Source organism: Perognathus longimembris, chromosome 8, assembly GCF_023159225.1.
Source record: "Perognathus longimembris pacificus isolate PPM17 chromosome 8, ASM2315922v1, whole genome shotgun sequence".
Taxonomy (NCBI): domain Eukaryota; kingdom Metazoa; phylum Chordata; class Mammalia; order Rodentia; family Heteromyidae; genus Perognathus; species Perognathus longimembris.
In genome coordinates this window covers 609,561-887,872 of record NC_063168.1, presented here as the reverse complement: position 1 = coordinate 887,872, position 278,312 = coordinate 609,561, and the positions used below count along the sequence as shown (strand labels likewise).

At 47.1% G+C, this 278,312-nt stretch overlaps 2 protein-coding genes across 5 annotated transcripts; both read left to right on the top strand.

The window, feature by feature from the left end:
* The first annotated feature begins 57,662 nt into the window (after nucleotides 1–57,662).
* Vwa3b (von Willebrand factor A domain containing 3B) lies at nucleotides 57,663–183,550 on the top strand. Its single transcript, XM_048353494.1, has 26 exons — nucleotides 57,663–57,872; nucleotides 60,749–60,843; nucleotides 62,594–62,844; nucleotides 64,044–64,218; nucleotides 70,939–71,108; nucleotides 74,405–74,520; nucleotides 90,528–90,629; nucleotides 101,852–102,048; nucleotides 104,982–105,136; nucleotides 110,784–110,922; nucleotides 112,929–113,060; nucleotides 116,731–116,829; nucleotides 120,893–121,075; nucleotides 124,897–125,027; nucleotides 126,344–126,501; nucleotides 132,640–132,771; nucleotides 134,530–134,611; nucleotides 134,709–134,865; nucleotides 150,250–150,368; nucleotides 154,262–154,312; nucleotides 158,118–158,319; nucleotides 166,345–166,456; nucleotides 172,733–172,857; nucleotides 173,353–173,490; nucleotides 179,299–179,399; nucleotides 183,214–183,550. Exons 1-26 carry the CDS (start codon nucleotides 57,686–57,688, stop codon nucleotides 183,458–183,460), a joined length of 3,756 nt encoding a protein of 1,251 aa, XP_048209451.1. The 5' UTR covers nucleotides 57,663–57,685; the 3' UTR covers nucleotides 183,461–183,550.
* Nucleotides 183,551–216,822: 33,272 nt separating this feature from the next.
* On the top strand, nucleotides 216,823–239,891 carry Cnga3 (cyclic nucleotide gated channel subunit alpha 3). 4 transcript variants are annotated; one of them, XM_048353524.1, is made up of 10 exons: nucleotides 216,823–216,920; nucleotides 220,215–220,217; nucleotides 222,418–222,531; nucleotides 225,010–225,189; nucleotides 228,203–228,256; nucleotides 232,512–232,521; nucleotides 232,739–232,786; nucleotides 233,324–233,427; nucleotides 234,453–234,559; nucleotides 238,483–239,891. In XM_048353524.1, exons 1-10 carry the CDS (start codon nucleotides 216,823–216,825, stop codon nucleotides 239,889–239,891), a joined length of 2,127 nt encoding a protein of 708 aa, XP_048209481.1. The 4 variants fall into 4 exon arrangements, with proteins under 4 accessions (XP_048209481.1, XP_048209480.1, XP_048209482.1 ...); XM_048353523.1 differs by having other exon boundaries at nucleotides 232,727–232,786; XM_048353525.1 differs by lacking the exons at nucleotides 220,215–220,217; nucleotides 228,203–228,256; nucleotides 232,512–232,521; nucleotides 232,739–232,786 and having other exon boundaries at nucleotides 233,320–233,427.
* Nucleotides 239,892–278,312: the final 38,421 nt, after the last annotated feature.

The window sequence follows — 278,312 nt, the reverse complement described above, 5'->3', positions numbered from 1 at the left end:
TTTGGAAGGAACTTTGATAATTAGATATTGCCATCGCTTATTCTTTTGCGGAGTAACTTGATATATATTTACAGAGCTATTGTTTTCAACGAGAACTCATTTCTACTGCTCCCGGTTTCCGAGTCAGTGTGCCTTCTGCCTGCGATGGGTGTAACCTGGATGGAATTTACCTGCCTTTTACAGGTCATTTGATTTAGCCTTATACTGGGCATAAAGCATTGTTTATAAGTCCACAGAGCTCTCTGCACAGAACTCAACACAGAGGCTTCCCTGGCGGCCTACATCTAAAGTGCAGCTGCCTCTAACACCTGGCTCTTCATTCCATTACCTGACTATGCTTTTCATCAGAGCACTTGTTGGTTGTCACTTTACACATCATGTTTTTGTTTGCTTACAGTCCACCTCTTACCTTCAGAATGCAATCTTCTGTTTTTGTGAAGTAGGGTTTGAACAGAGCCATGCCCTTGGCCCCGTATTTCACTGGCTGTGTTCAGGGTTGGATCTTACTTCCCACTGCATGGACCTGGACTGCAATCCACCTACTTTCAGCCTTCTGTGACTGCTAGGATCAAAAGTACATACCACATCCAGTTTCCCTCTGTGGGCATCGGCTTCCCTCTGAGGAAATGGAGTCTCGTGAAGGTTTCTGCTTGTGCTGGCCCGGAACCAGGATCCTTCCAACTGTAGCCTCCTCTGTAACTTGGGATAACAGGTATGCTCCACTGCACCCAGTTATGGGTTGAGAAGGGACCTCGTGATCTTTTCTGGGTTGCCTTTGAACTGTCATTCTCCTCTCCCAAAATCAATTGTCCACACAAATAGCTAGAATGACAAGCGTGAGCCGTCAGCGCCTGCCTCAGAGTGCAGGGTTCAGGAGAAAAGGAACATGTCTGCTCCTTGCTGTGTTTCTGTCGCCTAAGGTGCTCTTTGACATGTACTGTTTGTATAACAAGTGAAAAAAAGGAGTGAAAGAAGTAGGATATGCCAAAGATCTCCATTCAAGCCATAGAATGGAGGTAAAATGCCTTCCATTAGAAAAGCAGCAATGATAATAATAATAATAATAATAATAATAATAATAATAATAATAATGGCAACAATAATAACAATTCCAGTCAAGATTTGCAAGAAAACAATAATATATATATTTTCTATGTCAGCTCAATTTGTACTTGAGGCTTGAGTTGGAACAGGATAGAAACACTTAGTGGCAGGAATTTGAGTGTGTATTCCTTGTGATAGATACAGTTTTTTGTCCCCAGATGATTGAGCCAATGCTTCTGGCTGTCTGCACAGACTGAAGGCAGAGACTCATCAGTCTTCTGAGCTACCTCACACTTTGTCGGCTCTTCCTTGCTTGCCCTTTGGGATGTACTACAAGGTGATTCCCTTACAGCCATGTTCTGCTTTTTAGCACTGACTGTAATTTCTGTTCTCAACTCCATGGTATGTTTCAGTTCTTTATTCTTGTGGCTGATGTAAGAGTCTTTCTCTAGATCTCAGGTTTCAAGATTTGGTAATGGAATGAGGTGGTTTTACATGAAGACACCTACACTGTACTGATGAATGCACACAAACAGTACGCGTCCTAAGGAAGGCAGCTCAATATGTGCGGTAACTCTTCCTAATCTCAACACTTAGTTTCACCTAAATAAGGAGTGTGTGCTAGAGCCACATAGATTAATACAACATTGGTACTTGGATTTGCCATAAACACATTATTCATCTAAAGTTTCTTTTGAAAAGTCTCAGTTTAAATGCAATCACAATACCAAAATTTTGTAAGAGAAAATTTTACACTCCTATTACACAAAGTTTTATATTAGACAAACTGGAAATATTAATATAAAAACATTAGAAACTAACGGGAATCTAGAGCAGTAACCAGCAGTATAAGTAAGCACTCTCTATAGAACTTTCTTAGAATTCATAAGCTTGTGTGGCACTCACAAAGACTAAATGAAGAGCGTCCTCTTGGAGATCTGAGCATGGGTATACCTTTGATTGCAACCAAAAGTCCAATTCAGTCCGCTCATTTCTTTCATTGATGAAGAAACTGAAGCTCAGAAAAGCAAGATAATTTGTTTAACCTTACACATAGGAAGGAGGTGGTTTCTTTAAGTACATTCTAAAAGATGGTGACACCAAAGACAAAGGTTTTCTGGATGAAGATGGCTAAGACTCATTAAAGAAATCAACTTTTGTCATTTCTTTGTAATTCTACAAATAACAATGGGGAAGAAAAATCTTAGTTCCCAGTGAAATCAACCATTGAGTATTCAGGCAAGCAGTTCTCAAAGGCCATATTAGCATTTTACCAGAATATGTTGTTTGCTTAAGAAAGAAAATGTCTTTCCACCCTGCCCACAGTGAGGCTCGTGTTTACAGCAAGTGGATGGAGCTAGCAGTGAACCAGCTACCCCATCACAGACGACTCAGCCTAATGGGACTTGATCCTCAGAAATGCTTGATACGCACAGAATATCCTGCCTCAGTTCCTTCAGGACATGGGTAAAGAAGGACACTCGTGACACAGGGCACATGTACATCAATTATGTCACTTGAGATTGTTTGAATAGGAAAACTTCCTTTAGTGGGCGTGCATGATATATACCTCTAGTCCTAGCTACTCATAGGCAGACACAGGAAAATCCCTTGAGTCCAGGAATGTGTGACCAGCATGATAAACATAGTCAGATCCTGTTTTGAAAAACAGACAATTCCTTTCATATGAGTTATCTTCTCCTATCTCCACAGCTATCACATTTCTCAAACAACCAGTGGAAATTTGTCATCTTAACTTCAGCATCTGTTTGTTGGGTCCAGTTGGGACCATGGGCCCAGTTGGTTCTTTCTGTAAAACAGATGCTGCTTATTCATTCACATAATTAATTTTTCTAAAATGCTGAAGTTATACCAGCCACTGACCCTAGATACAGAGTGAATAGAGAAGACAGCCCTTGTCTCACAGGGCTTCCTGGTAATAACACAGCTAGCTATACAGGCTACAAACTTGAATGATTTCTAGCCAAAAAGGAGATGGCCCTAGGAAAGAGTCTGATGAAAGCCGAATTGAGATTGGGGTTGGAGGTGGTGTTCCATCAAGGCCTGGTGGGGCGAGTGGGAGGTAATCTGACATTTCAAGCTGTGGTAGGAATTGGCCTATGAAAAGGTGAGGAACGCGTGTTCCAGGCAGGAAGGACTATCAAGAGTAAGGATTCAAGGCAGGGAAGAGGGCAGGCAGGCAATTCATAGACTCAAGAGTCGGAAGATTCCTGTGGCTGGAGTTATGGAGCTCACGGGTAGGCGGTGTGGAGAGGACCTCAGGAGACAGGAAGGGACGAGGTCTCGGGGAGCCTTGTAGGCCTGACGGAGGTCTTTGACCTTGATCTCAAATGCAGAGGGAAGGGACCCAGGGAACTGAAGCAGGAATGAGACACAGTCAAATTTCTTTTTCGGATCAGATAGGCAAGCAACTTGTTGCTTCCTAGGTAAGGGTCAGCCCCCACTTTCAGCTGAGAAACAGGTTCTGAAGACAGATTTTCAACACTCTTTAAGATTAAAAGAGACCAAAATTATTTTGAAGGGATGAGGAATTAGGCAACATATATAGATAAAGAGACAAGGAAATTATGTTATTTTTTAACAAGCATTAAAAGCCCCAGACTTAGAAATTAGGACTAGAAAATGAACTGAATAAAGCAGTTAGCTCCCTACCACTAATTCCTTTAGGTGTTAAATGACAAGATAGGAGGACATAAAGGGATGATTCTCTACCCTCCCCTTTAGAATGGTTTAAAAAAATGAAAAAAGAAGCTACCAGACTCCATAAAGGAATAAAAATCAAAGAATAAATCTATATCTGGCAAAAAGAAGTCCTGAAGGTTACATGTGTTTGGTGTAGGCCAAATCAATCTTACCCACCCAGACCGTTGTCTAAGGGTTAGACACAATCTTGACATGACACAATCTAGACATGACACAATCATGTCTATTCTTCCAGCTCAGAGAGTGCAAAGGCTACAGGGAGGAGCTATCATTCTGAGTCTTTAACTCCCATTTCCTATATGAGGAACAGGAAAAATCTCTTTTCCCCCCATTTCTTTCTATTTGATCCTATTATACTAAAATAAATCCTTGCTAAAGCTAAAAAAAAAAAAAAGACTTGATGTCTGTTGGCTGGAGCCTGGATTGGAATGGACAGGAAGTTCATTCAGGGATCATTGTAGTGAAAGACAACAGGGATTTGGGGTCAGATTTTGCAAATGTTGAGTAGGATCTCTCCGTTTCTGGCTTAAAATAATTGCGTGATTTGATGGTGTAATTCATGGACGTGTGAAATAGTGGAAGAATGAAAGGTTGAGGGGAAAGGTGCGGATTTGTGAAGCATCAAAGGGAAGGTTAGGGCAGCAAGCTGGACCGGTGGTGTCAGCTCAGAAGAGAGGTCTGAGGTGAGCACAAAGTTGGAAGCTGTTCCTATGATCAGGGTTGAGATGTGGAAGGTCACGGAGGTTGGGAGAGAAAGTAAGATAAGCAAAGAAGATCCAGAAATGAGGCTGAACGGACCAAAGAAGGCAGAAGAAAACATCGAGTTTCACATTGAGCTCCCATGAGTTTAAAAGGGAATGCTAGCCAGCTCATTCCTATAACCCTGGCCACTGGGGAGGCTGAGACCTGAGAAGAGAGGTTTGAAGCCTGCGTGGGCAGGAAAGTGTGAGGTCTCTAACCACTAAAAGGCTGGGAGTGGGGCTGTGGCTCAAGTGGTAGCATGATAATCTTGAGCAAAAAAGCTCAGTGAAAGCACCTGGGCCCTGAGTTCAAGCCCCAGGATCAGTGCAAAGAGAAAGGAAAAGAAGAGAAGAGAAAATAATAGGGGGGAGGAGGGAGGAAAGAAGTGAGGGAAGGAGGGAAGGAGGGAGAGAGAGAGAGAAAGAAGAAAAGGAAGAGAAAGGAAGGCAGGAAGAAAAGAGAAAGAAAGGAAAGGGAATGCTGGGTAAGGGAGTCATTGTTGATCTTCACCAAAAACCATATTGATGAAGTTATGAGGCAGACGTCATAGGTGGGGTGGCTTGCCCACTGATGGGAGGTTTAGTATGCCCCAATGAGCACTGGAGAGAGGAAAAGAAAAGAAAGACTTGGGAAGACTAGAAAACCAGAGCACATTACTGCGCTCTAGGTTGGCAAATGCGTCCTGGACGTTTGCTTTGGGTATAGGAGTGGGGCACAGTCGCGTAATCTGAGAAATATTGGGCAGGTGGCTTTTGGACATAGTTTACTGTCCTACCTGTGGGTAGGTGGGGTCCTACTGAACCCTGTGTAGATGCTCCTGAACATCTCACAATTCAGGGTGGACTCCACACCAAAGAACTATCTGTCCCCAAAATGTGTACGGTGCCAAAATTAAGGAACCTATTTGAAGACGATGGATTTCAACGATACTGAGCTCGTTTGTGGATCATCTGAGGAGCTGTTAACGCACGTGTGTTCCGAGGTCACCTGGAAACGGATGTATGCAACGCTCCCCAAGTCTGATGTGCACCCAGGATGAAGCAGCTCACCCCTAGGAGAATATCTGCACTATCCTTTTATGCACAACTACTAAAAAAGAGATGAGTTGCATATCGATGATGCCTGAAACCACTGCTTACACACATGTGCGCACACACACACATGCACACACACTCACACATTAATGAGAAAAAGCCAAGTCCATATTAATAGCAAATAGTAATGATGAATTCTTACAAAGTGGTTTGGAGGAAACCGTCACTTTTTTTGGCCTAAATGTTTCAAATATCCTACTTTCACTTGAATGATGACCACTTCTCAGTTCTCCTTTCTCTGGCTAGAAGTCGAAGACCACCACACCACCAGGCCACCAGACAAGACAGGATGTAGCTTCTTGGAGACCAGCTGTAGTTCTCTTTTTTCAGAGGACCTTAATACTTTGTCTTCATATTTGACACACCTCAGTTTCACTGTGATGCGGCTCTAGGCTAATTTTTTTTCTTTTTAAAAAAATTATTTATTTAGGGCTGGGAATATGGCCTAGTGGCAAGAGTGCTTGCCTTGTATACATGAAGCCCTGGGTTCGATTCCCTAGCACCACATATACAGGAAACGGCCAGAAGTGGCGCTGTGGCTCAGGTGGCAGAGTGCTAGTCTTGAGCAAAAAGAAGCCAGGGACGGTGCTCGGGCCCTGAGTCCAAGCCCAGGACTGGCCAAAAAAAAAAAAAATTATTTATTGTCAAAGTGATGTACAGAGGGCTTACAGTTTCATACGTAAAGCAGTGCATACATTTCTTGTATTACTTGTTACCTCCTCCCTCATTTCCCCCCTCCCCACTCCTTCTTTAGGTTAAATTTTTTTTTAAACTTATTCTGCTCATTATTCAGTGAGCTCTTTCAATTCTGGCAAATTTTCCACTGTTTTCTGTTTGGTGTGTTGTGTCTTCCTTCTTCTACTTCCTCCTTCAAATTGCTTTTTGATTTATATGAGATTTTGTCATTGGTTTCATTTTCTTTCTTTCTTTTTTTGAGTGACACTACTAGATCTTGAATTCGGGAACTTGTGTTTCATCAGCACTCTACCACTTGAACCATGCCTCTAGCCCTTGTGTGTGTGCACGTGTCTGTATGTGTGTGTATACACACGTGGGCACACACTAGTCCTATAGCTTGAACTCAGGGCCTAGTGCTGTCTTTGGGCTTTTTTGCTCAAGTCTGGCAGTCTACAGCTTGAGCCACAGCTTCTGGCCTTTTTGGTGGCTAATTGGAAATAGGAGTTTCATGGGTTTTCCTGCCCCGACTAGCTTCAAACTGCAATCCTCAGATCGCTTAGCCCGAATAGCTAGGATTACAGGCCTGAGCCACCAGTGCCTGGCCTTCAGCCTGCTTTTTTTCTGGTTAGTTGGAGATAATCTTTCAAACTTGCCTGCCCAGGCTGGCTTTGAATCACAATCCTCCAGGTCTCAGCTACCAGCACCTTGCTGGGCTCAGTATTTTTTATTTTAATGACTATTAATATTTAATGACAAATTTCTACTTCTTTATTTTTCCCAATGTTCTCTTCCTGTCTGAAGTCTATTCATTCTTTCATTTTTCTAGGAATGTATAGTCTGCCATTTCTCTTGTCTTTTTCTGTCTTCCTTCCAATCTCTTCTGGACATACATAGTCATCTTACCTTCCTGCAGCAACATAACCCAATTATTACATGACTACATTTGCTGTATCCACTGTACACACAGTTTTGAGGGCATTGTTCTTGCAACATCCAGGCTTCCTACTTTGTTTTTTCCTGGTATAAATTAATTGTACACCCCTACTGTACTGTTGGTGGGAATGTAAACTAGTACAAAATCTTAGTAAATTAGTACATAAATAAACTAGTACATAATATATAAATAAACTAGTACATAAATGTAAACCAGTACATAAATCTTCCCTACAATCCAGTCATTCTACTCCTGGGCATCTACCCAGAAAATCACAAGCCAGGATACCGTAAAGACACCTGCACATCCGTGTTCACTGCTGCACTGTTCATAAGAGCCAAGTTGTGCAAACTTGGAACTTACACAGGTTTCTGGGCATTCACACACAGTAGGACCAAAGGAGGACATGACACTCTTAGGAGAGGAAAAAAGTGGGAAAGAGAGGGAAGAGGGGACATTGCCCAAAAGGAAATGCACTCTTTATCCAACTTACATAACTGTAACCCCTCTGTATGTACATTATCTTTATAATAACACTTTTTAAAAAATTAAAAAGATAAAAGCCCTTTCATATAAAAACTAATCACAGAACTTTCATTGTGTATTTGCATGCGTGTATATAATGTACTCTGATTAAATTTACTCCCGCCATTGCATTTTCTTAACCTTCCTCTCATCTCATCTTTCAAGTCTTTAGTGGATTCACCGTGTTAGCCTCACCAGACCTCATATTTTGGATGAGCCACAGATACCCAGCTCTATCAAGTACTTTGTCAGTAATAGGGTTTGAACTCAGAGCCTTGTACTTGCTAAGCAAATGCTCTACCATTTGGAGTACATTTCTATCCTTCTCCAAGTTCTTTGTGTGTATGACTAGGCTGTGTAGCCATGTTACATTAGCGGTCAAATAGAATCGCTCACATTCTATGAGGTAGAGAAGTACTCTAATTTCTCAGCGAGAAGTCTGATATTAAGATGATTGAATAAGTTGACCTAGGTTATAAAGATGTTAAATGACAAAATATTGATGGGAACCCTGGCATGTCTAGTTACAGTTTCTATGTTCTTTTTTTTTTTTTTTTGCCAGTCCTGGGCCTTGGACTCAGGGCCTGAGCACTGTCCCTGGCTTCTTTTTGCTCAGGGCTAGCACTCTGCCACTTGAGTCACAGCGCCACTTCTGGCCATTTTCTGTATATGTGGTGCTGGGGAATCAAACCCAGGGCTTCAAGTATACGAGGCAAGTGCTCTTGCCACTAGGCCATATCCCCAGCCCAGTTTCTATGTTCTTAACCACCTAAATTCCCATGCCTTGGAGGGCTCTCGTGGCTCTCGTGGCTGGCCTTTGTGCTACTGGCAGTGGGGGGTGTGTCACCTTGGTCCCGGCTCTCCGCTGGTTGTTTCTGAAGACATTGTTCACCCTACAAATGCCTAAGGTGCTGCTGATCCCCGCCTTGTATTGTGTACTAAAGATTCCTTGATGAATCAGACAGCCTATTGCCCTCAGGAGGTGACACTCCTGTAAGGAGGTCACAGAGTGGGAGCCCTGTAAACATATCATTATCATGCAGCAAGGGTGATGCAAAGGGTGAACTACTTGCTTAGACTAACTAATCCCAGGATGCAAGCGATTTCAGAAGATGGAGTGGCTCATTCTAACAGTGCTGGTTGTGGGAAGCCTTTAGAAAGAAGGAAATATTAAGATAAATTCTGATAGACGCACAATTAACCAGATAGATGTGAAGGAATAAAGCAAGTAGTGTCCAAGAGCACGGAATTAAGGCATATGGGGCAGGTCAGGGAAGAACACAGCTAGAAGAGAAAGAAGTTATAAAGTCCTACAGCAATCCTCAAAAGCATTCTGCAGATTACTGATTGTGACTGGGTTGAATTCAATAGCCAAATATGTGTGAACATCATCGTATTTTACAGTCTTTTTTGGAGATACATTATGTGTGTAAGTGTATCAGAGTCTCTAAGAAATAATGCAGTACATCAACCTGAATAAATCTTTTTTTTTTTTTTTTTTTTGCCAGTCCTGGGCCTTGGACTCAGGGCCTGAGCACTGTCCCTGGCTTCTTTTTGCTCAAGGCTAGCTAGCACTCTGCCACCTGAGCCACAGCGCCCCCTCTGGCTGTTTTCCATATATGTGGTGCTGGGGAATCGAACTGAGAGCTTCATGTGTAGGAGGCAAGCACTCTTGCCACTAGGCCATACTCCCACCCCTGAATAAATCTTTTTAAACACTAGCATCACATTTTAATTGTTCATAGAATCTTTTTTTTATTTTACTCTGAAATACCACTTTTTTTTTGTTTGTTTCAAGAATTCACGTGTTTAACTGAGCATGGGTGGCTCCTACCTGTAGGTACTTGGGATCATGAGATTGTGGTTCAAGGCTACCCTGGGCCTACATGGGAGACACCCTTTCTAACCAATAGCTGGGCATGGTGTTGCATTCCTGTCATCCTAGCCATATAAGAAGCTGAGATTGGGGGGGTCATGGTTCTAGGCTCATCTGAGCAGAAACATCTACGAGATTCCACCTTAGAAAAGAATCGTGGCCTGGTGGTGTGTGCATGTCATCCAAGCTCCAATGGGAAGTACAAGACAGGTGGGTCATAGCTGAGTGCTGGTGCCTCACGTCTGCAGTCCTAGCTACTCAGGAGCCTGAGATCTGAGGATCGTGGTTCAAAGCCTCCCCAGCAGGAAAGCTTGTGAGACTCTTATCTTCAATTAACCACCAAAAAGCCAGAGAGGGATCTGTGGCTCCAGTGGTAGAGTACTAACTTTGAGCACAAAAGTTCAGGGACAGTGCCCAGCCCTGACTGGTGCGTGCAACACACACACAGGTGGATCACAACCCAGGCACATACACAGGCAAAAAGCAGGACCTGATCTCAAAAACTAGCTAAATTAGAGACCATACCATGTCCATCTGTTGTCTATTTTTTTTTGCTTTGATATTGTCAGTGGGTCTCAGAGGTTCTCTGAGCACACACCTCTGCCTGCTATCAAGGAGACAGTTTGACAGTTCGCAGTAGAACTGCTCGGCTGTCCATGTCCCCTTGATCCTATGTCTGCTAGGCTTAGCAGGGAGCCGAGTCTGTACCCATTTGTAGACAGTGAGACAGTGTGAGTTGGTACTACTAGAGATGTTGACCTTCCACCGCACTCATGAACCCATGGGCAGGGTGGGGCATTGCTGAACCTCTGTCAGGATGTTCTCAGCTGGGCAGGAGAAAGCTAGCTAGCCAACTGCACCTTGACCTGGATGCTAGGTCTATAATGATTGACTATTTGCTTTAAAAAAAAAAAGTGGCTTAGGAAGTGGTGCTGTGGCTCAAGTGGTAGAGCGCTAGCCTTGAGCTGAAGAGCTCAGGGACAGTGCTCAGGTCCAGAGTTCAAGCCCCACGACTGACTCCCCACCCCCCAAAAAAGAGCAGCTTAAATAGGACTCAGAGGATCACAATGTAATATCCAAAATTGTTTAGGTTACTACTGAAAATAATTCATCATGCCAACAGTCAAGAAAATCAGAACGTTGTTTCGTGCCAGTGGCTCAAACCTAAGTCCTAGCTACTCAGGAATCTGGGATCTGAGGCTCACAGTTTGAAGCTTTCCTGAGGAGGAAAGTCCATGAGAATCTTATCTCTAATCACCAAAAAAGCCAGAAGTGGAGCTGTGGCTCAAATGGTAGAGTATCTGGCTTGAGCAAAAATGTTCAGGGACAGCACTCAATCCCTGAGTTCAATTCCCAGGTTCGCCGCCCCCCTCAAAAAAAAGAAAGGAAAAGAAAGACAGAAAAAAACAAAGAGAGTGAGAGAGACAAAAAAGGAAGAAAGGAAGGAGGGAAGGAAGGAAGGAAGAAGGAAGGGAGGGAAGGAGGAAGGGAGGGAGAGAAGGAGGAAGGGAGGGAGGGAAGGAGGGAGGGAGGAAGGAAGAAAGGAAGGAAGAAAGGAAGGAAGGAAGCAAGCAAGGAAGGAAATCAGAATGTAAGCAAAAGGGACAATGAATAGATGCCAATAGTGGGGTGACTCCAATGTTGAAATGATCTGACAAGGACTTCAAAGCAGCCATCATAAAAATATAACATTCCTGCTCTGAATTTAGAAAGAGAAAAAAACAGAGGTAGAAAAATACTAAAATCACTAATAACAGAAATTTGCCTAATTCTCACACAAACATAAAAAAACATATTCACTAAACTTAGAGGATCCCAACCAGGTTGAATCTGAGGAAATCCACATCAACGTATTGTAGTCAAACCTCTGAAAACTAAAGATAAATGAAAAACTTGGAATCATCCAAAGAGAAATGACTTTTTACTTATGTGACAGAAGCCATTTGAATAGAGACAGTTTTTCATGGAAACCAAGGAGGCTGAAAGAAAATGGTGCAATGTTTTATAAGCCCTGGAAAGGAAACTGCCATCCATGAATTCTACATCTGGAAAAACCATCCTTTAAGAATTAAAGGTATGTTAAAGAATTGAAGGTGTTAGTAGCTCATGTTTGTAAGCCTAGTCACAGAAGAGGCTGAGCTCTAAGGATCATGGTTTAAGTCAGTCCAGACAGGGAAGTTGTGAGACTCTTATCCCCAATTAACCAGCAAAAAGCTGGAAGTGGAGGTGTGGTTCAAGTAGCATATTGTCAGCCTTGATTGGAGAAAGCCAAGGGGGTGGGCTAGGCCCTGTGCTTCAGCCCCAGTTTAAGTGTCTCTCTCTCTCTCTCTCTCTCTCTCTCTCTCACACACACACACACACACACACAAACACACACATATACCTCACAATGAAAGTATAATAAAGATGTCTTATTTTCCAAGAAAAACTTCAGAGAACTTACCACTAGAACATCTAACCTTAAAGAATGGCTGGAAGAGGCTGGAGGTGTTGCTTACGTGGTAGAGCACCTACCTGTCTAGCAAGCATAAAACCCTGAGTTTGAACCCCAGGACTATCATACCAAGACTAAAACAGAAAAGAAGGACGTTTTTAAAAATTGTGCCAAGTTGGGATTTATTTTTTATATAATTTTATTGTCATTATTATGGTATTGTCCACAAGGTTTAGGATTTCATAAGCCAGGTAACGAGTACATTTCTTTCTGGACAATGTCACCCTTCCTTCGCTTTACCCTGCCCCTTTTATCCCTTCCTCCAAGTTACACGGTTCATTTGCCACATCGTGAGAAGGAAATTTTTCAAAGAAAAGGTAACTGAGGTCTTGGAACTCCAGAAAAGAAAGACTAATAGTGGAGCTGGTTTAAAAAAATAAAAGCCTAGGGCTGGGGATATGGCCTAGTGGCAAGAGTGCCTGCCTCGGATACACGAGGCCCTAGGTTCGATTCCCCAGCACCACATATACAGAAAACGGCCAGAAGCGGCGCTGTGGCTCAAGTGGCAGAGTGCTAGCCTTGAGCGGGAAGAAGCCAGGGACAGTGCTCAGGCCCTGAGTCCAAGGCCCAGGACTGGCCAAAAATAAAAAAATAAAAATAAAAAAAAAGCCTAAAGTATGATGAGGAAAAGTGTAAGAGACCATGTCAAGAATTTCTTAAATGTGGGGGCTGGGGATATGGTCTAGTGGCAAGAGAGCTTGCCTCATATACATGAGGCCCTGGGTTCAATTCCCCAGCACCACATATGCAGAAAATGGCCAGAAGTGGCGCTGTGGCTCAAGTGGCAGAGTGCCAGCCTTGAGCAAAAAGAAGCCAGGGACAGTGCTCAGGCCCTGAGTCTAAGCCCCAGGACTGGCCAAAAAAAAAAAAAAAAAAAAGAATTTCTTACATGCTATTGAGTGATTGGAGCAAGTAAGAATCCCACTGCCATCTGATGTAGTACTCAGTGTATGTATGAGAAATATCTCTGAAAGAAGGGTGTCCACATTCCCCTCTCAGCAACTGCTAGAACTATTTGACAGAATATCTGCAAAGATAAAGAACATACAAACAGCACCAAACAACTCATTTGGGTGAGAGGTCATTGGCTTGGACTGGGCTCATGCACTGGCCCCAACAGACCAAATCCATAGAGTTTAATCATTATAGCTGAAGCCAATAAACCAATTAAACTGTAACTGATTTAAGTCTTTTCAATGCCTCACTTCTATTTTCTATAAATGCAGTCAGACCACAATGTTAGGGGAAGGTCTAGGAACCTTTCCCAGTTCTTCATTTAGTTGAGTTATCTGGCGGGGGAAGAGGTGATTAATTGGAGATAAGAGTCTCACAGACGTTTCTGCCCAGTCTGGATTTGAACCATGATCCTCAGATCTTGGCCTCCCAAGTAGCTAGGATTACAGGCGTGAGCCACCAGTGCCCAGCCTGCTTCTGGTTCTGATGGGGTTACTGATTTGTGAGTCTTTTTCATGCTTATTTTCCCTAATTTGTTTATAGTTGCTCAACTAGACTGCATTTTATTGTTCTAAGGAATTTTCTTTTCAACATTAGCTTATAATGGAGTACTACAAACTAGGTAGCTGAGGATCACTGACATTTGTCATGTTATAGTTCTTGAGGCTGCAAGTTCAAGATGAAGATGTGGGCAGGGCCATCTTTCCTCCTCAACCTTCCTCCCTTCTCCCTACCTGCTAGTAGTTTGGTGGGGGCAGGTGGTGCTCCTCGAGTTCTAGTTACACCACTCTAGCCCTGTACCTGCACATGGCCCGTGCCAAACATTCCCCAGTCACAGGCGCTAGTCAGGTTACGTACCTCAACGGCATTTTAACTTGATCACATCTTCACAGATTATTTCCTAAGAAGTTCATGCAGCGTGAGGTACTGCTTTTGCTGGAGGACCTATACCTGTCACCTCCAACGGGGAACTAGGACACAGGGGTTGTAAATAGGTTTTCCTGCACTTATACAATCGGGCTCTGTGGTCCTGCCTTTGTCCAATTGTTAAGTCTTTGGGTAATTGTTCAGTTGGGCGCTGCCCAGGACAATGCTCATGTCATTTCAGGGTCCTTAGGTCCCGGATATCATGGCTGGGCAGGGAGGGGGGGGGGTAGAGTTTATCCCATAGACCAACAAAAAAATGGAAACACACCAAAGGCCCTCTAGATTCATTGTACTATTTTTTTTACCCAGTTGTGCTGTGTGTTTTTGTTCCATTCCTCCTCAGTTCTTTCTGGGATGAAACAAGACATAAAAATAAATTAAATGAATTACTCTGCTGTGCTGTGGCAGCCCAACACAGGGGCCGACGGAGCTGTTGCCATAACAACCGCAGGGCACCTCCTCCTCCACTTGGCCCTTCCCCAGGCTCCAGGGCTGATACTAGCTCAGCCTGGTGCTTCTGCCTTCCCGAGAAGCCATCCCTCCCTGAGCAACAGACAGGCGGGCAGCTCTCTGAGGGGCGGTCACAGAGCCTGGGCCTCCTCAGTCACTGTACTCGTCTCATGGGATCCCAGGGGCCGGTTGATTCTGTCTCCCCAGCCTGTGAGCTCCCTGAAGGTAGAGACCATGCTTCCTTCATTATTTACTCCCAACGCAGCATCTGACCCAGATCATTGCCCATGGTCACTTTTCAGCAGATTAATGAACGATAGAAGGAAAGAACCTCTGGGGGCTCGCCACAGCAGGCTGGAAGACAGCAGTTACAATTTCCAAGAGCTATTTCAGAGCCGGTATCACAGCCATACATACCTATTGAAATTTGAATTAATAAAATTTGAAAACCAGTTCCTCACGCCCACCTACCGTATTTCAAGGGCTAAGTGTGGCCACAGATGACTAGCACCTACCATAGTAGACAGCCTAATACGGAGCCTTTCCATCATCACAAAAGTGATGTCGTCCACAGAAAGTGGAAGTGTCCAGCAGGACAGTCCTGCGGTTTGAGGATTCCTGATGCTTATGGAGTGATATTGGTAGTGTTGTGTGTGTGCGTGTGTGTGTGTGTGTGTGTGTGTGTGTGTGTGTGTGTGTGTGTGTGTACTGGGGCTTGAAGTCAAGGCCTGAAAGTCATCCCTCAGCTTTTTTCACTCCAGGCTAGCACTCTGGTTTTTGCTGGTTAGCTGGAGATAACAGCCTCATGGACTTTTTTTTTTTGGTCTAGGCTAGCTTCAAATCCCACTGCTCAGATTTCGGCCTTCCAACTAGTGAGGATTATAGGCATGAGACGCTAGTGTCCAGCTTCTCAGTGTTTCTGATTTGCCCTCCTTGCCCATCAGAACTATGCTAACTAGATTTAACTTAGGGAACATAGAGTGAGCCATACATCCCTCTGTCAGGATCACGTGTTAATGCTCCCTAACCAGAGAGAGGGATGTGTATAGCATGACAACGTTTGCTGGACAAGCCCAGACTCTTCTGCACCTGTGCACATTTGCACATGTAGTTCCTCTGCTAGAATATCCGTGCCAGGAGAACTCCCGATGTCCTGTCCACTCTGCAGGTATGAATACATCTACGGTCACGTGCAGAAATCCTTTCTCCTCACTACGTCCCTCAGGTATACAGCTGTTTATGGATATGTAGAATCAACTTCTTATACTATAACCTATTATTCTGCAGAGGCATCAGAATTGATAAGTGGAACACGTTTTGAAATTAACACAGAAGGCAAAAATCAAGTCGACAAAACTTCCCTTGAAAAATCTCTTAAATCTTGCATGAATTTTTGGTTTCTGTTATGTAGGGCCATGTAGAAATTCTTGGAGGCCCCTAGGTATAAATACTAGTGAACTACACTAACTAGGATCTGGAGCAAGGACCTGGGCATCTAAACCACTGGCTTGTGAGACCGCCATAGTCTTGGGAGGGAATGCTGGATTGTACTTGACAAGTGGTGTCATTTCTCCATTCTCAAAGTGAATGTCTCCGGGGCCAGCAGTGTCAGCATTGCCAGTTAAAAATTGCTTGTTAAAAATGCAATTTTTTGTAGCCAAAATAGCTGAGTCGAGAGGGTACTGGCTGAAGAAATGCAACGCATTAGGCCCCACTTGGGTCCCGTTTAATTAGCAACTCTAACCCACAATCTGTTTCCACTCCAGGTGGCTAGGACACATACTAGAGCTGAGTTCCTTTATCCTTTGTTTCTGTCCAGATAGAGGTTCGAAGCTTGTCCGCACAGCTGGCCGCTACCCTGACTGATACCACACCACACGCATGGTTGGTCTGTGTCCTTTCTGCCTCAGTCTTATCTTCCCTTCATCAAGACGTTGGGCCACTGCAGTCCATGAGTTCCTTAGGGTCAGTACTTGGCAGCTCCGCCTCACTGGGGAAAGGCGGCCGAAGGTGGGCAAGGGAAATCCCAGAAAGCGAAGGGCCACGGCGGCTCTGTGTGTTCTTCCTGGGAACTTGCTGGGAGGAGCTCAGGGAAGCACCCGGCTACTGGTGTCAGCTTCCTAGAGTTTTCGAAGGGACTCAGAGAGGTGGAAGAGAAAGGGGAATTGAAGGTATGCGAGGCTCCTTAGGAAGGAGCAGTGGACACCTCCCTCTTAAAGGGGAGACCAAGAAGTTCAAGGAACCTAGTGTCCCCCAGAGGGCCCGCTCAGCTCTCCTCCTGTCCTGATCTGAGAATTGTCCAGGAATCAAAGGAGGCCAAGCCCCACCCTCTGGGGACACCGGAAGGAGATGTGGGGGGATCCCATGGCAGGTGGTCAGCAGCCTCGTGAGCAGAAGGCTGCTGGGCTGAAGGAGGAGCAGGAAAAGGACGTGGTTGCCACCCAGGCCTACAGAACCCGAGGCAGTGCAGAAGGAGGCTGAGATTTGAGGATTGTGGTTTGATGCCAGCCCAGGCAGGACAGTCTGTGAGACTCTTATCACCGATTAACTACACACACACACACACACACACACACACACATACACACACACACGAAATGGAGGTGTGGCTGAAGTGGTAGTATAGCAGCCTTGAGATAAAAAGATAAAGGACGGTGTCCAGGCCCTGAGTTCAAACCCCACTATTGGCACAAAAAAGAGGAGGTGAGGGAAATGGTCAGAGATGAACAGAGCAAGACAAAGAAGAGGAGGGGGATAAAGAACTGGGGGCAGATGAGGAAGCTGATGAATAAGTTGGTTGAATCTTGTCTATAAAGCCTTTCGCATACCCCCAACTCACATCTTTTAAAGTAAATTGAAATGTAAACTTGTGTAAGATTCTTTGGTTGCAGTTAACACACTACTCAATGTGTCTCTCTGTGCCCCTTGTCCTGCTGTTATTTTTTTGTGCTGGTTCTGGGGCTTGGACCCATAGCTTCATGCTCTCTTTTAGCTTTTTCACTCAAGGATGGCACTCTACTACATGAGCCATGCCTTCACTTCCATTTTTCTCCCTGTCTAAGTGGCGATAAAAGTCTTTCAGATTGGTTTTCCCAAGCCAGCTTTGAACTATGAGTGATCTCAGCCTCCTGAGTAGCTAGATGAGCCACTGGAGCTAAGCTTCATCATGCTATTTTTCAATAACCACTAACCTCAGGTGGCGCAGTTTGGAGCATTGTAAACGGGCATGGAAGTTCAAAGCAGGTTGTGTTGGTCCACAGCACAAGTTAGTTATATAGAAGAGATGTTTTTTTCTTAAGTTGCCTCTGATGCAGCTTATGTGAAGTAATTTTTCTGCTAAAGGAATATCACTCTGTAACTGCAAAAAGTGTAGAAGCTGTTTTGGCTTGTTGATTTGCTGTGTAGGTATACACATATACCTATTATTATATATATATGCAGGGATAGAGACTCACGCAGAGAGAATCAGAGAGACTTTGGGTTTGGATCTCACCTGTTTAGGGAATCTCCACTCACGAAGCTGTACACGGTGCCATTGTTGGGCTGTTCCTCGGGGTATGTCATTTGCTCTAGGGACTAGGCTTTCCTGGCTGTGACTGATATTTCCAGCTGTGGACATTCTCTCATTATATCCCCACAGGCTTACTTGACCTTTTGCTTGCCTCATCTATGTTGGGTCAGGGTTACAGATAACTCTTAATTTCTTTGAAGATAGAATTTGGTTCCTGTTTCTTCTTCTCCTTCTTACTTTTGGGTAATTTCTCAAAAAAAAAAGAGAAATTGCTTCCTTTTTTCCATATTTTAAAACCAGAAGTCTCACCCTCAGACAGTCTTTTGCATACTATATTATTTTTAGTTTCAGTTCTGTATCACAGATGATCTTTTTAGAGTCACGTTAAGTCATAAATAGGGAACTGAATTCAAGTTAAAATTCAGCCTCTTCTGGTGCCATCAACGCAAATAACTCAAATGAAGTAAAAATCAGGTCATCAGATACCGGTGCACATGGCTGAACTTACAGATGCACACGCGATGACAGTGCTGATAAGCGCCACTTGACCTCATTTTAATATGTTTCACCAAAGTACAAGTGTGTAAAAATGCAGGGAAGTGGTACATGGCGTCTTGGCTTGGCTTGAGGAGCTAGGTTACAGCAGGCTGGTGAGACTCTTCTGTGGAAGAGCATCGGCTGTCGCCAAGGCTTTAGAAACTTTAGGATGGGTTTAGAAACTGTTTGCTTACTTATTTTGTGTTGCTAGAACGAAATACCTTCTGCCGAACAGCTTTATGAAATGAGGAGGTCGACTTACCCAAAGGCTGCGGAAGCTAACAGCTCAAGATGGGGCGGATCCACCGGCGTGGCCTCCAGCAAGGCCCTTCTGCGTATCTCACGGTGGCGGGACATACTGGGAGCACAGGCAAAAGAAGGGGAACTCGCGTGGGACATCGCCCCGCAAGTGGGGAAGTGCAAGAGCAGCAAAGGAAACCAAACTTGCTTGGGAAAGCTGGCTCTGGCCAGAACGGATCCAGTCCCAAGAGAGAATCAATGTCCCGGTGAGATCTGACACATGTAATGCTTTAGCAAGAAAGGCATTCCTCTTTTTCAAAAGGCACCTCCTCCCAACATCACCGTATTGGGGACTACGTCTCAACAGGAGTTTTGGTGGGGACAAAGCAGGTGCAAACCATAACAGAACCCAAACACCAGACAATCCGACCCAGGAGGAAAGTAGTATCTTATGGTATATGATTTTGTTTTTCTGTTGAATTTAGTGCCAATTTTTAACCTACCAACGAAATCTGTCTTCGACATCCTGACACTCCCAATTATCTTGTCATTGCCCACTGGGCAAAGTTTAAATGCTACAGCTTGGTGTTCAAAGCCAAAACGGAGCTGAAGGGGTTCGTTCAAACGATGAATCAAATCCCTTTCCTTCTCCTCTCTCGTCCCCGGCCCTGTGTGACCGGTGTGAACTATTCACCAGGTGTGCCTCGTGCTTCCCGTATCAGTGCCGGTCACTTCAGCTCCTCCAGGAGTCCTTCCCTTCCCGGAGGAGCCCCTGTGCTGATCAAAACTGAGCCCCACCGGGCTTCACCTTTAACAAATATGAACTTGCACTCCATCTCTGGAGTGTCCCGCTGGCGAGGGAGGCACTCTGACATCCACACCGAAACCGCGTCCCAAGCCGCCTTCAAACTCCTGCCCTCTGGGCCCCTCAGCCCATGCAAAGCCCCACACTCAGTTGGACCCACAACTTTCTATGCATTTCTTGCTTTGACTTGGAACTTGCAGGTTCTAGGCCCACGGCTGTCTCCAAATGTATCTTTGTGGTTCTAGTTTGTGGTTGAAATGTTCATCTATTCCTCTGATAACACTGTACAGACCAACGAGCCAGTTGGTGATCAGTTTCCAGAGCCCTTTAACCCAGCAGCTATCACTACCCCTCCCCGCAACCCCCTCCCCGGCAGGCCTGGGGTACACTCCCCCAGCTTCCCCCTGACCTCTCCCTGGCTGTAACCAATGGGTTATGTCACCAACCTCACAGGCACTGAGTATTGTCCCGGGATTTGCCCCACAGCCTCGGCTCCTTGGAGGTGGAAGCGTGGCACCTTACCCCGTCTTAACCCAGAGCCTCCCAGCAATGGCCCCATCTCTTGTCTTGCTCCCTTGCATCCGGGTTTGAGTCTCTGCTTCTCTTGAGATTCACAGTGTGACGCTTTTGGAATGAAAGGAACCTGCACCTGGACCTTGTTCCGAAAGCATGTCCCCTACTACCTACCCCCTTTGGGAGCCCCACTGGCCCCTCTCCTCTGGCGCTTTCTTCGGATGTAGGCTTGGAATACCAAGGAAACCGTCTCCTCGTAAAATGTGGGCTCCTCGGGGCCGGGCCTTTCTGTATCTCACCAGGACTGCGGCCAGGCCTGTCTCGTGGCTGACCCCAAGTGTGCACTCGTTCAAGATGTGGTGAAAGATGTGTTTGTGCATTAGCTGTGTCTTGATCGCACCCATCTTCCTCTTCTTTAAACTCTGCCAGAGCGTTTAATAACACTTGAACTTTTTATTGTGAATAAAATTTTATTGCTAATGCATTCTCCCTTTACTACTGATTAAACGAAGGGTGGAATTCAGAAGAGATTTAAAGAGATTGACCCAGGGATGGGCCAGGCTTGTGTCTGCCCCTGCTGTGCGAGTTATCTAGGCTACACAACCAATGACCCCCAGGTGACCGCTATTACTTATTGCACACTCGGTGGGCCAGGGATTCTGGTCATTTAGTAGTTTGCTTATGGTTCAGAGTTTTTCATGGGGTCCTCCAGGGCTGCCCTCGCTGGGAGGCGTGGCTGGAATGGAAGGACTTGTTGTTTTATCATGATGATTCACCACAGGGCTCATGACGGCTGGCAGAGGCGTTGCTTCCCTGCCCTGTGTGCCTCTTCATGGCTGGCTGAGAGTCCCCGTGACTTCCTCCTCATAAAGATACTGGTAATGTCTGACCAGAAAGAAGCCTACCCCGCTCGAGTATGACCTCCTCTTAAATAATCATATTTGCAACGACACCATTTCCAAATAAAGTCACATTCTGCAGTATTAGGGTCACAACCCCAACATCTCTCCTGGGGGTTACAATTGAGCCTGTACCCTGGGGGGCTTGGGGGGGCACGGAGCCTGGCTTGGGTTATGCCCCGTGAGCGGAAAGCGCACGCCTACCTCACGGGTGTAGCACAGGCCTCCGTGCTGCCGGTAAGGACCGAGCTGGTGGAGGGCGGCACCTCAGGCTGGAAGCCTTCAATGAAAGCTGCGGGCTGGAGGCTGGTCCACCCAGGGCTGGGCTCTGCAGGAGTTTTGTCTCCTAAGAGTTCACGTGTTGGAAGGTTCCCTTCCATGATGTGATTCCCCACCCCACCCCCTGCTCCGCTATTGTGATAACTGGCACCTCGAGATCTTCACTTAACGCAGTTGTTGTCCGGGAACCACGTGGAGAAACACAAAATGGTTCGGAAATGACCAACAGAGCAGTTTCGTTTCTCCGGTGAAAGCAAAGGCAGAGGCTATGACGTCAGTGTGGAGACCTCGTCTACTTCTTCCTCAGGTGGCGTCAGCCGTTCGAGGCTCACCGTTCCACGGCAACACGGCCCTCGAGCTTCAACTTCCCCTTGGCGGACGCCTCCTCTGTCAAGCAACGCTGACATTGTTCCAGTTGGTCCAGTTATTTTGAAACCTCACTCTGTCTCCATAGTGACTGCTTGGCTTGCTAGCATGAACAAAATCTGTCCATGTCTAGAGAAAAGCTGCTGTCCTGTAGTAATTCGAGTAGCTTTGGAGAAATGTTGTTGGTTCCCGTGAGGAGCGTGTGTGTGTGTGTGCGTGTGTGTTGTTGTTAATGCCAGGGCCTTGAACTCAGGGCCTTTGCACTGTCCTTGAGCTTTTGGGCTCAAGGCTAGTGTTATACTATGTTTGTGTGTCATCTTTAAATAAGTGGCATCTTTGGGTAGGTGTTAGAGTTGAAAACGCTTGTCTTAGTGTCTTATTGTATTTATTTTCCGCTAACCCAAGTCCTTTTTGTTTTCTTTAGTATTATTATTTATTTCATGGGGGAATAGTAAAAATTCATTTTAAATTAGAAGTAAAATTATTAATGTTATTAATATGAAAACTAGATCATTCTGAATGGTGAGTTTGGATCCTTTTCCCAACATTATTAGAAAAAATATTTTCAGTTAAGAGCCTTAGACTGATGAAGGAAAATCATTTCCTAATTTGGAAAATCTGTTCCTAGAATAGAGGTATCTTTCTTCAGAGAAAACACTAGCACACATTTGTTTCATTTTTAAAGCAGAGTATAAGATGAATCACAAAACCTTATGTATAGGACGAGTCCCAGAAACCTTCTGCGGAGCAAAAGAAGCTAGACACAAAAGAATATATTTATATGAAATTGTAGACGAGTCCAAATGAGTCTGCAGCGACACAAAGCAGATCAGCGCTGGCCCGGGGCCAGGTGTGGGGGAGACTACGGGGTGCTGAGGGAGTGGGGGAGGGGTGTGGGCAGGGGGGGGGGCTTGGATGTCCTGTGTGATTGTGATGGGGATTCCACAGCAGTCAAAACTGAGCAAACCGAACACTCAATGAGAGGCGAGCTACACCTCAGTGAAACGGACTCGCAATCAAGAACGGAAGAAGGCAGAGCTAGGATCTGAATTGACAGGAATTCTCAGAGAAGTACACTTACATATATACTTTCTATCTATAGAGAGAGACATGCGTGTATGTGGGTGCGTATGTATGCATATATATGTACATGTTCTATACTTTGTGTGTTCTGCTTTTTATTTATTAGGTGTATGTTAAGTACAATAACATTCAACTGTTTGGGGCTTAGGGTGTAGCTCATGGTTAGGGCATGTGCTATGACCCTTGTTTGTTTTCATGGGGTTTGGGGATTGTGTATGTGCCTGCCTCCCTCCCTCCCTCCCTCGCTCCCTCCCTCCCTCCCTCCCTCTCTCCCTCCCTCCCTCCCTCGCTCCCTCCCTTCCTTCCTCTCTGACATCAGTTACTTGCACAGAGGGGTCAGCCCCATCATTAAGCATTTTTTTCACCTGGTTTATACGTATATAATTCAGTATTGGTAAATGCACAGAGCTGTGTAATCACTGTCACACCTGATTTTGGAAGGTTTTCATCATCCCAATCACATCCCTTACACTATTGAGGAGCGCGTTAAGCAGGCTGAGCTCATGGGCCAGCCCTGGGGAAGCCTGGGCCACTGTCAGCTGGGCTTTCCTTGGCTCTAGTCCCCGGCACCGCCCTCCTCCCCTCTGCGCGCACAGGCTGGACTCTCACCTGCACCTCAGGCCACCAAATGCCACCATGGCCACGTCCCCTGACCCGTGCTCCGTGTGGACGTAGGAGAAGGAGGCCGGTGGCAGGCCTTCGGGGGCCCCTGCCCTCTCTGCGCCCGGCTCTGCGGGTGACAGGGCCCCAGGAGCCCCATCCCAGGGGCGCTCGTGCCGGCTCGGCCCCACAGGGCTCGAGGGTGCAGCCCCGCGGCCCCGCCGGCGGCCCAGGGGCGGAGCGAGCCGGTCCTGCCGGGCGCCCCGGGGGGGCAGTGACAGAGCGGAGCGGCGTCCCCGGAGCATCACCAGCACGCGGAAGGGCAGAGAGGTGACAGGGCACACTCACACTCACACTCACAGAGGGGACGGGGCACGCTCACACTCACAGAGGGGACCGGGGCACACTCACACTCACACTCACAGAGGGGACCGGGGCACACTCACACTCACACTCACAGAGGGCACCGGGGCACGCTCACACTCACACTCACAGAGGGGACGGGGGCACACTCACACTCACACTCACAGAGGGGACGGGGCACGCTCACACTCACAGAGGGCACCGGGGCACACTCACACTCACACTCACAGAGGGGACGGGGCACGCTCACACTCACACTCACAGAGATGACCGGTGGCACACTCACACTCACACTCACAGAGGGGACCGGGGCACACTCACACTCACACTCACAGAGGGGACCGGGGCACACTCACACTCACACTCACAGAGGGGACCGGGGCACACTCACACTCACACAGAGGGGACCGGGGCACACTCACACTCACACTCACAGAGGGGACGGGGCACGCTCACACTCACAGAGGGCACTGGGGCACACTCACACTCACACTCACAGAGATGACCGGTGGCACACTCACACTCACACTCACAGAGGGGACGGGGCACACTCACACTCACAGAGATGACCGGGGCACACTCACACTCACACTCACAGAGATGACCGGTGGCACACTCACACTCACACTCACAGAGGGGACCGGGGCACACTCACACTCACACTCACAGAGGGGACTGGGACACATTCACACTCACACTCACAGAGGGGACCGGGGCACACTCACACTCACACTCACAGAGGGGACCGGGGCACACTCACACTCACAGAGATGACCGGGGCACACTCACACTCACACTCACAGAGATGACCGGTGGCACACTCACACTCACACTCACAGAGGGAACGGGGCACACTCACACTCACACTCACAGAGGGGACCGGGGCACACTCACACTCACACTCACAGAGATGACCGGGGCACGCTCACACTCACACTCACAGAGATGACCGGTGGCACACTCACACTCACACTCACAGAGGGGACGGGGCACACTCACACTCACACTCACAGAGGGGACCGGGGCACACTCACACTCACACTCACAGAGGGGACCGGGGCACACTCACACTCACACTCACAGAGGGGACCGGGGCACACTCACACTCACACTCACAGAGGGGACGGGGCACGCTCACACTCACACTCACAGAGGGGACGGGGGCACACTCACACTCACAGAGGGGACCGGGGCACACTCACACTCACACTCACAGAGGGCACCGGGGCACGCTCACACTCACACTCACAGAGGGGACGGGGGCACACTCACACTCACAGAGGGGACCGGGGAACACTCACACTCACACTCACAGAGGGGACGGGGCACGCTCACACTCACACTCACAGAGGGGACGGGGGCACACTCACACTCACAGAGGGGACCGGGGCACACTCACACTCACACACTCACAGAGGGGACCGGGGCACACTCACACTCACACTCACAGAGGGGACTGGGACACATTCACACTCACACTCACAGAGGGGACGGGGGCACACTCACACTCACACTCACAGAGGGGACCGGGGCACACTCACACTCACACTCACACTCACAGAGGGGACCGGGGCACACTCACACTCATACTCACAGAGGGGACGGGGCACGCTCACACTCACAGACGGCACCGGGGCACACTCACACTCACACTCACAGAGATGACCGGTGGCACACTCACACTCACACTCACAGAGGGGACGGGGCACACTCACACTCACAGAGATGACCGGGGCACACTCACACTCACAGAGGGGACGGGGCACACTCACACTCACACTCACAGAGGGGACGGGGCACACTCACACTCACAATCACAGAGGGGACGGGGCACACTCACACTCACACAGGGGACCGGGGCACACTCACACTCACACTCACAGAGGGGACCGGGGCACACTCACACTCACACTCACAGAGGGCACCGGGGCACGCTCACACTCACACTCACAGAGGGGACGGGGGCACACTCACACTCACACTCACAGAGGGGACGGGGCACGCTCACACTCACAGAGGGCACCGGGGCACACTCACACTCACACTCACAGAGGGGACGGGGCACGCTCACACTCACACTCACAGAGATGACCGGTGGCACACTCACACTCACACTCACAGAGGGGACCGGGGCACACTCACACTCACACTCATGGAGGGGACCGGGGCACACTCACACTCACAGAGGGGACCGGGGCACACGCACACTCACAGAGGTGACCGGGGCACACTCACACTCACAGAGGGGACGGGGGCACACTCACACTCATACTCACAGAGGGGACGGGGCACACTCACACTCACAATCACAGAGGGGACGGGGCACACGCACACTCACAGAGGTGACCGGGGCACACTCACACTCACACAGGGGACCGGGGCACACTCACACTCACACTCACACAGGGGACCGGGGCACACCGGGAGCAGACGCCAAGCCACGCTCACACTCACACACTCACAGAGGGGACCGGGGCACACTCACACTCACAGAGGGGACGGGGGCACACTCACACTCACAGAGGTGACCGGGGCACACTCACACTCACACTCACAGAGGTGACCGGGACACACTCACACTCACACTCACAGAGGGGACGGGGGCACACTCACACTCACAGAGGTGACCGGGACACACTCACACTCAGAGGTGACTGGGACACATTCACACACTCACAGAGGTGACCGGGGCACACTCACACTCACAGAGGGGACGGGGGCACACTCACACTCACAGAGGTGATGGGGCACACTGGAGCCGACGCCGAGCCACGCTCCGGGCAGGGGTTTTGTGTCATCTGACACGCTGACCCGTGTCCAGCAGTCTGGGGTGCACCTGGGTCACGGGTTCGAGGCCGGCGAGGGCGTGGGGGGCAGCCGCGTCCAGCCCGCCGCACTGTGCCCGCTCCGTGCACGGAAACCCGGGAGCGCACGCCTCGCTCTGAGGCCTCGCTGGAATAGTGGCGGCGTTTAGGAAGGAACACAATTGACACAACTGACCTGCCGTGGACGATCCGCACCTGAGCGCGTGTGTCAGGAGCTGTGCTCTCGCAGCGTGACCTCGGGGCGCGTGTGTCAGGAGCTGTGCAGCGTGACCTCGGAGCGCGTGTGTCAGGAGCTGTGCTCTCGCAGCGTGACCTCGGGGCGCGTGTGTCAGGAGCTGTGCTCCGCAGCGTGACCTCGGGGCGCGTGTGTCAGGAGCTGTGCTCTCGCAGCGCGACCTCGGGGTGCGTGTGTCAGGAGCTGTGCTCTCGCAGCGCGACCTCGGGGCGCGTGTGTCAGGAGCTGTGCTCCTCGCAGCGCGACCTCGGAGCGCGTGTGTCAGGAGCTGTGCAGCGTGACCTCGCAGCGCGTGTGTCAGGAGCTGTGCTCCTCTGCAGCGTGACCTCGGGGCGCGTGTGTCAGGAGCTGTGCTCCTCGCAGCGTGACCTTGGAGCGCGTGTGTCAGGAGCTGTGCTCCTCTGCAGCGTGACCTCGGGGCGCGTGTGTCAGGAGCCGTGCTCCTCGCGTGTGTCAGGAGCCGTGGTCCTCGCAGCGTGACCTCGGGGCGCGTGTGTCAGGAGCCGTGCTCCTCGCGTGTGTCAGGAGCCGTGCTCCTCGCGTGTGTCAGGAGCCGTGCTCTCGCAGCGTGACCTTGGGGCGCGTGTGTCAGGAGCTGTGCTCTTCGCAGCGCGACCTCGGGGCGCGTGTGCCAGGAGCCGTGCTCCTCGCGTGTGTCAGGAGCCGTGCTCTCGCAGCGTGACCCGGCTCGTCTAAGGCAGTCGGTAGCTGGTTTGCTGAGCCCCTGCCGGCCCTCGAGGGCTGAAGTGGGTTTCAGAGACGCCGCAGGCTGGGTGTCCTCTGGGTGTCACTTTTCACATTAGAGACGGGGACGTTAGCTGGGCACGGAGGCTCCCGCCTGTCCTCCCGGAGGTAATCTCAGTAATCTCAGGAGGCTGAGGTCTGAAGATCCCTGTGTGAAGCCAGCCTGGGAAGAAAAGTCCCCAGGAGACTCTTATCTCCGATAAATCACGCACGGATCAGACATGGAGTCGTGGCCCAAAGCGGTGGAGCACTAGCCTTGAACAAGAGTTCAGGGACGGCGCCCAGGCCCTGAGTTCAAGCCTTACGGCAGACAAAACAAATACGTAAATAAAATAAAAACAGAGACTTTAAAGTTTTACTATCTTGGGGTTGTGTTAAAGCAGCCAAGTTGTTCATGGGCTCCAAGGACTCTTAAGAATGCTATTTTTATGTGTGCTATATATGGGGCCTGAATACAACTGAAATGTGGCTTACTTTGTTTATTAAGGAAGTAAGGCAGGCTCCAGTAGGCGTGGAGGGAGTGCGGGAAGGGGAACGGGTGGGTTTTCCAGGGCGGTGGGGGGAGTAGAAGTAGGTGGGCCACGTAGGAACCGTGGCACAAAGCCGGTGGACCAAGCCCCATTGCTCCACTAGTCTCCACTCCTAGAGTACAAATTCAGAAATCAAAATATTTCCAGAAGACACGCGCAGAGCTTGGAATCTAAGCATCTCTGAGGCTCACTGGTCGCAGGCTTGTGCAGCTGGCTCCAGATGCCATTTATCTCTTATCATTTCTGTCCAGTTTCCTGCTGGCAGGATTTGCACCCAACTGTGCCAGAAGTTCCTGGGATGAACAGCAAGTCTAATACTCTGGAAGGAATCTGGCTTGATGCTAGCTCTCCTACAGCTTGCTTCATCTCTCTAGGTCTAATTCTCCTCGTTTATGAGCTGAACGTGCTTTTCAGAGATGCTGTGAAGGCCAAACGAAAAAGGAAGACATCTAAGTCCTTTGCAGCATTACTTAAAGATAATGATGAAGAGGAGGAGAAGGAGCAGGAAGAGGAGGAGGAAGAAGAAAATCACATGCATGCACACCTCAGTATCCACAGAGGGTTAGCTCCAGGATGCCATGGGCACCAAAATCTTCCCTTGCTCAAGTCTCTTATATAAAATGGTATCATGTCTGCAAATAATCTCCATACATCCTTTGTGTGCTTTAATTCACCTCTAGATTATTTAGAAGGCCTAATACAATGCAAATGCTGCACAGTTTCTTTTTTCTTTTCTGCATATTTGTATCCAAAGTTGGGGGGAAGCTGAGGATACGAAGTATGGCCTTTGTATGTACGTTCATGTTCTTTTATTTGTTTGTTTTTAATATTTGAGACTCTGGCATCAAGAAAAGTGTCTAATTTGAGAGGACACTCTTCACTTCCACTCCCTAAGCCGTTTCTGTTTTCAGTGCCTGCCTGACGCAGAACTTGCGCTGAGTGGCGCTTTTCTTCCAGCTCCTCTTCCCCCATTTCCCTTTTACGTCTCGGCTTTGCTTCTGGGCTGCACTCCCTAGGCAGGGGTCCTGGCCAGCTCAGGTTCTCCAGGTTCCCCTGCCTAAATAAAAACGACACCGTTCCTTCAGACTTCCTTTGACTTCATTATCTTCAGAGAGATGGGGTGATGGAGCAATTGGAACGTTCCAGATTGCACTTCCGCTGTTTGAGCAGATTGCATGCAGTCTGCGATGGCATTTGCATTTGAGCAAATAACTTTATAGTGTCTTGACTCAAGGAGTTAGTCAGCTAGGAATTCCAAAGTCCTTAGGGCCAGTGAGGGAGAGTTTTATGACTGTCTGAGGATAGACATAACATAGAAGTAAGTAAAATTCATCGGCCCTCGGGGTAAGGAAAACAGCTAGAACCCAATGGTCAGCACCAGTCAGCTGAGTTCCTAGACTGCTGTGGGGCCAGAAAAGGAATTTCCTGGCCTCAGAGCTAAATGTAATTCTCTGACTTGCCTTATTTGGTTAGCATCATTTGGTTTCTAAGAATTTTTTTTTTCTTTTTTGGGCATGGGGTTTGAACTCAGGGCTTGGGCACTGTCTATGGGCTTTTGTGCTCAAGGCTAGCACTCTACCACTTTGAATCATAGCTACCTTCCCATTTTGAGGTGGCTAAAGAGATAAGAATCTCGCGGACTTTTCTGCCTGGAGTTGTCTTCAAACTTCGATGTTCAGATCTCAGCCTCCTAAGTAGCTAGGATTACAGACATGAGCCACCAACACCTGGCTGATTTCTAAGAATTTTATTTATTTATTTATTTTTTGGCCAGTCCTGGGCCTTGGACTCAGGGCCTAAGCACTGTCCCTGGCTTCTTCCCGCTCAAGGCTAGCACTCTGCCACTTGAGCCACAGCGCCGCTTCTGGCCGTTTTCTGTATATGTGGTACTGGGGAATCGAACCTAGGGCCTCGTGTATCCGAGGCAGGCACTCTTGCCACTAGGCTATATCCCCAGCCCGATTTCTAAGAATTTTAATGTGAGATGTTGAATTGAAACCCCTTTGTACAACTTCTGAAAGATAATCTAAAAAATAAATTAAGGAAGAATTTAAATGTGAATGCTTTTTTTCTTTTTCTGTGTGCAGGTCCCAGGGCTTGAACTCAGGCCGGGGCACAGTCCCTGAACGTTTTTTGCTCAAGGCTAACACTCCACCAGATGAGCCATAACTCTACTTCCAGCTTTGGTGGTTGAGAGTCTCATGGGCTTTCCTGCTGGGGCTGGCTTTGAACTTCGATCCTCAGATCTCAACCTGCTGAGTAAGTGGGATTACAGGTGTGAGCCACAGGTGCCCGGTTGAGTGTGAATGCGTTCAAGTAGGACCAGGCAAGTCTGGTTCACTAGAGGTCCAACCCTCCCTGTTGTCTAACGCTTCCTTCCCGAGTGGGTGGTAAGTCCATATCCTTACCTTGCAGTGGGAATTTGGTCGGATAAATGAAAAGCAATAGGGTCAATCCTTAGTATTACCTGGCTTGTGTATGCTTCTTTCCAACCTATCTCTGTCTTTGCATGGTGTGTGTGTATGTGTGTGTGTGTGTACTTTCTCTTCTTAAAAGGTCACCAGTCATTGGAATAGGGTCAATGCTATTCCAGTCTGACCTCATGTTTAACTGTTACACAGGCAAAGACTTTATTTCAAACAGAGCCACCTTCTGAGGTAGTGGTGGACATGAATTTTTGGGACCACTATTTAAGCCGGCATACCTGAGCTCAGGAAGAACCCAGAATGCCTAGGAATATATTCACAACTCCTGTGTAGGAAAAGAGCTGTGGTATTCCACTTCCTTGCCTAGAATTGGCCACATGATTTACTAGGCTCAGTACACAATGAAAATGTGGGGCTCTTTGTTAAGTAAGTACTAAGAATGTCAAAGCCAAGTGCAGTGGTTCCTGCCTGAAACATCAGCTACTCAGAAGACTAAGGTGGAAGAATTACAAGAGTGAGGTCAGCTGAAAACAATGTGGCACTCATTTCAACAACAGAGAGCGAAACAAATGCACGTGAAAATGTCCGGAGAGGAAGAGCAGAAGGCTCAAGGATGCTCGCGCAGCCTCTTCGGAGTGTGGCTCCTGCTGACCTGCGCAGCTCTGCTCTGGCCCTCACCGCGGCCACGCCTGCCACAGCTTCACTGTGCTCTGTGTGTCCAGCCCCACGTGTCAGCGCCTAAAGAATGGCATAGCAAGTTGCCTGTGTTTTTTCCCCTCGTATATGCCAAGGTTAGAGCAAAAGAAATGGGAAATTTGAAAACCAAATTAAGCCCTCAGCAAAGCCAGATTCTTCCAACCAGAGACCTGGAAAGGTAACTGTTCTACTCCGACTGAATGCTATCTGGTCTCTGTTGCCCTACGCCTGTGCCGTGGAGCCTGCCTCCGCCCTCACCGGGCTGCGTGGAGTCTCACGTCCCCTCCACCGGGGATGGAGTGAGAAGATCGCAGGGAGGGCCAGGATGGTCACCAGCCCCTGGGACGACAAAGCTCCTTCTGACTGCCGCCGCTGTGGGCCACAGAGATGGCAAACTTCCCTCACCCGTTACAGAGGCACATACCACAGGGAGCCAGAACTTCTACTTGCACACATTTTTTGAGTGCCAACAAAAGGCCACGACATGGGAGACCTCGGATTCTGACTTCCCTGGTATTAATGAGATGGCAACCTGACGTCTTCTGTCAACGCAGTGTTAAAAGACAGCGACTAAAATAACGTTTAGATAGCATCAAAGCCTCATCTAGTCGTGCCTGAGATGTATGGGACTCAACCACAAATCATGCACACCGTATAAAACACCAGGAAGCACTCCAACTAAAGTTCTGGAAAATCAGTAAGTTTCAGCACTAAGATGACAGGCATTAGGGTTATCTGACAAATACTTCAAAACAGACTTAACAAACTGCTTCACAAATGTGTCTGAAATAAATGAAGGGGAAGAAAAGAACTCTGAAATTTCTCAGCAACAGAATAAAAGCTGTAAATAAATAAGTGGAAATCTTAGAGCCAAAAAGTATAAAACTGAAAATGTAATAGATCGGCTAAACAGCAAAATGGACAGAAAAGGAATGAAAAAACTTAGAGACAGAACAAAGAAATACCCAAACTGAATAATCAATAGATAATAGACTTAAAATCTGGTATTTATTAATTTTAATATATTATTCTATAATAAGAGATTTAATATTTATCTCATCTATATCTCAGAAGAGTGGAGAAGCTGGTATATAGATACATGTCTATAATCCTAGCACTTGGGAAGCTGAGGCAAGAAGATCACAAATTTTAGGCCAGCTAGAGCTAAATAACAAAGCCCTTCAGCCTTCCCCCCAAAAAGGAATGGTAAAGTGAAGGAATAAGTTAAAAAAAAAATCACTGGAAAGTACAATAGCTAAAGTACTCCCAAAATGTGGTGGGAAAACATAAACCTATACATTGATGATGTTGAGAAAGCTTGAAAATGTTGAGAAAACTCCAAATAGAATTAAGGTAAACAAATCCACACAGAGACATATTATAGTCAAATGTTTGAAAACTAAAAAGAAAAAAATTTGGAAAGCAGCCAGAGAAAATCAACACCCTGTATATGGGAGAAAATGATTGTAATTACAGCTGATTTCTCGTCAGAAACCATGGAAGCTAGAAAGAAATGGCTCACGATTTTTTAAGGGCTGAAAGAACCATTAACCAAGAATCCAGTATGGTATAAATAGCATTTAAAGATGAAGGGGCAAAGACTTCCTTTGAAGGAAGGAAACAGATGAATTGTTACCAGGAGACTTATCCTAAAATAATCACTAAAGGAAGTTCTCTAAGCATAAAGGAAACGAGAAAAGAAGGAATCTTAGAAAAGCAGGCAGAATTCGGTTAGTAAGAGCATAATAATACTTTCTTTAACCTCTTGATTTGCCTAAATTACATTTGACTATGAAATAAAATATTCTAACATGTTTTGATATGCTGCTAAATGTATGTAGAGTACATAATTAAGGCAACTATATTATCTTTAAATACTTTACATATTAATTTAAGACATTTACCAAGAAGTACACTAAAACGATGACATAGCTAGGTCAAAGAAAAATTACAAAATATGTTCGAATAACCCAGTAGATGCCAAGAAAAAAGAAAATAGACAATGAGCCAGGTATGATGGTACAAACTTGTAATCCCAGCGCTTGGGAAGATGAGGTAGGATTATGGTGACTCCAGACTTGCGGGCCACAGCTAAATAATGCTGAGGAGGGCAAGTTATCATACCACCCTGAATACAAGTAATAGAAAGGGGGGAAAAAAACCAGTGCTTCAAATCACTAATAATCTCTCATTTTAAGAATTTAGAAAAAAGCTAAAATAAACCAGAAGCAAGTAGAGAGAGTTAAAAATACAGATAGAGCAGAAATAAGTAAAATTGAAAACAGAAAGAGAAGATATCAATGGAACAAAAACTTTTGGTTTTTTTCAGACGAGATGGGGCGCGTTCAGGGTGGTATGGCCGTAGACCTTTTGGTTTTTTAATAAGCTCAAGAAACTGTGCGACCCTCTGTCTTGTGTAGCAAAGGGAAAAAGTTCAGATAAAAAAGTACCAATACCAGGAATGAATCCAAGTATATTAGTCTCCTGTATTAAAAAGACAACAAGGGAAGGTTGCAAACCACACTGCTCACATTAATTTGAAACTGACCAATGCCACAGAAAACATAGGCTAACACAATGTACCCCATTATGAAATAGGTAATTTAATAGTCTATAAATTTTATAAAATTATATGTCTAATTTTAGAGCCCCACAAAGTGGTCCCAGTCCCATAGATCCCGACAGTTCCATTCTGGATGCGTTCTATCTGCTGGGGCGACTCAGTGATCTGGGGGGAACTTCCTGTGCGGGTTGACTTCTGCGTCAGCAGGAGTTTCTACACCGAGTTGACCCTCTTGCGCGTCTTCTGACACGTTGCTCTGGTCATGAAGTACCACGTCGGTCTCACCTTATGGGTGCTGATGGATTTCTTGTATAAAGTAGGCTGCTATTTCACGTTTCTAGAAACAGTGGAACTTGAGCTCTGGTGTGAAATATGCTCTCTTGGGAGCATAAACACTACCATGAATTTGGCTTTATGAGTTTGAATCTCCATGAGCTTTATCTAGACAGTAATCGGCATAAAAGCAAATAGATAGCACACATGCAAGTCTGTAGCTGTTTTTCTTACTATACTTATGTGCCTTTTAAGCTCCTAGATTTTTTTTCCTTAGCAGATGTTAGCTGAATGGCTCCTAGATCTTTTTTTCTTAACAAATATTATCTGTACAAGGGGATTTTATTGTGCTATTTCCACATATGTATGCAATGTACTCTGTTCAAATTTACCCTATCATTTCCCTCATCCTCTCTTCCCCCTTCTTAAGATAACGTCAGCAGATTTTATTGTTCTAGTTTTCCTTCCTTCCTTCCTTCCTTCCTTCCTTCCTTCCTTCCTTCCTTCCTTCCTTCCTTCCTTCCTTCTTCTCTCTTTCTCTCTCTCTCTCTTTCTTTTTGTGCCAGTCCTGGGGTTTGAACACAGGGCTTAAGCACTGTTCCTAAGTTTCTTTTGCTAGAGACTAGCACTCTACCACTTGAGTCACAGCTCCATTGTTCTATTTTCATACATACTTATAAGGTACTTGAACCATATTTATCCCTCTCCACCCCCCACCCCCCCACCCCCCAAAATCTCCAATCACTGTCCCCAATTGCCTGGATCTTATCAAACTACTTCCTTACTTAAACACTTCTTAAGAAACAGGAAATGATAATTGGATTTCTTCTGTGAGAGTTTTCTGGGCAAGTCGCCCTGGGTCTGATGACATTTGGGAACATACTGGATGTTGAATTCTACATTCTGATCTCCAGAACACTTGGAGAGAACTGAGGCCTTACGTGTGTGTTATGTCCTTCTTTTAGGGATGGCATTCAGGAGCCAGAAGAACGTTCTGTCAGGCCCTCAGTCAAGTCACCAAAGAGCAGCCCTGAAACCAAGACCCAGACACACATCCCCAGTGAACTGGGAATACATGAGAAGTTTTATAACTCTTGGGATTTTATTTTAAAGATAACATGGCAAAATATTAACACAAACACTTTCTGAATCACCTGAATGACTCCTACATAGATATATATGGCCATCAAATGTCATGTCATTTGGTGCCAAAAGTGAATCATCACAGGAAACACAAGGTAGAGAGTTTTTGTAAAAATATATTACAATGTGAGTGGTAATTTAGGTCTGGCAAAGTGCTATTATCCATCACATTGAGTTAACAATGTCCATCATCAATTAATAAGTCATTAAAATTTAATAATACAGGTTAAAATGTTACTGTGTTTGTTTCTTTGCTTGGTTCAAACTCTAAAATATGTGCATAAGGAAATATTAAGTTTTAGGATTACATGTTTAAGCAGGATTTTGATTAAAATAATAAGCATGAGAATGCTTTTTCTTTAAGCATGAGCTGTCATAGAATAAATTTTAGACTAGAAAGTTCTTCAGAGATTTAGTAGAAAGATAATTGAAGTCTTAAGAGATGAAAGGATGTTTCCAAGGTCAGAAAACCGATCTGCAGCAGGGTTGCAACTGGAAGCAAGTCTCCTGAGACCCAGCTCGGGACCCCTTCCAAAGCGCAGCTGCTGGGAGCCGTGAGCCAGCAGAGCGGACTGCGTAGCCCTGCGGTGACCGGATGGCACAGCTGGCTCTAAGCGGAGGCCAAGGGCTGAGCTGTTCCCTTGGCCGGGCACGGACTTGTAGAACGCATCACTAGCAGGTCAATCGCGAGGGAAAAGGAAGGAGAGAGGCTTAGAGGCAAGACTTCACATCCGTTCCCGCTCCACCCCAGCCACCTCACCAAAGCTGGCAAGCCTCTCTCCATCGCATCCGAGTGCGTGCCCAAGGTGACATGGGTAAATGCCGGCCCTGGGCTGGCGCCCATCGGGGAACAAGCAACTCCGTGGCTCTCTGTGGGAAGTTTCTCTTTCTTTTCTGCCTTTTGAAGATCTGCCTCTCTCAGGGCGTCGTCACTGAAGGAGGTCTGCTAAATCCTAAAATTAAAATCCATGTATTTAACTCTGTACAGAACCGTAATGATTGGTTTCCAGGCTTTGGACTTGCCCTGTTTGTAGATCAAATCCACCTGAGACATTCTACCATAACTTAGGAATGTCCTCAGGTGATTTCTAGGGGTGCTCATGGGTACCTGCCAAATGCTTACGGACACACTGAACTAGCTACAAAAGGGGGTAAAGGCCGTTTTCCACAATTGATTTTCTTCTGTGCTGGCCCTGCCCACTGGTATGTACTAGCATCTCCACTTGCCAACTGTCTCTTAGACGCATTCCTACACTGCTTCCTGCAGGCCACGGGGCTGCTGATCTGAGGACCCCTCCACCCCCACTTCCCACCTTAGACCTCTGCATCATCCGCTCCTTCATGACCCTGCCTGGTCCCAGGGTCTCAGGAGAAGCTATTCTAGGGGAGAGAATGCCACAATGGACTACAAACCATGTTGAAATGAGACAGTATAGACAGTGTCACAGATTTAATGTTTTTTGTTTTTTTGTTTTTTACAGGGAAGAACTTCTTCATCTGGGGCTCTTGACCTTTCATAAATCTAAGGACAAAGTTCAGGGAAGTCTACCCAGAAGCCAGGGAGACGCAAGGAAGGATCCTATTCAATGTCTCAGAGGGAGCCCAGCCCTGCTGACATATTCATTTCAGACTTTAAGCCTCTAGGATTAAGAGAATACATTTCTATTGCTTTCAGCCTGAAAATGGCAGTGCTGGGCTGGGAAGGTAGCTCAGTCAGTGTCGAGCACTTGCCTGTCATGTACAAGGCCCTGGGTTTAATCCCAGCATCTAAAAAGACAAAAGGAAAAATACTGCAGTGTTTTGCTACTGTAGTCTAGGAAATAAACCCATGGGATCAGAATGCCAATAAAGGGAAAGAGGGTGGGACCTCACCAAGGTCACAAAACTGGTTGTGTGACTTTTGGAGCCTCGCTGAGAATAAGGCCTGTTGGACACGTGGCAGAATCTGGTCGGAGACAGATTATTACAAACCATCTGGTTGTCAAGTCGTGGCAAAGGGAATATATAGTTTCCACCCACATCCAACTGGCAAAGCCTCGAGACACCCAAAATAGCTGTACAATTGTTGGGCTTAGAGATCCACTTAGCTCAGTTGAAAACAAAATGCCTCTCTCCCATTTTATGTTAGGTTTGGTGAGGGCTGCTCCATCTCACGAATGTTTCAAGGAAAACAGTATTTTTGGTTTTTTTCACCTTAAACTTTTATCTATTCCTTCCTCTTTCCCTGGGCTGTAAATGCATGTTCAGGGAGGACGGAATGGGAAACAAACTTCTTAGCTAATCTGTGCTGACTCTAGTGAGTGGATGCTCCTTCCATCTTGCCTGCTTCCCAGAGGGGCACGACCTGAACTGGGGCTCCTTCCATCTTGCCTGCTTCCCAGAGGGGTATGACTCTTCTCTATGAACACTGCCTCCATCAGTACTACCGCCTCTTTTGCCTGAGGAGACAAAACATGTCATCAGATATTTTGGTATCAATTCAGATACTCTTTTCAAATACCCTTCGAGCTAGCAGGCAAAAGTATCCTAGGGCTCTGCTTTCTTACTTCCCTGGTTTGGATACCCAAAGAAGGGATGGAGGAGGCTCGGGGATCAGTGAGGGCGAGGGCCTTTGGTTGCTTGGGTGCTCCAGTTCACCGTAGTTCTATCACTTTCTCTCAGGACCCCATTTCCTTCATGCTGGATTCCATCTCTATGTATTCTTGGGGTTTTTTGCTGTGGGACCTGGGTGTTGTTCCTGAGCTTTTTGTGCTCAAGGTTAGTGCTCTGTCACTTGAGCCACAGCTCTACTTCTGCCTTTTTTGTACTTAATTGGAGATGAGTCTGATGGACTTTCCTGCCTAGGCTGGCTTTGAACCACCAATTTTAGGATTATAGGCATGAGCCAACAGCACCCAGCAATCTCTATATGTTCTAAGGACTCCTTCTACCACTGAGATCCCAGACCAGTCTCCTGCTCTTTCCTGGAGAGGTGTCTTGAGGTCTACCCTGCTCCCAATTGTCATGCCAAGTCGCGAAAAGACCACCAAGAAGGCCACCGAGACTCAGACATTCCGAAATGCAAAAGCAAGGCAAGACTTTATTCAAGCGGGCCGCAACTCAGGCCTTGTCCTAGCCACCGACACAGCGGAGGTTAGGAGGAAGCCCCGAGCTGCGATCACACAGGGCTTATAAAGGCAAAAGACAAAGTTACAGCAATCAGGTGTTTAAGTAAGCAAGATTACGGGTACAAAGCTGATTGGCTCAGGGTTCGAGGCATTCTAGGGGCAGTTAGAGTTAAGCATTCCCAGGCGGTTAGAGTTCTTGACCGGCTGGGCCCTAATAAGCTTGCCCTGGGTTTGCTCAGACAACAAAACGGGGGCTGCCTGAAAATGGGGTTTACTTCAACTTCTTCATTCCCCCTTCACAATAACCTCATACGTAGGGGTTTTAGATTGTGTATTGTATATAGTGTATCGTAATACTAGGGTCTTCTTAAGAACCACCCAACTTTTCAGTAGTTTCTCCTGGACTAGCAAAGTTAATCATGGACTCTGATAAGTTTATACTCAGGTAATCTAATATTTAAATGTCAGAAAACAGCTTCCTGTTTTTATCATCAGTGCCAGAACAGGAGATAGATACTCTGAAGCTACTTTGATCTAACATAAAATTAACATGTTTGATATCTAATCCTGCCCCTCAGACCAAGTTTCCTATTGAGGAAAATATCTACTAACCAGGAAAATCACATTGATTGGACGAATGTGGCATGCCTGGCCACCATAAGCCTCCTCTGGCTCCCAAGTGCTGCGATTTTAGGCCTGCAGCACCATTACCAGTTCTTCGTTTACTTTTTTTTTTTTTTTAATTTTTTGCAGTACTGGTGTTTGAACTCAGAGCCTTGAGTTCTTGCTTGGCTTTCTTGAACCATGCTTCCAGTTCAATTTTTGCTGGGTTAATTGGAGATGGAGTTTCACTGAATTTTCTTTCTAGGATGGCTGCATACTGCTACGCCCAGATCTCAGTCTCCTAAGTATATTAGAGGCAGGAGCCACTAGCACCTATATGATGATGATGATGATGATATTAGGAATGATAATGATGGCTGGGCACTGGTGGCTCAAGCCTGTCATCCTAGCTTCTCAGGAGGCTGAGACCTGAAGACTGAGGTTTGAAGCCAGCTGGACAGGATCATCTGTGAGATACTTATCTCCAATACACTACACAGAGAAGGCTGGAAGTGGTGCTGTGGCCCAAATGGTACAGCACTACTCATGAGCCAAAGCTCAGGGACAGTGCTCGTGCTTAGGTCCTGAGTTCACGACAACACTCATAAGGAGCCCCAAATCACGAGGTTAAAAAGAATGCCATTGTGATCACATCTACCTCGAGTAGCAAAGCATCTACAAGCCATACTCTGAACTATCGTGTGTAAGCCAATTCTAAATTCCTATACAAGAAGAAGAACATTCTTTCAATGTTATTTGAAGAACTGAAACTGGTAGTTGTGTTTGTTTCAGAGGTTTCTTAGGTTATTCTTCCACTGTCACTGAGCCGTATTTGACCGGTTCTTTGGCTTTGGTCTTTTGGGTCTGCCAGTCTTGTACCGTGTGCTGGCTGGCACCAGGCAGCGGGTGTGACGGATACCCCCGTGAGAGAGTGTGCACCGAGGCCAGGGACTGCGGGGCCAACCTGCTTAACCTGCCTGCTAGTAAAGTTCTTCTCAGAAAGTGTTTACGGGAATAATTATTACTAAAACCAAGACACTAGTTCACTCTTTTTCCAACCAATACCATGAATGCAAAGGGGAGGGTGGCTCTAAGATAGTCTCGAGGAGTTTGGACACGGCGCTGGAAGTTGGTTGCTGCTGGTCGCAGCGCTCCTGTCTGTAACCCTAGCTACTCGTGAGGCTGAGATCGGGAGGACTGCAATTTGCAAGGCCCTCCCCAGCGGAAAATTTTGCCAGACTCTGGCTCCAAAATAACCGGCAAAAAGCAGGGCTAGAAGTGTAGCTCAAGTAGTACAGTGCCAGCTTAACAAATGTGAGGACTTGAGTTCAAGTACTGACAACAGAAAGGAAGGAGGAAGAGAAGGAGGAGGAGAAAATTGCATTGGTCTGTTTTCTGTTACTATTTATAAAACACCGAGGATGGGTACTTTATAAAGGAAAGAAGCTTATTTACCTCATAGTTCTGTAGGTTCAAGAACATGATGTTGGGCTCAGCTAAGCTCTGGTGAGGGCTTAAATAGAGGTGCATCACACTGACGAGGGAGGAAGAGATCATAGAGCAAGACAGGGCAGCAGAATGATCTAAAAACCTTGTACTATGTTTGTTTCTTAGAGGTTCCACACCACCGCTCAACACCATCACACTCCGATCAAGCTTCTGATAAAGCGCTTAGGTCCCGAGTTCTGTGTCCTTGGCAGACACCCTCAAACCACATCTCAACTGCAGCACAGAGGCATTGGCACAAAGCAAGATGAGACTTGAAGCCTGGCCCCAAATGCAGAAATACTGCAACACTAACAGCACTTGACGTGTGTCATAATACTTACTACAAACACTGGTTAAGTAGATTAGTATGTTGTATAGAAAACAAGCCAGAGGGGCTGGAATATGGCTTGGTGGCAGAGTGCTTGCCTTGCATGCATGAAGCCCTGGGTTCCATTCCTCAGCACCACATAAACAGAAAAAGCTGGAAGTGGCGCTGTGGCTCAAGTGGCAGAGTGCTAGCCTTGAGCAAAAAGGAGGCCAGGGACAGTGTCCAGGCCCTGAGTCCAAGCCCCAGGACTGGCCAAAAACAAACATCAACAACAAAAAGAAAAAGAAAACAAGCCAGAGTTCTTGGCTTTTAATGCCTTAGACTTCATAGAAGATAAATCTGTTCTTAAAACACAGATTCTAAATGTTTCTAAGCTTGAGGACTATGTACACTGGAAGGCAAAGAGGATACCATTCTTCCCTTACTTTGTTACAACATTTCTTATAGGCACTGACATAACTTAGCAATGTGTTATTTTAAAACCAAAAGAGATAGATGCCGGTGGCTCATTACCTATAATCCCAGCTACTCAGGGTTGCTGAGATCTGAGAACTGTTGCTCCAAGTCAGCCTGGGCAAGAAAGTCCATGAGACTCTCATCTCTAATCACTGAAAAGCTGGGAATGAAGCTGTGGCTCAAGCAATGGTGGAGCACTAGTTCCCAGTGAAAGAGCCAGGCAAGAGCGGAAGGCCCTGAGTTAAAGCCCTAGCTAGTACTGTCACAAAGAGAAAGAAAGAAAAATAAATCCAAAAGAAATTCCGAAATTAAACATAAAAGACCACCCAATGGAGTAACATTGAAGCTGACATTTACCACGCTGTTCTGCGGAGGCCCGCCTGACGGGAGGGGAGGCTAGGCTCTGTCTCTCTGTCTTTCCTACCACAGGGGACATCGGGACCGTTTTCCTACAGGACCGCCACTGGACTGCTCGGAAGCCTTTGCTCGTGGAGGTGACCTTGACAGTCACCTGGCCTTGACTTTTCAGAATGCATCTTTTAAATGTATGGTATTCTCCTTGTTCTTTTCTTATTATTTTGGCATTTAATTTCTGGTACCAAAATACATGTAAATATGGTTAACCCGATGTTGGGAGCCAAGCCAGCAGCTAATCTCATTCTGACTTCTGGCTGTGTTGTTATCACAAGGATATGCTAAGTGCTAGGACATTTGCTTACTAGTAAGTCAGCACTAACCCGGAATTGCTTTACTATGTCCGCTGGAGTCCATTCCTATGTTAATCAACCTCATCCTGTCTTTACTGCCGTCAGACGTTGCGAACTTCAAAGCCTTTTTGTGTTCTTGAATTTTAGCAACCCTATGCTATTCCCTGGTTCCTAAACTGCATATAAGCTGGAAGTTAAGAATAAACGTTGGCTGCAGTCTTGAGCTACAATCTTGGCTGCAGACCTCCAGAACCCCATCTTTTGTCTCTTGTCTTTTTTCTCTTGTCTATCTTTCTTTTTCTTTAATCCTCGCCCCCTCAATCAGGATTTCCTTTCGCTGCTGGCTGGCTCAGGCAACCCAAAACCCACGGTTAGCAGGGTAGCATTCATCTCTTCCTGTATTATAGAACATGACTAGCTGGGCATGGTGGCTCACCAACTGAGCACTCACATGGAGGCGGAAGATTTCAAGTGTGAGGCTGGGCAAGGGCTGCATACTAAGTCCTTCTCCCAAAAGAAGAGAATACGACTAAATACCTTTAGAGAAGATTAACACTGGAAATGGAAACAGAATTAACATGTTTCTATAGCACATCACAGAATGTCTAAAAATAAATGTAAAGACTGTGGGGCTGGGAGTCCACTTTGAGAACGTTATTGCTGTGAGCTATATTGGACGCATGCAAAGTCATGAGACCTTTTCTGTTTAGACTGGGTAAGCACTGGGCATTCAAAGGAGAAGTCCAGGTGGCAGGCGGGAAAGGCCATAGCAGTCGTTACCGTGTGAGCCTGGCGTGCTGGAGGCGTGCACACAGAAGACGAGAGGGGAACTTCACTGGGTACGTGACGCCAGCACGGTCCTGAGCAACGAGGAGGAATTCCCCAGGTGGAGAAAAGGGGAACTGGAGGCAGAGGGAGTAATGCCCCTGGGAAACGTGTCTATGTGCACCATTTTGCATGGCTACTAGGTGAATTACGATGAATACCTATTTTGTGATAAGCCTAGGAGGAGGCCCAGTGAAGTCAGGAAGTTCATTCAGGAAGGTAAGGACTCCACGAAACTACAACTGAATACATAGGGCACTGCGTGCTTTAAAAACATTTAAGCTACAGGGCAGTACAGTATTCCCAGAGTTTAGGTTACTAAGTGTCCCCAGTAACCCACAAATGCAGGGGAGACGAGCTCCGTGGGAAGGCAGCCGACGGAGCATCAAGGGGCAGAATGAAGCAGAAGCAGTCTGCGGTCATGTCCCTTCCAAAAGGGGATCATGAAGCTGGGTGCTAGTGGCTTACACAGTGGCTAGTGGCTTACACAGACGGAGACCTGGAGGATCAAGATTGAAGCCAGCTGGCAGGAAAGTCTTTGAGGTTCCCTTCCTAATTAGTCAGCAAAATGCCACACCGGAGGCGTGGTGCAGGTAGTAAGAGGGGCTGTCATGAGCAAGAAAGCTGAGTGAGAGAACAAGGCCCTGAGCTTCAAGCTCCAGTACCGGTGTGTGTGTGTGCGCACATACATACATGTGGGCAGGAAAGGCATCTCGAGACTTATACGATAACTCATGGATGGGAAGAATGGGTAGGGTCACAGCGTGGTGCCGGGGCTATGTTCCGTTTTCATCACTGAGGTTGATGCACTTAACCTTGTCAGTGAAGGCAACGACTTCCTCACCGGCTCTCCCCCTGGTCCAGAGCCGGTAGCCAGCAGGCCGCTCGTCTAGCAAGCAGAATTGATTAGCTGGCAGGTGATCTTGTCAATTATAGCCCCACCCACCAACTACGTTAGATTCAATGTTCTACCCACAACTACCTTGTTCCTAGAGAAAGACGCTGTGATCAGGCGCTGGGGACGTGCAGTCCCCTACGTGCCTCTTATAGGAGAGATCCCGTAGTGACATCGAGGCAAGAACTAGTGTAAGGCTGGATTGTCAGGTGGGGTGCGGTGGCTCACGCCTATAATCCCGGCTACTTGGGAGGTGAAGATGGGATATTACGGTTGCAGGCCAGCCTAGGCAAAAAGTGTGAGAGCTATCCGAATAATAAATAAAATCAAAAGAGAGCTAGAGCATTTCTCAAATGGCAGAGCACTTGCTTAGCAATCATGACGCCAGTTCAAATGCCCAGATTGACAAAAAAATGAAAGATAACTTGTAGTTAATGGTGGTGAAGGTTGTAATCGTTGAGCTTCAGTTAAATTGGTTTTGAATAGGCCACACATTTGGAGGATACAAAACAATGTCTAGTGACAAGTCTTCCCGTCTGTGTCCTTAAGCACTTCCTTCCTTTACTGTAGTCAAGCAAGGCTGCAGTTTGTCAAGTCTTCTTCCAGAAATAGCTTACACACAGACACACAATCACATTTATGTTCTTAAATTGCTTAGTGTCAGACTTTTTATGGTAGATATATTAGGAGAATGAGGAAATGAGTACTAGTTTTTTTTAATTGCAAATAAAGTGTACTTATTATAAAACACTTGCAAGTACCAAAAAGAAAATGAAAACAAAAAAGAAGAAATGCCTATGACCTCAGTATTTGGAGATAACCTCTCATGATCTATGGTACTTTGGACTTCCTTCTAGAATTTCATACCATTCACATACGTGAGGCTATTTTTGAGAGAACAAAGCGTTTGGGCTCATGGTTCCAGAGGTGTCAGTCATCACGGAGGGCAGGGCAGGGCGCATGGGGTAACGGGGCAGAGAGGGGGAGACGGAGAGAGAGAAGAGGGGAAGACGGAGGAGACAGAGACGGAGGAGAGAGGACGGGGCCGGAGGAAAGACACGCCTCAAGGCCTTGTCCCCGGTGGTCCCACCTTCTGAAGTTTCCAGAACCTCCCCAAATAACTTCACCAGTGGAAGAGTAAGAGCTCAGCACATGAGCCCACGGGGGCCTTCCAAATTCATCCTAACAGCACGGTGTACGTTTAATGTTCTCCTGCTCTTAACGTAAGAGTCATTAATTGTCTTATAGGTGCTACCCCATCTCAACAAAGTGATTTTCAGGGTGCGAGGGGGTGTGCCTGTGCTCCAGACGATGCAACAGGCACAGGTGGAAGGACTGCAGCGTGAGCCTGGAAAAAAGCACGAGACTCCATCTGAAAAAGGGCGAAAGGAGCTGGGGATGTGGCTCAAGGGCTAGAGGGGTTGCCTAGCAAGTAGAAGGCCCGGAGTTCAAACTCCACTACCACTGAAAGGAAGACATATATATATATACATATATATATGTTATGTATATTTATAATATGTATTTGTAATATATATGTACTATATGTATAGTACATACAATAAAAGTATAAGTTTAAGTGAAATTAACCTTAGAAACATTTCGGTTTCTGATATAAGTTGCTCTCTAGAAGATAGGACAAACTCTTTCAACTGTAGCTTTAAGCCCTGTTGAAGCTACCACAAAAATTGTTCTATCTTTCTTATAGAGAAAAATTGTGACTTTAGTGTGGCTTGTTTGTGTTCTACTGGATCAATGCTCAGAGGAATAGCTAGGTCATAGGGGAGCCCTATGTTTAGTCTTTTATAAGTTTACATTTCCATCGGCAGTGTAGTAGAGTTGCTTTTTAACCACATTCCCGCCAGCATCTGTTATTATTTGTTTTCTTGATAATTGCCATTCTAACTGGGGTGAGGTAGAATCTTAGTGTTATTTTCATTCGCACTTCTTTTTGTTTTGTTTCCTTTGTTGTTGTTGTTGTTTTGCCAGTCCCAGGGCTTGGACTCAGGGCCTGAGCACTGTCTGTGGCTTCTTTTTGCTGAAGGCTAGCACTCTGCCACTTGAGCCACAGCGCCACTTCCAGCTTTCTCTGTGTATGTGGTGCTGAGGAATCGAACTCAAGGCTTCATGCATGCTAGGCAAGCACTCTACCTCTAAGCCACGTTCCCAGTCCTCACTTGCATTTCTTTTATGACCAGAGATGTTGAACATTTCTTTGCGTGTCAGCTGGCCATTCTTACTTATTCATCTGAGAAGTCTAGTAATTGGATTGTTGTTTCTTTAGGAGTTTATTTATTTATTTTTTTTAGCTCTAAGTATATATCTGACCTTGTCTGATACATAGCATTGCTTACCAGAGTCAAGATATGAAAATCAGCCCAGATGCCTCTCAGTGGATGAATGAATCATGAAAATGTGATCTATATACACAATGGAATTCTACTCATCCATCAGAAAGAATGATATTGTACCATTTGTAAGGAAATAGAAAGACTTGGAAAAAAATTCTACTAAGCAAAGTAAGCCAGACCCAAAGAAACTCTTTGGGGTCAAGGGGAGGCACAGAAATGGTGGGATAAAGGGTGGACAAATGCAGCAGTGATACTCACTAGACACTGTGTTGAAAATGAACTACACCACCTGTGGATGGGATGGAAGGGAAAAACTGGGAGAGAGCAAGGGAGGGGGTGACATTGTGCAAAAAAAAAAAAAAGTACTCTATCCGACGTACGAAATTGTAACCCCTCTGTACATTACCTTTACAGTAACAGATAATAAATGGAAAAAAAAGAATTGTGACTTCGTGTCCTAAATTTAAGAACAAAGCCACACAAAAGAAACCTCTGTTGTTAGTAAGCCCATACCTTCTATAATTCTCAATGTATTGGGACAAAAGAGTACATTTTACACCACTGGGATAAACTAGTTGTAGGGTACTCGCACCAGCTGACAAACATCAGGTAAAATATTCTCTTCCCTAGCAAACGTGAGATCTCTTCTGCCTGGCGTGGTTTGAATTTTGGTCCTCCAGATCTCAGCCTCCTGAATAGTTGGGACTAACAGTGTGGGACGCTGGTGCCTGCCTGACTGATTCTGTTTGTGAATCGGCTGAAAGTTACGCTTTAAGTTCGAAAGGGTGTCTAGAGGAGCCAGTTGTGTTGACAAAGCCCCAGTCCTAGGTATGGAAATGTGCACAGGAAACAGGAACACAGCGAACCCTGCTTGTTGTAGCAACAGTGTCGGTCTCTGAATGCTTGGACACTTTCTGACATTATTCTCTTCAAAGGAAACTTGCACACCCAAGTTCAGCTAGGTGGGTTTAGACTTCTTATGAAAAGAATTCTTCAATATTTGAATGTATTCACACAGAGAGAAGAGAACTAATCTCAGGTACTTTTTTTTTTTTTACTGGAAAATAGACATACTACAAATAAGTTGATGTTTTCTAGTTTAAGCAATATCAAAGAAGGAAGATCTTTCTTGGGTGTTGCCCTTCTCTGAAGGCATAAGAACTTGTTCCCTTGTTAATTTTTAAAACAATCACTCTAAGATGTTGATGGAGGGAGTTCCAATACCCTTAGAATGATAGTTTCCTTCAAGTAGCTCCTATTTGCTCCACTATGCAACTGACCATACCCAACATCCAAGAGAAGCTAGTTCTACCCTCTCACAGGAGCAAGGTACGATCAGCAGAAGTTCATCACATCAACTACGTAAGCCTTGGCACAGAGGCCACTGTTCTTTTAACTTTTGCTTTCAAACACACGTAGATGCACAAGAGTTTGCAAAAACAGTCCAGCAGGTCCCCTGTACTTTGCCCCTCAGCTTCCAAGATGAACCTTCTGGAACTTCAGTGCACCTGCAAACCCAGAAATCTAGCATTGACATTGATATCATGGACATGATTTTACTTTATTTTATTGACATCTGGAAGTACAGGCACTGAAAGTCCTAAAACCTAAGAGAAGGAAGCTCGGCTACTGCTAGCTTGGACTCAGGGCTTGAGCACTGTCTCTGGCTTCTTTTTGCTCAAGGCTAGCACTCTTACCTCTTGCCTGCTCTGGTCTTGAATCTTTCTTTCTTTAGGCAGAAAAACAATGTTATTTCCTGTAAACCATGCTCATTCTCATCTTGAATATTCAGAACTTCATGCTGGGCTGCTGCAAAGGGAAGAGGACGGCCATGAAGGCCTCTCTTGATTCTGTACTTTAATATATATATATATTTTTTGCCAGTCCCAGGGCTTGAACTCAGGGCCTGAGCGCTGTCCCTGGCTTCCTTTTTGCTCAAGGCTAGCACTCTGCCACTTGAGCCACAGCGCCACTTCTGGCTTTTTCTGTTATGTGATGCTGGGGAATTGAACCCAGGGCTTCATGCATGCTAGGCAAGCACTCTACCACTAAGCCACATTCCTAGCCCCTAGTTGGTTTTTATTTTATTTTTTGATGTCTTATTTAAATGATTATGGATTCACAGAATGTTCAGAAAATTCAAGAGAATTTCTGGGTACCGTTCACCCAGTGTTTCACAGTGAATACCTATCTAATGCTTTTTCATGTTGGAAAAGATAATTCTTGTTTTACTTTTATTTTTTATTTAGGGTCTATTATGTAGTCCAGAATGTCCTTAAACTCCCAATCCTCCCCCTCCTGAGTGCTGGGATTACAGACGCATATCACCTTGTTCAACGTGTGTGTGTGTGTGTGTGTGTGCGCGCGCGCGTGCACATATGTGCTGGTCTTGGGGCTTGACCTCAACATCTGGGCACTGTCCCTCAGCCTTTTTTTTTTTTTTTTTTTTGCTCAAGGTTAGCACTCTAGCACTTGAACCACAGCTCTACTTCCAGTTTTTTTGGTGGTTAATTGGAGATAAGAATCCCAAGGAATTTCCTGTCCCAGATGGCTCCAAACTGCAATCTTCCTATCTCAGTTTCTGAATAGCTGGGATTATAGGCATGAACCATCGAGGTCCAGACCCAACTTGTTTTTTCCTTTCCTTCCTTTCTTTCCTTCCTTCCTTCCTTCTTTCCTTCCTTCCTTCCTTCCTTTCTTCCTTCCTTCCTTCCTTCCTTCCTTCCTTCCTTCCTTCCTTCCTCTTTCTCCTCCTCCTCCCAGGGCCTCATTCTTCCCAGGCAAGTGATCTACCACTTAAGCCATGCAAAGGATTCACCAGTTAACTGAAAATATAGGATCCATTAAAATGATCTGCATATCTTATGTACTTCATCTAACTTGGCTTTTACAAATTGTTCAGTCAAAAACTAGATATCATCAGTAGTCACCCTTCTGCCTTAACAGATTGGTTCTATGGGAGGTTTTTATTCTGTCTGCTAGAGATTGATTTTCTTTCCCCTGTAGAAAATCCAGAATGTGACTATTTGCACATTTCATTTACATTACTCCTTACAAATTGTGTCTTGTATAATTTTCCTTTTGAAGGGTTATAATGTTTGCCAAGTTTCTTGATTTGAGGCTTCCTTTACATGTGTTCAGTTTGATATCTGAATTCTCATTTAGATATTTTTCTTTTTTCTCCTGTCTTATCTTTTGACCAGTATTAGTATTTTTTTCCTTGAATAATTCTGGCCAGAATTTCTTCTCATTCAAAAAATACTCTATGACAACAAATATGTCCAGTTTCACTCTCTATAAAGTGGAAGTAGAGTTTTTAAGATGTATATAAGAAATTGGGTGCAGGTGGCTCACACCTGTAATCACAGCTACTCAGGAGGCTAAGATCTGAGGATTGACGTTTGAAGCCAGTCTGGGCAGGAAAGTCTGTGAGACTCTTATGTCCAATTAATCACCAAAAAAGCAAAACAAAACAAAACAAAAACCCACCCAAAACAATACAACAATAACAAAGAAAAAATAAAAGTGGAGCTGTGACTCGAGTGATAGACTGCTAGCAAAAAAGCTCAGGAATAGTGTCCCGGCCTTGAGTTCAATCTCCAGGACAGGCAGGTGCACGTGCACACACACAGGTGTGTGCAGGAAATTTGGGATGGGAACACTTCTAGATTAGTGTGATTGCTATCTACTGGCTCCATCTTTTAGTGGAGTCTTACCAACTTCTTAGTTCTTGGTCTCTTGAGCCTGGAGTACTTAGCATGAGAGAAAGTCATTATAAAGTGAGTCCAATAGAGCCTTGGTATCTCTGGGTCCATGGTTCTTCGGAGACTGTCGCTGAGGAAAATCAGGAACGCTCTGGATACAGAGACCCCAGTATGCTACTGTAGATGCTTGATCCACTTTTCCCATTCTACCACCCAAATTCCACTTAGTGCCTTTCAATGAATCTGAAATGTTCACTTTATCCCTTAAGTTAATTAAGCATGTGAACTTTAGGCTTTGGGGGGCACAATCCACTTCTGGGGAGGTAAGTCTTTACAAAATTAAGAAATTACTCAAAGTTAAGAAAGTACTCAGCAGAATACACATCAGTCTCAGCACGGCTGGTGGTGGGGCAGGACCCACCGTGAGCCACGCCTCCTGGCCTTGGCTGCCGCACAGCGTCTTTGTCAGATGCCTGGGTGGTCACCTGATGCTGAACGAACATCTCTGGAACCCTGAGCCACCTAAGCTTCTCTTCTTTACTAAATTCTTAAGTCTCCACTATTCTGTGATAGCAAGAGAAAATGTGCTGAGACAAGCACTTGCCTCCCTCAGGTTTCCAACTCATCCATCCTGCATTTCAGACAAGAGTTTTTTCTCCTATCAGGCATCTCACTGGAACATTTACACACACTGCATGATAAAAGCCTAACCGGCTTCCACAGATGTGAAAACGGCTCCGTCTGACAGGACACTCAGCTCCATCGGCCGGAGCACGGCTGTGCAGGGCTGGCTTGCTAGGCCTGGGAGCCGTGGGTGGTGTGGTCACACACACTGCAGAACCAGGTTACTCCTGGGAGGAAGGCCAGGCCGGGAGTGGGTGGCAGAGACCGGCTGCCTGTTTGCACATCTCTGTCCTCTTCCCATGGCTTGCAGCCCAGCCTCCCTTGTCAGTGCGGCCACAGGACTGAACCTGGCTGAGTAGATACCACGGCGGTGTCCCCTAAGCTTCTCCCGTCCATGCCTCTTCTCAAAGTTGCTAGATTGAGAGCCCGGGGCCCAGGTTCTCTCCCCAGCAAGAAACCCTAAACTCCAGAGCACCACCCAGCAGGGGTGGCCCCGGACTCGCCATCATTCAGCCTTCAGACTCAATTTTAGGGTGATGTGGAAGTTATAAATATGTCCTGTACATTCAGGTGGAACTTTTCTCTGAAGTTTAAATTTGACACGTTTCCCTAGCTAGTGTATTCTAGTAGAGTCACGTTCCTGTACCAGACTCTTGAAATACTAAACAACTGCCAAAGCCTTCTGTGAGCCTCACCACCTCGGGGCTGCCGACACTGCACAGTGCGTGACGCTACCTATGATGTCTGCTAAGTTAGAGAGATTAAATGCATTTTCTTTTGCAGTCCTGGGGCTTGAACTCAGGGTCTGGGCACTGTCCCTGGCTTCTTTTTGCTCAAGGCTAGCACTCTGCCACTTGAGCCACAGTGCCACTTCTATATGTATGTGGTGCTGAGGAATCAAGCCAGGGCTTCATGTATATGAAATGAGCACTCTACCACTAGGCCATATTCCCAGTCCTTAAATTAATTTCTGATGAATAATATTTTGAGTTTATGGCAATGGGTTTACTTGTATAAAATTCCCTGAGTTGGCATTCTCCTTTTCCTGGGCTCCAGTGGTTTTTTTTTTTTTTTTTAATACTGAGTTTAGGAAAATTGTTTCTCCTCTTCATTTCATTTATCATTCCTCCTCCCCAGCCAAAAAGATTTTAATCACAGTCAAAAGCCCAAGCAGTGTCAGGGAGAGACTTGTATAGAGAAAAAAAAAAAAATTCAACCTGAAAAGTAAGTAGCACAAAGGTCAAATGACAACGAAAGAGCTGTCACAGGGTAGTAGGTGGTTACTAAGAGTGTGGCACGAAGCGGTCATACTCTGAGGCTGACAGGTGGAGACCAATCACCGGGGAGAGGATGCCCATGGGAACACTCACCCTGGGAGTCTGCAACCATCCAGACCGGGGACGGAGGGCGGCCTGAGCCAAGAGCCCTCTACATTCAGGCTCACAGATTACACTAGTTCCTCGGGGGGGGGGGGGGGGGGGGTTAGATGCGAGGCAGTGGGCAAAAGGGCTGGTAAACTTGGCACTTTCGACATTGCACTATTTAGAGATGGCAATATTGAGAAAGGTCCATGGCGGAGGCTGGCGGCAGGCTGCTGATTCGTCTGCGAAAATTGGAGTCCATAACAAGTTTATGAAGCGTTCAGTACAATGACGGCACTGTGCTAAAGGTATGACAGATTCCGGGTCACTCACCAAATAAATGGCGCGATCCACCCCTGGGCTGGCTGGATGGCCGTGTGCAAACCATACTTCAAAATGACCTTGGACTTGTCCTTGTGTGCTCGTCTCGGTATAGGGTAAGCGGTATGTGACATTCCCACAAGCGTGTGTGTGCAGTCCAGGCACCTAAGCAGGACGAGCAGCGACACCTCAAGTGTCTGCGGGGCGTCCCGGGAGGGCGGGCCGGTGCCCGGGGGGGGGGGGCCCGCGGGCGGGGGCGAGCTTCCCGGCGTGACGCCACCGGGTCCGCGTCCCCCTGGTGACCCGGGCGGGGGTGCACGGCGGGAGGCGGGGGCGTTGGCCCACGTGGGTTTGGCGGGCACATTCGGAGCGCGCTTTCCGCCGAGCAGAGCCTGGGGTCTTCGGTTGGTCGTTCGTGGCTGCGGTGGTGCGGAGGTCAGGCCCGAAGCACGGAACGACGTGCGACTTGGACCCCACCTTCCAATCCCGTCAACTACCCGGACGGCTGGGAGAAGGCCGGAGGGGGAGGGGAAACAGACCTGCGAGCGCGAGGCACCCACTGCGAAGCCTCCTCGCGCGGTGCCGGGCCTCTGCTTCCCGGCTCCTTCCTCCCTCGCGGCCCGGGCGGCGGCGCGCGGCTCCCGCGTGGGTCCGCGTGTCGGCCTGGCGCGCGGTGCCCGCCACGCCGCTCCGTCCCCGGGCGGGGCCCCGGCTGGGGGGTGCGCGTCCACCGCGGGCCGCCCCTGTAGCTGCCGCGCCTCGCGACCCCCCTCCGCGGACCCCCCGAGGCTCCGGGGAGGCGGGGCCCTGCCAGCGAGCCGCGCTCTGATTGGCCGGGTCCTAGCAACGGCGGCGACGCGCTGTCCGCCCCGAAGGCCGCGCCGGAACCCCCCGTCGGGAGCGCTGCCGCCACGGCCCCGCGTCCGCGCCGGACGGTGGGTGGTGCTGGGGGGCCCGGGGGAGGGGGGACGGAGCCTCGCCCCTCCACGGGCGGAGGGGCCTGGGCGGGCCGAGGAGAGTGGGCGGAGGCTGCGGGCTGGGACCCGCCTGCCGGCTTCACACCGGTCCGCTGGCGTGGACCGCAGCTCCCGCGGGACGGGGCTGGGCGGGGCTGGGTGGGGGTCGTGAGGGCGCCGGCGCGGGCCTGGAGACCGGTGCCCGCCCCTCCTCCCCGGAGCCCCGCCCCGCAGCCCCGGAGCCCCGCCCTTCCCCCAGGAGCCCCGCCCTTTCTTCCAGGAGCCCCGCCCACCCACCCCGGAGCCCCGCCCCTCATCCCCGGAATCCCGCCCACCCTTCCTGGGAGCACTGTCCTTCCTCCCCAGAGCAACCTACCCTACCTCCCCCCCCCCCAGCACCTACCCCTCCTCCCGGAGCACCTACTCCTCCTCCCCGGGAGCATTGCCCTTCCTCCCCGGGAGCACTGTCCTTCCTCCCTGGAAGCATCTGCCCTTCCTCCCCAGGAGCACTGGTCCTTCCTCCCCGGGAGCACTGCCCTTCCTCCCCGGGAGCACTGCCCTTCCTCCCTGTAAGCATCTGCCCTTCCTCCCCGGGAGCACTGGTCCTTCCCTCCCCCGGGAGCACTGCCCTTCCTCCCCGGGAGCACTGGTCCTTCCCTCCCCCGGGAGCACTGCCCTTCCTCCCCGGGAGCACTGTCCTTCCTCCCTGGAAGCACCTGCCCTTCCTCCCAGGGAGCACTGGTCCTTCCCTCCCCCGGGAGCACCTGCCCTTCCTTCCCGGGAGCACTGTCCTTCCTCCCCGGGAGCACCTACCCTTCCTCCCCGGGAGCACTGTCCTTCCTCCCCGGGAGCACCTACCCTTCCTCCCCGGGAGCACTGCCCTTCCTCCCTGGAAGCATCTGCCCTTCCTCCCCAGGAGCACTGGTCCTTCCTCCCCGGGAGCACTGCCCTTCCTCCCCGGGAGCACTGCCCTTCCTCCCTGTAAGCATCTGCCCTTCCTCCCCGGGAGCACTGCCCTTCCTCCCCGGGAGCACTGCCCTTCCTCCCCGGGAGCACTGCCCTTCCTCCCTGTAAGCATCTGCCCTTCCTCCCCGGGAGCACTGGTCCTTCCCTCCCCCGGGAGCACTGCCCTTCCTCCCCGGGAGCACTGGTCCTTCCCTCCCCCGGGAGCACTGCCCTTCCTCCCCGGGAGCACTGTCCTTCCTCCCTGGAAGCACCTGCCCTTCCTCCCAGGGAGCACTGGTCCTTCCCTCCCCCGGGAGCACCTGCCCTTCCTTCCCGGGAGCACTGTCCTTCCTCCCCGGGAGCACCTACCCTTCCTCCCCGGGAGCACTGTCCTTCCTCCCCGGGAGCACTGCCCTTCCTCCCCGGGAGCACCTACCCTTCCTCCCCGGGAGCACTGCCCTTCCTCCCTGGAAGCATCTGCCCTTCCTCCCCAGGAGCACCGGTCCTTCCTCCCCGGGAACACAGCCCTGCCTCTCCAGCCTGCACAGCCCCTGGCCCCGGGCAGCTCCTCCCACAGAGGTAGTAAGTGTGAGCTGGGTGCTCACCCCACTCGGGAGGTTTCACAAGCACCTGCACTCTGTTCTCCTTCTCTTCCTTTCCTTTTCTTCTCTTCCTCCCGTGCTTCCTTTCCTTTCCTTTTTCTCCCTCCTCCTCCTCCTCCTCCTCCTCCTCCTCCTCCTCCTCCTCCTCCTCTTCCTCCCCTTTCCTCTCCTCCCCCTCCTCCTCCTCCTCCCCCCCCTCCTTTCTTTCTCCCTCCCCCTCGAGCAGCAGCTCCACTTCTGGCTTTTTGCTGGCCTTTTTTAAAGATAAAAGTGTCATGGATTCGTCTGTTCAGACTGGCTGTGAGGCTGGGTTCTCCTAGCTCAGCCGCTGAGTACTTAGCATTACAGGCCCTGAGCCACCAGCACTTGACTTGCTCTTTCTCACAATGGTCATAAAACTACATCTCTGGGTAGAGATGTTCCTTTCATCTTCTTGGGATCTGCCCATTTCTTTTTTTTCTCAGCAATGATCTATCCCCTAGAGCACTTCAATTATTGCTAGGTTTTCTTTTCTTGGCCCTATTTTCTGAGCAGTGGGGCGGTCCATGTAAAGCTCTTTAGCCCTGCCAGCATTCTTGGAGCTGATGGTCATAGCCTAGCATTGCCTTTTAAGAACAGAACAAGGGAATAATGGGTGGTCCTTACTAATTGTAATAGGATACAACAGAGGGCACCATCTCAGCTTCCTTTCTTCCTGGAGCAATCATAGTTCAAAACTCACATACATCACAAGACTTCTTTTTCAGAAACTAGCAAGCGTACAGGAAGTTTGGGATGTTGAACATAAAGCTTACCACATACTGTAGCAGAATTAATGGACTCAGACCACGTAGGACTTTCTCTCCTAGGGTATGGGGACTTCCACATGACTCCAACCCAGAGAGGCCATGGGGCGTCTCTTGGCTGCCGGTGCAGGCAGGAAACCGTTAGCACAGGGCTGGACCTGCCTGGGAACTCCTACTTCTTTGGTCCGGGCCTTTGGGCTTGTGCCAGCTTATTTTCCTTTCTATTTTTCTCAAAACCCTTGCCCATGGCTTCCCCCCGCCCTTTCCCCTCCTTTCCATTCCTCCCCCTTTCATTTCCTCATCTACTAAGGAAATCTGTTCCTTTTTCTCCAAACTCTAGATACCTTGGAATAGCTTCTTTAACTCAGATCATTGTGTGTTGTTTCTGACTTCTGGGTTCTCCTGTCCTCTAATTTATAAAAACCTCAAATGAAGGAAACCTTTAATAAGTAGCATAGTTAAATCTAGAAAATAGTGTCTGTGTTTTGGAAAGATAGCTTTTTCCTGATCTTAGCTCTCTTAGAACTGAGAATGTTTGTCTTATATGGAAAAGAAATTAGGATTCTCTCCGTAGCTCTGAGGGATTTAATTTAATTGCCTCAGCCTGAGTGCAGTGTGGGGAATGTCACGGAGTCTCCTTGTAGTCTAGCGAGAGCAGACCTGAAGTGTCCCAAGGCCACCGTGAGGAAACCTCAGAGCAAGTGGGCTTTCCTGGGAGAGGCTGTGGGGGGTGGCTGAGGCCTGCTCTAGGAGCTCAGCGGAGGCAGCTACCATTCCGTGTGACAGTGGCCTGGGGTGGCCTTGGAGGTGGGAAAGCAAGCAAGCTGTGTGTGGTGTGTGCGTGTGCATGCTTGCACACGTGTGCGCTAACTTCCTTTCTCTGGCAAAGAGCTCTTTATCCCATTTCAGTAAGAGATCCTTTCTGTTGGAAGGTGTTCTCTCTCTCTCTCTCTCTCTCTCTCTCTCTCTCTCTCTCTCTCTGTCTCTGGCCAAGTTCCATTTTTTAGTCCTTTCATTTCTGACATATTTATTACATGTATTCTCAGGCTATAAAGCCCTAGCTTTAAGATCTGACTCAATATGAATCATAAAGGCTGTCAGATTCAGTAGAGGCAACCATTCTAAACAATTTTTAAAAAGGTCATGTGAGCCTCTGGCTTATCCTGGCTTCTCAGGAGGCTGAGATCTGAGGATTGTAGTATGAAGCTGCCCTGGGCAGGAAAGTTTGTGAGACTTTCATCTCCAAATAAGCACCAAACGAGCTGGAAGTGGAGATATGGCTCAAATTGTAGAGTGCTAACCTTGAGCAAAAAAGCTCAAGGACAGCACCCATGCCTCATTTCAAGCCCTAGGAACAGCACACACACACACACACACACATACTCATACACACAGACACACACACAGACACACACACACGAGCACAAAAGAGACTAAGACATGTAACTTAGTTAAACTAGGGAATTTGGTTGCTTTGTGTGGGGCTCAAGAATGTGTCCTTTTACATTGAATTAAAATTGAAAATTAAAAAATGGTTTTAAAGAACATGTCCCTTTGATTTAAGAACAAAACATGTCTGACTCTGACCTCCTCTTTAAGGCTGCACACTCTGCCTCATTAGGGCGTTTTTATAGATGCGTTCCTAAATCTAACAAGTGGCGCTCTCCAGCAAGAACAGTATATGAGATGGGTGTGTTTCAGGGAAGAGAAAGATTAACTGGAAATGATGAAATAGTCAGATGTCTCTTCCGAGCTTCCCTGACTGTTTCTATAGGAACAGCTGACCTAATTTTGAAAGAATTTTAGCTGCTGTCTTTGTGGCCAGGCCCCAGAGAGAAAGCTGAGGCCTTGGTTTGCCTTTGCTTTCATGTCCTGTGAGTTCATCTAAACTTCACAGATCCATATGGCTGCGTTTTTGGGGATAAGAGAGGTCTTGAACTACCAAATGAGAATGAGCATGTCGCTTTCCTCCATGCAGTGGGTGTCCATGCGCAGTTCATGCACCCTCACGTTCGTCCCTGTGCTGGTCGCAGGGTGTGCAAGAGTGTTATCCAGGAGCGGTGCGGTCCCTCCCCCGAGGAGGAGATGGGGCGCGGTCCCTGTCATTCTCTGCTCCAGGGAGGTCGGTCGGGTCTCTGGTCCCCTTGTGCATTGGTTCTGTGCAGGTCGGGTCACGTTTGATGTCCAGGCTTGTGCCCCCCTGTGTCACTGGGGGTGATAGTCAGCGTTGCGCTCCCGCAGCTGGGAGGACAGGTGTGTGCCACTGTGCACAGACACTCTGTCATTGGAGTCTCAAGAACTTCACTCTGCCCACCTCTGTTTTGCTCACCTTGAACCACATCTTCAATCTCCGTCTCCTGCGCAGCTAGGATTGCAGGCCTGAGCCAGTGTGTCTAGCTTGTAATTTTAACTGTAAGTAGAATTCCCCTTCACGGATCTACTGTGATTTATGGTAAACAGATCTTGATGTTGATGTCAGATCCCAAATTTGAAGAAGTTCAAGTCTCATTATTGTTGCTACAGGAGGTGTCTGTGACTCAGCTCCCGATTTGGAGATGGAGGACTCGGGCTCCCCCTCCGAGCAGCCCCTGCAGAGGCAGGAGAAACCGAGAAACTCCGAGACGGACCTGGCCACGCAGAGCCTCGTGTCATCTGAGCAGTGGCTTCAGCGTCACGGGCTTAAGAGCAACAAGTTGACCTTGAAGCAGATTCTGTCACAGATTGGATTCCCCCAGTGCGAAGGTAGGGAAGTGCAAGCAGCCGTGTGCACGCGTGGCTACCGAAGGGCGCGCTCGGCCCCCCACTACCGAGGCGCGCTCGGCCCCCGCGGCTCCTTGGAGCCGGAGGTCTCTGTCAGTTCTCACAGTCAGTGTTAGCCAGGCTTCATCTCATTCTTTTCAGTGACTAAATGGACGTTGGTCACAAACAGCCTTTATTATGTTGAGAAATGTTCCTTTTATTCTTAACGTCTCCAGAGCTTTTATCATAAAAGGATGTTGTGTTATGTCAAAGGCTTTTTTCTGCATTTTTGAAATAATCATGCGATTCTTGTCCATGGTTCTGATAATGTGATGTATCACGTTTACTGATTTACGTATGTTAAACCAGCCTTTCATCCCTAGGATAAAGCTAACGATGATAGTGTGTGATTTTTTTCATTAGTTGTTGTAAACCATGGGCAAGTATTTTAAGGAATTTTGCATCTGTGTTCATCAAAGACATTGGTCTAAGTTCTCTTTCGCTGCTTGCTCACTTGCTGGCCCTCTCTTTCTCTCTTCCCCTCTCCCTCTTCCCTGCCCCCCTTTCTTCCCCTCTTCCCCTCTCCCCCTCTCCCTCTTCCCTGCCCCCCTCTCTTTCCCTCTTCCCTCTCCCTCTTCCCTGCCCCCCTCTCTTTCCCTCTTCCCCTCTCCCTCTTCCCTGCCCCCCCTCTTTCCCTCTTCCCCTCTCCCTCTTCCGTGTCCCTCTTCCCCTCTCCCTCTTCCCTGCCCCCCCTTTCCCTCTTCCCCTCTCCCTCTTCCCTGCCCCCCTCTCTCTTTCCCTCTTCCCCTCTCCCTCTTCCCTGCCGCCCCCCCCTCCCAGCTGCCAGTCCTGGGGCTTGAACTCAGTGCTGTCCCAGAGCTCTTTGCTCAAGGCTTTACCACTTTTGCTTTTGCTCTACCATTTGAGCCACAGATCTGCTTCTTGCTTTTTTGGTGGTGAATTGGAGAGGAGAGCCTCAGATTTTCCTGTCTGGGCTGGCTTTGGACTATAATCCTCAGGCCTTATCCTCCTGCGTAATTAAGGTTATAGGTGTGAGCCACTGGTGCCAAGCTTTATAGTTTTTGTTGGTGTTGTTTCTTTGAGTCCCTGTCTGTTTTGGGGATGAATATGATGCTTCATTTTTATGAAGCCCTCCTCCTCCCCCCTTCTCTTGTTAAAAAGTTTTTAAATTTTATTTTTCATCTGTGGGACCAAGGAATCAAACTCAGGGCCTCATGAAGGCCAGGCAAGCATTCTACCACTAAGCGATGCAGTCAGCCCCTTCCTTCCTTTGCTGACTCAGGATCTCACTGTAGCCCAGGCACGCCTAAAACTCGTGATTTTCCCTTTCTCAGCCTCCTGAATGTTGGGGTTACAGGCCTTCCCAGCCCAGTCCAGGTGGAGGGTTGGCTCTTTGCTTTGTGTAGTACCACTCATTCCGGGAAGCATGAAATGCTCGAGGGTTTAGGATTTTTAAATCTGTATTTATGACGATTGACTTGGAATGCTGTTGAAGCACAGAGCCTCGGAGTCAGGCTGCTGAGTGTTTCACAATGAGAGATAGCCCACTCTTCAGGAGCTGGCCCGTTCCGTGTGTTGGTAATGTCCCCTCGATGAGCACCCTGGCACTTCCACTACTATGATTTCACTCGGTAATTCTGAATTAGTCATCTATTTAACAGTCAGAAATAGTATTCAAAAAATCAGATTCTCAGCCAGGCACCAGTGGCTCACACCTATAATCCTAGCAACTCAGGAGGCTGAGATCTGAGGACTGTGGTTTGAAGCCAGTGTGGACAGCAAAACCTGTGAGACTCTGATCTCCCATAAACTACTGAGGAAAAGCTGGAAGTGGCGCTGTGGCTCAAGTGGTAGAGTGCTAGCCTTGAGCAAAAGAAGCTCAGAGACAGCGCCCAGGCCCACAGTTCAAGACCCAGGGTCAGCAACAAACAAACAAAAAATCCCCCAATTCTCCATCATTTCTGTTGGCAGCTTTATTCCATGTTGGTGGTAACTGTAACTGTTCTAGACCGGTCTAGAGGGAGCTGAACATCAGAACTTGGAAGTCTTCTTAGCCCTTGTGATTTGGGACCAAGCCTGCCAGGGAGACCATAGAATGCCAGCTTTTCGCTTCTGCTCTTCTAAAGTGGGCTGTTGCCCTGCCTCCCTAGAAAGGCAGAGGAAGGCAGGTATTGGGACCCACAGCACTGCTTTTGTAACTCAATGATTGCAGTAACCACAACCACCATAATTATCATTATACGCTCATCCGTCTCTGAGGAGCCTTACATCATCTGCCCGGCCAGGTCATAGTTCACCCCGCTAGCCTCGGGACCAGCCTCGGGAAGTCCCGCGAGGGAGGAGTGGTAATGTGCAACACCGCGTTTCCTTGCTGCGAGCACTGTATTTCGTACGTAGTGCATGCAATGCACGCTTACACAGCTGCACGTATACTCTCATGAGCACAAACTCTTGTGCTGACATTGTGTTTGGCTATTTCAAATGTATGGTTTGCTCCATTTCACTTATTTCATTCTTCTCCTCCACCTGAAAGAACAACAAATAGTATCCAAGTGGTAGTTTTTAAATTCTGAAACTAAGACCAAATCTTTAATAAAAGTTTTCAGGAATTAAATGCAATGTCTGTTTTCCCTTTTTCTTAATTGTTCTGGACAGAGAACCAGTAAGCCAGGAACCACGCTCTTCTCCTGCCCTGTCCACCCATGTTATAAGCAGCTCCATTTATCACAGCGTTCAGAAATACTTCATTGTAAATTGTTGGTATAAAGGATATACGTTGAATGATGCCAGAGGAGAACAACAAGAAATAAAAAGAAGTTTGATAACACATTCTTCTGATTGTCTTTATACAAATGCAGATTATGTGACTTCTCTGGGGAGACTTGTGACCTCTCGGTATGCAGAGGGCCTGTTTCCACGATTCTGCACAACCGAAGATGGCAAGATATACAACGTAAGCCAGAGTTGGTTTGGTGGGCAGGTCCTGTGGGAAGGGGCCGGGGTCACCTCAGGTCACAGCAGAGGCAGCCGTGTGCAGGTTCAAGTTGAAGGTTTTCCTTGGCCAGGGGAAGAGCAAGAGAAGTCATGAGCTGGCAGCTAGGGGAGGGAAACCTTAGTTAGCCAGCAAGGGTTCCGTGTAGGGAGCTCTTGACCAGAGATGAAAACGCTGTATAACAGCACTTTGTTCTGCTTTGAAAATAAGGGAGTAAAACAATATGACATCAGTCTCTGAAGGAAACACAGGCCGTATCATGTCCACACGGAGACATTCGTTCACATCAAGGTGCCTCCGTGGGCAGCCAGGACGGTTGCTTTGTGATTCAGGGCTCCGCTGGCATCCGTGCGAGACTGGCTCCCAGCTCCCTGGAAGAGCCCCGCGTCCAGGAACGCTCCAGCCCCTGGCATGAGAAGACCCTGTTCATATTTGCAGGCTTGAAATCAGCGTACCCCGTACAGTGTAGGTGGAACTAGTATTTATGGAAATAGTATTTACATACTCTATTGTTTAGATAATAAAGTAGAGAAAGACATCTATATATTCAGTACATATACAATTTGTTTTTTGCATGTTCTCCATCCCTGGTTGGTGTATCCCAGATTGGTTTATCCACGCTAAACCTGTGGATGTAGAGGAATGACTATGTTACAAAATCACTTTCTAAAATAAACCTGGCTCGAAGCGAGAACCATTGTAGAATCCTGAGTTTGTTGTCCCAAGTCTTTAAAAACGGAACCACATTAGACTCGCTGCAGAAGTATTAGACACCTCTGCCTCTCTACTGCCTCCCTCCACACCTGCTCCCCTGTCCCCCGCCACCCACTGGACTGGGTGGGAAGAGGTGAGGGAGGTTGGAATCCTGTCTGAGGGGCCAGGAGGAGCAGCGAGCAGGGAAGTGAGCTTGGCAGACACGGGGAGGGCAGGAGGGGCGTGGACATGAGACCCGGACAGGTCCAGAAAGCACATATTCATTACCAGGGCAGGTATTGGGGTACGCTCTGGGAGCTGCTAAAAGTTTAAAACTTGGTTTGTCACAGAATAGGGTGCAACTTTTTCTTACTCTTTTTCTGTCTTGTACCTTCCTATGCTTTAAAAAGCCTTACAAATTGTGCCTGTTTTTTTTTTTAAGATTATTTATGCATACAAGCAATTGCTTTTAAGTCTCTCACCTTCGGGGGGGGGGGCAGCAGTAGACATGTTAGTGGCCACATGAGTGATTAGGTGATTCAGGATTAGGGGAGCTTGGCCTAGGAAGGAGGCAGAGGACATGGATAATGAGCAGGAAGATGAACAACTGGGCTGGTGTCTCATAAAAGAAGACAGACAGACTGCTTAGAAGCATTTTCAGAAATAGTTTTTGGCATGTTGTATGTAAAAGTTTTAGCAGGACTTGTTTTTCTCCTATCTGCCTTTGATGTCTTCCCTTCTACTTGATTTCTTAAAAGTGTCCATAAGCATTTTTCTAACAATCTATAACTATAAAAATAAGAGGCAATCTGGAAGCATCTCTTTGTTTGAGTGCTGTATTTTGAACAATGTCGTCTTTTCTTCTGTGGGGAATCATCCCATGGGTTTTCTGTTGAACGACTAGCCTCTTCCTCCTGGACCCTGCCGGGTTTGGAAGGCCATTTGCCCAGTTCTTGATGGCATGACTGGGTTTCAGGTGACTTATTTGCGGCTATCTTCCTGTCTTGTTTTTATTAAGCTGACAGCTAAATCAGAACTGATCTCTCCGTTCGTGGAATATCTGACACAAGCAGTGGAGAGCTACAAGCAGCGGATGGATTGGCTCACCAGCAATAGCCGGCAGATTTTTGGTGTCATCTTGGAACAGTACATCACCATGGTGCTGGATTTCAGTGACGTGCTGGAGGGGGAGCTTCATTTGTGCCGGGACGCTTTGACAATGGTCTTCCAAGAGCAAGTGGCTCAAGTGACCAAGTTCAATATCATTTGGTAAGTTCCCAGAGAAAACATTGATTTCAGTGAAGCATTATGCCAACTAGCACCTACTTGGAGTTAAGTAGCATAGCTAATACAGCTAGCTTCATGGCAAGGAAGGTCTCCTAGAATGTACAGTTTCTCAGAGATCCCTCCGTGAATAATAAATCTTAGGAAACTTTCTTGCTTTGCTTGGAGCATTTTAGTTTTTATATTAAAAGAAATTTAGAAACAAGACTTTTCTCGAATGCATGGGAAGGTCAAAATAAGAGAATATGAAAGATATATTGATATTCAGTACAAATTTAAAGCCAAGTATCTTCCCTCATTTTAGACTTTAGCATGAGGAATAAATATGCCACACATTTTGCTGTTTTTCCAGACTGAATTTCCAGCTGCAGTTGACCTCTCCTGTGAGTTCACTATTTTCAGCAGGACAACAGGTGGCTGCCTTTATAGAATTTCTCACATTTCACTATTTTCATGATCAATTATTTATGGATTCTTGAATTCATGAGAGTTTAACATCGGCGTTAGCTTCTCCTCTGGAATAGTGGGGTTGTAGTTCCCTGACATGAAACAGCTGAGGAGATGGGGGTGGAATCTAGTAATGGACTTTTTCTTCTTCCAAGTAAAAGCCTTTCGGCAAAATAGAGGACAGCTTTGAGGATGGTGTGGTGGTGTTCTATCCCAGATCCTTTTCAGATTTAATTTAATTGGAGGAATTAGTACTGAAACATGTAGCACTTTGGCCTTCTTGGAATGTCTCCTCTCGTGTTAGCCACTCAGACCGGAGCCACACAGAGGGGCGCCGGTGTGAGCCAGTTCTGGCTGTGGTGGACAAAACGGCCAATTATATTTGCAGTCATAAGCACAGGTAAGTTCAAATGGCCCCTCTTTTTGAGGTGTGGGGGTATCCATCCATCATTCCCAAGCTTTCGACTAAATGGTTGACCACATTTTCTCAGGATTTCACAACTAATGCTCTGCTAAAGCAAAAAAAAATTCCTTTCCTTTCCTTTTTTTTTCTTCCAAAAACGTAACTAATGAGAAAGAAGCAAGCATATTTTCCTGAACAAGACGGATTTATCTTAACCAGCTCGCACATTTGTTGGTATCTTTAGGAGGACTGAAGCTGTGTCTTCTTTATCATCGAGGTGAAACCGGGAAACTACCACTGCCTGCCTGTGACTGTTCCATGTGGTTCCTTTCAGGGTTTCTCAAGAGCCCATGAAGTGGCAGGAAGACGCCTCTCCTGTGACTGAAGGAGCCATAGCTGCTGCCGTCGGTTGGGTTGAAGAAAAGCTTTTTGAGCCAAAGATTTTTGAAGAAAAGATTTTTGAGGACAGCAGCTTGAAGGCCCTGCTGGAAGCTGCCAGTGACAAAACTGTGAGTGTCCCCAAGGTGATTCCAAGCTGAGCTCTGTGTGCTCACTGTCTTCACCTATCAGCTGGCCTGCCCCCCGCTCCCCCAGCTCATAATTTTATTCACCCCTCAATTTGCTACCTGTTGAGAAATAAGTTCTATGCTTCAGAGAGAGATCACAATGGCAGCCCTGATGTGGCAAAACGGGGCCCATCAAATGGGACTCCTGGTATCTGTCCCGTGAGCCTAACAAGGCCCTTCTGTAGGGTGACTGGGGTCGCCTGTGAGAGGAGGCAGGTGCTACTCACACCTAGTGAGCATCCAGGAGGGACAGGGACGAGGCCGTCATGCTCATCCCTAACTCATTGATTCCACTCTTGCCCTTTTCTCTCTTCTTGGAAGACTCCTCCAAGAATGATGGCACGGGGCGGAAGAAAGGATGGGGAGATGGCGCGTCTCCAGCCCCTATGTTCTGCATCATTCCTAGTTCCTCTCACAAGATGGGTCTGTCCTGTGATTTCCGGGACAAAGTGGATCTGAGTCGCTGAGTCCACTCATTTTTTTAGTGCTACTGTACTGATAAAGGTATTCTAAGACCTTTGGGGAATAAAGTTTTACCATGAAGGAGTGATTAAGTGGTGGTGTTCTATGTCTCAGCCACAAGGCAAGTGTTTGCGTGGGGCAGTCTGATGATGGAAGTATTCAGGACAACGCTGAGCTGATGGGGAAGTACTCTAGGCAGAAGAGGTTCCTGGGCCAACATGGCTCCCTGGGCAGCTGAGGTCCCACCGGCCTGGACTTATCAATCCTGAGCCTGATGGTTTGAAATTGGAAACACATTTTCCTCACAAAGGCAAATGAACAAATGTTTTCTGTTAAGGGAGAACCAAACATAAGCCACTTTGTTCTTTGGCCTTCATACTTGTTTCCACATCTGTAAAATTCCAAGTGTCTGGATACCTTAATAAGTATTCAAGAAACGGAGCATATGCACATATACGAGTATGCTCTTTCTTTGTGAACCTAACTGTATTGCTTCAGCTAACTCGGGTCACCGGTCTCCCAGGACCTTGCTTTCTTCTTTGATTTCCTTTATTTATTCCTCTTCTCTCTCTGTGGTCTATCCCTACCCTAGAAAGCCTGGAATAATTTCAGTGAGTTCCAGGGAGTCCTACAGAAGAGGAAGAAAGAAAGCTCATAGGCACCAATCATCCAGAGCAACCTGAGAACTCCATAGAGGAGAAAAAGCACATACAAACCAGTAGTGTTCTGTCACCTATAGCCCCCATCTGTGGGTGGTCCCAAGAAAATTCTAGTAAACGCAATAGCCTCATGTATAAAACCACCATGACCTGTGGTTTGTGGGGAGTAAAGAAGAGGGTGGTCTAGATTCCCCTGAAGCTAGTTCCTCTGCCCCACGTGTGTCATGTCCACCTAGTGAGCTCCAAGTTCACCCTCCTAGGCATAGAAGAGACTTAAAGCATAAGGAAGCTTTGAGCAGTATATATAAAATCCAGACTGCTTTGAGTTAGCATCTCTCTCCATGAGTGGGCCTTTAGAAGACCCAAGAAACTAGGCATTATCTTGTGTCAGAGTATTAACCCTGAAGTCTGTTTTTTTGTGTCAAGCCCACCCCCAGAGTCGGCTTCTTTAGAGTGGGCTTCTTTAGAGCTAGGCTTTGTCACCACAATGGGCCTGGAAGCCTGAACAAGGAGAGTCAGTTAACAGTGAGCCTTGTGGTCTAACAGGAGCCCAGGAGGTTTCTTTAAACTGTGCCTCTGATAAGAACACTGAAGAGCACTGTGGATGGATGGGTTGTTGTTGTTTCTGTGGGGAAGGAGGTGGTTCACGCGAAGGGCAGTTTGGTGGCTGTTGAGGCAATACCTGACAGGTGAGGGGTTGGCAGCCCCAGAGCCCAGCTGTGCTGGCCAGTACGGAGTTCCTGTGCTCCAGCCTCCTTTGGTCTTAAGATATAGGTCTTACGGAAGTTGGCCTCTTCCTTGGCCTTCATGAGGAGAGGCAATGTGCCAGGCAGCCCTGGAAAGCTTGCTGACACGGGGCGCGAGGGCTCATGGGAAGGAGAAGGCTGTTTACCCAGAACCTGGATTCCAGGCTGCCTACGTGACACCTGCCTTTCCAGGTTTGTTCCCTCACCCTCTCTTGCAGCTACCTGATAGAATATATCTGGTTTTTTGGTTTGTAAAGTCATATTTGCTGCAGGATTAAATGGGCGACCCTGTGGCCCCCTGGGAGCCCCTCGTGGGCTGCGAGATGATGCCCTGGCCCCGTCAGCCCACGGGCCTCGTTTGTTTCCAGTAACGGTTGGCACAGGCATCAACTATTTTTATTTTTATGCCCCTAATGCCTAATAAGGGCTCTATAAGTTTTTGTTGGACACTGAAGGAATGGAAAGGAAATTACACGGATATTCTCGAGTTTAGGAGCTAAATGTGGGCCTGCATTGTTGGTTCCCATCCTCAAGGTGTGGCGTAGATTGGAGGTGTTTCTTGGAGTCTCTGCAGGACCAAGGAAGTGACTGTGTAGGCCTTGTGGGGCTCTGGTGGACGCTGTGTTGGGACCAGGACCCTGAAGCCTGGAGGACAGAAAGTCCATGGCGGGCAGAAGGTTTAGGAGGGGCTGGAGGAACACTTAGAATTGATTTCGTATTGACCACTACCATGGAAGGAATCAGAAAATCAAAGTGGGCCGAGCCCAGAGAGGGCGGCCACAGGCTCAGGGGGGCGTCTGGAAGTCTGGTAGAGTCCAGGATCTGGAGCTGGCCCCTGGTGTTGCGGTTCTGAAGGCTGTGTGATGGAGACAGGTTCGTGCTAGCCCTCTTGCCGTGCGTGGCTTGGCCTTGGGTGTTTGCTCCTGTGGAGATTGGAGCTTCCTGCAGCAGGAGGCCCTGGTGGTGAGCAGGTTTCAGCAGGTTTCAGCAGGCTGGCACAGGACTGTCAGCGTGGAGGCAGCCCCTCCCTGTTCCTTCCTTCTGTCCACACTGCCGAGGGAAGCTGTCCAGGGTTCCAGGATTGGGCAGCGTGCATGGTTTTCCCAGGAGAAGGGGCGGAACGAATGGCCCACACAGAACGGGGCATTGCAAGGAAAAACAAAAAGGTGCCACCCTGTTGATGGTATGTAAAGCGGTGACCGCCCTTGACTCACTCTAAAGCGGCTGAGCAGAGTCCATGGGTCACTGGTGTCCAGTTCAGTGTGCGTTCTCCGTAGGGAAGTGCTGGCCAGCGAGGAAGCAGCTCTGGCCTGCCTGCTGCAGTGGGGTCTTAGAAGTGGTCTCCCCCCTCCAGGATCTTGAAGGTGCTAGTTAGGGGACAGGGATTCCCATGAAGACCCTTCCTGAAGCCCCGCAACCTCGTGGGCCCAAAGTTTGGTCAGCAGGGTTGATGTCAGATGTGGGAATCGGAACTCTTGGATGACAGGGAATCCCAGAGAGTAAGGAGTGACTTTCTTGGCTGCCTTCCCTGCCCCATGACTTTGCTTTTCTTGTTCTGGGATTTATCTTCATCTCTAATAGGTGCCCGGTCTCGCCAAGAGCCAACACAACTTGGTGGCTGCGAGCCAGGGCTGAAGCTCCCGGGGTCAGGCAGCGTGGGCTCACAAAGCTCCTAGGCCACGTCAGTTAATGTTTCCCAAGCCTCAGTGTCTTCATCTATAAGTTGGGCATAATAGCAATGATTCATACCGCGTGACTCTGCTGTATTGAACTGAATAGTTCATTTTCCTCCTCACCCCAAATCACAACCTGAAAGCCCTTTTTCTTCGAGGAGGATTTTACCCATTCAGGGGGATGCGTAGGGTCTTCCTTTCTGTTTTTCCTCATGTCATTATGTGAGACGGGAAGGCTGTGTGCAGGAGACTGACCTCTGTACAAGGCACCTCCCAGGGCCTTTACAGGATGGATTAACAGAGTCGGCTGAAAATACAACACGTGTAAGGTATATAACAAGCTGAGCGGTGACGATAATGCATAGGAGGGAACTCCACAGTTAAAGGGAAGGAACTCCTGACTCATGGGGGCTATGGCAGTTTTCAGTTTATCTAAATCTCAAGAGAAAAGCATTTCTGCTGGAGAATTTCAGACCCTGAGGTCTCTGCGAGAGCAGGGAAGCATAGCGCCCTGTGGAGAGGGGGCCGTCGCGCCACCCAGTCGGCCTCACCTCCCTGCCGACGTCACAAGCCCTTCTGTCAGTCGCCTGCCCTGGGCCACCTGCCATTGTCAGGTGCTTAAGACCGATGACCCAGTCCTCACGGCCGCTCTAGCTGCAAAGTTCTTGTGGAGGAGTGCCGCTAGTCCGTTCCGCGTGAGGTGGTGTGGCCACCAGGAGCCTTGACACAGAGAGCACTTGCTGGAGGAGCAATACAGTCACCTGGTCATTAATGTGGCGAGTGCTGCTTCCTTTCGGTGTGTCGTTCTGCCTCCTAGGTGGCTGGCTGAGATCCACAACTTCCCGTCTTCACTTTCCTTCTCCTCCTTTATTAGCATATGTTAGTTTTGCAAAGGGGCTTGGTTGTATTATTTCCATTCATGCACATAATTTACCCCAGTCAAATTCAACTCTCACTCCCCCTAATCCTCCATACTCCACTTCCTCAAACAAGCTCTAGTTTTTATAATTGTTTTTGTGTATGTGTGTATAAAGTACTTCAATCATATTTATTTTATCCTCACTCTCTCTTTTCACCTTCCTCCTCCCTCTGGTTCCCTCTGCCGCACCGAGCCTGTTTTATATTCCCATGACTCATTGTAAAGGACTAGATTAGACATATGAGAGAAAATGTGCAGTCTTTGTCTTTCTCAGTCCAGCTTATTTCGCTTGACATGATTTTAGTTCCATTCATTTTTCTGCAAACAACATAGTTTTGTACCTTTTATGGCCAAGTAAGTTGTGCATATGTACCCCATTTTCTCTGTTCATTCATCAGTTTAAGGACACAGTTAATCCCAAATCTTGGCTACTGTGTTCAGTGCATTTACAAACATGGGGGTACAGGTTTCTTGAGCATACGTGGGCTTACATTATTCCTTCGGACATGTGCTCATGGGTGGTATAACTCTTTTCATAACTGGTTGTATGTGGAACCGCCTTACTGATTTCCATTGTGGCTACACTAATTTACACTCTCTTCCAGCATTGTGTAAGGGTCTCACCACATCCTTGCCAGTGTTACTGTTTTCTTGGTTGTGGCCCTCTGACTGGGGTGAGGTAGAATCTCAGTGATGTCTCGATTTTCATTTCCTTTATGAGTAAGGATGCTGGACATTTCTTCAATTTATTAGCCACCTTTATTACTCCTTTTGGAAACTATTCATTTGCCCATTATTAATTAGGTTAGTCCTTCTTTTGGTGTACTTTTTAAAGTCAGAGAGCTGAGAAGAAGCGACAGCATTCTGTGCGTGTTGGAGGAGGGCTGCTGGTCTCAGCTGCCGCTCTTGCCTCCTCCTCAGCCCTGGCCTGGGCTCGCGCCCCCACTTCTGCGCCTTTGAGCACACAGGCGGCATTGCCTGTCAGCTGCAGACGGGGCCCCGCACCCCCTGGGAAGCCAGGCATGGGCCAGCCCTTCTCTGCCAATGAGTTTGGGCTCCAGACCTGAAGATGGGAAGATCATTTGCAATCCTCTGCTCAGGAGGGGTTGAAATTAAATCAAGAAGAGGGCCTTGAATCTGAAAGAGGCAGTAAAATCTGTTTATTCCTAGGACTGAATCCGTTTGCCAGGGCTTCTTCCTCAGCTGGGTGTGCAGCTCATGAGGGTGTTTGGAGGGCAGGTGGGGATGAGGTCTCTTCCTGGCACTCCTCCAGTTCACTCAGATTTGTATACATAAGCGTGGACCATTTTCTTAAGCTTCAGTCATGAAGAATCAACCACATGCCCTCCTTTTTTCCACAAGTAAAGAAGCTGAAGCCAGCTCACTTGTCTGAAGTAGCAGAACTCCTAAGTTGCAGGAGAGAGAAACACAGGGGAGGCAGAATCGTGGGGAGGAACAGGAGTGGTACGGTTGACATTGTGGGGAGACAGCGATCACAGGGTCCTAGTTTCATGGCCTTTACATTTCTCTAAAAGGCAGGCAGAACTTTTAGAATTGTTCTTTACCTAGGTTAGGTAAACCTTTCTCAAAACCCCTCTTTTAAGCTATGCGTGTCTGTGTGTACCCTTACACAAGCTGCGCCTTCTCTGGTCTGCGCGTGGCTTGGCCTGGCAGTGTAGGGCAAGACCTGGTGGGCAGTCCTGGCTCCTGATCAGTTGCACAAAGCCATGACCATCCTCCCTCCCCAGGCATGTCTGTGGCTCGTGAGACGGGTCAGGGGGTGAGCGAGCTGGGAACACGTCCTCCTTTCTACCTTATGCCTCAGGCGGAAGCTACACGAGGAACCTGGCACCACCTTGGGAAATGTCTAATAAGCTTTCTGCTCTAGGGGCTAGTCCAAAATTTGGTTTATTCACTCTACAATGAATGTACCTAACCTGTGGAATGTACTTATGGCCCCAGAGGCGTCTGTGCTCCAGATCTGCTAAGCGTACCCCGGTCCTGCACTGCCATGCGACCGTTCTTGATCTCTCACTTGCTACCTGCACCGCCCAGTGCCCTCGCAGAACTCAGCAGGGTCACTGTGCCTTCCTCCCACTCAAGCCCCAAACAGACATGAGCTTACAGAAAATGTATTGCCGCTGTGCTCAGTGCAAGGCTGGGGTGTGTCAGGGAAATAAACCATTGGTGCCACTGTCTTGCAGATTGAATCCATTTACTATTTTGTGGTGGGGGATGTTCCTGAAGAAAGCAAGGCGCTTCTCTCCCAAAGGGCTTCTGAGATCCCGTGTCCCGTCTGCATAGTGTCCTTCAACACCAGAGGAGCAGACACTGTAGCTTTCCTGAAGAGTCTGAGCGCCAACACTCATGGCAGGTAAGCATAAGAATGTTGACATGGGGAAGGGACACGATTCAATCCCTGACAGAAACTGTGACAAACTGCCCTTTCCATGAGAATAGATAGTCTCCTGATCGTCTCGCCCTTTCTACTTTAAAACAGATATTCCTCCTTTGGTCTCTGTAAGCACGTGTTCAGGTCCCAGCTGCTTCTGTGGCAATAGGAATTACTGAGTCCTTTCCTAAGTTAGCCTATCAGAAATGGAACCCTTGTTTTGTTTTGTTTTTTGGAAGTTCTGGGGTTTGGGACTCTACCGCTTGAGCCATATCCCCAATCCTTTCTTCTCCTTGTTTCTTGAATAGAGTCCTGTTTTTCAGCTAATCAGCCTGAACCATGATCCTCCTATTTGTACTGGAGTGACAGGGACGTGCCTCTGTGCCCCGCTCTTTCCTGGTTCCGGTGGGGTCTTGGGAACGTCCTTGTCTAGGCTGGCCTCATACCACAACCCTCCCTGACCTTAGCCTCCAGGGTTCCTGGGACACGAGAGTCATAGGTGTGAGCCGTGTTACCCAGCTCCCTCTTCTTAAGTGTAGGTGCTCACAGTCACCTGGGGAGCTGTTAGCCATACAGAAGCCAGGCTTAGCCTTGCTAATTCCACACAACAGAGGGGAATTGGGATAACAGGGAGCTTGAGGGAAATTCTAGACCCCAGAGCCCAGGGATTCTCATTTTCAAGTCTGAAGAGGGGAAAGAATCTTCATTTGTAATTAGTCTTCTTGGAGGCCCACCTGTTGGGGGCTCGGGACCCCTTCCCCCATCTCCCAGGGGGATGCTTGAATCCCAAACTATGAAAGAACACTCGGCTCTATCCCTCCCGCCCGTGGAAGGAACAAAGCGTGTTCTCATGGCCTGCGCTGAGCTGAGAAGGTTGCCGAGACCCCCCCCCCCCGTCCCCTCACGCGTCAGGAACGGCGGTGGAGAGAGACATGGGGAGACGATGTGATGGCCCATGAGTCTCACCCGTTCAGAAGGAGGGCAGAAGAATTTATTACGGTGACACAGGCGGAAGGAGAGGGACTTGGGGTGACTAGCTGATTGGCTGAGCTGGGCTGCCCATCAGGTGATGTCATGAAACGCCCTCTGTGGGTGGAGATCGCAATCCCCCCAGGGCCGGGCCTCCGCCATTAGACGTGCGTGGCCGAGCCGAGAGGCGGGACCCACTGGCTTCTCTTCCGGTTGAGGCCGGAAGGCAGGCGGGAGGGGCTCCCTCCCCCACTGCCCCAGGGCTGGGGGAAGGGCAGCGAGAATCCCCAACACCCACCAGGCGGGAAAATCCTCAAGCACTTTTAAATAATTCAACATCAGCTACTTTACCTTCGTTTCTGGGTTTCTGAGCCCTCCGAATATAGAAGGGGGGGCTTCCTGAGCCGTCTTCATACAGGAGAGCGCAGAAGGACACTGGCGCGCCCCCCTCTTGTCCTCTGCTCTGATCACGCTGGGCATCTTCTCTGGGCATTCTGGAGCCCCAGGAGTAGTTTACACGTGAGGAGCTGTGATTGAGGCTACTGGTTTTTTTGTGTTGCACACTGAAGGAGGATAGATTTTGCAGAAAAGGGCCAGGATGTAGCTATACCCTCCTGTGTGTGCTCTGGGCCAGCCTCACCCACAACCAGTGCTGCTGTCTGCAGGTTCTGCTTCCTGCTGCTGCACACTCCGATTTCCGCCTCCTCACCCTGAAGTTCTTGGCTGTTCTCCTGGGGCCCTTGGGGCTTTTGCCCCAGTAACAGGGAAGTTACATATAGGAAACCATAGGTTCTTAGCATCTTCGTTTATACGAGGCTGTCTCTGTGTTGTGGTCCTCCAGTTAGACTCTGCTCCCCCGGACATAAGGGTGGTTTTGGGTGGAATCACCCATGCAGGCTCAGTGCTGTATTCTAAGGACTCTCCAAAGAGCCTGCTCTAATGGTGATTCACTTCTGCACAAGTGAGCAGCATTAGCAAGAGGAAACTTCCACCTGTTCTCTTTTTTAATCTGAAGAACAACGGATCAGGGAGTGGAAAATTCTAGGCACAAAGCCCTTGGAACTCAGGGTGTGGGGCCTGCCAGGAGAGATCTTACGGATCACCTGTCCTTGCCCTGTCAGGAGGTCCAGGAGGAAGGCAGCCGGATGAAGCTCCTATAGGAAATGAACACAGCTAGGCTAAGAATCAACTCAAGAGGAGCTGCTAGAGCAAGGCTGACTTGTTCATGGTCATCAAGCCATTGTCTGCTCTTGCCGGAAACCCTTAAAGAATAGAACTGAGGCTCTCCATGGTCCAAGAGCTCCCTAGACGTCCTGTGCTGTTTTTCTGCCCATCTGTCCACCGCAGGCTGTACTGAAGGACTATTTACAAATTGAATGAGTGGCAGCCAGCAGAGGTAGAGCTCTTAGCGTTACCTCAGACCTCCTCTGCACACTGGAAACTAACGTCTTGCTACTGACCTTCAGATGACAGTTCAGGGTGACTTGGCCCTCACCCTGGCCACCAGTCCAGTGCTCGGCAAGCTATGATTACATTGGACTCCCTGGGGGGTGGGGAGCTCCCACCCAGTTCCCAGGCAAAGCTGCCACTGCTATTCCTTGAACCACACTTGGACCAGGCAGCGCCTAAACACTTGCCTACACAGGGATTCTTTTCATTGGCACTGAAGCTTGAGTCCCGAGGAAGCAAGCATCCGCCTGCCTTGTTACAGTTGACTGCGGTTACTCAACAATAGGCACACTACCCATGCCGCCCAATTACCAGCTTTCAACCCTGAGCCCACAGTACTGATGATGGCTGTGGTGAGGGCCCGCAGTCGATTCCTGGCTCATCGAATCTGTGTTGACATGATGGGGCCCGGGGAGTAAGAGAACAAATACGGCTTCCCTTTCCCAGGATCAAGAAATGCCATTTGATTGAGTTAATTAGTCTCCAATAAAAAGACATGTCATCACTGAAGATCCCAAACCATCCTCAGTTCTCAGACCCTCTTGCCTCCTTGTCTTTTGCATGGGAAACTGACAGGACGAGGTAGAAGGGAAGCAGTGAATATGGCTAAAATTAAGCTGCTTGATGCTGGGCACGGTGGTCTTGACCTGAAGTCCCAGATACTTGAAAGACTGAGGCTGGAGGATTTTCTTTGGGGTCTAGATAATATTGCCAGCCCCCAGCTCAAAAAACAAAACTGAAAGAAAAAAATCCCCTGATGCTCCAGGCCCGTAAGAGCAAACACATGGTCCTGGGAGAACTCGCAGGCACGTGCAGAAACCTCCCTGCCAGCCTAAAGCTGAACGCTTTTTGTGTTTCAGATTCCATGCATTTGCCGAGAGAACAGTATGTGTAGAATTTCCTACTTTCCTCACAAAGGATGGTGACAATGTGATTACTTGGAATGCAAGGAAGCTGAAAGGAAAACTCCCCCCAGGTACTTGAAATCCACCAGGACCAGTGTGGTTAATATCCTTAGTAATTTCAAGTGATCTGAAAAAAAAAATGGCTAAGGGGCTGGGGATATAGCCTAGTGGCAAGAGCGCTTGCCTCGTATACATGAGGCCCTGGGTTCGACTCCCCAGCACCACATATACAGAAGATGGCCAGAAGTGGCGCTGCGGCTCAAGTGGCAGAGTGCTAGCCTTGAGCAAAAAGAAGCCAGGGACAGTGCTCAGGCCCTGAGTTCAAGGCCCAGGACTGGCAAAAAAAAAAAAAAGGGCTAAGAAATACAGTACCAGGTAAGTACTTTATTTATTATTTATGTAGAGTCAGTGGATGTTAATGGTGAATTTATTGGCTAGTAATGTTTGTTCATGGCCCAGCAAAATGGCCTAAGTGATTTGTGTCTACCAGTTGGGGAACCTTCTGGAGACCTGACCCCAGGCATGTCAATGCTGGTGTCAGTTCTAGGCTGGGCAGAGCTGTTTTTGCTGCCTGGGTTAGCCTGGGCTGCAGGGAAGGTGCCTGTCATTCTTGGGGTGGCTCTGCCCTCCTGGTGATGCAAGCAGTGCTTGTGGCTCCAGTGTGTGGGGTAGACCTACCTGTTGTGAGGTCTGAGGCTGTACAAGGACTTGTGTGGAGGCTGAATGAACCTTCTTTTCCGTTCAGTGAATGTGGGCTAGAGAGCGAGGGCACAAAACCAGTGAGAAACAGGGCCTTGACTCCGAAAGACAGTAACAGGAGCTTACTCAGAAAGCCAAGAGATGGGAGTTTCTACGGGGCTGGTGAAATTGCGAAATGCCTAACACACCAAATAATTACCATGAAAGAAAGCAGGGGAGAAAGCTCCCTTCTCCATTGCTGGATGATGTGGCACAGTGTGTAGTTAGAAGTCTGAGAAAGCCCATCCCCACCTCCGCCCTTGTGCATATTATAATTACCAAGCAGGCACTTAACTGCAGCGTGAGGCTGGGGCTACTCGGGGCTGGGGAGACGCTTGCGCACAGTGCTACTTGAAGGATTTCCTGGGCTTCCTGATGGCCTGGGAGGGGTTCCTGGAAGCGTGCTGGAACTGAAAGTGGAAGGCAGTGGTGTTACTTGCTAGGTTGTCCAGTGGAAATCATGGCAGCGAATCAGGTCAGGAAGCTTGTTGCTGACATGCTTGGCAGATTCAAATTCTCAATGCCCCGGAGCAGGGCTGGGGAGAAGTGCTAGCAGAGCTCACCAGAGCACTAACTAGGCAACTGATACCTTTGTTCTGACCATGAAGTTGATACTTTCAGAGAATTTGAGAGCATGTCAAATGATAAGCAATACTGATGCTAATCGGAGAAAAAATAAATTCAAGTGGTATGGCTTTTGAAGAAAGTTACTAGATCTTGTGGCAACGAATCAGAGTAAAGAATGTGAAATGTCACCGGCTCACTTAGGCTTTCCAATGACCATGAATAGAGTTTGGTTTCGGCAGCCATAACAGAATAATTCACACCCACAATAATGACATTAGTCCATTCACGAGGGCAGAGCTTAATCAGAACCTCTGATTAACCTCCACCTCTCAGTACCTCACCAGCAAGTTAGCTTTGTGGAACATATTTAAACCTTAACACTTAGCAAAGGAAAACATATCTGGCTGCATGGCTTACATTTTCTACAACTAACATCTTCCCAGCCATGTGAGGCATAAAAAAATAAATTATAGATAAAAACACTTTTATTAGAATGGAATGTTCAGCATTTCTAAATTCATCTCAGTAGTCACATGTTCTGAATTTTGAGGGAGAGTGTCAAATCCTAAGTATGTGATTTTGTCTCCTCTATCCATCACAATGTCCCAGAAATGCCAACATTTTGAAGCCTACTTCTCCCACTCAAAAACTGCCCAGAAATCTTAGACAGACTAATGTTGGTTTGGAAAAATGTATGCTTTGCAATTTCGCTTGGGGTTCAGTAGCAGTTTTTAACATTTTCCTGACTGGGTTGTTCTCGCTATTACCAGTCTGCTGTCATAAGCATTTATTAACATCAGCTGTATCCTTAGGAGACAAATTTACCTCTCATGATATAGAAAGCAGAGACTTTCAAGTAAAGGGTTGGAAACCCCGTTTGACAATAGGAGAGAAGTTTCCTGCTACTCCTGACTTTATGGACTCTTCATAATTGGCTTTTAAAGTTTAACTACTTTTGCTTCATGCTTCACACCAGTGCAATAACAGAGACAAAAGAAAAGAACCACTATGTAGTCAAAGAACATTATTAAAATTGTGGTAAAATTTACATGACATAAGATTTACCAATGTTAGCAAAGGGTAAATTGTAGTTTAGTGGTATTAAGTATCTTCACATTGTTGTGTAACCTTCACCACTACCTATCTCCAGAACTCTTTTCATCTTTCCAAACTCTCTATACCTATTAAAGAACGATTTCCTATGGTTTATTCTGTTAATACTACTGTTACAAAATACCAGAGACTGAGGAATTTATAAAGAATAGAAACTCGTTTCTCAAAGTTCTGGAGGCTTCCAAGATGGAGGGGAGCTATGTGGTGTTCTTATGGGGCAGAAGGGATAGAATGGCAAGCACAGGGAAAATGGAAGCTCTCTTCAACCTCTTTTGTAAGAGCAGTGTAGTCATAGGAACAGATCCTGAAGACTCATCACTCCCCCGAAGCCCCATCTCTTAATACTATCACATTTGGGTATTAGGTCTCAACATATGGATTTTGGAGGGTTGCATACATTCAACCCCCCATTTCCCCTCCTGCCAGGCCCCTAGCAACCATTGTTTCTACTGTTTGTCTGCTTAAATCTGGCTATTTTCAATGCCTCATAACAAACAGAAGCACATAGTAATTGTCCTTCTGTACCTGGCATATATCACTTAGTGTGATGCAGAATTTCCCTCCTTTTTAAGGCTGAACAATATTTTGTAATATACTTTAATACTCTTATATATAATATTTATGTATAATTTAGAAAGGAAATAGAATAAAGTAAATATAATCTGTGAAGGAACCTCCATATTGATTTCCATAGTGCTTGTATTAGTTTACATTGCCACCTACAGTGCAAAAGGGTCCCTTTTCCCCCACATTTTCACCAGCACTTGTTATTGTTGCTTTGGATTTTTGTAGATGTATTCATTCATTGGAGGAATTTCTCCGCAAACTTGAGTTTTTCCTGTTTAGGTTGACAGGACTGTGCTTTTCAGGTGAAGGGAACTAGTATACAGTCCCAGACCATATTTGCTGCTTAGGGTGGTTCACTGTTGTGGTTTGAAAATGAAGGATTTCCCCCAAAGGCTCATAGATCGGAAGACTGGTCCCTAAATGCGAATGACGTCCCGAAGTAGGGCTTTAGTTACTGGATGACGAGTGGCTTCATGAATGGATTAATCCACTGACGGACTCATAATCTGATGGCTTCAGTGGGGTGTTGTGTGAAGCTTGGGAAGTGGAACGCGGCTGGAGGAAGGAGGCTTCTGGGACGGGACTGAAGGCTGTGTCTCGTGCCTCTCCCTCCGCTCTGCCTCCTGCCTACCGTGAGCTTCTTCGCTCCTCCGCCTCTCCTCACGCGCACAGCATTGGAGGCAGCCGACAGTGGACCGAAACCTTTGAAACCAGGAACCAAAGTACTTTTTCCACGGGTTGCTTATGTTAGGCATTTTGTCACGGCAACAAAAACTTTAGTTAACACGTCGTTCATAGTGGACTACTTGTATTAGTTCCTCAGAGTGTATCGTAAACCTTCTTGGGCTGAGAAGAACATGAAAATAGAGGACAGGAAGGGGAGTAAGGTCAGAGTCCCTACTGAGTGGGGACCCCGTTTGAGCACTGGGGCAGATGTGACTCAGCTGTGACGGTGGCCTGCCTGGTGGGCGCCAATCCCCAAGGCTGTGGGCTGGGGCTGTCTGCAGACCCTTTCCCTGGGTTTGAGGCATCCCTCTTGGGATTGTTGCTCATTTCTCCACATAAGTCTGGAGGAAGATCAGCAACTCTATTCTTTCTACCACCGTCCTGCATTCTACGCCTTATCGTGTGACTGTCATTAATAGCTGTGACTGGCCACGATGGAGGACTCCCTCCCTGGCTCCCCCGGCGTTCTGTCCTTACTGTTGGAAGCCTCTCACCATTTCTTTCCATGACAAGAACACACCACCCTCACCTGTCATGACAAATGCCCTGTGCTTCTGCCAGATACTTGGGTAATAGTTTTCATCAAATCTAGAAAAGTTCCTGACATTTAAGAAAAAAAATCTATCTATCTATCTATCTATCTATCTATCTATCTATCTATCTATCTATCTATCTGCCAGTCAGCTGCAGTTTTACCCAACTTAGAATGGACCTGCCTCTGTTTGGTTGAGCTCTTCAGGGCCCATTCCTATTGTGGAGAATGGCAGATGCGTAAGAGCCAAGACCAACCTTGCAGCTCATTTGATGCTTATATGACATCCACTAACATCACATGGTTGAGCGCAAAGTGCACAGACGGGTCCAGCGTGGACGGGGTAGGGAGCCCTCTGCCAAGGGCACAGACAGGTCCAGCGTGGACGGGGTAGGGAGCCCTCTGCCAAGGGCACAGACAGGTCCAGCGTGGACGGGGTAGGGAGCCCTCTGCTACTCACACTGAGATGGCCAGAGAGGGCCATGCTGGGTGGACAGTTAATGCAAACTGGCTTTTCTCTTTTTGTGCCGCTGCTGGGCGTTGAACTCAGGGCCAGAGCACTGTCCATTAGCTTTTTTGCTCAAGGCTGACACTCTACCAGTTGAGCTGCACATCTGTTTCTGGCTTCTTGGGGGTTGATTGAAAATAATCTCTCAGACTTTTCTGCCCCGGCTGGCCTTGAACCTCAGATCTCAGCCTGCGGAGTAGATAGGATTACAGGTGTGAGCCATCAGTGCCCAGCTATGAACAATCTTTTGTTCTTGTGAGTTCTGTTTTTAACCCTGGGAGACAGTATGTGTTGGAAAATGAATCAATTTGATATCAACTTTGATATATGATTCAAATCCTGATTTTGCCATCAGCTAATTGTGTGACAGTTTACTGAAACTTTCTGAGCTACCTTTCATTGTTTATAAAATGGAATTAATATCTTCTTCATATGGTTGTTTGAAAAATTAAAGCGTCTGACACATCAAAATGTTCAGCACAACATTGACATTCAATTAATAATTTCCTCTTGGGAATTCAGAACAGGCTTTTATTATAGACACTGACTGTAGAAAGTGAAATGATTTTAAAGGATATGAATGAATGCCTCTGTTAGAGAGAGCATTTGTAAAATAACCACACTAACCAGTTTATTTTCACACAGAAAGAAAGGAAGGAGTTGAGATTTGGAGCAGTGTTTAAGTGTGTGCCCCTGGGAAGTAGGCCCAGTGTGAGGGACAGCCGGCTCGGGCCTGTGGACTCTTCTGTGTCCAGAAAGAGAAGCCTGGACAAGAGGCTAGGAGGCCGCAAAGATATTCATCAGCTGGACAGGATAATTTTCAATTGTCAGATGATTTCGGTTAACTGCTGGTGTTTTCAGGGGCCATGTTCAAGGGCCGCATTCTTAGCACTCTAGATGACTGCTCATTAGGTCGTTTGGTTAGTGTTTTCTTTCGTTCACTAGGTTCTGATAGTTCCATAGATAGACAAGTAGGAAGGGTCTGCTTAGTGGTTTGGTGACTCTTTCTCGGGAAGGAAAATGGCTTCTTCCTTTATTTTGGTTTCCTCCTCCTGTTTTGTCTTCCAAAACTTTAAGTTGAGATGATGGATAATGCGTTTGTAAAATTATATTACAGTACAGAGTTTTGCTAGGTGTCCATTGTCAGGCTCAATAAAAGTAATTTTGGCAGCTGGGCACCAAAATTAGGCTTCTGCCTATAATCCTAGCTACTCAGGAGGCTGGGATTTGGAGGATCACACGCAATTTGAGTCCAGTTCCGGCAAGGAAGTTTGTTTTCAAAATGAACGGCAAAAGCTGGGCTGGAGGTGTCATCAGGTGGTAGAACATCATATGAGCAAGCACATGCTGAGGCCCTAGGTTCAAACCTAGGCACTGGCAGAAAAACGATATCGGCATTGATGCAGATAGCTCAGGCTTTGAACGAATCCATAAAGCTGACAGTGGACTGGTTTGCGAGACTCAGAAATTCATGGAGCCTAGCGGTAGAACTAGCACCTGATCTGAAAGCCACCTCCGCCCTTGGCTCCAACCTCCTTGTAATTGTGGGAAGGAGGAGGCAAATCACAAAACTATTAGCATGTAGTTTAACTTGAACAACTAGTAATAGCTCATAACTCAAGAACCAACCATAAGGCTCACCACTCCTGGTAGCCATCATCCATCAGCCCACCACACCACTGCTTTTCCCCTGAGCGTGAGCAGCACTTACTAAGCTAGGAGACCGTGATTGCCAGCCATGCTCACGGGACAGGACCAGCACGACGAATAGGATTCACTGTGCTCAGCACCGGATTTCGCTTATGAGACGAGGGGAAAAGATTTTGTGGTGAGTAAATTAAGAGCAGGAAGAACGGGGTAATAGCAAAGGGCAATGTGTTTGTGAGTATAATTCTCTTGGCCAAATCATATTAGAAAAGCTACTGCACTCCACCAGCATTATTCTTGAGTTGAAAACTGTAGGTGTAACAATTTGACTAGTTATACCTTTAAAAATTATATTTTTTATGTATTGGTAGAGTAAAATGCACAAACTAAAACTAAATGTTTTAAAACTAAGTTTAATTTACTTAGTATGTATCAGATGACTATGTTCAAAGAGGAAAAAATAACCAAGTATTGTTGTTGGCAAACATTTGTGATCTTTAATTAGATATTGAGCTAACTGGTCCATCATTCGGGCCTGGCATTGCGGCTTTGTTTCTAATCTCCAATTTAATTTAGAAGCGCTGGTTGGTGCCTGTTTGTAGCTGTTTATACTGGCAACAGGAGCTCGCCTCAGACGTCTCCTTCCCTTTCTAGACTCAGTTTATTTCAGTGCATGGAGCTAAGCAGCTGCACTTCCAAAATGGTTGGCACATTGTGGTTCACTAGGCTGACTTAATTCCCTCCAGAGTCCTGCCCCTTCTGACAGTGAGGAGCCTTGAATCACCTCTCCTCTTAAAACAAGCGGTTGGCTAGGTACTAAGCATTCATTAAACATCTCTTGTGAGCTTTGGAGCCCACCTAGGTGTGAAAAAGAAAATGCAAAGGAATGAAAGACAGTTTTTCTAACCCAGGAGCTCTAGACTCTCAGCAGAATGTTGTTTTCTAAACTGATGCTTTGTGGGGAAGAGTTGCTCTTTCCCCCACAACTCCAAGAAGCCATTTGTCTGAAGAGCCACCCCCCTGCACCTCCTTTCCTCTGATGATTTGGGGCTTGGTGTTCTACCTAAGGGCAGAGAAGCCCTGTACCCGCTGCCCCGTCTTGGGCTCCTGGCCTGGCTCCTTGTTTCCCTCTTGGTTCTCAGCAGCGGTGTGGCCTGTCCGTCCGCCTTGGCACCGGGCAGTGAGTGACAGGGTCTGGGCTCAGCTACTGTAACCAGCCCCTTAGGATCTCGCAGAAAGAATCTAGTGGATCCGAGTACCCTGTATCACCTGAGATCGCGTGAGGCACGGAGAACCTCACCAGAATCTCTTTGAAAAAACTAAGTTGAATTGTTAGGACAAAGAGCTGGTGGAAATTCTGATTATGTTTGAATAAACGCGTTCCGATTTCAGGCAGAGAGATCCTCCCACACTTGTCACTTGCTGGGTGCTGGGTACACAGTGGTGAAAAAGGAAGCTTTCCCACGAAGCCCGTTTCAGAACAGCCCATTTTGTGAAGCGGATGCGATGCCCCCCGCTCCCCTCCAGGGGTTCGAATGCGCTGTGACAAGTGCTGTCAACCTTGTGAGATGGTCTCGAGTCCCGGGGATCTGTGTGGACTTCCTCCCCTCCGAGGACCCTCGGCCAGGCGGCCGGCTGGGCCGCGCCCGGGGCGGCCGGGGCGCGCGGGGCAGCGGCGGCCGCGGAAGCTCGGCCCCGGGCGCTGGGCGGCTGCGGCCCCGGCTCCGGCCCCGGGCGCTGGGCGGCTGCGGCCCCGGCCCCGGCCCCGGCCCGCGCCCTCCTGGCCCCATCGCGGCGCGGCGCGGCGCATGGCCCGAGCAGGACCCTGTGCGCTCCCGTCCCGGCCGTCCGTGTGCGGAGGCGAGGGCGGAGGGCCTCCGGGAGGCAGCGCCCGGCGCGGGGAGGACCCACCCGTGAGGCCCCGAGCGGAGCTGCGCCCGGAGCGGAGCCGGTTCCGGGTCCGGAGCCGGAGCCGAGCGGGCTGTCAGGGAGGGGCTGACGTTAAACGCCGACCGGGGGCCCCCTCCTCCACGGTGGGGTGGGCTCTTCCTGACCCCGCGGCCTGCCCGGCCCCCCCCAGGCCCCCCAGGCCCCCCAGGCCCCCCAGGCCCCCTTCCCGTGCGCAGGTTCACAGGCATGCAGACAAGTTATTACCACCCACAGGTTCTTTTTCTTTTTTTTGCCTGTCCTGGGCCTTGGACTCAGGGCCTGAGCACTGTCCCTGGCTTCTTCCCGCTCAAGGCTAGCACTCTGCCACTTGAGCCACAGCACCACTTCTGGCCATTTTCTGTATATGTGGTGCTGGGGAATCGAACCCAGGGCCTCGTGTGTAGGAGGCGAGCGCTCTACCACTAGGCCATAGTCCCAGCCCCCAGAAATTCTGAGACTAACAGAAACGATGCTTTCCGGGGAAGAATGTTGTCACCTGCGGATCAGCGCCCCTCCCCGCAAAGCTGGGGACTCCCTGCCCGCCCCGCCTCTTTACGTGGCAGTACCTGGATTTGAACCCCAGGCCCCCTGCTCGCGAGCCAGGCAGGCCTTCTATCCCTTCAGCCATGCCTCCAGCCTCTTTCTGCCTGGGATACTTTTGAGATAAGGTCTTGGAAATAGGCCTTCTCCTTGCGTTTACCTCCCTGGGAGACAGTGCCACGGCGCCTGGCCATTTTGCTTGCTGTGTAGCTGGGGTAACAGACATGCATCATTGCTTCCAGCCATTGCGTTGAAATCTCAGGAACATCGTCTTTTTGCTTGAGCTGGCCTTGAACTGTGGAGGGGGGTTCTGAATCCCACACTTCTGGAATCGCACTAGAACCATCTAAGGGCCAAGACTTGTATTCCCAATTTCCAGATATAGTAGGCATTGGTGGGATTTTTTCCTGAATAAACAAGAGAATGGTAGTTCTCCACATAGGCTGTACTACTGAGAAAAGGATAGGAGAGAATAATTATCCTTTGGTTTCTCTGCCAGTCTCCTGTGTATTTGAAGACGGTCGCCTAGAGCTCGCTCAGTGCTGGATGACCAGGCAAAGCTGTGAGCAGACCCCACTATGTGGGTGAGACCCTGTCTCCAGGAGCCTTCCCTGGTGGCTCATCTCCACAGTCCTGGCCACGCAGGAGCTGACAGCTAAGGATTGTGGTTCAAAGCCAGTCTGGGCAGACAACTCTGAGAGACTTTTATCTCCAAGTACCAGGGGAGAACTGTAACTGAAGATGTGGATCAAGTGGTAGAGTGCTACCTATGAACAAAAAGTCTAAGTGAGAGCGTGAGACCCTGAGTTTAAGCCTCATTACTAGAAAAAAAATAGACGAATAGATGAATAGATGGATAGGTAAGGAAGCAGCTCTGTGGCTGTCTTGTTCTTTTTGTGCACTGTAGGTTCCTAACACCTGAAAGTTTAGGCCTTTTTGATGGAAAATCTAGAAAAACAATATTTTTGTCAGTTCTCTTGACTCTACTATGTCATTAACATGTCTTTTGGATTGATTTCTTATGGATAATAGTAACTTATTCCAAATAGGATTTACTCAACCCCATGTTTTCCTTTTGCAGTTGGTATTTATGGGCTTGCTCTCTGTCCCTTTGCCTAGGCCCATGTACTTGCCCCCATAGCACTCCAGCCTGGGCTTGGAAGTTTTGTTGATTTAATGTATTCAGACTGGGAGTAGGATTTTTTTTTTTTGTTCTTAAGTTTACTAAGTGGATATTGGACAATTATGTTACATTACTTTTGTGTTTTATGGAGTTTTATTTAGAAGAGATAGGACCCAGGAGAGAACTTTACACCTACACATTAGATCCTAGCTTAACTTGCCCATACTTTATATTTGAAATTGCTTCTACAAAATCATAGTAGCTCTTGTGAAATATGTACAATTATTGGCCCAAGAAAACATCAGATGTCTATCCAGATGGCCGATGTGCATCTAAAGTATACAATTACTATATTTGCTTTAGTTAGTGAACAGTTAATTTCCGTGCATGACACTGAGAGCAGGGGCACACTCTGCCTGGGTAGTTAGGGCCTGATCCAACTAGCACGCCCTTCATTTCCTCCCAAGAGCAAAACATTTTAACAGGTAATCTAATACCAGCACCGGGTTTTATTTATTTATTTATTTTTTAGTATACCAAATATTTTTTAATTTTACCTCTTTCCACACCTTTATGCACATAAAGTACATGAAGCAGTGTGTATTGTATATGCAGATCCCTATTACTATTTTTTTAATCTCTGGTAATTTTAATTAACTTCACAGGGTTATTTTTTCTTTTTTAAGACGGGGGTCTTGCTATGTAGTCAAGGCTGGTCTCAAACTCATGTTCCTCCTGCCTCAGATTCCCAAGTGTTAGAATTAAATGTGTGTGCCACTGCGTGCAGTCTAGTTTATTATTATTTTAATATTGCTTTTCATTTTTAAATTTTATTTTATTGTCAAGGTGATGTCCATAGGGTTCCGGTTACACACATAAGGTAGTGAGTACATTTCTTGTCATACTTGTTATACTCTCCCTCATTTAAATGATGCCTTTTTCATTTCATGGTTCTTTCCAGGTCCTTTTTGATCTGCATGGCTGAATAGGAATTTAGGGCCTAGGCAGACAGGAAGTTCACTACTCACCTGCATAGGCTTTCATGCAGAAGCCCTGGGAGACAGGAAAAGGGCTGGAAGCAAAGCCTCGGATTGGTGAGACCGGGAGGTGGTCCAGTATTCAAGAGTTGCTGGGGATGGTGTTGTTTCTGAATTGCTCCCTCCCAGGGCTATATTAAGCCATCCTTCAAACAATGCCATGACACCTACCTGTCTTTCTCATCACTTTCCCCGTTCCAGCCTGGGAATGAGAGGAGGAGGAGTTTGGGGACTGGGGGTTGGGTAGGGGAGCTTGCCTCACTGTGGCTTCAAAGGACTCGACTCATCCTGGGCCAGCAAGTCACCAGTTATACGCATTGCCTAATGGAGGAAGATGAAGATTCTTATGAGAAGCAGTTCTCCCAGTACAGAAAGAGCGTAACTCCAGCCGTGATGGGGGAGGCGTGGCGGGCTGCTGTACAAGGGAACCCAGCCTGTGTGAAGAAGCCCAAGAGAAGCCAGGCAAGCCTCCTCAGCGCTCAGGAGCGGCTGCTGAGAGTTAACAGAACCGTTTTCTATGAAGCTCTTTTTGTCTTCAGAAAGACAACAAACAAGGGAAGTGACTTTCTGCTTTCCAGCATGTCAGCGCTGGTGCCTGCAGGTGGTCCTAGGTCAGTTTGTCTGCCTCTGTTCCATACCATTCCGACGGGTCTCTACAGTAACGGGAGCTGTAACTTACACAGACAAGCACCCGACAAGCACTCAGTAACGGTCAAATAAGCACCCGACAAGCACTCCATGACTGCCGTCTTGTCATAGGCAAAACAGAAGCAAGGATAAAGCTTCTTTCCCAGAGCCCTGGGTCCTACACTGAGTGCTGTGAGCTACAAAGAGGAAAAACACTTGTTCTATACGCGTAAGCTGCTTAAAATCCAGTGGGCAAAATTCAGTCAGCCGGTGCAAACACGCACAGCAGCGGGTGGGTGGCCGTATGCTGGGTACAGAGGGGGAGCTGGAGACCGCCGCCCCAGCGCAGGGGGGAGCTGGAGACTGCCACCGCTGCCCAGTGCAGGGAGGAGGGGGTGCTGGAGACCGCCGCCCCAGCCCAGGGGGGAGCTGGAGACCGCTGTCCAGCTGGTGGTGGGATCAGGAAGGGGCTCCAGCTGTCTGTAGGGGCAGTGCTCTGAAGCATGGAAAGGGGAGTGTGGTGGGGACTTGAACCTCGGACTCAGCGCCTCTCACCTGTGCACCCCTGTCCTCGGCTCCGGCAGGACCCACCCAGCATGTAGAAGGTGCTCCGCGTGTCTTTGCTACACGAACACGTTAATCAACTGGATAATTACCAATGGGGTTTACCCTGTAGGTGAAATGCAGAACATTTGGTAGCAGGCACCCTGTCGATGCTTCCTCTTGCAGTGTCAAAGCTTGTGTGTCCTGGGTCTCATTTCGCTTTTCAGTCGAGCCAAACAGAGAAGCCAGGTACTAAAAAACGAAACAAAACAAAGCAGCCTCTTCAAACGATGCCATTCTCAGGGGATCCTGTCCGACACGGTCCTCTGCTCTATGGGAAGCTCAGAGACGGGGGGGGGGGGGTCCTTGATTGGGTGCTCTTTGAGGCCTCTTGGATGTCTCCACAAATGCACACTCTGCTTTTGCGTAAGACAAGCCTCAGCTGCCTTATTCCTTGGTGGTCAGGACCCACAGGTGTGGTTTTGTCTCCTCTGGTTAAAATTCACAGGACCCCTTGGCCCCGAGATTTCCGGTGCCTTTAGGATTTCCTGTGGAGCTTTATTCCTCCGCTGTGGCTCTCAGGGATCACAGCGAAATCCTCGAAAACAGACCACAAATCTGGCAGCACTAACTGGGCAACCATAGCTCATACTTGCAATCAAGAGTGTTAAGATCTGAGAGCCGAGGCTCAGAGCCTGCAGGGGCAGGAAAGTCTGTGAGACTCTTACCTCTAATTAACCACCCAAAAGCCAAAGGTGGAGCTGTGGCTCATGTCGTAGAGTGTCACCCGTGAGCAAAATAGCTCAGGGCCGGCGGCCGCGCCTCGCGTGCAAGCCCCTAGTGATGGCACCAGAGGAAAGAAAGGGGCAAAATATCAAACCTGTGTATTCTGAGATTTGCTTTTATAAAGACCTGGTTTTTCTTTTTCATTAGACTTTTTCTGTCTTTTTAAGCAAAGCTAATTAAATGCTAGATTTGAGTTGTTTTGCTCTCTAAATGCATCAGAATAGCAGCCTGAGCACCGCGTGATCACAATCCCGGTTCCTGCTGGCACGGGATCGCATCCCCAAGGCTGCTGCCCCGAAGACACACTTCCTGCCCCTGGATGGCCACCAGCGAGAGTGTGGGGAACCTTTCCTTCTAGTGCTGACCTGTGGGATACTTCCTCCTAAGATGTTTATTGACATGTCTGAAGAAAAGACACGTTTGAAACCCTTAAAGAGAGAACCCTACTCCTTACCGCCTCTGCACTAAGGCAGGCAGCCGGTCACAGCAGCCAGTCGAGTCCCGTGGCTTAGCAGCAGTCTGTGATATTTCTAAAGTTCCACGACAGACCTCAGCTCCCATCATGTTTCAGGCCTTGGGCATGCACGGCCCCAGAGCCGGGCTGACCGTCCGCTTCTGTCCAGATGTGTTCCCTGCTTCTTCAGGGACACAGCTATCAATTCCCTCACTTGAACCCGCTAATTTTGGGAAGGCCAGAACCCTAATGTCCACTTGCCTTTGCCCTACCCTCTTGACTGTTTCAAAAGGCAAAAACTGGCCTACCAGGCTGTCTTGGTGGTTTAGGATCAGTCTGTTAGCTTTGAGTGGCCAGATCTCCTAATGTGTCCCTGAAACTGAGTGCTGGTCCCAGTCCCCAAGATTTTAACGCCTCATGCTATTATATAGGCAGGCTTGGTTAATGGAGATGTCATCGACAGCTGGAGGAAGGGCTGCAGGGCCCTTTCTAACCGTCTGTTCCATTTCCAGGGCTATCCTGCAGAGCAACTGCTTTGGCATATCCAAACCTCCCTGGCTTTGACTCCCTGCTCTGCTACTTGCTCGTGTGACCTTGGAGAATTCACTCTGCCTTGCTCACTCCGCTATAGATGGGACAAGAATATGACTTCAGAGTTGTGACAAGAAATGAGAAAATGCTTAGAAAGGTTCCGCACAATGCCTGGCAGGGAACTGCTATCTCCCAAAGGTCTTATTAGGAGTTTGGACTCCGCTGTGGGGTTCTCTGTTTAGGGGAACTTTTTACTGGAATGGAATCTTTAAAGCCGAGATGGTATCTGCTTTATGTCTTCATGATCCTGCTTATTAGAAGCAACCTCCAAGGCAAGGATTCCCACTACCTCCACGATACCTGCGCGTGCGAGCTGGAGATGAGTGGGCAGCAGGGCCTCCGTCGATGGGGGGAGGACTAGCAATGGCGAAGCCCATCTGTCGACGTCCTCTTTTTACCTCTTCAAGAGAAACTATTGAAGTTTGCGCCTTGACCATAGGGTAGTAAGATCTTACTTCCTATGGTCTCTTACGTAGCCCAGAGGCGAGTGGAGAGGGCAGAGTTTGGACCACGCTTTGACGCAGATTTGTAGCTTACTCATAGTACTGCAATGGAGTTGAACAGGGACCACCAGCCCCAGAGGGCCCAGCTAGCCCCCGCGCCACACAAGGCTTCAAGGCGGCAGGGTCTTCCTTCACCACCCAGCATGGTCTTAAAAATAAACAACCTGCAAAGAGGTTTTTTTAAAGCTAACCTTTTTCTTTTTTTCTTCCTTCCTCCCTTCCTTTCTGTGTGTGTGTGTGCGCGTGCACGTGTGTGTGTGCGCTCATGCACGCGTGTGTGTGCTCATGCACACATGTGCACCTATGCACCTGTGTTAGGGCTTGAGCTCAGGGTCTGGGCACTGTTCCTTAACTTTCCACTCAAGGTTGGAGCTCTACCATTTGAGCCACAGCTTCGCCTCCAGCATTTTTGTGATTAATTGGAGTCTTACAGATTTCCTAGCCTTAACTGGCTTCCAATTGTGATCCTCAGAGCTTAGCCTCCTGAGTAGCTAAGATACAGTTGTAAACCACCAGCTCCTGGCTACAGTTAAACTCTTTGTTTTGGGATAACTGTACATTTGCATACAGTTATAAGAAGCAATACAGTTACCCAAGTACCCTGTACCCAGTTTTCCCCTCAGTGACATCATGCAAAATTACAGTGCACCATCTCAGCCAGAGTCATAACTTTGACTGCTATCTCCTTCCTCCGCCATGTGTCTACTTCCTCCTTAGCCTCTGAAAAACACTCACAGAGCCTGGACTTCGATAGAGGCCGAGCTTCATCACAGGCCCTGACCACTTAACCACAGGATAAATTACGAAAAAAATTATTAGGATGTAACTATATTAATTAAGCCATATTCATTTTTGTTATGCCATATAGCCAAACCTAACTCTTTTCTGAGACAGCAGAGGTCCAACAAAGGACACAGAAAAAGAGGTTAAAAAACAACAACAGTTACATTAAAGTAAAGGAAAGACTTGTACAGGATTAGGAAAGAAAGGATTTAGAGCCCAACATGGGTCCTGCCAGTAAACTTAGGAGACTGAGATTCAGAGAATCACAGTTTGAAGCCAATTGGGGCAGAAATTCTCGCAGGATCTGCAAGATTCTAGCTTTAAAACAACTAGCAAAAAGCTGGGCTGGAAATGGTTCCAGTGGTAGAGTCCCAGCCAGGCAAACCCCAGTAGTGGCTAAATAAATACATCGAGAAATAAGGGATTAAGGATTTCTACTTTCATGTAATACTGAATTCCTTCCCTTCGCAATGATGACCCTGGGTTTTGACTGTTTTTATTCCCTATCTCATTTGAGTATCATATATAATTCATCTTAAAATATTTTAGCTATTTCAAATATTCACAAGAATTTATTGTATCCTAAAGTCTGCATTTACAGTCTCTGGAAGATAGTACAGTTTGGAGTTTTCAGTTCCAACTCTCAGAAAGAGATTAGTGGGGTCTCCACGCTCAGAAATGTCCTGCTTGGGAGGCCCTTGGGGTGCTAGCATCCGGAACTCCGGAGCTCAGGGCCCGTGCTCACCCTGTTCCTCCCTTTCCAGGGGCTGGAGTCCGAGAGGACGTGTTTCTCATTTGGAGGGAGCTGGAGGAAGCCAGCAGCACACTGGCCCAGGTCCGAAGTCTGGTGGCCCAGACAGACTGCGGTGGGTACTGTTGCGATCCTAGCGGAAACGGGCCTTGAATGTTAGTCGTTGTGAATGGGGGATTAGTTCCATGTTCTTAACCACCCAGAGCTAAGCTCTTAAAGCTTCCAGAGCTCTCCTATAGTGTGTGCGTGTGCATGTGTATGTGTATGCACACGTGAAAGTAGATTACACACACATCCAGAGCTCTCCTATAGTGTGTGCGTGTGCATGTGTATGTGTATGCACACGTGAAAGTAGATTACACACACATCCAGAGCTCTCCTATAGTGTGTGCGTGTGCATGTGTATGTGTATGCACACGTGAAAGTAGATTACACACACATGACTGTAGGTAGTAGTTGCAGCTGTAGAAAGAGCGTCTTCAGGAACTATTTCAAGAGAAGGAAACAGGCCTGTCTAGAACTAGGCTTCCAGTTCTGGATATAGCATGGACAAGTGTAGGGAGCAGTGGATGGAAAATTACTAAGAGGGGACCTCAGGGGTAAGGAGTCTGCCTAGACTGACTCAAGGGAACTGTTTCTGAAGGCAGGCAGAGTGACCCGATTTCCCCAGTGTAGGGATTGTGGTGGTGGTGGTGGTAAGAAATTCTCTGAGCTATCAAGGGTGATTAGACCCTTGTTGGTGATCTAGCTATACTCACTTGGAAGGCTTTTGGCCAAAGTCTAGCTATGCAGAGACAGCAGGAAGTCCAAAGGTTAAGTTCCAGGTGGGAAGAAAATGCAGAAGAGCCTGACTCAAGTTTGGTCAAGAGCAAATCTGCCAAGAGACTTTTTGCTTTTAGAAAGCCCATAAAAACAGAACTTAGTGATGGGGCATTTAAGTTGGCCCTTCCTGAAGACTGAATCACTCACACTATGACTCAATTCCTTTTTTTTCTCCCTTAGTACTAGGACAAACTCAAGACCTTGTGTTTTCTAGACAAGTGCTAAGCCCCAGCCTCAACATTTTGGTTCTTATTTTAGACCATCACCTTTGCTGCTTTGGAGACTCAGGATTTCACTATAAAGGGGCCAGGGAAGAAACATAGCATGTCTGTCTGCAAAGGGATAGGACAAGGATGGGTTTGTGTTATCAATATTAGAAAGATATCACTAAAATCAACTGGCATTTCTTGGTCTTCAGTAGAGCTCTCTTTTGTAATTTGGAATTTTAGAGTCCCTGTAGGAGCCACAGAGGAAGAGTTGAGGTTACGTCACCGACCGATGTTAGTGAGCGGGTGTGATGTGCTCCCATAGGAACGAGGGAATAGCCAGAGTTGTCCCCATTCGGCAGGCAAGAAAACCAAGGCACAGAGAGAACTGACAACTGGCCCGTGGTTGCTACACAGGCAGCAAATGGTAGGATCTGGCTTTGAGCTCTAAATTTAGAACAGAGACCTTCTTTCCTAGTTCTGCATTTTGAAAAGTTGTGAGGCTACTCTTAGGTAAACATCACTTTCTCTGTTATTAGTTGCACCTGTCCTAGCAAGAAAAAATGAAAACTCAGGGCTGGTGTTGTGCTCCTGTGCCACCCACTCTGCCATAGGTGCACAGGGTATTTTAACTGACCAGTGACACGGACACTCTGAGAAGCGTTTCCCCCTCTATTTTCTTAGCAACCAAAGCATTGTTTGAACAAAAATTTCCTGAGTTTTAGAGTGAGAAGGACCTAGGTAGGAGCCCCCCCAAACATCACTGCATTAGCTTGAGTTGATTTCTTTTCATCTTAGTTTGTTCTTCTGTTAAGTGGCTGTTTCGATGTTAGTCTGGAGGGCGAGTTGCACACATGAGTAAACAAATGCAAACTTAGTACCAAGCAGGTACTAAGAGAATTGGATCGTTCTGTGTGAGCTCTTTTCTTTCTTTCTTTCTTTCTTTTTTTTTTTTTTGCCAGTCCTGGGGCTTGGACTCAGGGCCTGAGCACTGTCCCTGGCTTCTTTTTGCTCAAGGCTAGCACTCTACCACTTGAGCACAGCGCCACTTTCAGCTTTTTCTATATATGTGGTGCTGAGGAATCGAACCCAGGGCTTCAAGTATCTGAGGCGAGCGCTCTACCGCTAGGCCATATCTGCAGCCCCGTGAAGTCTCGAGTTAGTGGAGGAGTTTCCTCTCTGAGGCACTGGGGTCCGTTCAGGTGCCCCTGTGAACTGTGGAAGCACACCTTGGAGATGCCAGGCTTTGCACATGGTAACTCATCCAATCCTTCCCGCTCTATTGCCTATGCCGTATTATCTGCTGAACTTACTAGATTGTTAGCCCTCTAGCCAACACTCTAGTCTAATCTACAGTATCTCTTTGTGCCCGAACTGACTAGTCACAGCACAGCCAAAGACAGACCTAAAGAAACATAGGCTCCATGACTTCCCTCATTTGTAGTCAGTACACATCTAGGATAGTCCTAGCAGAGGGTCACAGTAGCTCAAGAGCTGTGTACATAGGACCACGTAAAATGATACTAATAGAAATGAACTCCAAGAAATGGAAACGAGGGTTTTTTTTTAATGTATTGTGTGAAATTATTTTTTCATTCTTTTTTCCTTTGGTTTATCTCTTGTTGTCACTGTTTTTGATTTTGGTACCCTGTGTCACATATACATATATGTATATACATATATATATACATATATATATATATGTTTATCTGATTTGGGGAAGGAAAGGGGAATACCAAAATGGTGAGACAAAGGACAAAGGGTGAAACAATGTAACAGAGATACTCACAAGATGTTGGAAATGAACTTTACAACTTGGGGGTAGGGGGAGCTGAGGGGAGGGAGAATAGGAGATGGGGGAGGGGTGATACTCTTTGACAAGAAATGTAGTCATTACCTGACTCATGTAACTGCAATCCTTCTGTACCACACCTTCACAATAAGGTAAAAATAAAAAGAAGCTACAGGAAGATTACACTACAGACCCCAACTGGAAGGAAACTCTGTATTACATAACAAATTGATACCCGCAAGACACATGTTCAGAAGAAGCCATTTTCTAAGAGACTATCTCATAAAATTATAGAGAGCCATCCTCCCCGGTGTATAAATCTCAACATGACACAAGAATTATGAAAACTCAAGCTACTATAATACCTCCTAAAGAATACCACTCTGATAAAGGATTCCCATGATATATAGGTGGACAAACTTTTTAAAAGAATGATGTTTGTAAGCGGAGGCACAGAAATGGAAGGACAAAGGGTCAGCCAATGCAGCAGTGGTGCTCACTGGACACTGTGCTGAAAATGAACCAGACAACATAGGAGTGGGGATGGGAGGGAAACACTTGGAGAGAGCAATGCACTCTTTACCCGATTTATTAACTGCAATCCCTGTGCACCATACCTTTATAATAACAATAAGAAAAAAATTTATAAAGCTCAATGCGATCCAAGAGAATACAGATTAACAGTTAAATCAAAGTAGGAAAACGATTCAGTATGTTGAATAAGAAATTCAGCAGAGAGCCTGAAAAAGAGCCAATAGGAAACTCTGGAAATGGAGAGCTCAGTAAGTCAGATGAAGTATTTATAGAAAGCTTCAGTAACTAGATCAAGCAAAACAAACAGACAAACTTTATTGTAGCTTGAAGACATGTCTTTTGAAACACCACGTTCAGGGCTGGGAACATGGCCTAGTGGTAGAGTGCTTGCCTAGCATGCACGAAGCCCCGGGTTCGGTTCCCCAGTACCACATAAACAGAAAAAGCCAGAAGTGGCGCTGTGGCTCAAGTGGTAGAGTGCTAGCCTTGAGCAAGAGAAGCTCAGGGTTAGTACCCAGGCCCTGAGCTCAAGACCCAGGACTAGGGAAAAAAAATGTGGTGAAATACCACATTTAGACAAAAATTTTAAAAATGAATGAAGAGAGCACTTAAGATTTTTGGGCTACCATTAAAAGATCAAATGTCCACATCATCAGCATATCTGAAAGGGGAAAAATAAAGGTTAAGAACACAGAAAAATTATTCAATGAAACAGTAGCAGAAACTTTCTCAATCTTAAATAAAACATGGGCATCTAGGTACAGAGGCCTTTAGAACTTCAAATAGACATGACCAGAAAAAGTGCTTACCATGACACATAGTTAAACTGTCAAAAGATCAAAGGCAGCCAATCCCACTGATAAACAGGAAAATTAATTGAAGAGACAGTTGTCAAAAGAAGAAATGCAGGGCTGGGGATATAGCCTAGTGGCAAGAGTGCCTACCTCGGATACACGAGGCCCTAGGTTCGATTCCCCAGCACCACATATACAGAAAACGGCCAGAAGCGGCGCTGTGGCTCAAGTGGCAGAGTGCTAGCCTTGAGCGGGAAGAAGCCAGGGACAGTGCTCAGGCCCTGAGTCCAAGGCCCAGGACTGGCAAAAAAAAAAAAAAAAAAAAAAAAAAGAAGAAATGCAAATGGCCAATAAATACATGAAAATCAGTTCAATATTTTTATCCATCAGGAAAATGAAAATTTAGGCTACATTGAGATTCCATCTTACCTCAATCAAGATGGTTGTTACCAAGAAAATAAGCAATAAATGCTGGCAAGGATGCAGGGGAAATGGAGCCCTTATGCACTGTTGTTCTCTTAAAAATAGAACTTCTGAATCCAGCTTAATCTCCTCTTCTGGCTATATAATCAAAAGAATCAAAGCATAACAGTAATACCTGAATACCATGTTTACCACTGCAGTATTTACAGTAGCCAAGTTATGCAATGAGATTATATGGATGAATGGATAAAGAAACTGTGGCATATGTAAACAATGGAGTTTTATTCAAGTATAAGAATGAAAGTATGCTGCTTTTAGGAAAATGAATGGAGTTTAACATTATCATGTTAAGTGCAATAAGCCAGCCTCACAAAGACAAATGTTTTCCTCCATATGTGGAATCTGGGGGCAGGGAGAAAAAGACATGAAAATAAAAGAGGGAGGATAATAAAGAGTAATCAAGGGGGGTAACTATGATCAAAGTACATTAGATGCATTTTATTATGGAAATGTCAAATGAAACCCCTTTGTACAATTAATTTTTTAATACAGGACAAAGAATTTTAAAATCTATCAGACAAAAATGTAAAGTCACGTTTAAGGACAACCCTATTAGACTACCAGCAGATTTCTCAGCAGGAACCTTACAGGCAAAGAAGGCATATAATATATTTTGAGCCAGAGAGAAAATTACTGCTAAGCAAGATTACTGCGTATACAAGTCTATCCTTCAGACTGAAGGAGAAATAAAGGCCTTCCAAGGAAAGGGTTATAAAGGTACTTGGGGTATAACTCTTCCATTTAGAGTAAAAAAAAAAAAAAGACAATACCATCCCAAGAGCCAGGTGAAAGTATAAATCTCTCTAGAAGAGTAGATATACAAAGGAGAAACATAAACCAATCACACAGCTCAATCCAGTACTTCAAACTATAAAGATGAATGAGAGGAAGAAATGAGCAAAGAATAGTCAAAACAACTAAAAGGAAACTAACCAAGAGGTAGGTACAAGTCCATCGCTCTTGATAATAACTGGAAATGCAGATGTTCTTAATTCTTCAATTCAGAGTTTTTATCATTATTATAAAGGTGATATATAGAGGGGTAACAGTTCCATAAGTCAGGTAAAGAGTACATTTCTTTTTGGACACTCATCCCTTCCCTTGCTCTCCGTTTCCCCCTCCGGTCCCCACCCATAGAGTTCATTTTCAGCACAGTGTCTAGTGAGTCCACTGCTGCATCTGTTCACCCATTGCCCCTCCATTTCTGTGCCCCTGTTACCCTCCCAAAGACACATAAACAAACCAGTTAAAAAGCTAATGCATTAAAAACAAGAGCTAGAGGTGTGGTTCAAGTGGCAGAGCACCAGCTGTGAGCACGTAAGCAAACCCAGTGAGCTCAAGGCCATGAGTTCCACCTTAGGAAATATAAATAATAAAACAAAATAGGCAAAATAAAAAATGTGATGGAGGGAGGGGAGGCGTATCCATAGTAACAGCTGCTGCTAAGAGCAGTCCTCCCCCAGTAACGACATACAGATACTGAGCATGAAAGGATGGAGACTGATTCCCAGCAAAGGCAAACAATAGAGAAAATGAAGCTTATCAAACACTGGTGTGTGTGTGTGTGTGTTTTTTAAAGATCAAATTGAGACTGGGCAGGGGGGACAAAAAAGGGGGAAGGAGAGACAGAAGGAGAGAGGGGGAAGAGGGAAGCAAGAAGACAGCAAATGAGGGGAGAGGGGAGGGGGAGGGAGGGTCGGTAGGAAGGGAGGTAACGGGAGTGCAGGCTCATCTCCAGTTAATCACCAAAAAGCCAGAAGTGGACCTGTGACTCGAGTGGTAGAGCACCTAAGCAAGCTTAAGCCCTGAGTTCAAGCCCCAGGACTGGCAAAAAAAAAAAAAAAGGTGGAAAAAAGTAAAATAAGGTACGAATTGATATCTCTAAAATTATTGCTGAACTTTTTTCAATCTTTTTTTTTTTTTTTTTTTTTTTTTTTTGCCAGTCCTGGGCCTTGGACTCAGGGCCTAAGCACTGTCCCTGGCTTCTTCCCGCTCAAGGCTAGCACTCTGCCACTTGAGCCACAGCGCCGCTTCTGGCCGTTTTCTGTATATGTGGTGCTGGGGAATCGAACCTAGGGCCTCGTGTATCCGAGGCAGGCACTCTTGCCACTAGGCTATATCCCCAGCCCCCTTTTTTCAATCTTAAATGCTCATTCAGATGTAGACAGATTTCAGTGTGGCTTCTGAGCTGGTTGTACCCGTGATCCCAAGTCCCCGGGAGGCAAAGGTTAGAGAACACCAGTCCTAAATGGGCCAGTGCCAGACCCTACCCGAAAGACAAACTGCAGCACAAGGCCTGGACGTATCTCCCGTGATGGGACAGCGCGACACTGTGAGCTCAGCCTCTTGGGCTGAGTGAATGAGGGTCCCAAAATGATTCTGCACTCCTGTTAGTGGTTTCAGTGTTCCTGTGTCTGCCATTAAGCTGACTGCTGCTCTGCATTTCGCAGTAGTCAGCAGCAGGTGTTAATAGTTTAAAAATTCTTCCTGCAGCTGTCTTATTCACTGCTTTATTTTAAGTAATATATGAAGACTTCCTTTCTTCAGAATTCCAAGGCCAAAGGGCAAATGTGGGAAATGTAAAATGTGTCTTTGAATGGACCTTAGCTCCTTTCCCATATTCTTTTTCATTATTAATGTTTTAGGTTCTTTATTTTTACATCTACTTCTTTTGTGCCTCTTTATTTCTCTTATTTCCCCTTTTGCCTAGTAGGATTATAGGAATTAGCCTTAGGGCTGGAAATCATCTTTCAAATGGTTTATAAACAAGTTGTATAGCCCACGGAACTCTTCATTACAACGAGATTTTACAGGCCTTACAAGGAGGAAGTAAAGTTACTTCAGGGAAGCAGAGTCCGGAATTCACCAGGATTTTCTCCCATTCCCTCGTGTTGTTAACGATTACAAACTCTAGTGGGTTTCCCAAGGTTATGAGACAATTTACTCAGAGCACCTGCTAAAGTTGCCCATTTGACACCATCACACATTTATAGACCTCTGATTCCAGCCTGCTTTTGAGTCCCATGGACTCGGCCCTCAGTGTGTAACCCCTGGGGCATTCCCACCCACATTAACCACTGTCTCTACAGAGAATCTGTACCCCTGGTACCCCTGACCTGCCAGGCACCCATGCTCGGCACTTAATAACAGAAAATAGCAGGAAATAAGTATGGCAAACGGTGTAACTTGTCCTCTTGACTTTAGACCAGGACGGGCTTCATGTCACCTTCAGGGGACCTATAGCCCTGCAGCTGCTGTCAGTAGAGTAGCTCACGTGGCTGAAAACTTCACTCAGCTTTCTCACCAGCAGGAAGCACCCAGATAGCTTTCCTGATGGTTGCTGTCTTTCTCCCTCACTTCCCATAATTCTGATTTTTATCTTTTCTTCTCTGCCTTCCCTCCTCCTCCTTCCCTCCCTCCCTCCCTCCATTCCTTCCTTCCTTCCTTCCTTCCTTCCTTCCTTCCTTCCTTCCTTCCTTCCTTCCTTCCTTCCTTCCTTCCTTCCCTCCGTTATTTCCCACCATCCTTTTCCTGAGTTTAATACCACATGGCACCTATAATAGGGGTATTAGACAATGTGTAACAAGATACATTCTATAAAATATAATCCTCCACAAAGTTATGCAGAAAGACTCTGGAACAAAATCTCTTTAAATTCTCCAAATCCAAAGCTACTGTAGTGCCCCCCCCCACCCCCCCACCTTGCTCATTCTCAGAAGAGAGGTTTAGAGAAGACTTGTAATCAAGAACTCTTGGGACTTTCATTTTCAAGTTCCTCAACTTTTGCCTCGGGTGTTTGCTTCTGAGTGGCCGCCCTGGAAGCTGTGGCTGTGGAGCCCCCGTGGGAAGTATCAGATTTTCTCTCTCTGGATCTCTAAAAGTTTCCTTGGAAGGCAGGTGGACTGGCGTGGCAAGACCAAGTGCAAGCAGTAGTTTTCGGCGGCGGAGGATGGAGGAGAGCTCCGCTCCAGGGCTGCAAATCCTTGAAGGCTGGAAGCCCTGGAGAGAAGGGCAGATGAATGGAGGACAGGGAGGGGGAAGTGTGCACTGATCAGCCGTTTATCATTTTGCTTGTGCCCCTGGCTATAGTGGTGATGGTTTTGCACACACATTGGCCAGTATAATTTATCCTTGAAAAGCATTGGGAGATTGATGAATAGGATGGAGAGAACCAGGAAAGTAAATTCTGTGGCATAGATGTGTTCTACCCTCTGCTTACCACGCCCATTACTCAAAGGAGATCTTTAGCAATCTGTCAAGTGGAATGGAACAGCCGCCTAAGCAGCATTCCTTGTGAGCTCACACTTCTACAATAAATGAAGGCTCTGTAGGTGAGAATTCGTGTAACACTCTTAATTAGGATAATTGCAGGGGAAATGGAAGGACCCTCTTAGAAAGCGGCACTAATGAACAGATGATGCCTTCCCTTGCTCCGCCTCTAGCTAGTGTAATTACCATTGACAATGAAAAGATTTCACTCCTCCTTTCTTTCCAGTTTTGGGGGCACCTGGGCTCTTTGATTGTAATTGCTCAGCTGTCCCCTTCCTTTTGAAAGTTCAGCTTGCTTTAGGGTGTTCACCTGAACCCCCTTTCTCAGCCTGTCGCTGCACCCCACAGGGCTACTTTCAAGCGGCTGCACAGTCCTGTCCTGGATAAGCTACGAGTTAAAAGTTAGTTCCTGCCTCTTAAAAGCCCTTCGCTGGGATTGGGTTGAGCCTGTCTTCACAACAGTCTTTTCTTGTCCACTTGAACCTGTACTTGATAAAGGGCTTTGTTTCTTTTTCCTATGGAAGCAAGGCAAAACAGTGGGAAGATGTTACATGATGTGTGTTGCTATGGAAATAATTGAATAAAAATCCTATTCCTTCTATACCTCCTTACGGGGGGGGGGGGGGCGGGGAGCAAAGAATAAAGAGGAGATAAAAACTTAGGGAGAAATTAACATAATCAAGGTGGGAAAGTTAGTTCTGGAAAGGTTTCTCCAGAGCCAGATATTCCGCCCAAAAGCCGGGTGTCCGCTTCCTGCTGCTCTCCTGGGACAAGCGGCTCTAGCAGGGGAGCCCCAGGATCAAAGCTCCGAGAAGCCTGTTTTGAGCTCCCTGGAACAGGCTGGGGCTTGAAGAACCTTGTGATTCCTGTGGAATCCAACTGCTAGCATTAAGGATGGTGCTCCAGGAGGCTTTTGATACTGTGTTGGCTTAAAGTTCAAAAGCTGAAAGGAGCTTCTTGGATGAGTTTCAACTCTAATAGGTTTCAGAGTGGATTTCCTCAGAGGTGTTTTATTAAAATGCAAGAACATGGCTTGCGTGGACTAGCTCCTTTACATATTATCAAGTAATACTTGCCTCCAAAGTATTTTTTTCTTTAAGTCTTATTCTCATTAAATATCCTCTTAAATATACAGTAAGGGGTAAGTCTGGGTAGTAATTTGTTTCCCTATAGAGAATGCTACTTTTAGATGGTAGTCAGTGCTTTGTATCCCTGGAGTCCACATCTGAAGATTCAACCAACTTTGGATAAAAAAAAAACATGGAAAAATGGCATATGTACTGAACATATAGAGACACAATGATTCTGTCATCATCCCCTTGAACAGCACAATAGCAATCACTTACATAACAGTTACACTGTATAGGTAAATCATCTACAGATGATTTAAAGTGTATGAGAGGATCAAGTAGGTTATGTTCAAGGACCACACCACAAGAACATAAGAGCTGAGCATCTTTGCATTTTGGTGACTGCAGGGCATCCTGTAGATACCCAGAGGGATAACTGTACAGGGAACCTCAGTGTAGTGTTCTGAGTTATACAGTCACTTGATAGCATGATCAAGGGGAGATGTCCTTGATATATATGTAACACCCTGTATGTGCTGGATTCAAGTAGGTGAGATGTCCTCAGGCCCCTGAGATGATGAGTGAGACCTGTAGATCTAGAGAGCTGAGATCCCACTTCTGAATAGAGATCAATTCACTAAGGTAGCAGGAGTGGAGGCAGTCAGCAGTCTTGGCAAGCTGACTTACTCTACCTCCTCACAGGCTGTGGGTTCTAATTTTCTTTCCCCCTCATTACAAAGTACCTCCATGTGACCTTTTTCACGTAGGACTTGGGTGCTGTCCCAGAGCTTTTTTGTTCAAGGCTAGTGCTCTACCACTTGAACCATAGCTCCACTTCTGGCTTTTTTGGTGGTTCATGGAGATAAGAGTCTCATGGACTTTGTTGCCTGGGCTGGCTTTGAACCTTGATCCTTGGATCTCAGCCTCTAGAATAGATGGGACTACACGTGTAAGCTATCAGTACTTGGCCAAGGATACTGTTTTTTATCTGCAAGTGAAGACCCCTGCCTAAACTCAGGTCAAATGATATGACTCCCCTCAGCTTAAATGACATGCCAAAGTCAATAGGTAATAGTCAGGACTTGAAGCCAGGGCTCTGATCCTAAGTCTTAATACCTTCCTGACATTCAGCCTTAGTTCATCGTCTGGCTCCACTCCGTCAACTTGAATAGAGGAGGAAAGGGGGTGAAAAGTGACAGGTTCCTGTTGGCTAATGCTGCGAGCTAACTCTGCCAGTTCCTGAGATGCAGTGTAGCCTTTGTGGTCTATCAAAGATCACGTCCCAGCTCAGTAACTAGGAGGTTAGGTATGTCATATGAACAACTCATACAGAATGAATGGCTGATGAACTGTGATTCCAAAAACAGAGTCAAGAACACCGCCTGTGGAGAATGGGCCAAATCCAGAAGACACCTGGGATTCTAAGAAGTGGCTAGAGAAATATGGCTTGAAGGCCCAGAAGTTGTCATTTTACGATGTCCTTGCCGAATGTTCCTTCCGCCATGCCGACGGAGTTGTTGATATAAAAGCCAAACCAGAGAACGACTCTGTGCAAACCAGTGCGGTAGGTGACATGAACCCGGGTGGGGGTGGGGGGCACGCCCTTCCCATAATGCCCTAGGTGAGTGAGGCTTCACTCAGACCAGAAGCCAAGGATGGGACCACACTAAAGGCAGCCAGGCGCTCCTTCTGCTTCCCGGCCTGCTCAGCCCTGAGTGGTGTCTGTGCGATGGAGACAGCATCCTGGGTTCCTAGAGGCCTTAAGTAAGGCGCGTGTTGCTATATCCGAATCCATTAGGCTGAGTCTCTTGTTTCCTTCCTTCCTTCCTTCCTTCCTTCCTTCCTTCCTTCCTTCCTTCCTTCCTTCCTTCCTTCCTTTTTGTGCTGGTACTGGGTCTTAGACTCAGGGCCTCAGATTCTCACTGTGCTTCTTGGCTCGTGGCTGGGAACATTCTATCACTTGAGTCATGCCTCTAGTCCAGCATTTTGTCAGTTAATTGGAGATAGCCTGAAGGACTTCTCTGCCTTGGCTGGCTTTGAACCACAATCCTCAGATCATAGTCTTCTAAATAACCAAGGTTATATAATGCCACAGCCCACCAGTTCCCAGCTAAGCTGAGCATTTTATAAAGAAAAGGACTTGCATGGGCCAAGACCGGGCATCCCTGTTTGTTTGTCTCTTAGTTGTCTGAAAACATGGCTGAGAGGTGAAACTGGCAATAGCTCTGTGCGGAAGAGGACTGGGTGCCTGGGTGTTTCCCTTCCTGGCGGCCGGCCTGCTGTCCGAGGCCAGCACTGCTCCTTCAGAGGCAGTGCTCGGCTGAGTTCCTGCTAGGCTTCATCTCTTCAGCGTTCCCCTGCCTCCCCACGCTGGAACGCGGCATCTAGTACATGAGCTTGGGGGGGATACTCAAGCCGTCTCCAGATCACAATCCTGGATGTAAGCCACCTATCCAAGCGATGAGTTCAGACATTATGTACAAAGAGAAGCTTTTCGTGGAAGACAAACTGCTGATGAGTTTGCCAGAAGCAGGTATTTCTGTGGCCCTCTTGAATTTTCACTGGCTTAAAGATTCCAATGACCACCTGCTAGTATGTAAGAGACGCCAATAAATATAAAATTAGCTTCTCCATAGGGTTAGAGCAGCGGATGAATGTGTACTGAAAACTTTGAAAGCTGTAGTTCCATTGTGCTGACTAGGTCTTAAGGGACTAGGGCTTGTTCTTCGGCTTGGCCCTGGCCCCCAAGGAGAGGTTAATGTTCAATCACAGTATTTTCTAGCATAATGCCTATGAGTCAGTAGGTCTGAGGTGGAGCCTAAGGATTTATATTAATAATGTCTTAGTCCATTTCATGGTGCTGTAACCAATTTCTGAAACTGGGAATTGATAAGGTTTATTTGCTTATCGTTTAGGAGGTTAAAAGCATAGTGCAGCATCTGTCCAGCTTCTAGTGGGGCTTTACGTCCTGTCAACTCAGGGCAGAAAAGCAGAAGAAAGTGGAAGGTCATGTGTGTGAGAGACAGATGTGCTTTGTAACCCCCACTCTTGGGGTAACTAATCCAGTTCTGAGAAACCTCACCCACTCCTGCAAGGAAAACATTAATCTCTTTTAAAAGCCCCACCTCCCAACAGCGTCATAGTACTGACCAAACCTGAAGGTGGTGGGAAGAAAACAGCAGCTAACAATCCAGTCTGCAGTGGTTGTGGAGGCTGCTGGCCCCACCACGCTCTGAAAAACACCCAGGTGTAGAGTAGGGGAGAAGAGAGGGGAATGGCTGGCGGTGAATAGGATCAAATGAATGATACGTGTGTGTGTGTGTAATATATGTGATAATGCCTTAATGAAACCTACTATCTGTATGACTAATGAAATCTTTTCAGAAAAAGAGAATAGATCCACAAGACAGAATAAAAAATCTTAGAAGTATGGAAAGACTAAGCACTGCCTTTATATGAAAGAGAAAGTGTAGACAAAATGAGTATTCTAAATTTGTAAAACCAAAGGAAAGCTCTGCGATGAGATGGCAAGATCCTAGAGATGCACTGTGGTGTAGAACGAAGCGCAAGTCTGCGGAGCCGCAGCCCCGCAGGACTGGAAGAGAAGGCCTTCAGCAGACAGCGTCACTTGACCTATTCTCGAAGGCTCTGCTCAGTGTCAAGATCATGGCAGAGAGGTTGTAGGTCCAACCGAAGGAAAGCCCAGAGTCTGGCTGACCCGAGTTCCCCTGAGCCCCTCCCCGGGAAGGTCTTTCCGTTTGGGACCACGTTAGCCATGCCGTGCTGTGTTCTTGCTTCTTACCAGTGTGTGTTTACAGTGCACTGCAGGGGAAAATGTAGAAACTGAATTAGAAAAATGCAGAACTGACGTAAGTCTTGCTTCCTGGAGTACCTGCCACGCAGAACTGTTGCAGCCGTGCGGGGAAATCTCATTTGTGAGCTTCATTCCCCAGCAGTGTTCTAGTTTCGTAGATATTATTCAGTGATGCTCAGGAAGTCATACGTAACTATATTTTCATTTTAACTGCATTAAACTACATTTTTTTAGACCTGGACATTTGAAGATACACAGCCTTGTTGATTTGAGGAAGTGTTTGACATTATCCCACATACTATGCAGGGCTCCTTCTCTCTCTCTCTCTCTCTCTCTCTCTCTCTCTCTCTCTCTCTCTCTCTCTCTCTCTCTCTCTCTCTCTCTCCTTTCTTGTCGGCCTGCCTCCCTCTGCTAGAGCCATGAGCATTTCTAACAATTCACCGAGGACTTGGATGAGATCACCCCTGTCTTTCTGACCTTGTCCGTGACATCTGGCGCAAGGACAGGTGTGGAGCAGAATATGCCAGAGCAGAGCATGCTGGATGGCACTTAGACTTGAATGATGTTACAGTGGGGACGTGTGCTCAGAGCTGCCCTAAGTAAGGCAAACACACAAGTCCCACTTGGGTCCTTTTCTTTCTTTGAATGGTTTCTGGATAGCCTCTGTCCTTTCTTTTCCTTAGGAGTCCCAGAAGAAGACAGTCCATGCAAAATACTGCAGCAAGTTTTTACACTCTTCCTGGAAGGATGGGAGCTTGGTCCACATCAGCATCACCAAGGAAAAGTGCAAGTGGTACAGTGAGAGAATTCATACAGCCCTGGGTGAGATCCAGAGGAGGTGGGCATATTCGCAGGCAGGCACAAGTGGCCTGATCTTTCTTTAAGTAGGAGGCTGTGTGGTTTCTTGGTAAGAGCTTAACTAAGAGAAATGATCAGAAAGTACCTTTGTCCTCCCTCTCTGTGGGGTCCTGAGAATCTGACCATGCTCATGAGTCTGGAGTAGGAAGCTGGACTGCTGGTGTCAGCCCGAGAAGATGAGAGGCATTAACACCTTTACCTTCCATATGCCGAGGGAAAGCTTCAGATCATAAGGAGCAAATTCCTCTCGGGAAGTGGGCCTGGAGTCTGTGAGACCCTCGGGTCTCCACCCATCTCCACTCTGCTCCCTGCTGTGGGACCCTAGACAGTTACTTCATGTCTGTGTGCATCCGTCCTCATTTACAACGTGGGAATAGGAATGCCCTTGTAGATTTTTTCTAGACAATGGATCAGATACTAAATATAGTGATTTATTACTGGTCTTTAATAACCATTTGAAAGTTAAAGCTCCCTCCATCCTCCTGTGGTTTCTATGATAAAGACACAAGTTACAAACACTCATCTGCCCAGCGTTTACTCACAGAACCCTGGCCTTTCAAAACACAGTGATGAATTATTCTCTCTCTCTCTCTCTCTCTCTCTCTCTCTCTCTCTCTGTGTGTGTGTGTGTGTGTGTGTGTGTGTGTGTGTGTGTGTGTTGGTAGTATCTGGGCTTGAACTAGGTGCCTGGGCACTGTCCCTTAGCTTTTTCACTCACGCCTGGTGCTCTGTCTCTTGACCCATAGCTCCACCTCTGGGTTTTGGGTGGTTAAATGGAGATAAAAAGTCACAGGTTTCCCTGCTTGGCCTGGCTTTGAACTATGAGCAGCTAAAATTACAGGCCTGAGCCTCCAGCGCCGGGTCTTGCCCGGTGTTGATGGACTGCTCTTCACGAGCGATCCCCGGCCTGGAGTCTCCTCTGCGAAGGTTTTCGAGCTGACCTCCTGGGAAGAGTCGTCTGGGTTTCTGAGCTAGGCGGAACATACGGCTTTGAAAGCAGAACTCCACCTGCTCGCCTCTGGGTCCCTTTGTCCTTTGGTCGAGCATTATCAGAAGCCTTCTTTCTTTTCCATTTTCTGGAAGACTTTGGTTCTCATATGCTTGGTAGATGATGCTATTGGAGCCATATAAATCTGGAGGTTTTTTTGTGGGAATGTTTTTATCCATGCATTCAATTTATTTAAATGCACGTAGAGCTTATATTGATGATTTAGTTCGGCTTTAATTTCATAAATCATACTGGCTAGAAGTTATCTACTTTATTGATCTTCTAAAAATAGCTGTATATGTATATGGGTATACATATATATGAATGTACGTATACATATACACACATACACACACTCATACTTCCTTTGCCAATGAAGTTTACTTTTAATCTTTATTGTTTCCTTCTCCTTATTTTGTTTTAAAATTTCTGTTTTTATTTTCAAATTTTTATTATCAAACTGATGTACAGAGAGGTTACAGTTTCATACGTTAGGCATTGGATACATTACTTGTACTGTTTGTTACCTCGTCCCTCATACCCCCCTCATACCCCCCTCCCTCCTCCCCCTTTCCCTTTCCCCCCATGGGGTGTTCAGTTCACTTACACCAAACAGTTTTTTGTTTTGTTTTGTTTTGTTTTTGGCCAGTCCTGGGGCTTGGACTCAGGGCCTGAGCACTGTCCCTGGCTTCTTTTTGCTCAAGGCTAGCACTCTGCCACTTGAGCCACAGCGTCACTTCTGGCCATTTTCTGTATATGTGGTGCTGGGGAATTGAACCCAGGGCCTCATGTATAGGAGGCAAGCACTCTTGCCACTAGGCCATATCCCCAGCCCCTACACCAAACAGTTTTGCAAGTATTGCTTTTGTAGTTGTTTTTCTTTTTTTACCCTGTGTCTCTCAATTTTGGTATTCCCTTTCTATTTCCTAGTTCTTTTTTTTTTTTTTTTTCCAGTCCTGGGCCTTGGACTCAGGGCCTGAGCACCATCCCTGGCTTCTTCCTGCTCAAGGCTAGCACTCTGCCACCTGAGCCACAGTGCCCCTTCTGGCCATTTTCCATATATGTGGTGCTGGGGAATTGAACCGAGAGCTTCATGTGTAGGAGGCAAGCACTCTTGCCACTAGGCCATATTCCCAGCCCTCAGTTTCCTAGTTCTAATACCATTATACATGGTTTCGAATATACTCAGATAAGATTACAGAGATAGTGTAGGTACAACCACAGGAAGGTGATACAAGAACATCATCAATAATAGAAGCTACAGATACACATGGGACGTTGAAAGTAGTTACAACTGTGATATAACAATCGTTTCCATAACATGGAGTTCATTTCACTTAGCATCATCTTATGTGTTCATAAGGGTATAGCTATTTAATCTTTATTGTTTCCTTCTCCTTATTTTGTTTTAAAATTTCTTAAGGTGGATGCTTAGGTCACTTGGGATCTTTTTTCCCTTATAATGCAAGCTTGTAATTTTATAAATTTCCTTCTGAGTATGTCTTTAACTGACTTATATGTTTTGATATGCTTTATTTCATTTGCAGTCATTTCAGAATATTTTCTGGTTTCTTCTGTGACCAAAGGATTATGTCAAAATGTGTGGCTTACTTTCAAAGGTTGGGGGCTGGGATGTAGCTCAGTGGCAAAGCGCTTGCCTAGCAAGTGCAACATCCTGGGTTCGATCCCCAGTACCAAAAAAGCAGAAAAGACAAAAAAAATGTTGGTAAATTTTCCTGATAGCGTTTTGTTATTGATTTTTATTTTAATTTCACCATGAACATAGAAATACCTTATTGCTTCAGTTCTTATAAATATATTAGAACCTGCTTTGTGTCCCAGAATATGAAAAAGCTGCTTTTGGGGGGACAGAATATACTATAAATATCACAGTCTGAGCTGGTTTATAGTGTTCATCTTTTATATTGTTACTGATTTTCTTTTTCATTGTTCTATCAATTATTGCAAAAACAATGTTGACATCTTCAACTATAGTCTCAGTTCTATCCATTTTTTTCTTTACCTGTTTTGAGGTTCTGCTGGTAGAGTCATACATTCGGATGGTATGTTCTCTTGGTGACTCAGCTCCTATGTCATTATGAAATCTTCCCTTTTATCTTTGGTAATATTTCTTGTTACAAAATGTACTTTGCCTTCTCTCGGCCCGGCCGCTCCAGCTTCCTACTATAGCTTGTCGGTGTGGTTCATCTTCTTCCTGTCCTTTGACTGTCACAGGTCCGTGTCTTAGGCTTAACTAGGGTTCTTGTTTTTCAGTACCATCTAGGAATCTCTCTCTTTTAATTGGGATATTGCGGTTGTTTACATTTAATGTGATTATTGATTTGGCTGGGTTTAAATTGAAGATCTTGTGGTTTGTTTTCTAGTTGTCTCATGTGTTCTCTGCTTCCTTCTTGCCTTTCACCTTGTTTGATTTTTATAATTCCATCCTATCTCTATTATTGTATTAATCTACCTCTTAGTTATGCTTTGATGGTTGTGTGGCTTCTTAGTGTGTACAAGATACAGCCTTTAATGATCCTACCAGAATTATCTTCACATACTATTGTATCGCTTCCGTTTTCCATTTCTCCCTTCCGCCTTGTCTGCGGCCATCCTGCACTGCTACATATGCCACAGACCCCACAACACGTTACCGATAGTCTATGGTCTTCAGATTTAGATTAAAAATTAGAATAAATCTGTTTACTCACATGCTTATGGTGTCTTTGTTCTCCTCACTCCTTTCCATGGGCCACGTCTCCATTTGGCATTGTTTTCTTATAGGGGAGGCCTGTTTATGATTAATTGTATTAGCTGTTTTAGCTTGCAGAACTCTCTAATTCATCTTTATTTTTTGAAAGATACTTTGGCTAGGGATTGGATCCTGGTTTTAAATTTTTTACATTTTGTTTTAAAAATCTTTCTGTAATGTTTTCCTCCTGGCCTGTCCTGCATGAATTACGAACAGAGAGCTCTTGTTATTCTTAAGTTGGTTCCTCTACATATAAACATATTTTCTGTCTCTGGTTGGTTTTAAGAATTTTTTCTTTATCACTGGATTTCATCAATTTTATTATGCTGCACCTTGGTGTGATTTCCTTCGCTCTTCTTCCTGTTGAGTTCTTTGACCTCTGGGATCTGTAGGGACATTATTTTACTAAAAATTAGAAACATTTTTGCCCATTCCTTTTCAAATACCTTTTCTGTTTCCCCGTTTCTTATTTCTTCTGCTATGTATTTTTAAAATGTTCCTGATCTTTTCCTAATGCTTAATTTATTGCTAACACTGTGCAATGCATTTCTCATCTGGTCCTGTATTTGTTTAGAAATTCTATGTGGCTCTTGTATCTTCTATTTGTCTTTTTATTCTGTTCATACTTCACAAGCATATGGATTGCATTTGTAATAACAAACTCTCCTTTGGGAGCTTTTAAAGTTGCATTATCCTAGGTCCTTTATTCGAGGGTGATGTAGTCCTAGTACAAAGGAATTATACTTGTGAAGACTCGGAATCATTATGTACCTACTAAAGATATTTCTCACTCTAACTGGTTGGAAAAGAGCTATTCCCGGCCGATGTTTCCTCTGCATCCTTTTGGAAGTTATTCCTTGAACTTTATAGTTACTTCACACATATGCCTTGATCACGGACACTTTTCTGCAGAGCTCTAGAGTGTCTCTTGTCTTTTTTTGTTCTCCTGGGCTCTTCCTCTCCCATCCCTTCCCTTTCTCTCTTTTCCTTTTCCCTTCCCTCCCCCTCCCCTTCTACTCCCTCTGTTTCCCTCTCTTTCCTTTTCTTCTTTCCACCTCCCCTTCCCTTAATTTTCCTCCCTCCCTCCCCCTTCCCTTCCTTTCTGTGAAGTAACCACCTCTTCAGTTGCCTGGGACTTGATGAACTCCAGCAAGATAATTTCCCCTCCCCAGACTTCATCCACAGCCTGGAACCCCACTGCTTCCTGTGACAGGCGCGGGCGTGCGGGCCTCAGCAGCATCCTGGGCACACAGCCCCTGGTGTGCGGGCACGTGAGCCTCAGCAGCATCCTGGGCACACAGCCCCTGGTGTGCGGGCACGTGAGCCTCAGCAGCATCCTGGGCACACAGCTCCTGGTGCGCTTGATTCACCGTCCCGTGGCCACTCAGTTCCATCCACGCGTCCCACTGGAGCTTCTGGATTATGCTGGCTCCAGCAGCTTGACTGTGCTCATCAGATCTGAAGTCATAGCTGAGGGCTTCCACATAGTAGATGACTAGAAACAATTTACTTTTGGCTTTAGCACCCATGTTGGATTTTTGCCATATTGGTTTTCTTGGTTCTCTTCTTGTTGTTGTTGTTTTTTTGTTTTTTGTTTTCTGTTGGTTGTGGGGCTTGAACTCTGGGTCTGGGCACTGTTCCTGAGCTCTTTGACGGAAGGCTAGCACTGTACCACTTGAGCCACAGCGCTAATTAATGAGAGGGATGATAAAGAAGCCAGTCCTCATGGAGGATTTCCTATAGAAAAAGTAAAGTGAATAATGCATTCACCAGTAGTGGAGTATAAGCAATAGCGTCTACCTCTAATCTCTGTAGATACACCACTAAGTTCTAAGGAAGATGATCTTGCTTCACAGACTATTCACTTTGAAACTTTTTCTTGCCTAGGATTAAATGGCTACAGGATAGGAGTCAAAACCTCTTTGGAAAAGTACAGAAAGATTGCATTTATGTCCTTATCGATACATCTCACTCAATGAAGAACAAACTGGGCTTGGTGAAGAGAAAGATCATTCAGCTTATACAGGTGGGATGACGCTGCCCTGCTCAGGCGCTGGGCCTGGGTGTCCTAAGCCCCTCTCCACCACAGTGGCCTTGAGCAGCAAGCGGGGAAGTGCGCTGGGCCTGGGTGTTCTAAGCCCCTCTCCACCACAGCGGCCTTGAGCAGCAAGCGGGGAAGTGCCTGGGCCTGGGTGCCCTAAGCCCCTCTCCCCCACAGTGGCCTTGAGCAGCAAGCGGGGAAGTGCCTGGGCCTGGGTGCTCTAAGCCCCTCTCCACCACAGTGGCCTTGAGCAGCAAGCGGGGAAGTGCCTGGGCCTGGGTGTTCTAAGCCCCTCTCCACCACAGTGGCCTTGAGCAGCAAGCGGGGAAGTGCCTGGGCCTGGGTGTTCTAAGCCCCTCTCCACCACAGTGGCCTTGAGCAGCAAGCGGGGAAGTGCCTGGGCCTGGGTGTCCTAAGCCCCTCTCCACCACAGTGGCCTTGAGCAGCAAGCGGGGAAGTGCCTGGGCCTGGGTGCTCTAAGCCCCTCTCCACCACAGTGGCCTTGAGCAGCAAGCGGGGAAGTGCCTGGGCCTGGGTGTTCTAAGCCCCTCTCCACCACAGTGGCCTTGAGCAGCAAGCGGGGAAGTGCCTGGGCCTGGGTGTTCTAAGCCCCTCTCCACCACAGTGGCCTTGAGCAGCAAGCGGGGAAGTGCCTGGGCCTGGGTGTCCTCAGCCCCTCTCCACCACAGTGGCCTTGAGCAGCAAGCGGGGAAGTTTGCATTAAAGAACCCATGGAAAACCCACTGCAGCTGGGCAGCAGTGGCTCACGACGACTACCCAGCTACTCCGCTGAGTACTACTAGCTACTCAGGAGGCTGAGATCGGAGGATCACGCTTGGAAGCCAGCCCAGGCAGAAAAGCACCCACCAGACTCTTAGCTCCAATTAACCACTCAAAAACCGGAAGTGGTGCTGGGGATCAGAGTGGTAGGGCCCTAGCCTTGAGCAAAAAGAGCTCAGGGACAGCACCCAGGCCCCGAGTTCAAGCCCCATGACCACCACCACCACCACCACCACCACCACCACCAACAACAACAGTAACAACAAACAGTTAAATAAAACCCAAAAAACATTCTCTTTGCTGGTTAGAAATCTGTCAGATCTGTTTGTAATCAGACCTGTCCTTTCCCCTATTGGATCCTTTCTGTTACACACATGGGCTGCTTGAGGAAGTTTCTATAGTCATTGCTTTAGGAAACACTGAAACCTCCACTGAGTTCCAGAAATTCGTCATCTTGCCATTGTTCTTATAATTTTCTGTGTGCGTTGGGGAAGCTGTGCAGACTGGCACTGGAAATGGTGTGTGGAGAACTGCAGGCTAATGAGTAGAGGCTCCCAGTTCCTAGCCTTCCCGCTGCCTCTGAGCTGCAGGCCACACACCGGTTACTTCTGCTTCTACACCTTTAAGTGGGTCTCACACATTGTCACGAGGCCTTTGTGCTAAGAGGAGTTTTAACCACAGGAATAATAGAGGCAAGTGTTTGAAAAGTATAAAATACAGTTTTTAGTATTTATTTATTGTCAAGGTGATGTACAGAGGGGTTACAGTTTCATACGTAAGGCACAGTTTTTAATTTGCCAAGCCTCTAAAGGAGAGAAATACAGACTGAGAGAAGGCAGGTGAATCGTTGAGTAGCCAAATACTAGCCTTACTCTCCAGATGGTTATCTCAATGATATTTTAAATTTCCTTTCTTTAAGCATATTGCATCTAGTGTGCCTAACATTATTAATGTCAGCATTAAAATCTAATTTTAAATACATGGATGTGACATAGAATTCATACACACAACTATAAAGAGCTTGACACACAAACTGCATGATTTTTACTGAAATGTCTTTTTGCTAGGATCAGTTTGTTTTACTGAACATAATTTTTAGCTTCTAAAACTAAAAATACATTACTTTAGTCACTGTATAAGACTATGAACTGTGCCTAAGATTTTCTTACAATTGAGTGGTTTTATGGTTAAATAATAATTGTCTCTTACAGGAACAGCTGAAATATAAAAGTAAATTCAATTTTGTGACATTTGATGCCCGGGCAGTTTCTTGGCAGGAAAAACTTGCTGAAGTCAATGAAGGTAATTTGAAAAAGGCTCAGTCGTGGATTAGAGACATCCAGGTAAAGTGGAAAATAAGGCTCAGAGAAGTATAAATTTAAGCGTAAATGTACTGAATTTATTCACAGGATAAAATTTCTTTTGGGGGGCTGGGGATATGGCCTAGTGGTAGAGTGCTTGCCTTGCATGCATGAACCCTTGGGTTCGATTCCCCAGCACCACATATATAGAAAAGGCCAGAAGTGGCGCTGTGGCTCAAGTGGCAGAGTGCTAGCCTTGAGCAAAAGAAGCCAGGGACAGTGCTCAGGCCCTGAGTCCAAGCCCCAGGACTGACAAAAAAAAAAAAAAATCCTTTTTTTCCCCCTGAGCTGATGACCAAACTCAGGGCCTTGCACTCGCCAGGCCGGTGCTCTCCTCTGAGCCAAATCCCCAGCTGCCAGCATAGAAATTTTGGAGAAATATACTGAGCTCCGAGGACGGCAGTGGCTTTACACAGACGCTGACTTTGTTTACGTCACACAACCTCACTCATCAACCTTAAAGTTTGGATAAATGTCTATTCTCAGCACCCCATCCCTCACTGTCCATGGGTGACTGGTTCTAGGACCACCACCCTCAGGTACCAAAATCTGCAGATGCTCCAGTCCCTGTGTAAAATGGTGCGGTGTGAACCAGCACCGGCACCCCAAGTCCGTCCCCTCCACGCCATCTCTGGGTGACCTGTGATGCTCACCGCACATGAGGCTTACCCGGTCATTCCTTGCCTATGCAGTCCTCCCCCTCCTCGCTCTGTCTCCATCTCTCTCTGTTTCTGTCTCTGCCCATCTGTCTGTCTGCCATCTGTCTCTGTCTCTCTTCCCTGGTACTGGAGTTGATGGAGTTTTAGTTGAACCTGGCATTTCTAGTGTTTGTTATGATGAGTGATTTTTGTATTGCATCCTGGACAATCCGAGTGTTTATTGGCAGACACTAATTCCATGTAAGTTTTCTCATTTAGCAGGCAGTCTCTGTGTTTGTTTTTATGCTCATTGTGGTTCACACTTGTGGGCTTTTGCTCCGTGATGGCTGTGTAGGCACTCCCTCGGTGCCTGCTTTGTGCTGTCTGAAAAGGAATGTCCCTGCGCCACCTGTTTTTTTCTGGGTGACCTTCTGGGAGAAGGTGGACAATGGTTTCTGAGGTTCTGTACTCCATAGGTGTTTTCATGATTATCATTACTGTCGTTACTTTTCCAGCCTCTCTCCGAAGGGTTTTCAAGTACAGAATTACTTTCCAGTCCTGAGAAAGACAGGAGTCAGGAGCACACGTCATGGTTTCTGTGTTTGCCTCACTGTCCTACTTGTCTTTCCGTTGTCTCCCCTGCGGTCTCTGCCATGAACTGTCTCTAGCGACCCACTTAGTGAGGGCCAGGGGTGTCCTATGCTGGATATAGTCTGTTGAAGCGTTGACATGGTGCTTCCACGAGAACACCCCTTAAGTCGCAGAGCTGGGTCTGGGTTTGTAGGCTGTGTTCTAGACGTTGGAAGTGTCTGTCACATGGAATTTTGATCCTTAAGAATATCCACTGGAAGCAGAAGGAATAGATCTACATGATGGAGGCTGAGGTAAGAGCAACCAGCTTGGTTAGGGATTTCCCACTTCCACCCAAGTCTGAGAAACTCAAATAGAGAGGGCCTTAGAGACATCTTAGGTAGTGAGTGACTTGGATGTGTGCTGGATATTTGTCATTCCTTTAGCCATGAGCTCTACTCCCTTCTTATCCTGATTCACGCCAGAGGAGAGCGAGGCTGTTCACCTCCAGCATCAATAGGAAGCTGAAAATTCTCACCTCCCTTCAGATAAGGCATGAGTAACGTCGCCCAGGTGCCACCTGTAAGAAGAACCTCCTAAGCCTTGAACTGAAAGACGAGGAATCCAGGTCTGCCCAGCAGGGCGAGCAGGCCAGGGATGTCTGGGGTAGCCCCTGGGCTGGCGGAGAGAGGGGCTGTGGGCCCGCCTCAGTCTGGAACTCCTAGGACTGGTGAGGCAAGACCCAGAACCTGGCATTTGATTGCCCCACCAGGCAAAACTACAGCAGGACTGGGCCCTGGTTCTTGGTGTGAGGTCCCAAGCTTGGGACTCCTGCCAGCTCGGTAATGCTGTCAGCCATCCTAAAGTCTATTCATAAATTCCATTCAGCTCCAATCAGCCACTGCTGGTTTTCTTGCTTACAACTGAAGTTGAACTGCTATCGAGTCTAAGATGAGGGAGACATCTTCTGAAGGTTTTTGTAAATTTCAAAGTCCTGGCGGAGATAATTTGAGATATCTAATGATAGCTGTCTAATGATATTTAATGACATCTTGGAAAGAATCATTTTTTCATATTAAAGAAAGCACATTGCAGTGAATTTGCATTTCTCTGAAAATTCATTTCTTTCTATACTGATGAAGCATTTTTTTTTTTTTTTTTTTTTTTTTTTTTTTGGCCAGTCTTGGGCCTTGGGCTCAGGGCCTGAGCACTGCCCCTGGCTTCTTTGTGCTCAAGGCTAGCACTCTGCCACTTGAGCCACAGCGCCACTTCTGGCCTTTTCCTATATATGTGGTGCTGGGGCAAGCACTCTTGCCACTAGGCCATATTCCCAGCCCTACTGATGAAGCATTTGAGAGATTTCCTCATTTATATTTGCTTAACTTGATTGGAAAAGTTGCTAAACACATGCCAGTAATTTCTCTTGGCACATTGTGTGTGTGTGTGTGTGTGTGTGTGTGTGTGTGTGTATAAACATATACACGCATATATCTACATGTATCTATAACTATGGATAGTACTGTGATCAATGTTAAATGTAAGAGAGAGCATGCGCTCTAGCTTGCTTCTCATGACCAGTTGTGATTTTGATTAGTATCTGTGAGGATTTGGCTCCAGGACCTCGCACACGCATCCCACAGGATCCCAGGGTCTGCAGGTGTTCAGGTCTCTTTTGTGTAAAAGGGGTCAGTGCTTGCACGGAGCCCATGTGACCCTCCTGTGCTCTGTGCACATCCTTAGGTGACTAGCCCCCTAGGTGCCATGTCAGTGCTGGGGGAAGACCTGCTGTCTTGTATCGATTGGGGAAGAATGATGAGAAGAAGGCCTGCATACATTCAGTACCGTTGGATTTTTTTCCAATTTTTTTCTTTTGCCATGGTTAGTGAAATTTTGGATATGGAAACTGTGGCTCCAAAGCACCTGCTGAATTCATTTATTCCCATGATACATAAAGCAGAACGCTGAGAGCTCCTCGCTTGAGACCTAGCAGTGTGTGCAGGTTCTTGACCTAGAGCGAGTCATGTGTGCGTCATCAGGTTGTTGATGACACCACGCACTCATACATGGCGTGTCCTGAGTTCACCAGGTGTGACATGAGTGGGATCCCGCCAGGGTATCTTCAGGCTGCGTGTTGAAGGCGTGTTGACAGCTGGTGGGCTGTAACTGAGTTAGCATCTCACATGGAAACATGGAAAGAGGAAAGTGCGTTTGGCGCTCTGTCAAGCAAGGACACCCATGGCCTCTTGTGCAGCCCGGGCTGCCTGGGTCGAGACTCAGACACACCAGGATCTGGTTTCTTAGAATCACTAAACTTAAATTATTTTCTCAGTATGATTTTAATTGACCCTTTATTTCATAAACCCTTTCCTTTTTATTTTTAAGCAGAAAATAAATTTTACTTGTGGATATTTTTTGAGTATTTTTCTGTTTTTCCTTCTCATAAGGTTGGAAGCTCTACAAATACTCTTAATGCCCTGAAAATTGCTTTTGCTGACAAGGAAACAGAAGCAATATATCTTTTGACAGACGGGAGGCCTGATCAGGTACTTATCAAAGCTGGGAACAAAGAGAGGCTCTTCAGTACTCTGAAAATGACTGCTGGGTTTGGGGACCTTTACCATGACCCCCAGAAGGCTGTTGAGATACTTCTCTGGCTTAGGGATGCAGATCTGAGGTGAGAAAATACGGGGAGGAATTCTTTTGTCTTCCGTAACAAAGATGAATAAATAGATGTTTGTGTGCTGGTGAAGGTTTTCTGCTTAAGGAGGTGCACACCCACCGGCCTGGGGGACCAATCCAGGAAAGGAGATGTCTGCCTTCCATCCAGCTCACATTTGTTTATATTACTACAGACCTAAAAGCCAGGAGATTGTCTTTCCTTAGAGGACTCAATCTAAACATGTCACTGTGCAATGTCCTCTCTTTTACCCCTGATTTTAGCTTAGTCTTCCTTTAAACAAAAGCATGCCTTTCTGGTGAAATGTTCTTTGTTTCACTTAGCCTGGCAGGAAAGTATTTGAAAAGTTTTAGAGGAGTCTGTTCAGCTTCTTTTGAGATTTGTGAATGAAAGACCAGTGCTCTAGGCATTAAATAAATACAAGGATTTTCCAGGCCAGCACAAAGTAAATCAACTGCTAAGGTGAATTAGTATCAGTTTACATCCTCCCTTGTGAGATGTTTATATATGCAGACTGCCAGACAAATATTCTAAAATATCTTGTGTCAGTTAGTTCAGGGATTAAATAGTAAAGCAACTGGATTTTGCCACAGGATTGGCCTTATAGGCGAGAGGTAGTGTGTAGAGTGAAATTTTATGTTGAATGGTTTTCCTATCAGCTTCACTGTACTTTGTCTTTGAAAGGAGTTTATTGTATCTTTCTTACAGTTCTTGTGTGATGAGTAATATCTCACCCCTGCTTCAGGGAAGTTTGTGAACAAGGGGAATATGCCAGCTGTTTGCAGTTAGCTCATGCAATCCAGGGGCCCAGGGGCCTCTACTCTGTCTGGAAGCAGAGAGCTGGGTTGTGATATAGGAGATGGAAGGTTCTACCTGGGAAGGAGAGGCGAGGAGAGGAGAGGGATGGTGTCCTGGGTAGACGGGAGTGTCTATGCTGAGGTAAGAAGGTGGGTGGGAGGAGGTTGTGATCGTCCTTGAATGCAGCATGGAAAAGCTTCGATGTCAGCACTGTGAGAACTCGCACAACTATGGGTTGTCCTACTTATCACACTTGAGAAACATGTCTCAGTGGCTGAACAGGCTGACGGCCAGGCCTCCCTTCTTACACATGTGTTCCCGAAGGCATTTCACAAGTATGTCTGAATATATTTACTACTTTAAGTCGTTGTACAAAGGAGTTGCCATTCAACAAAGCAGTTCATGAATACAATCTTGATCCATGCAACATTCTCAACCATCCCTTCCCTCACTGTCCTTAATTTTTAGGCTATGTATCGATTTCTTTTTTGCCATTTAACGAAGCCGTTTGTGTATATAACACATCTGGATTTGGCTGTTTTACAAGTATTTTGTTGAATAACATGTATAGGCTAGGTTCTGCTGTCATCCTAGGGGTTTAGAAATGAACAGGATAGACAAGGTGCTTGCCTTCTGTGAGGCTTATACTTGAGTGGAGGTGAGCCGGTGAGCACATAAACATAGGGGACCAGATAGCATCTGAAAAGGCGGAAACGCGGCCCACAGTCCTCGACATCCCCACACTAGGTGCTGATTTCCCACGCGTGAGCCGGTATAGGAAGAGTCCGTGGTGACCCTGTGTCCGTCCAATTAGCAGAATGTGGTCTGGCTCTAATCTGGTATGTGGGGCAAGGGAGCAGAGTTTGGAAGTCCCCAGTAAGAAGTGAGACTAACGGTAGTGCACACCTCCAAGGATTGTAAGAGAAGCCTCATGGGGAGATGATAAGCAAGGCTTCTAGAAAGTGCTCAGAAAGGGAAACTGGGTTGAAAAAGGAGGACTCAGTGACTGGTTTGTTGTGCTCCTCTCCTTCAGTAGACAAGAGGAATTGGACTAGCCTTTCTGCTAGATTAAGATTGGTGTTTTGTTAGGAAACCAGCTGATGGTGACACTGTTCAAAAAGAAATGCACTCGTTGCCTGGCCGTTGTAGCTAATCTCTCTGTACATCACCTTTACAACAAAAATAAAATTAAAAAAAGAAACCAGCTGATGGACTTGAGGCTGGAGAGGTTGGATTCAGAGATTGAAGCTATGTGTAGGTGAGGGCTTGTGCAAGACCAGCTTCTTCCTTGCTCAAGGTGAGCAGCGGTGAGTCTGGAGTTCCCTCATCCACCACGCTGCCTTCCCAAGGCTCCATGGAAAACGATTTGGGGAGAAGTTAAAGAGCAAAAGGTAGGAACTACAGGGAGAGATAGAAACTGGTTCAAAGAGCCAACAAGTTAGGTCATCAAGGAGGGACAGCTGGCACTGTGAAACCCAGAAGGTGCCAGAACAATTGGAGACAGTGTCTAAAGGTTCTCAGCTTCCCTGTAGTGGTAAGGAGGAAGTTGGTAGGGGGAAAGCTCCTTTTCTAGGTGGTGAGATATGTTTACTGACAGTTGATCATCGCGAGAGACAGTCTTTATTGCATATCAGAGTAACACATCGTGGCTATTACTCTAGTTCCAAAATGTGGGAGTCCAGTCTTGTCACTTAAGAGTTTAGTAACATTAGAAAAGTTAATCTTGCTGAGTCTCCATTTTTATACCTTTATATAGAGCCTATACATGTAGTTGTCCATTATTGGTGCGCATTACTGGAACAAAGACAAAGTTATCAGACACATGATGGATGAGACATCTGAGAGGGTCTCTGTGTCCATGGATTAGAAGCAGTGGCAAGTAGTCCAGGTTGTACAGCTGCTCAAGGGTGTCTCCTATTTCCCATCCAGGCAGGAAAAGGGGAAGACAGGGGCTGGGAATATGGCCTAAAGGCAAGAGTGCTTGTCTTGTATACATGAGGCCCTGGGTTCGATTCCTCAGCACCACATATATAGAAAATGGCCAGAAGTGGTGCTGTAGCTCCAGTGGTAGAGTGCTAGCCTTGAGCAAAAAAGAAGCCAGGGACAGTGCTCAGGCCCTGAGTTCAAGGACCAGGACTCGCCAAAAAAAAAAAGGGGGGTTGGGGGAAGGACATTAGTCTCTTCTCTTATATATTTATTTACTTACTTATTTATGAATCTTTTCTTGTCTTTGGATTGGACAAAGGGAATTCCTCCCTGGGAACTTCTGCCTGTGTCTCATTGGCCAGAAATAGGTAGTATGATCTACTGCTGCAGAAATATCTAGAAAAATGAAGTGTGTGTTATGGTTGTTTGTTTGTATTTTGTTTTTTTCTAAACTGGGCACAGGCCTAATAGTTTAAAAGAGAGAACAAGCACGAGAGAGAGACAGAGACAGAGACAGAGACAGAGAGACAGAGGGAGGGAGGGAGGGAGGAGGGGAGGGAGGGGGGAGGGAGGGAGGGAGAGGGAAAGGAAGAGGGAGGGAAGGAAGAGCAAATACGAATGGATATTAGGTGCATTATCATTATTTTCGTATGTACCTCATAAGATGACTGGGAATTTAATTCTGAGTTCCTAGCACATGGAAGAACATTTTAATATATGTCTTATCTTTGATATGCCATGGCATATCAAAAGCTGAAATTTACTTTTTTGATGGAGATGTTTTGAAAGCCATGTTGAGAATTCAGGGTCCCACTCTGGGTAATAGCAATGGACCAGTATGTTCTATGCATGGGTTTTGACCCCAGTACTTTAAGTTGTCCGAAGCATAGCCCAACACCTTAACCGCGGACATCATGTTTATATGAACCTGAAGTTGGTGAGTTTGTTTGACAACTTTCCTAGCTATTTTTTTCTATAGGAGTGTGAGACTTCAGAGGTTGAAGCCCAGGGCCTGTTGATCTTCATATACTGTAGCTGTCTGGCAATATCTGTTTAATTGAATTGAATCAACGTGTTGACAGAAGTCCACTCACTATTGTATAAGGATTTACCAGTTCTGACATTCGCCATCTATGGCAAATACTAAGGGGTTTCTCTTTTTTTTTCTTTCTTTTTCTCTTTTCCCATCTTACGTATTCTTTCAGCCATCAAAAATGGTGATAGATCAAGTTAAAGTTTATCAGAAAATTCCTATTCATACCATCTCCTTCGGTTACAACGATGAGCTTGCAGATGTGTTTCTGAAAGAGCTTGCTTCTTTGACTGGAGGGGAATTCCATTCTTACCATTTTGGCTGCAAGGACTCCACCCCTCAGGAGGTGGGTCAGGTAAGGCGTCGCTGGTCTGAGCAAGAGTGTTTACTATGTTAGCTGAGAAAAACACAACCCCCAAAGAAAGCTAAGTCAAGCAAATGAATTGGTTGACAATGAATGTACTAGTGTTTCTCCAAAGGTAGTCTAAAGATTTCCAGAGCTAGGACACTTGTGAAAATGTGGGACCCAAGCTTCTAATTTGTAGCACTAAATCAGAATATAGATATAAAAGCCCAGACATCTTCATTTCTCCTTCTCCTTCCTCCTTCTCCTTCTCCTCCTCCCCTCCTCCCCCTCCTCCTCCTCCTCCTCCTCCCCCTTCTCCTCCTCCTCCCCCTCCCCCTCCCCTTCCTCCCCCCACTCCTCTGCCTCCTCCTCTTCCTCCTTCTATTATGGAAACTTTCAAACACACACACAGAAGTATATGGACCCCAATGTAAGCATCGCTCAAATTCAACGATTATCAACATTTTCTCAAATGTTAGAAGTCTGTTTTATAAAAGGATCCTGGGGGGTCCATATGTGAAGGATTTGTGTGTGCACACACCAGGCCTAGGGCTTGACCTCAGGACCTGGGCTCTGTCCCTGAGCGTTTGTGCTCAAGGCTGGTGTTCTACCACTGGAGCTACAACTCCACTCCTGGCTTTTTGGTGGTTAATTAGAGAGAACAGTCTCATGGACTTTCCTTTCTGAGCTGCCTTTGATGCTCAGTCCTCAAATCTCAGCCTCCTGAGTAGCTATGTTTACAGATGTAAGCCATTAATGCCCAGCAAGGATTTTGTTTGATTGATTATTTTTGTTAATTTTGTTCTTGGTGCCAGTACTGGGGCTTGAACTCAGGGCCTTGATGCTGTCCCTTAGCGTTTTTTTTTTATTCAAGGCTGGTACTTACCACTTGAACCACACTTCCACTTCGGGCCTTTTCTGGTTAATTGGACTAGCTTTTGAACCACGATCCTCTGATCTTAGTTTCCTGGGTAGCTAGGATTATAGGCGTGAGCCACTGGCACCTGGCCCATATATGAAGTTTTTAACTATTGCTGTATGCACACATATGTGGGAAACTCAGAAATTTCAGATGTTAAGTAGATGTATTCTAATTGTCCTAACTAATGCAACCATGTGACCACCCGATAAAGCAATTTATTCTGACAGGCTAATAGGAGAAAATAAATAAAACTCTGTTCTCCAACTCTCTAATTCTGGCCTAAGGATAATATATTTTAAAGTTCCTCCTCTGGAGAGGACTATAGGTTTTTCTCATTGTTTGCTCTGAGGAATGACATTAAATGCGAACCAATTCTCAGCATAAGCCAAAGAGCCAATCCATGTTACATGAGGAAACTACCTAGGTCTTGGGAAGGAATCATTCAGGACCAAAGCACTTGGTGCTGAGATCACCCAAGCTAGGAATGATCGTTGCTTCATCAGCTGGAGAGAACCTCCAAGCTAGGAATGATCATTGCTTCGTCAGCTAGAGAGAACCTCCAAGCTAGGAATGATCGTTGCTTCATCAGCTGGAGAGAACCTCCAAGCTAGGAATGATCATTGCTTCATCAGCTAGAGAGAACCTCCTTGTCTTTTTAATATTAGGCAGAATAAACTGAAGGGTCTTACCTCAGCAATAGAAATCGAAACAGAGCAATTTTTAAGTAGTTTAACTGCATCCTGGAAGAAACCTCAAAAATTATTATGGGTAAACAAAAATATCCACCATCCACCAAAGTAAAACTGGTAATATGTGATATCTTCAAGTATTACCAGATGGGTTGCAGGAAAATATCAACTTAGAATGAGGGGAAAAAGCACAGTACCTGATACAATATACTATGTATCTACATTAATGGAGACAAGATAGCCAAGTGAACATCCACAGCAATATACCCTTAGCTGGCCTAGATGATTTTTATAAAGGCACAAAAGCAATTAATGGAGGAAAGATAGCCCTTCAACAAATAGTTGGAACAATTGGATATCCCTGTGCCCAATAACAAACCTAAACTTTAGACCTTATGCAAATATTAATGCAAAATGGGTCACAGACTTAAAGGGAAAAATATAAAATTTCTAGAAAGAGATATGAGAAAAATTGTGAGATCCTTGTGCAAGGTATAGACTTATTAGTCTAGAAACCTAAACCATAGTCTATAAAATGAAAGATTAATAAAGTTAGCCTCATTCTATGAGGCTAACATTACCAAGCCCAGAACCTCACAAAAACATTAGAAAAAATTTATGCCTCATACATAGAGATGCAAAGAATATTCTAAACAAAATTTAGCAAATCAAATCAAAGTCAGTAATATATAAAAAGTTTGGGGGCTTGGAATATGGCCTAGTGGCAAGAGTGCTTGCCTTGTATACGGGAAGCCCTGGGTTTGATTCCCGAGCACTACATATATAGAAAATGGCCAGAGGTGGCACTGTGGCTCAAGTGGCAGAGTGCTAGCCTTGAGCAAAAAGAAGGGACAGTGCTCAGGCCCTGAGTTCAAGGCCCAGGACTGGCCAAAAAAAAAAAAAAAAAAAAAAAGTTTGATCCCAGCACTTGGGAGGGAGGCAGAGGTAGAAGAATTTCAAGTTCAAAGTTAGGCTGGACTATGTAAGTAAGATCCTGTCTCAAAAAATTTTAAAACTGGCAAAATAACCACAATGACAAAAAAAAACACTAAACATCGACAAAAAGTACATAAATGATGAATGAGAACAGGAACAAGTGCTGGACACCATTAGCAGTTAGAGCAATGTACATCAAAATCATGAATAGATAACTGTTGTGCAATATCAGAATGGCTAAATTGAAATGACTAACTCTACCCACTGTTTGCAAGGATGTGGAGGACCTGGAACTCTCATTCCTTACAGATGGGAATGTAAACTGTTACTACCAGTTAGAAAAGCTTGAAGTTACCCATTATTCCCGTTACTCTAATTCTTCCACTCCTAGCTTACTCAACAGCACTGGAGGCAGATGTCCATGCAAAGACTTGAACACTAATGTTCATAGATTTACCATAGCCTGGGAAAAGCTCAGCTATTCATCAGTGAGTAAATGAATGACTATAATTTGATAGGTAATAGAATACTACTCAGCAAAAAAAAAAAAATGAACTGTTGACTCACAGTACAACATGAGAAAATCTCAAAATAATTATATGAAAGCTGGGGTGGCTCAGGCCTGTAATCCTAGCTACTCAGGAGGCTGAGAGCTGAGGATCACGGTTCAAAGCCAGCCCAGGCAGGAAAGTCTGAAAGCCTGTGAGTCTCTTATCTCCAATGAACCACCAGAAAATGTGGAAGTGGCGCTGTGGCTCACATGGCAGAGTGCTAGCCTTGAGCTGAAGAGCTCAGGGACAGTGCCCAGGCCCAGAGTTCAAGCCCCACGACCGACAAAAAAAATTATTATATGGGTGAAGGAAGCCACACAAGGAACAAAGAAAGGGTACTTATTGTGTGATCCCATGTGTATAAAGGTCTAGAAAAAATCAGACTGATGTATAGTGACAGAACACTGAGAAGTTCCCTGGGAACTTGGGAGGAGGGGGTCCTTAGAAACTAGGAAGGAGGGCAGGTTTACAAAAGAGAACTTTTGGGGGAGTGATAGAGATGGTCATTACCTTGTTCATAATGATTTCACACATGAGAATGTCAAAACTTTTTGAGCAGTACACTTTATATATGAAATAGCTTGTCCATGGAGCTGGTGAAAAATGGAATGATATAAGAGTAACTTGAAACTGGATCCTTTCCCTAGTATAGTTGTTGTTTGTTTTGTTTTAAATGTTTGAAACTTGAACTCTTAGACAACCTGGTAACGTATCCCCTTCGTATTTCAACAGAGTGAAGATTTGATTCTTTTGGTTCAGGAAATGGAGCAAGGCTACAGTGACCTGCAGAAGGTGCAGAGCCTCTATTCGAAGTCCTTGAACATGGACTGGTGGTACAACACGGACAAGGGAGAAGACAGCAAGTGAGTCGCCCCCCCCCTCCCCACCCCACCCCATCTCTCGGGGGCGCTCAGGCTCGGCCGCTCTCCTGGACGCCCCCCCCCCCTCAGGCTCGGCCGCTCTCCTGGACGCCCCCCCCCCTCAGGCTCGGCCGCTCTCCTGGACGCGCCCCCCCCCCCCCCCCAATGCTCTGAGAGATTTGTAGTGAATCACATGTGCACTGAGCTAGGGTTTTTCTCTAAGGAAGGAGCGCAGTTAATGTGTAACAGTGGCCTTACGCCCTTCGTATTCTCCACCTCGGAGCACAGGGCCCCAGCCCAAGCAGTGACGGGCGGACTATGGCTATCAAAATGTTCTAGTTTTCCATAGGTGAAAGCATTCCAGCAGTCGCCACGCCTTTCTTGAAGGGCTTTGAGGACGGGGTGATGCGTTTGTGCATGCAAGCCCTGTCCTTCCTCCAAGCCCACTCAGCGTGGGCTCAGGCACATGGGACGATGGCATATGAAGTCACTCGCCCAAGTGGGAGGGTGGGGAACTGCGAAGGGGATCTGAGGATGGATGTTCAGAGCCAGCCCAGGCAGGAAAATCCCTGAGAGTCTTGTCTCCAATAAAGTACTCAGAAAATGCTACAAGTAGTACTGTGGCTCAAGTGGCAGAGTGCTAGCCTTGAGCAAAAGAAGCTCAGGGACAGTGCCCAGGCCCTAAGTTCAAGCCCCAGGGCTGGCAAAAAAAAAAGACTCTCATGGAATTTCCTGCCTGGGCTGGCTTCGAACTGCAATCCTCAGACCTCAAGTCTCCTGAGTCACTAGGATTACAGGCATGAGCCACCGGCACCTGGCTATAGCTGCTTGCTTGTTTTTGAATTTATTTTTATTGTAAAGATGATGTACAGTGCAGTCACAGTTACTTACATCAGGTAACATGTACATTTTTTGAACAGTCTTCCATAACTATTCTTTTTTTTGGCAAGTTCTAGGCCGTGAACTCAGGGCCTGAGCACTGTCCCTGGCTTCTTTTTTGCTCAAGGCTAACACTCTGCCACTTGAGCCACAGCGCCACTTCTGGCCATTTTCTGTATATGAGGTGCTGGGGAATTGAACCCAGGGCCTCATATATACGAGGTAAGCACTCTACCACTAGGCCATATTTCCAGCCCCCCCCCCCATAACTATTCTTATACTGACCCAAAGAGGGAGTACTAATTTCTTACGTTTGCAATGCTCAATATTAATATACTGACTTACTTATTTCTTCTTGATGAAAATCCTTTTTCTTCTCCTCTCCTTTTTTAATTCCTTCTCTTCCTTGATCTATTTTTTTAAAATCTAAATCAAAACAGGCATCAAAAGGAAATCTCTTCAATGGTTTCAACCCCAGAGGATTGTGCAAAGCCTCGGCCTGATGTTGAATCAGCAGTTTCCTCACCCCTAAATATGTTGAAAGTACAATGGGACCTTCCAGATGAAAACATTCAGAAAAAGAAAGTCCTCCATGCAGGTATCAGTTGACCCTTTTATTGGTTTTTCTCTAATGAAAGAGACTCAAAGCAAACTCATATGGGACTTTTAAACCCCAACCCTGTGTGTGTGTGTGTGTGTGTGTGTGTGTGTGTGTGTGTGTGTGTGTGTGGTTTGTTGTGTTTCATTTTGCTTTGCTTTGTACTAGTATTGGAGCTTGAACCACGGCCTCATGTTCTCACCCGGCTTTCTCACTCACAGCTGGCACGGTACCACTTGGAGCTGTGCCTCCAGTCTGGAGTCTACTCATAATTGGAGAGAGTCTAGAGGATTTTTCTGCTTCAGCTGGCTCCAAACCCTGTTCCTCACATGTCAGCCTCCTAAGTAGCTAGGGTGACAGGTGTGAACCACTGGTGTCCTGCTAGTGTGTGTGTGTGTGTGTGTGTGTGTGTGAGAGAGAGAGAGAGAGAGAGAGAGAGAGAGAGTTCTAGGGCTTGAAATCAAGGCTTAGGCACGATTCCTGAGCCTTTTAGCTCAGGGCTAGTGCTCTACCATTGAGCCACAGCACTACTTCTGTCTTTTTGGTGTTTAATTGAAGAGTCTTGTGAATTTTCCTTCCCCCCTGCTGGCTTTGAACCTCGAGATCTCAGCCTCCTGAGTAGCTAGGATTGTAGGCATGAGCCACTGGCATCTGGTAATAGTTGGTTTCTGCAGGATCTTCTGAATTCTACTGTCAACTACTACCCTCTGCCTCTCAAAAGATTTTTCCATTGCTATTTTTGTTAAGATAATTGTACACCGAAATGATTCCATAAACTTGCCCTTTTAGCCTACTTCCCACGCTCACATCTTATAAAATAGCTATAATATTGAAACTGGTATATGAATATTGATACAGTCCACAGGTTTTATTCAGCTTGTCTCCGTGTTTCTTACACTCATTTGTATATGTGTGCATATGTATGTCTAACTGTTTCCGATTGTAGTTTGGTCACATGTGTAGGCTTGAGTGACTGTCACACGTAAGGTACGGAAGAATTTCATCACCACAGGAACTTTCATGAAACTCTCTCACAACCACACCTGCCTCTTTTACTTCCCTATCCTTTGAGCATCATTAAGTTCTCTACTTCTAACAGGTTGCCATCTCAAAAAATATTATATAAATGGAGTCGTAGTGCATAACTTTTGGGGATGGGTTTTTCTGCTCAGTGTAACTTCCGGAAATTATACGAATTTTCATGTTTATCAGTATTTTATACTCTTTTGGGTGAGTTGGTGAAGGCCAGCTGAAATATTTCCAGTTTGAGGCTATTACATATAATGCAGAGTATGCAAGTTTTCGCTTATTTAGGATATTTATCTAAGAGTACAACTGCCAAGTGACATGCTAACTGGATGTTTTGTTGTTACAGAAAATTATTTTCCAGTTATTTAACAACTTTACCTGCATGAGGTGCTGCCAATATTGTTTTATTTCAACCATTCTGATAGTTGTGTGGTATCTCACCGTTGCTTTAGTTTGCATTTCCCTAACTGCTCGTGATGTTGAACTTCCCGTGGGCTTACTCACCATCTGTAGATCATCCTTAATAAAAGACCTGTGCATGTGCTTGGCCCATCCTCTGAACAAATCCTTTGTCTTTTACTGTTGGGTTTCTAGAGTTCTTTGTACGTTCTGTTACTGATATGTCATTTGTAAAATATTTTCTCCCAATCTACAGCTTTTCTTTTTATCCTGTTAACATAGCACATTTTGCTAAGCAAACAATTTTAATTTTAATTTTGATGAGACCTGTTTTATCAGCTTTGGTTTCCTGGGTTTATAAAGTCTATATTCTGTCTCATTGATTAATTTGCCAATACTACACTGTCTTGCTGGATGAAGTCAACATGGTGAGTTGTAACCTCAGGTACAGTGATTTCCTTCACTCTATTATTTTTTCTTTCTTTCAAAAAATTTTATTTTTTCTAAAGTCGGGAGTATCTGTGTACATTTTAGGATATGTCTGTCTATGTTTATTTTTTTTAACTTTCTGGAGTTTTGTTAGGAGTTGCATTAAACTTACAAATCAGTTTGCTAATTCACCGGATCATGAAGATAGTATATCTCCATTTATTTTGACTCATTTGATGTCTTACCAATAGTACTGTATAATTTTCAACCCATGGATCTGATGTGGAACTGATTTTGTGTGTTGATCTATAACTAGCAAGCTTGCTGGACTCAGTAGTTACAAGAACTTCTATTTTTGGCAGGATCTGCAAATAGGGACAGTTTTATTTATTTCAAATCTTCCTAGTGTTATCTTTCCTTCTTGCCATATGGGAGTGTCTCAAACTTATTGTCCTATGTGGAAGAGGATGAGAGTAGTCACCCTGCCTTTTCCTTGGTCTTGGATGGGTGCTGGATTTTGTCAAATATTTTTTCTTTTAAAAAGCACAGTTGCTTAAAGATAATAAAGTGTATTTAAAAAGAAAATAAAGATATCAGTCAATGGAAGAAGCATATATATATATATATTTTTTTTCTAATACTGGGGTTTGAACTCAGAGCCTCCTGCATGGTAGGCAGTCTCTCTAACACTTATGTGGTAATTCCAGCCAAATGTTTTTCCTGTGGCAATTGATAAGTGACCTTTCTTCGTTGGTCTGTGGATGTGATAGGTTATATTGTTTGATTTTCAAGTCCTGAAGCAGCCTCACACATCTTGATATTCCTGTTTATTTCCTCTATATCATTATTTGAATATATTGCTAGGTTTAATTTGCTTGTAATTTGTTGAGAACTTTTATGTGAATGTTTATAAAAGTCCGTGGCTTTCGGGGCTTTTTTCTCCCTTTCTTTCCTAATACCCTTCTTACCCAGGTTTGGCACCAAGCTTGATACTGTCCTTGAATGAATTGAGAAATGTCCCTTCTCTTTTATTTCTCGAAAAATGGATGCAGTTGTTGGATGTTTGGTAAAGTTGTCAGGTAACCATTTGGACCTAGAGATTTCATTTTCAAGAAATTTTTCCATATAAATTCTATTTCCCAGAATTTTGAGACCACATCTTTGTGCAGCACAGGCTAGATTTGAACTCTTGATTCTTCTGCCTTATTCTTTTGAATGCGGGGATTGCACTTACATACAAACTCCAAGTAACTTCTTGTTTCTTCAGGTTTAGAGGGTTGAACTCAGGGCATACTTGGCGGGGTTGGCTTTGCTTGCTTAGCTGGGCTCTACTCCTCGAGCCACACATCCTGCTTGGCGTTTTACTGGCTCTATTGGAGATAGAGTCACACTCACTTTTTGCTCGAGCCAGCTCTGGACAGTGATATAGGTCTATAATCCTATAGGCCTATAGGCAGGTCTATAATGCTATCCTATCCTCTTGAGTAGTTAGGATTCCACGCAGGAGCCACTGGTATCCAGCTAATAGTAGATTTAAGATCATCTTTATCTACTACTTCATATTGTCTGAGTTTTGGAAATTTGTGGATTTGGAGAAATTGATACATTGTTTCTAATTTGTAAGAGTTATGAGGCAACATTCATTATACTTTTCCAGTCACTGTGAGGTCTGTATTAATGTCCCCAGCTTCAATTCTTGATATCAATGTTTTGTATCTCCTCTCTTCGTCAGACTTACCAAAGGTTTTTTTTAAAAAATCATGTTTACTTTCTATTTCTTTATTTGTTTCAAGAGAATTTGTAATTGGTTATTAATTAAAGAATTTTTATGGGCAGCTTCTTTTCTTTTATTTTTTTATGTGTGCTTTTTTGCACAAATACTTTATTCTTCCTATGTTGATGTTTGTTTTACACATAGATACTTTGTTCTTCCTGTGTTCTTATGAGCTTTGCACAAATACTTTATCATTTATTTTTATTATCTTTAAGAAGTTGTACAAAGGATGTGCTATTTAACAAAGCAGCTTATGAATATGATATATCTTGATCAGTGTCTTTCAACAATCTCACCCATTCTTCCCTTACCTACTCACTTCTTCTCCCACTCTTCTTAATTCGTTAGGATACACGTTGGATTCTTGACTGCATTCTCCTCTTCTTCCCCATCTCATTTGTCTAGAGCCTGGGAAACTTCTTTTAAATCCTTGTCAGATAATTCGAATTTCTGATTCAAAATGTTGTTGGCATTATGTGATTATTTTATTTTTCCTTATTGAGGGAGTGATTTTCTAGGTTCTTGATGGGATGAATGATTTTTTTTTATAGGACCCTGGACACTTTGTCTTTGATGCTCAGGATTTCTGGATTTTATTTAAATATTTAATTTGGGAAGTAGTCACCATGTTTAAATTTGGCATATATGAATGCTTCTATGAGCTGTGGTTCCAGTGGCAATTAAACTTTTGTGACCTTGTGGCGTTATTCTGTTGCCCTTGGGTTTCCTCGTGTCCTCTCTTAGTTCTGCCTGTGACAGCAGCCGTGGGCTGTGTAGACCAGAGTGTGGAGGAGGATTGGGGTGGCTTTTACCACTGTTGCCTGTTGAATGTCCCTACATCTCTAGAAAGGGGGATGCGGAGTTTCGGCCTCATGGACCTTAGGCTCCTGGGACAGACCACTTTTGTAATATGTCTACCGGGTTCTGAGGTCTTTGTGCGAGGGGCAGTTAGGTTTCCTATACCAAGCCACTTGGGTAGCTGCACCCCTTTACCAGTCCGTCTTGCCTCCTGCAGTAGCCTGGGTTTTATCTGAGCTGCTGCTACTTGATACTTGTCAGAACATTTTAGAGGCCTTTCGCCTTCTTCATCACTTCACTCAGACTTGGGATGCCTGGTCTTGACAGGCACGCATATGTTGCATTTCTTTTCATGTCCTTTTTCATGTAGAACAGTGATAAAATGTGCTGACTAGTCAGAGCTTGGGGAATAGTTAGATGCCTGAATTCACATCCAGGAAAGTGTTTTCATGCAGTATTCACAGAGTTTGAGACGAGTGATGTTTTTACAGTTTGGGACCTGGAGAGCAACTGTATGCCTGATTCCTTTGCTTCATCGTTTTAGTCAAGGTGGCTGTCAGTGCAGTCAGCAGCAGAAGTTCGCCTGCCTTGTGTGGATCCCTGATTGCTTTCTTTCATAGACGTAGCTCCCAAGAAAAGTTACCTTTCTTCACAAAGACAGCCAATCCTATGGAACCCTCTTGTTGCCTAGAAAGGTAGTGCGATCACCTCGCACACTCCTTTCTCCGTGCAAGGAGAGCCCTGCGTTCCTGACCCGCGCCGAAGACAGGCCATCTGGCGATTCGTGGCTAAGCATTTCTCCAGTCATCCGACTGCTTGTGTGAGAAAGTGAATCCCCTCTTGAAAACATGGGCGCGTTTCATTTACAGATGCTTACAGAAGGCCTGGGTCCTTGTGCCTCCAAATTATGAAAAACACATTTATAGTCTGCGTTTCTGTTACGGAATGTGACAAGTTGTCAAGATGTCCCCAGGCTCGTTACCCTTTAAAGCACACAGGCTGCCGATATTTGATAAATGTCTGCGTGCTAGTTAAAAGGAACCACAGGGAGTTCAAGATAACGTTGCCAATAGAGGCCTAGGCAGCCACTGTGATGATGGGCAAGATCTCTATAAAGAAAAAAAAGACAGAGAAATCAATAAATAGAAAAATACTATCAATAAAAATGAAGAAAAGGTTTCTAAAACATCTTAAATGAGGATGTGAACCCTAAACTCTGCCACCCTTGGAGATGATGAACTGCCCCTCTCGTAACCCATGGCTCTCGCCTAACGGTGCCCGTCTCCCGGCAGCCCCAGTGCCCTCCATGAAACCCCTCGGCAGTGGGAACTGTCCCCACTTGGTGGCAGAAGAGAAAACCAGTGAGATGTAAACTATGAGAAGACCCCGCGGACGGCATGGGCAGTGATGGGTGGTTCCTTCAGGAGACGAGACCCCCCCCTAGGAAATGGGGACCTCACTCCCACAACTGCACGGGACCACGGAGTGACCCTGAAATGGATTTTTCTCCCAAGAGAGGCATAACTCACTCAGATAAAGGGAACAAGCCATTACTGAAGTGCTCAGTTATGACTAGACTATATCTGGCCTCTGAGTGTTAGGAAAGTAAAGTTGCATTCTTTTAGAGAGCCAATAAAAATAATTGTTTATAAATAAATATCTCCTCTCATCTCGAACTCCCTTAACTGGTTTCCTTTTGGTGCCAGCAGAGTCCACCAGAACTAGCCTGCTTAGAAGCCAAATGTCTGCTCCCAAGAGCTCAGCTTGCAGCAAAAGAAAGGACGCGAAGGATGGCCTCTCCAGAGGCTGGGGCAGCTGGAACGACGCTCTGAGCAGCAGAGGCAAGTCAGAGAGGGAGGGCCCCTTCCTGGAGCCAAAGAAGGAGGGCCCTTCCCGGGAAGCTCAGCCTTCCTGGGGCTCAGCATGTCTGTCTCCGAAAGAGCTGCATGGAAACAGGTTTTGAAGAAACCATGTTTAAGATACTCCTGCACGGCGGCTCCTTTGCCCCAGGCCTGCCACTTTAGTGCCTGGTTTTCCTAAGGCTGGACTTGGACGCGGGAGTTCCACAGTCCTGTGGCCTGTACGACTTCAGCGCTGCCAGTCTGACCTTTGGGTTTGGGACTCTACTTCAGAGAGGGTTCCGTGTCATCCTCGTTCACAGGTGGAGCCACCTGAGCCCTTCTCTAGTTGTTTGCCTTGTAGGGTAAATGTGAGGAAAATAGGACTTGTCCAGCTCAATATTTGCTATTGTCCATTTTTTAAAATGAGTTGTTTTTTTTAAAATTTTGTGCTGGCCTGGGACTTAAACTCAGGTCCTGGATACTGCCAATGAGCGTTTGTGCTTAAGGCTGGCACTCTGCCACTTGACATCATAGCTCCACTTCTACCTTTTTGCTGGGATTAGAGAGAGGGGTCTCTTGGGCTTTCCTGTCTGGGCTGGCTTTGAACAAGCCTGTCAGGTCTCCTGAGTAGCTACGATTGCAGGTATAAGCCACAGGTACCTAGCTAAAATTGTTACTATTCTGTATGTGCGTGCCAGTCCTAAGCTTGAACTCAGGGCCTGGACACTGTCCCTGAGCCGTTTTTGCTCAAGGCTAGCGCTCTGCCGCTTGAGTCACAGCGCCACTTTCTACTTTTGGGTTGTTAATTGGAGCTAAGAGACTCACAGACTTTCCTGTCCAGGCTGGCTTTGAAGCACAGTCCTCAGATCTCAGCCTCCTGAGGACCCAGGATGTGAGGTGTGAGCCACCAGAGTCTGGCTTTAAAATTATTCTTAAAATGCTAAGTTTTTAAAGTTCAAATCCTAGGGTATTTTGCGTATTTTAAATATGTGACAAATAATAGCTCCCCACCCCCCTCGGTGGCAGGAAGTACACAAGTAACAAGTGTCCACCTGCTGCTTCTCCTCATAGCTTGCTCAACCGCGTTTCCTCCAGGTCGTTTGCGTCTCCTCCATCTCAGCACTTCTTTGGCCTCAGGCGGCTTGTATTTCATGAAGTCCTTCAGGGACTTACCAGGTGATGAGAGCTGCATGCTTTCTCAGGCACTGGCCAGCGCATACACCAACACCCTTCCAGGTGCTGCGCAATCAGGCAACATTCCTTTCCACTTAGGAATTCAAGATTATGTAAGCATTAGTGTGAAAGCTCGAACCAACAGGACCTGACAGAGTCTTTGTTTTTTCACATCGAGCTGAAGAAGCACAGAGCAGATTAATCAAACCGAAAGCCTTGCTCTAGGCTCTCCACTCGGCCATTGGGAGAGAGTCTAATGAGGTCATCCGTGAACAGTCATTGGTGAACGGTGTTCCTGAAAACTTAAAAATGTGTTTTCTGGAGGAAAAAGGGAGTGAGGATGTCTGAGTCTTCCATGGGGAACTCCCAGCAGCTGCAAGGTCGATTCTCCCGTGCCTCGGTCTTTAGTGCTAATCACAAATGAATCTTGCCTGAGCACTCTCTCTGACAGGTCAAAGTACGGTCTCTGAATGGGAGTCCATTTCTGAGCCCTCAGCCATGCTCGCACTGAGTCTGGTCCTTTTGAAGTTTGATAGGGACTCCGTGTGTGAGGGAAGGACGTAACTCCCCTTTCCCCTTCCGCAGGGATGCACTTGCTGCCGGTGACTGAGGACCTGGAGGACAAGCTGTTGGGAAAGCCGATGGGAGAAGGGAGCCCAGTGTCTAAGTGAGTGCCCTCATTTCACAAGGACGGCTTTGTGACGCTGCTGGTTGGCGGCGACACTGTGAGTTTTTAACCCCCCAGTCTTTCTTGCCTTTCCAAGCCCCTCGAGGATGTCCACGGCCGCGTGGCTCCAGACCCACAGCCTGGCGGCCAAGAAGCTGACCATCATGGACGCTCTGGCTGCGACTGCTGTGGCCCACAGCCCCACCTACGTCCCCGTTTTGGACAAGCATGTCGTTTCCAGGGTCTTCGATGAGGTATGTCGCTATGTCCGGGCCCCTGCCCGTCATCCCTTTCCGTCTCTCTCTGTCCCTCTCCTTGCTTTGCCACTTTAAGAATTAATGAATTTCAAGCCGTACTTCTCTTCTTAAGTGGAGATGAAACTGGCCTTTGTTAGCTGGCAGCTGCGAGCTCCTGTGCGCGAGTGGACACTCGGAACTGCAGGATTGTTTGAAAACACTCTGGGTCAGAGCCATGAGGGAACCTCGTCCAGCCGCTGAGGCTGCTGGATGAAAGTGTCCTTTTATGCCTATATGAAGTGGCTTCTTTCCCGTCATGAAGACTTCCAAGTGAGAGAGAGAGAGAGAGTCACCAGAGGAATACTGTTTTGCCCTCGGAAGAGCGCGAGGGTTTCGGTAGGAAGCTGTGATCGCGTTCACAGGAGCTGAAGGCCTCATAAGCACGCGTGGTCTTGGTGTCTACACCTCTGAATTCACAGAATTAGCCTCTGCTGAGAACAACTGGGGAACTTTTTTTTGTCGTTCCTATCTAAACAATACAGTGTCAGCACAGCTTGCACTCTGCTCTAGGGTGACAAAGCATATAAGAGGGCGTGCACACAGGCTGCCTGCTAGCACCGTGCCTTTTATGTAAGCATCTTGCGCACCTGTGCCTCTTAGTGCTTCGAGGGGAATCCTAGAACCCATCCACGCCCCGCTGCTGAGGGACAAGCCGCCATTGCGTGTGGGACCAGGAGGTGCAGTGAGGACACTCCTGGGGGCGAGGCCAGGGTCCAGTGAGATGGCAAACACAAAAGAAATGTGAGCCTAGAAGTTGAACTCCACTGCCCCCTGGCAAGGTGGCGGCCCTGACTGACTGAGAGGGCGACCCAGCGGGCTTTCTAGTTGCTGAGTGGACTCGATCTCCTTCCAAGACCTCCCTCAAGGCGAAGCCCTTCCAGAGGAGAGGGTGGGAGGCATGGGAGTTGCCTCCACATGGTCTGGATGGTGGGAGTAGTTAAGGGGGCAAGGGAGCAGATGACACAGATTTGCTGTGAGTTCATAATTGCTCAAGTTAGAGAAGACTTTTGAGGAGCTTATGGCTTATTATACTGTTTTCTCTGCTTTTCTATGTACTTGAAATTTTCCTTAAGAAAAAGATTGAAAAAAAATCAGCCAGGGGAACCTTTTTTGAAAGAAGGAAAAAAAAAAAAAAGACTAACGGGTCTTTTGTAAAAGAGCTGACCTTTCACGCCATTGGGTTGAATGGGACGGTGGACCATCCATTAGTCACGTTGTGTTCAGATTCTCGAGTTGTATGTGGAACACATGTGTTTAGTGAACTCTGCTGGAAATAGAATTATCTTGGGTTCATCGCGCCTTCTTCTAACCCACCTAGCAACCTGTGATACCTTGAAAAGTAAATTTCTCAATGCCAAATATGGTAGGGTAGGGAAGTTTATGTATAAAATCAGAAGAAGATCTAGACATTTGTAGCTTATGACTTAAATCCCACTACTCAGGAAGTAGAGGTTGGGGCGGTCAGTTCCAGGCCAGCTCAGACAAAAAGTTCCCAAGACCCCATCTCCACAGAAAATCTGGGCATAATGTATGTGCCTGTCATTCAAGCTCCAGCAGCAGCATAGATAGGGTCACAGTCCAGTCACATACAAGGACAGGAAGCAAGACTTTATCTAAAATAACCAGAGCAAAAAGGGATGGAGGCATGGCTCAAGTGGTAAGAGTTCCTGCCTTATAAGCACAAAACCCTTAGTTCAAATCTCAGTACCACCAGAAAATAAATAAGAAGAAAGTCATGTAGAAACTGTCTATTGACTGAATACATAAAAATATTATTTTTGTTGGGAATGTGGCTTAGTGGTAGAGTGCTTGCTTAGTATGCATGAAGCCCTGGGTTTGATTCCTCAGCACCACATACATAGAAAAAGCCAGAAGTGGTGCTGTGGCTCAAGGGGTAGAGTGCTAGGGACAGCGCTCAGGCCCTGAGTTCAAGCCCCAGGACTGGTGCTCTCTCTCTCTCTCTCTCTCTCTCTCTCTCTCTCTCTCTCTCTCTCTCTCTCTCTCTCTCCCTTTCCTTCTCCCTCTCCCTCTCTCTCTCTCTCTCTGTATGTATAATTTTGCACAAAAAAGCATAAAGTCAAGGCAGTGTCTGTAACATATACTATAAACAAAAGCTCATAAGACTATCCTAAATATATGTCTTGTGGTTCAGGATAACTCCGTGTTCAGTATACATACACACATGGACACATAAACACCAGAAAGGAATAAGGAAATGACAAATACCTCAACGGGAAAATCTAGAGAGAAAAGAGGAAAAGGGAAAACAACATGTAAAAGTATTTAACTTTAGTAGTAACCAAATATGTGACTTGCATTGGAACATGCATTGGAAATTCATTAGATACCGTCTCCCCCATAAAATGGCAAGATTTGCAGCACTGAAAAGATGGAACCAAGTGAGAAGTTTCCTATGCTGCTAGTAGGAGTTTATATTGGTGTGATGTTTGTGTAATATGTTAAGAGGCCTTAAGAGAGTATAACATGTGTCCCCATAAATCCATATATCACTAAGGAAAAATTGTAATCAGAAATACTGACAAGTATATGCATAGAATAATTACTGCTGCTTTATATATCATAAGGAAAATGTTGAAATCAGCCTAAATACCTACTATGTGCATTCTTATAATGGAATGCCATGCATTCATTAAATGAAGAATAAGCAGTGAAATGCAGAGAAGTCCTCAATAAGCCAAGAAATCAGAACATAAACCCCCACATATGGGATGTTAGCACTTTTATTATATGTGTGATATAGATAGACATATGTAGTGCTTTCTCCCTCTGTTTGGTCTTTCTTTCGTTGTTGGGTTTGTTTGTTTGTTGACAGTACTAGGGCTTGAACTCAGGCCCTTGTGCTTGCCTGGTGGGTGTTCTACCGCTGGAGCCATGCCTCCAGCCCTGCTTTTTTCTGGTTATTTTTGGAGATGGAGTCTGTGAACTTTTCTGGTCTTGAGCCATAGTCCTCCAGATCAGTCTCCTGAGTAACTAGGATTGCAGATGTGAGCCATTGGTGCCTGGCCTCTTTTTTCTTTTACTAAAGTTGATATTTAACCCACATAGGGGTCTTTTGAGGAACGTATGGTGCCTCTCACAATCATTCTCATTGAAGGAAATGCTTGAAATAATTTGGTGACTGAACTTCCAGTTTTTCTACATGTGGTTTCTACATATGTACATGTGTTTACATAGCATAGATATGTGTATGTGTATATATGTATATGTAGAGGGAGAGACTGCAACAGCACATGGATTTTCCATTTTATCCCTTAAAAAGCATGTGTTAAAGATCTTCCCACAGGGACAGATGTGGCTCTTTCTCATTCTCTTTATCAGCAGGGTTCTTCCTTTTTTTTTTTTTTTTTTTTTTTTTTTGGCCAGTCCTGGGCCTTGGACTCAGGGCCTGAGCACTGTCCCTGGCTTCTTCCCGCTCAAGGCTAGCACTCTGCCTCTTGAGCCACAGCGCCGCTTCTGGCTGTTTTCTGTATATGTGGTGCTGGGGAATCGAACCTAGGGCCTCGGGTATACCAAGGCAGGCACTCTTGCCACTAGGCTATATCCCCAGCCCAGGTTCTTCCATTTTTAATAAACACTTAGCAAAGGCTTCCTTCCCTCCTACAAACAATCCTGGAACTTGTTTCTGCATACAAAGATTTGGTATGGGGCACATTCATAAGTGTGTCTTTGGGATACATTCTCTCAAGTAGAATTGCTAGGTCCAAAAGGTAGGTATAGTTAAGACTTCATAGATACATCCAAACTGTTCTCCAAGCCTACTTTACATTTCTGCTAGTTCATATCTGCACAGTCAGCATATAATAATGATCTCTTCCTAAGTGAGATGGTATATAAAACACCTGATAATTGTTAGTTCTCTAAGTATAGAAACACTTGAAAGCCCTGAAAGTAGTATGTAGACATGAAAGCCATGTTCAACTTGACCCTTCCTCACTGGCTCACGCCGAAGAAATAAGCCTAGTAATTCATTCCAGATGTCAGAAACCTGCTCTTCACAGTGTATGCAATGTATTGCACTCTGGGAATAATATACTTGTTCTCATGTTGTTATATAGGATTAAAACAAGTAATGCATGTAATGGATAGAATTTTGCAAGCAGCCAATAAATGTCAGCTTTCATTGTACAAAAATAGTCAACCATTTGCCAGCTACAATGCAGATTGAGAAAGGAGGATTGCATTTGGAGGCCAGCTGGACAAAAATTAGCAACCAAACAAAACCAAAAACCAACCAGATGTAGAGTTGTGCACCTGAAATTCTAGCTAGGTAGGAGGCAGAGGTAGGATCTCAATCCAAGGCCAGCCCTCAGCAAACACATAAGACCCTAGCTGTAAAATATACTGAAGAGCAAAACTAGATAGAGTCCTGTCTCCAGTGGTAGATTACCTGCCTACCATGCACAAGGTCCTGAGCTCAACCCCAGAACCATCAATACAGATAGATACATGATTACGTAGGTAAGTACGTAGATATAGATAGATAGGTAGATAGGTAAGAGATAGGTAGGTAGATAGATAGATAGATAGATAGATAGATAGATAGATAGATAGATAGATAGATATAGGTAGAAAAATGTTGAGTGACCTCCCTCTTGTGGGGGAGGTGTGTGCCTTTTTAGACAGGGACTTGCTATGTAGCCCAGGCTGGCTTAAAAGTCCCTAGAGTAGGCCAAGGTGGCGTCACGTTCATGCATCCCCAGTGCTGTAGTTATGGCTTATGTGACATGCCCAGCTTCAAGAGTGATTTTAAAGATTTAAAAACCTTGATTATCAAGAAGAAAACTAATGGGAGGAGGAGTGATGGTCCTCTTCAAAAAAAAAAATTCTAGTGTTCTACTTCTACAAAGTGAAGCCAGGAACAGGGAAGCAGTAGTTCTCAAGTGCATTCTCAGGCTTGGTGCCCTTTGTGGCCCTGTGAATTCTTACCACCAGCCCATACACAGGTAGCACATGGCCTGGCGTATATACTCTCCTTTATTCAGAGAAGAGCAATCATGATGATGATAGAAATCTACTCGACTGTAATAGATTTCAATTTCATCTTCAAAAGACATTTGTCTTTTAAAGTTATTTGTTTCTGTCTTTGCTGGGAGAATTTGAACTACGCTTCATACTTGCTCAGCTAGCACTCTACTACTTAAACCATGCCTCTAACCTGACTTTTTTCTGGTTATTTTGGAGATGGAGTTTTAAGGATTTTTCTGTTTGGGATCGTCTTGAACTATGATCCTCCTCATCTCAGCCTCCTGAGTAGCTAGAGTTCTAGGTATGAGTCACTAACACCCGGATTAAAAAAATTTTTTTGGTTGGTTGTGGGGCTTGAACTCAGGGCCTGTGTGCTGTCCCGGAGTCTCTTTGTGCTCAAAGCTGTCACTCTACCACTTGAGCCACAGTACCACTTCTGGTGTTTTTAGTGGTTAATTGGAGATAAGAGTCTCACAGGGGACTTTTCTACCTGGGCTAGCTTTGAACTGTGATCCTCAGGTCTCAACCTCCTGAGTAGCTAGGATTACAGGCATAAGCCACAGGCACCCCACTGAAACTTACTTTTGATTACTAAGTCATTATTGTATATATGGGGCACAGGGTGATGTCTTGATACATGCATAATATATGACATGATTAAATCAAGGTAACCGACATACCCATCGCTTGCTTACTTTACTGATTTTATTGTGCACGGCCACATCTCTCTGCGCTGAGGAACAGGCTTTGGCTGGGGCTCCTGCCGTTTCACCCGTGACTTACGTGTAGGCTCTTTCTTCTTCAGGAGCACAATGCTGTTTTGGTTTCTCACTCCCTGGACCAGCATAAAAACTGTCACCTTGGAGATAAAGCGTTGGGCAGAGAGGTTGCCTTAGCAACTCTTTATTATAAGATATAAAACAGGCCAGATAATTTTAGCTCTTTCAAAAAGATTAATTCATCACAAACTCATATGCAGGGTAAAACTGCTTTAGCCATTGGATAAACCTAAAATTCAAAGCTCTTTATTGCTAATTGCTTTGGAAAAAAAGATTGGAATAATTGGGGAAGACTAGCCTGTGTTCTTGGAGAGTCTATAGCATCATCGTCATCATCATCATCAACATTATTCTTTCTTCAGCATCTTATCACGGCTTTCTGATTTTTCTATTCTGGGTTCTGTCCATAGCTTTGTACCCTAGCTCTGTCGTTTACTCCTGAAGGACATAGACGTCCCTGATCTACTGTGTGATGGGCCCTCATCCTGTATTAGGCGCTGAGCAAAGCCTGTGATATCCAAGTATCCCATCTAAAATATAAGGCCCCTGTGAAGTAGCTCTTTACCCCATTGAGCTGACAACGAATAGTGGGTAGAAAGAGGCTAAGACTGAGGTTAAAATCACGATTACTTTGTTGCTTTGAAATACAAGAGAACTCAACATCAAGCTACACATTAAAAGCTTTTTTTTGAAATAAAAAAATTAAACGATGTTTACAAAAGTTACACACACACACACATATATACATATATGTATGTATGTATGTTTTTTTAAATTCTCCTGAAGAATAGAAAACATAGATAAATGTGAAGAAGCAGTAGAGTGATAACCCACCAGGAACGCGTCATCGTGGTATCCGGCTGATCTCTTTTGCTACACATATACCCTTTGTTCTTCTGTTTTGTGTCTGTGTTTTTCCCTGTCACCTAGCAATAACATCATTTGATACCAACCTAGACTTACCTGTTTTTACCAAGTTTGAATTAAAAATGTGAGATCCAGTCGGCATTGCAGTAACATATTCACGGGTTTATGAGTGATTTTATTGACATGTCATTTTGATAGTTACCTTTGTAGCTTGTGTTTACTTTGTTCCGTGGAGCTTCTAGATGTTTGCAGAGACATTTAAGATTAAAATGTAAGCCAGGAACCTGTGGCTCACCCCTCTAATCCTAGCTACTCAGGAAGCTGAGATCTGAGGATGGTAGCCCAAAGACAGACCAGGGAGAAAAGTCTGTGAGACTCGTATCTCCAGCTTACCAGTAAAAAGCTGGAAGTGGAGGCATGGCTCAAGTGATAGAGCACCAGCTTGGAGCAAAAAAGTTAAGGAAGAGCACGTTGGCCCTGAGTTCAAGCTCCAGTACTGGTGTGCACACACAAAATATTTAGCATTAAGATTAAGACATGAAAGCATTCTAAAGACATGTAAGAATCAGTACTGCCTGGCACCAGCTACCCAGAAAGCTGAGAACTGTGTCTCGAAATTTAAACCAGCCTGGAAAGACAGATGTGAAAAACTCTGGTCACCAACTAACCAGCAAAAAGCTGAAAGTAGAGGTGTGGCTCAAGAAGTAGAGTACCAAGCTTGAGCAAAAAAGCTAAGGGACAGTGCCCAGGCCCCGAAGCCTCAGTACCAACACATGAGCATGCACGTGCGCGCACACACACACACAAATTAAGTGTTGCAGTTAGTATAACTGCAACATCTATAACACCATTGCATCTACATTTAAAGATCTATCCATGTGAGATTTGTGCATCTTTTCCATTATAACTACACATCCCCAATCATAGCTTGATTGATCTAGTGGTAAGCTCTAAGGTATTTATTGAAACACTTTTGGATATTTAGTGATTTACTTGAAAAACCTTTAAGTTGGTAAATGCAGTCAGATTTGAATAAATACATAATCACCAGTTTCATACTGTTTGCTCAATTTCAAAATGTTTTGGGATTGTTTTTAAACACAGGTAGAATGCTGTCAAGTAATTCTACCTGTTCTATCTTAACAATTAATAGAGGTGCATTCTCCTTCGTTTGGTGTATACTCTAAACATTTCCTGTGTAACCATTTTTTAAATGAATTTTAGCTATAATTTAAGTATTTCTCAGTTTGGTGGGCATTTTACGTAGAATTTTTGTGGGGAAGCACTGGAGTTTGAACCCAGGGCTTCATGGTATCTCGTGAACTTTTTGCCTTGGCTGCCCTCAAACTGAAGTCCTCCTGATCTCTCTCTCCTTCCCAGGTAGCTAGGATTATAGGCAAAAGCCACTGTGTTCAGCTTTTACTAGAACGTTTCCAAGTGCTCATTTTCCTATACTGTATCTTTTTGCTATCACTAGAGCAAAACTGAAAAAACAACTTCCAATTGTTAAGTTAGAACAGTTCAATATTTCACTTTCAGTTATCATTTGTGAACAGCTTTCTTTTTTTAAATTTTATTTTATTGCAAGGATGATGTACAGAGGGGTTACAGTTATATAAGGTTATGAGTATATTTCTTTTCTTTTTTTTTTTTACCTCAGTACTGTGTTCTTTTTTATTTAAAGGTAGAATTCAGCTGGGAAATCCATCTGGTCTTTTCCTTTTCTTTGTTGGGAGGCTCTATCCTTCAATCTTGTTCACTGTAGATAGGTTTAAGTGATTAATATCCTCTTGGTTAAATGTTGGTAGGTCAAGTGTACCTAAAAATTCATCCATTTCACATACATTCTCCAGTTTGGGTGAACATACATTTTCCAAGTATTCTTTGATGCTCCTTCAAATTTTACTGGTATCTGTTGTGATGTCCTTTTCCATTTCTAGTTTTGTCATTTTGTGTCTTTTCCCTCTCTTTTTGTGGAGGGTTAGTTTGGCTAAGGCTTGGTAAACATTCTCATCTTTTCAAATAGCCAACTCTTCATTTCACTAATTCATTCTATAGTTTTTTTTGTCTTCATTAATTTTGGCAGCAATACTTATCACTGTTTTATCTACAAATTTTGGTGTTTTCTTGTAACGTTTTGCTAAGCCCTTCAGGATCATCAGTTAGGTTCTTTGTTTGAGATCTGTCTTTTTAATGTAGGCACACGTAATTATAAACTTCCTTGTTAGCACTGCCTTTACTATGTCCATGGGTCCTAGTAACTTCTCCCCATTTTCATTTGTATATGTAAATGATATAGTCCCTCATAAAAGGACGTATATCTGTTGCATTTCCAACTTTCTTTTCCCCAAACCATATTCTTAATTTTATTAGAATTGCTGGTTAGCATTCTTCTTACACAAATTAACACATCTTCACATTCAACAAAGTATTTGAACAATAACAAATACACTTCTAAAAGTATATAAGGTTAACCAAGGAATCATCATTATATAAGATCTTTAAAGGTCAACAAAACATAAAACACACAAAATGTCATTATCTACATATGATGCAGAACAGGACATAAGTCATTCTTCCCAAATATGATTATTCCCTTATGAATTAACAAGAATAAACTACCTAACACAATGATAATCTCATACCCACTAGAAAACTAAAATATAAATTATGCCTAATTTATGGTTTAGATTACTTTGTGTATTTTTATAACTCTTAATTACACTTTTATAATCTTTGTTAGGAAACTTGGAAATTGTGGCTTTGTTCACCTGAAAATGTTTTATTACTTAAACAAACCTAATATCATGTAACTTAATTGAATAAAATTTTAAAGGTAAAAATGGGCAGACAAAAACCTAAATTAACAATTACTTGTGAATACACAGTGTATCGGTACATAATAATAGTTCCAACAATAATGTGACCTAAATACAAGACTTTGCTTTTAGTCTTGAATTCTGTGCATTTTCAAGATTTAAATTTCCCTTACAAACTAGTACTTTTAAAGAAAGAAGAACTGCAGAATTTGGTGGAAAGGAAAGCCATATAACAATTGCTACATTATATGTATTTGTCTATAAAGGGATTGGATGACAAAGTAGAGAATGCCAAGTGCCTGACAGAAAGTGAGGATAAATAGTATTATCATCATTACTATTGATAAAGCTGTTTGTGTGCTCAGTGCTTGCTTTGGGGATATGTTATTAACAGTGGGAAAAATTCTGACAGAATCAGCCCAGATTGACTTGTCCATGCCTTCTAGATTTTTTTATACTTAGTGATTCTCTTTTCTTTCCTCTCTTTATCCCTCCCTCCCTCCCTCCCTCCCTCCCTCTGCACATACCTATTAGGGGATTCATGATGCTCCAGCGATGGGTGGTGGAGGCCTCCAAGAGAGAGGAGGCCTTCCTGTCCCTTGAGTACTGAATTTGTGACAATGTTGCAAAAAAGGACACATCCAAGTAGAGACAAAGACAGCTTACTATTTGTTTTTGTTTTTGCCAGGCCTGAGCACTGTCCCTGGCTTCTTTTTGCTCAAGGCTAGCACTCTGCCACTTGAGCCACAGCGCCAGTTCCAGCTTTTTCTGTGTATGTGGTGCTGAGGAATGGAACTGAGGGCTTCATGCATGTGAGGCAAGCACTCTACCACTAAGCCCCGAGCCCCAAGACAGTTTATAATTAAAGCAAAGCAAAGATAGATAGTACACGACCCAGACATGGGTACAGAGTGCTCTAACGTGACAGGTATTTGTGGCTTAGATTCACCTTAGGATTCATCTTCTGTCTGTTCCAGCACCTGATGCATTCAGTCATTCTTGCCCTTATACTGTTTCATCAGCCGGGACCAGAGATTTCAAAACTGATCCATCTATAAATGTTTGAGCATCCCTTTAAGCAAAAGGTATGTGCTCCCAGGTGCTCCTTTAGAACAGGTGTCCATCTTGAGATAAACATTTTTGAGGATACATTTTGTGCCCATAGGAGTCATTTTCCCCAGGGTTTTCCCTCCTCCGCAACGTTCCCAGAGCACACTAATTATTTGGGCAAGTTGACAAGGTTACAGAAGGAACTGCTCTTCCCCCCCCCCCCCCCCGCCCCTTACTAAAGGATACGAAGAATAGGGAAGTGTAAGTCTTTGGGGAGCCTCTTGGCTCCTCAGTAGCCATTTGGTTATCCATAGCATCATTCGTAGGCCATAGAACTTGATGGGTAGGGGAAGACAGCCACAGGCAGCTGACAAAAGGCTTACAAGCACACCTGCCTGCCCTGCCAGGTACCAAGGGATTTCATTCTGTGGGTCAAAGCCAAGCCAACAGTGCTCACTGCTTTCATCGGAACCCCTGGCTCCTGTTTCCCATTTTCCCTAATCTATCGTCTGAAACCTACCAACACACACACACACACACACACACACACACACACACACACACACACTTTCTAAACATGTGTACATACATAGACCTCTAGCTCTACTTTTATCATAGTAACTACCTTGTTACTAAGGGCCTGATTAATAATATCAATATGGCAAGTCTCTAGAGAATTTAAGTAGGTGATTCCTTGACATTCTTTCTATTACAGTTGAGCAAAGGATCATCTGGTTATTAAGTGGCTTTCTTAAAGCCATTTTCAAAGGTGCTATGATCAAATGGTTTTATCCCTCTTCATCAGAGGCCTCGACCTCTTACTCTGACTTCCTTCCCCATATGCTCCTTAGAGACGCCGAGTGTCTAGGATTCCCCCCAAACCCAAGAATGCCTTTTATGACCTCAGTCACACCCAACTTGACGTCAGAAAGAGACTGTCTCATCTAACCTTCATGTAACCACCATGCTGTAAAAAAGTAAGACCTCAGGCCGAAGGCGTGGAGTATGCCGTTGTGTTTCTCTAAGCTGCGTGCGGAAGGAAGGAGAGTGGGTGCACCCGAGTCAGATTTAAACCACTGCCCGCAAGTCCACCATGGCTACCCAAGGCATGAGGTCCAAATCCACAAAAGAGGAAAGTGAACTGGGTAGACGCTGGGTGTGCGAAGCAGGCGTCTAGCTGAGCGGGGTGAAATGTCATGATGTGGTTACGATATTATGTTGTGGTACTGGTTTTCAGTGGGGCCACATCTAAGTTGGCAAATTAGAAGACAAATTCATAGACTTCTAAAGGTATTTCTCCTCCAGGGAGAGAAAAAAAATGTCCTTCATTTTTGTTAGGGTTGACATTTTCCCCTCTGAAAGCTTATGTGACATTAGCTCTATTTTTGAGAGATTTTTTTTCTTTTTACTTACACAAGCTTCAGTTTCAAAGTCTAGTTGTCTCACCTTTAACCCACTGTTCTGGTCTCTTTCCTTTGACATGAATTATTTAGAAGCCGCTTGTCATGTTTGTGTGGGTTGGAAGTAGCTAGGTTGAGCTATGGAGCCTTTAACTTCATTTCTTTCTCTTTTGTTTTCAAAATCTTTTGCCTATTTTGTTTCTTTGGATCATGGTGGTTTTATTATATGCAATTTTTTCAATATGTGTAATCTTTAGAAAATAGTAAAAGTCCTACCTACCTCCCTACTTGTCCTGAAACCCCATTTTAGAAGTAACCACTGCTTGATATTTTAAAATCTGATATTATGTTTAGATATTAAAAAAAACATTGTAGATAAAGTTGAGGACCTCCGTGCTGCCTCATTAGATCCCCTTCCCTTCTTTTCTTCCCAGAAATTAATTAACACTTGCCTGAATTTCCATGAGTATTTTAATATTTTTAATACAAAAGTTCTAAAATCTTGTTATACATACTGTTAAGAAAAGTATCAAAATGGAGTAGCATTTGCTGGGGTACTGAGAATTTCATCTGTGTTGACCTTTGAAACAGTGTTAGCCTTTCCACCACAGTGCCCCTTCCCCCAAACCACTCACCCCCCCCCCCCCCCCCCCGCCCAAGCCCTCTCCTACGAAACAACCTGACTGCAGCCCACACCAGTCCTGGTCACTTGGGACTGAATTTCCAGCCTCCCTTAGGGACTGGAATAATACAGCCAACGTTCTGTAAAACCTGGGAGCATGTTTTCAACTGTTGCTTCTTTAGCAATCTTTCTAGTCTGTTCTATCCTATTAGTCTGAAATTTCTATTTATCTATATTGAGGTTTCTCTAGCTGTATATTCCATCTCTCATCATCTACTTATATTCTTTTTTGTGTCTCTGTGTTATGATCTGGGGAAACTTTAGTTCTGCTACCTAGTTCACCATTTTGTTGAAAAAATTATATTTAGCTTAGCATTTATTCTTTTATGATTACTGGTTTCAATCTTTTTTTTCAAAGTAGGCTTTTCGGGATTTTCTCCATCTATTTCTTCTTATGGCATTTCAGTGAGTTTTTGTGCTTTATGTGTCCTTTCCATCTTTGATCAGCCTAATCATAACAATTCTGGTCATAATTTAATGTCATTGTTAACTAGCTTATCATATAATTATTTTTTTCTTAAGTGCTTTGATATTGTGATTGTTGGTTTACTCAGCTATTTTAGCTCTTTATTGGCTGTGTGTGTATTTGAGAATTTTAGTATGCTGGATTATTTTAACAAGACTGTGTGTGTGCGCGCGTGTGTGCGTGAGAGTATTGGGACTAGAGCTCAAGGCCCATTGCTCTTAACATTTTGCTCAAAAGCTGGTGCTCTACCACTTGAGTCCTACTTCACCTTCTAGCCTTTTGCTGTTAATTGGAGCTGGGAGCCATAGTGACTTGGCTGCCCGGGTTGGCTTCAAACCTCAGTCCTCCAATCTCAGCCTCGTGAATAGCTAAGATTACAAGCACGAACCCCCGGCATCAGGCTCATTTTTACAAGATTTTTAAATCTGTTCTCTTTCTTCTGTTTTGAAGTTGCCTAAGTCCATCCTCCTGTGCTCCGACCCCCTCCACTCTAGCCGGCAGGGACATGATGTTGTTCCGTGGTGACACGGAGACTTGCCATAGCCATTTCAAGGGAGAGGGGCTCGGTCCCGAGCTTGCTGACAGGTGTGCCTGTGTCCTGGCTCACGGGGCCAGCTGAGGGAGCCTCCCACAGTGCGGAGCTCATTCGCAGAGCTCCATGTTGACCCCTGTTTTCAGAGTCCTCAAAGCCCTGCCTGCCTTTCGGGAGTCCAGCCCTCCCTCCTACTCCTTTCCTTTCAGTCTCCTAGTTCCAGAAATCAGTCACACAGCTTCCTTCTTTACTTCTTCCTGTGGATCATTTTCTTGAACAATAAAATATTGTTTACTAGATCTTTGTATGATTTTAGAGGCAAGGGGAAATACCATTAAAAGTAAAAAAAAAAAAAAAAAAAACTCCTTAAAAGTGATTTCTCACATTTCCAAGATGCTTGTCTTTTCCTTGTGGTTCTGAAACAATTGTGTAGTTTGGTGTTTTCCTGGTAGATGTTTTCTTTCTCTCTTAAATATTAAGTACGAGTGAACTGGAGTTATGGCTCACGTGGTAGAGCTCCAACTGTTTGTGAAAAAGTGAGCAACAGCGTAAGGCTCTGAATTCAAGCTCTGATGCCATACTGTGTGTGTGTGTGTGTGTGTGTGTGCGTGTGTGTAGTAAATATGCTATATGGCATATAGTATGTATAGTTTGAGGTCTGTGCATTTATTCTTTCATCAATAAGCATTTGTTGAAGGTACATTGTGTTCCAGGTACTGTGCTAGGTAATAGGAATTCAGTGGTGAATAAAGCCAAGTTCCTGCCTTAACAGAGCTGGCATTCTACTGTGGACATAGGTAAATACGATTTATAGATAGTATTATGATGAGAGTAGAGGTAAGCAGAAAGAACTCTAAGGGAAGGTGGAGTGAGCATATTACAGTGTTTCTCCCACTAAATACAATTATAAAATGTGGACAGAATGCACGGAGGGGCAATGAATGAACTTTGACATCAGAATGGTCCCAAAAGAATTGAGGGGGGGGTGTAAGAATTTCTACCAAACTAGTAATAAACTTATTGGTTTCTCCATGGAATTACTTAGCAAAGAATCACAAGTATCTTAAAACTCAAAAGTAAGCACCTGGTGCAGACAGAACAAAAGGAAAGTCTGAGACACTCTGCCAAGCCGGTGGGGTGAGGGTTTATTAAAAATGTCATTTTACGTATGTAATTTCACACACACACATGCACACACACACACACACACACACACCTTGCAGTGGCCAGCCTGGCACCACAGCTCACACCTGTAATTCCATGTACATATGTAATTTCACACACATACGCATGCACACTCACACACACTCACACACACCTTGCAGCAGCCAGCCCAGCACCACAGCTCACACCTGTAACTCCATGTACATATGTAATTTCACACACACGTGCACACACACACACACCTTGCAGTGGCCAGCCCGGCACCATGGCTCACACCTGTAATTCCATGTACATATGTAATTTCACACACACATGCACACACACACGCCTTGCAGCGGCCAGCCCGGCACCACGGCTCACACCTGTAACTCCATGTACCTAGGTGGCTGAGATGGAGAGGTTCACAGTTTTGGTCACCGGGCATGCGGGGCCATGTCCGTCACCTCCCCCGCGTTAGAAGGCCACATTCGCTGTCTTTCCTGCGTTTGTCATGTGTTGTTTTACAGCTGGGAAAGCATGGAGCCATGAGTGTCAAGCTTTGCAGGCTCAGGTGAACTTGCCAAGTGATGCTTCCTTCCCTTGGGCTCTGCTGTGTAGGTGTTCCCGCTGGCCCACGTGTGCAGTGACACAAATAAGATGACGTTCATTAACCCCCAAGGAGCCAAACTCAATATCTATAAGCAAAAAGTGGAGCAGGCAATCAAGTCCTACGAAAGGTGAGTGCTCTTCCTGCTTCTCTCCTTATTTCAACATGTTTCCTCGTTTCTGCATAAGCTATCTTATCCAAAGCAGTAATGTAGACACCGTCCAACGCTAATCTCAGTGGTGTCAGCAGTGTCTAGCGTGCACTGGTCAAGTCCTTTGCCTGAGTACTCCAACTGAGTTGGTTTATTTGCTTATTTTATTTATCTAGCCTATTACTTATTTAGTGCTGTTACTGAGTTTTGAACTCAAGGCCTGTACTCTCGCTTCCTACTCAAGGCTGGTGCTCTACCACTTGAGTCACACCTCCACTCTGGCTTGTCGATTAGAGATGCGTCTCGTGGATTGTCTACCTGAGACGGCTTCTCAGGACAGGTTGGGTCTCCTGTGTCCAAAGTTCTCAGGGTTTCACATTGGGATTTTTTTTTTCAGATTTTAAAATATTTGCATATGCATAATATATCTATATCTTGGAAATAGAGCGCAAGTCTACATATAATATTCATTTGTATTTTATACACACTATGCACATAGCCTAGAAGTCATTTTTATAAAATGTCGTTAGTAATTTTATCAATGAAATGAGGTTTTGTCATGTGAAATTTTCCATCTATCTTCATCAGGTCGGTACTCGAGACATCTGAGATTTTGGATAACTTAGGGTTTGGGAATGACGGTGCTCAGCCTGTATTTCCCCGTCATAACCTGCCTTCTTTCTCCCTTCCCCTCGGGTCTGGAACTTCCAGGCAGGTCTTTCCTCAAGGGCCTCCCCCTTCCCTCCCCTTCCTGCTCTGCCGCTGTCCCCTGCGGGCCAGTTCTGACCACCTCTGGCCTCAGTACCAGCGAGGCCTGTCAGCAGCTCCTCTGTTTCCCACCCTGCCGGGGTCCTGACAGCGGCTGCACAGGCCTGTGGCTTAGGCGCGGCCTCTCCCCTGTGTTCCGGCGTTCAGGCCAGGGGTCAGCCCGCCTCGCGCTCCTCTTCACTTATTCCTAGCAGGTGGCTGTGTATTTGACTACTTGTATTGAATTCACACTTGATATGACTCCAGTTATTAAAACTTTTCAGGGCTGGGGATATAGCCTAGTGGCAAGAGTGCCTGCCTCGGATACACGAGGCCCTGGGTTCGATTCCCTAGCACCACATATACAGAAAACGGCCAGAAGCGGCGCTGTGGCTCAAGTGGCAGAGTGCTAGCCTTGAGCGGGAAGAAGCCAGGGACAGTGCTTAGGCCCTGAGTCCAAGGCCCAGGACTGGCCAAAAAAAAAAAAAAACAAAAAACTTTTCACGTCCAGATGTTCAACATGTAATGTAATGACAGATATATTGTTGTGTAACGCGCTTGAGTCCTGAGATGGCCTAGCGTGACAGTTCCTGGTGGGGCCCAGGCGAGAGCTTGGAGCGGCGCCGTGGACTTCATTCCGGCCCTGACATCTACTTCGGGAACCTCAGGTGCCCGTCCCAGAACCTGTCTCTCCAGGTGGTCATGAGGACTGCGCAGTGAAGGAGAATTAGACTTTGCAGACCCCGTAGAGCCCTGGCCTTGAGCAGAAGAGCTCAGGGACAGTGCCCAGGCCCTGAGTTCAAGCCCCACAAACCAACAGACAAAAAATAGACGTTGCATTTCCTAAATTTTCAGATACTAAAAGTCCATGAAGTGGAATTGGTCACATGGCCCTTCCCAAGGCCCTGCCCGTGGCCCTGGGGTTCCACAGAGGACAGAAACTCCTGTCCCCATTCCCAGTCAGGAGTACTGCTTCCCGACAAGCCGCGCCGGAATAGTGATGCCGCAACGGCGGGTTCCACGCCTCCCTTCCAGGGAGACGTTCTGGAAGAGTCTGTGGAGAAATACTGTCATTACAAAGTGAGCGTGCCCACTTGGGACTCAAAACTTAGAAATCTACAATCCCAGCCACGTGGGAGGCCGAGGTCAGGAGGATCGTGGCTCCAGGCCGACGGAAAGAGCTGGAGACAAAGGGTGTGCACGGGACATCCCAGCTGCTGCGCACGTGTACGCGGGGTCACGGTCAGCTGCTGGGCACGTGTACATGGGGTCACGGTCAGCTGCTGCACACGTACACAAGATCATGGTCAGCTGCTGCACACGTGTACGCGGGATCACGGTCAGCTACTGCACACGTGTACACGGGATCATGGTCAGCTACTGCACACGTGTACACGGAGTCACGGTCAGCTACTGCACACGTGTACACGGGGATCATGGTCAGCTGCTGCACACGTGTACACGGGGATCATGGTCAGCCAGCTTGGGCACGTGTACACGGGGATCATGGTCAGCTGTTGCACACGTGTACACGGGGATCATGGTCAGCTACTGCACACGTGTACACGGGGATCATGGTCAGCTACTGCACACGTGTACATGGGGATCATGGTCAGCTACTGCACACGTGTACACGGGGATCATGGTCAGCTACTGCACACGTGTACACGGAGTCACGGTCAGCTACTGCACACGTGTACACGGGGATCATGGTCAGCTGCTGCACACGTGTACACGGGGATCATGGTCAGCCAGCTTGGGCACGTGTACACGGGATCATGGTCAGCCAGCTTGGGCACGTGTACACGGGGATCATGGTCAGCCAGCTTGGGCACGTGTACACGGGGCTCATGGTCAGCCAGCTTGGGCACGTGTACACGGGGTCACGGTCAGCCAGCTTGGGCACGTGTACACGGGGCTCATGGTCAGCCAGCTTGGGCACGTGTACACGGGGATCATGGTCAGCCAGCTTGGGCACGTGTACACGGGGATCATGGTCAGCCAGCTTGGGCACGTACGTGTACACGGGGATCGTGGTCAGCCAGCTTGGGCACGTGTACACAGGGATTGTGGTCAGCCAGCTTGGGCACGTCCCCCATATTATGAGAGCAAAAAGGGCCGAGGTGTGGCTCAAGCGATAGAGAGCCTATCTAGAAAGTTCAAACCCTGATTTCAAACTGCATTCTGCCAAACAAATGATAAATCCCAGTTGTTTTAAAATCTGAATTTTTTGAACGCCCGTGATGCTAAAGCAGAAAATTCTCCCCGTAACCTCATGCGCTAAGCTACGGTCAAAACCCAGGCACGGTGAACACACTGCGAGAACTGCTTTCCGGCTACGTGTGTACGATGTATATGAAGGAAGGACGTGCTCTGTGCTCAGACGTAGGGCCCGTCACCATGATAGCTCCTTATGTATATGCAAATATTCCAAATCCAGAAATAAGTCCAACACTGAGAATCCAAATGTCCAAGAATTTCATTTCAGAGGTACTCAACTTATTATTATTAGCAACAGCAACAATGCTTTCAATATTTGTAAAGTTACCTTTAAACTACTGATATCTAATAAGATTTAGTGTTATCTGTTTAATATCAGTTTTGTAGCATTATTGATTTGGTATTTATATTAAATTACTGGATGTTAGTTTAACGGTACCAACATTGGTGCCGATGCTACGCATAACAGAAGCTTGCTGATCTTAGGACCGGGCCCGGCTCCAGCGGCAGAGCCCTGCCCAGTGCGGACAGGCAGTGTGCTCAGCCCCCTCGAGCAGAAAGAAGTAGTTAAGGAGGCATGGCTGTAAAGATGTCGTTTCCCTTTTATAGCTCGCCTTCTTTCTCAAGATAGACAAAATAGGAAAAGTAATGGATGAAATACTTACGCCCCCTTGCAATCACCGTATTCAGGAGTTTCCCAACGAAAGTGAGCCAGGTATAAACTTCGACTGTCAACTTTAACTGGCCACAGCACCCAGGTGTAGACGCCCTTCTAGAAGTTGGACTATGTTCATTCAGGTCGGAAGACAGCGGCCTGGCCTGCCCGGAGACGGCCTGTCGTGAGCTTTACCATGGAATGAAGCATTCTCCTAAACTATGGTGTTGTGTTTTTTTTTTTCAAACAGGCGCTTGAATAAAATTGTTTGGCAAGCATTATCCCAAGAGGAAAAAGAAAAGTAAGCTATATGCCATTCCTTCATCATTTTTTTAATGAAATGTGTGTAAGCAAAAGCCATTTTAAAGTGTACAGTGTGGTAGTATTCAAGATGTTGTACAAACCACCCCCTCTTTTTAGATTGAAACCTCATTCATCACCTCAGGGTGGGGGGTCTGTACCCATAAAGCAGCTGCTCCCCCTTCCCTCCCCCCACCCCCTAGGAACCACAGCCTGCTTTCTGGCTCTGAAGTTTTCCATTTTGGAAGGAAAGGAATCATACAACATGTGGTACCTTTTGTTTCTGGCTTCTTTTACCTACTGTGAAAACTTAAGTTTCTGCGTTCATTCAAATTGTGCCATGAAGCACTTAGCTGCATATGAAACAGCCCTGAGCAACACACACACACGCGCACACACACACACACACACACACACTGCTTTGTTCATTCATTCTTCCATTTGAGTTGTTTGCATTTCAGGGACATTATTAATGTTGGATCCATTCGTATTGAAGTGTGAGCATGAATATTTTTATTTCTCTTGCACATTGAAATATACTTGACTATCAAAGTGTAATGTATAAAGTTTCCTATTTTTTCCATGTCTTTGACATGGTTGTTTACCATTAAAAAATATTTAAAGCCAAGCAACAGTGGCTCGTGCCTGTCATCCTAGCTACTCAGGAGGCTGAGGTCTGAGGATCACGGTTCTGAGCCATCCCAGACAGGAAAGTTCCAGAGAATCTTATCTCCAATTAACCACCAGAAAAGCCGAAAGTGGAGTTGTAGCTCAAATCGTAAAGTACCAGCCTTGAGCAAAAATGTTCAGAGACAGCACCCAGGCCCTGAATTCAAGCCCAGGACACACACACACACACTCTCTCTCTCTCTCTCTCTCTCTCTCTCTCTCTCTCTCTCTCTCTCTCTCTCTCTCTCTCTCACACACACACACACAGGCACACAGAGTTTTAATAACCTTAATGTGGTTTTTCTAAAGAGAATTTTATTGTTGTCATTAAGGTGTTGTGCAGAGGGCCTGCCGTTTCATGAGTCAGGAAATTTCTTTCCTTGAACAATGTCACCCTTTCCTTCTTGTTTCCTGTTTTCCTTCCCATCCCTGCCCACAAGTCATTTTCTACTCAGTGTGTACTCAATAGCATGAGTGCCTTTGATCAGCCTCCCTCCCTCTCTTTCCCTATCCCCCTTGACCGCTCCTCAAAGGACAAAAGCCAAAGCAAAAACAAACTACCAATAGCAACAATTTAATGTGGATTTTTTAAATTAAAGGTGCTCTTTTATTTATTTATTTATTTATTTATTTATTGTTCCGGTCCTGGAGCTTGAACTCAGAACCTGGGCGCTGTCCCTGAGCTCAGGGCTGCCATAGCACACTGTTAATGGAGTCACAGCGCCAGTTCCAGCTTCTTCTGCTATGTGGTGCTGAGGAATCGAACCCAGGGCTTCGTGCGTGCTAGTCAGGCACTCTACCACTAGGCCACCTTCCCAGCCCTTAATATGGTTTTAATACATCTCTTCTACTGAGCGATGACACTGAATGTTTTGCATGCTCTTAGCCATTTTAAATCTTTTGAAATGCCTTTTCACATCATTTGTCCAACTTTAAATTGGACTGTGTTTTCGTGACGCATTTTAAGTCTTCTGGATATTAACTATTTATCAAATACATGATTCTACTAATTTTTCTCCCATTCTCTAGATTATATTTCACATTCTTTTAAAATTTTCATATCTTGGTAATGTCTGTTGAAGTTCAAACATTTTTATTTTTTAGGAAGTCAGTTTGTCTATTCCTTTTCTTTTGTTGGGCAAGTTTCTTGGTGGTAAATCTAAGAATCTGTTGCTAGGTAAGAGATTATGAAGAGTTGCACTGTTTTCTTCTGCTTACAATTTTAACTCTTACATTTATGTTGATTGGTTGTTAATAAAGTTTTGTATATCGAGTATGGTAGGGGAATAACTATGCTTTTGCTTATGGATGTCTAGTTTTCTTAGCATCACTTAAGAATATTTTCTCCATCGAATGGCTGTGGCACCTCTATTAAAAAAAACAATTGACCATAAGTATTTGAGTTGTTATGGATTATTATATGTCTATTTCTTTGTCTATGTCTATTTTCATTCCAGTATGACACTATTTTGATTGTATAACTTTGTAGCAAGTTTTGAAATTAAGACGTGTACATCCTTCAACTTGGTTGTTCCGTGTCAATTTCTGGAAAACAAAATCACTGGAATTTTAATAGAAACTACATTGAACCAGCCAATTTTCTTGGGAGGCATTAGGAAGTATCACCATCTTAATAATACTGTCTTCTAATCCATGAATGTAGGATGTCTTTCCACTTATTTAATCTCTCCAAGCAATGTTTCATAGTTTTTGTTATACAGATATTTTGCCCCTGATGTTTTACTCTTTTGGATCTAATTGTAAATGGGACTGTCTTCTTAATTTCAATTTTTGATTATTTATTGTTGCTTTATGAAAACAACAAATGCTTGTGTTTGCCTCATCTTGTGTTTTACAACTGACCAATTTGTGAGTTCTAGAGGGTGGAGAAAAGGGAGAAGGGTCTCCAGAATTTTCTACTTGTAGAAATAAGCCATTGGTAGCAAGTTTTCCCTTGTCACTACTGTTGTGCTTCTTATCATGGTGGGGGAACCTTCCCTTCCCTAGTGGGAGACATGCTCTCATTTTTCCTCATTCAGTATGTGGGCTATAGATCTGTCATGGAGAGCCTTTCTTTCTTTCATTTATTATCCTTTTCTTCCTATTCTTTTGATCACTTTGTTAGGAAGGGATGCTGAACTTTGTAAGAACTTTGTAAGGCCTTTTCTTCTACCGTACCTTTGAGATAACTGTGATTTTTGTGTTTGATCCTGTTTGCTGAATTACATTTAATGACTTGTGAGTATTGAGCTATGCTTGCCCCTCTTCCAGGAATTCTGGCTCAGAGGCAGCAGGGACTGGAAATTGAATCCAGGACCTGGGCTATCATGCCATGCTTGCTTCCCTGTGAGGCCCACAGAGTGATCATCAGCTCATGGAAAGTTTAGTTTGCATTTCTTATGTGCCCGAACAACAAACCTGGAACGTTTAGGCCGATTTAGGCTTACATGGAGGAAAGGAGATCACAGTAGCTGAAACTACTAGAGAATTACTTATCCCAGACAAACGTTTTTGCTTTTCTTTTCTTTGTCGTACCTCGCTCTCCAGAGTCAGCGCTAGGCATTAGAGAGTGAGTTCTGTTTGAAGCTCATATGGAGTTCTTCCAGATGTGAGGCATAAAGAGCGAGAGGAAGAGGCTCCAGTCTCTGGAAAATGGTACTGGAAAAAATTCATATATATCTTTTTTTTTTTTTTTTTGCCAGTCCTGGGGCTTGAACTCAGGGCTTGGGCTCTGTCCCTGAGCTTCGTTTTGCTCAAGGCTAGCGCTCTACCCACTTGAGCCACTTCTGGCTTTTTCTGTTTATGTGGTAATAAGGAATCAAACCCAGGGCTTCATGCATGCTAGGCAAGCACTGTACCACTAAGCCACATTCCCAACCCTATCAAAAAAATGTTAAGCAGACCATCAAATGGATAAGGGTAATGGATAGAGGAACTGCTGCCCTCGTAGAGCCGGCTACCTTTTAGTCTGTGCAAGCTACCGACGTCCTGAAGACCAGAGGTTGGAGCTCTGACTGTCACCTGACACGCTGCGCCTGCTTCAACAGATGTTTCGTGGATGAAAGTTTACTGAGCAAGCATTTTATCATATTTTTTCATTTTACTTTTTTTTGGTTTCTTTTATGTATGGTTTATAGGCTAGATGCGATCAAGCCCATACAGTACCTGGAAAACAAAGCAGCTTTAAACCAGGCATTAGAACGGCTAAACTGGCCAATTTCCTTGAAAGAACTATCAATGCTGGAGAACGAAATCCTGGCCGGGAAAATGTACATTCAGCAGGCCATGGAGCTCCAGGAGGCTGCCAAGAAGAACTGCATGAACAAGGTTCTGGAAGAAGTGAGTACCTGGAGCCCTCCACCTCCCCCCTCTGCTCCTTCCCCCCATGGTAGTCACCCTACATCACCCTCCCTTCCCCATCCCACCCTTCACTACTCGGAGTTCTTAAAGAGTCAGAGCCAATCCCGGTCTCGGCATTTCTTTTAATCATGTAAGAAATGCCACTTGATTTTAATTAATGTGGTCTCATTAAAGCAATACATGTTTTAGTTGAAAAATAAAGCTAAAAAAGGATAGTGTTATGATTAAAAGCATGGATTGGAGTTATTACAATGAAACTTCTTTGTACTACTAATATATATAATAATATATAATAATAGCATGCTAATTTTTCTTTCAGTCCTGGGGCTTGACCTCGGGGCCTGGGAGCTGTCCCTGAGTCTCTTTGTGCTCAAAAGCGCTCTGCCACTTGAGCCACAGCGCCACTTCCAGCTTTCTCTGAGTAGCTTATGGGAGTCTCACAGACTTCCCTGTCTGGGCTGGCTTTGAGTCATGGTCCTCAGATCTCAGTCTCACGAGCAGCTAGGCTGGCAGGCCTGAGCCACCAGCGCCTGGGTATGCTAACTTTTTTAAAGAGTGGACTTTTCAAGTGATACAAAAGTCTAGCCTCAGATCTACCACCTAATCTGTGTGTCGTATCTTTAAATCAGAGTTTTCTTATCTTTAAAATAGGAATGCTAATAACATGTGCCTCGTAGGGGTCTTAGGAGATAAAAATAATCCGTTAAGTACTTTATATTGAGAGCCCTACAAAAAAGCAATGATTTTTACTAGTAATAAAACAAATCTTCTAGAAAAGGAAAATTAATATATCAGCTGACTGCCTTCGTAGCACTATTTTAAGCCTTCCCATTTAGTTTCTTTCTACTTAAGTAAATGTTTTCTGCATAGATGAAGTCAGTGTTTCTATAGTCATTTCGTATTCTTCTTTTAATTAGCATAATTTTATTAACATCCTCGGTGTTTTTGCTGCATGCTCAAGTTGATAGATATATAGTGTAGCTTCACTGAATGTTGGACTTTTGCTCTTTCTTGTGTTTTTATGAGTCCGGTGGTGCATACAGTTGAATTCTTGTGTTAGAATATAGTCTCAAGAAAGGAATTATGAATAAAGGGTGCAAGCGCTGGAGGCTTGCTTTGGTATTATCAATATGAAGTGCTTCTTTCTGACAACACATGAGTGTGGATGTGGAATAGCTTGCCCCGAGTCTTGATAGATCCTAGATAATGGTCAGACATTTACCATGTGATCGACAAAAATAATTCCCAAAGAACTGCTGACCTACTAGTTTCAGTCTTGATCAAGTGGTAGAGGATTCGCTTGGGCTTTACTACAGTATTGCTATTTTAGCTCCTCTAGTTTGTTTTTCTTTCATTTTATTTTTTTCCTGGAAATCAAATTTTTCCTTCAGTGCTAAAAGGTGTGTCTTTTATAAGGAATGCAAAAGTGTATTGCAAACAAACCCCTTATGTCTCCTAATGTTATTCAAATAGAGATTTTCCTGGTAGAATTGTTCAGGATTTCCTTAAGACCTTGCACTCATTGAAGAATCAAGAGAACCACAAGTGAGTCACCTAGCTCTCTCTGGAAATAAGCGCTTCCTGTGATTGTGCCTCTCCATGTCTGCTTGATTGAAATATGGGAGTGTAGGCATAATTCACCCTCCTAAGTCCCAGCCTCCTTCCCTGGGAAGATGCCACGGCCTAACAGCAAAATTTGCTATTTGTTTATTTGTTATTGTAAAGGTGATGTACAGAGGGGTAGCCATTACATAAGTCAGGTAATGGCACATTTCTTTTTGAATCAGTCCCACCTCTTCTTTTATTTTCTGTTTTTTTCCCTCCTGACCTGCTTTTCCCACAAGGTAAATAGTTCATTTCAACGTTGTGTCTAGTGAGCATCACTGCTGCCTTTGTTCACCCTTGGTCTCATCGTTTCTGTGCTGCCCCTCCCTCTCTCCCAAACAGATAAACTTACAAGACAAAAAGTACAGAAATCAAAAACAAAGGGGAAATAAGAGGTGAAATAACAAAACACCTCTGTTTCCATTTCTTCGAGGTCATTTCAATAAACATCTTATTTGATCCATGTGCACACAGTATTGAGCCTTTGTGATCCTTTCCTAAGAATACCCTCCTTTGGTCTCACTGTGTGCATGGTTACAGTTCTGTTTCATAAGGAAACAGAAAGGCTTGGAAAAATTATATCAAGTGAAGTAATCCAGACCCAAAGAAACATAAGATTACACATTTCCCTCATTTGTAGTAATTAGAATGTGCCTATAAATCTACAAGTAAACACCATGGGTGGTAAACGAGAAAAAATTGCACTTGGACATGATAATAAACTAATGGAAAATATTAAAGCCTCAAACGTTTAGGTAACTTCACTGTCTTCCTTAGCTCAAGCCAAAGAACGTGACCTTGAGACAGGAAGCAGGTCAAAGGAGGGTAGCGCCGTTTGTGATGGAATCTGGCAAAGAAGTGCATCGGATTCTCTGAGTTTTATAATCAGGGCCCTATCAAATCACCAAGAGGTCTGCCCCTCTGCATTCACATTCATCCAGCTTCTCACTGAGACGGGCTTGCAGCTGTCTTTCTGTAAACCTAGAGATGCACAGCTTATTTTAGTGCCATCCTCCCTTTCTCTTCTGGTCCTCTCATCCACTTTGGATTTCCTTTGGAAAGCCAATGGTTTGTTTGTGTTTTGTGTGTGCAGAGGTGGGAAAGGGCAGAAGAGGCACGGCACGCGCGGGAGGCTGTTGGCTGGCGTAGCTAGTGCAGCAGCTCTACAGTCTTTTGCAAGATTCAAAAGCAGTAGGGTATCATCATTCTGGAATGAAGTTGTCAATAATATAGCTGAAGGATGTTGTGTTTAGCTGCCCTAATGCAATCTATCCCTCCTAGGAATCCCATGGTCTGATTCTATAGGAGGAACCATTTTATTAAAGCTGGTCTACTAGGCTTGCTTTGCCTCTGCTACTGTGCCTTCCCTGTGGTGGGACTGAACTTTTCATGCTGGGTACAAATGTATCATTAACAGGCCATAGTGAGTAGCTCTTTCCAGAAAGCTGTGTGCAGGTGGAATCAGCCAGAAATGAATTCTTTCATGCCAAAAAATAAGAATAGCTAGAGATAAAAACAGAATAAATAGGAGTTACTGGTATAAAACACTTGAGCATCTATCCTGGTCCTTCTGGATGAACCCACAGTCTATGATTCTTTTATCCATTTAGAAGGACATTTTCAGTGTTAGAAATGAACACCAGAGGCTGGAAATGTGGCTTAGCAGTAGAGTGCTCGCCTCGCATGCATGAAGCTCTGGGTTTGATTCCTTAACACCACACACACAGAGAAAGCCGGAAGTGCCGCTGTGGCTCAAGTGGTAGAGCGCTAGCCTGGAGCAAAAAGAAGCCAGGGACAGTGCTCAGGCCCTGAGTTCAAGCCCCAAGACTGGCAAAAAAATAAAAGTCAAAAAAGAAATGAACACCAGAGCACTGTGTACATTGCTGCTGCTCCTTGTGTGCAGCCAGGGTCCCCCACAGAGCGAAAGGCCCAGCTACATCAGATGAACTGGGAATGGAGCAACTGGGGGGGGGGGGAGGAAGAAGGAAAGAGCTCTGATTATTTTAGGCAGCTGACTTCATTCTGAAAATGTAAAAAGCCATCTCATCAGTTAGCCTCTGGCTAGGATATTGAACAAATCAATATTTGGAATCCAGAAATAAAACAGACCTAGTTAAATAAATTATGTGACCACTTTCATTGAGAATTTTAAGATGGAATTTTAGATGCATCTAGGCACAGATGTGCTGAGGATTTTGTCATACTGATGACATCTAAAGGGGGAATCTCTCTCTGGAATCAGTGTGGACATCTTTTTGGAATTCCAGGTTGCTGGATGACTGGAGACCTCAGTGACACCTCTGCCCAGTTGGTCTGTGATGTGAACATTGGTGGCAAGGTGCAAAGTCACTTTGAAAGTTAAACTTGACATAAAAGTTAGACCTTTAAGAAACAGCTGATTTAACTTGGCATGTTCAGATTCCAAACTATCTCATTGAGTTAGAATGCTTAACATGGAGTCTTGATTGAATTGCTTGCTATAGGAAACTTTAGGGCTGGGCAACCCTTTGTATCAAGATGATGAGTAATGTGTGCTACTCAAATTTACCATTCTGGCTGGTGCATTCTTTCCTGTTCTAGAAACTACAGACAGGAATAATATATTTGTATCCCTGTGCATGTGAATACATGGCCTAACAGATCATTCAGGAATGTGGATTCAGCCCCTTTGGAGTTACAGATTATTCACTTGGCCTTTTCCTTTTGTATATGTAAAAACCAAACCCTTAAAAAAGGGTTAAAGGTAATGCCTGAAGCCACATATTATAGAGGGCATCGTGCAGCCTTATTTTTCCTGTCATCTGGTCCAAGGTCAGACTGCAGAATGCAGGTCATCCTGAGTCTCTCTTGAGGAAGAGGCTTAGATTTCTTCTCCGGATTAAAGTCCAGCAATAAGGCGATCACGCTTGCTACCCACCAGTGATATTAGGCCATTCTCTTGGACATAGTGGTTGTATCAGTGAAAGAACAAATTCCAGGGAAGTTCTGGCTAAATGGAAGCATGATGCTCATTGTATATCTTTGCTACAAGCAACACAAGTCTAAAACTATGATCATGTCCCACAAATTTTTGAGGAGACAGTAACACTTCAGCCCATCTAACTTTTTCATCTCTGAGAACATAAACCATATTCCCACTTCTTTTTATGAACCTGAAAAGCATCTCTAAGCAGGTCTTAATGAAAGATGGCTACCTAGTCACATAGAGATGCCATGAAATGAGCTCGCTTACTACCAGAACCCAAACTGTATTGAACATGGTTAATTACCTTGGGCCCAATGATGTTCAGGCTCCCTAAAGTTATTTAAATTTTATAGCCAACTGCTTCATAATTTAGAGTCTTCCTTAAGTGAGAGACCTCAGACCAATTCACGAAGTACTCAGGGCATACTTCATTTATGAAAGCTATGGCACTGCAAATATATAGCTATCATTGTACAGCTAGAGCACTTCAAAAGAAAGATGGCATCAAGATGCCGTGAATCCCATATTAAACTAGGCCTTGGGCCATGGAGAACATGGAAGTCAGTGTTCCTCCAGGAGGAGAATCTGAAAGTGGTTTTGCTGGGCATTCTTCCTGGGATAGGAGGTGATATTTTTTAAAGAAACTTGATGATAATTAATATGTATATCAAAAAGAAAGGGGAAACAATAAGAATGAGAACTCAGTTTCGGCAGCATAGAAATTTGGATAAAAAGATTTATTTGGTTTATTTTTTATCCCAAAGTAGAATCAGACAAGAAAGTAAAAAGGCTCTGTAGGGGGATGGAGAAGTACCAGAGGAGAGAGGCTGGGCGAGCAAAGGGAGGATGAAGGGAATGAGACTAAAGGTGGACAACGTATTTGTTTATACATGTGGAACTAGACAGTGAGTCCTGTTGAAGTTGCTTTAAGAAAGGGGGAGTAGGTAAGGGAAAAAGACAGGCAGGAAGATTGAGATGCATTGTTTACATGTATGGGCAAGAAAAAGAGCAGATTTCAGAGCTTGAGATGTAGCTCAATGTAGATTCAGAAACACTTTTGTATATTTATCTGTTCTCACTCATAATATTAAGCACATTATATGCATCATACTGTGAATGGGTATATTAGAGTAAACTAGAAATAAATGGCCACCTGTGTTTCTTTTTTTGTTTTACTTTTTTTTTTTTTTGTGGTCATGGGGCCTGAACTCTGGGTCTGGGCGCTGTCCCTGAGGTCTTTTGCTCAAGGCTAGTGCTCTACCAGTTGAACCACACCGCTACTTCCAGTTTTCTGGTAGTTAGTTGGAGATAAGTCTCACAGATTTTCCCGACAGAGTTGGCTTCAAATGGCAATCCTCATATCTCAGCCTCCTGAGAAACTAGGATTACAGGCCTGAACCACTAGTGTCCAGCTGGCTTATACTCTTTATTCTATCAGTATGAATGTTAAACTAGCTTTATGTTCCTTGAATAAACCCTACTTAGCCATTATATTTAATTCTTATATGTTGCTGGTGTTTTTGCTAGTGTTGTCATGAAGTATGTAGATCTATAGATTCCTTTCTTGTGCTATCTTTGTTTTACTGTTGAAATAATATTTCACCTTCCCTTTAAATACTAGAAGTGATTTTTCTCAGCAATTCCTGGTTCCCAAGATCATTTTTAGACGCTGCTGAGTTGCCTGCTTCTACTTAATTGTATTTGTATCTGGACTGAGAAGAGGAGGAAAGAAGGTGTGGAGAAACCAAGAGGACTAAAAAAAAAAAAAAGAAAGAAAGAAACCAAGAGGACTTACTCTTAGCCTTACCTTCTTGGGACTGTACTGCCACTAATAAGACAAGATTTTCCTCGTTAGAGTCCTGGCTTCTCTGGGCATGTATTACCAACATTCTGCCACATGTAGAAAGAGACAGGAATACTGAGACAGAGAGAAGATAGAGACAGAGGAGAGACAGAGAGACAGAGGAGAGATAAAGATGGAGTGAGACAGAAACAGAAAGAGAGGAGAGGAGAAAGAGAAAGAGGAGAAAGGAAGAAAAAAGAGCAATTCCTGCCTTTTTTCTGTTAGGAGTTTCTTTTCCTAGTCTTCACTCCAAAACAAGAGGACATCTTCTATTTTTTTCTGTCTGCACCCTGGCACCCAACTTCAAAGTTTGGGGCTACTATGAGATCAGGCTGAGATACTAAAGGGGAAAGATACAATAAATACACCACTGATTTATAGTGCTTTGAATTCATGCCTTTTTCCCCCCAAGTTCATTTACTACATTTGCTTTCTAGATTCCTTAAAAAGGAATACTTTATACTTCTGGGCACCAATGGCTCACACCTGTAATCCTAGCTACTCAGGAGGCTGAGATCTGAGGATCGTGGTTCAAAGCCAACCCAGTCAGGAAAGTCTATAAAATCCCTTTATTTCCAATTAACTACCAAAAAAAGCCAGAAGTGGAGCTATGGCTCAAGTGGTAGATCACTAACCTTGAGCACAAAAGCTCAGAGTCAGTGCCCAGACCCTGAGTTCAAGTCTCACAATGGGCACAAAAATAAAAGAGCATCTGATCCTCAGATTGATTGGGAATTAGACCTAATGATTGTTCTTGTTATGAAATGAAGGATTTGGGAAGTTTAAGAAGAAAAGTCTCACTACTAATTATCTGTCATCAAGCATGGACAATGAAACTGTAGAGTTGAACTTCGCAAATCAATTTCTTCATGTGGAAGACATAGCCAGACATTCACTCCCCTCATAGCCAGGACATTTGCCATTTGGAAAGTAACAGCAGTCATTTCCTGTACTTTTCCTGAAATTTCCTGGCAGTGAGATTCTCCCAGTAAGGTTTTAACTAAGCTGAGCCAAAAGAAGTTATCTGGAACAGAAAAAAAAAAAAAAAGATACTGTTTGTTCTTTGAAATCTTTTTCCTCTGTGGCCTTCAAATTAGTGCTTTCTGTTTATTTGTTTTCAAGTATACTCTTTTTGTTATATGAGTTCTTTCTATTGAGTATATTTTTTTCAAGATTTTGTACTACTAAATTTCTGTTGAAACAAAAACCTCTACTTTGTCATTTATTTCAAGATTATGTACATTCCCTTTATGGGCTATGGCTGTAATTGCTGATTTAAAATCTTTATCTTTCCACCTGGGTTATCTCAGTATTGGGATACTGAGATCCTGGAGACTAAGATATGAGGATCACAGTTCAAAACCAGCCCAGGCAGGAAAGTCTGTGAGAATGTTATCTCCAAATAACCCCCAGAAAACCAAAGCGGTGCTGTAACTCAAAGTGGTGGAGCACTAGCCTTGAGAGGAAAATCTCAGGGACAGCGTCCAGGCCCTGAGTTTAAGTCCCATGACTGACAAAAAGAAACCACAAAATAATTTTTACTATGTGTATGGACTGTCTCTAATCAGTGATGAATCTTTGTCTTCTTCAGCAACAGAAATTGCAAGGAAATCCAACAAAGAAAAGCAAACCACAAAAAGTCGATCCTCTCAAAGGCCACAAAGTCATTGCAAGATGTGACGAAAATGGTTTTTATTTTCCAGGTAAGGGCTTTTTTGTTTTTGTTTTGTTTTCAGTTTTGAGAAGCACATTTGCAACTGTGCTTTACCTAGACTACTGACATTGCTATATTATCCTACTTTCCAAATGATTACAGGCTTTCTCCTCATATTTAATGCAAAAAAAAGCAGCCAGCAGATGTATCTTAATCTTAGTAAAACAAGTGTTTTTTTTATCAAAACTATTATTATATATACTATATATTATTATATGCTATGTATATTATACCTCATATATTATTCACATGGAATAGTATACACTATTAGTTATATGTTATATTGTATGCTATATACACTATCTATAGTCAAGCCAAGGACCAGTGGCTCATCTTATCTTGTTCAGAAGGCTGAGATGTGAAGGTTGTAGTTTGACCCTAGCCCTGGCAGGAAAGTCTGAGACTCTTATCTCCACTTAACCAGCAAAAAAAGAAAAAAGAGACAAGCTGTAAATGGAGCAATGGAAGCTGTGACTCAACTGGTAGAGCATTAGTCTTGAACATAAAAGCTCAAGGACAGCACTCAGATCCCGAGTTCAAGCCCCAGGACCAGCACACACGCACATTCTCTCTCTCTCTCTCTCTCTCTCTCTCTCTCTCTCTCACACACACACACACACACACACACACACACACGCACACACACACATACATTTTATATATATATATATATAATTATTGTCTTCATAGAGGTTACGTATTAAAAAGGAAGACAGATAAGCAACCAAATAAGTAAATACAGATATGTAGTATTTCAGGTAGAGTGCAATAGGGAAAAATCAGGTCACAAAAGAGATGAGAATGTCAAGGTGAGAGTTGTAATTCTAAATATGCTAGTTCTGGAAGAGCTCCTGGGGAATGTGACACACAGGTAAGGACTCGGGAGCTGCGCACCGTGAGCTTATCCAAGGGAAGGGGAGTTTAAGCAGGGGACAGCAGTGCTGAGGTCGGAAGCCCGAGTGAGCTTGGCGTGCTGAAGGAAGAACAAGCAGGCTGGTCTGGCTAAACCGGAAAGGTCTGGCCAGGTGTCCTGGGGTTCGTGGTTCCTGAAGGCTTCGGCCAGGCGCAGGTCAGCAGAAAACAGAGATAGGAAAGGAACTTTGTGAGGAATGAAAGTAACACGTGTAGGGCTGGGGATATAGCTTAGTGGCAAGAGTGCCTGCCTCGGATACACGAGGCCCTAGGTTCGATTCCCCAGCACCACATATACAGAAAACGGCCAGAAGGGGCGCTGTGGCTCAAGTGGCAGAGTGCTAGCCTTGAGCGGGAAGAAGCCAGGGACAGTGCTCAGACCCTGAGTCCAAGGCCCAGGACTGGCCAAAAAAAAAAAAAAAAAGAAAAGAAAGAAAGTAACACGTGTAAAATATCTTTATTCAAGGAGAATAAATAATAAAATTAATAAACAAAAATAGAAAGTAATAAAGCACTTCAGTGAATGGCATGGGGCCGTTCGTAACAGGTCATATTAAGGAGTCTCAGGCACTGGGAAGCCACATTTAAGGCAGAGAGAAACACAGTCACACTTGGAGTCCAAAACCTGTTGCTGGGTGGAGTGGGAGGTCACTGCAATCACAGAGAGAGGCGCCTGAGACAAAGCTCGCTTGTTCTCTCTCTCTCTCTCTCTCTCTCTCTCTCTCTCTCTCTCTCTCTCTCTCTCTCTCCTTCATGTCTCTCCCTTTTCCCTACATGCATGCATACATACACATTATTTTTCTCAACTATTAGACTGTAGGTAACATCTATTATAACCATTTAACTCTTCATACATTAGTGTTTATCCCTCAAGAATAAGGGTATTCTCTTAATTGTCACAATACCAAACACTTAGGAACTTTAACATTACTATAGTATTTTCCCCTAACCTATCTATGTATTTAGACTCCGTTAATTTTCTGATAAAGGCCTTTATAGTGTTCCTTTCTTTGAGGGAAGATCTCAATCTGGAGTCAGGGACAGCATTTTGTGAGTATGTTAGTATGTGCTAGAATCATGATTTGGCCTTTTCTGTAATCCGTCATGGTAGTAACATTATTTAAGAGTGAGTTTTAGGATGGCCTTACTCAGCCTGGTTTGATTCAGCTTATGCATTCCTGGCCAGAAAGCCACCTGAGAGGTCACTCGGGCGACAGCCCATCAGTGGGCTCTGTCCACACCCTCCATCTGACCACGCGTTCATTTCAACCACATGATCACTGTGTGTGGTTAATTTTCCCCCTTCTTGTAACAAACAGTGCTGGATAGAGTTTGGCAGACACGGTTCATTTAGTTACCTCTTTTCTGGTAACTTGTTCAATGCTTTGAAATGCCCCATTGGCACAGATGACACTGGAGCCATCAGAGGCGAGTGTCCATCGCTTGGAGCCAGGTCTACACGAGAGTGAAGCTGGCCTGGTTGGTGCTGCCAACCTTGGCACCTTGGCAGCCATTTCCATGTGATCACGTTTGTTACAAGCATAGGTGTAAATTACCCGGGGACATTCCTATCTGGACTGGAAGCGACAGGTTCAGCATTAGCCTGACTTACTTTTTTTTTTTTTTTTTTTTGGCCAGTCCTGGGGCTTGGACTCTGGGCCTGAGCACTGTCCCTGGCTTCTTTTTTGCTCAAGGCTAGCACTCTGTCACTGGAGCCATAGCGTCACTTCCGGCTTTTTTCTATATATGTGGTGCTGAGGAATTGAACCCAGGACTTCATGTATAGGAGGCAAGCACTCTACCACTAGGCCATATCCCCAGCCCTAGCCTGACTTACTGACAGGTGAAAAGAAAGATACATTTCAAACCTTGATTCGATTACGTAGTGGGAACTGGAGTTTCCTTCTTGTTCAGTGGCAAGAAGCACTTTACTTCAGGAAGCTCATGGCAACTTCTTCCCTCCGCCATAGCAACAAGGTAGGATGAGAGGAAAAGGAAGAACTGAATCTCTCCACATATTACATTTAGAGTCAGAAAAGCCTAAATTTTCATTTACATGAATTCTGCCTCTTATCTGCAGTCGCCACTTGATGGAAGTCACTTGGTTGTTTAAATTCCATTTTTCCTGGTCTTTCCAAATAGGATTGAAAACTGTTAGAACCCCCGCTGAGACTTCCAGTGCGGCACTTCCCTGATCAGCGGTGTCTGGGAGGCGGGGTGGGCGCTGTGGCTGCCTTCTCAGCGGCTCAGCACCCTTAGCAAGGTCAGGTGGGCCAGTGGCTCACCCCTTTAATCCCAGCTACTCAGGAGGCTGAGAGCCGAGGGTGGAAGTGCAGAGCCCGCCTGCACTGGAAAGTCCAGGAGACTCTTACCCCTACTTAGCCACTGCAAGACAGAAATGGAGCTTGAGAAAAAAAGCTAAGGGTCAACACCTAGGCCCTGAATCAAGCCCTGGTACTGGCATAACAACAACAGAAACCCTCGCCAGCAAGGCAGAGAAAAAAACGAGAGAGAAGATGGCGGCCCGGGTGTCCGGTGGCACTCAGAGGAGATGGGCAGGTGGAAGGGATGCTGCACCTGGGACAGTTTTGAGAAGGGGGGGTTAAGTTGGGCTGCGCATGCTGGGAAATGCTTAGCGCCCGACATAAAACAATACCCAGTCCCGAGCCTACAGTTCCTGCTTGGAACAAAGACTCAGAGCTGTGCGTGCACCTTTCACCAAACAAAATGGCTTGCGCTGTCTGCTTGACTAGGTTCCCATTGCCTGACCACGAAGTATGAGCAACACTTTCACTGGGGCGTCAGCAGAAGTGGTGGCCTCTACTCACTGGGGCTGAGCAAGAGGGCAGCTCCTACCAGGAAGGTGCCTGGGCTTGCCCGGGCGTGCGTGCCTCCACTAGGGGTGAGAAGGGAAGTAGCAGAGGCTTCTCAGCCGCCCGCCCCAGCCCAGGCCTAAAACAGTTCTCAGAGGGACTTCCGAGCTGGGAACACGGCCTCACCCCTCTGGCACTGAGGCAGAAAGAGCCAGTGTGAAGGAAGCCTAACATTAGAGCGGAACTTAAGCCATACATAAGAAATGGTAGGAAATCCTGTGTCCTCTGGCTTCCCAAGGAGCCCAGTGAGAGTGGAGAGTGTGTGTGTGTGTGTGTGTGTGTGTGTGTGTGTGTGTGTGTATGTGTGTGAGATACTCAACCACATGAGCCATGCCCTCCGGCAGCTTTTGCTTTAGCTCTGCCTTAAACACGAGGTCTTGCACCGCTGCCCAGTCCGGCCTGGACTCTGACACCCCTGGTTAAGATGCCCACGCAGCTGAAATGACAGGTGCACCGCTGCCGCCCTTGGTTGAGGTAAAGCCCAGGCTGGCTCGAGCTGAGATGCTTTCCATCTCCGCCTCCCAGGTGGTGAGGATCACAGGGGCAGCCACGACTCCACCGCAAGGCCGGTTTTGAAGACACATTGTAAGATGCTACACCCACCTGTGCAGGACTTTACAAGGAAGAAAACAGAACTGCAAGAAAATGAGACCATTATAACCTACCAGAAATCTAGATCCAATGGTGTAGAGCAGAGATGAGGACACTTTTTGTGCAAAGGGAGGGAGGGAGGGAGAAGAAGGAAGGAAGGAAGGAAGGGAGAGAGGAAAGGAGGGAGGGAAAATTTGGACTCCACAGACTCTGTCACAACTTTGTGACTCAGGCAAATGACTGAAAGCTTACTAGGCAGGATTAACGCTAGACACTGCTAAATCCTCAAGGCTAAGAACTCAAGCAAGCTCCGCCACCTCGGTGAATCCTGGCCCCACAGATTCTTATCTCTAAGCGGAAGGAGGGGTTCAGGGATCGAGGGGCTGCGGGTTGTGAGGACTCCTCGCAGTGAAGAGATGGCTTTCATTTTCATAGCAGAAACTCCTCCTAGAAAGTGGCATTGGTTTTTATTAGTATCAAAAGGGCAAATAACATCATTTTATGGTAGAAAGTATGTGAATAATGTGTAAAGACTTCAAATCCAAATTAAACACCTTAGTTCAATAAGAAAAATACAGGGGCTGGGGATATGGCCTAGTGGCAAGAATGCCTGCCTCGGATACACGAGGCCCTAGGTTCGATTCCCCAGCACCACATATACAGAAAACGGCCAGAAGCGGCGCTGTGGCTCAAGTGGCAGAGTGCTAGCCTTGAGCGGGAAGAAGCCAGGGACAGTGCTCAGGCCCTGAGTCCAAGGCCCAGGACTAGCCAAAAAAGAAAAAAAAAAAAAAAAAAAAAGAAAAATACAGTGCAAAGTTGGCTTTGTATGTGTGCTGAAAAAAAAATTCCACCACATGAGCCATTTAAAACCACCGACAGTGCGCAGCGTGGACGCCAACAGCTGCGTCTCTGCCGCCTGAAAGCACACGGGCCTTGCCGAGCGAGCGCGTGAGCCAGGGGGTCCACCTCTGTCCGAGCGAGCGCGTGAGCCAGGGGGTCCACCTCTGTCTCAGTGGGAACCAGCAAGCAGCTGTCCCTGTCCAGAATGCCCAGTGCCAAAGTGTCCCAGTAACTGGGTTTAAGATGGAGAATCCTTTATTAATGCAAAGATAAACGTCAACTTAGACAAGTGACAAAAGATGTGACTTTACTTTTCCTGTTATAATTTATTATAGTAGACTGTATTGTTATATAAATTGTGTACATATATGTGTATATATATATGTGTGTGTATATATACATATATAATTGTTCTGAAGATTTAGCTCCAGATAGATGCATATACAATATCAGTGAGATTATCAAAACCTCATATAATCAAAGAAAAATCACATATGAATTCTCCTTGAGTATAAAGCTAAAAGATAAACTTCTTGTTTCTTTTTCATTTTGGTCATATATTTTACAAATCTCCATTGGATATGTTCAGCCTATTTATTTCGTGTATCCAGCACTCAGGATTAGGTCTGAAGCATGTAAGCTGCTTTGAGTGGGAGTTCCTATTTCCTTTCTATTTCACAATTTAAAAAAATCACCACCTGTTCTCTGTCTTTATGGGAAGAAATAGAGCTAAAGTAATTAAATAAGGAAAGTCGGGGGCAGTGTACAGGAGGAGGGTCTCAGGTTCTCAGAATCTGTTCCGGTGGGACTGAGGCTGGTGGTCCTGGGGACACGCTCCCTACATTCTCTGAGCTTCCTCCGGGGGGCGCCAGGCCAGAGCTCCCGCTGCACCATTCTGCATTGCTTAACCCCAGAGGCATCAGACGAAAAGCCTCGCTTCTCAGAGAAATCCAAACGGAGTGCTAGCCCTCGGCACAGGTGGTAGGATGGGGAAAGCCTGAAGGAGCGTTATTGTCTTGATATCTTCTGTCTTCTTTGACTCTCGCCAGGGGTTGTGAAGAAGTGTCTGAGCTCTAGCCACGCACTGGTGGAATTCAGGTATGGAGACACCAAGGTTGTGCCTGTCTGCTTCATCATACCTGTTGGAGGTGCCATGCCTTGCCCCCCGCTGCAGGTACTTGCGGGGGACCCCTTTTGTTCCACTCCTGGTTTGAGGTAACAGAGGATGACAGGCCTTTCTGAGCCCTGCAGGGAGATTAGGACCCCATCACCTGGCCATTTATTGGCTCATCACGGATCCCTCTGGCTGGCTGCCCTGTGGGCCCTTGTCAGTTGTCAGGGTCCTGCCAAATGAGTCCTCCCCAAACGGACCAGAGAACCAGAACCCCAGGTGTGAGACAAGGGCACGGGCTCCTCGGGGGGAGAAACATCCGCCTAGGAAGCACGAGGCCCTGCGTTCAAACACCTAGTACTACAAAAAAGAGAAAAGGGGGTGGAAAAGGAAGAAAGAATGAGAAAGGAACTAAAAACATTAAAAAAAAAACTAAAAAAGAAAAATGAGGTGTACTTTAGCATCCGCAGTTGCCAGTGTTTGGGGTTATCCTGAGCGTTGCCTTCCCGTGAGACAGGTGAACACAGCGTCTACCATGAACTGTCCTCTCCTCTACAGGTCGGGGATTACGTGTTTGCCAAAATCACGATACCTGAAGGATATGACTTCTATGTTCCTGCCATTGTCATAACACTTCCAAAACAGAATTTGCCCTCAGAAAAATTCTACACGGTTTTGAAGTGTAACAATCGGAGAGTAAGTAGACCTTTGGTTTCGAAAAAGACATTCCTGGATGGGAATACGGCCCAGTGGCAGAGTGCTTACCTCGTGTACATGAAGCCCTGGGTTCGATTCCTCAGCATCACATGTATAGAAAAAGCCAGAAGTGACGCTGTGACTCAAATGGTAGGGTGCTAGCCTTGGGCAAAAAGAAGCCAGGGACAGTGCTCAGGCCCTGAGTTCAAGGCCCAGGACTGGCAAAAAAAAAAAAAAGAAAGGAAGAAAGAAAGAAGGAAAGAAAGAACCTGCACTATCACTGTATCTTATCTGAGTACATTGGAAACTGTGTATACTGGTATTAGAACTAGGGAAGTGAAAGGGAATACCAAAATCGAGAGACACAGGATAAAAAGACAAAGGACACCAAAAGCAATACTTGCAAAACCATTTGGTGTAAACAAACTGAACAACTCATGGGGGGAGAGGGAAAGGGGGAGGGGAAGGGGGAGGGAGGGAGGAGGTAACAAACAGTACAAGAAATGTACCCAAGGCCTAACGTATGAAACTGTAACCTCTCTGTACATCACCTTGACAATAAATAAGAAAAAGAAAGGAAAAAAAAAGACATTCCCGCGGGTCGGGCAGTGGCTCCTGTCTGGGCAGTGCCTTCCCTCCCCGCACAGCCGGGAGCCCGAGGTGTGATCCCGGTGGATCTGCTCGCGAGCCCCGTGGTGCTCGCGAGCCCCGAGGCGTGATCCCGGTGGATCTGCTCGCGAGCCCCGTGGCGTGATCCCGGTGGATCTGCTCGCGAGCCCCGAGGCGTGATCCCGGTGGATCTGCTCGCGAGCCCCGTGGCGTGATCCCGGTGGATCTGCTCGCCCTGCCTCGTGAGCCCCGAGGCGTGATCCCGGTGGATCTGCTCGCCCTGCCTCGTGAGCCCCGAGGCGTGATCCCGGTGGATCTGCTCGCGAGCCCCGTGGCGTGATCCCGGGTGGATCTGCTCGCGAGCCCCGAGGCGTGATCCCGGGTGGATCTGCTCGCGAGCCCCGTGGCGTGATCCCGGTGGATCTGCTCGCCCTGCCTCGTGAGCCCCGAGGCGTGATCCCGGGTGGATCTGCTCGCGAGCCCCGAGGCGTGATCCCGGGTGGATCTGCTCGCGAGCCCCGTGGCGTGATCCCGGTGGATCTGCTCGCCCTGCCTCGTGAGCCCCGAGGCGTGATCCCGGTGGATCTGCTCGCGAGCCCCGTGGCGTGATCCCGGGTGGATCTGCTCGCCCTGCCTCGCGAGCCCCGTGGCGTGATCCCGGTGGATCTGCTTGTGAGCCCCGAGGCGTGATCCCGGTGGATCTGCTCGCGAGCCCCGTGGCGTGATCCCGGTGGATCTCGCGAGCCCCGTGGCGTGATCCCGGGTGGATCTGCTCGCCCTGCCTCGCGAGCCCCGTGGCGTGATCCCGGTGGATCTGCTTGTGAGCCCCGAGGCGTGATCCCGGTGGATCTGCTCGCGAGCCCCGTGGCGTGATCCCGGTGGATCTGCTCGCCCTGCCTCGTGAGCCCCGAGGCGTGATCCCGGGTGGATCTGCTCGCCCTGCCTCGTGAGCCCCGTGGCGTGATCCCGGTGGATCTGCTTGTGAGCCCCGAGGCGTGATCCCGGTGGATCTGCTCGCAAGCCCCGTGGCGTGATCCCGGTGGATCTGCTCGCCCTGCCTCACGAGCCCCGTGGCGTGATCCCGGTGGATCTGCTCGCGAGCCCCGTGGCGTGATCCCGGGTGGATCTGCTCGCCCTGCCTCGCGAGCCCCGTGGCGTGATCCCGGTGGATCTGCTTGTGAGCCCCGAGGCGTGATCCCGGTGGATCTGCTCGCGAGCCCCGTGGCGTGATCCCGGTGGATCTCGCGAGCCCCGTGGCGTGATCCCGGGTGGATCTGCTCGCCCTGCCTCGCGAGCCCTGTGGCGTGATCCCGGTGGATCTGCTTGTGAGCCCCGAGGCGTGATCCCGGTGGATCTGCTCGCGAGCCCCGTGGCGTGATCCCGGTGGATCTGCTCGCCCTGCCTCGTGAGCCCCGAGGCGTGATCCCGGGTGGATCTGCTCGCCCTGCCTCGTGAGCCCCGTGGCGTGATCCCGGTGGATCTGCTTGTGAGCCCCGAGGCGTGATCCCGGTGGATCTGCTCGCAAGCCCCGTGGCGTGATCCCGGTGGATCTGCTCGCCCTGCCTCGCGAGCCCCGTGGCGTGATCCCGGTGGATCTGCTCGCGAGCCCCGTGGCGTGATCCCGGGTGGATCTGCTCGCCCTGCCTCGCGAGCCCCGTGGCGTGATCCCGGTGGATCTGCTTGTGAGCCCCGAGGCGTGATCCCGGTGGATCTGCTCGCGAGCCCCGTGGCGTGATCCCGGTGGATCTCGCGAGCCCCGTGGCGTGATCCCGGGTGGATCTGCTCGCCCTGCCTCGCGAGCCCCGTGGCGTGATCCCGGTGGATCTGCTTGTGAGCCCCGAGGCGTGATCCCGGTGGATCTGCTCGCGAGCCCCGTGGCGTGATCCCGGTGGATCTGCTCGCCCTGCCTCGTGAGCCCCGAGGCGTGATCCCGGGTGGATCTGCTCGCCCTGCCTCGTGAGCCCCGTGGCGTGATCCCGGTGGATCTGCTTGTGAGCCCCGAGGCGTGATCCCGGTGGATCTGCTCGCAAGCCCCGTGGCGTGATCCCGGTGGATCTGCTCGCCCTGCCTCGTGAGCCCCGAGGCGTGATCCCGGTGGATCTGCTCGCGAGCCCCGAGGCGTGATCCCGGGTGGATCTGCTCGCCCTGCCTCGCGAGCCCCGTGGTTAGGATGCTGCTGACTGTGTGGACACCACAGCGCCTGCCCTGGCATGGCCCTGGTCTCCTCGCGCAGTCTTTTCACTCGGTGGCTTCGTATGTGACGACTGGGTGGGCTCGGTCCAAGTCCCTGCAGCACCTTCCACCCCACTCTGCGCCTTCTTCCTTCCTCTGCTTGCCCCTCTCTCCAGCTCTTGCCTGCTCTGCAGATAGGGCCACCCCTGAACTCCCCCCCCCCCCCGTCCTCCTCTGCTCCATTCCTGTGCTGGTGTGGCAGCCCCTACCCCCTCTCTGCGTTCAACCCTGCATTTCTAGCGCCGACTTCCTAATAAACAGCTCCCGTCACGAGAACCACAGACATCTCAAAGTCAAGGCGGCGAGGCAGGGTCGTCCCCGTCCTCGGGTCCCTGTACTGAGAAGGGCCGTCGCCTGGTGTCCATCTCGTTCCTCCTGGAGATGAGGGGCACAGGGGTGACGTGCGGAGAGGGACCCGGAGAGCGCAGGCTGTACTTCTGCTGCTGTTAGATTTGTTTATCGAGGCAGAACAAAGCAGGGAGAACTAGAAAGCACAAGGAGCAGCCCTTTGCCCAGGACTACTTACACCTTCTAAACTGGGGAACTCCAGTCTGGCTGTGCCTTTTTGAAGGGCCTGCCTTTTGGACTTACTGAACACTCTCTGCCCTTCATTGGTGTGTGGCCTAGGCCGGTTGCTTTCCTCTCTGAGCCCTCGTCTCAGCATGCAGAGATGGTTATCTTATCTCTGTCTGTCTGTCGTCTGTCTCTCCCTCTGTCTCCCTATCTGTGTTTAGCAGGATGATTGTGAGGCTTAGATGAAAACTTCTGCAGAAGACCTCCATGGCTGACATACCTATAATTAGTCAGGGGAGGGCGATGAAGCCTCACCGTAACGTTTGCCGTGGGCACTCCCTTCTGCCAGTGAACGGGAACAGTTTCCTGAACGCCACCACCTCTAGGATGGAGCTGCTCACTGCGCCGACGTTCCTCAAGTGCCTGTGATTTCTACTGCGTTGTTTGTCCTGACCTGTGGGGTCCTCTGTGTCTGTAGGATAGTGATTGCTGGTCAAATGCGCAGCTAATATTCTCTTCCCAGTCTGTTGCTTGTCTTTCATTATTTAGAATGAAAAAGAAAAGGCTTGTGACTATTACTATGATCATGTTTACCCAGCCTCTCCCTTGAAATTGCCCTATGGTTTTAGAAATCCTTCCTTAATTATGCAGTATGTTATTCCTTTTCTGTGTTGGGAGTTTACAAGCCGGATTCTGTCATTTTTGCCTTTGCTGTCCTCACCCTTGAGAATCCAGCATGGCCCCTGTACGCCGGACCTCCACAAGCGGGGAGCCTTGCAGCTCCCCACTACTGAGGATCCCGCCTCCGCCCCACAGTGCCCTTTCCCCCACTGCTCTCCACAGCAAACCACAGCTGCCCGAAGGCCTGTCCGGCGGGAGCTTCCTGCTGGAGCGCCGGAGTTCTCCTGCAGTCCACGTCCACACACCGGCTTCCCCACCCATCCCCACCCCTTCCAGCAGCCACCCGCACGCGCGCTCTCCTCCCACCTCCCGCCCCGCCCTGCCCCACGCCGCCTCTGGGGAAGCCCTGGTTCTCACAGTGGTTTTCGTGTTGTTGGAGTGAATGGCATTTCTCATAGAAAGCAACATTCCTTGAAGGGATCACCTAATGTGCTTGGAAAATGGACTGGCAAGTGAGACATATTGGCGAGCACAAAGCAAAGGCACACAGATAACTTTATTAACCTTACTCTGTTCCGCAGGCACTAATGAAAGTGGGTTTTGTTGTTGTTGGTGGTGGTGGTGGTGGTGGTTTGTTTTGTCAGTCATGGGCCTTGAACTCAGGGCCTGAGCCTTTCTGCTCAAGGCGGGCATTCTACCACTGTGAGCCACAGCCTCACTTCCATTTTTCTGGTGGTTAGTTGTAGATAAGCGTCTCATGGACTTTCCTGTCCAGGCTGGCTTTCAACCGCAATCTTCGGATCTCAGCCTCCTGAGTAGGATTACAAGTATGAGCCACCAGTGCCTGGCTTAATGCAAGTATTTTATAGGCAGTAAACAACTGAATCTTCAATATACTGTGAAATGCACTCAGCCCCATTTTCAGGTAAAGAGGTTGAAGCAGAAAGGTTTAGTTGTATACCTGCTTAAGACCATCTGGCTCTGTGAGCTCTAGATCACTGCCGCCAACTGAATCTGAATCTCCAGTAAAACTGGAAACGAGCATGAGGTTTTCCAGTGCAGGGGATTAGGGACTGAGGGGTTCAGGGGAAAGGTGAAGACTCTTCAGGCCAGTGACCATTTGACAGATCAAGAGGAAATGTGGTATCTTCCCATCAACTCAAGAAAATGGAGCCACCTGGAAGAGCAGAACACAGGAAGCACTGGGAGTGAATGGCGCTGCTCTGAGGAGATGTACTGTGGAAGGGAAAAAAGCAAACCACAGGGCATTTGAACCGATGCCCAGGCACGGTTCAGAGGCAGGGAGAGATCAGGAACTGACTTGAGAGCCCCAGGAGGGAGTCATCCCACGGGAAGTGGCTCCGTGGGGATCCCAGTAGCATGGTCATGGAAGAGCTTGGGGCTGATAGGGATTCTGGAAGACTAGAACAGGCTGAAGATCGGTATTCAGCAAAGGAGTGGTGATTACAGCCATACAGGAAACAGCTGGCCAGGACTGCAACAAAGATGGGAAGGAAGATGGTTAGAAGTGTGTGTGTGTGTGTGTGTGTGTGTGTGTGTGTGTGTGTGTGTGTGTGTGCGTATTCACACCGTCACATCTTATGTGAATAGACCCAGCAACAGAATTTGGAGAAACAGTAGTGGGAACAGAACAATAACTTTTATCCAGCAAATAATCATTAAGCAAAGCTCTGGATTTAACCTGCTCCCTAAGTGTCACCCTGAAAAGGATCACACCTAGTCGCTATTATAATAGTTTGAACTAGAATAAAAGTTGTTTCTGAATTGTGGGCTTTTCTGATTTAAATTAAATGAAGTTTTTTGGCCTTACAGGAATTTTGCCCCCGGAGTGCACTTATTAAGATCAGCCAAAACAAGTATGTTCTCTCTTGCTCTCATATAAAGTCACCCCCAGTTCAGGACTCTCCAAAACTGTAAGTGTACCTTGAAATATTAACTTACATCCTTCACCCTTAGTCTGCTCCTGTGGTTACTGTCCCTTCCAGAACATATCTTTGCTGTGGTTGTTGTTACGGTGTGTGTGTGTGTGTGTGTGTGTGTGTGTGTGTGTGTGTGTTGGCCTTGGGGCTTGAACTCAGGCCCTAGGTGCTATCCCTGAGCAAAAGCACTCAAGGCTAGTGCTCTACCACTTGAGTCACAGCACCACTTCCAGCTTTTTGGGTGTTAATTGGAGATAAGAATCTCATGGCCTTTCCTCCTAAGATGGCTTTGAACTGCAAACCTCAGACCTCAGCCTTATGAGTAGCTAAGATAATCAGCTCCTGGCTTATGGCATACTTTTTAACTGGAACTGGGGGTTTCAGCACCACCTCTGACATTACATGAGATGAACCACTTCCCCTAGTCCAACTGCTCACTCCCAGCCATTATTCCCATAGAGGCAGCAGTGCATTTTAGATCTTTAAGCCTATGTATGTCTCTAGATCCTTTTATTTCTCCTGGTCTACTTAGAAGTACTCTTTTGAAAAATGAGTGGTTCCGTGTCTGCAAATATCCTAGATTATCCGTGAGGACACGTGCCATTTCCTACTTTCAGGAGGTATGCTGCAGTGTTCTTGGAACAGGAGAACACAGTCATACAGATTCACTAATCCTAAAGGCCAGTGGTTTCACTGCCTTCCAATTTTTAAAACTCAAAGGCCTCCTGTTCCTCTTAAGATATAATATCAGATATATTACAGATCGAGGATCTCTAACCTGAACATCCACAATCTAATGTGCTCCAAAATCCTAAATATGCCGAGCTTCAGCATGATGCCACAAGTGGTAAGTTCCTCACCTGACCTCATGTGATAGATCACAGTCAAAATGCAGGCACACTAAAAACGTATAGTACAGAATTATCCCAGGCGATATGCACGGGGGGACACATGAAACACAAATAAGTTGTAAATTTAGACTTGGGTCATTTCTCCAAAATATCTTGTTAGGTGCTTGCCTCGTATACATGAAGCCCTGGGTTCCTCAGCACCACATATATAGAAAAAGCTGGACGTGCACTATGGCTCAAGTGGCAGAGTGCTAGCCTTGAGCAAAAAGAAGCCAGGGACAGTGCTCAGGCCCTGAGTTCAAGCCCCAGGACTGGCCAAAAAACAAAACAAAAAATCCAAAATCAGAAACAATTCTGGACACTTAATGTGTATTCAATCAAATCTGTAGCCAGCAACAATTAGTAGGGACCTAATTAATGCTGTTTTGATACGCTACTGACTGGGAAGAAAAGTCACCTCGTGGGTCATTTCCAGCACGCTCGTGGACGTTTCCCACCGGCAGGGAGTCGGGATTGTGCCAGACTTTGAAGTCAGGCCCCACTTTACCACGTGGACCCCACCTTGCCACGTGAACCCCACCTTACCACGTGAACCTGAGATAAGCAGGCCCTGTGAGCAGACCCAGGACAAGCCCATTAGGGCCCAGTCGGTCTAGAACTCTAACCGCTGGGAATGCTTAACTCTGACGCCCCCAGAATGCCTCGAGCCCTGAGCCAATCAGATTTGTACCCGTGTCCTAATCTTGCTTGCTTGAACCCCTGATGGCTGTAACCTTGTTTTTTTGCCTTTATAAGCCCTGTGCAATCGCAGCTCGGGGCTTCCTCCTAACCTCCGCCGTGTGGGTGGGTAGGACGAGGCCCGAGGTATTCAGCTCGCCTGAATAAAGCCTGGCCTTGCTTTTGCGTTTCGGAACGTCTGAGTCTCGGTGGCCTTCCTGGGGGTCTTCTCGCCACTTGGCACAACAGTTATATGTGACACTTGTAAAATCATTCCTAAATTGGGAGGGAGTGACTAAAGTGGGGTTTCTTTTAGTGTTTTTCTTTTTTAATTTTAAAATTAAATTCTACTATTATAATGATGATGTGGGTTACAGTTACACATTTTTCTTTTTCTGGTACTGGGACTTGAACTCCCAGCACTGAGCATTCACTCAAGTAATACTCTACCACACGAGCTGCCACTCCATTTCTGGCGTTCTTCTTGGTTAATTGGAGATCAGAGTCTCATGGACTTTTCTGCTGGGTCTGGCTTCATTCCTCAATCCTCAGATCCCAGCCTCCTGAGTAGCTAGGATGACAGGCGTGAGCCACCAGCACTCAGCAAGTTGGATTTTGACCCTAGACAAGTGTGAAGTGGGTATTTTGTGAGACTTCTGAGAAATGGAGCCAGTCCCTTCTGAAGAGCCCAGGAAGACACAGAGGTAACTGGTAACAGTTTGATATAACAGTTTCTACTCATCTTTGCATATTCATAACTTTAATAGTAAGCATGCAAATAGAATATGCATTCTGCTTGTACCATTTTTCCCACTTAACAATGCATGGTTTGCTCCTTTCTGTCACTCTTGTTTCATTATTGCCTACTTAGAATCTCATAACTTCCTATGTGACCATAAAGTTGATGGCCTCCTCCTCCTCCTCCTCCTCCTCCTCCTCCTCCTCCTCCTCCTCCTCCTCCTCCTCCTCCTCCTCCTCCCCTCCCCTCCCCCTCCTCCCCCTCCTCCCCCTCCCCCTCCCCCTCCTCCCTTCCAAAGTTGCTACAGGCAGGTGGATAGGGTCTCGCACTGCCTTAGTGTTTGAGCACTTTCAGTCTGTCGAAAAAACTCTCCATTGTGGCCTTGAGAATTTGGTTTGAGATCTCACAGAGGGAGCTTCGGGAAGGTAACTTTGAAGAGTGATTTCACAGTGTGTCTAAGCCCCTGGCACCACAGAACTCCGATAACCACTAAGCCACCGCCTCCCCTTTAAGGTAGTTTGTCTGTGGCCACTTTGTTACTGTTATTGCTCAGGACAATATTTTTTAATCTTCCAAGACTTTCACAATCTTTGAAAATAATATGTGGTGAACTTCAGTCCATTGGAGGAGGATTTAAATGCTGGAATTTTCTATTTGGAAATAACTGAAATTCTTTCCTGAGTTTTATTATCTTTTTCCTGACATTTCCCAGAAGGATCTGAAACAGCACAGAGATCTAAAGTTATTCAGGGAGAACAAAACTTCAAAAATCATTGAGAGTGAAGGCTGTGAGGTCAAGGTGGCTAGTATAGATATGGGAACAAAAATGAGGTTTAACAGCAAGCAGCTGGTTCCCCTAACTTACCCTGACAGCTCTGATAAAGGTGAGACCCCCCCCCGCCCCCAAACAGCCATGGGGGTTAGCTGGTCAAGGTGTCCCCGGAATGCTGCCTTTGAAGGATGGCACTTATGAATAAGTAAGTTTTGCTCATTTTCTAAACGGTATATGGCTCTATGACTTCATAGTCATGCCTAAGTTTTTTCAGTCAAGTGTAATTGAAGGTCAACTCACTATGGGAATTTCTGGAAGTGTTCATCATGTTACATGGTCAATCAAGTCATTAGGAAACCAGGGCTAGGGCAGGTCTCTGGTAGGCTCTGGTTCAGGGCTGAAATGGGCTGTGGGGAGGACAAACTTGGCCCCTCAAAGTGGACACAGTCAATGCTGGGGCATGTCCAGGAACGTTCCAGACTGGAGTTATTTCTTCACTGACATAGGCAGGACCACATCCATGTAGCTAGATTTTACCTGGCCCCCAGACACCAAGGCTTGTTGCAGGGAACTGAGTGCACTTAAGCTCAGCCTAAAGTATCCATACCCCAGGACAGTGGACAGAAAGCCAAGAAATGACCACGGAGCTGGCTTGGCCATCTCTGGGGACATCAAAGCCATCAAACCCAGGGCACCTCTGATCTCTCTTTCTGTCTCTCTCCTATCTAGGGAGACTGAGGAGGCAAGGAGATATACTTTGTGTACAATGAAAGAGGTTAACACTGAAGATTTAAAAGATGTAAGATTGGAGAGCCTTAAAAAGAAGAGGAGGAAGCCTGCCAAGAGGCCACCGGCGCAGGGGCCAGCGACCTCGGACTCCGACAACTCTTCCCATGACAGCAGGTCCCAGGAGTCTCGCCCCAGGACGCGCCCCAAGCCAAGGGTGGGGAACGGGGGCAACACAGTGCACCCCTAGAGCACCCTGAAATCCCTTTCAAGAACAGTGAAGGTAAGCCGGGAGCCAGAGCTCACACCTGCAATCCCAACTACTCGGGAGGCTGAGATCTGAGGACCATGGCTCAAAGCCAGCCCGGGGAAAATAGTCCAAGAGAGTCTTATCACCCATTAGCCAGCAAAAATCTGGGAGGAGAACTATGGCTCCAGTGGTAGAGCACCAGCCTTGAGCATAAAAACTGAAAGATAGTGCCCAAGCCCTATTAGATAGACCCAAGCCCTAATAGATAGACCCAAGATCTAATAGATAGACCCAAGCCCTAATAGACCCAAGCCCTAATAGATAGACCCAAGCCCTAATAGATAAACCCAAGCCCTAATAGATAGACCCAAGATCTAATAGATAGACCCAAGCCCTAATAGATAGACCCAAGCCGTAATAGATAGACCCAAGCCCTAATAGATAGACCCAAGATCTAATAGATAGACCCAAGCCCTAATAGACCCAAGCCCTAATAGATAGACCCAAGCCCTAATAGATAAACCCAAGCCCTAATAGATAGACCCAAGCCCTAATAGATAGACCCAAGCCCTAATAGATAGACCCAAGCCCTAATAGATAGACCCAAGATCTAATAGATAGACCCAAGCCCTATTAGATAAACCCAAGCCCTAATAGATAGACCCAAGCCCTAATAGATAGACCCAAGCCCTAATAGACCCAAGCCCTAATAGATAGACCCAAGCCCTAATAGATAGACCCAAGATCTAATAGATAGACCCAAGCCCTAATAGATAGACCCAAGCCCTAATAGATAGACCCAAGCCCTAATAGATAGACCCAAGATCTAATAGATAGACCCAAGCCCTATTAGATAAACCCAAGCCCTAATAGATAGACCCAAGCCCTAATAGATAGACCCAAGCCCTAATAGATAGACCCAAGATCTAATAGATAGACCCAAGCCCTAATAGATAGACCCAAGCCCTAATAGATAGACCCAAGCCCTAATAGATAGACCCAAGATCTAATAGATAGACCCAAGCCGTAATAGATAGACCCAAGCCCTAATAGATAGACCCAAGATCTAATAGATAGACCCAAGCCCTAATAGATAGACCCAAGCCGTAATAGATAGACCCAAGCCCTAATAGATAGACCCAAGCCCTAGTACTAGCACAACAAAAAAGAAAACCAAACAAAAAAGAAAAAACGGTAAAAGAGATCGTTCCCCAGTTTCCAGGTTAGTGTAGGACCCAGCGCAGTGAAAGCTAACTCACTGAAGTGATGCTAACGTCTGCTCCCCAGAGAAGGCCCCCAGCCTGAGGACTGAGGCTCAGCGAGCCTCGCCTTGGCTGCCACCCTTCTACCGGAGCACACAGCCCCTGCCCTCCTCTGAACCGCCCGCAGCAGCCCAGAGCAGAGGACTCAGCTGAGAAACCTTCCAACAGGCTGGTGGCAAGAAAACCGAAGCGAGCCGGCGGCCTCCCGGGCCGTGCAGCCCCTGGCCACCGGCCTGCGGAGCACGCCCTCTGCTCGAGGTGAGCCCGCCCTGCCTTCGCTGTGGGGCACCTCGCTCCGGCCCCCCTCTCCAGCCTCCTCCTGGCTTCCCCAGACCCTTCCTCAGGCTGTTCCCCACCTCGCTCCCATCCTCACAAAATTGTCCTGTGGCATCTGGTTTCTGGTATCTTCTAGTACACCTCGTTCTAACCCCACCAGATTACAGTCAGGATTTTCACCTTGGGGGAGGATCCAAGCCTGTCACTTTGTTTTGAACTGACTCTCCCATCTGAATTAGGGGTGTTGCCTTCAGTATGAAGACTGAAATTAACACGTGGTAAACGTCTCCCCTGAGGTTGATAAGGCTGAACACTCTCTACATTATTGCTTTCTCTGGACATTTTTTACTGAACCTTCCCTAATTATTTTTGTCTGTAGTCTGTTGTAGGTCCCTCTGAGTGCAGAACCAGAATAAAAACTCTTACATTGAAACGCTTCAAAACTAGTGGGCTGTTCAAGTGTTTGTATTTTTGTTGCACACATTTTAGCAATAGCATATTCTGAAATAGCTCTTACCAACTGTCTTTCTTTCTTGGTGGTCATAGTCCTTGACGCTAGATGAAAATAGGGTACGTATTACTAATAAAAAAAAAACATATTGGAGCCCTTCTGCAAATGAAAAACAAATAGGACAGAGTTCAAATACTACAAAAAAATCACAACTTAGATTAAGATGGTATTCACATTCACATAACTAGGGTTATAGTGTGAATAAATTAATGAAGGAATTCACTTCCAAAAATTACAAAGCTTCGGTATCAACCTAAAACCAGTAATTCAATGAGGAAAGAATGACAGAATGACCAAAACAAGGCAGGAGAGCTGGCACGTTGGGTCAAGCCTCTGATCAGAGGATAGGAGTTCAAAACCAGCCAGGGCAAGATGCAAAACTTCATCAGACTCCATCTTCCCCCAAGTCTGGGCATGGTGATCTAAAGTCTGGGCACAGAGATCTAAAGTTATTCAGAGTGAGCACAAAACTTAAAAAATCATTCATTGCGCATGAAGGCAGTGAGGTCAAGGTGGCTAGTATAGATAGGGGAACAAAAATGAGGTTTAGCAGCAAGCAGCCGGTTCCCCTAACTTACCCTGGGCAAGGTGGGAGTGTACACCCGGCGTTCCAGCAACTCGGGAGAGGGCCGCAGTCCAGGCTGGCCTCGCGCGAAGCCCGGCTCTGCCTTGAACATAATGAATGGAAAGGAGCTGGAGGAGTGGCCACAGAGGCAAAGCGCCCGCCTAGCAGGCCTTGAGCTGGAACCCGCACACTACCAACAAAGAATCCAGTCGTCATCACTTATCCAAGCAAACATGTGACCCTGTGTGCATTTTCTCTAATTCTTCAATAAGCAACTCAGTAGGAAGTGATAACTTTCTCTAGATATTTCATTTCTTTCTCATCCTCCGCCCCCTCTCATTGTGGCAGTCCTGGGATTTGAACTCAGAGCCTTGTGATTGCTCCACCACTTGGACTACACTCTTATTCCTTTCGTTCGTTTGTCAGTCCGTCATGGGGCTTGAACTTGGGGACAGCACCCGAACTTCTTTTTCACTCACATGTAGCACTCTACCACTTTGAGGCACAACTTCACTTCCAGTTTTCTGGTGGTTCATTGGAGATAAGAGTCCCATGGACGTTCTTGCCCAGGCTGGCTTTGAACCACAATCCTCAGATCTCGGCCTCCTGAGTAGCTAAGATTACAGGCGTGAGCTGTCAGCCCTGGCATCCAGTCCTTTTTACTCTTTCTTTTTATTTTAATAGAGTCTGGTGCTTTTTGCCTGGGCAAACCTGGACTCCTATTTTCACCTCCCTGTAGCTAGGATGGCAAGCATGCCTCTATGACCAGTTTTTATTGGTGGAAATGGAGCCTCATAAACTTTGGGGCTGAACTGGCCTTGGATCACGGCCCTCCAGATCCTATTTTTGTTTTGTTTTCTAGGATCGCAGGTATGAGCCACTGCACCCAATTTGTCCTCACTTTCTGATTGGAACAGCCACCACTCCCACGCGGCAAGGGACATTCAGGGGTACAGAACTCCCCAAGGCCAGATGGTGGCACACATCTGTAATGGTGGCACCCAGGGCACCGAGGCAGGAGGATCATAGGTTTGAGGACAGTCTAGGCTGCATCTCAGAAAGACATGAGAGGGGCTGAGAACATGGCTTAGTGGTAGAGCACTTGCCTCCCATGCATGAAGCCCTGGTTTCCATTCCTCAGCACCACATACACAGAAAAAGCCAGAAGGGGCGCTGTGGCTCAAGTGGCAGAGTGCTGGCCTTGAGCAAAAAGAAGCCAGGGACAGTGCTCAGGCCCTGAGTCCAAGCCCCAAGACTGGCAAAAAAAAAAAAAAAAAAATGAGAAAGGGGACTATAGACAAAAGGGAGAGAATTACAGTGTGTTGGGAGTACAGAGCAATGCACAATGTTTTCAGTTTCTTGATGATAAGGCCTAGTTCAATGAGATGAGGTAGTTGCAATTACACCAAAGTATTTCCACTTCCAGCCAGTATGAAGTAACCAAGTAGATTTAAACTGCCACCCCAAGCAACTAAAATCATCCGATGAAATATGGAGTCAAGCACCAGCGGCTCACACCTGTAATCCCAGCGATACTCAGGAGGCTGAGAGCTGAGGACTGATGTCACAGTCAGCCCAGGCAGGAAAGTCCGTGTGACGCTCATCTCCAGGTAACCAGCAAAAAGCAGAAGTAGAGCTATGGCTCTAGCATGCTAGCCTTGAGCAAAAAAAGAAAAACAAACTCAGGGACAGAGTCCAGGCCCCAAGTTCAAGCACTAGGACAGGCACAAAACAAGAAATCATTTGGAGGGGTTGGAGGCATGGCTCAGTGGGGAGAGCACTAGCCGAAGAGCAAAAGAAGCAAGCAACGAGTTCAGTCTCAGATCTAAAAGGAAAAACAACATGGAACAGAAGTTTCCAAAGCATTGGCCACCAGGCAACAACGGGCAGCGATCTTTGAGAGGCGAGTGGGGTGAGCCACGTGAGTGTTCTAGCTTACTTCTTGGAGACAGTTTCCAGGCTGCAGCCAAGGAAAAGCAGAGCCCAGGGGAAGCCTGGCAGCCCCCCCCCCCCCCCCCCCGTGAGGTGAGGAGACGGGACTGGGATTCTGAGATCATCAAGGCAGCTGGAGTTCACAGGGCAGAGCACAGGAGAGGAGAGACACAGAGAGAACTCTGAAGAGTGTAGCGGGGTCTCTGAGTCTTCCTGGGTACTGATCAGCATGGCTAGGAGGAAATTCCCCACGCCCGGAGAAACCACCCAAAAAGATTAGGAGAGGCAATCACTACGCTTGAGCCAGAGCAGAAAACCTCATTATAAACGGGTATTCAAAAGCTTGCTTAGGAACGCAAATGCAGCCGTGGACTAAATGCTCCTCGTGGTCCCAAGTAACAAAGATCACAAAAGCGAGGCCCGGAAGTCCACAGACGCCCACTGCTTCCAGGATCCGCGTGACTTTCCCCTGCCGGCATCCAAACGGCTCCTTACACAGGAACCCTGGCCATTACTCTCAGCCTCCAAGGATACAGCCAGCCTTGGGTAGAAAATGCTCAAGGAAAAACGTCGTATCACTACTGAACATGCACAGAGTTTTTGTTTTATGGTACTGTTTCCTAAAGAATTATGATAGTTAACGTTGCATTAGGCATTACAGATCATCTAGAGCTGACGGGAAGAGTACGGGGTGTGTGCAGGTTTGATGTCAAAACCATATCATTTTAAATAAAGGACTTGAGCATCTTCAGATTTGCATCTTCAAAGTCAGCGTGACCAGCACCTGACCGGCTCAGGTGGGCCCGTGAGGGGAGTCCATGGAGTTGACAGCACAGAACCCCGGGCCCCACGCCTCGAGATCCGAGCTCCCACCGCTGAGGTGCTGCCTGGCATTCTGCACCCTCCACAGACTCCTGAATGGGGACCTCAGTCAGTCATTCTTGGGGACCCAAGAAGGTGACGAGAGAGATGCTACGCCTACCTGCTATGCTTCTCACCACTCAGCTCTGGGTCTGCCCCTTCCCACAGCCCCATCCCCAAGATAGCCCAGTAGCCTCTTCGTGGAGTGCTAGCCCATTTCACTTTTTTTTTTTTTTGCCAGTCCTGGGGCTTGAACTCGGGACCCAGGAGCCGTCCCTGAGCTGCTTTGTTCAAGGCCAGCACTCTACCGCTCAGCCACATTCCCAGCCCTCACTTCTTTTCTTGACTGCTGCTGGTCCTTCCAGAAGGTCCTCTCAGCATCGTAAGTGAAGCACTACCACCCCTTGCCACAGTTTCTCACACAGCCTTGAGTGAAAAGGACAGTGCCTGGGCCCTGAGTTCAAGTACCAGAACGGGCACACAAAAAATGTCAGATAACAGGTGGCTCATTCTGGTGCTGCTTGTTCCCATAGTGCCTTTGGCTCCAGCTCAAATGTTTCTTCCCATACTGCAATGAATTCCCATCCAAATGCTGCTTCCCACAATGCCCTGGGTGCCCATTCAGCCAATGGAAAGAGCCAGAGTGGTGCATACACTAGCCATCAAGCAATCAGCACAAAGGGGAGGAGCAGGGAACTAGAATCACCAGAAGACGCCATTGGACTCTTCTTTGGGGCCCCTCTCCTCAGAATCTGCTGCTTGCACTGATTTTCTTTCACTTTCAAATAAACTTGCTGCCTCTGCTTTAAAGGCTTTCCTGCCTTTTAATTCCTTAAGGGCAAATAAAACAATTCCATATCCCTAGACGGTATCACGCCATTCCTTGTCAGGCAGGCTTTGGTTCATACCTTCTCCTCCTATCTGCCAGCTGTGTAGGCCCCCTGTGCCCGTCAGCTTCGCCACACAGGAACACAGAATGTGAGCCCCCAGCGGGAGAAGCAAATGCTGCTCAGCACAGGGAAGTGAAGGCCACGGTGGAGCGGCAGGGCTCAGGGAGGGAGAACGGAAGCCAAGAAGGGTGGATAAAAGCGAGAGGAGAAAGGAGGGAGCAGCAGCAAGCAGAAAACAATTCTTTTGTATATTTACTTTGTAAGGAATCAGAATTCCAACAGAGAAGAAAAATTCAGGAGCTGCAGTTCACAAAGAGCCACATGGAAATGTGAGATGCGTGTCTCCCCTGCAGTGCGTTGCTCACCGCTCCTTGTCACTCAAGATGCGCGCTGTGTCCACTCACAGATAACCAGGATCTATCTGCTGATGTAAATGCCACCGACGTCCTGGGAAGCGTAAACTCTGAGCCGTTTCACAGGGCTGGCCTCGCCTTCCCTGGGGACCTTCGTGTCCTCAGCTTGGCGCTCGGGCTAGGGCGCTGTCCTTTACAAGGAAGAAGGTTGACCTTGCCCATGAAGCTCTTCAGTAATGCAGCTTAAACTGGGGGTACAGGCTGTGACTTGTGGCCTAGTGACTGTAAGGTCCACCCTAGGAGGGCACCCTGCAGATGCCCCCCCACCTGGTTAGGTCTCCACCCAGTTAACCTGAATAACTGGCACACCTGGAGGCAGTTACCCCTTCTCTGAGGTCACATCCAATCCACCTGGCCATACCTCCCGCCCCTGCCTTCGATAAGGCAGGGCCCCTCAGTGGTTCAGCCCTTCTTCCCGCCATGCATCACCTTGGCCACAGGCCAGCAGCTCGGTAATAAACTTTCTCTCCTGCCTGAAAACTGTGTGGCATTCTCCTTTATCAACTATTTAATGAATCTTACAGCGTGAAGCCAGCCCATGCAGAGAATTCTGTGAGACATCATCTCCAATTAACCAGAAAAGGCTGGGATGGAGGCATGGCTCAAATGATCAAGTGTGAGCAATTGTAAGCAGGAAAGCTGAGAGCACAAGCCCCTAATTCAGGCCTAGGTCCTGGCAGGAGAGTAATAATCAATTAACAACTTGACAACAAATAATGACAAAAATGGACAACACATAATGAATTGATAACTATAAAGTGTGGTTGAGGAATGGGTGCCCTAAGCTCATAAATATTTGACCCACCTGAAATTCTTTTAGATGATTTTGTATGAATAAAAGTAGTGGATTCATTTTTTAAACACAAAACCTACGCGTTGGTTGTGGGCCAGTGTGACCTTCCATCTCACAGTAACCAACATAGCACAGTCAATGTCCAAAAGAAGTCCAGCCATTTTGTTTTTATTTTTGTTCTCTGTCTCCAAAATATTCTCCCCCCAAAACTTGTCTTTCAGTCTGTGGTTAGAGTACTGCCATTGTCCTTGTCACTTGTCCTAATCACATGTTCACCAGTGGGCATTCCTAGGAGAAAGATGAATTCTACTTACTGAGTAACATAGGGTGTTACCAAAGTTGCAAACTTTGTCAAGCATGTAATAAAGTTGATGGGAGAATATGGATTTTTTTTTATGAGCTCAAGGCTTTATTGGGGGACAGACCTGCTGGGCTGCTCCAAGCAGGAATGGAGGCAGCGCGGATCTTAAGAGGGAAAGAAGAAAAGTCTTTTGGGCACACGGCTCCTGCTTCTGTCCTCTGCGCAGCCTCAGGCGGAGACACCACTGTCCACTTGGCACTTGCGAGTGGACTCATGGGTAGAGATGGACACAACAAAATCTAGTTCTTTTCCCTTTTTGTAACGGAAAAAAGTGATTTCCACGTTTCGTTTCTTATTTGGCGATTGTAGTTTCAGGTCTCTTCCAGTATTTGTTTCTGATTAATTATTATGGCCTCCATTAAAAATGTAAGATTCTTGTTGAACTGGAAGTTAGATTTTGTGTAAACTTCAAAGCAATGTGACCAAGTTCTTTTCATGGGTTTGTGCTCTACTGCCCTCCAGATACAGACTGAACTCATGCATTAGTGTGATGACTTCCGTTCTGAGCCATTTTGGATCCCAATTCAAACCTCTATCATGGGGCTGGGGATATGGCCTAGCGGCAAGAGCGCTTGCCTTGTATACATGAGGCCCTGGGTTCAATTCCCCAGCACCACATATACAGAAAACGGCCAGAAGCGGCGCTGTGGCTCAAGTGGCAGAGTGCTAGCCTTGAGCGGGAAGAAGCCAGGGACAGTGCTCAGGCCCTGAGTTTAAAGCCCAGGACTGGCCAAAAAAAAAAACCAAAACAAAAAAAAACCTCTATCATTCTGCCTATTATTGTCCCAGAGGCCCCGTTGCCGTCCTGCTCCATGGCCGCTCTCTGCTCTTTGTAGCCACCTGACAAGGACTCAGCAACTCTTGAAATCTCGGCTCCTCGAAATCTCCCAGGCAATGCTTGGTTTCACTGTGTGGCCCAAGTGGGTGTTTGTCGACACTGCTGTGTGTTTTCACCACTTTGTCCATTATTTGTTGTCCTTTAGTTTTAAATAAAAAAAAAAAAACCCTGGGGGCTGGGAATATGGCCTAGTGGCAAGAGTGCTCACCTCGTATACATGAAGCCCTGGGTTCCACATATCTAGAAAACGGCCAGAAGCGGCGCTGTGGCTCAAGTGGCAGAGTGCTAGCCTTGAGCGGGAAGAAGCCAGGGACAGTGCTCAGGCCCTGAGTCCAAGGCCCAGGACTGGCAAAAAAAAAAAAAAAAAAAGAATATAAGAAAAAAATTTAATTTTGGGGCTGGGGATATGGCCTAGTGGCAAGAGTGCTTGCCTTGTATACATGAGGCCCTGGGTTCGATTCCCCAGCACCACATATACAGAAAACAGCCAGAAGTGGCGCTGTGGCTCAAGTAGCAGAGTGCTAGCCTTGAGCAAAAAGAAGCCAGGGACAGCGCTCAGGCCCTGAGTTCAAGGCCCAGGACTGGCCAAAAAAAAAAAAAATTTTTTAATTTTGCCCAAAGTTAAAGAGATCGCAAGTAAAATTGTCTAGACTTTAAGTCAAAATGAACCCAACTGTATTACGGAATATTCTATTGTAGTTAGAATGAGACCACCAAAAAGAAGAAGAAAAAAAAACAGAGTAGCCTTCAGCCCTCATATATTTAGTGGACCCCTGCATTTTCAGGTTTACAATGAATTAAATGAACCTCACAGGGAAATGTTTGCAAAGTGCTAGAGTAATTATCAGAACTCAAAGAGACAAGCAGATTGGGGGAAATATTTTCATAAAATAAACCAGAAACGGTCTCTGTCATACAAAAGGCTTATCAAAATTGGAAGGAAAAACACCAAAACTTTAATGTAAATGAGCAAAGGACACGAATAGATGATTCACAAAGAGTAATACACAGGAGAAAATGTTCAACTTTACTATCTCTTATTGAGATGTAAATTGAAACTCTAATGGGGTAGAATTTATGCATTAAATCTAAAAAATAAAGTAGATGCTAGTAACATACCTGGTGAATGATTGATGTTCATGGAAGCGACTATAACTTCTCTTGAATTTAGTCATTCAAATTCCTTGAGTAATCCTACTTTTCAGATGATAACCTAAGGAAGTAATAAAAACATGATTCTATTCATGTGTTTAAGGTCCTCATTAAGTGGAGTGAAAGTGGGAAATTATTTAAGCATATATTTAAAGACTAACAATTCTATAATTCGTTAGATTATGTAATTCTTCCAGTTATGATTATGATTAGTGATCATTTTGCCATGACCAAAATCACTGGAAAGTGTTGCAATATGATAGGCTGTTTCTCAAGATATAGTACCTACTTAAAAGCAGGATACCACTATTGTATTTACGTAATTGTTATCTCACTGTAAAAGAGGAATGATACATATTTGTGGAAAAGAGAAGGTAACAATGTGTACAGTTGTTTTCTTGGACTGGGTTTTTTGTTTTCTTTTGTATTCAGTGCCTGCGGTTCACTCAGCTTGCGTGTTCAGACAGCTCCCTACCACTTGAGCCATGCCTCCAGTCTCGATTTTAGCTAGTTATTTTGGAAGTGGAGTCTCACAGACTTTTCTACCACGCTGACTTACCTCAGCCTTCTGGGTACTGAGGAAGTACTGGAAGAAGCCACAAGAGTCTGGCTAGATTGACTTAAAGTACAGTGAATACTAAGATTATATTGCTGTGCAACATATAGATATATATGTATGTTTTTTTAAAGGTGATAGTAATGAAAATAATCCAGGTTTGTTGACGGAAGACAGCTCTACATGCTGCTCCTCACTAAGCCTTATTTCCCATTCGTTTTGGTTGGCTTTTGTGAAGACTCATCATCCTGAGCTATCTTATCATACGGAGTGAGGTCTGCTAAGCCATACCTCCTCTTCCTCGTACTTGGGGGCTGATTTCCTGGACTCTAGTGAAGAACCTTACATGTATTTGTTCTGTTGCTGCTTTCTTTCTTTCTTTTCTTTCTTTTTTTTTTTTTTTGGCCAGTCCTGGGCCTTGGACTCAGGTCCTGAGCACTGTCCCTGGCTTCTTCCCGCTCAAGGCTAGCACTCTGCCACTTGAGCCACAGCGCCACTTCTGGCCATTTTCTATATATGTGGTGCTGGGGAATCGAACCCAGGGCCTCATGTATACGAGGCAAGCGCTCTTGCCACTAGGCCATACTCCCAGCCTGTTGCTTCTTTCTTGATCAACCTGTTACTAAAGATGCTCAAGGTGTTCCAGGTTCTGATTTGCACCTTGAGTCATCAGATACTGGGATTGCCTCTGGCTATGCTTTCTATCCTTATCAGCTTATTCCTAGCTTCCTGGGAGGACCATGGTTCAAAGCCTGCCCAGGAAAAATCAGGGAGCCTCCCATCTCAACAGAAAAAGCTTGATAAAGCGGTGTCACCCCAGCTACAGCAGGAAGCTTACATAGGAGAGCTGAAGTCCAGGCCACACCAGGACACCATCTCAAAAACAACCGGAGCAAACAAGGCGAGAGACATAGCTCAAGTGGAAAAAGAAAAAGGAAAAAAAAAGCCTATATGGCAGTAGAAAGCCCTGAGTTCAAACGCAAGTACCACCAAAGACAGCTAAATCTACAAGAGCTGCAGCCCGGGTCTGCAAGGCCCCGACGGCGAGGTCCCAGTGGGTGGGGCACCCCGAAGCAGGCGATCTCGACTGGTGAACCCTGAGCAACGCGTCCACAAGACCTCCCACCCGGCAGCCTGCGTCCTTGAAGCCGGGGCAGCGCTGAGGGAACCTAGCACAGGGCTCCCAGGTTGTTGGAAAACAAAAGGCTCTGGGCTTCAAGGAACGCTCCGGTGGTTTGTCTGGGTTGCGATAGGGATGGCCCCTGACTCCCAAGTCTGTCGCCTGTGCCCGGTCCCCCGTGATCCCAGCCGGCCTGGCACCGCACCCGCCCTTCCCACCCTCACCCATCAGCAGCGAGCAGCCCCCAGGCCCCCAGGCCCCCAGGCCTCCCAGGCCTCCCAGGCCTTCCCTCCCAGGCCTTCCCTCCCAGGCCTTCCTTCCCAGGCCTTCCCTCCCAGGCCTGCCTTCCCTCCCAGGCCTTCCTTCCCAGGCCTTCCCTCCCAGGCCTTCCTTCCCAGGCCTTCCCTCCCAGGCCTGCCTTCCCTCCCAGGCCTTCCTTCCCAGGCCTTCCCTCCCAGGCCTTCCCTCCCAGGCCTTCCCTCCCAGGCCTTCCTTCCCAGGCCTTCCCTCCCAGGCCTTCCCACCCAGGCCTTCCTTACCCACCCAGGCCTTCCTTCCCAGGCCTTCCCTCCCAGGCCTTCCCTCCCAGGCCTTCCTTCCCAGGCCTTCCTTCCCAGGCCTTCCCTCCCAGGCCTTCCTTCCCAGGCCTTCCCTCCCAGGCCTTCCCTCCCAGGCCTTCCTTCCCAGGCCTTCCCTCCCAGACCTTCCCTCCCAGGCCTTCCTTCCCAGGCCCCCAGGCCTCCCAGGCCTTCCCTCCCAGGCCTTCCCTCCCAGGCCTTCCTTCCCAGGCCCCCAGGCCCCCAGGCCTCCCAGGCCTTCCTTCCCAGGCCTTCCCTCCCAGGCCTTCCTTCCCAGGCCTTCCCTCCCAGGCCTTCCCACCCAGGCCTTCCTTACCCACCCAGGCCTTCCTTCCCAGGCCTTCCCTCCCAGGCCTTCCCTCCCAGGCCTTCCTTCCCAGGCCTTCCTTCCCAGGCCTTCCCTCCCAGGCCTTCCTTCCCAGGCCTTCCCTCCCAGGCCTTCCCTCCCAGGCCTTCCTTCCCAGGCCTTCCCTCCCAGACCTTCCCTCCCAGGCCTTCCTTCCCAGGCCCCCAGGCCTCCCAGGCCTTCCCTCCCAGGCCTTCCCTCCCAGGCCTTCCTTCCCAGGCCCCCAGGCCCCCAGGCCTCCCAGGCCTTCCTTCCCAGGCCTTCCCTCCCAGGCCTTCCTTCCCAGGCCTTCCCTCCCAGGCCTTCCCTCCCAGGCCTTCCTTCCCAGGCCTTCCCTCCCAGGCCTTCCTTCCCAGGCCTTCCCTCCCAGGCCTTCCCTCCCAGGCCTTCCTTCCCAGGCCTTCCCTCCCAGGCCTTCCTTCCCAGGCCTTCCCTCCCAGGCCTTCCTTTCCAGGCCTTCCCTCCCAGGCCTGCCTTCCCTCCCAGGCCTTCCCTCCCAGGCCTTCCCTCCCAGGCCTTCCTTCCCAGGCCTTCCCTCCCAGGCCTTCCCACCCAGGCCTTCCTTACCCACCCAGGCCTTCCTTCCCAGGCCTTCCCTCCCAGGCCTTCCCTCCCAGGCCTTCCTTCCCAGGCCTTCCCTCCCAGGCCTTCCCTCCCAGGCTTTCCCTCCCAGGCCTTCCTTCCCAGGCCTTCCCTCCCAGGCCTTGGCGATTTGGAGCCACACCACTCCTGGAGTCGTTTGGCATTTAAAAATGATCAAAGTCTGAAAGTAAATGAAGTTCTGTGACGGTGAGATTTCCGGAATGTGTGGTCGGAGACGAGATTCTGTGGAGTGTGGAGAGGTCACCTCGCAAAGCCCACCTGAGGTGGGGAGCCCTGGGGACAGGGTAGACGTGATCTCACGACCTCAGGGACTTCCTCGGGCTCTGGGTGGCACTTGCAGGGAAGTTTAGCTCTTTAAACCTCTTTACCTTTATTTCCTATCTAGTGGTCCAGCTTCTGAGCGGGTGAGGGAAATCGATGCCACCATCCTGCTGCCCAAGAAGGAAGCAGATGAAGTGCCCTTGGTGACCACAAGCATGGCTTCTTCCTGTCATCTCACATAGAAGGGACGGGTAGGAAGCTCACAGGCTGAGACTGGCCCAGGCAAAAAGATGGAAATTCTATCTAAAGAGTAATTATAATCAAAAAAGGAAAAAAAAAAAACAGGGCTGGGAGCGTGGCTCAGTGGTAGAGGGTTTGCCTGGCATGCACCAGGCCCTGGGTTCGATTCCTCAGTACCACATAAGCAGAAAACACTGGAAGTGATGTGGTGACTCAGGTGGTAGAGTGCCAGCCTTGAGCAAAAAGAAGCCAGGGACAGTGCTCAGGCCCTGAGTTCAAGCCCCAGGACTGGCAAAAGAAAAACACAGAAAATAAGAATGAATGAATGAAAGAAAAGAAAAAAGCAGAGGAGGGGGAGGGACAGGATTGGAGGCATGACTCAAGAGGTAGAGTGTGCCTAGCAAATGTGAGGCCCTAGGAACAAAGAAGGAGAGATTGCTATAGAGCGTTATTCTGGTTAAAATATAATATATGTACATCTGAAATACACATTAAGAATGAGTGACAGAAAAGTTAGGAAAAACACTGTTGGGATGGGCAGGTCTCAGCAGAAGGGAGAGGGAGAATAAGGATGAATGTGTTCGAAGTAGTTTATTTGCACATATGAAAGTAGAACAATGAAACCTGTTGGAATTGTTTAAGAAGAAGCAAGGGGTAAAGGAGAGTGATAGAGGGGCAATTTTCTTTTCTTTTTTTAAGTCAAAACATGGACTTGAACTCAGTACCTGCTGCTTTCTCTCATTGGCTAGTGCTTTACCAACTGAGCCAGGTCTCCAGCACCTGGAGAGGTGATTTTAATTGGGATACATTGTATGCATGTGTGGAAATGTCACAATGAACCAAACCTTCCTTGTGCAACTAATATATGCTAGTAAAAATATCATTTTTTCAAAATCAGGTAAAAAAAATCAAGAGGAGCCAGGCACTGGTGGCTCATGCTTGTAATCCTAAGTACTCAGGAGGCTGAGATCTGAAGATCACAGTTCAAATCAAGCAGACTTTGAAACTCATCTTCAATTAACCACCAAAATCCACAAGGTGTGAGGGGGGTGTAGCTCAAGTGGTAGAGCCCTAGCCTTAAGCACAAAAGCTCAAGGACAGTGCTCGGGCCCTGAGTTCAAGAGCCAGGATTGGCACGCACGTGTGCACACACACACACGATAAGAAATAGGACCTGTTCTTAAGAAATAAGCAGATGTTTACAGCGTATGCAGGCAGGTATGCACTTGCACAGGTTAAGTGGTTTGCTATGGTAGTAGGTTTATGAAGCTCATAATTTTTTACAAAGAATATACAACATCTATGTTAAAAAACATTCACTTTGTTTCCCAATAAAGTTTTATACTAACCTGAGAAAACCCCACTGTAATCACTTGTTTCTCCCCACTTTGAACAGAGCTTTTTCCCCACATGCTGCTTTGCACTGACAAGAGAAGTCATCTGAGGGAAAGAAACTGTCTTCTGCTACTTCTCATACGAAACTTACTGCCTCCTCGTGATGTTTTAGTTTGAAAAGCCAGCCCCACAAAGCATCTTCTCATGTGCCGGGAACGCAGACGCTCTGCCCGAGCAAGACCTCTTCCCCCACCCTGCGCTGGCCACTGGCCTCAAAGATTTGCCTTTCTGTTTCCTGTTCATTAGTCTGCCTGATCTCCTTAGCAGATTAAGTGCTCGGCCTCACACTGGCTACCATATTCCCTGAGCAGAACTGTCCTGTTGTCAACTTAAAAGGCACAATTGGTATGCCTTCCAACCCTAACCTATCCATATCAGGTATAGGACTGGACACATTTTATGTAATTAGAAGAGCAACATTCTAGTCCCCCTTTTTTCAAAACAGTATATGTGTTACATGCATACAGAGCAAATAACAAATTACACATTTACACAGTGAAAATGGACCACAGCTACCAGCAACATCGCCGAATCTAATCTGATCTTGACTGGTAAAAGCAAATCCTAGAAGAGGACCATCAAGACTTCCATACTTACTCCAGATTTCAAAAACAAATGGAAATATCAGTAATTAAGCCCCGCCCCCAAGACAAACGTGCATGCTCACTCCCTCTGGGCTTGGATATTAGTCATATTTTTATTTGTTTGGTAGAACTGGTCGCTCCAGCCTGGCTCCAGCCTCTCATTCCTAATGGCCAGGCACCACTATTTTCCCCCACAGAACCCCCCCTATCTTTTAAGCACCTCCTTCCAACTAAGGGAGAAATAACTTAGGATTCCCCTAGACTCCACTTTTTTCCTCCACATCTTACCCATCCTGTGAGAGAGAGATAGCAGTGCCTTCTCCACAGCTCTTTCTCAAGGTGGCCTCTTTTTACACATAACTTGGAGTCTCTGAGATCACCTCCTGGGTCTCTTGGTGCCGTGGGTCTGTGACAGCAGCCAGTTCACTTTGCTGGGATTGTCTGGCACTGATTCTGTCCTGCTTCTAGAAAAAAGGCTGCTGTTATTCCTTCTAAATGGAGCCATAGCCACCTATTTCTTCCATCTGGCATTTCTTACATGAAGTTAGAGCAATAGGACAGACCCCTCAAAGGCTAACCTACTGAGGGGGCCTTGGCACACTAGAATCTCACCACCGATGCCTCCTCAGAGTAAGCTCACAGGTATATCCCCTCTCGAGTTTGCTCTTTTATGGGAGCTCTGCTTTATAGCCTGGGTTGACCCTGAATGCCTTGTGTAGGACAGCCTAGCTTTTAACTTGCCATCCTCCTACTTCAAGATTACAGAAGTGCACGGCCATAGCTGGCATTCCAGGCTCTTTTCGCTCATTCCCTGTCTCAGTTCACCTGCCCTTACCTCCCAAAGTCCTTCACTGATCACCGTGACCACACACACCCCTTCCTAGGGGACAGTTAAGTGCCTAATCTTGCACCAAGTGTACTGTCTCTCTTCACCTGGCTCGGAGTACTTCTGCATTTCATGGTTCTGTAAAGGCTTACATCTTAGGAATCAAGTCCAAAGCGCTTTTTCATTTTTCAAGATGATGTCTTAAAATGATCTCATTATAACTACTATGTTCTCCAAAATCAGGATTTGGAGCACTGAAATGTTTCCAGACCACAGAAGATACCCATCTGCTTCTAGAATTTCCTGAGGACAAGTCAACAGAAAACAGCTCTCATTTGTAACATAAAATTCTAGGATTAGAGGAAATAAAGCATTTCCTAACAATAAAGACTAAATAATTGCACATGGTACCTAAACTCTGTTAGAAATTCTCTGGAATTAGGATACAAGAGGTCTTGATTAGATAATTTTATAAATTATATCTTCTTTTCCATTGAATTAATTTCAAATTCCCTCCTAAAGCCAACATGGGAAACAACTTTTCCAAATTCTGCAGCTCCAAATTTGTCATGTTGATTCACATCTTCCATGTACGTGCTCTCCTACTACCAGAAGCCCTTGAAACTAAAACAAGCCTAATGTTTCTTCTTCTTCTTTTTCTTCCAGTCCTGGGGCTTGGACTCAGGGCCTGGCTTTGTTTTGCTCAAGGTTAGCACTCTACCACTTGAGCCACAGCACCACTTCCAGCTTTCTCTGTTTATGTGGTGCTGAGGAATCGAACCCAGGGCTTTGTGCATGCTAGGCGAGCACTCTACCACTAAGCCACATTCCCAGCCCACCCCCGTTTCTTTTAGGGACATTTTCCAGGTTCTCCTTCCCATCTAAGAGTATTTATATACACGCATGCACACATTCTTACCCGTTATCCTAACTCATTCTTTCTGTAGTGGAGACTGTATAACTCAGCTTGTCTTTCAAGTTTTGCGTGAATTTGAAGGCTTAAGCCTTTTGAAGATAATCTGCCCTTTTCATAGGCATTTGTTTTTTCAGGATGGATATTTTCAGGAAATGCCATAGTTTCCAGGTCCTCAGAGCAGTCCTGGCTTCATGGCTCTGAGGGAGTTGTTCTGTTGAAGTTTCCTCACACGAGGACCGAGCTGGAGCCCAGGAAGTTGCCCGCACCTTGTCCCAGGCAAGAAGGCTCAGACTGCTCACGGGAGACCTACTCCTAGATCCACAGAAACTGCTGCTCGGGGTGACAGGGAGGTGGAGCCACATCTTTATTTTCTGGCTCTAGGACCTGGACTCAGAGCCACAGTAGGGGTGTGTGTGCATGTGCGTGTGCGTGTGTGTGCATGCGTGTGTGTGTGCATGCGTGTGTGCGTGCGTGCGTGTGTGCGTGCGTGTGTGTGCGTGTGTGTGTGCATCCGCGCGCTTGCTTGCTTGCCAGCTTCCAGATTTAAACTCAGGGCCTCTTGCTCATGACATTTGAGACATGCCCCCAGTCTGGCATTTTGCTGGTTAATTGGAGATGAAGGATTGCAGACGTGTCTTCCCCGGCTGGCTTCAAACCTCAGCCCTCCAGCTCTCAGCTTCTGAGGAGCTGGGATTACAGGTGTGAGCCTCGGACACCTAGGTAGGTCTCCATTCTGAGCGGAGGTGTCTTCAGGCGGACACCTCCTGCGGGGAAAGTGGATTGGAATAAATGTAAGGCTTTCTGGAGTGGAGCTTCGACGCCTTTTCCTTCAGTGGGGAGCGAGGGATACGAGCTGGGTTGGAGTCTGGTATTTAGCTGAGGGAGTCACACTCGGCGAGGAGAATGCACCTTGTCCCAGAGGGGGATTTTTCCTGAAGTCCTCCCCAAACTGTAAGCAGGTTCAGGGACACACGGACGCCCATGCGAATCCCCACCCTGGCGTCCCAGGCCTCTGCGGCCGCTCGCCAGCCGATCCCTGTGCTGGAGCGAACCACCACCACGCCCGAGCCAGGAGGGGGCCCGGTGGACCCCGGGGCCGCCCTGCTGCCCTCGGGCCCGGCCCTCGGGCGGGGCTGGGGACTGAGCCGCGGCTCCGGCCTCCGGCAGCGCCGCCCTCCAGTCCCCGACGGCTTCCGGAGGGTGCGAGGCCCAGGGGGTGGAGCACGGGCCGGAGCCGCCGCGCCGTCCGGGCCGCCGGGTGCGGAGACGCGGCTCGCCGCGCGGAGCGCAGGCCGGGGGGGCCGGACCGGACCTGCCGGGTGAGGACGGAGGGCGGGTGGGGCCGGGCGTCGGGGCGCCGGGGTGGGCGCGTGCGGAGAGCTGGGGTAAGAAAGAGCGCGCCGGGAGCGGGCGCGGGGCGGGGGGCGCGGGGCGCGGGCGGGGGGCGCGGGGCTCTAAGGAGCGGGCGCGGGGCGGGGAGCGGGGGGCGGGGGGCGGGGGGCGCTGAGGAGCGGGCAGGGCGCGGGGCGAGGGGCGCGGGACGCGGAGGAGCGGGGCGCAGGGTGCGGGGCGCGGGGTGCGGGAGGAGCGGGGCGCAGGGTGCGGGGCGCGGGGTGCGGGAGGAGCGGGGCGCAGGGTGCGGGGCGCGGGGTGCGGGAGGAGCGGGGCGCAGGGTGCGGGGCGCGGGGTGCGGGAGGAGCGGGGCGCGGGGTGCGGGAGGAGCGGGCGCGGGGCGCGGGGCGCTGAGGAGCGGGCGCGGGGCGCGGGGCGCTGAGGAGCGGGCGCGGGGCGCGGGGCGCTGAGGAGCGGGCAGGGGGCGCGGGGCGCGGGGCGCGGAGGAGCGGGCGCGGGGCGCGGGGCGCTGAGGAGCGGGCAGGGGGCGCGGGGCGCGGGGCGCGGAGGAGCGGGCAGGGGGCGCGGGGCGCGGAGGAGCGGGCAGGGGGCGCGGGGCGCTGAGGAGCGGGCAGGGGGCGCGGGGCGCGGGGCGCCGAGGAGCGGGCAGGGCGCGGGGCGAGGGGCGCGGGACGCGGAGGAGCGGGGCGCAGGGTGCGGGGCGCGGGGTGCGGGAGGAGCGGGGCGCAGGGTGCGGGGCGCGGGGTGCGGGAGGAGCGGGGCGCAGGGTGCGGGGCGCGGGGTGCGGGAGGAGCGGGGCGCGGGGTGCGGGAGGAGCGGGCGCGGGGCGCGGGGCGCTGAGGAGCGGGCGCGGGGCGCGGGGCGCTGAGGAGCGGGCGCGGGGCGCGGGGCGCTGAGGAGCGGGCAGGGGGCGCGGGGCGCGGGGCGCGGAGGAGCGGGCAGGGGGCGCGGGATGCTGAGGAGCGGGCAGGGGGCGCGGGGCGCGGGGCGCGGAGGAGCGGGCGCGGGGCGCGGGGCGCTGAGGAGCGGGCAGGGGGCGCGGGGCGCGGGGCGCGGAGGAGCGGGCAGGGGGCGCGGGGCGCGGAGGAGCGGGCAGGGGGCGCGGGGCGCTGAGGAGCGGGCAGGGGGCGCGGGGCGCGGGGCGCCGAGGAGCGGGCAGGGCGCGGGGCGAGGGGCGCGGGACGCGGAGGAGCGGGGCGCAGGGTGCGGGGCGCGGGGTGCGGGAGGAGCGGGGCGCGGGGCGCGGAGGAGCGGGCAGGGGGCGCGGGGCGCGGGGCGCTGAGGAGCGGGCAGGGGGCGCGGGGCGCGGGGCGCGGAGGAGCGGGCAGGGGGCGCGGGGCGCGGGGCGCGGAGGAGCGGGCGCGGGGCGCGGGGCGCTGAGGAGCGGGCAGGGGGCGCGGGGCGCGGGGCGCGGAGGAGCGGGCAGGGGACGCGGGGCGCGGGGCGCGGAGGAGCGGGCAGGGCGCGGGGCGCGGGGCGCGGAGGAGCGGGCGGGGCGCGGGGCGCGGGGCGCTGAGGAGCAGGCGCGGGGCGCGGGGCGCGGGGCGCGGAGGAGCGGGCAGGGGGCGCGGGGCGCGGAGGAGCGGGCAGGGCGCGGGGCGCGGGGCGGGAAGGAGTGGCGCTGTCCCCAGCCCGGGTGCTGAAGCCGCAGCCGCGGTGCCCGCGGGCGCCGTCCTCGGCTCCCCAGGCTGGGCCTTCGGTCTGGCAGCCGCCGGCCGTCGGGCGGGAAGCAGAAGGGGCTGCGCGGGCTCCACGGCGGGCAGGAAGGGTCCGTCCGTGTGCGGCCCGCCGGCCCCGGACCCCGGACCCCGGCCCCCGGCCGCCCCCGCCCCCGGCCCCGGACCCCGGCCGCCCCCGCCCCCGGCCCCGGACCCCGGCCGCCCCCGCCCCCGGCCCCGGACCCCGGCCGCCCCCGCCCCCGGCCCCGGACCCCGGCCGCCCCCGGACCCCGGCCGCCCCCGGACCCCGGCCGCCCCCGCCCCCGGCCCCGGACCCCGGCCGCCCCCGGACCCCGGCCGCTCCTGCCCCCGGCCTCCCCCCCCCCCCCCCCGCTCACTTTGGGCGAGGGTGGGGCAGCTCCAGGGCCGGGGACTGAGAACCCAGGGAACCCAAAGAACCGAGTGACGGTGCTGAGGGCGCTTCCCTGCCCGCGGGTAGGCAGAGGGGCTGGCGGTGGTGGCGTTAGTGGTGTGGGCGGTGGTGTTGACGGAGGTGGAGGTGGTGGTGTGGACGGTGGTGTTGGCAGTGATGTTGGCAGACGTGGTGGTGGTGGAGGTGGTGGGGTTGGCAGACGTGGTGGGGGTGGTGGTGGTATTAGTGGCATTAGTGGTGTTGTTGGTGGTGGTGGTGGTGTGGACGGTGTTGGCAGACGTGGTGGTGGTGAAGGTGGTGGGGTTGGCAGACGTGGTGGGGGTGGAGGTGGTATTAGTGGCATTAGTGGTGTTGGTGATGGTAGTGGTGGTGTGGACGGTGTTGGCAGAGGTGGTGGTGGAGATGGTGGGGTTGGCAGACGTGGTGGTGGAGGTGGTATTAGTGGCATTAGTGGTGTTGGTGGTGGTAGTGGTGGTGGAGGTGGTGGTGTTGGCAGAGGTGGTGGTGGTGGAGGTGGTGGGGTTGGCAGACGTGGTGGTGGAGGTGGTATTAGTGGCATTAGTGGTGTGGGCGGTGGTAGTGGTGGTGTGGGCGGTGGTATCACTGCTGCTGTTGGTGGAGGCATTGGAGGTGATGGTGGTGGTGTTGGCGGAGGTGTTGGCGGTGTGGGCCGTGGTACTGGTGGTGTGGGCGGTGGTCGTCTTGGAGGTGGTATTAGCGTGGCATTGAGGGGCCTCTGAGCCCCTGCCATCCACTCATCGGACGGCGGCTCCTGGCTTTCTGTCCCCAGGCTTCTCAGCAGCCCCCCACCCAACCGCTAAGCCCCCCACTGCCCCTTGCGCCCTGGCCCCCTGGGCGGGCGCTGCAGGGCTGGAGAGAGGGAGGGCCGTGTCCTTTGTTCCTCCCTACCTTGTGTAATCTCCCTACCTTGTGCTTGGGTTGGGACTTCAAGCTTCCTAACTCTGAGGCAGGTCTCTGGCGAGAGGCGCCTGTGGCCAGGAAGAGCAGGGGCAGCTCCGGCCCAGGGGCCTTGGAGGAGACGCTGAGACCCCCCCCCCCCCCAGCCTCCAGAGAGCAGGTCCCACGGCCCACACTCAGCAAGCCGGGGTGTGTGGCTCTGTCCCTGGTACTTCGAACCGTTGGGAAGTAGCCTGTTACCTGGTTCAGACTCCATCCCATGATGGACAGTTCAGACTGCCCCCACATTCTCTCCCGGTGATCCCCCCCTACACACACTTCATTCATAAACCAAGGAATAATACGGCCGTCTGAGCAGAGTCGCCCTGTGTAGTGCCACCTGGAATAAAGCACCGCTTGGGGCCCCTGGGGAGAACCTGGGGGAAGGGGCCCTGGAATGGTGGACAGGTGGCCGGGAGCAAGCCCCTCGGGCGTGTCCCACATCCAGCCTTCCGCGCGGATGTCCCAGAGGAGGCGCCCTTGAGATTCCATGGACGTGATGAGTGTTCTTGTGGGGTGCGTGGAGGGGGCACCCGCCCACCAGTGCCCGGCACCCACTACTCTGTTCTGTGGCTTCTCCTTAGAAGCCTGTGCCTGGCCGGCAGGCTGAAGGTCAGCTTTCTGGTACTAACTAGTCAGCAACGGATCTTAAAACACTTTCTCTGGGACTTTGTCTAGAACTGCATGTGCCCCTTGCCTTTGGTGCACCTGTTTTTGGTGCCTTTTCTGTTTTCATTCACTCTCTGCCAACAGCGTGGACGGGTCTGGTTAATAATAAGGTTACTACGGTGATCAGTCGCCTGTCGCTAGGGTACCAGAAGGTAGCGCTGGAAGCAGCCCAAGCACCCCTCTAGTTCTGGAAGATAGTTTCAGCCCCCCCCCCCCAAATGGGGAAAGAATGATAATGATAGGTTCCAGAGCTCTTATCTGTCCCTGTTCCTCCTCCTCTCTCCTCTCATATCTTGTTCACCTGCCACCAAGCACCCAAGGTCTCACTGTGGCCAGAGCATAAATGAGTTTCCCCTCTGATTTAATTCCTCTCAGTTACACACAGATTGCTCTGGAGTGTAAGGCAAAGTTCAGTGGAAGAAACAGAGTTCAGTCTATTAAACAGACACAGACTCCACCTTCTGGGATCTGGCTGTACAGTGTGGGAGAAAAATCTTACCCCACTTGTGATCCGGCCCATTCTTTGGGTGAAAATGGAGGTAATAGCAGCCCTGAAAGTAGAGTGAAGATGCTCCTGATTAGTAATGGCCTCCCAAGCAAGGTCATGTTGGGGTTAATACTTGAAGTCAACTGGCAAGGAAGGGGAGAAGATCTCCCAAGGTAGAAAGAAATACCAGCAGAAGCAAAGGTCCTGCTGAGCTACACCCAGGTCGCACAATGGCTTAGCCCATCACCTGTGCAATGTCTAAGGTCATAAAGTTGAGGGGAGGCAGCATCACGAGGTAAGTCCAGTGTCCAGAGCCTGTCCTTCAGCTTTGCTCTGGCCTGAAACAGAGGTTTGGACATATGGGATGCATAGGATGAGCTGTAATCTGTACTCTCTGCCAAGAGATGACGGAAGAACAGTCATGGTTCATGTAAGGAAAGGGAGAGAGGTTTGGTTTCAATGGAACATCCAGTTTAAGCTGACTCGATCCACATTATAGAAAGTCTCGGATGTCAGACTAAGAAATGGGGACTTGGTGCCAGGAAAAAAAGCAAACTCAACGTTTCTCACAAAGGGGACATGAATAGAAGTATCATTTGGAAAGACGCGGGGATTACCCTGGGAGGTTCACTCATTCCTTCCTTCCACATTTACGGAGCATCTCAAAGTGTCAGACACTGGATAGATTACAGGAGGAAAGAACTGAAGATGGGGAATGAGCAAAGAGTAGCAGTTCAGCCATCTCAGGGAGAAGGACAAGGCCAGATGGAGGTGGGGAATAGGCAAAAGGGGCCCGCATTTGCCTCATCTGATTCCTCCCTGAAGATTCAGCAGCTAACAGAATCCTTGGCACCTAGGTCCCTACCTAGGTCCATTTCTGAATAAGTGAATGCGGTGAAGAGAACAGTAGTCAGGACTGAATCCGTTAGGACTTGACGATGATGGACGTGGCAGTAAGGTGGAATTTAAGTTCCTGCAGTCCTAACTCAGTGGTCCGTTGGCTCCAGGTTTCATTTATGAATTCACCAAGGCAGGGCTGGGAGAGGAAAAGCATGTCTGGGAGCACGTCAAGAGGGGAGGGTGACATCCGGGACAGGTTTGCCCTGAGGAGGAAAACTCTTCCCCGAGATCCGCATCCCTCACAGATTTCCCCCATCCTTGCGGAACCCTGACATCTATCTTCCTTTTCAGGATTCACAAACTTTACCTCGAACTATAGTCATGTGGTGTAGGAGTTAAACAGGCTTTCTAGTTCTAACAAGGGGTGACTTTAAACAAGCCATGTAGTAATTTCTGAATCTCATCTTCTTTATAGGTAAATTAAAATTCATAGTTCTAATGCCTTCCAAGGTTATTAAGGGATTAAATGAAGTAACTGAAGTGAATTCCTTCTTACAGTACCTGACCGTTGGCAAGTGCTCAAAGTTAGATATGACCATCTTATTATTTTGTATCACACCAATGCATTACTGTTATAACCACACCCAGGAAAGTTAAAGGAAAAGAATCCACCTTGCCTCCTAGGCCCTCAGCTAGCCTTGGTGAAGGAAGACCCCTCAGCCTGGCCTTGCTGAACAGTGGTATTGAAAGAGCGTGTCTGGGGCTGGCTGCAAACATTTGGGTTCCTCAGCTCTGGAAAGGTCTAGAGAGCAATTGTGTCCCCTTGAAATCCCAACTCAAACAGCCGAAGCATATTATACAGAATTAATGTCAAAATTGAGCACGCTCAGACCTGAGGAATCCAGAGTGCTATTAATGCGAGCCATCTCTCCAGAAGGTCAAGACACTTGCTAATGTGAGACAGGCCTCTCCGTCCTTGCTTGAATGCAGGAGCAGCAAGCATTTCACCTCCCAGCCACGAGGCGGTTTCCTGAGGAAACACCTCAACTCTCCTCACTCAGCTTCATTGCCTTCATCTCGGTGCAGGGATGATTTGGGGTTTGAGATGGTCTGTGTCCACTCCTCAGGAAGGGAGGATGGCATTCCGACTCCCATCCGCCCTCATCTCCGTCACTTCAGCCCTGGCAAATCTGGATAAACGCCCGTTGTCTAAGACCCGAGATGCCCGTGGGGCCTGCCTGAGGCAGGTATGGGAAGCTGTGATACTAATCACACAAATTGACCTTGTTTTGAGAGGCAGGGGATTAAGCTTGCAGGCTCTACAGTTGAATTAATCCTAGATAATTAGATGGTCCTGGCTGTGTGAATTCCGTACTTCGGTTTGCTCATCTATAAAGTAAGGATGGTAATGGTGTCTCTTTACAGGGCTTTATAAGGCATAAATGAGCTGATATAAGTGAGTATTGCGGAGTAGTGCGTATCATAGTGCTCATCCTCAAAAACACCACGATGATGGTAGAGGGTAATGATGTAGATGCCACTTGACATTTCCCTATTGTGTTTATATTTCGCCAGTTACTGATAGCAGATGTTTCAATTTTATATTAAACATTACTTTTTCAGTATATAGTTGACATGCCACAAGTCATGCATTGCAAGTATATTGCCTTTTATTATATTCACATTTTTATTATCCATCACCACATCTAAATATGATTTAGAACTTTTAAATACTCCTTCAAGGAAAAGCGTATACCTGTTAGCAGTCATTCCCTTTCATATTTTCCCTATTCATACCTTTTATCTTGATGGATTTGCCTATTCTGCAATTTTTATCAAAGTGAAATCATGTGGCTTTGGGTGTCTGGTTTATGCCACTGGGTATGTTGTTTTCAATGTTCCATACTATAGCATTTTACTCTCTTTTGTTGTTGTTGGGAGATATCATCCCAAAACATGAATAAGCCACAATTAGACACCATCTATGGACAAGAGATCTTTCCCCATTTGCTTACTGCTTCTTAAAGACCAGCCATTCTATCTTTCAAACACTCTTTGAAAACAAGGTTTAATCTCAAACAAGTTTTAGATTTTTGCTAGTGGCTCACTCCTGTAATCTTAGCTACTCAGGAGACAGATCTGGAGGGTTTCAATTTGAAGCCAGTCAGAACAGGAAAGTCTAGAGGGACTCTTACTCCAATTAACCAGCAATAATTTGGACTGGAGGGTACGGCTCCAATGGTAGAGCGCTAGCCATGAGCAAGCACGAGGCTGTGGGCTAAAACTCTGCTACTGACAAAAACAAAACAAAAACTCTCAGGGTTTTCTCTCTGCATAAACCTAAGATCGCTTCAATGCACACAGTACATGTCACGGAGGTAGCTTCGTCTGTCCCTTGCTGCTTCACAGGTTTCAGAGTGATTGGGTATTAGAGAAGTCCCTTCTCCTTATAATTCTCAAGCAGCAATGGGAAGAAGGGAAAGCCCTTAGAAATGTGCTTTAGAAAAATTCCAAGCCAAATAGACCGTGTGGGAGTTGTTGGTGTATGTTTAGAGTCTAATTTGACAGTGTGGGCCTGCCCAACTTCACATGTGCTGATCGCTATGGGGTGCATTCACTATGGCAAAGCTGAGAAGTTTGAGTTTTGGAAGAGTAGACCAGATGAAACCACGGAGATATTACTTTTTTTCCCCCTGTCCTGGTGCTTGAACTCAGGGCCTGAGCAGTGTCTCTGAGCTGCTTTTGCTCAAGGCTAGCTCTCTACCACTTGAGCCACAGCGCCATTTGCAGCTTTTTCTATTTATGTGGTACTTAGGAGTGGAACCCAGGGCTTCCTACATGCTAGGCAAACACTCTACCACTGAGCCACATTCCCCCAGCTGAGGTATTACTTTTGAAAAGATAAACACCCAAGTGGTGAAAGTGCTCTGTGACCTGGAGGGAAATAGAGGCAGGGGCCAGGCGTGCCTGTCCACCGAGACTCCAGGCACTCTTTTGACTGGGATTTTGGCTTGCCTGCCATGGCTTTGGAGCTGAACTTGGTCTTCTGCCACTCAGACTCACCAGGCCCTGGCTGAGTCGGGTCCTCATAGACAGAGACAACAGGATTGTGAAAGATGGCGAGGAGGCCAGGAGCTACCCACCTTCAGCAGTGCTTACAGGCACCCCTCGGGTCACCATTGCATTCAGAGCTTGGAAAAAGGGGTTCAAAGGACATAAATTGGACCAAGAATAGATTTTGTATTTAAGCCATAATAAAATTAAAAAAAGAAAAGAAGGGCAGAGCACAAGGAGCAATTTGTGTGTGAGTACAAGAGGTGGTCACTGTGAGTGGGAACCAAGATTTTTCTTTCAGATGCACAGCCTAGCACGAGGCTTTACATGTTTGACTTCCTTTGCTGCTTGCTTGCTCTCACTTTCATAAATTCCCATCCATTTTCAAGTGGGATGGGAATTTTCACGACGACTCATTCATAGGACCATTTCAAGGACATCAAAGAGAAGTTGTGAGTCGATAGACATTTTAACTTATTAGAACAGAAGGACAGAGCTAGGCCAAGAGTGAATCTCAGTAAACACACAGCCATTACTGTCCTCACCATGATCACTCGCCAGTTCCTTCTTCACTTTGACACCTAGTTTTCATTACCTTCTCTTTTTTGAGGCTGTATATTTGGAGGATAAAGTTTTGTGTTTCTTTTTTAAATAAAAGGAAATCGTTCTTTAAGTATTCTGGAGTTAGTTAAGGAACTAGGAAAGTACAAAATGAAAAGGCATGTGTGTAGCACATATATATTCAGATCCTGGCTGAGTTAGGTTGATGTTCAGGCCAATACCCATAAAAACAGAAAGGAATGAAGGTGCACAACACAATGTGGTTAACATATACTTAGTGTGAAGTAAATATTACTGTTGCTTCTCCCCTAGAAACCTTCTTTTTTTTTTTTTTTTGCCAGTCCTGGGGCTTGGACTCAGGGCCTGAGCACTGTCCCTGGCTTCTTTTTGCTCAAGGCTAGCACTCTGCCACTTGAGCCACAGCGCCACTTCTGGCCAGTTTCTGTATATGTGGTGCTGGGGAACCGAACCCAGGGCCTCATGTATGCGAGGCAGGCACTCTTGCCACTAGGCCATATCCCCAGCCCCAGAAACCTTCTTTTATTCCCTAAGGCAGATTTGGAGCTCCTTCTCCTATCCACATATTATCCCATCCTACCTCTATCTCTGTCTCCACGCCTGTAGCTCTCTCCTACCACCACTGTTTTATACACCTGTTTAGCACATACCCCTGCAAGACCTGTATCCTTCGTGTTCATCGTCCTTGAGGACGATTGTGGGGAAAGGCTCAGGTTACATTTAGTCATATGTAAAGAAAATGGAAATTGTCTAAAGTGATGTGTTCTTAGATCTCTGGTCAAGTCCTGGACAACAAAGTCATTTGAGAGATGCTCACAAGCTACTCCTGGATTTGTTCCAGTGATCCACTTCAAGGTCACCTTCCTAGCTGGCAGAATTCTACATCTTTCCCCCGTTCTTGGAACATGAAGTTATGTCTGTGCATTTCTAGTCTGCCATGGATATGGTAAACAGCAAAACAAAACAAAGCAAACCACAGAGTGGATTTCAGAGTTACACAGACCTAAGCCTCCCTTCCTCATTTGCAAAATCAGCACCACTCCTGCCTCTTAGAGCTCCTGGGGATTCACAGCAAAAGACTTGGCAGTGCCTCACTGGAGGGGACGCAGACGGCGGCTCTGGCTTTACGGCAGTTTTCATTTTCATCAGAGCCCTTGTGAAATCACTGGCTGTGATTTCATGGTTTCCTTGGTGAGTTCTCCTACAGTTTATCAGGGTCAGGAGACGTGCAAACAAGTCAGGCCACTAGGTATTCTCTTCAGATGTCTTGGCTTACAAATATAAACACGTAAATGAAGGGAAAGAATGAAGTATTTGTTCTACCTTCCTACCACCGATCCACCAAGTAACTAATGACTTAAACACTTTTTCCTTTAAGAATAGCTTCGCTTACTGAATGAGTAACAACACATTACCGACTTGCAATCTCTAATAACTGGATGTACCTCACCCAAAGAAATTCAGTCAGATATTAGGGGCTGGTTTTTGTGGGGAGGGTTTTGTTTGTTTTTGCCAATCCTAGGGCTTGAACTCAGGGCTGGGCACTGTCCCTGAGCCTTTGTGCTTGAGGCTCATCCCACTTGAGCCACAGCTCCACGTTCAGCTTTTTGGAAGGTTAATTGGAGATAAGAGTCTCCTGAACTTTCCTGCCCAGGCTGTCCTTGAACCACAGTCCTCACATCTCAGCCTCCTGAGTAGCTGGAATGACAGGTGGGAGCCACCGGCACCTGGCATTTTTGATGCAAGAACACTGACCTCTATGAAATCACTTTACCCAAAACCAAAACTAGAATCCAAATTTGGCCAAATCTTAATATAATTACTAGTATGTGGAAAATGGCTTAGAGTTGGAATGAGCAAAAATTGATACTGTAGGAAAGTATATGCCAATTACATTTTTGCTACAAAGGAAAACAAGAGACATGCATAGTAAACCTTGATTCAGAATACTGATAGTGGACTGGGGCTATGGCTCGATGGTAAAGTGCTTGCCGAGTATCTGTGAGGCCTTGGGTTTAGACCCCAGCACCACAATGAGAGAAAAAAATAGTAACTAAAAGATAGGTAAGAAAAGAAGTGAAATGAATAAAGCCCATAAGGGTTCTTGTTAATTATAGCACCAGTAGGTATGTCCAATCAATTAAAATATATGGACCTTCCATTCTGCTTTTACGTTTACTTTGTTGGCACTGGAAATGGAGCTCTGGGCCTCACGCTTGCTCGGCAAGCACTCTGTCACACGAGCCATGCTCCTAGTCCTGTCTCGGTTTTTACTTTGCTTCTCAGATGAGGCCTCTCACTTTTGCCCAGGCCAGCCTTGGCATGCTATCCTCCCTGCTCTGCCTTTCCAGAGTTGGAATTACAAGCATGAGCCACCACATCCATCATGGTTTTAAGACAGAGTCTCAGTGACTTTTGCCCACGCTGGCCTTGAACTGCAACTCCCCTGTCTCCTCCTCCCAAGTACCTAGGATGGCAAGCATGCACCACCATACCTGGCTCTTCCTTTTACATTGTTTTTAGGTATGATCACTTAATATATTCAGAAGCCAATAGAGATAAATCATGCTTACCTTAAGCTTGTGTGTTCCCTTAATGATCTATATTTTGCCCTGTCTCACTCCAAAGGACACAGAATTTAAAGAAAACTTAGGACTTTGAGGAGCCTGAGTTAAGAGTACAAAACAACCTTCTTACCATAGTCTAACTATCTACATGTTCAACACTATCTTAGCTGGGACAAGCCCTCGCCAGGTGGTTTGTTTGGGGAGTGCGTCTAGTGACGAGGGTGATCTTAGAAGAGAATGAATGAGAAGAAGGGAATGTCCCCAAAGCCCAGCATCCAGCCGACCTCTAATCTGGGCAATCAATGCTTCCCTGAGGGGCCTTGTGGTGGGGACGTCAGCGGTACCTTCCTGAAGATATCACCCTCCTGTTTTAAATAGGCAAAGGTTGCCCAAGCACTGTTAGGCTTGTAGCCCTTCTGAGTTTATATATGTGCACAAATAACTGGTGCTTCGAGCAAGTATTCGCCAGGGAGAAGCAGCCCCCCCCCCCGCCTCCTTCCCCTCACCCCCGGCAGAGGGGAAGCCACTCACAGCTCAGCTGAAGAACACTTGCTGCCAGGTGACCCAGAACACGGTTAGCTGGTGGCTAGAACGACATCTGGAATGAAGATGGACAAGGAGAATATGAGGTAGAGAGCCAGATATGACCAGCACATGGACCTAGGTAGCACATGGTTAAGCATGCTACACCCTCGTGTGTAGAGAAAATACACCTTCCTGATAACCTTGGAGTTGAGCTGAGTTTCAGAATTTGGTAGCACGGGGAAAACGGCCTCCCAGAGCGTTGTCCCGGAGCTTTGTCCATGACCTATCCCATTCTCTGCTGAGCTGGGTCTGCTCCAGGCCACACAGGGCCTTGCACACGCGTGTGTGGACGCTCCGCCCATAGTGCGAGGCTCTGCTCCTCCTCCCCCTTCTCCCTCCCACGCGGCTGCTCTCTGGCCACCGTGGCCTTGGGAAGTGTGCACCCTGTCCACTCCTGGGCTGACAGACCTGAAAGGGGGCCAGACAGGCCTAGACCACTTCAGGACCTCTTAGCCAGAGGTCTGGTGTTCTTGGACACCAGTGTGGTCTAGCTCAGGGTTCTGGAGAGGTTTGTGTCCTTGACCACCAGGTCAAGGTGCGGTCAAGGTCAAGGTGACGGTGCGGGAGGCCCAGCGCGTGCCTCCACGTGGTGCTGGGGCCGGGCACTGCGTCCAGCGTGGAGAATGCAGCCAGGGGCCCCGGGGAGTGGCCAAGGCCGGAGGGAAAGTCCTTTATTTGGGAACAATCTTCTGGGAAATATACAAAGAAAAGTAATTTGGCCGCTTTTTCACAGAACTCCAAAATGTCTTTAAAACTTACTCTGGATGGTTAAGCTCCTTGGACAGAAGATAGAGTGTGCACTGTTTTCTGATAGAGCCCCAGGTCCTCGTATATTGCCTGGCCCATAATAAGTGCTCAAGAAAAAGTGTTGAATAGTCTATTTCAAATTGAGTTTATTGCTTTTAGTAAAAGACTTACTTCGTTCCACGGGCTCCTCATTCTTCCTGCAGTGCCCTGCCTCTGTGGGTAGACGGCACCGTCTGACCGTGAAGCCAGCTGTCAGTGCTTTCTGCTCAGCGTCTCCTCTTTTTTTTTTTTTTTTTTTGGCCAGTCCTGGGGTTTGGACTCAGGGCCTGAGCACTGTCCCTGGCTTCTTCCCGCTCAAGGCTAGCACTCTGCCACTTGAGCCACAGCACCGCTTCTGGCCGTTTTCTGTATATGTGGTGCTGGGGAATCGAACCTAGGGCCTCGTGTATCCGAGGCAGGCACTCTTGCCACTAGGCTATATCCCCAGCCCCAGCGTCTCCTCTTTTACGGCACCTCTTGGCATGGTGAGTCCATGCCAAGTCCCGCTGATCCTGCTCACTTGCTACTACTTAGTTTGTCCGGTGCAATTCACTGTCTGGTTCAGGTGTCGGTTGTCTAGTTCAGGATATTCCCCTTCTCTTGGGATACTGCAGCCGTCCTTAGCTGCTCACCTCACACCCCTCAGGTCCCTGAGTAAATCCCCCATGTGGCAGGAGAGGCCTTTGCCCCTCTGACTACACCCCCCTGGGCTTCGTGGGGAAGCTCAAAGCTCCCGGCACAGCCTGCAGAGCTCGGTTGTGTCAACTGACCCGTTAGACTGTCAGACCTTTGAAAACGGGTTTTGTATTATTTCTTTTTAGAAATTACAAAAATTTAAATGACACCCTTTCAAGCCTGAAAGATGAGTCAGGACCCAGCGGCAGCCTTTGCGTCACTTGGGGCACATTGACCTTGTGGGGTGAGGCCGGCCCCCTAGGGCTGCTTGGGGCAGTGCTTTAGGCTCCTCAAGTTGGCCTTCCTTTGGAGGCAAAATTAATTTAGTCCCGGATGAGTCACTGGCTATTTCTAGAATTGCCATCTTTCTCCGGAGTGCTGTCTACTGGCATTTGACACACTTTGGACATGTGTCTGCTCAAGACAGCCTGTGCAGGTCTATTTTAGCGAACCCCTCCCCAGGAATTTGTCTTCCAGCTGGAAGAAGAGTCCAGAAATTATAGAAGGGGCCTAGGCTGTCCGCTGTGCCCTCGTATCAGCTTTCTTTTCTCCTCAGTCATAAGGAGACTTTTCAACATTCTCTGCAGGAACAGTAGAAACAATGGCAAACAGAACATGTCCCCTTGGTAGGCTTTGTCTAGTGGTTTGATCGAAGAAGCTGCCTAATATCCCTGAATCTGTTTGGTCATCTATGAACAAGCCTAAAGGTTGAAGAACCCTATGAGGATTAAATGAAACGAGGTGTATATTTGGGGGCTTTGCACTATCTTTTGTGAATGCTTTTTGAATGCCTCATGATTGTTCACACCTTGTGTTGAAACAATATTTAGGGAACTATTGAAATATGTGCCAAGGGATGGCCATTCATTCATTCATTCATTCATCTGTTGTTGAGCCCTGGACTCTGAGCAGCTTTACTGGCAGGCAACATGGGTAAAGGAGTAAAGGCCTTGTTTATAACCAGGCCTTGGCGTTACTCAGGAGGCTAAGACCTAGAGGATCACAAGTCAAAGCCAGCTAAGACAGAAAAGTTCATGAAACTCCATTTCCAATGAGCCAGCAAAAAGCTGTGCTAGAGGCAAGGCTGGAGTGGTAGAGTGCCAGCCTTGAGCAAGGAAGCTGAGTGAAGCTCAAATCCCAGCATTCGAGCTCTGGTACTGGCAGAGAAAAAAAGTATTTAAAAACGATACCTTCTTTGTGCCTCTATCTTGAAACAAGAGCCCAGAGACCCAGAGACACACCAGTGGGGCACAATGTCCACAAGGAGCCACGGAAGAAGATGGAGGAGAGCATCTGGACGAGCCTGTACTCTGGGGGCCATGGGGAATCGCTGTCTCTGCAGTGAGCTGGCCGTGCAGTTGCTTCCCTATTCTGATGCGGTCTCCCGTTTGTGTTCGCTTTATCGCAGCCACCTTGGGGCTGACTGTGAGCAGCAGGAAGATGGCCATGGTCAATACCCAGTACTCCCAACCCTTCCCGGCTCACGTCACTGAAAAGAGCGCCGACAGAGATCTCAACTGCGTTGAGCACGGCCTCAGGTGAGATGGGCTTTGTCCAATGCTAGTCACAGATTCTCGCCATCACCGGAGGAGGAAGAATGCCTTGCAGGTACTGGACAGCCACGGGGTGGTGGTCAGGGGGCTTCCAAGTGCCCCAGCTTCCTTTCCTTAATCTCTCTAATCCTCACAATCTCATTTGCCACTTCTTTTGTTAGGATACAATGAAAACTGGGGCTCAAAAAGTCATATTACTTCAAGAAGAAAAAAAAAAGTTCAAATGGCAACAGATGAAATTCTACTATAAAAATGTCTCCAGGCTGCCATATTTTCCTATGTGTGCATCAAAATGTACCACTCTGCGTGCTTGAGCACAAAAGTGCAGGGGTAGTGTCCTGGTCCTGAGTTCAAGTCCCAGGACTGGTGGGCGTGCGCGCACGCACGCACGCACACGCACACACACACACACACAGTAAGATTCTAGCTGGGTGGGGCATTTATGGTTCCTGCCTATAATCTTAACTTCTGATGAGGATCTCAGTTAAGCCCAGGAATAAAGTTTATGAGATTCCTCATCTCAACCAATAAAAAGTTGGATCTGGCCAGCCGGGTGCTGGTAGCATATGCCTATAATCTTTGATACTCAGGAGGCTGAGATGTGAAGTAGTTTGAAGCCAATAAGGGAAAAAAAGTCAACAAGCCTACCTCTCCAAATTAATCCATAAAATACCAGACAAGGCTCAAGTGAAAGAGCTCTAGACTTGAGCAAGAAAGCAGAATGAGAGTGTGAAGTTCTGAATTCAAGCCCCATTACTGGTGCAAAAAAGAAAAAGAAAAGTTGGGCATGGTGGTCCATGCCTATCATTCCAACTTTGCAGAAAGCAGAAATAGGAGTACTGAGGTCCAGGATGGCCAAAGCATAAACATAAAGACTTTATTTGAAAAATAAATTCAAGGAAAAGTAAAACAAAGGCAGGGAATTGGAACATGGCTCAACTTTTAACACTGGACTATGGCCACATACACATAAATTTTTTTTTAAGTTTCAAATGATTATTTTAGGAGAAGAAATGGCATTTGGGCAAAATTACATCTTTGTTTTAAGAATCCAGTCCTTTTGGAAAGCTTTTAAGATAAGGAATGGAGACGTTGTATACTGAAGTATGTATTAATCGCTGCTGGTCTTTAATTGCATCCAGAGACCGGTTAGAGGACTGGGCATGTGGTTGAAATGATAGAGCACCTGCCAACCAAACACAAGGCCGGAGCTCCATCTCCAGTGCTGGGGGAAACGGGGTGGGGAGCCTGTTAGAAACCGCGTTTGCAGGGCCCTAGGTGTCCCCAGGAGGGGGACCTAGCACATTTTTTTCCCCTGAGACATTCAAAGTGAAGGTCCAGTTTTCTGTTTCTCTCCATTGAGTTATTGTAGTTATTTCCCTAGTGGAAAGTCACTTTAAAAAGGATGAAAATGCTCCCTTTGAATGAAAAAATAATTATATCTTGAAATTCCAGGGGGAAAAAGTTCCTGGAGGTTTTCATTTCTTCTTAGTTCTGTTTGGTTCAATGGCCTAGGAGCTGTCTGGCATATTTTTGAAGATATTCAACAAAGACTAAAAACTATGCTACGGAGAATTGCAGTGAGAACCCAGGGCACCCTGAATCCTAACCCACCTCTTGGTGTAGCTATTTTGAGTGAGTTTGGGGGCTTCTACAGAAGACAGGCTTTCTTTGTGCTACTTCCTGAGTGCAGCCCAGAGCAATTATCACCAGAGAAAGCCATTTTCAACTGCTTCACCTGCACCAAAGACTTAAAACGCCTTGGCTTCAGGTCCAGGTCACATGTGGCCGATGGCAGGATATTCCAATCATTCAGGATCCTTGGGGCACGAGAAGAGGAAGCAAATGAGGTATCATCTTCTCTGGCCTTGTGCTGAGAGGTCACCTCTGTCTACTCCCGTGTCCCCAAAGTCACTAGAGGAGGAGCCCAGGTGCTCCACAGAGGACCGAGTTAATTACCAGCTCCAGTTCTGGGAAACTCGGTCCTTGCCCAATGACAGAAGACAAAGGAAAGCCCTACCTCCCCAACATTAGTTCCTTTCTGCAAAGAAGCACAGAGGTTGAGCGTGGCGCGTTCCAACTTCTCCCTTCTTTGGAAGCCGTTGCCTCCTTGTGTTGCAGTCGTTGCTCTCTCCTTCCCAGGCATCCGCACCGGAGCGTGCAACATTACAACATTGGTGATAGAACTATTTCAGCCCCATTATAATCTGATAGGCTTACCGTCGTAGATGTGGTTCCCTTGTGAGCGTGAAAGTGGGGTGCATGCCTACGATTGGGGTTACGGTGTATATCAGTCTAGACAGTTGCCAAGACTCTGGAGTTAAAAGGAAGACATCAGTCTGGCAGAACCAAGAAAGCCGGGCATTGGTGCCTGTAATCCTAGCGACTCCGAAGTCTGAGATCTGACCATCACAGTTTGAAGCCAAACCAAGCAGAAAAGTCTGAGATTTTTATCTCAGCCATCAAAACGCCAGACGTAGAGGTGTGCCTAAGTGGTAGAGCACTGGACGAGTGGAAAAGCCAAGAGCACAAGGCCCTGAGTTGAAGCCTGCCCCTCCCCCCAAATAAAAAGATACAAGTAGAGAGATACGTTGAAGAAAAGGTCTCATTGGCCCTTTGAATACATGCCATAGAAAGTCCTCTCTGTGCTCTGGGGCTACATGTGCCTTTCTAGGCATCCGTGTTTGAACAATATTTAAAGCAACTTCAAATTGCCACGTTTTTCTTCATCGTTTCTATGAAGATCGGGACAGGATAGGTGACCGACGGACAGAACATGCCGCCCCTAGGTGCTGCAGGGACTCGAGTCCGCAAGCCTGCCAGTGTCCACAGCCTTGCTTTGGGTCAGAGAGGGAGAGTGGGTCCTGCCATCCTCCCCTGCCCGCCATCCCTGGTGTCGTAAGCATTGAGTCCTTTGCCACGGATGCGGATAAATCTGGTCTCGTGGTTTGCCTTCATGCCCCATCAGCAAGCCAGATTAGCTGCTCATGCAGCTGCTGAGACCCAGCCAGAGAGTCACTTCTCCCTGTAACTGACCGTGGGCTCAGAGAGGGGAGGGAGGGCGTCTGAAGTGCAGCGGTCTCTGTGCAGGTGGATGCCATGGGAGTGGCCGCTGAAGGGTGGCGGAGGAGATCCCAGCCAGGCGCTCCGGAAATGAAGAGCCACGCCGTGCAGTTCTGCGCGCTGTGTCTGGTGGCGTGCCACGTTCCTCAGCCACGCCCCATCTTCACCGGTGCCACGTAGGACAATAGTAAGGGCAGCGTCATGGAGGGACAGGAGCAGGTTTGGGCACAGAATGGATCTCAGCTCTGCCGTTTGGCCCTGGTGACCTCAGGGAAGATACTTAACCTCCCTGGGACTGCACTTCCTCTGGTACAGGGCTGCGGTGTGGACGAAATGGTAGAATGCTTGTTGCTGGTACCCAGTATGTAGTTTAAATATTGTACCTGTAAGTGAGACGGTGTTGGGAGGAAAGGCAAGTTGATTTCTCTGCGTGGCAGTGCTCCATTCCCAACTCAAGTGCTCATGATCAAGTTAGCGCCATCAGCTTCAGCAGCAGCCTGGGTTTTCGTTGATAGTGGCTGGTGACCACCAAAGACGACCCAAAACACACAAACCAACAAACATTTCTTGGCTTGTTCTTGGTACCGTCGAGATGGTCTCAGTCCCTCTGCCCAGCCAAGCCGGACCTGAGAAAGATGGTGACGGGAAAATGGCTGTGGTGGAAAAGGAACGCGGACCCAAGGAGGATGACTGCAAGAGGGGCAGCCCACGCTGCCTGGGTCCCCGTCACTGAAGAGGAAGCCGGCTGAAGAAGGAGGGAAGACGGGGCGTGCTGGCCATCGGGCTGTGCGAAGAAGCCGGCTGAAGAAGGAGGGAAGACGGGGCGTGCTGGCCATCGGGCTGTGCGAAGAGGCCTAGCCAGGCCCGGCCTGGGAGTACGCTCCCCGCTCTCCCGCTGCGGGGGGGGGGGGGGGAGGCTCAGCTCAGCACCTGGGATTCAAGGCCTCTGACTGCTAATTACTCGCCAGGGAGCAGCTTCTCCCTGACGTTAATTCTCACCTCCTGCTTCAAGCCCCTTGTTAAGAAAGCCGATTAGATTGGAATGGGCTGTGTGATAGAATTAATTTGCCTTGCCGGGCCTCCACAAGACTTGCAGAACGAAGAGCAAATCTCCAGGAGTCAATGCCTGACTGGGTTTTAATCAGGCTGACCAAACTTAGTCTTAGGAGGAAAGTCTTAGAAAGAAAAACATAGCTGAGCCCATGCCTGGTTTTTGTTCCAGAACGTTCAACACACACCAGGCTCTGCTGCTGCTGTGACAGGCTGGTGTCACCTGGGGTGGCGGTGCAAGGCTGTCTACCGGGCATGGCACAGGTGTGTCGCTGCCCCTAACCTCTGCACTGCAGGGGCAGAGACAAGGGGGTGGCAAAAGGAAAAGGGATTCGCTTTGGAAAGCACCGTACAAGCCACGCTATGTTTGGAGGAGTGTGCCAAGTCCAGGCAGTGATCTGCGTCTGGGAAGATCCTCGCAGGTACAGATGGCTGCCAGGCAAGCGTGCACCTGGCTGCTAGGGAAATGCACCCACAGCACACACACAACGGATGAGACGACTGTGCCCACAGCACACACGGTGGACAAGGAGGCTGCACCCAGCACACACCGCAGATATGGAGGCTTCTAAGTGGATGCCGCATTTGCCCTGGACTTAGGTGGCAGAGATGCGTTGAACCAAACAAAAAAAAAGAACCGTTCTTATGGAAGCATTTTGTAAAAGCAGGCGCTACAGTTGGGAAGAAAGTCAGAGACCTTCCTGGACTCCGGACTCTGCCCTCTAATGATGATACTGTCGAAACTTGCTTCCAGCTTCCCTTGGCCCTCTCCCCAACATTCGCCTACTGCACAGTAGCTGGACATGAGCTTTGTTCTTTGATCAAACTTGCTGTGAAGAAAGTTCACCTTGGGGGCCAGAGGTGGGGCTCAAGTAGTGGAGCACCTTCCTGTCAGCCCGCGGCCCAGAATTCAAACCCTGCCGCCACACACCGTAAAACAAACCCGACCATCTTGGCCCAGGCACGGTAGTACATGCCTGTCATCTCAGCTGCACAGGCGGCTGAGGTAGGAAGATCAAGGTCTGAGGCCAGCTCTGGACAATACACGCACACACACGCACACGCACATGCACGCACGCGCACGCACGCGCACGCACTCACACACACACCCCTACTTAAAAATGAACGGAAGCACCAAGCATGGGGGCCTAGCCCAAGTGCCAGAACAAGGCTCTACGCTGAAATCCAGGACCACTGAAACGAGAGGTCACCATGGTCCAGGAGGGAAGCTCTGCTGAGAGTGAGGGAGACCGGGGGCTGCGGGCAGAGGATCCGCGGTGCGGGCCCTCGTCACGCGGCAGGCATCTGTGCATCTCACTCCTGGCTGCGCTTGAAATCAATTTGGCACGCTGCATATTTGATTTCCTAGGGTCCACGCGCCCTGTGAGGAGACATCGTCCTCACTGCAGCGAGGGACCGCCATGGAGACGGGAGCGCCCGCCGGGTCCGGGCGCCACGCCTTCACTCGCCTGACGCCCGCCAGGTAACTGACCGGTGGAGCCCTGGCTCTGGGAGAGGGGGGTGTGCTGGGTGAAGGGGGGGGAGCTGCCAGAGAGCAAGGAAAAGAGGAGCCGTGGAAGTGCAAGGCTGGGGAGGCTGAGGCCGGCACGCCGGTGTGATGCTGAGGGTGGAAACTGAGGCAGCGCGAGTGAGGAGCCGGGGAGGGAGCCGGAGACAGCGCCTTCTTCCTCATTTCCTCAGGGAAGTGTGTGGTCTCTGCGTTTCTCGGAGCGTCTCCCCTAATTCTGTCCTGCTCTGCTGGCACGTCAGCAGTCACAAGGCTGAAAATGGCCCCCCATCATTTCCTTCTGGATGGAAAGCCCCGGCCTGGAGTGGCTCTGAGTTACTCAGAGGCTTGAGTGGCTTGCTGTGGCTCGGTTGTCCCACCCTGCTTGAGGCTGGGGAGGGAAGAAAGGCCTGGGTTCTTCTCCCACAAGAAAGGTGGGGGAACGCAGCCGAAGCCAAGAAGGTGGGTCAAGCAGTCACCTCAAAATACGTCTACAGCCATGGCTCTCAACTGTGTGTGTGTGTGTGTGTGTGTGTGTGTGTGTGTGTGTGTGTGCTGGTCTCGGGGCTTGAGCATGCACTCTTTTGCTCAAGGTGGGACCACCTCCAGCCACCACACAACTTTCGGTTTTTGAGTAGTTAATTGGAGATGCGAATCTCACGGGGACTCTTCTGCCCCTGCTGGCCTGGAACTGCAATCCTCAGAGCTCAGTCTACCGAGTAGCTAGGATTACAGACGTGAGCCGCTGACGCATGGCTTCACTACATTCCTTTAGCCTAAGAACAAGGCCAAGGACAGCACATGACTTAGTTCTAGGTTTTCTAGAACTGACTTTACTGAAGGGGACCATAGACGCCAAATAAAGGAAACCAGAAGCCAAGAAACAGAGTTGAGTCTCTTCCCATTCCCCTCTAGCAGAGACACAGGAGCCAGGACTAGAGCAGGCTTCTCACGGGAGTGAATCTGCGAGGTGAGCTCAGGGCCTGGGCCTCTGGCTGACTCTTCTGTAGGGGAGGTTGCAAAGAAAATTCTACATAAGCTTAGGGAGAGAAATGGAGATTGCATAAGAAAAAGTGACCGAACAAGCACTGGGAAAAGAACCCACGTTATATGGGGATGCTTGTTCCTTTAAACCTTGAGCCATAGCTTTCCTTTGGAAATTGTAGTGTTTCGCAGTCCCTCTGCTTATCAGTCACAACACAAGCTCTGAATTGGACAAAAGAAATGAGTAGAAAGGCTTACTCATGCCCTATTTGATAGGCCCTGCCTTTATAGAATTAAAATGACAAAGAATCCGGGGGCAAGTGGCTCACACCTCTAAATCCTAGCTACTTAGGAGGCTGAGGTCTGAGGATTGAGGTTCGAAGCCAACCTAGGCAGAAAAGTCCATGAGACTCTTATCTCCAATAAACTACTCAGGAAAAGCCAGAAGTGGCGCTGTGGCTTCAGTGGTAGAGCTCTAGCCTTGATCACAAAGAGTTCAAGCCCTAGGACTGTCAAAAAAAATTGACTAAGCCAATTCCCTTGTCAGGAAGGCTTGAACTGGGCTCCAGTAGCTCATGCTTATAATGCTAGCTACTCAGGAGGCTGAAATCTGAGAATCACAGTTTAAAGTCAGCTGGAACAGACAAATCCAACAAACTGGTACCTCCAATTATCCAGCAAAAATCCGGAAATAGTGGTATGGCTCAGATGACAGCACAAGCTATGAGTGAAAAGGCTTAATGAGGAAGTAAGTTCAAGCCCTGTGAGGGCCATGAGATGGAGAAGGGAGGACCGCGGAGCCCCAGCCCTGCCCGGCCTGGCTGGCCCGGCAGTGTCTGTCTCTGCAGCCTCTGGCTTAGGTAGTTAGTTGACGAGAATCTGCAATATAATGACCACTATCAAAACAAACGTATGATTTATTAATTTGCATAAGTTGTTTAAATGCTAAAAAGGGGGAAAAAAGAAAACTAAGTTCAAGCCCTAGTATTAGAATGAAGAAAACAGAGGAGGAGGTGGAGGAGGAAGAAGAGGAGGAGGAGGAGGAGGAGGAGGAGGAGGAAGAGGAGGAGGAGGAAGAGGTGGAGGAGGAAGAGGAGGAGGAAGAGGAGGAGAAAGAGGGGGAGGAGGAGGAGGAGGAGGAGGAGGAGCAGGAGGAGGAGGAGGAGCAGGAGGAGGAGGAGGAGGAGGAGGAGGAGGAGGAAGAGGTGGAGGAGGAAGAGGAGGAGGAAGAGGAGGAGGAAGAGCAGGAGGAGGAGGAGGAGGTGTTGGAGGAGATGGTGGAGGAGGAAAAAGAAGGTGGCTCGCCCCAGACTGCAGGAGTAGAAGGAGAGGGAATCAAAGCTCGGAGGGAGATGATCCCCCGCCACAGCCTGCTCTGTGCGTCGGCTCTGTGCATTTCCAGTGGGCCCTGTAGGCTGGAGAGAGGGCCCTCCCCGTCCTTCCGCCTCCAGTCCCTGTCTGCTCCTCCAGGCTGTCTCGCCTCGTCGTCTCGCTGCGCACCTGGGCTGCCAGACACATTCACCATGAGGACCAGACCCCAGACTCCTTCCTAGAGCGTTTCCAGGGAGCTGAGCTGAAGGAGGTAGCTACCCAAGGGAGCAGTGCCCAGTCAAACCCGGGAGGCCAGGAGCTCCTGGACAGAGGGGACAGGTAAGGAGTCCAGAGGACACAGGGCCACTGTACTGGCTGGGCAAGGGGGGAAGCGCCAGCTCCATCCGATGGGTCCAGTTTCGAGGCCCCAGGAGCCTCAGAGCCCCCGCCACAGAAACTGGGCATTGAGGGGAACGCTTCAGCATCCTCTAGCATCCTCTGCGCAGACTCCAAAAGCCCTGGAGAGGGAGCCTCGAGCCAAGAAGCCCAGCCTCACTTGACCCCAGCCCCATTCTGCACGGAGCTCCTCAGGCTCCTCAACCATGCAGGCCACATTCCTGCTCCTCATGAGGACCCTCACCCCCCACGCGGCTCTGTATCCGTCCGGCTGGAAAGCAGGGCCCTTGAGGTGGGAGAGGTACCTAAATGGCACAAACAATGTTATGCCTAGAGGTATGAGCATTTTTTCTGGAAAGAAGGTCCACCGATTGTCTAATTTTCCAGAGGACTTGCCATGTTCTGTGTCGGTTAGGAACCATTGGGTGGGATGAAGGAGGGACCGGTGGCGTGCTACTGGATTAGGGCCCCCCTTTGTGCATGCACACGGAAGGCTCTCCACTGCTCCTGTTCCTGACATGCCCCACAGCCTTTGTTTGGTGGGGAGCCACGGGAGCCACTGTGTCAACTTGGTGGCATACTGAACACACTGAGATTTCTTTAGGACGCTCAGATTCGAGTGGAAGGGAGGAAGGGCCTGACCTGGAGGGGCAGATTGCCTCCCCCAGGCTCGCAAGCAGGGCGGTCCTCACCCAGACCTCCGTGGGAAATGAAGAAAGGGGTTGAGATGTTCTCTTTTGGCTGCATCCTTTCTCTTTCTGCTGGTATTTGTACAATGAGAGTGTGGTTGCTGAGAACAGAAGGCTCCTCTGTGATTTGCTGGAGAAAAGGCTGTCTGTTTTTATGACTGGGCTCTTCTCAAGATGACGCAGAAGGGTCTCCGGAGCGTAAGGGTGAAGAAGCCTTTGGGGAAGCTTGACAGATCTTTCTAGAACCCCCATTGTGCTACATATTTGTGTTTGTGTGTGAGAGGTGACATTTCTCTATTGCAGATTCTGCAGTTCATTGTGATGAGATAGGACAGTTCAGGGATATTTCTTGCCCATGACCGCAGCGGGAGACCAGGTGCCATCTTCTGCACCAGAGAAAGGTGTCAGAATCTCTGGCTAAGGTTGGAAGGACAGCTGGAGAGGCCTTGTCAAGCACAGCTCCACATCAGCAGCATGTGAGAGCCACTGGGAATTGTACAGCGGGGTCCCCCAGGCTGGGAACCCCAGACCTGGACGGAGCATCATCCATCTAAGGCTTGCCTGCTTTTCACTGCTCCAACAGGACAGGAGGGGTAGCAGACACACAAGGGAGAGGGGAAGATGGGAAGGAGGGAGGAAAAGAAGTTTCCTAGCGAGCTAGCCAGACAGGTTTAATTTCCTTGGGACAGAGACTTCCTTAGCTAATTTGATTGGATTGTCTTCTTATAATATCATATTACTATGGATGGGATACTGCATCACTTCCTAATGAAACCAGACACGCAGTGGGGTGGGAGCTGGACCACTTCCTGGGCGGGCCCCGCGTGAATCGGAGGTGCCCGATCACGCGCCAGGAGGCCAAGGGCGGAAAGAGGAATGTCGTGGCATAGGGTGGGTGCCGATCGCTCGGCGAGGCTTCCTGGAGGAGGAAGGCAGAGCACTCGAAGCTGCCACGTGCGGGTGTGGGGCCACTGTGCCCTTGGAGCCGAAGGCTACCTCTACCAGCCTGCAGGGCTTCTGTCTATTAGAAAGATTGTTCAGAGGAGCACAACCAGCCCAGAAACAAGCAGCTGCAGCCGCATGTGAGATGGGGAGGGGGAGAAAGACTGAGGCAGAGCCAGCCAAAGGAGACAACATGGCATCGGGCTGGGTGTCGGGCTTCAAGCGTCGCCAGCCCCTGGCACCTGCCGCCTTTTGCAGTGGAGTTGCAGGGACCACACCTGGGCAAGCTGCCCTCGGCTCCAAGAAAGCCACCGGGCTTTCCTGAATCAGCCATGTCGAAAAAAGTGGCGCTGGCGGCCAAGCCTTTGGACCCCAAACCTTCTCCTATGGAAAATCATTAAATACTGGGAGCTTTCACCTGTAAATTTTAATTTTGTGCAAAACGAACCTCCACTTTCTTCCAGATCCTTACACGGATGGGTTGGTAGACCCTCAAGCTATAGGATTACCAGGGGAGGAGGGAAGTAGAGGGAAGACAAACTGAACATGGAGCTCAGTTTTCTGGAGGCAGATTTTTGCCCTGTTCATTGGAAGAGGTTATTTTGGTAGGTTTTTGAGGGAGGGTCTCCTTGAGAGATGTTTCTGGGTAGATGAGGCTAGCAAGTGGCTGCCTCTGCTGGGTGTGTCCATCTTGGTGCCTAAGAAGGTTCCAGAGCCCCTCCACTTCTGGCATGGAAGCACCTGGGGCCAGAAGCCCTGGAGGGCCCATTTCTGCAGTGCCTGGCACACTGCCCCGCACAGGGTTGAGGGGGAGGAAATGGAGGTCAGGAAAATGGAGGGCATTCAAACCATTCATCCTTGTTTATTCCGAAACATCAACGTAGCCAAGTTTTAGCTCTCTCCTCCTCCAAAGCTTTTACCAGACCTGACTAGTCACACCTAAAAAATCCTTGTCCCTTCTCTGGGCATTGGTGGCTCACCCTGTAGTCCTAGCTTCTCAAGAGGCTGAGGTCCAGAAGATGGAGATTGGAAACCAGCTAGGGGAGAAAAATCCTCCAAACGGTATCTCCAAAATAGCCAGCAAAAAGCCAGGCCAGAGGTATTGCTCAAGTGGTAGGGCACCAGCCAAGTAAGCAAGCTTGAGTTGAGCTTAAGGCTATGAGCTCAAACCCAGGTACCTGTAATAATAATACCCTGTGCTCTTCAACCTGCAAACAGAAGGTCTCAGGAGAGAGAATAGGAGGTCCTGGACTCATCTTGAGATGACGGGTCTTAGTTCTTGAAACTGATTGCACTCACACCCTGGTTCTCTTGCCTTTCTGCAGCACCTGGCCCCTGGCCAGCAGCAATACTAACGCTTGCAACAACTCTAAAGAGGAGTAAGTACCCAGCCCCACGGAGCCCCCTCACCTCTCTCAGTCCTAGGGGTCACCCTTCTCCCCACCGAAGCCCAGCTTTGCCTCCCACCCTCCCTAAACACCAAGAGACCATTCTAGAATCTTATTCCCTTTACTGGAAATCCAGCACCTTTGGACAGAAGGGAGGAAGAACAAACAAGGTTTGTACGATTTCTTGAGGAAGTCACTTTATCTCTTTGATTCTTATTTTTCTCATTCATAAAGCAAAGATGCCTCATCAGATAAAGGCTTTTAAGTGTTAACATCCTCTATTGCTACATATTTCCGGGTGCAAAATGAGCTCCTTTGCTGAATAGTGGGTAGTCTCCTTAGCAACAAGCATGTGTTTTCCACTCTACGATCTCCAGCTCCTGAGTGCCAGGGAAAAATGCTCTGTCTTGAGGCTGATGTTGAGGGCACCATCAAGGCAGTGGGAAAGAAAACATTTCAGAGTTTCCAGTGACCTGTAGTGCTAACCTTCTGTCACTGATGTCTGGCTGGCAGACTATTGAGATGTGTAGTGCTCACTCCTAAGAGCACTGGGGGTGTGTATGTAGGCAAGTGTGCGAGGAAGTCAGTGTGCAGTAGAACATGTGTGTGTGTGTGTGCAGCCCCCCTGCCTCGCCACTTCCTACAGAATACCATGGGGCAGTCAGTGAAAGCCTTCCTTGAATTAAGGGGAAAACACATTGTAACAAGAAATGTCCATTTCTCGACTTCCAGTTGGTGGAAATAGGTGCCAGAGCCTTTTCTCATTTCCCTTTTTGTTCCTTGAATAGAACTATTTTTTCTATTTCCTTTCACAAAGGAAGCATGTATTTATTTTGTTTGCATGAATGTGGGATTTAAGCCCAGCGACTCAAATACCATCAATCAAGGAAAACAAAATTATGTTATCTACCAAACAATAGCTACTGTGATATGTGTTTGATTTGAAGCCAACTGTGACACTTAAAAAAAAAAACCACAACAACCCCCTGGAGAGCCTGGTATTCTGTCCTCAGACAAGGAACAGGCAAGGAGCCCTGCATAGGGTGTCGGGGCTGCTTTACTCCAGGCCAGGACGGGGATGGGAGAGGCTAGCCGTGCCAGGCAACATTCCTTTACTGTCCTGTAGCGCACACTAAGGGAACGGTCCCCAAGTGAGGACACTCGAGCGCAGGAAATCGTCCTCTTCGGACACCTTCCTTTACTCTTCCACGATGCTTCTGGTGTTCATGAATAACCGCTTCCCGCCAACGACACCGTTCCCAGCCAAAGGCAGCATTGTTTTGCAGCTCTGCATAAGGATGCGGGGGGGGGGGCACTGGGTGGGCTCCAGGAGGCAGCTGCGTGGTGCTGGGGCTGTTGAGGCCCTCGGCAGCCCCGCAGCCAGAGGAGAGGCCAAGGCCCGGAAGTCAGATCCTCCAGGCCTGGAGCTAGCCATGAGCCCGGCGAAAGGCACTCAGTAAGCTTGTGGGCGATGCCATCTGCTGGTTCTGCAACTTCTTATCCTTATCCTCTGTCACCACAAAATGGTTTTAAATGTTTCGACTGGATTCCATTCACCATGACAGAATAAAGCAGTCCTCAAAACCAAGAACTCTGCCTGTAATGTGAGCAGGCAGCATTTGGGGGCAGAACACAGAAAAAAAAAGAAGCAATAACTTACTTGGCTAGAGCTCTGCAGTTTTCCTTATTTACATCATCTGGCAGCTAGGTGCCTATAACCCTAGCTACGCAAGAGGCTGAGGTCTAAGGATTACAGTTCGAAGCCAGACTGGGCAGGAAAACCGGTGAGACGCTTGTTTTCAATTAACCACCTCAAAAAGCAAAAGAAACAAGAAAGGAAAAGAAAAGCTGAAAGTGAAGGTATGGTTTAAGTGGAGAATACTAGCCTTAAGCCCAAAAGCCCAGGGGCTGCACCTAGGTTCTGAGTTCAAGCCCCAGAACTAGTGCGTGTGTATGCACGGGTGTGCGCATGTGTACACACACATACACACACACCAGCTGACCACCAGTGATTGACAGAAGCTCAGCTGCTGTGATTAGCTAAGACTCGACTATTTAATATGAATAAGTTCCTAAATAAGCCTTTTTGGTTAGTTTACACATGAAGTTAGGCTGCTGTTCCATACTTTAAAAGTAATTACTATTAGATCCCCAATTCAAATGAGACTCCAAGACCCTCAGCTCAGGAGCTAGGACTTTTATCCGGCCAGTCCGCCTCTCACTATGGAGATAGAGAGAAAGGGCCCCTTGCTTAGGCTGGGGCACATCAATGGCTGTAACTCAGCGACCTTTGAGTCCATTCGTTCTTCCACATAAACACGGGGCACTGTGGCTCACGAGTGGCCGCCCACAGTGCCACCACACCGTGACTCTTCCTTTCCGGTGGGCAATGGCGACTCTGGTAAGCACAGTTGTTGGGGTCAGCAAGCAGATTCACAGAAGCAGAACTTAGCCTTGAGTCACAGATGCAAAACACAGGCCAGGTCAGCAAGACCTCACTTCGTAAAAACCAAAACTGCCCCTTGAACAGGGGCAGTGCTTTCTTAGAGATGGCCCTCGTTACTTTTTCCTTACGACATAACTGTGTGAGCAGGGCTTTCTGGCTGTTATTCCAAGTCGCGAAACGACCACCAAGAAGGTCACCGAGACTGAGACGTTCTGAAACGCAAAAGCAAGGCAAGGCTTTATTCAGGCGAGCTGCAACTCAGGCCTCGTCCTACCCACCCACACAGCGGAGGTTAGGAGGGAGCCCCGAGCTGCGATTGCACAGGGCTTATAAAGGCAAAAACAAAGTTACAGCCATCAGGTGTTCAAGCAAGCAAGATTAGGACACGGGTACAAATCTGATTGGCTCAGGGCTCGAGGCATTCTGGGGGTGGTTAGAGTTAAGCATTCCCAGGCGGTTACAGTTCTTGACCGGCTGGGTAATAAGCTTGTCCTGGGTCTGCTCACAGGGCCTGCTTATCTCAGGTTCACGTGGTAAAGCGGGGCCTGACTTCAAAGTCTGGCTCTTCACTGGCTAGTATAGCATCTCAGTACAGGTGGTGACAAACTTCAAGGTCGTCCGTGACGCTCTTCGAAGCTGCCAGCTCGGTGATCCCGAGGGAGGGAGAGACGCTGCTTTGCTTTTAGCAAGGATGGAAAATTCTGCCTTTACTATTCGGCCCTATTTCTGATGCCCTACTTATGATTTTCCCTTAGTCAATTTTACAATAAACTAAAGCAAGCAAGCTGGTTACAGAAGCTAACATGGCAGTTAGCACTTCCTTTAGAACGGGGTGTTCTACTTGTGACTGGGTCCCACAATTACTTTATTAATTTTTATTATCTTTACATAGTTGTACAGAGTAGCTTCCTAGTTAAGGACTCCTGGTTAGAGGCATCCTCAGACCCATATTCAACACCATTTTATTCACACATTCATTGCCCAAAACAAGGGAAGCAGGCGTGGGAGACATGCAAAACCAGGTTGCGTTAGCAGTGGGATCCAGCTGCCAGAGACCAGTGCCCCTCCCCCAATACATTAGTAGCCCTCCCACCTTTTTCTAGGTATATAAGTGGAGTATATAAATAAATAGAATATACTAAATATGTCAAGAGCATTCATATTCCAACTAATCACCTAAGACCCTTAGGATCATGGGCAAGTTTCTTGGCTTAAAACGTGGGTTTGGGTTTTCTGTTTGTTTTGTTTTTTGTTGTTTTTTTTGCCAATTACCTCAGGGCTTTGCTAAGCAAAGTTAATTGAAGATTAAGAATCTCACATCTTTTCCTGCCCATGCTGGCTTCAAACCACCATCCTTAGATCTTAGCCTCCTGAGTAGCCAAGATTACAGGCATGAGTCACTGGTTCCTGGCAGGTTTTCTTTTTGTCATCCCAGGTTCTCACTTGATCCTGAAATAGGTTTTGAGGACAGCCCTTTCCATCAGAACAACATCCTGATTATGCCACTTCCCAAACGCCCTGGGACTTCTCCACCCTCACTGTGGGGATTTGGAGTCATCACCCATTACCTACCTCCATGTCTCTGGTCTCTGGCTATTTGTGATTCACTAAGAGTTCATAAAAATAGGCCAGAAATTGTAGAACATTAAATTGAACCACTAATTTCTCAAGATATACTTCAATAGGAGATTTATCTCATGTTTCAGGAATAATAAACAGGAATAATGAAATCATGCCTGGCACTGGCGGCTCACGCCTGTAATCTTAGCTACTCAGGAGGCTGAAATCTGAGGATTGCAGTTCAAAGGCAGTCTGGCAGGAGAGGCCATGAGGCTCTTATCTCCAGTTAACCAGCTAGAAACAGGAAATGGAGCTGTGGCTCAAAGTGGTATTAGTGTTAGCCTTGAGCAAAAAGCTCAGGGACAGTGTCCAGGCCCTGAGTTCAAGTCTCATGATTAATAAAAGAAGAAGAGGAAAAAGAAGAGGAGGAGGAGGAGGAGGAGAAGGAAGAGAAGGAGGTGGAGGAGGAGGAGGAGGAGGAGGAGGAGGAGGAGGAGGAGGAGGAGGAGGAGGAGGTAGAGGAGGAAGGAGAATAATGAAATCAATAACTTTATCTCAGCACAAAAATGCAATGAGCAAGATGGGGAAGGGCCTCAAGAACACATTCCAAGTTTTCCAAGTTCAGTGGAGAGGACCTGCCTTGGAAATATCAGGTGATGCTTACATTCACATTTCCAGGCCCCAGCCGGAGGGGGGATGGGTGAGCCCCGGAATCCCACCAGCCACGGGTGACATTGCTATTCTAGTCTTCCGTTCCCAGCATCCTGAGGGGTAATGCTGCAGCCAGGGGACATGTGGGTATGTCACTGTCGTCGTTTTCTAGTTATTTGGGAGCTGAGCTGGTCAGGAAGGACCTGGAAAGGCGCCCTGGCTTCAGCCTGGCTTCCCGTAGAGGGGTGCTCTGTGGGACCTCCTGAGGCTGACCGGACCTTGCCACAGACAGCTACTTATGGAGCTTCAGGTCTCAAGTGAATCCAGGTCTCTAAATCTCTACAAAGCTGAACCTTTCAACCCAGCTAAACTGGTTGACATGGATCTGTATTTCCAGAAAGAAGCAGGATGCTTTTGTGGTGGACCCCTCCAGCAACGTCTACTACCGCTGGCTGACTCTGATTGCCCTGCCCGTCTTCTATAACTGGTGTCTGATTGTGTGCAGGTAGGCAAAGGGGCAGGAGCTTCACCTGAGAGGGGCGGGGCAAGAGGGGCGGAAGAGGTGAGGACAGCTAGCCTAGGAGACCAGGGTTCTGACCCCACCACAGCCGCCATACAGCTGTCCTGCCTCCATTCCTCCATCGACAGAAGAGGCAGGCTCTCAGGACTGGGGAGTTGAGCTTGAGGCAGAAGGGAAGGCTTCTGTATGCACGTGTCAGGAGGCAGGGGTGAGGAGCTGCTCTTCTGCGCAGCTCTTGAGCGGAGGCTCTTCAGAGGGAACAGTCAGGGTGCCACGGGAAGGGGGAACCACTAGGATGCTACCCTGAGAGGGCGAGTTGCCTTCGGGCTTTGCTTAGCCAGCACGCAAGACCAGGATGCAGAGTCTGACCTTGGTGTGTGATGCTGTCCCCGTGTAAGAGGAGGCCGCTGCGATTATCCGGCCAAGGGCGATGTCTAGCTGTTCCTGGGGGTTTGCAGAGCAGGCAAGGAGAGGGAGAGAGCAGGGGGCCTTTCCTACCAAGTGCGCAGGGGTCCAGTGCTCCCCGAGTGAGGCCATGCTGCCTCTCAGAGCACAGTGAGCGGCTGTCGTGGCGGGGGAGAGGCTTTGGGGATTCTGAGCAATCTTCAAGATGGGTTCCAGGGGCAGGCTGATGCTCTGTCAAGTCAGGAGCGGAATTTGGGGGTGTCTGTGTGAGAAATAAGGAGCATAAAGAAATTAGAGGCAGTAAACATTTGCTGGCCCGTGCAACTGTTAATCTCGCAGTCTTACATTTTTGTTGCTGTGCTCTAGAAAGGGCAGGTCTTTAGTTCCGTTGCCTGATTATACCAGGGGAGCCTAGAGCTGTGCTCAATCTCAGCTCCTTTGACCGCCCCTTCTTATTCTGACCCTGTCACCACAGGACAGAATGCCGTCTCCTAGCCTGGGCCAAGGCCAGGGGGCCCTTACCAGGTAGAACGAGCCTTGTTGTCCCCCGGCGAGGCGCGGCCCGGGGGGCGATGGTGTTTCACATCTCAGCCTCTGCTTGCCAGGGCCTGTTTCGATGAACTTCAGTCCGAGCATCTGATTCTGTGGCTGGTCCTGGACTACTCTGCAGATGTCCTCTATGGCTTGGACATGCTGGTGCGCGCCCGCACAGGTAAGTGTGCCAGGGCCCAGGGACTGCCCTGCTCAAGAGGCCCCTCCAACCGCAAGGTCAATGCTGTGTCTGTTGCCCCTCTGTCCACTGGGTCTCTGGAGAGGACCCTGAGAAGAGATCCGGAGCCTGGGCTCTGGGCTGGGCTGTCCTCATCAGCTCTGTGGCCTTGGGCAAGCCAGGCTGTCTCTCCAGGCTTCCTTGGTGTCACCTGTGAAAGAAGACCAACCTGAAAGGACCCTTCCCCCTCCCACTACTCACGGGTTGGGAATGAGAGGCAGAGTTCAGTCAACCTCAGAAGCTAGGCGCTTCCTGTACCTGTTATTCCATAGCACTCAGGATTCTAACAAGTGGAAAACTAAAACTTGAAACAGGGCCTAGAGGGATAATGGCTTCCTCCATATCACTTCTGGTTGGGCCTAAAAGCCACCAGCATCTGTGGCTAGGAGCTGTGTGCCCTTGTGTACCTACCTACCTTCCTTGCTTGCTCTCCCTCCCTCCCTCCTTCCCTGCCCCCCCCCCCAGCCTCTGGATGAACTGAGCTTTCAACTCAGGGCCTCACAGTGTCTAGGCTGGTGCTCTGCTGAGTCACACTTCCAGCCTATTTGTTAGTGGTTAATTTTAGGGCAGGATCTTGCTTCTTCATAGGCATAGCTGGACAGCAATCTGCCTACTTTCGGCTTCTCATAGTTGTTGGGGTCACAGATACACTCCTGCTTCCTTTAAGGGAAATGAAGCGTCTCAAGGACTTTTCGGAGTGGGCTGGCCAGTCACTACATAGCATAGCGTGTCCTCGCTAAGGGCTGAGAAGGGAGTCTTATGAACTTTTCCACCCAAACTGGCCTTGAATCTTGATCTTCCCAATCTCAGTCTCCCACATAGTCAGGATTATATAAATGTGAGCAACCAGCACCCAGCTCCTTGTGCATTTTATTCTATTGGATCTAAAGGTATCAACTAAGCTGAAAAGACCCTTCTTGTCTCTTCCAAGATTTTTGAATGAAAAACTGCCCTAATTGTCTGTGTAAAGACCACCAGATCACAGCAACAGACCTCTCCCAGAGTAGCTTCAGGGTATGTGAAGCATTTCAGACACATTTTGCTTTCTCCTTAGAAGTGGTGCAAGAAGAGAGGAAGGAAGGAAGGAAGGAAGGAAGGAAGGAAGGAAGGAAGGAAGAAAGGAAGGAAGGATGGAGAAAAAAGGGGGAAAGAAGAAAAAGATAGAAAGAAAAAAGAAAGAAGGAAAAAAAGAAAAAAGAAAAAAGGAAATGAAGGAAGGTATCAGATAAAAGGAGGAAGGAAGAAAAGAGAAAGAAAGCAACAAAGAGAAGAAAAGAAAGAGGGAGGGAGAGGAAGGAAGGAAGGAAGGAAGGAAGGAAGGAAGGAAGGAAAAGGAAAGGAAAGGAAAGGAAAGGAAAAGAAAGGAAAGGAAAGAGAGAAAGGAAGGAAAAATAATAGAAGGCCTTTACACAGTTTTTACAAAGCTGGTTTACAAACTATCTGGGCACTGATTGTTCACATGTATAATTTGAGCTATTCAGGAGGCTGAGATTTGAGCATCAAAGTTTGATCCAGGCAGAAAATTGCATGAGGTTCTTATGCCAATTAATCTCAATCTGGAAGCAAACCTCTGGCTCAAGTGGTAGAGGGACAATCTCAAGTGAAAACACTAAGGAGCAACACCCAGGCCCTGAGTTCAAGTTCCAGTGCCAGCATTTTTAGAAAGTGAGAAAATGAAAAAAGAAGTGCGGCATCAGAACAAGCCTGCAGGAATGACCTTCCTGGACCTTCCTGACATAGAAATCACAGCCCGACATCCGTATTTTCTCCCGAGCCATGCTGGACTGACACTCCTAACCCCACATGGTGCCCAGCACCACAACTCAGAAGACGTGCACGGTCTTCTAAGAAGCCCTCTTAGGAAAGGCTCACACGGGCCACCCACTCCAGCCGGGAGCGTGCCACACAGGCCCGTTATCCCCGCTGTAGGGGGGGAGTACAATGGCTGGGTAATGTGTGTTTGTAGGATCGAACCCAGGCAGACCTAGGCAAAAATCACCACTCTACCTAAAAAGTAACGAAGACAAAAGAAGCCAGAGGGGCATGGCTCAAGTGGCAGAGCACCTGCCAAGTAAGTGTGAAACTCCAAGTGCACCCCCCAGTACTGCCAGGGGAAATAAAGAGGATCTGTGAGCGGCTCTTTGGGTCCACTGTCTCTGCCCAGCCAAGCTTTTGTGGGACAAAATGACATCACTCAAATGGACTCCACCCTTGTTGTGCTTGGGCGCTGTCTTTAGCAGCAACAAATTCAGCAGGAAGCTAGAGAAGAGGGAGGCAATAAACTATTGTTCATTGTCCAAGGGGAAAAGATCCAGAATTGAGAAAATAATGTGTCTTGAGGGGAGGGGGCAGTACTAGGGTTTGAACTCAGAGATTCATACTTGCTAGTCCAGTGCTCTAGCACTGGTTTTTTTTTTTTGTTTGTTTGTTTGTTTTTTGCCAGTCCTGGGCCTTGGACTCAGGGCCTGAGCACTGTCCCTGGCTTCTTTTTGCTCAAGGCTAGCACTCTGCCACTTGAGCCACACCACCACTTGCGGCTTTTTCTCTTTATGTGGTGCTGAGGAATTGAACTCAGGGCTTCATGCATGCTAGGCAAGCACTCTACCACTAGGCCACATTTCCAGCTCCAGCGCTCTAGCACTTGAACCACACTTGTAACCCAGAGAGAAGAATCTTAAAGAAATGATGAGGTAACCCCAAGACACTGAGCTATATGGTGATCTAGGCACTCAATAAACACAGGCATTAAGTGGCCCTCTGCACCACAGAGACTTCATAAAGCAAAATTCAAGTAAAAATTATTTGAAAACATTGTGTGTCTCTCCTGAACACATTCAGGCTTTTTCTTGTCATTTTCTCTACCCTATACAGTATCACACCTATCTGCATAACATCTACATTGCATTAGCCATTTTGATAAATCTAAGGATCATTTAAAGTATGCAAGAGAATATGTGCAGTTTATATGCAAAGGAATATGCAAATACATTGTGAAAGCATCTAGGATTTGGGTATCCATAGATAGGAATAAGGCAGGGGAATCCCCGGACCATTCCCCCTACAGATACTGACAGACAACTCCAAAACAAGAGCAATAGGAAGAACCAGGGCTTAAACTTACGTATGTTACATGTGACCACAGATTTGATTTTCCCTATTTGCAGGGGCAGTCATACCCTTAGCTAGCCTCAAAGCCTAGTCTTGTACCAGCAACAGCGGTATCTGGTTCTTACTAGAATGGTCCCAGAACTCTGGGCTTAAGCTCTAGGGAGTACCAGACCCAGCACACCTTCACCGAGTCTCAAGATCACTCTGATGAGTACTAAACATTTAAAAAGCATCCATTACACTTTCATCTCTACTTTTGTCCATATTTGGAAGGTAAATAGCAATAAAAATTAGAACGTGAAAGCCATGGCCTCTTTGGTCCATGACTCTCACTCATAACATACAGACTTTCTCCAGGCAGTTCTTTAAAAATGGCTCAAGTGACTTCAAGGCCCCTAGGTAGTATTTTTAAAGTGTGGGTCGTGTCCCATTAGTTACTGGTGAAGTCAACTGAGTAGAGTCCGACCCAGGTTTAAATTTTTTTTATTTATTTTCAAGCATACACAAAAGCAGAGGAAACATTATCGTGAACTCCCCCTATCTTCACCCAGCTTCAACAGTTATCTTTCTGCCTTCTTTATTTCATCTGCCTATTTCCACCCCCATTTTCTTGTCTGGGATATTTTCATGTAACATAGATAGATAGACAGACAGATAGATATAGATAGATAGATATAGAGATATATACATGTGAAATATTTTTCATGGTCAGAGTTTTATAAAAGTGTTTCTGAAGTCCAACTGACCTCTTTCTTTAGGTTTTCTCGAGCAAGGTCTAATGGTCAGGGATGCTAAGAGACTATGGAAACATTACACAAAGTCCTTGTACTTCAAGCTGGACATATTGTCTCTGTTTCCCACGGACCTGGCTTATTTAAAGTTGGGTATAAACTACCCAGAACTGAGGTTCAATCGCCTACTGAAGTTTTCCCGGCTCTTCGAATTCTTTGATCGCACAGAGACAAGGACCAACTCCCCCAATGTGTTTAGGATTGGGAACCTGGTCTTGTACATCCTCGTCATCATACACTGGAATGCCTGCATCTACTTCGCCATTTCCAAGTTCATTGGTTTTGGGTCAGACTCTTGGGTCTACCCAAACATCTCCAAGCCAGAATACGGACGCCTGTCCAGGAAGTACATTTACAGTCTTTACTGGTCCACCCTGACCCTGACCACCATTGGCGAGACCCCACCACCAGTGAAAGATGAAGAGTATCTCTTTGTGGTCATCGATTTCCTGGTGGGTGTTCTGATTTTTGCCACCATTGTGGGCAACGTGGGCTCCATGATCTCAAACATGAATGCTTCGCGGGCAGAGTTCCAGGCAAAGATTGATTCCATCAAGCAATATATGCGATTCCGCAAGGTGACCAAGGACTTGGAGACACGGGTCATCCGGTGGTTTGACTACCTGTGGGCCAACAGAAAGACAGTGGATGAAAAGGAGGTGCTCAAGAGCCTCCCTGACAAGCTGAGGGCGGAGATCGCCATCAACGTGCACCTGGACACCCTCAAGAAGGTCCGCATCTTCCAGGACTGTGAGGCAGGACTGTTGGTGGAGCTGGTGCTGAAGCTGCGGCCTGCTGTCTTCAGCCCTGGGGACTACATCTGCAAGAAGGGGGACATCGGGCGGGAGATGTACATCATCAAGGAGGGCAAGCTGGCGGTGGTGGCTGATGATGGGGTCACCCAGTTTGTGGTTCTCAGTGATGGCAGTTACTTTGGGGAGATCAGCATCTTAAACATAAAGGGGAGCAAGTCGGGCAACCGCAGGACGGCCAACATCAGGAGCATTGGTTATTCAGATCTGTTCTGTCTCTCCAAGGATGATCTGATGGAGGCCCTCACCGAATATCCTGATGCCAAAAAGGCCCTGGAGGAGAAAGGGAGGCAAATCCTGATGAAGGACAACCTGATCGATGAGGATGTGGCCAAGGCTGGGGCGGATCCCCAGAACATGGAGGAAAAGGTGGAGCACCTGGAGTCCTCCCTGGACACCCTGCAGACCAGGTTTGCCCGGCTCTTGGCCGAGTACAGCGCCACACAGATGAGAGTGAAGCAGCGCCTCAGCCAGCTGGAGAGCCGAGTGAAGGTGGCTGGGAGCGGCCTGGCGGACGGCGAGGCTCCCGACGGTGCTGCCCACACAGAGGACGAGGAACAGTGAGCAGAAGGGGCCCGCTTCCAGGCCTCAGGACCCTCCATCGGTGAGATGCCGCGCCTGCAGCTACTGTGGGACGGCAGGACAGCGCTCTGTCTCCCGGGAAATGGCACTCACCATGGTCCAGGGGAGTGGCAGGTTGTTGGGAGGTCTGCGTGGCACACGGGACAAGCGCTGGGAAAGTGTGCAGAGCTAATCTTTGAAGGGAGGTCCGGCGGCTACAGTTACACCAAGTGTACACGCGGGACTCCGGTGATGATGACCTTTGTTTGGATAGGGTCCTGCCGGGTTAGCTCCCCAGCTCAAGCAGTGGACCCCGCCAGCCTCCCAAGGAGCTGGGATGCGAGGCCCACACAACTGCAACCTGTCCGCTTATTTTTTAAAGGAAATAATCCATGAGGAGACATTTAAACTTCTTGATGTGACTTCCTTATGCACGGAAGCTTATTTAGCCATCCTTCCTACTTACCATCTCCAATTTCACTTCCCTGTCCTCTGATGGTGAAGCTGAAAGTACAAGGAACTCACACACAGGACAGGGTGGAGCCTACTTCTGAGTCTGGCGGCTCCTGTGTGTTTCTCTGGGAGCCTGGAAACCCCAGCATTGGGCAGCAGTGCCATGGGATGAAGAGTCACCCTTGAAGTCCCTTGAAGTGAGGGAAGCAAGCTAGACTCCCTGGCATGCAGCCGCAGGGACACCGGCCTGTGCAGTATGCCCGTCTTGTTTCTTCCTCATTGGCAAGGGATTCAAGACAGTCTCCCTTTTCCTTACCCCGGAACTGGGACCTTTGAGGAGGGGCTGCTGCTGACCTTAGTGGTAATGTAGGCACTTGAAGTCATCTGGTGATCACAGGGATTAGTCCCTTATCTGAGGAGGGGCACTGGGTGGTGAGCCTGGGCCTGAGAGTCCCATTGGGAGCCTGGACCTACTTCCACCTTCAGGGGACGCCTTCTCTGCTAGAGTCACAGAACCTCAAAGGGTAGAATTGGTTCATTGGGAGGTTGGAATGGCGTCCTGAGTTTAAAAAGCTAGCAACTGGACTTTTAGAAGATAAGACCATGGTTGTATCCTTGTAAAATGGCCCCTTCATTCCTGAAGAAGCTCAGGCCCCCTTGGAGTGAGATGCCAACCAGCAGAACGCTTCTCTTAGCCAATGGAAAGCTTGCACATTGTAGCACCTAGCTTAAAAAAAAACAACTAGCAAATACAATTCATTAACATTTTGTTAAAGAAGTATACATTTGAGTTCAACAATTGTGAATTATAACCACAATATTCCATCCTTCACTTAAATTCACATTACAAATTACACACACTCTTTCCTCTTTTTTCTTTCCTCCTTCCCATCCTTCCTTCTTCCCTCTTGTCCTCTCTGCCTCTTTCTTTTCTTCCCTCCCTCCCTCCCTCCCTCCTTGCCTCCCTTCCTTCTGCTTTCTCTCCCTCTTGTTCTGTGTCTCTTGTTTCCTCTTTCTCTTTCTTCTTTCTCCTCTTCTCATCAACAAAATTTCCCACTTTTCTTTCACAACTTTGAACTATCCATATTCCATGTTACAATCCATATGCTACAACATAATTGAGCCCTAATATAGTTCATGCAAAAGGTGCTGTATTTTCAATTATGTATTTTGGATTTATATGAGTTGTTCCTTATGGGTCGTTTGATTATTTATTGTGGATCATTTGACCTTTTTACTTTTTTAATACAGATTAGAAAGTCTATTAAAGGTCATAGATCTAAGCTCATATCATCAGCAAAATGTTAACTAGCAATGTTTTCTCAAAGTCCACATATTTCAAAAGCCTTAAATGTTAATTATGCATGCATTCATATTTGCACAAGAAAAATAAAGACCTGGATTAAAAACTATAAATGACTACTGGCTAGCTCTTGCCAGTAAGGGAAGACTGAGTCCCAGAGTATGCTTCCAGGGCAATGGAATAGGTGCTACTGAGGAAGAAGTGACTTACACTTGGTGGGAAGGGATTGGAACAGCCAGAAGATGAGACAAGGCCTGTGTGGACAATGCCTGAAGATTCACACAAACGTACTGTGGCATTGTTTATTTCTGTTGTTGTTTGTGCCAGTACTGGGACTTGAACTCGGGGTCTGGGCACTGACCCTTAGCTTTTTTGCTCAGGGCGGATGGTGCTCTATCACTTGAGCCACAGCTCCACTTCTGACTTTTTGGTGGTTAATTGGAGATTCTAATCTCACAAACTTTCCTCCCAGGTTGGCTTCTAACTACCATCCTCAGATCTAAGCCTCCTGAGTAGCTAGGATTACAAGCGAGAACCACCAGTGCCCGGCTTGCAGCATTGTTCTTAGTACTGAGGGGGGAGAGAGAGAGAGAGAGAGAGAGAGAGAGAGAGAGAGAGAGAGAGAGAGAGAGAGAGAGAGAGAGAGAGGAGAGAGAGAGAGAATATTAATATAAATGCCAGAATGTAAGAACAAAGAAAAAATATTTACCATACTAAGCAGTCCTAAAAAAAAGAATATAGTAGATGGCATTGACTGTGTAGGGGTTGACGGGATGAAAGAGCAGACAGGCAGCTGAGTTATTGGGGCCCGGTAACTGCAGGAACCAGGTCTCCACACCCTGCTTGCCCCAGGACTGGGGACCAGGGGAGTCAGTGATCAAAGGAGAAGCCCCAGAAGCTAGACCTCAGAGCTCACAGGATGGGCTACTGTTGCTCTTACTAATAACTCAGGGAATTGGAGACGTTAGTAACACCAAGGAAGGGCATTTCATGGTGAGATTCGTCCAAGACTCCCAAAAGGAAGCCAGAACCAACTGCAGCTGCCAGATTCATCTTCTGCTGCTACTGCTAAGATTCCATTACCAGAATATCAGTCTCTTCTCTACTCATGCTGCCTTCCAATCTTCCTTGGTTGCTTCTTGGTAGCGAGTTCTAGAACACTGAGGAGAGTGAGGACCTTGACTTTGATTCATAGGCTATATTCCACAAACTAGAAGCCTCACTTTCAATGTACCTGGAACATGTGTTAAAAACCAAGTGTCCTGAATAAATGCCCTTCTTTCCAATAGTGGATGCTTGAAAGTGCACCATCAAACCCCTTTCCTACCTGATGCTGGTTGCATTTGCTGGTAATCCTAACTGCTCAGAAGCCTGGAGCCCAGGAATTAAAATCCAAGGGATTCTTATCTCCAGTTAAACAGTAAAGAGCCAGATGTGGAGCTGTGGCTGAGATGATAGCGCACCAGCCGAGTGAGAAAACTGAGAGCATAAGGCCCTGAGTTTAAGCCCCAGTACCAAAAGAAAAGAAATCCCCTTACGTTTTGCTTTCCAGAAAGCAGAACTCTCTCAAGATGGGAAAGGGAGAGGGAAAAGAATCATTTGCTGGGCTGGGGATATAGCCTAGCGGCAAGAGTGCCTGCCTCGGATACACGAGGCCCTAGGTTCGATTCCCCAGCACCACATATACAGAAAATGGCCAGAAGCGGCGCTGTGGCTCAAGTGGCAGAGTGCTAGCCTTGAGCGGGAAGAAGCCAGGGACAGTGCTCAGGCCCTGAGTCCAAGGCCCAGGACTGGCCACAATAAAAAAAAAAAAAAAAAAAGAATCATTTGCTAGGCACTTTCTGGGTGCCAGATTCTGCTCTCCTGGAAGAAGTATAAATTTTCTCAATCATCACAGCTAATGAAAGAATTTTCTAATTTTCCTTTGGTATTTATCCATGTACATGTTCAGCCATATTTTTCTGCTGACTAAACATGTGATGGGCTAGAATGATGTTCTATACAAATGCATGTTAAAAAGATCAAGAGTCTGGGCTGGGGATATGGCCTAGTGGCAAGAGTGCTTGCCTCGTATACATGAGGCTCTGGGTTCGATTCCCCAGCACCACATACACAGAAAATGCCCAGAAGCGGCGCTGTGGCTCAAGTGGCAGAGTGCTAGCCTTGAGCAAGAAGAAGCCAGGGACAGTGCTCAGGCCCTGAGTCCAAGGCCCAGGACTGGCCAAAAAAATAAAAAAGAAAGAAAAGATCAAGAGTCACTAAAATTACTCTAAGAAAATTTTTGAGTCATTCTACAGTCTAGAATTCTATTCGATCCAGTATAGCTAATATTCCCTCCACTGGAGCAGATGGCTTACACTTTGGTTAAAAGCCAGAGGCAGGAGTTGACTTATTTTTATATGGTGGCTTTAGTTGTGCAGTGCCCCCAAAGAATCCCTTGGGAAGGAGAGTTCTGAGTATTTTTGCCGTTGTGAATTTGTTTGCACTTATTAGGATGGGCTGCCAGCAGAGGGCAGTAGAGGGTCTTACGGCATGGTCAGTAGAGCAAGCAGGATTTTCCATCCTAGGGTGGATAAAAAGCCTGATGGACCAAGTGTTTGTCCGTGAGAGGAGCCTTAGATTTTTAATCAGAAGTCATTTACTGTCACAGACGGTCACAGAATGCTCATAACAGTAATTTACCCCATCCCTTTTGAGTTCTTTAGTATGTACTTAACTTTAGTATATATTTAACCTATCCATTGCCAATAGAGAACGTATTGGCTCAAAATTAAAAATATTTTAAAACTCCTTCAGATTTACAATGTCACAGGAAAAATCTGGCAGATGCAATGATGAGGAGACAACAGGACACACAAGCATTAAAACTGTCAAGGATTTTTATTTCCTTAAAAGTCAAATGTATACCTTGTCCATAACAAATGTGTACATCTTACTCTGACTAAGAATTCAATATTTCTGCCTCATGTTTGAGAATTTGCTCTTCATCACTTTAAAGAATGGCTTTGTGTTATCATTGTTTATATTCAGAAATAAACAGGATATTAACTTAAAAAGGGATGTTTGCCCTGGTGTTGGGGCATTGATTGTCGTCGTGTTCCCGTATCTGCTGGAAACAGTGGGGGCATTCCCCACCCTGAACAGATGACAACCCCCGTATTTGTAGATTTCACTTCTGTGTATTTAACTGACCCCAGACAGAAAATAGTAGAGGAGTAAACTACCAGATGCTTTTTGTTGCCATTTTCTAAATAATACAGTGCAGCCCAGGCATGGTGGCATAGATCTGTAATTCCAGCCATACAGAGGTAGGAGGATTGTAACCCACAGCCAATGCTGGACAAAAACATAAGACCCTATCTGGAAAATACATAACTTTGACCCTCTCCCATGGTTGAGATGACTTCTGATGGTGATGTTTGCATACATGTGTACACACATACACATACATGTCTTGAGGGCAGGGCCTGGGCACTGTCCTTGAGTTTCTCTTGCTCAAGGCTATACTCTACCACTTGAGCCACAGCTCCATTGCCATCTTTTCTTTGGTAGTTTATTGCAGATAAGAGTGTCACAGACTTTCCTTCCTAGGCTGGCTTCAAACTACAGTCCTCAGTTCTCAGTTTCCTGAGTAAGTAGGATTACAGATGTGAGCCACTGGTGCCTGGCTGTTTTATATGTTTTTAAGGATAACCAGGATCAACAAAAATTATCTTTAATAATTGTATAAAGTAGCTTTAAATCAACAATATCAGGACATTTTGGAGAAGTTTATTACCTCATTTATGGCAAGGGTTACACATATGTATGCATAGTTACAAACTCATCAAATCTTACCCATTAAACACATGCAGTTTTAAAAATATCAGTTTTGAAGATCTTGTAACACTCTGCCTTTTGCTACGTGAGAAAGCACTCCATTTCCTGTGTCAGTGAGCAAGGATTGTGTTGATGCACGTCTTCCAACCCTGCCTCCTTCGCTGCGGAGCTGCGGAGGCCCTGTCCTGCCCCTAGGCTCCGCAGGGTGCTCTGCCCATCACTGCACTTACTGGTACCCAGAGGCTTCTCAGGTACTGCTACCTGTGGGATGGTTACGGTAAACTCAAGCAAGAAGATGCATTGAGGAGGGGCAAAGATCTTTAAGGATACTCACTTTTGAATGGGAGACCGAGGCTTAGGAACATGAAGCAACTTGGGGACAGATAGTTTTGAAATTGGGCAGGGATCCTGGATGCCATGCTTAAAGGGCTTTGAACTCAGAGTCTGTCACCTGAAAGCACTCTTGCAGCTCTTTTGCTTTTTTTTTTTTCAGGTAGAATCTCTTGCTTTCAGGCTGGGCCTTGCCTTAGACTAGACTCTCCTTCTACCTTCCACAGAGCTGGAATTACAGATGTGCACCACCATACCCAGCTATGGAAAGCTGTGCCTTTAGCCACCATGCAAAATTATGCAATTTACCACCATCAACTAAATTATGAATCAGCTTTTGTGAGTCCAAGCAGAATTCATCCAAATGCGTTCCTTGCAAATTTACTATGAGTCTCTGGGAAACTTAAAAAGAAATTTGTGGGTTGCAGTCTATTCTTGAATCACGAAATCAATCAAATGACAAGCTCTAAGGAAATAAAATAGAAAATAACAGATGACACTATTCTTAGAACGGCTCGATGGCAATCCGCTTGTTACACACATATCCCCAGGTGTTTGGCTGAGGTGTGACTGCCCTTCCCTCTGCAGACTGCAGTCAACGGAGTCTGAAGGCACATCAAGAAGAGGCTTCGTTGGGGCTGGGGATATAGCCTAGTGGCAAGAGTGCCTACCTCGGATACACGAGGCCCTAGGTTCGATTCCCCAGCACCACATATACAGAAAACCGCCAGAAGTGGCGCTGAGTGCTAGCCTTGAGCGGGAAGCTCAGGCCCTGAGTCCAAGGCCCAGGACTGGCCAAAACAAAAAATAAAAAAAAACAAAACGGTGATATTAAAAAAAAAACCCCACACACATTCACACTCACGGAACAGGGATATAAGGATTGTGGTCCAGGGTAGATCCAAGCAAAAATGTGAGACCCTATCTGAGAAACAACTAAAGCATAAAAGGCTAGATGTGTGTGTTATATCCCCAATTCAAATGAGACTCCAAGACCCTCAGCTCATAGGAGCTAGGACCTTTATTCGGCCAGTCCACCTCTCACTATGGAGACAGAGAGAAAGGGCCCCTTGCTTAGGCTGGGGCACATCAATGGCTGTGACTCAGTGACCTTTGAGTCCATTCGTTCTTCCACATAAACACGGGGCGCTGTGGCTCACGAGTGGCCGCCCACAGTGCCACCACACCGTGACTCTTCCTTTCCGGTGGGCAATGGCGGCTCTGGTAAGCACAGTTGTTGGGGTCAGCAAGCAGATTCACAGAAGCAGAACTTAGTCTTGAATCACAGATGCAAAACACAGGCCAGGTCAGCAAGACCTCACTTCGTAAAAACCAAAACTGCCCCTTGAACAGGGGCAGTGCTTTCTTAGAGATGGCCCTCGTTACTTTTTCTTTACGACATAACAACTGTGTGAGCAGGGCTTTCTGGCTAGTACAGCAACTCAGTACAGGTGGTGACAAACTTCAAGGTCGTCCCTGACGCTCTGCGAAGCTGTCAGCTCGGTGAACCCGAGGGAGGGAGAGATGATGGAAAATTCTGCCTTTACTATTCGGCCCTATTTCTGATGTCCTACTTATGACTTTTCCTTAGTCAATTTTACAATAAACTAAAGCAAGCAAGCTGGTTACAGACGCTAACATGGCAGTTAGCACTTCCTTTAGAACGGGGTGTTCTACTTGTGACTGGGTCCCACAGTGTGACTCAAGAGGTAGAGAAGTTGCTTACCAAGCATGAGGCCCTGAGTTCAAATCTCTATTCTGCCAAAAAATGAAATGAACAAACAAAAGCTCCACTCTTCCTCGATCCCAGAGCATGGCCTGGCACAATCCCAGCACACACTCTGGCAAACAGACCTGCTTCCACACACACACAGGGCCATGGCGTCCTCCAGTACACCTGTCTCGTTCCCAGGGAATTGGCCATATCATAACGAGACAGCTTTTCAAAGTAGCCCATCCCAACAGCCTCTCACGCGCTTTCTCCTTGGAGTGCTAAGAAATGTGCTTCTATTTCTCCAAGAGCTAATCAGACCTCGCCGCTTCCTTTCACTCAGCAAATCCACTATACAGCTATCTCACCTCATTTTATCTCTGCTTAGCCTCAACCCATTTCAGACTAAATACTTCATTTTAACCAGAGAAGAGAAAGCAAGCTGAAACGGAGTGACTAAAGAAGGAAATGAAGTTCAATGAGAGGGAACACTTAGGTGTGTACGTCTTTCTCAGACCAGAAGGGTACACAAAAACACGGAGGATCTTGTTAAATGCCAATAGTGACTCAGTAGGTCTGTGGTGGGGCCTGGCATTCCTTGCAATTCTCTGGTGCTGCTGAAGTTGCTGGTCCTTAAGACATTTTTTTTTTTTTTTTTGCCAGTCCTGGGGCTTGGACTTAGGGCCTGAGCACTGTCCCTGGCTTCTTTTTGTTCAAGGCTAGCACTCTGCCACTTGAGCCGCAGCGCCACTTCTGGCCATTTTCTGTATATGTGGTGCTGGGGAATTGAACCCAGGGCCTCATGTATATGAGGCAAGCACCCTTGCCACTAGGCCATATCCCCAGCCCCTCCTTAAGACATGTTTGAGGGGCTGGGAATATGGCCTGGTGGCAAGGGTGCTTGCCTCCCATACATCTGAAGTCCTGGGTTCAAGTACCCAGCACCACATATATAGAAAATAGTCAGAAGTGGCGCTGTGGCTCAAGGGGTAGAGTGCTAGCCTTGAGCAAAAAGAAGCCAGGGACAAAAGAAAAAAAAACAAACACCAAAAACATGTTTGAGTAGCATGGTGGACATGAAGTAGACAAAAAAAGACAAAATAGTAGGGGCTTTGGGTTTATTCCAGGACTGTTCATCAAGGACAAGGTGAAGCAACCAGTTAAAGGAATGGCTCAGAATCCTGCTTCATGTAAAAGCAAAAATCACCCAGGAAACCTTTATAAAATTCTAACATTTGGGCCCCTTCCTTCAGAGATGCTGACTTAATCTGCGTGGGGCAGAGGCTCAGCAACTATAATTTTAAAAGCTCTTGAAATGATCCTAACACACAGCCAGATTAGAGAACCAGCAATCTAACAAAATTGTGTCATTGTTTGCTAAATGCAAGGCTTTGCAAAATGGGGGAGGAACTGGCAGTTCGGTGTCATTTCTTTTTCTCAAAATATTTTCTAGCTGGGTGCTGGTGGCTCATGCCTGTAATCCTACTCAGGAGGTCGAGATCTGAGGATAATGGTCTGAAGCCAGCCTGGGCAGGAAAGTCCATGAGATTCTTAGGTTCAATTAATCACAGAGAAAGCCGGGAGTGTATCTGCGGCTCAACTGGTAGAGCACCAGTGTTGAGCAAAAGCAGCTTAGGGACAGCCCCAGGACTGGCAAAGAAAAAAAGAGAATGTAATTCCCCTTCTTAGTTTTTCCCGGCATGACTTCAATTCCCTTTAATTACTGAGGTTTCTGGTTGGCTCCCCCCTTGAGCTCGGGGTCTGGGCGCCGTCCCTAGGCTTCTGGGCTCCAGACGGGGCCTCCAACACGCCGAGGCCCGGCTCCGCGTCGGGTTTTCGGGTGGCGGGCGGGAGATGGGCGTGGCCCAGGTGTTCCGGTCCGGGCAGGCGGGGCACCTCAGTCCTCCGAGCTCGGCCTCCGGGGCGGCTGGGATTGCGGGCGTGGGCCCGGCTCGGCTCCGTGGTCTTTCAGCTTGGAGAGGAGAAAAGCCTCACAGACGGACTCGAAAGTTACCCTACCCCCCCCCCCCCCGGCCCAGTTACCTTCCCACGCCCTCCGCTTCGGCCTGTGGGCTGCCTGTAGTTACACTGAGTGAGTCTCGGAAAACAAAGCTGGAAATAACGCAGAACGAGATAGGTTTGTGTCCACGCTTCTTTCTGGTGGAAAGCCACCCTCCGGAGGTGCACGGGGCCTAGCGGGGCGGGAACCGGGGGACGCGCCCCCGCTCGCGTGCCGGACGAGGAGGAGGAGGGAGGGCCCGGCCGGCCCCGCGCGCTCCCGGCCGCCAAGCGTCCCCGCTCCGGCCGCGAGCACCGGCCCGCACAGCGCGGCCCGGGGCGGCGGCTCCCCGAGGCGGCCGGGCTCCGCGGGGACCCGCTCGGGCGGCCGCGGCCCCCGAACGTGCGGGCCGGGGGAGGCGGGGCCATCCGGGGCCCCGCCCCCGGGCCGCGGCGCGCGTGCGCCGGGCGGGGGCGGGGCGGGGCCGGGGCGGGGCGGGGCCGCGCGCGGCGTCCGGAGCGACGGCGCCTGGGGTGGCGGCGGTGGAGGCTGAGTTGGGGCTGCGCGCGGGCAGCGGGCGGCGGGCGGCGGGCGGCGGGCTCGCGGCCGGGACCGGAGGAGCCGCCCCGGAGTCCCCTCCGGACTTCCCCAGCACGCAGCGCCGCTGTGGCGGCTGGGCCCGAGCGCGCCGCCCGGGGCGACGGAGGACCGCGCGGCGGCGGGGGCCGCGGGCCAGGGCGCGCCAGGTAGGTGGGCCGGGCTGGGCCGAGCCGCGGCGCCCGCCCGGGGCCGACGGCCGCCCGGGGCGACCGGGGCGCGGGGGAGCGCCTCTCGGTGGCCGCGGGCCGGGCGGGACGGCGCCCGGTGGTCGTGGAAATGCGCAGCCTCGCGGTGGGCGGACCGTGGCGTCGGCGGAGCGCCGCCCGGGCCCGGCCGACCCGCTCCCCGAGGAGGCGCGGCCGCCCGGGGGGCCGGCGGGGCGCGGGGCGCGGGGCGCGGGGCGCGGGGCGCGGGGCCCAGCCCGGCTCGCGGCCCGGCCGGCGGCGCCTCCCTCCGGGCCGGGATCCCGAGGCGCCAACCCCGAGGCCTCGCTCGGTGTCGAGTGTCCACAGAACCGCGTCAATTCGGACGTGCGGCTGGGCGCAGGAGCTGCGTCTCCGTCCTCCATCCCTCCTCCTCCCCGCCAGTCCCCAGCCCGCGGCGGTGCCTGAATTAGCTCTGGGCGTTGGGGTTCGCCGGTCCGTTAGCCGAGGCCTGAGGGGTTTGCTGGGCTCTGTGGCCGCCCTCTGAAAGCTCGTCATGAAATGTGTAGGCCATGGGAGACACTGAGAATGTCAGACGTAAATTTCTATCTTCGTGGGAGAGGGAGAGCTGTGCTGATGGGCACCCCTCCCCTCCCCCCCTGCCCTCTGACATTACGTAATGACGGGTTCCTCCTTCCCAGAGTGGACAGGCCAGGCACATACTCCTCTGGGTACCAAAGAAGTGTCGGCAGTTGTAGAACCCATTATCTGGCCTTTTGCTTTGCCTCTGAATGTGTTTTGTATTGAGAGGTTGCTTATGAATGTGGTTTGTCACCTGCCCATTTTCTGAATCAAAGGAATGGGGGGTGGGGGCACTGGGGATATTGGGGGTGTTCCCATGGAATTTTACAGGTAAAATGAACCAGATTCATCTGTGTTTACAGTGGATTGGGTGGAATACGGGGACACTCCTTGGGCTAGGGATGGACCGGGATGGAGCAGTTTGATCTGGGTGTGAATTCTGGCTTCTATCACTTGCAAATTCTGGCTTTCACAACCCTTAGATCTCAGCCTCCCGAGTAGTTGGAATTACTGGTGTGAGCCACCAGCACCCAGATAATGTTCTCATTTTAAAAAGATGAAACAGATCCTCCTTGGCTGACTTTGTTTTGAAATCTAGATGACTTCGGAATCAGTACACAATCTAAGGTGTAGATTATCCTAGAATTAACCCTAATTTTTCTATGGTTGAAAAGTCCTTAATAGAGATTTTTATCTTTTGATCTAGGCTAGGGCCTTTGCCACAATGTTTAGCCATGGAAAATTCTTTTATTGGTCTCTTCAGCTGGTAACAAGGTAGGAGTCGCTGTGGTGGTCTTATTGGAGTGTCAGTGTCAGGAGACCAAGATGCCTTCCCAGGAGTGGCATTGCATATGAACAGTGCTGCTCAGGCCCTTGACCTCTGTAGTATCTTGTAAACACTCTAGCAACAAGCTACAGTCACTGGCAGGGTCTGGCTCAGAGGCAGGTATTAAAGACCTGGTTGCTGGATAAATTCAAAGAGAAAGGAGGCCTGTATTTGTGCTGAGCTCCCGGATAGAATTAGCTGTACTTACCCAGCTAGGGTACCTTATCAAGTTGTCTTTCATTTGTCATCTTCCATCTCAAAGTATTCATTTACTTAGCTAAGCCATCTCTCATGCAGACTTTTAGCCCAGGGAAGACATTAGAGTTTATTCTATTGTTGTAGAAACTAAATCTTTTGTACTATTACTGTTAAAATGAATGTTAGTGCTTTAAAAAGTTACTTTAAGGAAATGATGAAATGAAATAACATACCTAAAAGCTTTTGGTAATGTGGGGCGCCCATGGCTCATGCCTGTAGTTCTAGCTACTCAGGAGACTGAGATCTGAGGATTGCAGTTCAGTTTGAAGCCAGCCTGGGCTGGAAAGTCCATGAGACTCCTATCTCCAATTAACCACCAGAAAACTGGAAGTGGTGCTGTGGCTCAAGTGGTAGAGTGCTAGCTTTGAGAAAAAAAAAAAAAAAAAGCTCAAGTACAGTGCCAGGCCCTAAGATCAAGCCACAAGATTGGCAAAAAATAAAAATTAAAAAATAGAGCAGAAACTTCCAACCAAGACTGTTTTATCCTAATTATGCTTCTTAATTAAGAACTCCTCCTTGTTAACTTATACATTCCAGAAAAGTTCCCACAGCATCATCAACTTCTTATAGTGTCAGAAGGCTTCGACTTTCAGAGGAAAAAATAGCCCAAGCCTGCAGTGAAGAAGGCTTGGGTATGTCCCTGCTTCTCTGTAGACCTTGATTCATGAGTCGGTCCCGAGGGATCCAGCGTGGCGGTCTGACTGGACTGCTGGCTGTCGGTGAGAGAGCAGAGTGAGAGCCTGAGGGCCTGAGTTCAAGCTCCAGTGTTGCCACAGATACAAAGTGAAGTGGGGTGCCAGTGGCTCATGCCTCTAATCCTCATTACCTAGGAGGCTGGTATTTGAGGATTGAGGTTCAAAGCTAGCAGGAAAGTTTGTGAAACTCTTCTTTCCAGTTAATCACCTAAAAACCTGAAGTGGACCCGTGGTTCAAAGTGAGAGTGCTAGCCTTGAGCAGAAAAGCTCAAGGTCAGTGCTCATGCCCTGAGTTCAAGCCCCACAGCGGACAAAAAAATAAATAAATAAAATTACAGCTTTCTTCCCCCATTGTGCAGAAGCATAAGCTCTATTAGCAGACAGCCTTACTTTGGGGAGAATGTATTAACCAGGCTTGCTGTATTTTGCCTGCTTGTCTCCCTGCTTGTAAGGACAATTTTCTCCTCCTCACGAATTTACCTATGTTTCTAAGCATATATACTCTTAGCTCTCTTAATTTTTTATTTTTTTGTATTTTGATATGATTTCAGACTCACTGAAAAGTTGCAAGAATAAGCTGGGCACTGCCTGTAATCTTAGCTACTCAGGAGGCTGAGATCTGAGGCCCTGGGTCAAAGCAAGCCTGGGAAGGAAAGTCTGTGAGACTGGATATAAGAATATCCAGTTAACCACCAAAAAGTCAGAAGTGGAGCTGTGGCTCAAGTGGTAGAGAGCTAGTCTTGAGCACAAAAGCTCAGGGACAGTACCCAGAGCCTGAGTTCAAGCCCTTGGACTGGCACCAAAAAACAAGGAAAGAAAAAAAAAAAGGGGGAAGAATAATGTAAGGAATTCACAGATAACCTTTATCTATTTTTTTTTTTGCAGGTCATGAGGCTTGAACTCTGGACCTGGGCACTGTCCCCGAGCTCTTCAGCTCAAGGCTAGTGCTCTACCCCTTGAGCCACAGAGCCATTTCCATTTTTCTGGTGGTTGCTTGGAGATAAGTCTCCCAGACTTTTTCTGCCTGGGCTGTCTTTGAACCATGATCCTCAAATCTCAGCCTGAGTAGCTAGGATTATAAGCATGAGCCACCAGTGCCCTGTTCTAAATTTTTTTTTTTTTTTTGCCAGTCCTGGGCCTTGGACTCAGGGCCTGAGCACTGTCCCTGGCTTCCTTTTGCTCAAGGCTAGCACTCTGCCACTTGAGCCACAGCGCCGCTTCTGGCCGTTTTCTGTATATGTGGTGCTGGGGAATCGAACCTAGGGCCTCGTGTATCCGAGGCAGGCACTCTTGCCGCTAGGCTATATCCCCAGCCCTGTTCTAAATTTTTATAATGTTAACATTTTGCTATATTTTAATTCTCCTTAATATTTCTTATTAATTTGTAGACTCTGTGCCCTTGGAACTCTAAATATTTGTCGTGTATTTCCTAAAAACAAGGATATTCTTTTACATCACAGGACAGGAAAATTAACATTAATAAAATGCTGTTATTTCATGTAAGGTCCTTTTCAGATCTTGTCCATTGCCCAAGTAAATCCCTAGTTCATTTGATCAAAAGAAAACCCCTAGCTCTTTGTGGCACTAAATTGTATCATCTCCAGTCTTCTATTGTCTGAAACAGTTCCTGAATCTTTCTTTGTATTTCATGATGCTGACATTTGAAGACTACTTGTTAGATAATGTCTTTCAGTTTGGGTTTCTTGTGGTTTCCTGGTGATTAGATTCAGGTTATATATGCACTCTGTTAGTAATAGTACAGGCTGATGCTGCAGTTTTGCTAGTTTTCTTTCTTTTCTCTTTTAGAGGCATATACCAGCCAAGCTTTATCCCATTCACTGGCTTTGTTAACTTTCATTACTTGATTAGGATGGTATCTACTTCCTTGAAAAGTTATTTTCCCTTGTAATTAATATGTATCTACTAGAGAAAGAATTTGAGACAATGTAAATATATTGCTGCTCCTCATTCTCTCACCTACTAGTTTTAGAACCTATTGATGCTTCATTCTCCTTTTTTTTTTGGTCAGTTGTAGGGCTTGAACTCTGGGCTTGGGCACTGTCTCTGAGCTTGAACTCTGGGCTTGGGCACTGTCTCTGAGCTTGAACTCTGGGCTTGGGCACTGTCTCTGAGCTCTTCATCTCAAGGCTAGAGCTGTACCACTTGAGCCACAGTGCCACCTCTTGCTCTCTGGTGGTTAATTGGAGATAAGAGTCTCATGGACTTTCCAGTCCGGCGGGCTGTCTTTGAACTGCAATCTTAAGATCTCAGCGTCCTGAGTAGCTAGCCCAGTGATGCTTGATTCTTATCTGAGTCATTATAAGAATTGACAAATGATGATTGTCTGAATCCTTATTTTCTTCTGTACTTATTAGTTGCAGTAATACTGAAAAGAACCTTTCTTTCTACCATATATACTTTCTTTTGATTTACAACTCTGGATTCATAAATTCTTGCTTTCCTCTTTACAGCGCATAGTGTGTTACTCTCACTTTGCATTATGTTGCTCAAATTGTTCCAGATTTGGCAAGTGAGAGCCCCTTCAGCTGGCTGTTAGTTTCTTTTGACTTGTCCCTCTCGTTCTTTGAGTACTTATTTTCTTTCTAGCACAAAACTTAGACTTGGCTTGTATTTTTCTTGCCCTAACCCTGCAGTCAGCCATGGTTAGGGCTCATTTTCTAGAGTCTTGGTTCATTTTGGTAGGGACTAGTATTAGAAACTAAGATGCAGGCAGTAGGTCTGTTGACTGCTACTTAAGTGTCATTGCTTTCACTGTGTGTTTGTGAGGGGTGAGTGCTAGGGTTTCACGCATGGTAGGCAAGTACTCTACCAGTGAGCCACATCCCTAGCCCTTACGTCATTGCTTCTAGACCTGTTTTGTTGTTCAGTACACTCATCGTAAGCCTAAGTATAGTCACATTATACAGTAATTTCTATTTAAAATTTGATGCTATGTCCTGGAGATTTTTCTGGACTGGCAGGATAAATCTCCCCCCCCCCCCCTTTTTGGGGTGTGTGTGTGGCGGTCTACATTCTAAATTGGTTTATTCAACCATCTGTTGATGGGTATTGAGGTTGTTTCAAATTTATTGCTCAAAAAATGGCCAGGAATCTATGAACCACAGCATTGTTAACACTCATATTTCAGTTTTCTAGATCTCAAGAAGAACTTCTGGGGCAAGGAGCAATTTTAAACTGATGAGTTTATCAAATTGTCTACCAGGTGGGCTGGGGGTATGGCCTAGTGGCAAGAGTGCCTGCCTCATATACATGAGGCCCTGGGTTCGATTCCCCAGCACCACATATACAGAAAGTGGCCAGAAGGGGCGCTGTGGCTCAAGTGGCAGAGTGCTAGCCTTGAGCAAAAAGAAGCCAGGGACAGCGCTCAGGCCCTGAGTCCAAGCCCCAGGACTGGCCAAAAAAAAAAAAAATTGTCTACCAGGAGGTTTTATCAACTTGTACTCCTTCCATTAGTGGGCAAAATTGTCTGCTTCCTTTTGTCTTAATATGTCTTGTTAATGTGGTCATTCTAAGGAACAAAGAAGACATTATTGTTTTAATTGCATTTTCCAGATTGCCAAAAAGTATTGGAGACCTTTCTGTGCTAATTTATATTCTAACTTCTGTGAATTACCTGTTCACATCCTTTGCCGCTTCTTAGAAGATTGTTCTTGATCTTCGTAGAGAAGTTATTTTAACTTTGGACTTTATTCTTGGCAGCCCGGGAAGTCCATTAAGTATGGTGATTTTTCCTAATCTTAAAGGAGCAGTAACCTAACGTTTTCTGAGTACCTTCTACATTCCAGAGCTGGGCCAGGCTTTTCAGGTATCTCCTGCATGGTCTTAAGCTGTGGCATGGAAGAAGCATGAGGGTTCAAAATGGATTCAGACCCAGGTCTGTCCTAATCTAGTGCCATTTCTGTTGAATAACTGAACTTCCTTCACAGGACTTACAAATAAGGACTTTAGGTATCAGTGTAAGGATGAGAGATACTTGGATTCACCAGCGAGAATAATTTCCATTTTCATTTTTTACTTTATAAATCAGCAATTTATTTACTCAGTCGTATATGTTGAACATATACACCTTTGAGAAGCATCATTTTATTCCTACTTCTGTCATGGGCTCTGGAGCTGTGCTTCCTGAGACCTCAAATAGCCTTATGACTTTAGGCAAGTGGCTTGATCTTTCCATACATTTCTCCAACTGTAAAACTGCTGATGGTGGCAGCAGTCACAGAGGCTTGTTGGCATAGATTCACACTCTCCGTGTGCTTGGAGCAGCCTCTGTGCTTGGAGCATCCTGGCCACCCCAGTGGAACTTGAACCCATGACCATAAAGTTACAAGCATTCAGTCAGTCGGGCTAGGAGTCTTTTATTTGGCTGTGCACAGCATCTGTTCACCACCACTGGGATGGCGAAGAACAGCACTGGGCTTCAGTAGGGCTGGGTTTGTAAGGGCAAAAATCCCATATACCACAGGCAGGCGGTAGCACATTTGATAGCAAGCAAACATACAGAAGCAGAATTGGCAGGTGGTAGCCCTGACCTGGGCCAGGCAAACACGTATGCATGATAGGGCTCTTCCTTGGCTCAGCTGTCACCTCCAAATAAAGATAAGGCAACCATTTGCTGGAATCAAGTCAGGAAGACTGAGGAGTGTTCTCTGACCTCTGGGAGGAGGTCACTTTCCCCAGCTCCTTTCCCTCCCAGAGCCCCTTCTCACACACTTTGAAAATTCTCCAGTCCTCAGGTTCCGGAAGCATCCTTCTTGTTGCATTTTACTAGGTCGAATTCTCAGGTCTCCTATTCAGTATCTATTGTTGCTGCCTGCATCCCACCCTGGGGCAAAGACCTCATACAGCTGGTACCAGCTGCTGTTATAGGAGCTGTCTGACCAAATTTTTCATTCTAGATATAGACTACTTACTCCCCCTGCCCCCACTGTGTGCATTTTGAAGGGTATATTTTTGCTAACCCATTAACCTGGATTTTAAAGAAAGATAACCTGATATAAATTCTAGAAATGTTGTAAAGGGTGTTTCTAGGGAACAAGATCCCATTAGGAATTAGGGATGCCCAATTTAAAGAACCCTTGGGTTAGTGCACATGCCATTAGGAAGCTTTTGACTGCTGAAGAGATAGTGGCGTTACTTTATCTGCAGCTTAGCAATTTCATCAAGGACCTACCTAGATTCTTCTCCCCTGTCCTCTCTTTAGTTATCATGGCCAATTTCTCTGTAGGTTCAGTCACCTCATGGCTTTTAGATGGCCATTTTTAGATGGTCATTAAGGTCATTGGGAATGTGGTGCTTCCTTGCCTCTCTCTAGTAAGAGCAGGAAAGGAGACATACCAGCTGAGGCTTGAGCTGCATGTATACCAGTCCGTCCCCCTTTCTATGGGAGCTAAGGGTGACATACTTTTCCTGGTCCACTAACAGAGGGCTGTGAGAGTGCTGCAAGCTGATTGACTAAGGCCAGTGCGTCTCACAGTGTTGTAGGTAGGTAGCAGATAAAGGAGAACACCATGTAGCTTTCAGGCAGGCAAGAAAAGTTTATTCCTGATCTGCTTGCCTGTGGTGGAGATGACACAGGCCTGGAAAGAAGGTTGAACCACCACCGGGCCTTGCCTTATTGAGGGCAGGGGCAGGGAGGTGTGGCCAGGTGGGTTGGATATGACCTCAGAGAAGGGGGAGGTAACTGCCTCCAGATGGGCCAGTTCCCCAGGTAACTCACTTACTGGGCCCAGATTTAAACAGGCAGGGGAAAATGCATGGAACCCACCCAGGGATGGACCTTACAAGAACTTGTTAGAAATGCATTTTTTGGGCCCCATTCCAGCTTACTGAATCTGATATACTGGTTAGGCCCCAGAATTCTGCTTAACTGGCCTCTGGAGATGTTGATGGAAGGTCAGGTGGAGACCTGCCCCCTTATTTTAAGCAAGACCCCCTCATTTCCCAGCTGAATAGGGCTGCCTTTTCTCAAAGCCCAGGAAGGGTATGTCCCAAAATAGAAAGGAGACTGAATGTTGGATGGTCAGCCTACAGTGTGAAGTGTAGAACCTGGCAAGTGTTTAAGGACCTGTGGGTAGCTTCTCTCTGCTTTTCCCCATGCCTCAGCTCATTTGCCCAGTGAATTTTCCTGGCCCTGCACTTGCAGCCTTTCTAGCTCCCTTGAGTTCCCTTCCTGTAGGACCCAGTATTACCAGAAGCAGCCCCAGGTTGTCTCTGGCCCAGCTTGCTTGATGTCTTGCAGGCTGGCACTGAAGATCTAAAGATGGCCAGCTCTTCTAACTCACTTTCCCCTGACACTCCTCAAGCCCCTTCTGGTGTGTAGGTTTTTGTGCTCTGTTATTTCTCAGTATGGTTAGCAAAGACTTGAGAAATATTTGTGACTACTTTCTGTGGTGGTTGGCACTCTCTGGCTTTGCCTAGTATGACTTGGTCTGTTTCACCTTTTTGACAAGGACAGCTCCCACACTGTGTTTGATAGGTTAACAGCCACCACTGTGGTAATGTGAAGAGCTCAGAATGGCCCACTGCTCCACATTCTCCCTAAAAGTAGCGAATTGAGTTTCTAGGTTTTCCTTTACTTTGCCAAGTTTAAAGCTTCATAGAAGGTGGGTGATGGTGCCTCACACCTGTAATCCTAGCTACTCAGGAGGGTGAGATCTGAGAATCATGGTTCCAAGCCAGCCTTGGCAGGAAAGTCTATGGGAATCTCATCTCCAATTAACCACCAAAAAGCCAGAAGTGGAATTGTGGCTCAAGTTGTAGAGTACCAGCCTTATGCAAAAAAGTTTAGGGACAGTATCTAGTCCCTGAATTCAAGCCTCAGTATTGGTGCGCGCGCATACACACACACACACACTTGCTTCATGGCAGTACCTTAAGTACTGTTGAGGCACAGCCTTGCACACAGCTCTAACCCTATTCATCTCCTCCAGTGAAACCAGGTCTACCTGTGATTCCTTCTGAGTTCCTTTGCCTCAGCAATGACAGGACAGCTTTTAGGGCATCTCGGCTGCCTTAGGACAGATTCATTTTTTGATACAAGAATCAGTCTGGTTCAAATATAAACGGTATGTTTGGCACATCTCTGTTGTTGGGGAAGGGTAAAAATTGGATTATGGGTAGGAAAAGGTCAGGATGTAAATCTCAGTCAACAGGGCGGAGGAGGGGTGAAGGGATTACTATAAGTGCTAGACATCTGTGATCTTCAAGACACTTCTAGACCAGTGTAGCTGGAGGCGTTATGGCCACATGTGCCATTTTACGGCCTTCATAACTCTTTTTGCTCACCTTTGCCCCCACTTTAAAGTGTATTCAATGAGCCAGAGTACACCCTAGCTCTGGCTCCTGCCCAGGGCACCTCTGGGGTTGGGGGGCGGGGAGGGGAAATAACATGTTGCCATGGAGAGTGTTGCTGAGAAGGCCAGCCAAGGTCTGGGAGAAGGAAGTGGGTGAGGTGGGGGAAGGAAGTAGGTGGAGCCTGAATGCCACCAGCTTTCAATCAGGCACTCACAGATCCAGCTGTCTCCTATTAATGTGTGTGCGCGTGTGCACGTGCGCATGTGTGGACACACCAATCCTGGGGCTTGAACTCAGAGCCTGGGTGCTATCCCTGAATTTTTTTGCTCAAGGCTCGGTGTTCTGCCACTTGAGCCATAGCTCGACCTCTGACTTTTTGCTTAATTGGAGATAAGAGTTTTATGGACTTTCCTGCCCTGGTTGGCTTTTACCTGTGAGCTTCAGATCTTGGCCTCTTAAGTAGCTAGGATTACAAGGGTGAGCCACAGGCACCTAGCTAGCACTTGAAAAAAAATTTTTTTTTTAAAGCACATAAACCTGTGATGGTTGTGTGTGTGTGATTGTGGCTGTGTGTGGTAAGATGTTGAATATTTTCACGGTTCTTAGTTATTGCTTTGATTGTGTTCTCCATATAAAACTGTCAAATAAAATGTGGCAATCAATAGTGATGGGATGATTGATAGCACCTAATTAGGATCAGATTAAGTGCCAAGAAATGTCAGTGTATCCTGAGTCTTTCCCTGGTTTGGAAAAGGAGACAGAAGTGGAAAGAGTAGATTTTAGTTTTGAGGGAAGTTACCTTGCCAGTAGATTATGCCCACCTCAGGTCAGAGGGAAGAGCTAGTCGTCTCATTTGGGTTTGCCCCCTGCTTGCCGATAACTTGGTCCAGTCATGCATGAATCTTACCCTCTTCCTTCCTGCTCATGTTGAGAAAGTGATTCTTTCATTTCTGTCCTCCTGGTCGTCTTCTCCAGTGGCAGGACTCTGGAGATGTGGTAGTGCCTCAGGGCTGCATGGATGGAGTGTTGGGCGTTCTTGATCTGGTTAGCATTGGGCTGACACACAACATGCCTATTTCGGGAAGTCCTGTTTCCCTGGTTTGTTGCCTTGGAAATCCTGCCTCTTCTCCTTTCACTTCTCTCATTTCTGCAGTGATTCAGCAGTAGCTTTCTAGAGTAACAGAAACTCCTGTGAGTCAGAGCCCTGAAGTGCCCAGGGGTGTTAGTGGAAAGGGTAGTTGCCTGGGTATTGCAGATCATGCTCTTCTGGGCTTATATAGGGTATGCAGACCCTTTCCCCAGGTCCCCAGCTTGCTCTCTGTCCTCATGTCCCTCCTTCCTCATAGTACCTTATAGGGATTATGTCACAGTCCAAAGCCTTGTCATTTTCTTATGTACAGATGGATACTGCTTTACTCCAGCATGCTTCCCTCCAATAATTTATGCACACTTGTCATCTGGTTCAGGTCTGAACCATGTTTCTTTCCTGGTGGCTGGATATCATTTCCTGACTCCTTCACTTTACCTCTTTCTATGATTTGTTTTTCTCCTGTTTTTGGCTTATTTTATTTTTGGAAGTGCTGGAGTTTGAACTTCAGGCCTTATGCTTGCTAGACAGGTGCTCTACCACTTGAGCCCCATCTCCAACCCTTTCTACTCTAGTTGTTTACAGATGGCTTCTCATGCTTTTTACCTGGGCCAGCCTTAGACCACCATTCTCCTTTCTACTCACACCTCCCACATAGCTGTGATTACAAGCGCATACCACAATGCCTGGTTTGTTCTTATTTTCCCCCTCATAAATGATGTTTTTTAAAAAATATTTTTATTATCTTTAAGTAGTTGCACTCAGGAGTTGTTATTCAGCAAAGCAGTTTATGAGTATTGAGCATCTTGCTCAATGTCACCCCTTTCACCATTTCCTCCTATTCCTTCCAACCCACCCCTTCCCTCACTTTTCTTAATTTTATAGGATAAATGTTGAATTTTGGATGCATCCTCCCCCTCCTTCTCTTCATTTGTCTCTGGTTTGTTCTTTGAGGTAGAGTTTTATTAACTTTTTGCCTGGACTGACTTCACACTGCTGTCTACTTTCTGCCTCCCAAATATCTTGAATTACTAATGTGAGACACTGAGCCTAGCTTATTTTTTAATTGGTATATAATGATTGTACACATTTATATTGTAGTGTGATACTTTTATATTGTACAGTGTATACAGTGTGTAATGGTTAGATTAGTGTTTTGGGCTTGTCTGTCATCTTAGATAGACATTTATCATTTCTTTGTGTTGGGAACATTCAAAGTCCTCACTACTAGTTATTTTGAACATTCAATTAGTTGTTGACCATAGTTACTCCAGTCTGCTACAGAGTAGGGTAACTACAGAAGTCATCCTATCCAGCTGTACTCTGTACCCATGTCTTCTCTTTCTAGCCTCTTCTCCCTTTTCAGGTGCTAGTAACCAGCATTCTAATCCCTACTGATTGAGATCAGCTTTTAAGCTCCTACATATATATGACAACATGTGTTTTGTGTCTGTATGTGCCTGACTTATTAACATAATTTCGTTTAGTTTCATCTTTGTTGCTGCAAATGACAGAAAGCAATCAGCCAATCTATCATCTATGTGTTTATTTTTAGTAATGCTGAGGATTGAACTCAGGGACGAGGCAAGCATTCAACCACTTGCATCAGATCCCTAGTCCCTTTTAATGGCCGGATAATATTCCATTGTGTACATATATATTTTCTTAATTTATTTTCAAAAGTACGTAGGTTGAGTCCATGTCTTGGCTGTTGTGCTGACTAGTAATGCTGCAGTACTCACAAGATACAGATGTTTCTTCACAGTAACTGATTACAGTTTCTTTGAATATATAGTCTGTAATGGGACTGCTGGATCATTGGGCAGGTATAGCTTTTTCATACTGCTCTCCATAATGGCTGTAATAGTTGATCTTTCCACAGTGTATGAAAGTGCATTTGTACCAGCATATGTTTTTTTGTTTCTGTCTGTCTGTTTCTATCTGTCTTTCTGTCTCTCTGAGATAGGCTCCCATTATGTTGTCCTTGTTGGTCTTGTGCTCCCTTCTACCTCAATCCTCTGAGGACCAGGTTTCACTGGCAGGTTCTTTATCTTTGATAATATCCATTCCAATTGTGGTGAAATTCTTCTCATTGTGGGTTTGATTTGCATTTTCCTGATCAGTGATGCTGAGCATTTTTACATATGCTTGTTGGTCATTTATACATCCTGTTTCAAGAACTATCTATTGAGGTATGTGTGTGTGTGTGTGTGTGTGTGTTTTTCTGTTGAGTTATTTGTATTCCTTCTGAATGTTAATTCCCTGTTTAACTGGTTTTCAGGCATTTTCTCCCATTGTATAGGTTGTTTCTCTACTTTATTGGTTGTTTCCTCTGCTCTGCTGAAGCTCTTTTTAGTTTGATGGAAGCTTATTTGTTAATTTTCTTCTTATTGCCTGTGCTTTTGGGGTCATAGCCAAAACCTGAATCATTGCCCAATGAATTTCTTCACCTTTCTTTCTTTTTTTTTGTCAGTCGTAGGGCTTAAACTCAGTGCCTGGGTGTTATCCCTGAGCTCTTCAGCTCAAGGCTAGTGCTCTACCACTTGAGCCACAACACCACTTCCCGTTGGTTAATTGGAAATAAGAGTCTCCTTGACTTTCCTGCCCAGGCTGGCTTTGAATTGTGATTCTCAGATCTCAGTCTCCTGAATGGTTAGGATTACGGGCATGAGCCACCAGTGTCCGGCTTAATGAATTTCTTTGTAACTTTATACTTTAAAATTCTTACGTTTAACTCTTTGGTCCATTTTGAAGTAATTTTTTTTAATACAGTAAGAGATAGGAGTCTAGTTTCTTTCCTTTGAATATGAATAACCAGTTTCCCTGGCACTTAAAATTTTTTAAATTGTTATTATAAAGATGATGTACAGAGGGGTTACAGTTATGTAAATATGGTGATCAGTACATTTCTTTTTGGACATTGTCATCCCTTCCCTTGCTCTCTCCCAGTTTCCCTCCCATTCCCACCTACAGAGTGAAGTACAGAGTGGTTACAGTTTCATACGTAAATGAAGTATAGAGGGGTAACAGTTTCATATGTAATGCAGTGAGTACACTTCTTATGCAACTTGTTACCTCCTCCCACATTTTCCCCTGCCTTCCCCTTCCCATTTCCTCTCCACCCTCCCATGAGTTGTACAGTTGGTTTACACCATATAGTTTTGTAAGTATTGCTGTTGCATTGTGTTTTTATCTTTTGTCTCTCGATTTTGGTATTCCCTTTCCCTTCCCTAGTTCTGATACACATATATACAATATCCAGGGTACTAAAATCAGTTACAGTGATTTCCCCAGTACTTTTATTGAAGGGACTTCCCGGTCTCCATCTATGTTCTTGCTGGCTTTATAGAAAAGCAATTGACTGTAAATAGGTTGGTTTATTTCTTTAAAAAAAAAATTTCTGCTCCATCGGTCTGTTTGTTTTGAAGTCAGGTATTATAATGCCTCTGATTTGTTCAGAATTCCTTTGTCTATTTGAAGTCTTTTTTAGTAGGGTGTTTTTTTTTCATTTTCTGTGAAGAAAATTATTGATATTTTGATCTCTAATTTAGTATTAGCCATTCCTTCTTGTTGAAAATTGATAAGTGGGTTTAAACTCAGTTAAAAGGAAAACTGATTAAAAGGAAACAAAGTGCTTTACTTGGATATAATTGCATGAGTGCTTTCCTTTCTGGAAGAGTCCCTAAGAGCTCCTGAACATAATTCTGCCAGTGCTAAAAGTATTCACATTCTTCAGTCCCGTGTCTTTCTCCTAAAACACCACAGAGCCCACAAGGGCAGGGGCCTGTCTTACTTTATAGTGCACATGGTCTGACATAGCCAGCTGTCAGTCAGCTATTGCCGAAGACATAAGTTTTAAGGTTCTCTCTATAAGTGCAGTGAAAGTGTAAGGCATTTTGAATAGAATATTTTATTTTGAGCCAAGTTAATTATTTAATCATTTTTTAACTTGTCAATAACCTTTGACAAGCTAAATGTTGTTAACCTCTTTGGTAAAAGGAGAAGAAAAGCCAGTGGGAAGTGGTATGAAACAGTGAGGAGCCTTTTGTAGGAGTGGGTTGGTTGATTCAAAGAGAAAGGATTCCTCAGTGAGAGCAGAACCACTGGAAATGGCTCAGGTACCAACCCTATTATTAAGAAGCACCCAGGTTAATCCCAGTTAATCCCAGTCATTTCTTCCTGTGGGGTGACTTTGGTCTTTGTACAGAGGATTTGACTGTAGAGCGGGTCCCTGTCTGTGTCCCAGCCCCGATGCTGTCAAGGCACTGGCCACCCTAGTGTATAGAACTGTCCTCTTTACTGCTACCAGTACTCAACCACGTGGTAGCAAAAAGAGCTCTCAACTGTAACAGATGTGACTCATTTCAAACAGAGGTAGATGAGAAATTATGAGATAAGATGAGAAATGGTGAAATTAGATGAGAAATAGTCAGATGATCAAATTCCAGGACAGTCATCACTGTCTCATTCCTTGGAACCTGTGCTATAGACTCACAGGTTGGCAGTTTTGTAAATTGTTGATATTGTGGTTTACACTGTGAACTTAACTTAGTGGAGTAAGTGTAGTGAATGAAAATGGGCTGTACTTCATAACCTAGATTTGTCTGCACTAAACACACACAGCAAGCTATTACAGTTTTGGGGCAATAAAACAGGAATTTGGAATGTGAAAGCTGTTTGCACTTGCTACTCAGGCTAAGCAGAAATAGGATTGGTAGCTTTTTTAGGATTATAGCTGTTGATTATATTAGGAAGAAACTGTTTTTATAACATAAACTCTACAGTAGAATGAATCTTGTTATGCTTAAAAGACCTCATGAGAATATTCTCACACTATCCTGGAGCCTAGGGTGAATTTGAAAATGCTTTTATTTATTAAAGACCTCTTTCTGGAAACACAGTTGTTACTAAGCTTAAATCTAAAATACTCCAATAACTGACATTCTATATCATTGATATAAGTGAGAAGTGAAAGCATTGAGATATGGCTACACAAAAAAAGTCTGAAGAAGAGAAGAGTTTGGATAGGCATTTATCTGTCTTACCTATATTGAAGTGTGGAGATGAGCAGCCAGAGCTTGTTGCTGCTATATCCAGGTGAGGCTCAGGGTCTCGTCTCCAGGATCCTAGCTTGAGGTATAGCCAAATTGTGATATACCAAACACCAGCTATGGCTGATTTAGTTCAGTGGTAGAGTACTTGCTTAGTAAGCACAAAGCCCTGGGTTCAACCTCCAGCGTTGAATAATGATAATAATAATAATATAATAATAATAATGGCCCAACCTCTAGCATTGAGTAATAATAATAAGGGTTCAACCTCTAGCATTGACTACTACTACTACTAGTAGTAGTAGTTGTAGTAAATAGAAAGCTCACAGATTGGGAGAAGACCTTTACTGGCCATACAACAGACAAGGGACTGATATCTAAAATATACATAGAACTCAAAAATTTAAGTTTCCTCAAAACAAATCCTTAAAGAACCAATTGCCCCCTTAATAAATGGGCTAAAGACCTAAAAAGAGCCTTATCTGAAGAGAAAATGAGAATGGACAAGAGACACATGAAGAAGTGCTCAATATCACTGGCCATAAAAGAAATGCAAATCAAAACAACATTGAGATTCTACCTCACCCCAGTAAAAATGTCCTGTAATTCTCACCACTTTGTATGGCTATGGGCTTATTTGTCAGAGTTATACATAGTGAACCCTTGAGAAGCATCAAGCTGGTGACCATAGCAAGTGTAAAGACACTGAAACTTGGTTTGTAGTGATCTGTTTGCCACAGGTGTGATTGGACTGTCCACAGGACACAGCATGCTGTAATAGGTCAGGATCATAGTAGGCTCAGGCAGCGCTTTGTCCTTTGGGAGCTATGCTCCTAGAGAACCATCTGAATGGTATGGGTTTGGAGAAGTCCAGGGAAAGAAGTCACACAGACTGGCATTCCCAATCCAGCAGCCCCTGCCATGGTAAAATTAGCATGCTGAATACCTGGTCTGAACCCCCTGCTCATCCTTCCCCATCCTAGTATAGTGAACTTAGAGGGGTCAAAGTTCCATAAGTGGGGTTAAAGAAAGTGTTATTAGGTGGAAAGGTGTGGTGGTCAGTGTTGGGCAGCTAAAAGGTCAAACAGCATGAAAGTAACAGACTCTACCAGGCACACCCTGACTTACCCATATCCAGGCTTGGCCAGCTCCCTTACCTTCCTGGTGTGTGACCCCTCACAGTTATTCCTGAAGGGCCTGATGAAGTCACTTATCATGTTAGAATCTGTCTTTCTGTGTTTCTTGGGGAACAAGGTGGCCCCCAAGGGCATTCATAAGAGTGAAGATTGCCAGAGCTTTCTGAGGACATGCTTGCTCTGTGAACATTGTGGATCTGTGTTGCATAATATGTAAGCATCCTTTAAGGCAGGGACAATAATAATAGCCCAGTTTTTCTGTATCTCCAGAGTGTCCCACAGTGCCTGGCATAAAGTAGGTATACAGTCAGTATTTGTTGTAGTGAATCAATGAACAAAGTCACTCAGGCATTATTGTAAGTATCAAGAAAAGTCTTTTGTCCTCTCTGAGAAGATAGCCACTCACTGGAGTTCTAGCTGGGCTTCAGTCCATCTGAGGAGAGGGAGCCCCAATAAGTTCTTCAGGTTAAACTAGAGTTTACCTTATCCCGTGGTGCCTGTCATAGATAGAAGCCTCTTAGCTATGCTCTTTTTGTCCTAGTCACATGAACCCTCTCATCCAGAAGGCTAGCGCCTGGGAGCTGCTCTGCTCTTCTGGGTCAGAAAGTGCCACTTATTACAGTCTAATCATCTTGTTTTTGGATTTGCTTTTTAAATGTCATCTACTTAGAGTAAGTTTCTCACCATATACTTGTGTATGTGCAAATACTAAAAGATAAAGAGAAGCCTGGAAAGGTAAGGGCACCAGGACAGGTGGTCTTCTTCCCTAATGTGTTTGGGGTAGCATCTGAGACTCTAAGGAAGGATGACTTCTATGTCAAGATGAGTAAGGGGTCAAGCTGGGGGTTTCAAGAGAGAAGTGAGAAAAAGAGCTTAGGTGCTTGCTCACATAGGGGCTTGGAGCTTGTCAGGCTCTTTGAAAGGTTTGAGACTCAATTATCCACTGGAAAGACATTTTTTATATCTTAGTTTTGCTTTTATGTGTATTATTGTTTTAAATGATAGGCGCTATTCTACAGTCATTCTTGTAGTTTGAGGAGATCCTTTCTTGGATTTTAACAATTCATATAAACCATTCCTGTGCTCTCACTACCCATCTTGGGCTTCTGTGGGCCAAGATTGGGCTTTCTTGCTTGTACTCAGGGTCACTTCTACTGGCATGGGTCCTCAGCACTCTGAGCCCTGAGCGGGATGGGTCCTGATAAGGGTGGCTGCAGTGCCACATGCAATGTGTCCTAGACGTCCACCGTGTCAGAGTTGAAGCCGTCTGTGAAGTGGTAGAAATGAAATCTAGCCCTAGAGAAGAATATTCTGTATGCCTTCAGACCACCTGTGAAACACTGCTGACTGTCAGGAAGAGGAAGCACTGGGGTGTAAAGAAATCTGCATTCCTAGACAGCACCAACTGCCATAAGGGCTCCCCTCACAGAGAAACAGCTAAGAGGTTAACGTCCCCACCTTCCAGTGTCCTCACTCTTCCTGTAACCTTGTAGGGTCTCTGCAGAAGGTATGGTGTGGACATAAAGCGTAGTGAAGTCCTTTGGCTTGTGGCTGTGAGTGGGTGGTATGGTACTGAAAGCTATTGAGGATAGGGTGTCTGATCCTGCTGTGCCATCCTCCATTTCTGAGACTGTGACTGGAATTTGATGTTATCTAACGTGACATAGCAGGAGAAGGAAAAACAGTGGAAGGAGCTGTGCTGGAGAAGGGGGAAAGGAAGAACAAGAGATGCTGTCAGTGGTCAGGTGATGGCAGTTATTACCAGCAGTGGTCTGGTCTTCTCTTGCTTCTCTCACCTGAGTGTATGTGGACAGTACCCTAGAGAAGGGCCCTTTAATTTCTTCTGCCTTCTCTTTAGGGCTTTGCACTAATGTCATTTGGTGAGAGTTCTTAAAACCTGCTCGTTCTTAGCAATTCTGATCAATTGAGTAATACACACACACACACACACACACACACACACACACACACACACAAACAATTTTTTGGCTGGGCCTGGGCTCTATCCCTGAGCCTCTCTGTGATCAAGGCTAGCACTCTACCACTTGAGCCACAGTACCACTTCCAGCCTTTTCTGAGTAGTTTATTGGAGATAAGAGTCTCATGGACTTTCCTGCCAGGGCTGGCTTTGAACTGTGATCCTCAGCCTCCTGAATAGCTAGGATTACAGGTGTGAGTCACTGGCACTCTGCTAGTAATATTTTTTTTTTCAGTTGGAAAAACACTTTCATGGCTAAAAAATGGTAAATTACATCAGGTATTGGTAGCTCACAACTGTAATCCTAGGCTGAGATCTGAGGATCACAGTGCGAAACCAGCCCAGGCAGGAAAGTTTGTGAGACTCTTTTATTAACCACTCCAAATATGGAAGTGGAACTGTGGCTTGAAGTGGTAGAGTACTAGCCTTGAGTACAAAAGCTCAGGGACAGTGCTCAGGCCCTAAGCTCAAGTGCCAGGGCTGCCCAAAAACAGAATGTAAATTATACCATGATATATAAAGTCTGTCTCCTGTCCCATCCTCCACCCTTCCAGATCCCCTTCTCAGAGATGCCAATGGCATGTGCTTCTCGAGGTAATCTATATGTAGGCTAGCAGGCATGCATAAGCCTACATTAAACAGATTTTACTTTCATGGTGTCATGCTGCACAGTTGCTGCACATACTGATTTTACATTACAATAGATCATTGTAACATTAGGAGTTCTGCATTCTTTTGCCTAGCTGTCTCCTCACTACCACCTGTGTTGTAGGTGCCTCACCCAGTGCTTTCTGGGTGCAGGTTAGGTTCTTACCAACCTGTTCTTGGCACCAATGTGTTAGCTTTTGAAAGAGGCTGCTCCCTGTCCCTCCCTATTCCTGCTATGGAACCTGGATTCTGGCACAATTGAGTATCACCCCAGCTGGAAGGAGAATGTGGGTTTAGATTTCATTTGGCATTATAGATACATTTTATAGAGTCATGTGGGAAGGTTGACTTCAGCTTCTGCAGTTCCAAGATGGTATAATAATAATTGTGTGAGAGTATATCCCATAGCAGCAGTGTCATGGAGATTGATAGAAGACCTGTGTGGCCCACTTCAGGACCAGCAGCTGGATAAGCTTCTGGGAACATACCTGCCCATTCTTACTCCTATCTAATAAGAAGTTTGGGGATACAAAGGAAGTCACTGTTGCTAGCTGGCCATGCAGATACGCCAGAGAGTAGAATCTGATGACCCCTTCCAAAGAGCTCTCGAGTGTTTGCGTATAAGATTGCTTCAGTGTAGATTGGGACCCTAAGTAAGCCTCTATGGGTGAGTGGAGGTCTGGCAAACTTTAGCCATTAGCCCTCCAGCATCTGCTTCATGAATGCCATTGGCTGACGAACACGGAGGCAGCTCTTGCTTCTGGCTCTGGCCTACTCTGTGAGCACTGCTCTGGCAGTAAATACCAGCTAGCGTGTAGCACAAGGTCTCTGTTGAGTGAACCCAGCTCTGGCAGAAGGCCACAGAAGAATGGGTGCAGAGAGATAGCTCAGAGGGCTTGCAGATGGCAATTTTCAGGGAAGAGACAGCTTGCTTCCTTCTGTTCATTTTTTTCTTAAATACTCTTGAGGTTTTGAGGCTCTTCATTGGACTCTGCTGCTGACTCAGTGAAATGTTCATCAAACCAAAAGGGGCAGAAAGGCCCTTGGGATCACAGGGCCTCATGCTTTAGCAATCCAGGAAGCCGACCTAGCCTGTAGTTTGCACAAGGGGAGCCAGGAACAATGGAGGAAGTGGAAGTTTTGCACATAGTAGATTTCAACACTTAGACTTACTCCTCAGGAAGGCAAATGGAGAGTGGGGGGTGCATGGGCTAAAGAAATTAGTAGGAAGAAGCTTTAGAGGGGAGGGAAAGCTCTTTGCATGAAAAGATGCCATGAAGCACTTTGGAGGGCCAGATGTGCGCTGATCCTGTCTTTTGGTCCTTAGCCCGTCTTTCTCCAGTGTGGGCCAGCCTTCTCCTTGGCAGCTGCAGGGCCTGTGGACTATTTATTCAGGGGAGGTGATTATGGTCACAATCCTTTATACCTGAGATGAGGAGGGTCTGCTCCATGAGATCTCAGCACAGGCCATCCTTTGACATGCCTATGACAAAATAGGTTTATGGAACAAGCTGAAAGTCCTTGGTCAGCCTTAGAAATGTCCCTCCCTCCTTTTAGGACAGATTTGAGTGAGACATGCTATAGGAAGGAGCTTCTGGGAACAGGGTGCAAAGATTTTCTTTTTAAGCAAAAGGTTGTAAGTTTTTACACAGCTTTGGGGGATGGGCTGATGGTTTAGGCAGTACCTTTCACTAACTGGGATTTCTAGATATTTTACCATAGGTGGCTCTGTGGCTTAGTTGGCTAAAGCGCCTGTCTCGTAGATACTTTACCATATGTCATACGTTAAGTTGATTGCCTTACTGTATAGCTACTTTCTGTTGAATCTCTTGTATCCATTTTCTGTGGTTTCTATAGCAAATGTGGTAGCATAAAACAACAGAAATGTACTCTCTCACTGTTCTGGAGACAGAAGTCCAGAATTAGTACCAATAGGTGGCTCAAGGTGTTAGTGTAGCCGTGTTCTTTCCAGGTAGCTGTAGGAGAAAGCCAGGCCTTAGTTCTTGTCCTCTAGTGGCTTCCAGCATTCCATAGCTCATTATCACCTTCCTCCATTTTCAGAGTCACCTGTATACTATCTTTTCTCTGTGACTCTCTTTTCCTCTGCTTCCGTTATATGATCTTGTTCTCCTCTCTGAAATCCCCTCAGCTTCCTTTCAATTTATGATATAATTTTAGGCCCACCAGACCAATCCCAAATAATCTTCCTGGATCATAATCTCCAGTTTAATTACCTGGGTTGACTTTTTTTTTTTTTATGGAAGGTAACATTTACAGATTCCAAGGATTAAAAGACAAACACTTAGGGGATAAAAGCTCATAGAATCAGTTTGTGAGAACTATCTTGTCCAACATACCGTGGACATAATAAGAAAGCTGAGGTTTGGGGGGCTGAGTGATGGCCATGTCTCTGTCTTTGCCTCTGAGTAGGGTTATGTTGCTGGGCCTTGGATGGAAAATCCCCTCTCATTTTCCTGAGTTGTTACGAAGGTCTGAAAAAAATGAGTTTCCAAATCATGGCTGTTCGATGAACTTGTTGAATGAGCAAATTATAGTTTCACTTTTTTTTTTTTTTTTTTTGCATAGTGATGATAGAACTACCAGTGGGCCACGGAAGAAAGGAAAATAGATTACATACGTGGCATGGACCAGCAAGGGTAACCTAGTAAAAGTCTGTGCTGGGCTCTTATTTAGTGTGAGTTCTTGGTCCCAGCTGAGAAGTCACAGGAGCAAGGTCAGGTAACTTACAGGACAGACTGTTTCTACCTAAAAAAGGGGGTGTGGACTCACTTGTTGAATACCTTCTTGGCTGGGCAGCCTAGTAGGTAAAAGAGAAGATGTAGTAGATAAAACACACAATTCTTGTCCTGGTGTATGATAATCAAAGGACAAAGATTTTTTTAAATCATTATATAATTCTGAAGTAGAAAAGCACTTCTTAAAATGAGTGTGTATATTTTATAAACACATATATATTTATTGAAAATTCACAATAGTTCCTGTTCCTGAATCTTTCATGCTCAGGTGTTGCTTACAGGTTACCAGAGTTCCTCAGTTACTGGCTATAAGTTACTCAAGTCTCCAGTGGCTGGCTTCTCTGAAAGCAGCTGACTGAGCACTCTTGCTTAGAGTGATGGGCGCTCCTTACTTCCTCTTTCAGCTCTGTGCTTAGTCTGGCTCCCCTTGAGGCTTCTAGCTTTTCTTGGCTTCTGCCCAGACCTTCAGTGAGAGTGCTTGGCTTTCATGTGGCCTTGAGTCCACTTGGGAGCTGTGCTTCCTTTCTGCTCCTCTAGCTGAGTGCCCAGGCTAACCTCTGCTGGTATTTCCATTTCCACTCTCGTTGCTACCCTCCCTCCCGTTGCTTAGGAAGGGACCTTTTCTTGTATGTTTTAAGCTAAACCTAATGCGCACTCCTCGTGCACACTAGGACCATTTACGTGTTTTGGAATCTCATTCAGTTCTGGTTTTTGTACTCCACCCCAGCGAGCACAGCTTCAGTTACTCCTCTGAGTATCCTGTTTGAGAAGTGTTTGTCCTCCCATTTACAAGCAAGAGTCTGGAGCCTCACAGAAGTCACCCAGCTGCTCAGTGGCAAGGCAGGATTCATAATGCTCACACCATGGTTATTGCAAGTGAGTCTGTCTAGGCATAGATCAACCACCAAATTCACAGGATGGAGGAGTAGATCTAAAAGACATTATCTGTCTTTTTTAATGGAAACCCACAATTCCCTCTCTACCCCCTCTTCCAATTCCTCGCCTAGGCTCTGAGCTCTGTCCCTAAGCTTCTTTTGCTCAAAGGTAGGACTCTACCACTTGAGCCACAACACCACTTCTGGATTTTTCTGAGCATTTTATTAGAGATAAGAGTCTCAGGCTCCCTCACAGGGAGACTGGGTAGGATCTTCCTTCTGGCCAATGGCTAAGCACTGAAGGAGCAGGAATAGGAAGATATCAGATGCCATGACCTGAGAAAACCGTGGTGGAAAGTTGAGTGGTTACTTCCTTCCTGCTGCTTCTGGTCAGGTGTGGTTCCAACAAAGCTGCTTTTCCATTTCTAGTGTGCTTCCATTTTCTCATGCCTGTCTTTCTGGAGGTAGCAGTGCCATCCACATGGATGGAGCTGGCGGGGAGGGGCAGGGGTGGAGGGTGAGGAGGACTGGGCTATGGAAGTAGTGAATGTGGGTCCTTAGTGAGAGAGGAGGGCTCTCACAAAGTACACCCCTGGGTTCTACCAGTGGTTCTGGTAGACTGGTTCTACCACCCCCCTTCATTGTTCAGAGGAGAAGGGGCAGTGGAATGAACACACACAGAGGGTAGCACACAGAGACCCGACCCTTCCTGAAGATGCTCTGTGCTGTGTCAGGCTCTGCCTCAGACGGGAGGTGAAGTCACAGCCCTCTGGGGAGCCAATCTGCCATGGAGGGGTGAATAACCAAGGAGCCAGGCTATTTTGGCTCCTTCTGCTGAAGAAATATCCTCTTCCTCGTGTCACTTCTCTTCATGGGTTACTCCTATCCTCTGAACCAAGACTTCCTGAGGGAGAGGCCACAGCTTACACTTTTGTCACTTCCCACAGCCTCAGCCTAAGCGATTTGATGATCTATGGTGTACGTTCAGATCGAGGCACACCCAGCATCTAGCATCCGAGGAAAAGGGAAGTGATGCTTAGCTCTCAGAGCTGCTCCCTTCTCCCTTAGGAGAGACCCAGAAGGGGTGAGGACCTTGCCCAGGTCTGCAAGTTTATTGGGGAGCAGAGCTGGTTGTTGAGAGCCAGAATTGAGGCTTTCATTCTAGGTGCTGTGGCGCTGTCAGGCTGCACCAGCGGAGGAAGAGAGGGCATGGCAGGTGCCCGGAGCAAAGGTGTTGTTTCCCATGGTGCAGCTGGTGACTGGTGCCTTCTATCATGCTAGGTATTGGGTCAGGCTCACCAGCAGCTTTTGTTTTTAAGAAGGATCCAATCATGGATGCATTCTTTGAAGCAGTTAGGGTTGGAATTTTGTTGCTTTGTTTTATTACCTTCTTTGTAAAGTAGGCTCAAGTCTATAATCCTAGCTGAGAGTAGAAGGATCTTGGTTTTAAGGCCTCAGTCTCAGCCAATAGTTGGGCAGAGTAATAGGTATCTGTCATCCCATTTACAAACAGGAAGCATCAAATAGGATTGTTGTCAATAGGAAGATTGTGCTGTAGGCCAGCCTGGGCAAAAAGTGAGGCCTTATCTCAAAATAGCCAGAACAAAAAGAACTGGAAGCAAATGTGAAGCCTGAGTTCACATTTTAGTACCATTAAAAAAAAAAAAAGCCATTATAGGCTCATGCCTATAATCATGGCTACTTAGGAGGCTGAGATCTGAGGATCACAGTTCAAAGCCAGCCTGGGCAGGAAAGTCTATGAGACTTTTACCTCCAATTAACATCAGAAAACTTACTGTGGCTCAGAGTGGTAGAGCACTAGCCTTGAGCTGAAGAACTCAATGACAGTGCCTACACCCCGAAGTCCCTGAATTCAAGTCCCATAACTGACAAAAAATTAAAAAGAAAAAAAGTTCATTGTTTTGCTGAATTTCATACATTATTTTACACAGATTAAGTTTATTTTGTACTATATTTTGACTTAGGGTGTTTGTCTGCTTTAGGTGGCAATAGACCAGAAATGGTCTATTGGTGGCCTAACATGGTAGCCTACATTAGTGTGGAGAAAGGAGATCAGTACTCTCCCTGCATGGTGGAGAAGGACAGCCTCAATAGGGCCCTGTGTGTACCCCGTGGTACCAGTAATTCCAAGCGATAGTGTGGAATTCAATGATAATATTTCATATTTTCAAAAATTTCCCACAAATATCTTCTTATTTGTTTACCAAGGGTAATCTACGACATTTAATCCTGCCACAAGTAAGCCAGATTGGATGGAAGAATCTTAGTAAAGCTCACCTCTATGTAGATTTTTTGGTAACAAGTCTTTGTGATGAGGTTTTGCCCATGTTTTTCTGTTTTAGTAAAATAACTCAGACTTGCTACTTGAAAAAAATTTAATCTCAAATTCTATAAAATTTAATTAGAATGATTACCGAGGAAATGCATATATAGAAATGATTTTATTTTATATAGTATGAAATTATTCTATAGCATTTATTTGAGCTTTTGATGGTTTCTAGAATTTTTTACTTATTTGATGTTAGGTGACTCACATTTTGGGTCAGGTATTGCCAGGACATACATAGGCCTGTGCGTGTGTGTGTGTGTGTGCGTGCGTGCGTGTGTGCGTGCGTGCGTGTGTGTGTGTGTGTGTGTGTGTACATATGTGTACACATATCCCCTGAGTGGCTGTTGAGTCAGGGCAAAATGCAGTCTGAGTAGCGATGGCTAGCTGTCCTCAGAGTTGAGCCCAAGGACTGGGAAGAGACCTTCCCTCCCATGCGTGGGCTCAGGAAGGCCCCTCAGCTGCCACACTGCAACCCAGCACAGGGTGGGGACATAGAAGGACTCAGGGATGGGTTTCCTGGAGGCCTCTCTTTGTCCCTAAGTGAGTTCACTGTTACCAAAGTGGCATCGGTGGAATAGAATCACCTAGAAATTTTGGTCAAGACTGCCTTGCCTCTCTTCTAGAAACTCTCAAAAGGCCATCCAGCCCGTTCTCTTTCTGCCCTGTGAGTACAGTAGGCTGAGTCTGTACTTTCAACACTTGGTTGGCTTCATCCAGGGCCTTGCATCCTATTTTCCCTGAGTACTTAAAACTTTCCTGGCTGACTTTGATACAGTGGTGTGTCCTGTGTATTTCCAGAGTCCGAGTTTCTACTACGTGGACAAGTAGAGAGATTTTTGGGATTGTCAGATGGTCTGTAGAGATGGTAACAATAGCAGTGAACACATTTCTAGTATTTCTGTGTGCCAGTGCGTTTATAGGGGTTAATGTGTCCAGTTCTTGCCACTACTCCCTGAAGGGGATGCCTCTAGCAGTCCATTTCACAGAGGAGGTGACTGTGGAGCAGAGGTTAAAGAAGCCAAGCTTGGTCAGGGGTAACCTAATAAGTGGCAGAGCCAGGATTGGGGCACAGGTGGCCTGGCTTTCAGGCTCTGGAGGGGATTGGTGTTTGGGTCAGGAGAATTACAAACAGCCATGTTAGCTTCTAGGGCCTCTGTATCCGGGTTTCCAAAATGAAGTTGAAGTCACATACTACTTGCATTTTTTTGCAGCTCCTAACCTCATTGTCAGTCAGTCCTGAGCTCAAAACCCTAGGCATGTTTAAATAGTTTAGGAGCTGACTTTTCTCCCTAAGTAGGGACAGGTGTTTTGGACACTGCTGTCTGTTAGAGATGCTGAGAAGCTAAAATAGAGTGTGGTTTTTAAATGTGCAGGTGTTTCCTTTTTTGGCCTCAGCCACACTGTGTTTAAGTCTCTCTCCCTCCAGCAGGACAACTCCAATCAGAAACATGCTATACTTGATGAAGGCTTCATCATGATGAGAGAGGTAAGAAAAAGAGGACTGCAGCCCAACTTGAGGCCTGGCACACCACACCCAGTTTTGGCAGTATTCTTTGCCTAGGCAGGTTCTCTGTGGGTCTGGGGCCTGGGTTATTTATCCAGGAACTTGAAGGAGTCCATGGCAGTGAGGTCTGAGCCAGCCTCTAGCCTCGCTGAGAGGCTCTCTACCAGAACTGTGTTATGGTTTTTGTCCTATGGCTTTAGCTTCCTTCTCCATGGCCATTCCTGGAGTTTTCCCTTCCTCAGCTTGCCTACCCCAGGTCCCAGTTTTCTGAAAAACTGGCTCACGTCTTCCCATGTGGCCTGTTTTAGGCTCTTCTCTGCTCTCTGTGTGTGAGGCCCACTGGAGCTTCATTTCCATTGGTCTATGGATAGGCACAACCAAACACGTTATTCTCCTTATGAGCCCAGGGTTCAAGATGTAGCTAGTGGGATGGAGGGGACACGTGCAAGGAACTGTGGGGTTGAAAGGGGACGCAAGAGGCCAACACAGAAGCCAAAAACACTGGTTACTTTAGTTATTTCTTTCTTTTTATAGTTTAATATATTTTAATAGCAAACTTACAGGAACAGCACAGAAGACAGACAACATTAAAAACATGTACTTGCATGTAGGACAACTCAGAAAAGTAGAGTGAATGGATGGAATCTACTACATGATAAAAATGCTACAAACACCATTTAGTTGCCATCAATAAGAAATTTATTTATTTTTTAAAAAAATCCAAATGCTAGCATTGTCCAGAAAAATTTAACAGATTTATTTATAATTGTTATAAAGTTGAACTGCTGAAACTTGTTCACTGAAACATTTTGACTTGCATTAATGCTTTATATCCCCGCAGTTATATTAAAAATTCACACACAAATGAAAATGGAAAAAACTGCCAATAACCTGATTTCTGTCCCCTATTTTTCCACTGGCAATCATATACTTAAGTACCTTTTGACCCCATGTGGAAAAAAAATCTAACATTCAGAACTACTGATAACAAGAAAAGGGGGCGGGG

Excerpts from the sequence above, each read along its gene's own strand:
- Cnga3 (XM_048353523.1), top strand. The coding sequence starts at position 216,823 with ATGGCCATGGTCAATACCCAGTACTCCCAACCCTTCCCGGCTCACGTC. Across the intron at positions 222,532-225,009 it reads ACTCGCCTGACGCCCGCCAG|GCTGTCTCGCCTCGTCGTCT; the intron begins GTAACTGACCGG and ends CTGCTCCTCCAG. Across the intron at positions 225,190-228,202 it reads CTCCTGGACAGAGGGGACAG|CACCTGGCCCCTGGCCAGCA; the intron begins GTAAGGAGTCCA and ends GCCTTTCTGCAG.
- Vwa3b (XM_048353494.1), top strand. The coding sequence starts at position 57,686 with ATGGAGGACTCGGGCTCCCCCTCCGAGCAGCCCCTGCAGAGGCAGGAG. Across the intron at positions 105,137-110,783 it reads CTGGGTGAGATCCAGAGGAG|GATTAAATGGCTACAGGATA; the intron begins GTGGGCATATTC and ends TTTCTTGCCTAG. Across the intron at positions 132,772-134,529 it reads CGACGCTCTGAGCAGCAGAG|GGATGCACTTGCTGCCGGTG; the intron begins GCAAGTCAGAGA and ends CCCCTTCCGCAG.